The 251299-nt window shown below is 40.1% G+C and overlaps 8 protein-coding genes and 2 long non-coding RNA genes across 18 annotated transcripts; 6 read left to right on the top strand and 4 right to left on the bottom strand.

The window, feature by feature from the left end:
- The first annotated feature begins 4468 nt into the window (after window positions 1-4468).
- Window positions 4469-6409, top strand: FABP2 (fatty acid binding protein 2). Its single transcript, XM_066185072.1, has 4 exons — window positions 4469-4550; window positions 5203-5375; window positions 5969-6076; window positions 6301-6409. Exons 1-4 carry the CDS (start codon window positions 4484-4486, stop codon window positions 6349-6351), a joined length of 399 nt encoding a protein of 132 aa, XP_066041169.1. The 5' UTR covers window positions 4469-4483; the 3' UTR covers window positions 6352-6409.
- Window positions 6410-7698: 1289 nt separating this feature from the next.
- LOC136290789 (uncharacterized) lies at window positions 7699-9302 on the top strand. Its single transcript, XM_066185097.1, has 3 exons — window positions 7699-7751; window positions 8044-8385; window positions 8717-9302. Exons 1-3 carry the CDS (start codon window positions 7699-7701, stop codon window positions 8976-8978), a joined length of 657 nt encoding a protein of 218 aa, XP_066041194.1. The 3' UTR covers window positions 8979-9302.
- Window positions 9303-10751: 1449 nt separating this feature from the next.
- USP53 (ubiquitin specific peptidase 53) lies at window positions 10752-40223 on the bottom strand. Of its 3 annotated transcripts, XM_066184872.1 has the most exons (17): window positions 39827-40223; window positions 38018-38141; window positions 32293-33012; window positions 30508-30600; window positions 28461-28595; window positions 27282-27395; window positions 27119-27201; window positions 26704-26809; window positions 26125-26271; window positions 25408-25557; window positions 24760-24931; window positions 24002-24151; window positions 23229-23372; window positions 22090-22816; window positions 20116-20189; window positions 15201-15312; window positions 10752-14424 (listed from the first exon to the last, which is right to left on the bottom strand). In XM_066184872.1, exons 3-17 carry the CDS (start codon window positions 32434-32436, stop codon window positions 13428-13430), a joined length of 3348 nt encoding a protein of 1115 aa, XP_066040969.1. In that variant the 5' UTR covers window positions 32437-33012; window positions 38018-38141; window positions 39827-40223; the 3' UTR covers window positions 10752-13427. The 3 variants fall into 3 exon arrangements, with proteins under 3 accessions (XP_066040969.1, XP_066040970.1, XP_066040967.1); XM_066184873.1 differs by lacking the exon at window positions 38018-38141 and having other exon boundaries at window positions 39823-40223; XM_066184870.1 differs by lacking the exon at window positions 38018-38141.
- LOC136290788 (keratinocyte proline-rich protein-like) lies at window positions 39282-40162 on the top strand. The gene is made up of 2 exons (XM_066185094.1): window positions 39282-39380; window positions 39590-40162. The coding sequence occupies exons 1-2, from the start codon at window positions 39282-39284 to the stop codon at window positions 40160-40162; spliced, it is 672 nt and encodes a 223-aa protein (XP_066041191.1).
- Window positions 40224-52299: 12076 nt separating the features above from the next.
- MYOZ2 (myozenin 2) lies at window positions 52300-69008 on the bottom strand. The gene is made up of 6 exons (XM_066184869.1): window positions 68830-69008; window positions 68178-68281; window positions 62414-62583; window positions 60872-61001; window positions 59292-59475; window positions 52300-52945 (listed from the first exon to the last, which is right to left on the bottom strand). Exons 2-6 carry the CDS (start codon window positions 68251-68253, stop codon window positions 52714-52716), a joined length of 792 nt encoding a protein of 263 aa, XP_066040966.1. The 5' UTR covers window positions 68254-68281; window positions 68830-69008; the 3' UTR covers window positions 52300-52713.
- On the top strand, window positions 59354-83119 carry LOC136290455 (uncharacterized). 2 transcript variants are annotated; one of them, XR_010721129.1, is made up of 4 exons: window positions 59354-59491; window positions 62467-62597; window positions 82714-82777; window positions 83056-83119. It is a non-coding gene; the product is annotated as an uncharacterized lncRNA (long non-coding RNA). The 2 variants fall into 2 exon arrangements; XR_010721130.1 differs by lacking the exons at window positions 82714-82777; window positions 83056-83119 and adding an exon at window positions 63553-64798 and having other exon boundaries at window positions 59359-59491.
- A 2050-nt stretch (window positions 83120-85169) lies between these two features.
- SYNPO2 (synaptopodin 2) lies at window positions 85170-163896 on the bottom strand. 2 transcript variants are annotated; one of them, XM_066184867.1, is made up of 5 exons: window positions 163647-163896; window positions 112086-112237; window positions 107080-107870; window positions 101812-103997; window positions 85170-89918 (listed from the first exon to the last, which is right to left on the bottom strand). In XM_066184867.1, the coding sequence occupies exons 1-5, from the start codon at window positions 163773-163775 to the stop codon at window positions 89355-89357; spliced, it is 3822 nt and encodes a 1273-aa protein (XP_066040964.1). In that variant the 5' UTR covers window positions 163776-163896; the 3' UTR covers window positions 85170-89354. The 2 variants fall into 2 exon arrangements, with proteins under 2 accessions (XP_066040964.1, XP_066040965.1); XM_066184868.1 differs by lacking the exon at window positions 85170-89918 and adding an exon at window positions 93872-97562 and having other exon boundaries at window positions 163647-163893.
- Window positions 163897-177861: 13965 nt separating this feature from the next.
- SEC24D (SEC24 homolog D, COPII coat complex component) lies at window positions 177862-219801 on the top strand. Of its 4 annotated transcripts, none has more exons than XM_066184864.1 (23): window positions 177862-177977; window positions 181055-181249; window positions 182132-182258; window positions 183632-183780; window positions 185104-185376; window positions 186117-186238; window positions 188897-189008; window positions 190307-190434; window positions 203838-203976; window positions 205140-205255; window positions 207582-207706; window positions 210115-210306; window positions 210930-211023; window positions 212887-213003; window positions 213298-213465; window positions 213929-214025; window positions 214643-214788; window positions 215355-215493; window positions 215893-216011; window positions 216662-216841; window positions 216964-217155; window positions 217628-217717; window positions 218110-219801. In XM_066184864.1, exons 2-23 carry the CDS (start codon window positions 181111-181113, stop codon window positions 218248-218250), a joined length of 3105 nt encoding a protein of 1034 aa, XP_066040961.1. In that variant the 5' UTR covers window positions 177862-177977; window positions 181055-181110; the 3' UTR covers window positions 218251-219801. The 4 variants fall into 4 exon arrangements, with proteins under 4 accessions (XP_066040961.1, XP_066040960.1, XP_066040963.1 ...); XM_066184863.1 differs by having other exon boundaries at window positions 177862-178068; XM_066184866.1 differs by lacking the exon at window positions 177862-177977 and adding an exon at window positions 178569-178635.
- Window positions 219802-222547: 2746 nt separating this feature from the next.
- On the bottom strand, window positions 222548-239243 carry METTL14 (methyltransferase 14, N6-adenosine-methyltransferase non-catalytic subunit). Its single transcript, XM_066184862.1, has 11 exons — window positions 239134-239243; window positions 238953-239041; window positions 238193-238280; window positions 233915-233995; window positions 233460-233547; window positions 230987-231077; window positions 229341-229482; window positions 228116-228208; window positions 227295-227411; window positions 224865-225075; window positions 222548-224028 (listed from the first exon to the last, which is right to left on the bottom strand). The coding sequence occupies exons 1-11, from the start codon at window positions 239197-239199 to the stop codon at window positions 223715-223717; spliced, it is 1380 nt and encodes a 459-aa protein (XP_066040959.1). The 5' UTR covers window positions 239200-239243; the 3' UTR covers window positions 222548-223714.
- Window positions 239244-239282: 39 nt separating this feature from the next.
- Window positions 239283-240930, top strand: LOC136290450 (uncharacterized). 2 transcript variants are annotated; one of them, XR_010721128.1, is made up of 2 exons: window positions 239283-239446; window positions 239846-240930. It is a non-coding gene; the product is annotated as an uncharacterized lncRNA (long non-coding RNA). The 2 variants fall into 2 exon arrangements; XR_010721127.1 differs by having other exon boundaries at window positions 239283-239504.
- Window positions 240931-251299: the final 10369 nt, after the last annotated feature.

The raw sequence follows: 251299 nt of genomic DNA, 5'->3' as shown, positions 1-251299 counted from the left end.
ACCAGCAAATACAGGAGTTACACAGATGTATACTCATCCTCTGCCCCCACAGATCAATTCCAAGAGAGAGGATATCAATTACAAGCGAGATAGAAATAGTCAGCCCAGTGACTTCAAACAAAACTGAGGAAAAAAATTATTTTGGACAACCAAAGCCCCATCTTGCACAAACTGCTTATCCTAGAAGTACTTCTGGACCAGAGGGCTTCTTGGCAATTTCTGTTCTTTGCCTATTAGGTCCTTCACAGCAACACTTCTGGCTTGACTTTTTTTAGCTCTATGCAAAACCAGAAAGTATGTACGCTCCTGATAAACAGCAGGCTCATTCAAGAAGTTATGAAGGGCCAGATTTAGCTCAGCACAAAACACAAGCACTGTTTGCTCCAGCCAACTGCAATGTATGAGTGCAACTGCACAACTGCCCGTGCATATCTGCAAACATCAGGTCACCATTTGCTGCTGGGACCACAACCTTCCCACCCCCTCAGCAGCCCAGTCACGCTCCTGGCTTAGCCTTTCTGGCCTGCTGGAGGTTTGAGTTCCCTTTGAGAAGTGGCAGTGTTTGCAGCAGAAGCACAGGGATCCATTTCTTGCCCAGCCTTGGAAAGAACTCAGCCTTGAGCGAGGGCATTTTTACTGAAGGGGTGAAGGAACATTACACGAGGTCTTTCTCTTCTTGTACAGCTCTGATGCCTCATTAATAAATGGGAAAGACAAAAGCTCTTTCCTCCAGTCACATTTTTAGCAGCAGTGGTGACAGCTATTGCATTTCACATTCCCATGAAGCGTCACCCTTTAATATTTTCAGGAAAAAAACTCACATGAGTGAGTTTGTTCCGACAGTAAGCTTTAGGGACAGACTTATGGAATCTGACAGTCACTGAATTGAAGAACAGAAGCATTTCTTAGCACAAACGGAACTTCAGAACTACTGCAGTCAAAAAATACCCCAAGTTCATAATGGCTGCAAAATGGCTGAAAAATCTACAGTTTACACAGGTTTCCCTCATTTCACACCACCAAATTCCAGGAGTAAAATCCATGGTTAAATCATACCATTAGTTTACACACAATACATTTGCATATGAAGCATCTGGAATCCTTTTATTGTGGCAGTTAATGAAGTCACTGGCAATTTATTTTATGATATGTAGAGCTTCTTAATGAAAGGAAAGTTCATTTTGCAGATAAGTAGAAGGGTTAATTTGATCAAGGTCACATGGAAAATCCACTTCTGAGCTGGAACGAGCACCAGAACATGGGTGTCTGTTCCGCTTTTACGTGAGACACATGATGCCCAAACTAAGAAAAGAATTTCAATCTGAAACCATCTTTTCCTTTTGCAAATACAAACATTTAAATATCTTAGCCATACCGGGTGCTCCTCTCTTGCTATAATGCTGCACTCAGAAGAACTCTGAAGCTCACTATTTTACAGATGAAATGAGATTTAAGCCACTAAACTGGATACACACAATAACCTTTTGTGGGGTTTGGAGCTATATTATAAGCAAGAGAAAAAGTTTACAGTAATTAAAAAGTTATATTGAAATGAGCTAAAAGTGCAGTTCAGATTCTGGAGAAACTGAAGTGACTGATGCAGACTTTCAATACTGTACATTCTTAATTCACTGGACTATAACCTGACACTACCCTACGATCACATTTCATATTCTAAACAAAAAGAAACGGGGGGGGGGGGAGGGAGGGGGGATACAGGAATACTCAGATATAAATGTAAATACCCTTAGAAAAGCCTGACAAAAAAACCCACAGGGCAACTGGCATATGAGTCTCTACATGGCAAGTGTGAAATGGCACTAATACTCAGAGATTCATTTAACATTTTCTGGAAAAGCACACTTATTTTTATTGGCAATTGTTCCCTGTCACCCTTTCTTTCATTGAAACAAGGCCAGATTCTATTATTCTATGTAATCCTAGGATTCATTTTAGCATACAGAAACTGATAAAGTAAACATCAAGGTTGTTATTGTTTTAATCCTAAATTTTGCTTCCAAATTTTTTCAACCTGGATCTTATTAATTCCTGCACTTCAGTTCTCTCCAATAAAAAACTCTCAAAATTGCAGCACTTTATGGATCAGAGCCATGACACAGGAATTAAAAAGTAGTGTATACAGATAGTTAAGAGCAAGTTTTAAAACCCACAGCCCACTACTAACTAATCACACAAATGGATCTCTACTCACTGGAAATTTCTAGGTAATCCTCAAACACTGAATTCTCTTGCTGAACAGCTTTCACATTAGCAGCATCCAGGAGATCCTCCTCGAACCAAAACAAAAGCAGAAACTCAGCAAACAGGCAGCTGGAGTAGGACAACATCGAGCTCAAGCAGGATCCAATCCTGCTGCAATGCAACACCCAGCTGCAATGTGTACTTTGAAATTATTTATCCAAGACATGGCATTAGTTAGGCTCCATCAAGCTCCTGTTGCTATGTTATGCTTAAGTTGGCTTTACTGGCATAGAATTGTCTATTTGCCACATTGATATAAAATGGAATATTGGGGTTCAAATGCTTAGTGTCACTTCCCAGTAAAGGATCCATCCTGGCAACCCATCCCAAGACATAATGAAGAATCGTTCAGTAGGAAACAGTCATACTGCACAATCAATCTGCATGGCTTTATCAGGGATTAATCTCTTACTTTCAAAATCAATATTTTCATGAGTATGTTCTGTTTATTCTGGCACCAAGCCTTAACCAACCCAACAGTTCTACTGTCCTAGCTAATTTTAGTCAGAACAACTTGAATACGGAGCCACAAAACAATAAACAGGAGAGATGAATACAACCCACTGCAAAAGCCTTTTTATCACCCTGATCTTTGAACTGCACCTTGCTACAATGATCATAGATTGGCAGGATGAAGTTGGCATAACCATATAAGTTAACAATTTATTGCCATCCACCTTATCTACAGACCAAACTTCAAAGTTAGTAACTTTGTCCATTTTCAGTGCTCTGAAGCTGGCACATTGAAGAAAGCCACGAAGACAAGAACACACCCTTAGCTTTCAAAACTCTCATGAAACCAGCAATACTAGAAAACAAGATTTCAATGCACCATCAAAGAAAAAGCTGTAGTTCTGAAAACCACACAATGAAGAGGAAGACAGAAGAAGGAAAAAGGTTGTGGAGTATTCCAACTAAGAAAATCTACAAAACCTGTTTTAATTGTGATTTTAGAAGGAAAATCAGCTACCATAGGAAGACAAAAGAACCCTGAATTAAGTGTATTGTATGATTCTAGTACATGAGAAAGACCAAAGTCATATTTTGTCATATTGAGCAACTCACATTATTTCAGGCCTCGATTTTCTACTAAATACAGCAGAAGCTGCACTACAACCACTGCAAGAAAGAACCTTTCTGCAAAGACAGAAAAGAGATAAGGTATCAGTTTTGTTATGTAACAATAGCCTGGATGAACTGTAACTCCACACTGGGTGATTTTGTTTATGTAAATACACTCCAGAGACCGTGGAAGACTGACAGTGGTAACTGCAAAGGTCAAGATACACAGCAGTGCCATAAAAACAAAGAATCTGACTCTTAGAATAAAGTCTGCCCATTTCCTGAGCTGGCTGAAGGGTAAGATGGGCATGCATGATTGGCACAGCACAGGGCATGGGCTAAAACATCTTTGGAGGCAGGTAATCAAAAACTGCATGAAATTGTGGGAAAAGACCTGCACTACACACAAAGACCTAACTGTTCTTGTGAAATGCACATTGTGAGGTACCTCCCTCATCACCCTTAGGAGTAAACAGTCTGGATACCTTCCATCTGGCTGCTTTCTTCACTGAATGTGTTATAATGAAGAACATTTGTAGATGCTGCTGAGAATTTAAGTTATATATATTAAAAAGTGATCACATGAATAGAGACTACCATCCCAATTTTCACAGCTCAGTGTTAGACATGCAGCAAGAGGAGAGTTTTCTGAAACAACCTGCAGACATCCAGTAAATCCTCTGCCCCGTGTTTGTTACACTGAGCAGAACAGACCCCAAACAAATTATAATGGACAAAGTAGAGACTCGTGTTTGTTTCGTTGGGTAAATAATATTGCCTCCAGTTGCCTGAAGACTCTGCCACAAGCTTGAAGATATAGCTGAGATAGAAAATGTCAAGCAATGCTGTTAATTTTTACTTTCACTAGACACCTGAGTTTTACTCCTCATGATGGACAGAACGTTATCAATTGTTAATCGAGATGAGTAATAAAGATTCTGTCATAATCTGAGGGCAATCGGAGACAACTCGGCAAGCAGTACTGTCAGGACTGGGAATTTGATTAATCTACAGGAAATTTCTCTTTGGAGGGGTCAGTGCACCAGGTGAGCTTTACTCAGCCACATCACCCTGTGAATTGCTCTCCCGATAAGGCAGCGCATTAATTCCCTGTGCACAGCCTGCTCCCTTGCAGAGCAGCTCTCCTGTAGGCACAGCCATGGCATTCGACGGCACCTGGAAAATTGACAGGAACGAGAACTATGAGAAGTTCATGGAGGCAATGGGTAAGGCTCACCTTTCCAATCACTCCAGCTCAGTACAAACTGTCTGAGAGCTACCTTTGGGCCAGCCTGTGCCTTCACTCTTGGCTGCTCTGCCACTGCATTTATCTTCAAAATATTCTGGGGCACCGGGGGGAAGATGCTGAGAAATGTTCTGATTTTAATTACACCGTGTTAATCTGAAGTATCTTAACTAATTCTATATTTATTTCAGCAGAAAAAAAAGAATCTTTTAGTCTAGATTTGAGGGAAAGGCTCAGACAACTTGAGTGGATAAACTTTAAACAGAATTCTATAGCTGGACTACTATTTTGAGAACACCAAACCAGTTTAAAAATGACACGGGGAGGAAATCATCATTCCTCAATTTCAGAGCAACACTTGATTCAAGTAATTCTAACATCCTGCTATTTACATAAAGTTTGTACAAACTGTCCATTATATAAATATATAAATATAACCACAGTTAAGACAGTGATTTGTATTATATGTGCACCAGTGAACATGGCCTGGATGAAAACTGAAGAACAAAAATTTGGGTCAGAATGCTGGAATAAACTCAGATGGCCACACAGAGTTCACTAAAAAGGGACAAATATGATGCTCCAGAGATTTGGGGGTTTTTTTCTGATTTATGTTAGCTGATTTTTTTTAGGTATTGGCATGATGAAAAGAAAGCTGGGAGCCCATGATAATCTGAAGATCACCATCCAACAAAATGGGGACAAATTTACTGTCAAAGAACACAGCAACTTCCGAAACATAGAGATTGAATTTACTCTGGGAGTCACCTTTGAGTACAGCCTGGCTGATGGGACTGAACTCTCTGTAAGAGTCCTCCTACACAGTTCAATGTTTACTATGTGATAATTACTTTGTAACATGCAAGTTTCAAGATGAATAATTTTCTTCCTAGTTTTTAATTTAAATTTTACTTCTGAATTACGTTAAAGTTTCCTGAAGCTGACTGTTCAGGAATGCTTGCAGTTTATACACCAAAGCACAAGGGGGTTTTTACTGTTAAAGGTTCAACACTGCACCATGGATCTCAGGGTACCTGAGAGCCCAAAAAGCAGAGAAAATAGCAATTTTCACAAAATGAAACCCAGGTGATTTGCAATTCGACTTCTTCTAATACTCAAGTCCACCACCTAGAGTGCAGAGTGGGTATTTCTAGGAAATTACAAATCTCCGTTGATACAATTATTTAAAATAAGGTGTACTGGCCAGTAAAAAACACCTGGCTTGGCTATTATGCATTTAAATAAGCCAATGGTTTGATTAAAATTTCGTTTTTACAGCCTTTCTACAAAACATCATTACACTGTTTGAATATTTTTTCACTTTTAAGTATTCTACAGCCTATAAAATATATCAGTGTCGTAACTGCTGCGAAATATTTGTGGTTTTTCCCACCACAGGGTGCTTGGACCCTGGAAGGAAATAAACTTGTGGCCACGTTTACCAGGAAAGACAACGGAAAAGTACTTAAAGCAACCAGAGAAATCGTGGGTGATGAACTCGTTCAGGTGAGTGAAGAAGTCATTTACACACAAGTTTGCAACAGAATGAACAGAAAAAGTTTTAAGAGCTTTGTAAAGGTAGAAAATATTTTCTTTAAGCCAAATAACTTCATTTATCTTTTGTTAAAATTCTCAGTCGCCTATACAAAATCCAAAACTCTCTGAACCATAGCTGGGGAATGAAACTTTGCAATTCCAGCCACTGATTATCCTTCTGATTTTTTTAACAGACCTATTTATATGAAGGAGTTGAGTCCAAGAGATTCTTCAAAAGGGGCTAAACGCTTCACACACAACTGCACCAGAATGAAGAAACAATAAAAGACCCTTTTCTAAGCATCCTCTGTGTCGTTGTTTATCCCTTTCCATCCCCTCACAGCACCTCCACAGCTGCAGTTACCCAGCCCTGCTGCAAACAAGGGGTAGTTCTTTATGTCACTGTTTTGCCTTGGAGGAACAAACTCCCATTACCAAATGCTAAAACTTTGTCTTCTGTACCAAGTCCCACCGAACTGTCACAATACAAAAGGCTGCAGAAACTATTTTGCACGAGCAGAACTTCAATATTTTTTGCACAAGCTCTCAAATGGAAACTCAGTTTCCTTACGGAGGTATTTATACTGAGAAACAGTTTCTCTGTGAATTTAATACTGTACAGAATTCTAGGAAAACCAAATTTAAAGGAGATAATACTAATGGGGACAAGGCTTAAGAGGGAAGTACTGCCATTGTTTTGCCCAAAATCTCGGACATTCTTCATCTACTACACATGCTTAACCAATACTTGCTATATAAAGACAAATCCATCCTTATTTCTATTGACAGAACTTTTAAAGGAAAACTGCTACCCTTAAGTGCTTGTTAAAGAAAAGGAAGCTCTGTTCAGAAGCACCTGCTCGCAATCTGCCTTATGTCTTAGTAAAATCTCTTAATATCTCCCAATACTGAGGCTAAAAAAGGGGTAATAGCTACAAGAGAAGGGTTTTGTTTCACACACTCCTGGGTCCCTGGTCTTTCCTCTGGATACGAAAATAACAGCCCTGATTTCAATACGGAGTGAACTGGAAGGACTGAGGGTGGCACATCCCAGCTGTGAGTGTGGCATAAGGTTGTGCCACTTCATTTATTATTTACGCCTGCAGCTGTGGTGCAAATAGAGCGTAACAGAATACACTATCTACGTGAAAACTTTCGCACGTTTATTCCGTGCACAAGGTCCAACTAACCTTCAAGGAGAAGAGTGTATCTTAAAACAATTTTCATTTTCCTAAACTTCTTCACAACACGATTTCCCGAAAGGTCTTCTAGTTTTTCTCAGGGCATCGTCTGCTCTCCAAGAAACCGCATCGGGCCGAATTCGTCAATGTTTATTTCCACACAAGCCCCAGCACGGGCGGCAGGACAAGACCAGCACGGTCTGACAGGGCTGACCGCCTGCTCTTCCCCAGGACCCGCAGCTCACCTGGCAGGGAGCAGCCGCCAGAGGGCAGGAAGGAATGTCAGTCACCAGCACTGGGGAAGCCACCCCAAACATCACTTGACCCAACAACAGAGGGACAAGCACGACTTATCATGTCCCGCGCGTTTACCGCAAGAGCCCGCCTTTCAAGGCGGCGCCCGAGGCGGGAATGGCGGGGCCGGTGCCTGAGGCGGGAGGGTCAGGGCTTTGCCTGAAGCGCGTGTGAGGGGCTTCGGCTGAGGCGGGAAGGGCAGAGCCATGCCTGAGGCGGGAACGGGGGAGCTTTGGCTGAAGCGGGAAGGGCGGGGAAGTGCCTGAGGCGGGAATGCTGGAGCCCTGCCTGAGGCGGGAGGGGCGGGGCGGTGCCTGAGGCGGAAATGGTGGAGCTCTGCCTAAGGTGGGAAGGGCAGGGCAGTGCCTGAGGCGGGAATGGTGGAGCCCTGCCTGAGGCGGGAGGGGCGGGGCGGTGCCTGAGGCGGAAATGGTGGAGCTCTGCCTAAGGTGGGAAGGGCAGGGCAGTGCCTGAGGCGGGAGGGGCGGGGCCGCCGCGCGTGATCTCGGGGGCGTGGCCGCGGTACGTGCGCTCCGTTCTCATTGGCGCCACACCCGGAAGAGCCTGTGGCGCCTGCGCGGTGGGGCCGCCGCGCTGCTCCTCTTTCCCCCGAGGAGATGGAGGTGGCGGCGCGGCGGCGGCTGCGGGAGCAGGACCGGCAGGAGCGGGAGCAGGACGATGGTGGGCGGGTGCTGTCACCATCCCTGTCGGGACAGTCCTACTGGTTGGACCTGTGGCTCTTCGTCCTCTTCGACCTGGCGCTTTTCTTGCTCATCTACCTGCTGCCCTGATGGCGCGGTCCAGGTGAGGAGCGGCGTTCGGGGGTGGTCCGTCCGTCCGTCCATCCGTCCGTCGGTCGGTCGGTGAGCCCCGACGGGCTCTGCCCCGTGGAGGGAAGGGTCCGCTTCAGGAGCGGGCCTCTGGGAGCAGCCTTGGCATTGCCACAGCCCCGCCTCAGAAGGCCTCGGGAGCACAAATGCCTCTCAGAAAACTGGAAACTAATTCCAAATCAGCCCCAGCTTTGTTTGTGAGATTCGTTATCCGCTCTTCGTTCAGGAGGTGTGACTGATGTCAGTATTCTCCGAAGGGCTGTACAGCACTACGAATATAACTAGACCTTTTCTGTTTCCTGTAGGGCCATTGCCACCAAGGGAATTCTCACCTATTCGCACCTTACGAACACAGTCGGTGGAAGAGGAGAACCATTTGTGCGGGATAAGCAGCTGAGAACACGACCCCACTTGAGTCTCGGTGGAAGAGGCACATTTTTATACTGTATTGTGATAGATCTTTGTGTGTCACAAGTGTTAACCGTTCAGGTTTTACCTGTATCCTCTTCGTGTGTCCTAAACTGTGCCTTAAAGTTCAGGTACGACAGACTGACCGTGCTTTTGTGATTAGTACCTAAAGGTCTGTTGTGCAGAAATGGAAGTATGGAGTGTTTGAATAAAATCCACTGAAAGGACACCCTGCAGAGTGGCTGAGAATAAAACCCAGCTCTTGTGTACACTGAAGTTGTAACTCAGACCCAACAGATGAAGCTTGGCCAGGGGTTCTACTTCCAAAAAGTTCATCCTGATGGGTTGATGGTGGTTGGTTTTCTGTTACACTGTCCTGTGTTTTTTCTTTCTTTACCTTCAGCAGTTACTGAGCCCTCTCAGGCTCAGTATTTATAAATATATATATATATATATATATAAACACATCAATGTTTAACCCAGCAGCAGTGTCCTGTCCTCAGTTACTGATTCAGATAAATCAGGTTCTGATTTCCTTGCTAGAAACTGTGAAGGAAGAGCTGACAAGAGCAGCCTTGAGTCACTGGCAGATGACACATAAAAATCCCTCCTCCTCACTGTCCATTGATGGCTATAAGTAGACAGTGACAGGTAATTAAGAGGTTTCAACATCAATTTCCACTGTCTCACTTGAGGGAGACTTTCAAACCTGTGTTAAAGGCAGGAGTCTCTTGCAGTCTTGGGAGAAAGAAAGAAGCTGAGCACATGGAGTGAGCTTTTTGCAGGGCAGGGTTAGGGGAAGTTTCCAAGCTGTGAGTGAAGGGAGTTCAGTTTTCTTTAGCATTTTTCTCTTGGGAATACTAATTTCTAATTCTGAAAAGTACAATCCATGCTTGGTTGATTTTTTTCCCCCAGGAGTACATATAACAAAATAACTAGATAGCAGAGACCTGGAAGTGCAGCGTAGTTCAGTGTCTTCCCACACAACGAATGAAAATGGGCCACAATGAGGTTAGATAGGATTTGGAATGCAAAAATAGATGCTCTTTCCTTTTATTTTTATTCAATTGTTAAGACAATTGTGCTATTGGCAGTCATTTGTTTCCTGTGTCAGAACGGTGCTGTAAGAACAGAGATGCTGTGCCCTGCTAGCATTTAGCATCTTGGCTGCTGGTACCTGTGAGATCAGTGGGTTCAGAGATCTTCACTCAAGGTGCACAGGAGCCCTGAACTAACTGCATTCTCCAAACACAAGAGTGGGGGTTCCAGTTTTTTAAATGGGGCCATTAAAGTGATAAGTTCCCCACATTCACTGCCTTTTCTTACCCCTGTCTGGCATGACCTCACAAGCCAAATGCCCAGGGAACAACCTATCAGGAAAGGACTGGAATGTTGCTCCATTTCTTTTTTGATAAGGAAGACAGGTGAGATTTAAAGGCTATTAAGGCATAGAAAGTTGAATATCAAAGTATCTTCCACTTCTCCTTCAGACAGATCTGACATAAAAGGTTTTGCTTATCTTAGAAAACTTAAGAGCTAACAAAGTGCAGGCTTGTGCTGCACTGAGCTCCAGCTATTCCAAAGGCACATGGAGCTCTTAAGCTCTTACACAGATGCAGGCAAATTTTGCTTATTTCTAGTAAAGATAGTAAGGTAGCACATATATCTGTCAATCACTTGTCACCAAGCCTATGGGATCATGGTATAAAAATGGCTTTATGCTTTTCATAGCTATTTTAAAAGTTTAATCCATTTAATAGCTTTATGAACAAATATTTCAAAAGATGAACCTTACTGTTCAGAAAAGTTAACCAAACCACCACCTCCACAAAAACTTTCAACCATTAGTAGCATTATCTGTCACGTGAAAAATGTAGTTCTGGAAAGCAATTTTTTTTTTTTTTAACTTGGAACACAAAAAGAACAGACACCAAAGATTTTAAATTTTTATCTTGATATTTTGAACAAGTAGAACTTTGCAAGTAAATAATTCTAAAGACTGAAAAATATATTAATTACAAGACTTGTTAATATCTTTACTGTTACAAAAATTGTCTAGGCTTCTTATACAAATCTATAGCTGGAGGGGGACATTTATAAAAAAATAAATAGGCACCCTAGGTAAGTTAAAACGAGTTATCACATATTAGTTAGCAATATTACGTACATACAGACACGGAGTGCAGAGTCAAATATAAAAACGAAGGTGCCTTGATTAGCAGTCTGTTTAATCATGAAATACCTGGTAAACATGGGTCACAGAGGAAGCTGTCTGGTAAGATTGTTCCAAACTAAGCCAGGAGACTGAAGTACACCTACAAGTTACTGCAGATACTTTAGAGAGGAGTTTACCAGTTGTGCTTACTGGGAGCAGAGTTCATTGGTATCAGTCAGAGGCATTCATATTGCTCGTGGTACAGAAGTAGCAACGTTGGTATGCGTGTTTAAAAACAAGTGTTCTAACATCATTCACAGTTGTTGCTGTGTTATCCATACATTAAAATACTGTCATTTCAAATACAAGGGGTTTTTTTTGTTGTTTTTTTGCAAAACATTTTACAAATTGTACATTATTTACAAATTCCAATAATCTTCATTTTTACACAGGTAGTAGAGGACAGTTGTACTTAACTGGCTTTTTATATTATGTAACATGGCTAGATGAACTAGAAAAGTTGAATTTACAGGTTCTGGAATCTCTCTTAAAAATATTACAATAGGAATCACCCAAATTCTTACGTTTTTAGTGTTCTTCTGTATTCAACTGATTTTCTTACAAAAGGATCATTGTTTAAGTTGCTGTTTATTAGCAGCCGTACAGAAACATGCATATTATTTTCACTATAAATTCTAGAATTCATTTTTCTCCCCAAGTGCTACAAGGAATTTTGATCAAGAAGGTAGAAAGAAGGTTAATCTGAGATACCTGGTTTGTTGCATATATATAATACTCCAGTTCTGCTGTAAGGTAGATGTTATTTTTTAAAAAAACCAACAAAACTCACCTTGCCACAGAATAACCAAAACTACTATTTAAATGTTTAATTAAACATTTGGATAATTGTGCTAAACAATTGCCATCATTTGGTTGAAGTACTGAAACACGTGTACATAAGGTTATAAACATGAAAAAAAGCCTTTCTGACTAACAGTACAAGTAAGAGTGTTTATTATGCATATTTAACCTTCTTGCATTATTTTCATAATAAAAGGCATTGATGTTTAAGTGTAATCAGCAGCACCCCAAGTTAACACTCTAATGTGAACAGTGGAAAAGTTTTGCCTTTTTGGGTTGTGTCAGGCTTTGCTGACGCTGCCTCAGCACTCACTAGACATTTCTGTGCACTGATTTAACTAACCAAATAAAAGCCAAATAAACCTTCTTCCTTGTCACTGAGATAAGTCAGGTTAACAAAAGACAAGGTAAACTCCAGAGCTGCCAAAACTGGAGACAGAGTGAGAGAGCAGAGAAAGAGGAACCTCGTCTTTCCATGCCCCCTTAGCCGCCAGTCTGGCAGCACATTCAGCCTGATCCGCTAATGCCGATCATATCCACGTGTAGGATTGTCCCAAATGGGAAAACATGTAAGTGAAAACAAAAAATTTTAAAAAATCAAATGTGTGATCCCCATGAACCAAAATGCCAAGCTGGAAAAAAGGGGAGTTCAATAAATAGCAGCACTGACTTTACATGCAATTGTAGAATAAGTCAGAACTAAATGTAAGTAGGAATTACTTCTAAAATGTAACAAAATTAATCTTTCATAGTTGCATAACGGTATCTAAAATCAGCATCCTATTCTGTTATACTGGTTTGGAACTTAGGAAGTTAAATTTAATAAGTATACAGCTTAAAGGGTGAACAAATCTGATAAATGTGTTTGAAAATGTACACTAACAGAGCAGGGGTATTAATAGGAAAGTATTACTGCAGTTTACTTCAATTCCCTTTGAAAGTCTTATTTAACACTTGCAAACCAAAGTGGTTTTTAAAGAAATATTATTATTATTATTAAGGCTTTTCAAATAAAAAATAAATCCTTTGGGTAAACTTGCATTAAAGACACTTGAAGGTTTGTGAAAGCACAGACTCTTGAGTGACATCAGTTGAAAAAACCATGTCACCTCCTCCTACCTCTGAGGACAAATACTGCTCTGTTACAACTACATATGCTGCATTAGTTGTGGTAGCATGCTTATCCCTTTTGTTAGTCTAAGAAGAGAGTGATCACAGTCTGAAGGAACACTTCTTACACTGCAGCTAACCAGATCTTTCAGAATTAGTGACATCCAGCCAGTCCCGCTGCTGCAAGGTGTGCACACCCCAAGGGACCACATGGAATACAAACTGAAGAAGACAAGCTGAGTAACAGAGGTAAGCATTAAGGCAACTAGAGTAACAAGTCAAAGAACCAACAAGTTTAGCACCTCTTCTCTGTTGGCCTCTGTTTGCATATTTGTTTGAACAGTCACAACTCCCAAACAAGTCCAGTCAGCCGGGTATTTGGTTATCCCCCCCACACACACACACAGAGGTGCAAGGCTGTGTCCCCTTACAGACTGCAGGAAATGCCAAAGTCACATCCAGGTGTGGATTTCTTGAAGAACCTATCGACTGCAGTGTATTCCTTCTGCATTTGCCTTGTACCTCTGTTCGGGGGTGGGATGCCTGGGCTCTAGAGTGGCGGGGTATGTGGCATTCAGATCTACTGCAGCTGCTGGAGGATGCTTCTCCTTGTGGAAGCTTCCACTCTCTGTGAAATACAGCTTGGGCCTCTGGTGGTACTTCAGCCTGTAGGTGTCAGTCATGCAGCTGTCTACTGAGAAATAAGTGGTTAGGGACACGCTGTCGTTCCCATCCACATAGCCAGGGCTGGGTCCCGTGTGACGAGATCCTTTCTTCAGCATGTTTTCAGATACGGTCCAGAACTCATTAACAGGTAAGCGAGGTGGAGAATCCGGTTTATGAACAAACACTTCGTTCCTTGGAAAGGGCTCTTTAAGCCTTTGTTCAGCTGGGACTGCACTTGCTTCTGATGCAGATTTTGAAGGTGCACCTGTTTGCCTTAAAGGATTATTTTGCAGCGCTTCCATTGATTTTACATCCACAACACAGTTATTCTCGGATCCTGCCAAAGTGCTCAGAGCATATTTCTTTGGAGGTAAGGGGGGAGGAATATTCTGGTACACGGCTTCAGGCACCCAGAGGGGATCTGCCCTCCGGAGCAGGTGCCCAGTGTGCTCGCTGGGAGGGGCGGGCAGCACCGCTGGCCTTTCCGGCAGGTTCTGATGCGCACAGGGCAGCAGCCCCACCTTGGCACCCAGAGTGTGATGGGACACAGCTCTTGTGTGATGGGACTGCGGCTGGGCAGGGAGGGGAAAGTCGCTGTGGATCGGCTTCCTGCCGCAGGCGTTGTCTGGGAAGGGGTGGGACACGCTGTCCGCACCGTACGGCGGCACGGTCACCTGCCTGTCCGCGGGAAGCCACTCCGAGGAGCTGGGCTCGTCTGCCTTGTTCCTGCTCTCTGACTTCACAATCTCCTTGACAACTGGCTGGAGAGCTGATGATGGGAAAATCTTCCTGTTGGTCTCAGGCATTTCAGCTCTGAAATACAAAACCATGCAGGATATGAGTATCTGTAAAACATAGGAAAAGGCTTAGATAACACGGATGTTTTCAAACGCAGCCTTGGTAAACTGCTGAAAGATTCAAACTGACAAGAGAAATAGGATCTGTTCAGTAAGATACAGCCCTTGGAGTTTGAGTTGTATTAAATGACTCCAGAGTTTCTTTCATTTGAAATGTAAATGTGCCCCAAGAAGGTAGGATAAATTCCTTCAACATTCAGGACTATGTTAAATATGACCTCTGCTCTCTTCTAAACATCCTTGTGACTCTGATACATCCACTTTTCAAATATTGGATGCCACTTTTAAGTTGATAATTTTGTATTTAGATTCTTGATTTTTAGGAGATACTGAGCACCTAGAGTTCATATTAGAAACAAGAAGATACAGCAGTAGCTTCTAAACACAAATTAACTTTCCCCCCCCTTCCAGACAAACTTTTCAAAGCTTTATGGGGTGACTGCACTAACCACAAATTGGTTAATCACTGCATGTTGCATATAATTCCAAACAGAAAAACATTAAATCCCTCTGTTTCTGCTAAGATGGTTTCAAACCATCTAAGCTATTTGGTGACATTGTCAGCATCAAAATTAAAGACAGAGAGAATTTAGACCCATCAGTCATGCAAGATTCAAAAGGAATTGCCTGTCAAAAATATTGAGTGCCTTAACTCATCAATGCTTCATATGTGACGTAAGAGAAATCAGTATTTCTTAAACTATTACAGAGGAATATGCCAGCACTGGTTACCTCTTTACTGGAGGACTGGGCACCTGCAAGTGTAATTCTGTTGGGAAACCAACATGAGGATGAGGTCTGTAGTTAACTTCAGAATTGATCTGGTCTTTCCTCAAATCTGGGGCTAGAAAATAAAATATTTCAAAATTAACAGATGCACAATCCAATTCCTTCTTTGTAATTCCTCAGAGATTACAGAAACTAACAAAATACAACAGGACAATCTCTTTCAAGATTTGAGATTAATCAAAAAAAAAAAATTATGAAGATAATCTGTCACGGAAGACCAAATCTTAGAATCTGGAGGAAATTTTCTGCGTTTTCTTGTTACCAGAAAATAGGTAATTATTACAGTTTTGAAGTCCTCTAGACATGTTCTCAAGATCACCTTAATGTTTAATCTGGCTAAAAGCACATTTTCAAAGGAAGTTTTTCTTAAAAGGCTGTTTATTCAAACATTCAAAGCCATTTAAATTACAGAATAAGAACTATGACTTCTAAAAATCCATTTTGTGTTACAATAATTGAATGGAACAACTGCTGCAGAGATTGGGGGTGGTCTAGGTTGTTCTGTCGTTTGTGGGTTTTTATCAACTCAAACCCTAGAGCAGACTGGGCAGACAAAGGGCACTGTCACCCACGTGCCCTAAACACACAGCACTGAGTGCCTGGACCAGCACTACTGCACTCCCACTCCAGAAGCTCCTTTTATTCCCAGGCAAAGAATCATTCCCTGAAAATACACAAGTTCGGAACAAGGCAGCTCCTAGTGAGCAGGAAATAAAGGAAGCATTGAAGTATTTGTGTCAACACCACACAGAATAGAACATTCACTTGGCAAGTGAGAAGCGGCAGTCTATTTGTTTAGAGATAGGTACTCAAAGTCTTCCTAGTGCCATGATTATCAGTCCTAGCCCATTAATATCAGTCACCTGCTCTGAAGCCACTCAAAGGAACGGCTTTATATTTTTATCATTATTACTATTAATATAATGGCATATTTTGTCCATGTACAGACTAGACTTGTAACTGCTACGCCTATTTCACTTGTTTCCCTAAGTTTAAGTATTTAAAGTCTTGGAACTTTAGACTCATGAACCTATGAGCCAAAACCCCAACAATGGAGCAGAACTAAACTGAAAACTTTGGGTGTTGCTGTTTGGTGATACTTGTTTTGAGGGTCAGTATCTGCCCTATCTTTAGGTGATAGGAGTCTTAAAGACATGAAAACTTTGATCAAGAACACAAGTAGTAGAGGCTAAAGCAGCACACAGCACAAGAGACAAAGCCCCCCCCATATGGCTTTCCTCGAGTCTTGAGATGAAAAAAAATTAATAAAAAATGTCACAATAAACAACACCACAACCTTAGAAATATCATTTATGAGAAAATATTCTTACTGAATGAGCCCATGCAAGGGACAAGTAATTAACCTGAGTTCCAAACCGCCTGCATGCCACGGAGCTGCCTAACAGTGAGATAAGCGCCGCGGAGGTTTCATTTCCCCCAGAAACGCTCCGTTGGTTGTGCTGCAGGCTGGGATGGTTTGCAGTGCAAGCCCCGCTCCCGGAGCCGTGGCAGGCTCCCGGGGCAGTGCCGCAGACGGCCGGCAGACGGCAGCGCAGGCCAGCCAGCGGCTCCCCCGGGCACATCCAGCCGCGCCAGGTGCTCCGTGCCCGCCGAATTCCGGCCAGCTTAAAAATAGATGTGTTATTTTCCCATCTGCTGACAGGACGGCCATGCACGGTTAAAACCAGACGCCGGCTCGATTGGGAATTTTGGCTCTACGTTCTCTGCAAGCCTAAATATGGGACACAAGAGCCCTGCTCAGCTGGAGCCCGGCATGCTTATCAATGGGTCACTAAGAGCTGAGCAATAAATGACAGGTAATTGTGTTCTGACATATAAACCGGCCTGCTTTAAAGATTTACAGACATCTATTTTCACATATGGGTAGTCCAGGCAGATTTTCAAGAGATTAACATCCATTCTACAGGTAGGACAAAGCCTACAAGTAGGTCTTTTCTCATATCTCCATTTACACAGAGAGATCATGTGCAAAAATCTGCCAAGTCCAGCTTCTGTGGGAAAAAAAATCCCAAAAGAGAATAAATACAAAACCCCAACAAAAACTCAACTCCACGTTAAATTCAACTTCCTCTTTATGGGTTTTAGCTGCAGATGTCCTAGATTTTTTTAAAAATATTTTCTAAGTTGTCAATAAAAAACCCAACAAGCATAATACTTAAGCGTAATACTTATTGTAGCAAATACTGTAGCAAATCCCTCTCTCTTAGCCCAGATATTTTCTGTATTCAGTTGAAATTACAGGCAAACTTATTGGAAGTTTTGGAAATGTGGAATAACAACCACCTCCCTGTCAAGGAAGTAAGTATGTTATAACTTGTCCAAAATGGAATATTATTTCTGAAATACAGTGACCAATCTTCTTTAAAATTTTTTTTTAAAAAATTTCAAATCCTTATATTCTAGAAACTTTACTTTTGGAGCAACATTCAGTTGCAAAACCTTTCATAGGTATCTTTGCTTTATCATTTAAAAACACTCCAGTAAAGCATTTATTTGTTTCTATTTCATGGTAAGTAAACTAGATCGCTACAAGCTTTAATTCTCTACTCATTTCTTTAAACTTGACATTAATGTACATTGACTGCACCATAAGGGTAAGAGCTGGATTTCCTTAAGAGCAGTTCCATGTTTTAAATTATTCCTATAAACGTACAATTTTCCTAAGCATATGAGCTGTCTTTTTCGGACTTATGGTTGGTTTGTGGGGTTTTCTGAAGTGACACATAAGCAATGGCAATTTGGATTCTTCTTCACACTCTAACCAGACCTTCAGAATGATTCTAGATTTCAGTTTGAGTTGTCTCATGCTATTGAACTGGGAGAACCATTAAAAAACAATGGGAAAACCATCAAAATTAGTAATCTTTCTTTAACTTGGAGAACATGAGGTTGGAAATTTTGCCCTCACACTGCTCGTGTCTCAAGTTCTTTATACTCAAAAAAAAAAAAATTGCCTCCTCAGCTTATCAAGTTCAAACTTCAGAAACACAAAGTAGTTAATATTAATCATGGATACTACATCTGCTTACTCAATATTTACATTTTCCTGCCAAAATCTGACCACACAATTTGTGGGACTGGCCTCGTGGGACCTTTGCTTCAGTACTACAGTTATCCACTGCTTACTGCCTGTGTAAGGAGCAGCCATGTGCTCTCCCAATCACTGTGTGATCCAGTGTTTCTATCTTTATAATGTTCTGACAATAAGTTTATTTTTGTAAGTCAGGGACAGAATTCCTCAAGTGCTGAACAGTAGCCCCATTCAGCTCCAGTGAAGAACAAGGAGCTGGTAAAGCACAGTTATACAAACGGTGGGCATAATTAGAAGTCCAACATTATTTCCATAAGAAGTTTTCCACACAAAAAAACCACTCAGACATATTTCTTTGGAGTTGCCATGAGAGCCTAACAAAGATCCCTTACATTCCATTCCTCTCTCAGAAAGGACTGAGCATTTGTTTTTTAAAGTCCTGTTTTCTGGGAGTCTGTCTGGCATTTACCTACCAATCCACGTCTCATTTGTAATATTCAGAAATGGAACAGAAGGTAATAACACCGATACCTGTAAATGACTGCTGTTGTCCTTGCCAAAGGTGTCCTGACACACTTTCTGACAACTCAAAAACTGAGTCCAAAGAAATCTTTAACCCCACATACATGTACAATTATCAAATTCTTCAGATCTCTTTCTGGTCCTTTAATCACTTCCCTTAGAAGTATTATTTTCCAAAATGGAGCTAAATACATGCATTTTTTACAAGAAGCTATTTAATATTTAGTTACTGAATTAGAATAACTGAATAGGTGGGATCCTATCATCAATTTCTTTAGGCTATCTTGGAGGATCACATGGAATCAACACACTTTTTAAAGAAAATGTAGGATGCGTTAAGTATTGAAAGCTTTAAGTATTTTAAAGTACTCTTTCCAGAGAACAGTCCATTACTATAACCCACTCATTTTTCATGGCTAAAGAGTATTTTAAGTATTTTTAATGTGTTTTTTTTTCTTTTTCCTATCCAACTGTGTTTGATAAGAATGGTATAGTACAGAACTAAAGCAGAAAAATTCTCATGCAAAACCAGACCTTTGCATTCCATGCTACTCATTTTTGTTGTTTTGGGTGGGGGGGGGGGGTTGTTTGTTTTTGGAGTTTTGTTTGTTTGTTTGTTTTGGGGGGGGAGAGGGTTGGTGTTCATTCATTCTGTTGGTGGTGGTTTGTTTGTTTGTTTTGTGTTGTCAAAATAAGCAAACACCAAATTAGCTCTCTCTCTGCACCAAATTAGAATAAGGACAGAAAAGATTTAAGTGGTGTGGCAACACCCCCACTTTAAGTCCTAGGAGAAACTATACTATACTTTATTTGAAAAGAAGCATGATATCTATAAAAATCAAATGTTTCCTGAGGAAGTGGCCTAATATTTATTGCCCCTCTTTGTACAAGCACCCTCCCATTGTTTCAGCAACTGCAGATAATGATTTTGGCTGGCCTCAGGCTGACCTATAATATTTATATGCCAAGGCATTTATCAACTTTATAAAACCCCAGCAGACATATTAGTATGTAAAAGGAAGTAGATTTCCTTATTAGAAGTGTTTCTTCCTGATACTGCTTTCATATCTAGGAGGAAAACAAATGGTGCCACAGTTCACCCAGACATAAAAAAAAAAAAAAAAAAAAGTCTTGCTTCGTATCCACCAAAAACATCTCCTAGAAGAACTTCTGGGGAAACCACAGGGAGTGAACCAAAATACCATGTCATCTCCGTTAGGGCTTTTTGGGTTTTGGGGCTGGGAGGAAGAGAAATTCTGGTATATCTACTATGTGGGTTCTTACCATGGAAGCTTCTGTTCTGCTGAGGTACTGAATGTACCACACTGTCTGCTTTTTTGGTTGGCAAGTTCTGTTCACTGTAAAAGAAGCATATATGTGATCACAGACACCACTGGTCATTAATTCAATTTATTTGTAGGTATCAATATCTCAAGTAAGTGTAACCTGTTAACCAACATTCCATCTTGTCCATTTTCCTAATCTCATAATTTGCTATTCATTAATTCTTTGTTTTGATAATAAATATTATTCTAAGTTGTGATTGCCACTTGGTATCTCATTCTTAGGGATTTCCATGTATTTTTTTTATCCCTCAAACTGGAATAAAACTGGAAGATCACAGTTACAAACCCAAAAGGAGACAAAAAAAAGGATCAGAGGATTTACTAAATCTTGCTGGGTCAGATAAGTAGAAAACATGCATTACTAATCCAGATAGGGAGCTGACAAACACCCTGCCAATTTCTACCTTCTGTAAGAGTAAGGCAGGGAAGAAGATACACAGAGGCAAAAGTTCAATTAAAAAAAAAGAAAACTGTTATTGAAAGGACAGGAAAAAAAGAGAAATACTGAAAGAAACATGAAGAATGGGGTTAAAAACAAACCAGCAAAATTTTCCACTTTCTAAAAGAACTTTCACATAAATAATTTGTATTTGGGGAGGGGGTTACGAGACAGAGTCTGAAAGGTTAGCAGGGAACCAGTAGGTATTGCCAGCCAATTGAAATTACCAATCATATAAAACACTTCTCGAAGTCCCAGGAAGTCAGTTGTATTTTGATAAAGTATGTTTCTTTCTTTATTTGACAAATGTTTAAACAAAAGCGTAAGCAGCTTCTTAACGAACTGCACTGTTTGAAATTTATCATATTCTCTCTCAAGAAATGACGCATTTGGGTGCCCCATTGCCTCTTGGGAATGCTGAAAAATGAGACAGTTTCAACTGTGCAAAATCACTGTTTGAGGCAACCATCAAACACTGAAAATACAACCAGGAGTTGGAGTAGCTTCATAAATAATTATGTCATTAACCAATAAAAGCCCATCAGGTTTTTGCGTAGTGGGATTTTGTAGTTTGGTGGGAGGGAAAGAGAGGGACAAAGGGGAGAAAGGTCAAGGCACTTTCCTGTCCTAGTAGTCGCCATTCTCCTTTCCTGTGAAATAAGTTGCCATGAAAATATATGTCTGAAAAATTGCTTGGATCTAGCAAATTAGATCTATCAAAGAGACTAGGCTTGGGTTCCCAACTGTGCTCTTCCGTTTTATGGATACAAACAAGATTTGAAAGAAGAATGAATGGGTGTTAGAAGGATCTACATTCCACACACAGTTTGTGAATACACAGTACTGAAAACTGCACGTGGAAGGATTATAACTTTCTGTTTCAAGCATCACATAAATTTAAGTTGGAATGGACCTCTTCAGATCATCAAGTGCAACCAGTTTTAGTAATTTTACAATTTTCAGCAAAGGTTTATTTCAGACAGGTCAATGAATTACGAAGTGATCAATATGTCTCTGAGGTGATCTAGAAAATTGAATTTCTGCACTATGACTGGTAGCAGCACCCAAGATTCACCTACTGCCATTCCCATCTCCTTGTCAGGGCCTGTACCAATGTTACAGGTGTGATTAATACAGACACGGTATTACTCCATTACAGATGGAAAATCACACACAGTCTAAAAATCTTGTAAGTAAAGAAGTGCAACAATTACTACAAATGAACACACCCTGCCCCTCAGCAGGGCTCAGCAGTTCTGGCTCAGTGCCTCCCAAAGAGAACCAGAGTGAAGGTAAATTGAACATTTAATTGCCCACACCCTTACTTCTAGATACACTTTAGCTTTCCACATACCTGACTTCAAGCAAGTTTCAAAGCATGTTTTCCTGGGTGGTTTTGAAGAACAGAAGCATTAGAACAGGCTATTTTTCCACAAATACAAATTATGCAAGCTCTAAGAGCACTAGCATTACCTGCAGGAAGCACTTTCCTTCACATTCTTGGCATCTGCTGCATTGATTCCTTCAATAACAGGGGAGTCTGGATTTGCAGATCCGTTGCTGATATGGTCACTGCTTTCATAACCAGATTCTGTCCTCTGAATTTGCCAGTTATCACCATGGATTTTTCTCTCTGTAAATCCTTTGCTTTTTTCAGCATTCCCTTTTCCCTCAGAATCCAGTGAACTTCGACTTCCTGTATCCTGTTTTGTCTCATCTTCATATATAGTCATTAAACCCTTCTGCATTTGGTTCTCCTTTGGCCAGTGGTTAAAGCTCCGCTCCTTCTCGTGCTTAGATTTACTGCTCAGGTTTGCTTTGTGCTTTGGGCTGTGCTGTTTCTTCTCAGTCTCACTGAAAATGCTGTCTACATTCAGCGTCTCTCGCATTGGTTTCCACCCCCTACTCCTGCTCCTGCTACTCCCTTTGTCCCTGGAGTCTTGGCTGGTGTCCGTGTCATAGCCAGTGACGCCATCGGTGCGTGTCCTCGTCACTGGTTTGTCCCCAGCAGGAAAAGGTTCTGGTTTGTTTGACCCCAGCACATGTGCAGAGAGCTTTGCCTGGTGAGGTGCTTGGCTGTCATGCCTGTAGGGGCCCTTACCCTGGCTGCCGTAGATCCGCTGATCTGCACAGTGCCTCAGTCCATTCCCGACCGGAGGAGACCCTGACTTCACACTGGAACGGTCTTCCCCAATCAAGTCTTACAAGAACAAACAAACAAACAAACAAACAAACAAACAAACAAAAAAAAGTTCCATTACAGTTCTCGTTAATATTTCATAGATTTGTGTTGGAATGGATTTTAATGACCATCAAAGCTCCAGATGCCCTGTCAAGGGCAGGGACACCTTCCACCAGACCAGGTTGCTCACAGCCCCATCCAACCTGGCTTTGATCACTTCCAGGGTGGAAGCAGTCATTTAATTTACATTGTTTAATATTTCTTACAGTATCTCTACAAATCCAGTATGTATTTCAGAATACTGAAAACTGGGAAAGCCTAATCTTACAATGTGGTCTCTCAAAAGGAGAAAAAAAAAATCTGCACAAGCAGCATCGATGCAAAAAGTTATTTAATCCATTGACTCTCTGGTTCTATTTCTAAAGTGTACCTCTTTGTCTCCCAGACTCTTTCCTTGGTCCTCTGTCCGCATCTTTCCGTAAAGAGGTGAAGTTTTTCATGTCAGCAGCTTTCTGGGCACACTCTCTGGATAAATCCTTTAGCCTGTCCTTTTGTTCTGTATATCCTAACTTGGCTGCAAAAAATACTTCTTGTCAAACATTATTACTCCAAAGTAATTCATCACCAAAACACACAAACATATTTATGGACAGCAAGATTTCATTTTTACTGTTAGGACTAGTTAAACTGACTAATTAATTATTTCACACAGATTAAGAAAGCGAGATTTCTTTCCAACCATAAGATCAAGACCGTTAACATCAGGACTACAAATAATGCTGATAACACAGTATTGCTGGGGAAAAGGTTTCCTCAGGAAGCCAGTGACCCACAGAGCCACACCTCAGCCTTAAGTCACTAATGTACCTTTTAATCAGAAACATCACTGGAAAGCTTGATAGTGTTTGAGAAATGGAACAAGGTCTCAAGAGCCACTTCAGTTAAAGAATAACAAAGGTATTAAATATTCCGCATTTACAGCTCTCTCTGGAAATGTTAACATTCCATGGCAGATATTCAGATATTAATTAAACATCGAAGAAATCTTTGAATAACAATTGAGCCAATGAAGGATTTTTTTCCCTAGAAATAGTTCTAGCCCTGAGGTTAGAACCCTGAAATGCTATCAACTGAAATATTTCATAATAAGACATACCTGGTTTGTTTTTCGTGTGTGTGGGGGGAGAAGTACGGAATACATACCTGGACCTCTACCACCACTTGCTTGAATATGGCTTCTACTGAATGCTGGATTATCTGGCTGAAGTTTTTTATTACTCCTTTGATTAGTGGAATCTCCAATTCCATTCTCTTTCACATGGTCTGATTTAGCAGCAGAATGCTTTTCAAATCCTGTCAAACAACATATTTATTTTTAGAAATAAAAGGCTTCCTATTTTAAATTTCCAACCTAAATTTAAAAAAAAAAAAAAGGTTTTTAATTGTGGATTTAAAAGCCAGAAGAGAAACATCACCAAAAACCACACTACATTTCAATATACTAGGCAATAAGGTTCTGTAATAGTTTATATACTGCCATATTTATAGTGGTAGCCTGCAGTGAAACAGGGTCCTCAATTCTTTGCTCCCTGAAGTAATCTATGTTCTATTGCTACACATGATGTGAAGAATAGCATGTCAAATTCAATTTGCCTTTTATTTAAGTTCCTTGTAAGTTATGCTTAACATTAAATTTAAAAAGCCAACCTGAGACAGCAGTACAAATTACAGAACCAAAAGATTGGATTGTTTTTCCCATTACCCTCAATTTGTATCTCTTTATTAACAGGTCTAATACTGAGTATACACAATAATTTCTTTTCTTTTGAGACTCTTTAGATAATGATTGATAAAAGTATTTCAGAACAAAACAGCCAATCCATTTTTTCTCCTTCATAATCCCCATTCCAGAAATAAAGCAAATACTGTTATTAAAAAAAACCCAAGATACATCTAATTACCCAGGTCTTCCCCATTTCCTCCTGCTGCCTTGCACTGAGACCAGTGAATAATCTGCTTTGGTGCATCTTCTGGAGACACAGCTGTGCCATCTGGGTTAGCATAAAATAGCAGCAATGGCTGGAAGTGACACCGAATGCACCTGGACACCACATCTTTCCATTTTGTTCCAATCTAGGAAAAAAAAAAACCAGCAAAACAAACCCCCAAAACCTTATCAAAATACGGAAGGAGTAATTCATTAAGCAAGAGACAACAAATGCCTAATGCCAAATGTATGTGAAGATACAACATTTTAGCACTGTGGTTTACATAAATTGCAGCAAAAAGATAGAACTAGTATTGTATGGGCTAAAAATCAGAGCATCATCCCTATGGATACAGCTGCCAGTATCTTTTCTTTTTCACTAAAAGAAGTACAAATTCAACAACAGACAAGTGCATGAACACTGTGGAACATTCAGCATTTGTAAAGCACAACCATAAAGCAGTGAAATCAATTCTAAAGGTCATTTTAAAAAATGACTTACAACACTGAATGTTTGTTAAAATAAAAGAGTTGTTTGGTTTTCTTCAACACTGGTGTCAGAAGAACACTCTCCAGAAAAGAAAAGACCCCAAAATTAGGTAGGAGTAAAGCCAACACTTACCTCTTTTACATTAGCATCATCAAACAGCACCCATTTGCAGCTCTTAGTGTGAAAGGCAAAGGCACAGTAATGTCGGCTCGTGTAGCAAATCATTCCCACAAGAAAAAGCTCACTGTTTTTGGCATTTTCATCTGTAACCCTATAAAACAGCTGTAAAAATGATTACATATTTTAAAACACATGTCAAACACAGCCTCAATTTTCTGACCTTCTGCTAGCATTTCACCAAGGCAACTGGTATTGAATGTCCTGCCGTATTATACAATTTTCCTGAGCACAAATACTGATTTTTGCACTTACTACAACTATTTTTACTTTTTGGGGTGGGTTTTTTTGGGTTTTTTTTGGTTTTTTTTTAATATTTGAAAGAGTAAAGTATTAGTGCTCTGGAATAATTCCACTAATTTCAAACTGAAAATTATATTCCTAGATTTTCAACTAGGAAGCCTCCTAGATATATCATTAATTGTACTTAGGGACAAAACATTTCCAACAGGATTTTTTCCTCTCACAGAAACTACATCAAGAAGCGCATTATAAAGAAGTGCAAAAGTCGCCATAAACTTTATACAAATATATGAACTTCATGTAAAGTTAAGTCATGCTTATAAAAACACACATGTGAATATTCCTATTTTTTATATATTCCCATATACATGAAATAAAAAGTAAAATTAAATTCTAGTAAAAGCAAAGAGCAAGTTTTAGGTCAGATACCCCCGGCAGATAAAGTTGCGTTGCCAGGTTCCGCATAACCTCTTCTGTCAGATCAGAGTGCTCTGAATCCCAGACTAAACCGATGGTGACAATCTCAGGACAGTTCATAAGAACACGACGAATTTTTATTTTTTGACCACAATTACTCTAGAAAAAAGGAAACAAGAACCATGATGGGAAGGAAAGTAAAAGTGTTGAAAAACTGGAAGTCCAAAGGTGAGACACTACACAAGAATTAGTTCAACAAAATAACTCTGCAATGTCTTTAATTCCAAAATGTAGTTATGGTATTTATTTCTAACAATTTAAGGATAACATTCTTCATCATAAAACCACTTTGATGAAGACTACAGCTTAACTTCTATATCCGATCACCACCTTAAAACAGAAATCTCTATAATTGGAACAATAAAACATAAGCGTAAGAGCTTTGTTTACCCTAAGTTGACTGCTCTGAAGCAGCAACACAACACATAACCCTGATAACCCTGCTCTTAGAGGAATATTTCTAGCCTAATTTAATATCCTAAAAAGTCCTCCCTTGTATCCCAAAGTAATGCAACATTTTTGTTTACTTACAGGACACTTTCTGTAGTCATCAGCAGTATTTGCTGCCTGCAGCAATTCTGCAAACATTTCTGGCTTGAGACGTTCATGCCTCTCCATCATTTTTTCTACTTCATTACTGCAAAATATAAATTACATTACCTATGGATCTCCCTTCTAAAGAGGAACAGATTTTAAATAACTGTATTGTATAACTAAAAAGAAAACATACAGTGGTAAAACACTAGCCATACAAAATTTTTGTTGAGCCCTCTCTACATCTTGCTTTTGAAATCCAAATGCTATTTTTGAACAGTGTCTCAAAAATATGTTGCAACAAAAAAATACACATTAATTTTTAACATTTAAAAACCTTTCTCTGGCATGCTTTGCATATTATTAGAAGGGTGCGTATAGAAAAATGAATAACAAGAATAAAAGCTCTTACCACAGGGCTGTGGTGGAAATGTAACGCACAAATTCCGTAAAAGGCAATGGATCTGATGATGCTCCACAGCTGCGACACACACACTACAAAAATAAAAATATTTTTATTTACTCAGGAAAGAGAAAACAAGGTATTTGCTAAACCAATCAAATGAAGGTCTGACCTGCTCATACAGCGTCATAGCAAACTTCTGGTGGGAAATACAGGATTTTGAAGTGCACATATCTGTTTCACTGTTTGGCACTAAGTGGAAATGAATCCTCTCAAGGATATTTTCCTAAAAAGAAATAATAAAATAAATGTAAACTGAACTGATGAAGTCAGAACACATCAAGAACATTACAATTTAGTACTCCAACTATTCCTCTTGGCTCCAAAATACTATGGCTGCAATGAGTTTGTCCCCTGAAACAGCAAGGCCATTTTTTCCTTTTGCCAAAAATACCAGAGGTAATGTGAAGACGTGAATCTATTCAGGTATATCAGACAGATGATTAGTTCAGGAGTTCAAATGCATTATGAACAGATGGAGCAGCAATAAGAGGCTCTCTTTCATGACTGCAAGATCTCAAACAGCCTCTTGAAAGAGTTCAGCACTGGATTTTCCTACGTATGTGAAGAAACATCTAGCAGGTAGGAACTAATTTGTGGATACTCCCAAAGGATGTCCAAAGCTGAAAGTAACTGAAGCAGCAACCATATTTCCTGCCCCTTAAATCCATGTCTGAAGGTTAATACTGCAGGTGTTTTACAGTGAACATTTTCATTGTCTAACACAGGACCTCTTAGGAAGGTCTCTTTACCAGAGTTCTGTGACATCTGGAGTCATCTTTAAAGGCCACAGCTCATTTTTTTAGTAGGACACTACACTGAGGCAGAAAGTAACTACAGCAATATCTTCAAGTATTTGTTCACTCACAGGTAAGAAAACAGAAATCTCTTCTGCAGCAGAATCCAGCAATGAGCTGGCCAGTTGTGGCACATTGTATTTCAATAGCTGGTGACTCAATACTTCCAGGAACAGACAATATATTCAAATCCATAGGTGCTTCTCCAGAGGAGATAACCTTTCTCTCCATCAAAATATTTCTAGAAATGACTCAGAGTCATCATCCTCACCAACCTCCTGCTCTGCCTCAGCCACAGAGTTAAGGGAGGAAAGTATAGAACAAATGCAAGAGTACTCCATCCCCTTACCTGACACTTACTCCATGTGTCTGTTACCCTAAACTGGCACAAGAAGCTCAGCAGGATTACGTTATTTGCACCCTACCCATGAGCCTGGAGCTACCAAAACCCCTAAACTAACATAATTCAACTCAACTCTCAGAAAGACACTTACAAAGCATTCTGCTGCATCATCCATGAATCCCAGCTGGAAGCGCTGCTCATCCTTGAAGCTCTCTGCCAGGGCGTGTCTCATGTTATCTGACGGGAGCGCCTTCTCTCGGCTGTGCTGGAACTGGGAAAAGATTGCCTAGGAAGAAATGCAATGGTTACTCAGCTTCATTAACCACTTGGCTAGACACCGTGGTTCTACACAAATCCATCATTTCTTGCATAATAAATAGGTGAAATATTTATGTTTATGATGTTTATAGACCCTTGTAACTGACAAAATTACTGTTTACTCTTTAAGTTACTATGTTTGTATTCTGCTACTGGTTCCTCTACAAGAAGTTATGGTACCAAGCTAAACACTGAACCTGTAGAACAACGTACAAAATACAAAACTAAAAGTGATTGCCTTGAGCTCCCAGAGGCAACATAAGCCCTGTTCTGTAATCATACAGCTTTTTCAATTTGGCCCCTGGAATAGCAGTTCATCCATATGTATCTCAGGTCTACAGATGGTTTATATTTCTTAGGGCATAATGTAACACCACTCATGATTCACTAAATAATGTAATATTTACAGCTTAGGAGGGGAGTATATCTTTATTAAAATAATGCATATGAAAAACCTCCTATAAATTGGATAGAATGCCAATAATCCTTGCTAGGAAATTAGCTCAGTGCAGAACCAGTGCATGCAATACAAGAGAAAAGGTCAATATCTGCAGTTCTGGAACATGATAATAAATTGCACTTGGTTTTTAATTCATTTCCCAGAAGAGAGAGTTGGCTGCTACTTTTCTTTTTGGCAGAGATACCCGTCCAAGTGAGCTCATCATTTAGCAAGTAAAGGAGGTTGATTCTGAAAGAACTGGAAGTTATAAACTATTAAATGAATTACAGATTTGCAGATATTTAAAGGTGTATTCCCCAGTCAAGAAATCTAAGTCAAACTTTAAGGAGAACTGAAGAGACTAAAGACAAAGCAAGTCAGGAGAAGCCAGGTAAAACATAAATAAGGATATGCATTCTTCACATAGGCTTCCTATGGTTAAAATCTGTTGGATAGAAGGCAAAGATAAAACAGAGGAGCAAAGTTTCACTGCTAACAAAAAGTAGAGTTTTAACCATGATGCATTCCAGGGTGTCTGAAGTATTTAATCCTCCCTCTCAAAAAAAAAAAAAAAAAAAAAAAAGCATGGATTACTGACAAAAATTACAGCCACTATCCCCATGTAAATATTCAAAGTTAAGTTTTTAACAGCTCTGCTTTGAAAACATTTATCACCTCCTGTTTTGGCTGCTAGATCATTTTTTGGTATGCAACATATCTTTATATGTCCAGCTTAAAAAAAAAACCAAAAACAACAACCAGTACAGACAAGCAGTTGTGCAGATAGGTATGTTCAGTTTTCTGGCCTGCATAGTCCAAGTCCCAGAATACAGTGGCTATGCTTTTAGTTTACAGGAGAGGCTCGTAGAGATAAAATATCCTTCACTGTTAAACAGGTAAGAAGGGTTAAAATAGCTCAAGACCACTAAAACAAAAAAACCCAACCCAAACAAAAAAATCCACCCAAGTCACAAACAAGTCACTGTTTATCCTCATCCAGTGTGTACATATTGCATGGAAATTCAAATGTCCAAGACTCTGAACACAGAGCAAACAGAATTACTCAACCAGTATCTTAAAGAGCCAAGAAAGCAAAACCAGTAGTGTACAGAACAGCTGGGGACAGATACTTCCAAATGAATTAACTACCCTTTTATGAGGCCAGTACATAGGCCGTGGAGTTAAATATCACAGCTACGCTGTTAAAGAAATAACTTACACCATTCTAGTCAACCCCAGAACCCTGCAAAATTTCTTCTTTAAATACAAGAAAATCTTTCTCTTACAAACATCTGTTAAAAATGTCCTTAAAACTAAATTGCTTCTTTACACAAGCATGACTTGGTCACCCAGGGATAGGTATGATACAGACAAAAATTTAAAAAAAAATATTTTTCCCTCATTTTGAAATATAGTTTTTCCAGACTTTTTTTTAATCTACCTTTAAAGCACAAAATATGCAGGCATCTCCTTGACACACGTGTCCAGTTAAACCTCTTAAACTTCGTCGAAATATGTCAAGTTGCCATAATACCTATTAAGACAAAGAGAAAACATGTAATCCGTTGTGAAGGTTCTTTGTTTAACACAACATACAGTAGATTTTAACTGGCTTTTTTGTTTCACTTAACATACAACTCAAGTACCAATATTAGTGCAGGAAATGTGGATTTTCTCCATGAGTTTGGTCAGTTATGGAGGTGGAAATGAAAGTTTTACATTGAGCACTTGAAATTTAGATCTGTCTTTTCAACTTTTTGAAACAACGTATTTTGGAGAAAGAGCTGAAGTACTCACAAGGAAACAAGCAGCAATCTGAACTCTGTACAGGGATTGTAGCAGTTTCCTTAATGCTCTACATAAAAGTGCTACATTATATCCTTATGGTCTCTTACCAAAATGATTGCTGAAATACATTTGTTTTTCCACAGATCAGAATAATCCTAGTGCTTACACAGGTATGTTTCTACCTTTTATTTGTGTAAATATCCTACAAAACGTAATAACAGTTTGGCTACACCACACTGCTTTCAATATCTTACGTCTTGGGTACACGTGAAGTGAAGCAGTTCAGAAAGTTGTCCATTAAAAAATAAAAATAAAATCCCTAAAAATGAGTTGTCAAGAGGCACAGTAAGACAACAGCTGCAAATCCAGGGGGGGAAAGATATCCTATCTATAAATATATAAGCTAAAATGAAATAGGATTCATTGGAAAATGAAAGTCCAAAGCTCAGTTCTGAAGGTTGAGCAGAGGTTAAAGGAAAAGAAAGAAAGGAGCACATTCCTCCTTGTAAAAGGGCAGTCACCAACCATCTGCCACTATTTGATAAAGAGCACTGGGTTGTGAAGTTGTAGGATTGTCTAAAACTACAACTAAAAATTACTTACGGCTTCATTATAGGGCACCTAAGTGAAAATAGCAGAAATGAAAGAGAATATAGCTCATGCAGCTCCCATTGGATGCCAAACAGCAAACACTCTAGTAAAACTACAGTACATTTTTATTTTAAATACATATAGATACCATACACACCACATAGCTAAACCTCTCATATTTCCCAGCTTTAAATCCACGTCAATTTTTAGTCTTCCAATTTGTAGGCAGTCTATGCCTCTATTAAGCACTCTGCCAGTTTGAGAAATAATTCTGTACAGTTTAAAAACATACAGACCCATAATCTGAGCATTACAACAAGTATCTTGTTATAAGGAGAATTCCAAGTCATATTGCTTTGGTACCAAGTGTATCTCCTATTCTAATTCCACAAATCTTTCCTAAGATTAGAATCAAAGCTCTCACTCTGTGTGCATATTCTGATATACCCCAGTATCACAGGCTCATGTGCTAATTCTGAGAAAACAGGGTTTTAATAAAAATAGTGTCCTAGTCAATACAAGTAGTAATGGTTGCCCCACATAAAAAAGTGTCACATAAATTTTGGAAGTAATTTAGCTATGTTTGGCAGAAACATTACTTTTAAAATTCAAGCAGAAAGTTTGAAAGTTTTAACTCCTACATTTTCAAATACAAAAGGGAAGTTTTTCAGATATTCTTGACACATGCAAATAAAATTTTGTGCAAAATGAAGTATTAATACTCTCAATTCTTCACAGTTAAATGCTGAATAAAATTAACGTATTCCTACAACTGCCATATTTGTTTTCCACACACACTTAGGAAAGTCTATTCAAGAAACGTTTAAGAGATGAAGCTTGTTCTTACCTGAACAGCACTATTAAGAAAGCAGCTGTTTTGTCCAGGTTCATTTAATAAGCCTTTTGTAGGGGCCAGGGACAGGATACTTCCAGGCTGATAAACTTTTCCAAGGTTACCCCCAGGTTTTCTAAGGAATTTCACCCATGCCATTATTTTTCAGGGTTTATAATCAAAATGTTCACACTTAAATATTTAAGGATATGATGGGTGCAAGGCAAAGAAGGTGGTTCTACAATAATATTTCCAAAGTCATGGCATTCCATTCAACTCTGTGCAGTAGTAACCATCCATGGGCTTAAGTCCATTTTCCATGAGCAGCTGTGAGCCATCCCTCAGGATCAGTGTCCCAGTAAAAATACAGCTGAACAAAGTTTTTAACCCTAGGTCTTAAATAAATAAATAAATAAAAGTTGTCCAGTTAAGGTTAAAACATGTTAAAAGTCATTAAAATAGAAGTTCTTATTAAGCAAGTTGCACAGTAACTGACTTCTTCCAGGGATATCAATAAAGTATGACTATAAATCATTAGTTGTATTATACTGAATGTTTATATGTATGTGTGTCTGTGTGTATATATATATATATCACAGAACTGGAAAGTCTTTGTCAGGTGTTATATTCCTGTTCTCTCATTTTGTTCCATCTTCTTTTTCACTTCTAACTGTAATCTGTGAAATATAATCCAGTTTAGAAGACTCCATGTTTATTTCATTCTTTCCAGTGAACCTGAAATAAGAAACAGAAATTGTAAAAAAAAAAAAAATCCAAAATGTTAAAGAGCTTCTAAATTAGAAAAGAGATCACGGCTAAAACAATCTCTAAATCTAAAGGCAAGATGAAATAGCCTGGAAAGAAGAGAAGAAAAAATCACCACCTAAAAATTGTTTTTAAGGCATAAAAATTATTTTATCTATCACAATTTATTATCTTCCAATTCCTTACACATCTCTAAAAACCAAAATAAAATTGCTGGAAAGGTTCTCCTATTAACAAGCAACATCTTATAAAAGGACCATTTAATATATGAGTTATTCAATCTTTGAATCTCCAAGTCTAATAAAAACATTACCAAGAAATAAATATTTTTGCTCAACAATCAAAAAGCTAAGCTGGTTTTTATTTCAATTTTATGGATGGATTGTCAGCTAGTACTCAGCTTTCAGAAGTTTGTACTGCCTACTAAACACTACAGAAATGTGTCATTAACCTGGCTGCATTCTCAAAGCAACCAGAAAAACAGTGCTAACAGCAAGGCAAGAACATTCTGGTCGCTGCCCAATAAGCAATTCCAAGATTTTCAAATTCCAACAATAAGGGTTTTTTCTCCAGTTCTTGAAGGAGCATGTTGAAAGTTAAATGAGTCCATTTCCAGAACATCCCCACAACCACATGTAAAGCCCAAGCCATGATCCTCTCACAACAATGGATTATTCTGTCAGTTTGGCATTACTACATCACCCACACAAACATTTGAAGGAACAGCACAGAACACAATAAATTTAAATAAACCAACACAACTGAAGTTGCATATGTGGGAAAGAAAGAAGGGGGGCAAAAATAAAGGGTGAAATTTGGGCCTCAGATATACACCTTAGATTTCACAAGCATGTGAGATCCTAAATACATATCAGTATACTTCAAAACCTGCAGCTTCTCACTACAGTTTTTTCCACTGTGAAAACTGACCAAGATTTATGCGGAGCATTAAAAAACAAAAATCAATTGTGTAGTTGGAATACTGTATAAACTGGAAGAGAACTTCGCTCGGCTCAGAACAAGCAACATTCACACAAAACCATTCTACAGCTCTCTAATACTGTACAGCTGGAATACATGGCTTTCAAAAATATCCACAGGAAGTCTTGCACCCCTAAAACCATTTCCCTTTATTTAAGAGAAACATTGGTACTTGCTTCTATTTAAAAATAAAAATCAATAACTGGAACCTAACCAAAAGTCTCTCTTGCCCCATGAATAATAGGATGAGTTCTGTTTGTTTACTGATGTTACTGTATCTCATCCGTAAGTAATTTGATTTAATAATACTGGAGATAGTAAGTGTGATTTGTGGCAGCACTGAGCAAGGAGTCTGAAACCTAGCTGGAAAGTGACCTTGACAGAACATCATGTAACAATTTTGTTTTCTTTATGTTCACTTCAGTTAACCCAGAAACAGGATAGGAAAAGAAAATGTAGCTGGAAGTATGTATCAGCTTCAGATCTTATTAGAAAGACACACTCTGTTTTGGAAACAAGAGTTTTCTGGAACAATTTAGGAACATGACAAAGAGCATTAATTTACTAAGAACTTACAGGAAGTAATTTTCTCTTGCATTTCAGGGATGCCCTACAACTAACACTCCATGCATCAAGCATTTAGCTGTTGGGCTGGCTCTCAGGAAAAGTTATAATGATTCACTGCAAGAATTTAATGAAAAAATGTTTCTGGATTAGCTCTACGTTACTGTCCCACTGCATTAAAATGCTTCCTGCTGAATTTTACATCCACAAAGCTGTGAATACAAATAATTCAATCTATCACACAATCTTATTAGAGGCAATTGCAGAACACATTAATTGCAGTTTTCATATGTAGAAGTTCCACTGCAAATTTTTTCTCTACAGCATCAAATACTAAGGTGCATGGCTTCTCATTCCTTAGTAAGAGAGGCACCATAGATGAGCCTTCCAACAGTGCCAGAAGCAATGGGATTAATTTGTCATCACAGCCTCTCCATAAGGTGAAAAAGCCAATAGTAGCATCTTGGTTTGAAATTTACATTGGACAAATATTTCAGTTTTGATGGGGGGGGGGAAACAAAAAAAAAAACCCCAAACAAACAAACAAACAAACAAACAAAACCCCACCCAAGAATATTATCCCTCTGCTGACAAGCCTACCCCCATCACAGATGGCTCCATAAACCAGAGAAGTGATGCTGCTGAGCAGTTTTGGCTGCTTCACTTCCCATGAGTTTGGGTGAACTTTTAGGTGACTGGGACTTGGACCAGACTCCCATAACTTAAATTTGATAGTCAATAGCACTAAAATTAGGACCTGAAGACTTCTTTCTTGTCTGTGGTAAGCCAGAGCATTTATTAACCTCTGAGGTTTACCAGATCTTTTTGAGTTCTTGGCTTGCCAAAGGTGTGAGTGACAGAGTAGAGACCATCAGTCAGTTGTGGATGCCCCATCCCTGGCAGTGTTCAAGGGCAAGTTGGATGGGGCTCTGGCGACAGGTGGCCCTGCCCATGGCAGGGGGTTTGGAACACGATGATCTTTAACGTCCCTTCCAACCCAAATATTCTGTGATGGAACCATACCGAGTCTTCGGTAAATGCAATATTTCAGGAAAAGAGTTATTTCACACAGTGTTGCTATAGAAGATTTTTAGCAGCTGATAGTTAAAGGAATACTCTTGCCCTTCAGACTACAGGAATTGATTGTGGACAACTGTTGTCAACCAAAGACACTAAACAAGGGCTATAAGCTCTCAAACCAGTCTATTTACCAGCCTAACTCCTTCTAGCTTGCCCAATTTCAGTCACTGTTCTTCAGCCACAGGTGATCTCACCAAAGCACCTAGCTACCCTTAGCTGTGCAGCCTTACGGGACAAAACATGTGCCTGTCAAAAATTTCTGGCACTTGCCTTTACAGCTTCCAGAACAACAAATCCACTTGTCAGCAGAACGGCACGGTATCACCTGCTTGGTTGGTACAGCCCAGCATATAGCTGTGGCTGGCACAGACTCTTTAGCTGAAGAAGCAGTGTCACTAACGAAGCTTAGAAATCAGTGCAGCTGATATTTTGCCTAAACAATCACTTTCTACAAGCACATTTGGGTTTAAGCATCTCTGATATCCACTAAGATAAAACTGATGAGATAAGCTGTTGGCTCTGTGAACACTGGAACTATCAATGCCTGGGCTCCTGATAATTTTCTGCCTCATGGTTGAGTTCTCAGTTTTCTCCCTAGCTGGGGCATAAGCCAACTCTGCTCGTCACATCATCTTACAAGGTCTCTCTCTTCCAGCCAGCTGCCTCTTTTCATGCACTTTCTAAGTACATAATCATCTTTGAGGCTTCTATCCCTTCTATCAAATTGAGTGGAAACCTGCCAATAAGTTCAGAAGTTGTTGACTGCTTCTATCCCTGAAATTTTGCTGAAGAATAGTTATTTACATCTTCTTGGCTTCACTTTGCAACTATTCTCAGCGTGTTGCACTAATTGCTAATGGCAAACCTGTCTCATGCCCAGTGCTGGGGTTACTTTTAAGCCACACAGCATTTTGCCTCTGCTTGCAGTTCACGCCTCTGTGCTGAGCCTGGCAACCCCACCCAACTGTCTGACAGCTCTGGGGAATCAACTCCTAACCTGATGTAACTTAGGAATTTAGACACAAGACAACAGAAATTCTGAAGGAAGAGCAATGAAATACGTTATGAGGGAGTAAAGCTATGATGGGAAACCACTACAATTCTCTGCAATGAGCCAATATTATTAGGACTGGGGTTACTGTCTCCTGCTTAACAGAATGAAAAAAAATTCAACAACTTGCAACTGCAAGAATTTGAGCGTTTTCCTCAGTTCAAAAGGTTGTCACTTAAAATTGCCAAATTTTCTCAACAGAATGAAAATCTGGTTTGTATTGTGACAGTGCTAGAGGTTGCAATGATTTTTCCCTACATTGGGAAAAAGAAATTAACAAACAGTGAAGCTGCTTTAAAAACATAGAAAAAGACCAAAATTTGAAAGGAGCAATCTCTTACACCCACCTCAATGCGGCTGAATCATAATTTTTTTGGTCCCTGCACAGATTCTGTCCCCTTCCACCTTTAGCCCCCCAGTTAAAAATATTTTCCAACAAATCTCATGCACCTTAAGACACGTGTAATGCTTTTAGCAGCCACCAGTCTTTGTCTTTGGAAATCATACTATTCCCTTCAAAAGCTGTCACAGAAATATTTTTACAGGAATGCAAATTCTCACTATGTTAAACATCAGAGAGGGAGAAAAATCTTCATTACTAGCACTGACTTGCAACACACATAAGAAGAAACAAGAACAACACTACAAGAAAAGGCCAATACCAGTATATAACCACTGGCTGGTACTGGTCTGGCACATTCTTTCTCCTTTGGTCACTGACTTAACAAGTTCCCAAGATACCAAAGGGGTATTTAATGGTATCCCCTCCAGAATTCATCCAAACAATCCCTGTAGATTTTCAAGCCAGACTTTTTCTTTTTTCAAGATCTCTATTGTCTCTTCTGGAGCCCTTGCCATCCCTCCTATGCCAAACCACTGCTCCTGCACGTCACACGTCTCTGTATCCTTCCAGGACTGAGAACCAGAAGTGTAGATCCTATCCCAGATGGCTTTTGTGTAAGTGTACAATTTTTTTGCTTTAAGCTGTTCCAATAAAAACTTTCCTGTTTGCATCAAGACCAAAACAACAGGTTCATAGCTCAGCCTCCTTCGTCTTTTACAAGGAGAAACCGACTTTAGAAACAGTTACAGTGGGAACTCTGAGTAAAGATCTTGGAGAACACAAATTCCCAGCCCATGACATGGGCCAGCATTTACAGTGAATCATCACACAGACACTGCGGAGGAGATTTTGGTTTCTTCGTCTTCCTACTGCTTTACAAGCCATGATTCAAAGACTTCAATGTACTCTTTCCTGAGCCTCAGAAAGATAGAATGTATCTTTACAGTGATACTCACACTTGCCCTTTTGTCTCAGATTAATTGACCGTGCCTTTCAGTTGTTTGATCTGCGCAGATGCTTGATCATTAACAGAAGTGTAAAATACCAAGTTTTGCTCTTCCTGAAAAAGCCTTCTGAGTTCTTAAGTCACCAGGAAAAAAAATGACAAAACTGAGTTACAAGGAATGGTAATGTGAGCATCATCTTTAAACCCACACATATTTTACAGGCTTGACAAAAAAGGAGTTTGAATGTCTGAATCACTATCCCTCATCTATTTCCTCATTAACACATCCTGTACAAACCTTCCTACAAACGTTTCACTCAGTCTACACATCTAAAATCCCGATCCAGCCTCAACCCATCATCATTTAACCTGGCCCCAATAAACTCCAACTTGTTTCTGCTCAAAACATGAAGTTTGTGAAGAATTCTGTGAATGAGTTTTGCTCATATCACTACATCCATCAGTGACTAAACTGTTTTACTCTATCAAGAGGCAAGAACCCAGGAATGACCAAAGAGATACCAATACCAAAGAGATGCCAATACCCTGACATCCTCCGGGTCACACATCCAAATAATTTTGTCAGTAGCACATCATGCATACTGTGTGGCCAAAAAAGATTCTGCACTATCAAGGCTTGATATGAAAATCAAGTGCATGTTTTTTGTGTTTTTACTGTCAATATCCCACTGGTGAAGAATAACAGTTTTTTATACAAGTAATTCAATACTTTAAAAAAATAACCAGTAAGTACCTCTTACTTTGCAAGAATTTGTTAGGGGAAGAAAGGATTATTTACCCTTTGACAAGGCTAATTTATAGTCAGATTATAACGTGAGGTCTCCCTATTTTGACACCAAAAAACACCCATTCATTCTATACGAAAAGAGCAGGTAATCATAAAATCGGCCAAGGGATTTTCCATTGCCTTGGGATGGAAGGGGATACTGCATCATCATTCGGGCACAATGCTGTTTGCACGATTAATTTGTTGTTCTTAAAATAATCCTAGTTGCTTCAAAGTTAAGAAAGCTTAAGTGGTTTGGTGCCTGGTGTTTTTGGTAGGGGGTTTGCACGAGCAAAATAAAGCATTAAGTAGATACATAAAACTCACACTTATTCTGGGAAGGAAAAAATGCACGTTGAGAGAACAAGTCATGGTTCCTCTGAAAAGCTAATTTTAAAATATTTGCATTGAAAATCAAAGGGATATAGGTAAACTTAGACCAGATGCTAAGCAGGTGATTTGCATACATTTGCATACATCTACCCACATGCCTCTGAAACTCCATCTGTACGAGAACACACGGCAATCAACTCTGCCTCCAAAACGCTGCAAACCGATTAAATTTCAAACAGCTCCAACACTACCTGTACTGGCATTTCCTGTTCCAGACAGCCAGCCTCTGGAAACACTCCTGCAGAACTCGCTGCTGGGCATGTGACGGCCGCGTTGAACATTAACCGCGCACCGCGGCTCCCCGCTCCGGCTCCGCGGCCCCTCCGCTTACACAACGCGCGGGGGCAGCGCCGGCCGCGGCCCCGGAGCTGCCGCTGACCCCCACCCACGCAGCCCCGGCAGGGATTTAACCGCGGCCGCCCCTCCGGCCGGGAGGAGGCGACGGTCCCGTCCGCCGGCACTCCGCGCTCCGTCCCCACCTCGGCACCGCGGTCGCCTCCCTCGCCGGGACCGCGGCCACGACCGCGCCCGACCCCTTGCCCCGAGCCGACCTCTGCCCACCGCAGTTTAGCCCCTGCCCGACCCGCGGCTCAGCCCCTGTCCCACTCCCGCCTCAGTCCCCGCCGACCCCCGGCTCACCGACGGCTCCTCACGCAGCTCCTCTCTCGCCTCCTCCCGGCGGCGACTCCGGACGCGGCCCCGCCCTCACGGCAACTTTTGCTTCCCCCCGCTTCCCGCTCCTCCTTAGCGCTCCCCTCCCCGGCCCGGCGCCGCCGCGCCTGCGCAGTGTTGCGGCAGCCGGGACGCTCTCCCGGAGCGGTATCCCGGATCTTCCCGTGCCGGCACAGGGAGGGAGGGAGAAGGGAGAACCGATGGGAGGCGCTGGCCGCGCCCTCGGCCGGTGCGCCTGCGCCGTGCGCGCGCGGGAAGGCGCGCGAGGCCGGGGGTGCCCTGCGGGGCCGCGATGGCGCCTGAGGCGGTGGGTCGGGAGCGGGGTCCCGCTCCCCGCGTCTTGCCGAAGGCAATGGGTTGCCACAGCCCCGCTCCTCCCTGCTCGGCTGCTCAAGCCGTCCTCGGTTTAAAGGGCTCAGCGGGTGCCCCTCAGGTGCTGAGGTTTGGAGTTAACAACCCGTTAAAATGAGCGCGGCGGCGCTTGTTTTTTCCAGCAATTGTTTTCCAGTTCTCATTCCAGGATATCTGGCTGTGCACGTTGGCTTTCCTTGAGATGCCCATGGAATAGCGCTGGCATAGAGGGGTTTGTGAGCCAAACCCCAGAGAAGTGTACGTCCACCTCAGAGTTGCGTTTGACTTCCATTCCCCCCAGAAAGATCCTGTGTGATCGTTGTTTCGTCTGTCACTGCCCCAGTCACTGCCCCAAAATTGTGTTCCCTCTGATTTTTATCTGGTCTATTATGTTGGCCAGGGAGTGGTGTTTCCTTTTGTTATTTGAGATAGGAATTCCGTATCCATGAATACTCGTATTTCTAGTTGCTTAAATACCTTTTATATTCCACTATTAATGATCTTCTTCCTGGATAAACATGTAGATTTCACTAACACATTTCATTTCTAGATTAGCAATGATATTTTAGGTGCTACCACACCCAACATCAGTTCTTGGCACATGCTGATGGATACAACTTGTATTTTTTCTCTTCCAGTTGCCCTTCTGACAGCCTTCTAGGAATGGAAAAGTGCTTCTGTGCCTAAAAGCATGTTCGGTTTTCCAACAGCACCTTATGCAATAGTAAATAAAATAATTTCCCTGTAAAGTTCCCTTTCTGCATCTACTTTAGGTCATCCAGATTGCAAAATGACTGTGTGGAATACAAGGTACTGCATCAAATCAGCTCACTGCCCTAAATACGACATTTTTGTTCTTCTGTCCATTTTTAAAAAAAAAAAACAGATACATTTTCCTCAGATTGATTCTTGCTACTGTTTCTTCTATTATATTGCTAGTGTAAAAAGCCCACTAGCAAAGCCAGTCTAGCAGGTTCACTCTCCAATGTTTTTCAACAGCTTTTTGGTTTGGTGATTCTTTGGCAAGATTTTCATTAAATTTGCCAGAGTTTTGTCTTGCATATATAGAGAGAGCTAGATAATGATCAATAGTCACATTTTTTAGTGATTTTTGGGGTCATGATCACGAATTGCAATTACTTACTACAGGATTTGTAGAAAATGTTTTTTCTTGAGGCATTAGAACGTTTTAACTGGATGCTTTTTAATTTTTAACAGATACCATATTTGCTTCTCTCTTGCTTTCTTAAAATTCTCCTAGAATCTCTGACTTTTTAAGGGAATTGAGTATCTGATCTATTGTTCTAAGACTCATACAGTATCCTGGCACTGCTTTTTTGTGAAGTTCTTTCTTACTTGTTTATTGAGAGATTCTCACTAGAAATTTAAGGGTAAAAACATGTTGAAAGTCAGTGTGTTAACCTGGCAATTAAAAATCTAATTTTGTGTTTGTGCATCTTGTTAGTGTACACATATGAAAAGCATTCTGCTTATTGTTTTGAGTAGTGTCAGTTCAGTCCATGATCCCTGCATTACTTCTTTGCAAAGCCAGTCAAGCAAAGGCATCTGTGTGTCCCAAACTGGGATTATGACCTCATTCTGATTATGACCTCATTTTGATATTTTTGCTTTCCCTGAACTCTGCTTTTCATGTTTGCCTCTTCCCTTTCTTCAGCATGGATTTGTTTCTCACCACTAATCTTTGGAAGTCCCTTTGGATTTATATTGGTTTCTTCTGTTCCTTTTTTTTTTTTTTTCCCCCTCGGAGTGAGTGTGGTCTGTGAGGTTTAATTATAGTATATTTTAAGATTCTCTAGCAGTGAATCTCAACAGAGCCTTCCACACACAGTTCAGAGTGACACAGGTGCAGCACAGGAAGCCCTAAATGAGGCAGCAGAAGAATTTTAAAATTAGAATAAATGGGTGCGCGTACAAAACAATGCTACCAGGGCCAATGATTTCCTGCTGCCGTTTCTGGCTGTGCAGGATATGTGCTGGGCATGATGCAGAAGAATGTTTCTGTGGGTTTATGAGTACACTTTGGTATTCTTGGTAAATAGATTGTTACACTGGAGAGTTGATGGAGAGCTGAAGAGGTGCTAAACTCGGAGGGGAGGGGTTGAAGGAGGTGCGTTTGGGAGGTGACACAAAACACCAAGCTGGGAGGGAAAGGAGGCAGAGCTTATCCAGATCCTTAAGCACATCCAGGGCATTGGGGGCTTGCACATGTCCGTTCCAGGGTAAAACACATTTATGGATAGCTACATACCAAAAGAAAAGTCTTAACATAGTTAGGAGCCATCAAAATGTTCAGAGGTAATTGCATTAAATATTTTTCCTCAATGCTGCAGGTGTCACACATCATTTTCATCAATGATTGAGCTACCAATATGTGTTTTACAGATGCACACAAGGGTTTATTTTGGTGTTACGATTTTCCTGTTCCAGGATCATCTCTAATCTTGTTACCAATGGCTGTTCTGTAAATAAATTCTGACTTCTTCCTCTAATTATATTGTGTTGGTTTTGGTTTTTTAATACACATTTTTTAATGAACGTTTTCATACCTGTAGCTGTACTGGAACACCTTTCTCTAATTTCTTTCATATTTCTTCTTAATTCTTGGAACATGTTTACAACAACCTTTTCAATCAACTGCTATCCTCTTGATGTTCAAATGGTTCATAAAAATTTATGTCTGCTCTAATTCTTCTTGGAGGAGTGGAATACTAAAGTTTGTGGGGTGTTTTGAAAAATAATTAAGCAATGTTTTATTGAGTCATTGATTTTGTCATTGTTGCTCTTGTTCTCTGCATGGATCTTTCTCCTTCTTCATGAGCTGTTAATGCTGTGAAATCAACTTTGTGTACTTAACAGGAGCTGTGTCTGTACTTACTGGAGTATTTTGCAAAAAGTAAATTAGCAAATTATGTGTAAGGTCTGAGGCAGAAAATTCCACAAGCCAATGCAGACTTTAAGGTGTGCTTTATTAGTTACACCTCTCTTTTTAAGTGTTTTCACTGCATTTAATTCAGCACTACACATTACACTGCCTGTTATGGTCCAGTCTGTTTTACTGGCCTGTCATGAACAATTTTTATATGATCAAGTTCCATTTGGCATTGACTTTGAGACACTTACAAGATAGTGCCATTTTAACAGAAAACCATGTTTAATTCCAGTGACTGGGAACTGCCATCATGTTGTTGTGAAGTAATTACTGAGCTCTGAAGACAGTGTTTGAGGCTGTGCTACTCTTCTCAGAAGGAAAAAGGATAAAGAGAATCATTCTTCTAGAAGAAAACGTAATTTGAAAGATACCAGGGACACTGGGCCCTATTCTGCATAGGCTGTAGCAGGATGAAGTTTCCTTAAGTCAGGTAAGATTTACTTCAGAATATGTGATTTTTCCACGTTCTCTAAGCCTTTGGGGTATTGTCAGATCATATGTTTAAACAGTTCTGCCTGGAGTGAAGAAAAAAAAATCTTTCAAATTCCAAGATGTTCTCACAGTTGCTTGTCTTCAGGAGCAGTGCTTTCTCCTTTCTCATTGAGTGATTTGCTCAGTGCTCTGCATCATTCTGCAAGAGTTAAGGAAAACACCCTGGTAGGATGGAGTGTTGGGTGGAGAAGAACCAGAGAAAGGTGGAGAAGAACCAGAGAAAAAAGGTAAATAGTATTTTTATTATTTGTGACTTCAAATAGCATCATATGCATTTGCTATGGGTTCTGAAGGGAAGCCCCTACAACACTTTAGCCCAAGTTCTCTGGGCTGTATGCTCAGCTGTATTGCCACAAAAAGGTCCAAAACAAGAGCAGAACAAATGAAAAATATATCTTCAGCTTGCAGTAAGCTACATGAGGATGTGTTTTCTTATAGGGAACTTCAGCTAACTCCATTCCAGTGCTCAAATCTTCCCTACCATGAACACCTTATTCCCTCAACCTTTCTTTTAAACACACTCTAGCAGTGTTTTCCTCATGTAGTCTGTAGCAAGAAGTCACATGAAGCTTACTCATCTGATTGATCTCATTCCCACATCCTGCACAGAGCCTAAAATTTATACATGTAAATTGAGGACATTAGAAGACATGAATGGAAGAAGGAGAAAATGGATTCTGTCTGGGGAGAAAAAAAAAATCACTGGCTTTTTTCATCTTAAAAGCTCTAAGTGAGGCTTCAGAAACAATGAGAGTGTTAACTGGTGGTTTATTTTAGCTAAGTTAAAAAAAAAACTGCTTGGCATTTCTGGTCAAGTTTGATCTTTTCCACCTCTCAGTTAGCTGTGGACACTTTCATAGAGCACAGCTACCTTTTTTAAACTTTTCTTCCTGTAGGTGCAGGAATAAACACAAGGTTTTTTGCTCTTATTCACTGTACATTAGCCTGACTATACAATTTTTCCTGGTAGCTTTCAAGGGCTACAATATGCAGTGGGGTGGCAAAAGCAATTTCATTGAATTTCATCTAGAATTTCACCCTGAGAAAAAGAAACATTGGTTTGCATTCTTCTCCAGATTTTTTGATGATAATGGACCTGGAACAAGGTCTCTGTGTTCTTAATTTTTTTTCATTCTTTAGGAACAAGGAAAAGGGTGGGAGTTGCATAAGTCTTGCAACTGAATATTTTTCCTCTTGGGTAATCCAATTTCCAGTCCAATAATCTACTTCTGTGGAACAACAATGCAGTTGAAATCCTTTCCTATTTTAGGCGATTCTGTTTTTAAAGTTAGTTGCTGAAACGGTGGAAGTATAAGAAAATTCTGTGCATGCTGCATTTTAAAATTGCGTCCTCTCTGGATGCTCTTAAAGAAAATAAAATTTTTTATTATGATCTTTGTTTGTGTTGCATCAGTCTTCAACAATCCTTTCAAGTTTCCAGGTCTCATTTATTGCTTCCTCCTAGCATGTAAACCAATAAGAATGGATGTCTGCAATAGAAAAAGAAAAGAAAGAGATGTCTGATTCATACAGACAACTCCTGTGGTTGAATTGAACTTTCAGGGTGAAACCCAACATGAAGTAAAATGAAAACAAAAGAGAGGAGTTTAGTGAGTATAAGATTAGAAGTAACATAGTGACTGACATTACATAATATATATTCCGTCTCATAAAAAATAATAAACACATTAAATACTTCAGATAATGGAATGCAAAAAATGTTTTGTATTTTGTCCTGAGTGAGAAACTGAGCATTATTTGATTTAAAAGACATGAGTTGAGTCCCTTCCGCATGCACCTCAGTCTATACCCAAGTAAAATGTAACAGGGTTAAAATGCAGTATTTAAAGATTATGGTGACTTCTTAGGGGAAAAAAAAAATGTGGAAGTAAATAGGATAAAACTTTTTTTTTTCTCCGTAAACAGATCATGTCAGACTTGCCTGCTTTCTTTCTGTGATACAGTAACTGCTTTTCTAGATAAACAAATTTGTTACACTGAAGAAAAGGGGAATTTCTGAGGTAACTGTCAGATGGGTAAAGAAATAGCCCAGAGGAAAAAGTGGCAATATGTTACACTTAATGGCAAGGGAAAATTGTTGGAGCTCTGTCCACAAATTGATATTGAAACTCATATTATTTAATTTTTTGTTAGTGATCCTGGCAGAAAAACTAGAACTTGCTAATAAGCTCTGCTGGCATCACAAAGTTGGGAAATAGTCCCTGTAGAGTGATGTTGTACCAAAATAATTGGATGAGCTTGAGGAGTAGAGAAGTGAAATGGGATACAATGTAAAGTACAAGGTCATGTGTTAGAGCCTAATGGGAAAGGCTCCCTGACAAAAGCTCAGAGCTTCTCAGATGGAAGATGAGAGAATTTTAAACAAGTGGGTGTGCAAGCCAAAGACAGAGTGGCTGTGAGTCACTGATTTGATGCTGCTGTGGAAAATGTGAATCCAGTCACAAATAATTTTAGCCCTATACTTGTACAGATAAAACAGTACTAATGCCACGTGTTGTACATGTGGTCAGTGAAACCTAAACACAGAACAGATCTGGAAATCCACATGCAAGAAATTGAACTTAGAAGAGTTGTAAAAATATATTTTAAATCCCTACTAAATGAGAAGGGGCAAGAGACTAAAAGGACTTGAATTTTTTAGCCTGGACAAGTGAGGCACAAAAGACCTTACAGTCTTTGAATGTATCAGTTGAAGCAATGTGACAGGAAAGGAAGCGTGTACTAACTTAAAAGGAAAATAAAAGGTTGTAATAAGAAATTTAGATGGGTATGACCCAATTTAGATTGAAAATTAGAGGAAATTTTTTAACTGTTGAGGTGTCAAAACATTGCTAAGAGAAAATGTCTTGTGCACAGAACACATTCTAGAAAAGCACTCTCTTCATCTCATGGAACCCTAGAGCTGCAGGTCTGCTTTACTGCTTCCTTCCCACTTATGCTTCCCATTTCCACGTTTTCCTTTCTTTCTTTCTTTCTGTTTTATAAGCCACATCTGAACAAATGATAATATGACATCATTAAATATAAGGGGACTTCTCATTTTAAGTTCTGTGTGTAGTATTGCTTCCTTTTCAACAATGAGACATTAATGAAATGGATTTGCATCACTGCAAAACCCAAATAGGAAATACACACTTCCATTCTAGTTCAGCTTGCTCTTTTCCTTCCTTTTTGTACAGCATGTTCTTATTTTTACCCTTGCCAGCAAATAGGCAAAATGTTCTCATCAAGAACTTGAGGAATGACATAGTGCTGGAATTGAGCCTTACTTGGCTCCTTGACGTACAGTAGGCCAGCCTGGGAAGAGCCTGTCATGCCTCGACTGTTTGTTTATAATCATTTGCAGTTATCTTGCATAGTCATCTTTCGGTAATCCGGAGGGTAATGACCGCAGTAACTACTGTTTCAAGTTAGTATTTACCTAGATTAATTTGACTCTGCAGAGCATCTTCTCAAAGGAAGAGGAAGTGGAATGATACACTCTGAACTTCTGCATGGCTGCCAGCTTTCCCACTGTGGGGCCTGGGTATGGTCAACCTCCTGGCAGCCAGGATCTCCTCAAGATTTGAAACTTTTTGCCTTTTTTTTTTTTTCTTTTGGGAAGACAACTCTCCATATGTCCTTCAGAACTCCAGAGAAATCCAGTTCTAAGTTATACTTTCCATGCAAAGTAGCCTGAGGGCATTCCTGTGCTAATGAGTACAGCCAGCTCTGAACTGCCAAAGTTCAAGCTGTTCTTTGTACAACCACCATCGAATATTTTAATCTCCATTTGCTTTTGAAAGAATAGTTGGCTCACAATACCAGGGCTTATTTTCACCCTTACAGTGATTTATAAATCCTCTGCCTCTTGCAAGTGTTTTTTTACTGTGTCTCACAGTGTCTTTGTGCAGTAGGTATTGTATTATTGCAGTAAGTATTACAAATTCTGGGCCAGGTATTTTGGATGAATAGTCTGTTTTCAGGAAATCCAATTTCCATCTGAAAACAAAAGGGTTGTGAATTCATCCTGAATTTAGTTTATAGTTTTGTCCAAAAATAACTATAAGAGAAGTTACTTGGACATTTCAATAGCTAAAGTTACATCTTTATTTAAATTTATCCAATACTAATTTTTTGATACTTTTATTAGTTAGAGTCTGCCCATTGTAGAACAAAATCCAGTACTTCAAGTAAAATGAAAGTAGAATGTTATTCTACTTGTAATGTTTCTTGCATTCATTATACACCATAGCCAGGAATATTATGTATGTACTCACATAAGGCTATTTTTTACTTTTTCTATTTTTACCATGAAATTCATTCTTTAATACACACACACACACACACACACACGCACACCACCAAAACAAAACAAAAAAAAAAACAAAACCAAAACCCCAACCCCCAAACACACAATAAAAAAAAAAGACAGGTTTATACAGCCTGCATTACTATTTCTATTTTATTAAAGGGAAAACTGAGGAACAAGTTTTATATGTTATGTCCTAACCTGAGTTCTCTGTATAAGATCAGGAGTCTTGCCAAAGGTATAGCTGAGGTCAGGCTTTTGTGTTCCCTGCAGTGCCCATATGCTGTGTGGGAGGTTTAAGTTAACCCTGGCTCTCTGGTTTCAGCTTATATTTAAATGTCCCCATTTCCATGTGGGAATTGACTTTGCTCTCATTGCTCCCCTAATGGATATTTAGGTGTAAATTAATGAACATTGGTACTAGTGGCACGTGCTAGAATTGACTTGGTGCTTTAATACATGGCTTTGGGGAGGCAGAAAGTATTTCATAGGACTGACAAATTCTTCTTTCCCAGATCTTTGACAGTGCCCAGAAGAAGATATTTATAGAAAGAAATGGGGTAAATGTGCGGTGATCTTTCTCACACACTTCCTATATTCCAGGTGTAGATCCCATAGTAGCCATTATCACTAATAAGCATAGTTACCACGATGAAGTTTTTTATCCTGTTTTGAAGTTATTAATAGTTTTTGACCCATAGCATCTTATAGCACCAGGTTCCGCAACCAGGCATTTCTTGAAAAAAATATTTATTCCGTTAATTTTAAAGTTGGTTCCTTACCACTTTATTAAGAGTCAGTTTGTTCCTGTGCTATTGTTCCCTCATCATCTTTTCCATACCATTTGTGGAGACCTCTGTCATAACTTCCTTTATTTGTGTTGAGATAGTTTAATTACTGTGTCCTTGCAGTAAAGTTTTATTTGTCTTTTTGTCTTCTGAGTCTCCTCTATTGTACTCTTAAACCATGATAACTTCTTTTTCTTTTTGGAGAAAGGGATTAGAGCTCTGTAGTAGTTTTTCCTTACTCTGAACACTTAGTCTGCAGGCTGTTTAAAATAATGCATTATTCTCTTGAAAGGATTTCACCCTTTCAGTGGCTTTTAAATTTCCTTTTACTAAGTGTATTTTATATGCAATTTTTAGTCTCTTAAACTGTATCAGTATGCTGACTACATTTTGTAACTATTTTTTATAATCTATATTCTAACACCCAGTTACATAACAGCTTTGTGGCAAACACACTATTTATAAATCATTTAGATCACTTTTTATTTGGTTTTGAACAGAATGTAGCCTCTGGGAATAATGAAGGAGCCTGTGCTACGTGACTTGTCACCCTTATAGGGATCTTCTCTGGTGCTTCTGTCTAGTCTGCTTATAATTTGTGGACCTCACAATGAGAAGTTCTAATCTAACATATATGGGGATTTATGCTCCACAGTCTTAATGTATTTCAGGAAGTCTGTTTTATCCTCTTGGTTTAGGTGCTGCCCAGGGTATTTTGTGCTGGTTAGTAAGGCCATCTAAGAGCTAAGGTAGAGTGCACATTATTCATGTCTGGTCTGAAAATAATTTTATCATCATGTACATTTTATTACATTTTATTTAAAATAGATCTAATGAGATATGGGCTCATTTTCCTCTGCATTTCCACGCAGTTTCCCAGAGTATTCATAAGGCATAATTAGGGTTGTTAGCACTTCACCGTATGTAAAATGCAAAACGAAATACCTACACAGTTGGGCCCAGCTTGGTAATCCAAAATATCTATTCTGATGCTGAACACATAGTATAAATTCAGATTACCAATACATGTTTGTGATGAAATAAATACCATGTAGAAGTTCTGTCTGCACAGAGGGCAGTGCCTAAACCTTTGTTTGATTTCATTTGGAGTAGAATTCTGTCTCCAGTGTGTTTTTCGTGCTTCTAATTGAGACAATGTGTATTAAATTAATTTAAACACAGTGATACTTTGAGACAATAGAATAATAATTTATTTCCACAATTTTCAGTTGTATGGATCATGCAGGAGGGAAAGCAGCCAAGACATGCTGACATATTTCAGACTTCTTAGAAGGGAGCATGCAGTTAATTTTTTTTCTCCAGAGCAGACAGTACCATGAACCCTGACTTTTCATGTCAAAAAAGGTTTTAAGTTCATGTTTTAAAAATCCCTTATAGTCATGGAGCTATTTAGAAGTGTACATCTCTTACTTATTTTTTACATACTGTGATCATAGGGTACTTTGTATAGACATAAAGAGCAAATCTATTTTTCTCGATTCAACACAATATTAGTGAAAGCATTTAAATGGATTTTTGAGATCCCTTTATACTGCTGCAATGGGTACCTTAATGCGAATAAAAATGATGCAAAAAAGCCTTTGAAAACTAAGACTTTTAGGCACTTTTATTGTATATTTACTCTCACCATATATCTGCTTTCTCACCATACTCTTCAGTGCCTTTCTCTTTTTGAAGCAAGTACCAGTCTTGTGATAAAATGAACATGATGTTAAAAGCACATTTCCTGAAATGTTTATAAACTCGTGCTTGTTTCTGTTTGTGTAAATCTGTTACTTGCTTGGTTTCCCATTCAAGCTGTCCTTGCAGCTGTATTTGTTACAGCTAAAAGAAGCCCTGAGAAGCCCCCCTGCAGCTTCCTTTTAGTTATGGGATACATTTCAAGTGCAATATAACAGTCTGAAGAAATGAATGCAGGTCCTAAAACCCAATGAAGTTGACAGTGGACTTCTGAATTCCCAGTCTCACCAAGAGATGTTCCATTGTGGCAAACGAGCTGGGTTTTTGGCAGAGGGATTTGTTTATTGCAGTGGGACTTGCACAATGAGGCTCCATCCAGGCTGATGCAGCCAGGGAGCATTCCTGGACACTGGCACTGGCTACTGTGTGCTGTTGAATGCTTAGCACATTGCACAGCCCTCTCTCTCTGCCAATTAGCACTCTCCCAAACCCTTCCCAGGCACGGTTCAGGAGTTTAGCGTGGCCTCTTCCCAGCAAGTGGTTTGGCACAAGCTCCTCTATACGTATGGGAAGGTTGAACGGTGTGGCTGCAGACTCTTCCCTGCCAGCTGGGCTTCCATGGGCTGGTGTGCCTGGGGCTCTCTGGTGGCAGAGCTGGGACAGGAGGCATAGGGCAGCTAATGACTGCAGCTAATGATTGCAGCTCACGACCCAGCTGAGAGGGGAATCAGAGCTCCCGCTTTGGCGGTGACACAGCTCCTTCCAGAAGTCTCAGACAGAGCCAAAGGACTGCCGGGGATTTCTGTTGCTCAGACCATCAGCTGAACGTGTCCATACAGGCTCAGCGCCTCTCAAACATCTGAGGCCTCCCGAGCCCCTTCTGCTCCAGTGTATCCACGGATAAACAGGGAACTATACATGGTCTGCCTGTATAGGGTTTTTTTTACAGATAGTACACTAAAAATGGTGTATTCCCTCTTCACAGTCCTCACTCTGTATTTCCTCAGTGTAGTTTTCTCATATTTCTCCTCCAACAGCCTTATGAATGCTCATAAAATACTAATTCCTCCAGAAATTCTTTGCATTACACCTCACCATAGATTTTTCTTTAGTCTCACATTGTTAACTTTGAAGAATTTGTGGGTTTGCCGTTGTCCATTAAATGGTTGTACAATGTGCACAGTTAAGATCCCCAAACTAATCCCTTGCTAGGAAAATGTTCCCAGTCAATGAGGTGGATTTTTTTTTTTAGTTTATTTCTTTATTTCCTAAATTTTTTCAGGACCTGTCCATGTATTTGTGAAAATCAAGTGACATAATAAATTAAAGGAAATGGATGGAAAAAATTTCATTTCTTTCTGCCTTGAAATGACATTTGAAAAACATATATAGTGATATTTATAAAATATCAGAGCTTGTCAGTATATCAAGAGCAAGGACTCTTCCATGCTTTAAGTCCCAGTATAGATGTAGGGGGAAAGGTCTATGAAATTTCTAGTAAGAAAAGCATTTGTGGTAACAGTGCTTGGTGATACTATTTTTGTATGCTTGACATAACCAGTCATTGCTGGGCTTTTTAGTTGTGAATAATACAAACATTCTAGACATCCAGGAAATACCTCTGTACTTTTTCATCCCAGTACGTAATCCTCGTCATTGCCAAATTTACTGAGTTTTCTGTAAACAAATCCAGGTGACACAGGCACTGATGTGCATCATAACAGCTGAGGAAAAGTCAGAAAGGAGGAAAATAGCCTGAACTTGCTGTCACTGAAGTAATGACACAATGTTTACCTTGGGCCAAAGGCAGGGTTTGGGAAGAAGGTTGATTTGTCAGAGCTTATCTTGAGCAGGCAGGACTTGGGGTGCATTGACTGCAGAGTTTGCTTGGTTGTTTTTCCTAAATTATCAAGTCACTCAAGAGTAAATTATCAAGTACCTCTCAAGTCCCTTGTGAGTAGTGTCACTTCTTTTTTCTTGGTACGCTTGTTCTTAAATGACATACAAAGATTTCAGAAAGTTAAAGAAGAACATGTTAACACAAATAGAAAATATCACTGTCTTATTTTCCAAGTGACTTTATTTAGCTCATGTTTACAGATGAAACTGGGTGCCAGAAAAGAGACACTGCATCCCACATTATTAGTTATACTCCAGCTTCCAAGGACAAATTTTGTCAGTAGCCTTTAGCAATATTTGGACCGAAAATACACAGATGTGCAGCTGTCAGCATTTTGTAGCATGTAGAATGCAGCCTCTCTCACAGGTCCTCAGTTTCTGGAACGGTGTTGGATTCCGCAGGCTGAATGAACACTACAGGGATATTCTCAGACGTCCATCCTTTGGGAGTCCTGTTGAAGGATCTTCTGGCAGCAAGAGGGTTTGCAAGGATCATGAATCTGGGATCATTTAGCATCAGCATATTATAATCTGGTACCTTGAATTTAACCAGCTTTGATGCTCTCTCAAAACCACCAAAGGGTGTGGCAACTCTGTAGATATCAGAGAAATAAAAGTTAAAACCACCAAAGGGAGTGGCAACTCTGTAGATATCAGAGAAATAAAACTTAAATGTGATTTTAAAAATACTTGTTTTCTTTTCCACCCGGAAGCTGAAAAGAACAGATTTTTCTTCCAATTTCTTGTTTACATGTTCAAGCTTTGGAGAAAAGCATTCTGTTTATTTTTCTGGGAAATTCTCTTTCAGATCTGATTAATTTCCCCTTAGATAAAGCTCGAAGCCTTTTTTAAAATTCAAATGGATGGAAAAGCCAGAGAGAAAAAGATGTTGCAAGAAAACCCTGTAACTGGTGAGTCACAGTTACTAAACTTACTTCGTTGGTGATAAGTTGATAAATCTGAAACTGTAGCTCAACACATTCTCTCTGGCAAGTAATTAGTTCAAAAACTTCTCACCCCATTTTCTCCTCTCCTCAGCTGCTTCTTCCTCCCACTACCCAGCACCATATTGTTGTACCAGTTAGAATGTATGTGGGTTGTGCCATAAACTTGGGTCATTTCTGTGATCCGGGTTAAACAAAGACCCTTCAAAACAAAGGAGCACTTCAAAACCCAAATTATTTCAGCAGTCTAGTTTATATCAGTATGCTTCAACAGTTCTAGCGATACAAGTGAAGAGGAGTGGAGCTTAATGAGTGAAGCAGAAAGGAACAGCCAAAGACAACAAGCCTCGGAAAGGAGGGAATGGGTGAGGACTTGATACACCAGCTTTGTTTCTGAAGAAAATGTTTATGTAACTAAAACTTGAAACACTGTTCAGCCAGCGTTTTTCATGTTATTTAAATGTATATTTTCCTTCAGGCAGTAAGCCTGAGAAACTGAAAGATAAGGAATACTAAGCTGGAGCTGACTGTTACATGTATTTGCAAACACTTTAAAACAACAGTATTTCCAAATACCTCCCCTGATTTTATGTAAATACAGAGTTCACCTGGAAAAAAAAAAAAAAAAAACAAACAACAAAAAAACCCCCCCAAAAAACCCTTGAGTTTTCCTGTCACTTCTTCCAGCCTCCTTTGTACAAACAAACAGACTGTGGTATGTGCTCTGCATTTTGATCAGCTGCATAACTTTGCTGGGATATATTCTAGCCACTAAAGAGTGTCAGATTTTTAAACTGCACAAAGCACCTGACTTCTGCAAAACCAGACATGTAATGGCATGGGAAAATGAATTTTTGTTGAAATGGAATTTCTCCAGCCTTGGTATATTCTGTGTGTGGTACAGGAAAACAGATGGAATATATTTCCAGTGGCCCCAGGTATTATTGCGGAAGCCCAGAGAAATTAATACCAACAGAAACTAAAAGAGATCATTTGAAGATCTGTCTAAGATTTTCAGCAGGATAAAATCCCTAAGTTTTGTACTAAGAATTAAGTACACATACACAAAAAGAAGAGATTAGTTCAGAAAAATGAATCTATGACATAAAAGAAATGGGTCTGCTCTGTCATTACATGGATGATTCATTGCATTTTTGTACGAGTAGCATTTGTTGAAGGGGATGGTGTTAATTCCAAAGTATCAATCCTGGGAGATACGAAAAATCATGCAAGCTCTGGGCATGCACCCTCACTGAGAGAAGAACACTGCTTTGGATTAAGCTCTAAAAATGTGTCTCAAATGATGATAAGACAGGATGTTGCAGCAGCAGCAGCCAGTCCAGGCATTAAACTCTCTTGAGGTCAAAGGAAATTGTTAATCCAACATTGGTATCCAGCCTGTGGTATCAAGCTTTTCTTGTGAGGCTGTCTTCTAGGTCACAATGTCAACATGGATACCATATGATACTGATTAAAAATAATTGCTTGGTAATTGGCACAGAGTGAATGTAGCGATCTACATCTCACCGGATAATAAATATTGTTTTAATTGCTGCCCTAATTGCGATACACATTCTCACATTGTTGTGATGTTTAATTGTCATTGATATGTATATTAAAGGGATAATCAAAACAAACAGATTTATAATAGTTGTATAAATTGCAAAACAATTCTGTTGTCTAAAACATCCTCCTTTTAGTATTTTTGGGTTTTAAATAGAGCATATTCCTCTATGTGACAGAAACAGGAGGGCTTTCTTTGGAAATTTAAGTATCTTTTGTGGCAAAATACTCCCCTGTAGTTGCTATACAAAGTCTGGCCTCAGAGAACTCCGCATTCCTGCCTTATAGGCAGGGGCACATGATGATTGACAGAAAGGATAGTACAGTAATTGGCTAAGAGATGTTGATTTTCCTTTACAGGAGCAGTAAATATGTTCTTCTGAGCAATAACTTGTCTGACAGCATGGTGTTGTAATGACCTCTGTTGTGTGCTCATCAGCTGTGCTACTTGAGCTCTGATTCATTGTATAGAAGCCTAAATCTCATGCTTATAAAATTCCAGTAGTCATTGCTCATAATAAGGGTGGAAATGCTGGTTCAGAGCCATAGGAAATAGCACCAGGAAGTGTAACAGATTGTTTAATATTCACTTTACATATTCCTAAAAAGTAGGTGCTTGATTTAATAGCAGGCACAATCATACTTATTTAAGCTGTCATTTTAACAGGATTCCTTTTTAATTTTTTACCCTCAATCTTTCTTATTGAACATTATATTGTCTCAACATAGGAGACTGGTTGTAGTTAATGATTTGGGAAAGTCTGAAGAAATGTTTTAACTGCATTAGATTAGCACCTTTGGTTACATAATCACAAAAAAAGTGAGTTTCACATTTTAAAATGGGACCATCATTCATAGAACATTTTGCTTCCCGTTAATTCTGTGAAAAAAAAATGAGACGTAGGAGCAAAGAATTTGACCCTGCAAAATGCTCAGAGCTTCAGGGGAGCTTAGTGCAAGAGCTAATGCTAATTTCACAGAGGTATTTGGGTGCTAAGGAACTGGCTAAGCACCCAGCTCCCACTAATCTCTCGTCACTTCAAGCTAGCACCCAAAATTCCTGTGAGACTCGGGATTTTAGCATTTTATAATGGATTTCAGATTCCATGAATCAAGGAAAACAGAGCCCAGTCCAGATGGACTGAATTCCTGTAGTGCTTTTGAAAGAGTAGTCTTTGGGAATTGAGAAAGCTGAGCGAGAATTTATCTGGTAGGAGAGGCAGAACTAGTCTGACTTGCTTGTCCTATGTGAGTAAGATGTGGTGCTTTGTATGTTACTCATAATCCTACCTTTGACATTTTATCCAGCTCCAAGAAAGCAGATGGAATAAAGGTACTAATTTGAGTAATGTTATAAACCCCTTGGCAAATGCAGATTCATGCTGCTTTTCCACAGATTCATTACTTGGTGCTTCCACACTGGTAAAAGAGTCAATTTTTTTCACTAGTAAATGCTTCTTCAATCCTAATAGGAATGAATCTCCAAGAGAAGCCAGATGGCATGGTCTGTTCTGCTGCTTTTCTCTGCTAGCACAGGTTGGTTATATCTCTGAGGAGGAGAAAGAGTAGCCTGGTGTGCAAAGTATGTTCAGAGCCCCTCGGAGCCCCACTGCCCTCTGTCCCGTCTGTGCTGTCAGAGCACCGCTGCCTGTCTCACGGACAGCCCTGCCTCACAGCGCAAACCCTCCTGACATTTGCTGCCACGGCCCTTCCCTGCCAGCACTGCAAGGTCCCTGCAGCTTAAAATGAATACTAGACTCCAAAAAAATACCTCTATGAATCCCTTATTTGTTTTTAAAAATTCCTTAGTGTTATAAGAAATGCACTGCTGCAGGGTCCAGGGTCACCTTTTCACTGCGGAAAATGTGGAAAAAAATCTGGATGCTGTTTAGTGCTGAACTTAATTTTAAGCTGTGAATGTGTGCCTCAGTTCCAGCACATCAGACGTCCCTACCTGCCCAGGTTGTGCTGCTTTTCCAGTTTGTTGTGTAACAAGGAAAGCGGAAAGAAGGCTGAAATGGTTTGTAAAGTCTGAGTGCCACTTCAACAGACGCCAGTGAATGAACCGGGAGGGATTTCAGGCCCAATTCCCTTGGGAATCCTGTGGCTCACACTTGCTGTTAACCACACCCCCTCCTGACTAATGGTGACTGTAGCAGCGCTTTGCAGGAGAACAAACACAATGGCACTTTACTGGATGATGAAGCACGATGGAAAGCCTAGATAGATATGCTCGCTGATAACAAAATGGTGCTAATGTATCACACTTTAATTGTTTAATACAGTATCATTTGCTTTCTCTCCAAGACTGCAATTAGCAAGCCAAGGATGATGTGACCTAGATGCACAGAATCACTTAGTAGGATGTAGACACAGAAGTCCAGTTTCTGTTCTTCTGTTGGATAGCTTGGCATGGCAGTGTGCTGTTTTAAATCCCAACATCAAACACTCCCTCCTGTGCATTTTTAGGAGTGTAGACATCTAAGTCATGGCTGTAAAATCCTCTCCAAGAGATGAAGATCTCAAATTTTAATTTTTAAAATTCTCAAATTCCTTTTCAATCTGCTAGAAAACATAAGTGTGACTGTAACATGTAACAGCTTTTCTAGGGCCACCAGGCAACCTTTTCTATTGCATATCAGGGTTTTTTTCCATGAGGTGAGTTGTGGTAGACTTATGTTTTTGTACTTTTGGTTTGAATTTACCAGTTTCACAGTCTGGATATGGATTTATGTGCCAAATTTTAGGGTTTTTTATGGCAGTTACAAGGGAGAATATTGACTTTTCCCTTATAAGAATGAACATATGTTCAAGAAATTCAGACTCTGGTGGGCCACAGTTCTGCCATGTCATACACAGAGAAACTCCACATAGAAAGAAATCCAAATAGTTAGTGTTGTAAAGAGGGCAGCTAACAGAACACGGGGCCACAGAGACAGCCTTAAAATCCACAGACTCTATCAGACACCATCTCGAGACACATATCCCTGTTAATGGAGTCTCTGTGCCATGTCTGTTGGTGTCCTTCACAATAATGACTAGCACCTCTTGTGAGAGGGAGAACTGATTCTGTCTCCCTGTATTTGTGTCTTCAGCATTTTTTCTTGGGCTGTCTATTTTTTTTTTTTAAATTTATGGTTTTTTAGGTTTCAATCAGCACAGTACATAAACTGTGCCGTTACTGTTCTCATGTTGGCAGCTGTGGCACATCTCTGACTTGCATTTGCTGTTTTGTCTGCTGAGAAGAGTATGCCACACAGACTCAGTTATTAACATGGCAGTGTATAGTGCAGCTAGGAAATCAGAACTAATGCAGTGTCTGCAGTGCCAATTTTGATGTTGAATTGTGTAATGTTTTAGTCTTTGCACTCATAGTTGAGGCCCACATCAACATCAGGAACACAAATGATGTTTGTGGTATTTTTCTCTAAGTTTTTATTGCCATGAACAATTTTGTTTTTCATTAGATTGCTGTCTGACCTTTTGAGGAGGGGTTTTGGTTTGGCTCAGCTGTCTGGAACTCAGCAGGGTTGTCTATTACTTCAGTAAATAAAAATAGTGTAAATGGAATGAAAGAAAGCAAAAAACATGAGTAAGAATTTGCTTTAAAGCTTTAAAAACCCGGTATTATCCATATAGCTAGAAGTTCTACTGAGAGCCATGATACATAAGTTACTATGTAAATAAAGCAAAGTTTAATCTGTTAATTTGTTGCTGAAGGTTGTCAAATATATTAAAAATGTTATACTGTAATAAAACAGGAAATCTTCTGGTTATTTAGTGTGAGGGATTGGCTGTGGGATAAAGTTCATTCCGCCATCATTGCCTGACCCAAAGCCATGTGAGCTGTACTAAAAAAAGAAGCAGAAAAAGAGTGCTTTGCATTATACAACTCAGAGTTCTGACTGAGAGATCTGATGATACCGTACCTACTGAAATGAATTTGGCATCCTGAAATGAATTTGAATCTCTTATTTCCCATTTATTGAGTACACTGAATCACAGAATCATAGAGTGGTTTGGATTGGAAGGGCCCTTAAAGATGATTTAGTTCCAACCTGCTTGCCATGAGCAGGGAGACCTTGCACTAGACCAGGTTGCTCAGAACTCCATCCAGCCTGGCCTTGAACACCACCAGCAATGGGCATCCTCGACTTCTCTGGGCACTGATACTTTTCTAATGCTTTCTTTCTTTCAACATTTTTAGCAATTTATCTTCTATTCCTAGTTCTACAGTTTGAATTTCTGTGCTTTAGAGATAGACTAATTTGCTCCTTAATGCTCCTGTTTAGCGCTTGTAATCTCTGGGTGTGTTCATTTTTATGCTTACACTTGCAAACACAGGTGGTAGGGTTTTTAAAGCTGGTGGAAAAATTTTATTTCATAGTAATATTCCTCTGGTCTGTAAAATTCAGTGTTCATTCAGGATTACCTGTTAAAGCTCCTGTAGTCAGGCAGTTCTGGCTTTGCTTCAGGTGTAAAAAGTTTAGGATATAAAGCTTCCAGCAGTTCTGGATCATCCCTAATGGCTTCTATCCAGGGAGACTGGTAGTACTTTGGCACAGCAGTAGTGTTGAACTTTTCAGGAGGAATTTCTTTCAGTGGTCCAGAATATCCTGCAATGTGATCAAGGTAAAATGATTATAATGTTTCTTTGTGTTTTCTGCTTCCTTGCCACCATCCTGTGTAAGCAGAAACTAACACAGCAGAATTGCTCAGTGACTTAAAATGAACAGTTGGGTCAAGTCACCAGGCCACAGCTACAACAGAAACAGAGATCTGGCAGGGGAAATCTGTAGCCTTTTAGATAGATAACTGCTCCAAAGTATTCCAACAGCTTTTGAGGCTAAGTTTATTTTTTTTAAATTTGTCTCTATTGTAAGCATTCATTTGAAACCAGAGAGTACCTACATAGTCCTTGGGCTATATTAACAAAAAGATTTTAAAAACAGACTGGTGATTGAAAGTAAGATAACTCTACATCTTTGAATGAAATTTTCCACAAGTATATCTACGTCTAGGTCTTTAAATGAATGCTATTTCATTCTATAAGTTTAAACCTCCCTGTGACTTTATATCTACTCTGACCAGACCTTTTTTGCCTAAAGAAAGGCTTGAAGATTTATATCATGTCTTAGCAATGGAAATTACCTCTGTTTGCATTGTGTTTGGCCAAAGGATGCACAGAGCCTCAGCAGTCACCAGCAGAGCAGGACTGACCTAGTTTACATGGACTGGAAAAGGTCTGCACAAAACATGCATTGAGTAATTCTGAACAAAGAACGAATTTGTAAAAACCACGGCCTGCTCATGGATAATTCATAAACAGGAAGAAGGGCTATATCACTGAATAAATTAATTAAAACAAATTAGCCTTCTCTAGTCTTTAAAGAATACAAAATAAGGCCTTCTTGTAACTCCCTCCTTTAAATAAAGCCAACAGTACCCTCACAGTTAGAGATTTAAAAAAGAACAGTTTATGCAGCCAGAGGCAAATTGCTTTTAAAGTTACTCCTCTCTAAAGGGTTCTAGCAAAACTTAGGGGCTTCAGATTTACATTTATGGATAATTAAACTACAATGAATGGCTTGCTGACTGTTAAGCAGAGTGTTGCATATTGGAAACAATGATTTGGCAAAGAAAAATCAGTGTTGTTGCATATTGGAAACAATGATTTGGCAAAGAAAAATCAGTGTATTAATGTAGTTTTAAATCAGAGGATCTCTTTCTCAGTGTTTTTAAGACCTGTATGTATAGGAGCAGTCTCTCTTGGTATTAAGATATGTTTTCAGTTTAGAAAGGTACATCTGATTTTTAACAATGAACATAAGCGACTAAGAGCATCACTTTACATTTCTGGAAGAAGTTCTGATTAGTTACCTGACTCAAATGTGTCTGTTTCTAGTATGAGTCCATTAACAAATTCTTGTTGAAGATACTGCCTTAAAAATGGTCATTTCTTTGCTGTGAAATGAGACCGAATGTATTTGGTGTCTGTAGACTCAGTATTACCTGGGGCAATGTTGTCAGGGTGTGGAGGGCTCCGGGGGTCGGGTGTGTTGGGAGGTGTCATTGGGGCATGCTGGGGGATCCCTTCCACACTGAGGCCATCCATTCTGACACTCGGGATGGGCTCTCCACGCTGCATTCAGACAGAAAGGAATAGCACTTCAGGCATGGCATTCTCTGCAGTAATGCTGCCCTTTACAGCCCAGATCTGATTCCCAGGGCATACAGTGCTAAAGCACACTGTCCTGCTGTTTGGTAGAGTATTCCCTTCACACTTAAATGGTCTAAGTAACCAAAAATGAGCATTTTTTCCATCACCAGCCACTAGAAGCTGTTCTGGGCCAGACAGAGCACCCATGCTACCCAAAGGGTCAAGAAATCTGGCAAGTTTGAGCCCTTTGAGTTTGAAAGCATTGATTCTTCAAAGCATCTCTTCCACTATCAGTTGAAAACTTGCTGCGTTTGTTGAACTGCTTTTGTTTGGGATTGTCTTTTCCTTTATTTGTAGTAAAAATAACAACTTCAGTGGAGGTCACTTTCTGGAGATTCATGATATGCTGTTATTTTCCACCCTCCTATTGGGATATTGGTTCTAAGGAAACATCTGAAGGCTTAATCATTGTTGCATAAATATAGAATTAGAGTCTCATAAGAAGTCAGCATCTTATTTTAGCTATGACACATAGGCTAAAAGCAATTTAAATATAGACTGATTTAGAGTAAGAGTTTCTTGAAGTAGGAAAGCAAACAAATAACACTTGTTTAAACTTGAAACAACAACAAAAAAAGATCAAGGCAGAATGTTTTCTAGTCATTCTGAAGTATGTTAGAAAGATTAACTTTGGCAGGCAGAATCCTAAAGATGATGCAGACACCACCAGCAGTGCTAGATAGACACTTAAGGGAGGGAACAGGAGCCAAAGGCATTGTTTTTTTTATGTGTTGGAATGTCATACTGACTAAACCATGTGTAGTCTGTGGTTTTGGGGGGAAAAAGTGGACTAGAGGGAAATGGATCTGTCAGAGTGTAGCAAAATCAGGGAATTGTGTACAGAATTCTGACAAGATTGATGGTGTGCTCAGAATTTATCTGTGTAGCTTCTAATAGTAGAGGGAGAATTAGGGGGGAGAATATTCATAGATGGGCTTTTAAATAGTAGTGTTTAATAATAACCTTGGGTGCTCAGTGCAGTTACTCGGATTTTTTTTATATGGGATTCTTTTGTGCAGATTTATTTTAAAAAGGCAGATTTATCAAAGCTCAAACTTGATCCCATTTTATCCCAGTGTAATTTAACTTTCATTAAGCAAGTAATCAAAGATGTTGGAAATATCTACAGCATATAAAAAGAAATGTAAATTTATTTTTAATTTGTCTATAGGATCTCAATTAATAAAATGCAATTGGCTCACTTCTTCTTAGCCTCGTTCTAGGATTTTGCTTTTCTGTTTCCTGAAACTACAAGTAAATCATACACAATGTGTCGCATGAGCACCAAAGGAACCCAATGTAGAATCACTAAGAAATCACCACAAAATGCTCACATTTCTTGGCTTGTTTGCCACGTAATGATAATTTTCATATGTGTATTTGTCAGATCTCCGCTGGCGCCGCTTGAAGAGCCTGGCCCCTCTGTTGCTGAGCGTCGACAATTCCTCCACCATGATATCTCTGGGCGTGCTGACCTTTTTCCCAAGGTTCAGGCTGGGTGAGACTGCAATAGAATGGGTAAGTACAAACCCCTGTTTGTCTTAAATGTCTGATATTCCATGCTCTGCACCTGAAATCCAATGACATGTTCATGCATATTTAGCTAACACATAGCACGGTGTCATGTGGTGTTAGTGAAATTAAGCCTTCTTCCAGTATTTTGGAGGAGATTATTGAACGCCACAAGCCTGTATTTTCAAGGATGATAAGCACCTCAAGCTCCAAATTAGCTGTTATCAAGATCAGATCTGTAGTGTCCTACTGACTGTATTAATAGCAGGCTAGTAAAAACTGGCTTCTGCTGAGACTGGAAACAAAATTCCTTCTGATCCTGGGTTCCCACACCAAATTTTCAGTTCACTTTCTGTGTCCTGCATTGGATAGATAAGAGACAATCCCTTTTAAACACACCTACCAGTCTCTATTAAATACTATTTTCAAATTAACTTTCAAAATAAAGCTCAAGGTGTGGAAAATGACTCCTAATAAAGAATTACAACATGCTTCTAGGAATTGATTTACTTAGGACATTTTGGGTGTTACTCTCTTTAAGAGGAAACTGAAGTACTGGATGCATATTTCTTTATTCACTACTTGGGGAAAATTTCTTCAATGTCTTTTTTCACATCCTGTGGAATTTGCAAAGGAGAATGCATAGGCAAGGGAAGGAAAGATCAATCAGGATTGTAAACAAAGAATTCTGAATGTCAGAATTCCTATGGTCATCTTCGCTATTCGTTCCTATGGTGGTGTTCTGGAAGCTGGGATGCTGGCAGCACCAAGCAAGCTATTCCTTGGTGACTGAACCCTCACAGAATCCTAGAGATAAAACTTAAACCTTAAAATACAGAAACCTAAACACTGAAGAAACCATTTTCTTTTTTTTTTCTTTTTTTTTTCTTTTTTTTTTCTTTTTTTTTTTTGTTTTGTTTTGTTTTGTTTTGTTTTTCCTTGGAACATTGTATAATTTAAGAAATATGACAATAATTGGACATTCTATGCTTCACATATTCTTATGGTCTCCAGGATTTAAAATTCTGAACTTTGACATGTATTTTAATACATTAAAATGAAATGGGGACAAGTTATACATAATACATTTCCTGCTATCAGAGTTAGCAGACAGGAGGCCCAGTTTAAAATTAACGTTACAAATTAATTAACTGTGGCAGGTACCTAATGCCAAAGTCAATATTGCATGTGAAGGGTTTTGTTTGAGTAAATGGCATGTTCAGCCTGGCATGTGTCTCCTAGTAACTTTATGTTGGAAAAACAATGTGATGTGCTGACATTTAGGAAAACTTAATGGAGACAGGTATATTAAATATTTAGCTGAAGCTGGATGGACAAAAGTTTTCCACATAGTAAATCAAACAAGTTGATGGGCCCTGGAGTTCATCACTGTTGATCCATTTCTGTCCGTACCAATTTCAATTGAATGCTTGCAGTGGATTTCAGTGGAGCAAGAGCAACTTAACTGGATCATGAGCTGGATTGTGCACTTCTGCTGTAAAAATAGTGTGTGCAAAGAATCCTAACAACCTCCTGTTGTTCAAGAGCTGGTTACAAAACAGAGAGTTCTTAACATGGAGGAAAATGACTCAGCTTGCCCAGTGTAGCCCTATCAGTGACTGATAGTGGTGGGATTTTGGCTCTGACATGGAGATAACTGTACAGATTCTTGGCCCATGGCCTGAAATTTAGACCTCATGTAATATTTTGATTTTATCGTTTCTCAAAATGATTGCAGGGGTAGAGACTGCTGGATGGTTTTATGTTAGTAAGAAGTAAGAAATTCACCCCACAAATCAGCAACATTTTCACCCAGAAAAGCTTTTGTTGTTTGTACACAGAAAGGGGAGGGTGCACATCCTCAGAGACCCGGGAGCCAAGGCAACTGCAGAGCTGTGTCCAAAGCACTCGGGATTCTTCTGGGACACTCTGGGTGTTATCTATTTTGGGCCTTGCTGTTCCCTTACAGCACACTGTTCTTGTTAATGTTAACTGAAGGTTCCAAGCTACTTTGTAACCCACCCTTGTGTACTATTGTGTATCCAGGCAGCATCCCAAAATCCTAAGTGTAAAGTTCATTTGAATTCCTTGCCGACTAAAATCTAATCATCTGTCTAGCATTATGATGTGTCATGGGATAGTTTCAGTGTCAGTGCAGATAATGTGATGGAGAATGAGGGAAGGAGGACATTTAGGGGAGGATAGAAAGAGAACATTAATGTCATAGATGGACATTGTAAAATAATATGGAAAGTTAAATTCATAGTTTAATCCTAATCTTAACCTTTAAACTTAATTTCTTTAATTTGTTCCTGCCAAGTCCTTCTTGTCCTGTGCTTAAAATCACAGTGGACTGTATTTAAATATGATTTATATAGTTCCTCCTGCATTCAATACCTAATATTCCTTTAATCCTTCAGTTTACAGTCTTCTAAATACCTTAATCTGGACTATAAACTTTAATAATAGATATTAGAAAGTGTGTTTGTTGCAGTATCAGAAATAAGATTTTTAACTGCATCAGAAAGGACAGTTAATCATGTAGATACTGAAGAATGCATTGTGGTGGTTTAGTATGAATGTGAAGAGGGGTTTTTTTTAAGGAAGTTATAGCATAGATTGACAACTTAGCTGATGAATAAGAGTGTTTTACACCCCTCTGGAGACTGCAGTGCTATCTGCAAAATTCCAAGCAGTGGCAGATTTGTGACATTGAAAGCCACCAAACCTTTTCTTGTCACATGTTCTCCATAAATTCTCCCAAAGTAATGCAAAATTATGTTTAAATAGTAGCAACTGACTGAAAAATCATAGTTTTCTCTCTGTGTTAAGTAAAAAAGTGAACAGTTTACGGTAAGAAGTCTTTAAATATCGCTTTTTTTCTTTTTTTTCCCCTCTCTCTTTCCTTAGTGTATGTTAATAAAAACAATCTGTTTTTACTTTTAAGTTAAGCCTGTTTCACCTTTTTCTCCCAAAATCCTATCTCCCAGTTAATAAACAAAATTCAACAAACATAAATCCACCATATGCATTTAGGAAGTAATATAGAACTGGACGTGGGATTTAAGTTATGAACTCCAAGGGCTTCCTTAAACATACATATTTACATCCAAGTTTACCTTTACCAAGTAGTGTTAGAAATATTCTGATTATTCCAAGTCTGCCTGTGACAAACCAAGGGCTTGAGGAGGTCACTGTATGCACCCCCTGATTTACTCATGCAGTTTCTCTTTGAGACTGTAAGGAGGTTTAAAGTTGGTGTCTATTCCTGCAGCATTTTAGGATGTGTCTGCTTCCTCTAAAAAAGTCCCACAAGCCAACAGTGGAGGTGGACTGTCAGTCTTCACCAGTCTTGCCCAGAGACTGGTGGTCTCAGACACTGACAGAAAACTTGGCTGATTTTGGTGTTCACCAACAACTGTTTCTGCTATGAATGTCTTTTAACAAGGAAGTGGAGAGTCACTGTTTACCTGAAAGCATTATAATAGAAAGGGTCTGAAATAAAAATGGACTAGGAATGCTTGCACCATTCTGAGGTGCTAGGTTTATGTTACAGAGCCTTCTGCTATTGTGTACCTGTGTTAGCAGTGGAGTCTTCACAGGGCTGTGAGACTGGCTGGAACTGTACATTTAATTTTGGTGTAATTACCAGTTGCGGAACCGTCATTAGGAATAGATATTCCAAGCCCAGAAAGACAGCAGTTCACCTTCTAGATCTCAAATTAAGCTCGTTGAATTAACAATTCTGGGCAAAACAAAATGTCAAAAATTAGTTGAGCTGAATCTAGCCAATTAAATGCCAGATTTCTCCTTGGTTTTTCCAAGGCTTGTTCAGATTTGGTTCCTAAAAATCGGCTTAAATTTTGTGTCACCACAGCTTTGGTTATCCTTCTGTTTTCTATCTGGCTTCACTGAACTTGTACAGTTATAAATTTCAGTCTCTTATCACACTCATTTCATGGACTTTTATTTTTTTAAAACATATAAATATCTCAAGCATCCAAAGAAGAGGCAAAAATAGAATTTTTCCAAGAGTTGGAATTGCCTTCAGTGGCCACATATCACAGCATATCTTGCAGGATAAGCTGCCATAACTATGAGTATGAATCTTGACAGCAAATCTGATAATACGTAAATAATAAAAAGGAAGATTATGTGAGGCAAATGTTAAGCATCAGCACAGATTATCCAAATACGCCAATGGTTTCAAGGGCTGTATGCTACATTTATTAGTATTGCTATGAATAGTAGCAACATTTACCATGTGAAATGCCTGGTTCCAAACAAACATATGAAAGACCTTTTTTTTTTCTTTTGCCCTGAAGAGCTTACAGGCTATTTCAGGCACATGTAGTGCTTGGGTTTACAAAACCACAAAAAAAAAAAAAAAGAAAAAAGAAAAAAAAGAAAAAAAAGAAAAAAAAAAAGGAGGTTGTAATGAAATCTGGAAGGACAGACTGGCTTTCAGATTTGAGTGCGTGTTCAGTGGAGAATGGAAGTAGGAAAGAGGTATTTGCTTAGGAATAGAAACCTCAGAATAAAACCTCTGGAAATATCAGAAGGAGTAGGACCAGGCAAATTTGTAGCTTCTCGTTCTAAAAATTCTTAGGTCTTGCACCCTACTCTTCATGCAATCGCAGTGGTCATTGAGTGAGTGCAGAAACCATTCACAAGTTCTTTGAAACAAAAGCCCACTGGAAAGATTTTCAAAACTGGAATTCAATATTCAACATTTCATCCCATGAAAGTGGTATAACTTTCATAAATTCCAAATATTAATGCAGCTCCCTGTGGTTGCAGTGAGGTTTGTGGGGTGCTTGTCACTTTTAGAAAATTGATCTTTTTATGTAGATGATAAAAAAGGCTTCATGGCCAGGATTGGAAGGCTCTCCAAAAGCATCCAGCACATGCCTAATGAAAGCCAAGCAGATTTGTATTCCCAACTGAGTTAATTTCTTCTTAAGGTGTCATGCTAGAAGCATAACTTCAAGAACCTGTTTTAGAAAATCAAACAACCTTCCAAAAAGTGCCTGCATTTTCATCATTGCAACTACAGAGAAGTAAAATTTCTGTCAAACAAGATTAATTGGTGGCTGTGTTTTAGAGAGAATGCCAAATGCTAGTAAAATGTGTTAGTTACAAAGACAAGATTTGAGAAGAACAGAGATGTAAACATTTGTTTCAAAAAATTTTATCATTTATATAAAAAACCAGAGTGAAACAGAGAAAAAAAAGGAGGGGGGGACAGATCATTGTGTTTCTTAGATGATAGCCTTTTAAAGTGGAATGAAGTCATGTTATTAACCCCAAATAATGTTCTGAAAGGCTATCCTAGCAGAATGTACATCAGCTGTTAGATTACTTCATTCCTCCACAGCAGTTGTTCATCTGAAAATAGCTTTCAAATGAAAAGAGGCAACTACAAAAGGATTAGTTACCATAGGCAGCATGATACTCCCACAAGATTATTTATGGCAAAACACCCAGAGACAAAGCTGTAAGAGAGTTAAACTCTATGATTAAAAAAATGTATTAGGGAGGGCTGGAGGACATTGCATATGTAGTAAGCTGGGTTCAGTGCTATACCATTTCTGTGTATTTCATCCATAATGGCTGATGCTTGCTCTTTCCTCTCTTTGGCCAGGGCAGAATCTGATAACATTGTGATTTTCTGATACGATTTTTCCTTGCTGCAAAAAAACAACACATTTTTATATTGTTGAGCCAGCACGCACAGTTTGGCCAACTTTCATTTCCAACAGCCTGTTTAGAATGGCTGAACAGTGAAGTCAGGGGTTTCTGACTGAGAAATACTGCACTGCAAAATGCACTGGCAGTTCGTGTTTGCAGACAGATGTTAGGACATGTCTTGATGGATAGAAAATTCAAAGGAATGGACTTTAAGTTGGTTACATAAATTCTTCAGCAAAAATCAGTGTCAGTGTATAGGCCTTCTCACATCTACTCACTATACTACAGGATGTAAATTTCTAAATAATTTTAATTTACATCTTGGTTTATGTTTTCAGAAATGTTACATTTTGAAATTTCTTAATCTAATAAAGAATCTGAGGAATGAAACTAGTTCCTCTGGCATGTTTAAAGAAGGTGCATTTCTGACTAAGTAAAAATATAAACATCTTTCAAGTTGCAGAGTCAAGAGGTTACATAAATGTCTTGTATATGGCAGTTTGTAGGACAGACAATGTCAAAACATTTCAGGAAACAATACACTTACCCTACTGTTTTGTTGTGCAGATAAAAAGCGATGTCAACCCTTTAGCTGAGGCTTCAGAAGTTATGCATGGGGATGACCTGCCTGGTCCTGGATGGTTTGTACCCTTGTGCTGGGATCTGCATGGTACCTAGTACTGAGACAAACTGGGGGGCTGATCCTCTCCAAAGGGGTTGGCATCCAGCTGACATCAACCAGTTATATATAGAATCAAACACTCCAGCCACTCATATCTTCCTGGCAAAAGAAGAGAACAGAAAAGATTCAACTGCACCCACAACAAAGAGAGGTTATGTCCTCCCTTTCAGAGCTTATTGAAAATTTGATGGAATGTCCCCCTCGTACTTGTACAGGTCATCTCCTCATCTTCTTCTCACCTCTGAGGATTATAATCTGTGTGTTATAATCAGCAAGGAGACATTTAAAAATAAGGCATTAAGTGTATAGATAGGCAAGACTAAAGCGGATGAGAATGGCATGGGCTAATCCTTCAGTGAAAGATGAAACCATGCTTCTGGAGGGGCTGATGGCTAAAGTCAGTGGCAGATGGCTGAGATACAGAGGCTGCTCTGGAAAAGAAATGAGATTTTCTTCAGCATTATATGTTCTAGGGAGTAATTGCTCAACAAGCACGTGCCTCGCAAAATCAAAATCCCTTCGCTTTCTTTGAACGTTAGGGACAAAAAGCCTTCAGCAATTTGAAGCTCACTAATATCCAGCCTTCCAGAAAAGTGTTGTGTCAGTTTATCGAAGAAATGTGTGATTTGTAGTGCACAGATATTTCAAGACAGCAACCAACAGAATGAAACAGTGGCTGAAGGGAACATTTTCCCCCTTGTCCTCCTGTCTGAATGCAGCTAGATGAATTTTGGGGCAGTAAAAGCAAGGCGAAGTTCTTGTATTTCTGATTTGGATTTGAGTTTGTTCTAGGAAGTTCCTTTTTGTTATGGAAAATGATGGTCTTATTTGGCTTGGAGGATTGATCAGAAAAATTGCATGTATCCTGATATGGCAGGAGAAAGGAATTCTGACTGTAAACAGAATCTGGAGAGTAACAAAATAAACCAACACAATGTGCAGACCTTTTCCAGCAAGAAGCACTTTGAGACAGATAAAATGTATGTGCCTGATCCAATGTCCTGAAAGTCTGCCTGTCCAACTGAAAAATTGCATTATTTTTCCGTCAGGGTTTCTATTCCCTTTACATAGCTTTGCAAATCATATTTCTGAGATCCTGGCCATCTCTGCCCCAAAGAAATGTTCATTTTAATCCTCACCATCAGAATTGACCTACTGCTATTGCTGATCAGTGATTTTTTTTTCTAGCTTTTGTGCCTGGATCAGACACTTTTAACAGTACTAACAGGCATGATCACTGTCTTGGTTGAATCTTACCTATTCAACTAACAACTTCGAATAGTCTCAGTGTTTCACCACTAGCCTGTCAAATGGGATTGAAGGGAAGAATTTAAATGTTAAAATAGCCTGATGAATGGGGGAGGGGAGTTTGGAAATTAAATGCAGTTCAGTAAAGCCATCTCCAAAAGCAATAATAAAGTGGGCATTCATTGATTGACACCGACATAAATTTTTAGTCCAGGAGGAAGTATCAAGAGCCATCCCAAATGGGTTAGTCTCATGTTTAGTCTATTCAAATTCCCATTAACTAATTATTTGATAAAATAAAAAGTACATAAATTTTATTGTTTTGAAGTTGATCGTTAAAAGGTTTTGTAGAGTGACTATCCTAGATTTTAATTTACTACTTACTAGTATGAAGATCTTGCCATTAGCTGAAGTAGAAATAATCTTGTCATTGCCACTGAAATAAAAAATATGCATGTATCATGACTGCGAAACTAGAACTGTTTCTGTTCAATTCTGCTTTCTTTTATAATGCTCAAAGAGGTTCAGGGCACCATAAAATACACCAAGTCACTGAAACGTCATTCATATATATATATATATATATATATATGTGACTAGCAGAATGTCCATCATTATTAGTAAAAGCTAAGGAAGGTGAAAGAATACAGTACATGTAACATCATCACAAAAATTAAACCCTGCAGGTCAAGGAAAAGAACTAATTTATTAGTGGTAAATTAGGATGTTTAGTTAGCCCGGTAACAAGGGCAATATTTTCCTGTCTTCTGCATTTAGGGCATTTTTATTTAACCAAGAAAAACTTTTCCTTTGGGTCTGGTCTTTTTCAGTGCCTTGTGGGTTCTTTCCCACCACACTGCTTCCTCTGAATTGCATAATTGACCAGAAAGGACAACAAGGCTGGCAAGTGGAAAAGCCTGAACTGTTTCTCCCTCATTTTCTCTCCTTCTCCATCCTTTGCTTCTCCTCTCCTCTCTTCTCCACAGAGGCAATTTAAATGCTGAATAAAACCTCATTTCTTAACAGGTGCTTAAATTCAACCTGAAACTGTGACTGCCATGTCTGCCTAACTTCATGCCATGAACTTAAATAGATGAACTATTCAAGCTGTTAATGTATGTGTAGTGTATCATACACAATATGAGCAATATCTGTTTGTAAAAAGGGGGCTGTAATTACTAGATAATGGCAAAGTTGCTGTTCAATTAATGATGAAGCTGATTTTTCTGTATTCTGTGTCCATCTGTGCTTCAGACAGCAATTTACAGGTATAACTTAGTGTAAAATACCTGGCTGGAGCCAAATAATAAGTTAGGTAGCCATAAAGTGCCAACATTGCTTTTAAAAATTAATTTGATCCTTTTTTTGGAGATAAACTGCCAACCGTTGCTTTTTTTCAAATGAAACTGGCCCCCATAGATCTAAGTGTGCTTATAGTTTTGTTTTTACTTAAATTCTGAACCTAGGCCTCTAACATGTGTTGCAATGAGATCAAGTGCTATTGCTGTCATAAATTTTCATGAAATATGTCTTGCAGTCTGACTGAGGCAGTACAGGGTTCCCTATTTCCACTTCTATATTCAAATATGTTTGAGCAAAAAAAAACCCCACTACAGAGTTATCTAGAATATCCCTCTCTGCCTCTGAAAAGTGGGGGAGAAACCTTTTTTAAAAAATATGTCCTGTTTGAATTTTTGCTTAGGGAATTATTTTTCTTTTTTTTAGGTGAAAAATTATATATTTTCATTTCAGTTATATGCTTCATTGCTACTTTCTCTGTAGCTACATTGAGCAGACTGGCAAAAGATCATTGCATTTGAGATATTGATGTATTCAATAATGTATAATAAATAATTTGATAGGTTTTTAAAAATATTGTTACTGTTGTCTTTCTGTTTAGGATCCAGAGAATATAATTTTTTGTCTTAGATCCATAGGAAGACATTCTAAGATTTAGTATATGATTTAGTAATCTCATTATCCTCACGCTTTTTAAAACAAATGGGAAGGTTTATTTTGTAGGATTTACATCAGACCCAGTAACAATTCACATAAAAGCCCCCTTGTTTTACCTGCATTGTCTGTAACAGACGAGGACCTAAAGGAGGATGACAGATTAATATTGCCCTTGCTCACAGGCTGGCAGGCTGGTTTAATTATCTTAGTTGTTAAATAATACTTCTCGCTGAAATTCATGATTCGATAGGTACAACTTGTTGGAGACTCTGGTCTGTGTTTGATTGAAGGTAAATAATCAGTAAAAAAGAGTAGCATTTCTTCAGTGGCATTTTTTCCATGCTGTGGGATCTTTCTGCACTTAGTACTGACACATTGGAAATACATTTTCTGTGCGGAGGTGGGGATGGAGCTTCATTTTTGGGGGCACAGTATTGCCCCTACTCTCCCTGAGAGTGGGAAACTGCCTCAGCATCCAGGGGCTGGGGTGGAGGTTGTGGCTCTGGCTGTAATTTAGCCTACAAGGACAACAGATATGGGGTGACTCCTCAAGGTTTATTACTTACAGTTGTCTGACACTTTCATGCTTCATTTCCAGTTGAAATAGGCATTTTAAGAAAACATAAAGCTGACAGCCTGATTTAATCCCCAGGGCTAAGGCCATAAGCACCAGCCTGTGCTGTCAAAGACTTAATCAGAGCCAGCAGCTGGCCAGGGTGCTTTATTTCAGTACGTGCATGTTCTGATGGTCACTGGTTGGAAACTCCTTCATTTCTGTGGGTGGTCCACTGCACTGTGAGCCTGACATCCTCTTTGGGCTTGTTTGTTTTTTCCTTCCATCAAAAGGGTACAAGTCTTCTCCCTGCTTGCATCAACACTGCAGTCTGACATTATAGCACCAGCATGGAGAGTGCCTGAGTAAGGGGCTCTTAAAGAGAAGGTCCTTTCTTTTTAAATATTGCAGGGCATGCACATCTTTCTGGCAGGTTGATGTTTGTTTGGAGATAAACCCTTTTCATACTGCATTCAGTTCCAAATTCTTTCTCCATACCTAGAGAATCTATTTAGATGCCTTCACCATAGGATTTGGATACCTGAGAATTTTATTTTGCTATTTTTGATGCGGAGCTGTGATTTTAAAAGGAAGCGTTCCAAATGAAATAGGAGTTCAAAGAAAAGACTGACTATTCTGCCAAGTTGTTGAACTTCTGTTTGCTGGGAAGTGCCAAACATCAAATTGGCAGAGTATTTGGGGAGTTTCATTTTTGAAGGTGAAGGGGTAAATTTTAGTCCAAAACACATTTCATAATGGTTAAAGTATGTAGCATGTTTTTAAAGTATTTGAAAATGCAGATCCAAGGCAAACTTCACTGTATATCTGATTTTTATGATACTATCAGATCAGTGGATTAGTTTCATATTTATTTTCCTAACTCTATATTGACAAATCCAGCCATTCAGAATGAAGAGCCATCTTCTGGACAATTGTTTATAAAGAGTGTGTGGTTTTAACTGTATTGTGGGGAAAGTACATAATAACTTTTGTCAGACATGTGCTTCAGATATCTTCCAATTTTCTGAAAACAAGCTATTGGAAGACTCAGGTTCTTATAAATGCAGGAGATGGAAATTTTAAAAAAATTATAAACCTTTAAAACTTGAGATTAAAATCTGACATCTTAACAGCATTGCTGTTCCTGACTCAGAAAAAAAAAATACTTGCTGCCTTCATATGTATTGAATTTTTTACTCTCTGTTAAGGCAGCTACAAGCTTGGCTTGTGATGCTGGCAGTACTTATGATGCAAGTATCTTGTTGATCTAACTTCTATAAACTAGATGGTTTGAAACTAACTCAGAGAAGACAAGAGGCTTTTGTTATGAGCTGGGTGAGTTCTTTCATATGTGGTTTGTAGTTTATATGTTTATTTTTAGGTCAGGACAGTGTGAACTCTTCAAAATAAACAAAGAAGAGAGCAAAATGCCACCACTTAAAATCAACTTTAAAATGGTAAACATGGAGCTGAGAATAGTGGGGGTGAGGGGAAATAATTTTAAATTTAAAGAAAAATAAGCTCCTGATCCTACCAGTAAACACCAGTTCCATTTTATGTGTGTTTGGTCTCCTGATCACTGGGGATTGCAGCTCCAAACCAAGACTGGACTAATTGAAACATGAGTTCAAGAATACTTCAACAGAAAGACGGTATGAAAGAGAAAATAAAAGTCTGTAGAGCTAGAAACAAATTTGAACAGAAAGAAGAGTATTTGGACTATTATTTTACATCCAAACATGAATACTATCAAGCCCTGTGTTTAAATATAGTTTATATAGCTTTTTAAGTATGGTTTATATAGCTATTATGCTGAAATAATTTTAAATTAAGCATAAGTTTGCTAAGCTGAGAACACCATGTGAGTGTAAAGGTGCAGAGATTGAGATGGAGTTCTGGCTAAGTAGGAAGACTGCCGTGCACATGTAGGAACTGTGCTGGCAGGAAATAGTCAATAAAATAGCCCAAGAAGGAATCAGCTGGCCAAGCATTTTCGTAGGAAAAAACTGGCAGGAAAATACCCTTATAATAAGAAAGAAAAAAGGAAAACAAAACAAAACAAAATAAAAGAACCCAAAAAAGAGTACAAATAAGGTATAAGAGCTTACTTTGGTGTTTCCCATTTTTTCCCACACTTGAGAAAGAGAACAGTTATCAACATTTAGTTCAAAAACAGGCGTTCTGGCTGCCAGCCAAAGGTAGCCCTGCTGCGAAAACATTTCTGTGGCTGATACAATACCTAATGGTAACCGCTGCCTTCAGCAAGGAGCACTCGGCAGCAGGGTAACACAGTACTTGTTTTATTGCTGGCCTGTTTCAGTTATTTTAAACATTTTTTCCTGAAGCAGATCTATTAAAGAAGCATTTTCCAATATTATTTCTGTTTCTTCGTCCATTGTTTCATCCTCTGTACCGCTCATCATCTTGCCTGGGACTTCTGCATAGAACTTCCGTGGACTTCTGGTTTGACAATTGATGTCAAGATTCCTTTAGAATCTCAGGTTTCATTTATTGCTTGCTCTAATTCTTTCACCCAGCTGATAAACTTACTGGGCTGTGAACTTATTCACGTGTATTTTTTGTTCTCCAGAAAGGACAACCTGCCTTCTTGTATAATAACAAACCTTATATAGAGAGTAATTGTATCCAGAGATCATCATCCTGTGAAGTAGATTTTTTTCTTTTGGTTTATTCGTGTTCCAGGCAGATTCTTCTTGTCTAAATGAAGAATAGAATCTAACATAGCTTCTAATTACTTATTTTGCAAGGCCCTAGACTGTATCAGCAGCCACTTCATTATAACCAATTGGTGAAAAACATTTTTCTGTTTTCTGTTGAGGAAAGTAGCTCCCACAGCCTGGAAGCCTCTGTCCATGCTTCCATGATGAAGAAAGGATGAAGAGACACCTGTCTTTGAAGAGTGGCAGCCTGCAGTAGAAGGGACATGGGTAATTTTGCATTCTTTCCTTAGGTCACTGTGGAGGCCATAATAGAAATTTGAAGGCTGGCCCCAGTGCCCCACAGACCACAGCTAAAAGTCCTGTTTCTTGATGCAGACATGTGCACGAGTGTCTAATCCTGTTTCACAATATAACTAAAGAAATGATGTGATACTTCTGTGCTGCCCTGAGGAAAAGTTTTGTGAACATGCCTTCTAATCCCTTGAACAGAAGTGAGTCTGTCCTGGAAACTTCAGCAGTGTTCCAAGAGAAGTGTCATCCTAGGTAACAGTGGTTTCTTTCCAAGACACTTGTTCCTCTGGGTACAGTTGCTATTTGTAAGTGATTCAGACTAATGTCTCATAGTCTGCAGGAACCTTCAGTCCTGGCATAGGGCAGCTGTGTTAACCTTGCTTTATCCTCGGGGCTTTGGGGCAAGGCAGCTCTTGTACTCATTGGTGCCACTGAGTTTTAGGCCTACGTGTCGCAGGGATGATACTGTTCTTTTTGAGATGGGAATATGTCATGCAGTGGATACTCTGGTGTTCGGTATAGCAGTTTTTGATGCACATTTCACCATAAATTAGAATAAATTAGGGGTAATGGATTTATGATTTAAAGCAGCTGAAGTTTCCCTCAGTGGCAAAGCTCGTGTTCACTTCAGAGATGCAAATCATGTCTCCTTTCAGAGACACGAAGCGTATTTCAGGAAGTACACATTACATAACTTGTCCCACATTTCTTTCTCTTTTTAGTATCCCAGTGTTATGAAAAATTATGTTCCTATTAATCATTATAGCTGCTCATATTTTTCTGTGAAAATAAATCACCATCCTCTGCCCTTCCTGCACAGGAACATATTTAAATCAAAACAAGGATATGTCCATGACTGGTACAGGGAAGGGAGTGTCGGCTAATGTGGCTTTGCTGCTGCAGAAGGATGAAAGCAGGATTTGTCTCTGCACTCAGTGGATTGCAATGCTGTGTGGTAGTGTCACTTGCCAAATAAGATTTCCCCTTTAGCACATGCAGAGCTTGCTCGAACGTCAGTGGAAACTGCGTGCACTCAGTGCAGGGGGACCTGCAGCTGGGTCCCGAGGGTAACATTGAACCTGCTGCCTATTTTATTCTTCCTACATCTGAAAACATTTGGGCTGGAAAAGCTAGAAAGCACCTATACTACTGGGAGAAACCGGCAGGCCTCTAAATTTCTGATTTAGATTGTCAACAGCTTTATTGAGACTGTTTTTAGAAAGCATTTAAATCTAGGTGTCCAGAATTGCATATGCAGCACCATATTCAGGCTGCAGAGCAGGAGGCTGATTTTAAGACATGATAGGCATTTAGGCATTTGCTGTTTTCAGATCTCAGGGCTTCTGCAAAGTAATTTTTATTTCCATGCTTTGAACATGAATTAGGGACTTACCTTATCTAACTGTGTAAATATAGAGGCTAGGCTATTTTTAGACTTCACGCTGTGATACTGGGCAAAAGGACTTTGAAGCAGAGATTGCTGGTTACCAAACCACAAATTCAGACCAACATTTTTCAGTAAATAACTTTATTCAGGATATGTGAAGACTTACAGAGTAAGTCAAAGGTTGGTTTTAGATGATGCTCAGGGAACAGATCTTCTGTTGGGAGGTCAGTTTTCTCCAGTGAAGAGATCTGAGGAAAATACACCCTTAGGATGGACTGAGTCTTCTTTTGAAGTATGTGTAAGCTGTTAATTCTGCATTAGTTGTATGAGGAAAATTAGTTCCTTATTTGGCCTCTGAAGAGAGAGAAATTTACTTTTGTCTTTTGGAAGAGCACATGCTGTATTTTGGGAAAAACAAAATACAATAAAAAAAAGACAGTAATTTTAGTCCAAAATTAATCAGTTCCATTCAGACAATTGAGTACTTAAAAATCAGCTTTTCTGCTGACCTATTCAATTTTGGCTGAGAAATTAAATCCCTTACATAGTGAAGGTAGCAGAGTCATCCAAATAAACTCTGGTCATCTTCAGCTGACAATCATGTGACCAAAGGAAGGGATGTTCCCCTTGCAACCATGCAATATTTGCTGACCTTATAGGCATTGAGTGTCATTCAACAACGAGGCTTGTGAGGCAGGGACACCTGGATGTGTTTTAGAAGCTTTCAGATATTATTTGTTTAATAAAGTTGCAGAATGTTGGCTTTTTTTTTTTAATTTTATTTTTTTTTTTATTTTTATTAGCAAGGGGATAGTTCTAAAGCTGTAAGTCTGCCTCTGGAATTTGTGAAGGTTCTTCTCTAGGTAGTTTTCACAGGCAGACTCAGTATTAGCAGAGAAGATGTAGGGTGTATTGCTGTTGTGGTTTTTTCCCAATAATCAGAAATAAGATGTAGACCTCACTTCTAAGATTATAGTCTGGCTGAACTTGTTTTCTGTTTGGTGTTTTCATTATTGAAGAAGGTTTGGAGTTTCTCTCTTGTCACTGAGGAAAAAGATAGGTCTTTGCCCACCACCAAAGTGGTCTCCTTGTGGAAAAAATCCAACTTGGAAAAAGTGTAACACCATTGTCACCATTGAAACAACATGAACTATCAATTTGATTTGGGGGCATATTTTTCCCTTTCTCACATGTAGGGAACTAATTTCTGCACACAGCAGTGCAAATTGTCAGCAACTATCTTAAGTGAATTTTCCCTAAATGGTATGGATGATGTTGCTGTTCTGCTTTGTGGCATTTCCAGAGTTTGGGCATTTTCTGGTGATCCCATTAACTTTGAAGTTAAATAGAACACTTCATAGCTGAAATGCATAAAGCCTGTAGTACAGCAGATGTTCTTTTTCTAAGTTAACACAAAAGTGGTAAATTAGAGGTACCATTTCTTTGTTGCTGTGTCATCAAGATGTGTCATGACCTTGCCTTTCAAAAATCTGAACACTGCTTCCAAACCCATTTAAAAGGCTCTGCTATTCAGTGGAACTGAATACGGTATCATTAAATTAAACAAGTATAAATTTTAAAAGTGTCACGTGTCACAGTTGCATTATACTCCCAAATACACCTGTCAATTTGACCCTTTTAAGTGCAAAATATTGTAGTAGGTTTCATTGTGTGGAGCACATCTACTGTACTACTATGCACATGTTTTAGGGATAATATCTGTGATTAATTCTTGGCATTTTCCCCTTTTTTATTACTTTAGCTAATATTGGACTTATGCAGAGAAGATCAGTGAGCAGGTTGCTACAGAAAGGGCATATTTTACAGGGTATTTAGAATATACAATCAATATACAATAGGTTGGATATTATACCAAGTGTGAGCAGTGGTGTTGGATGTAATACTGGCTGGGTTACACCATCATCAGGCTGCCCTTTTTATTTTTTTTTAATAAAACGTAATTTGCTCCATCTAAATAATTGTGAACTCACAGAACTCCTAAATAATATGAAGAAACGAAGGCCAAACTTTGATCCATACTTCCATCTTTGCAAGAAGAATTATTTTAAAATTGGAGAAGGAGTATTTCACTCCTGAAATGTGCTGTATTTTCTCTTAATGCTGTTGCTCCTGTTTCTTTCTTCACAGATTCACTGTATTTACAGGCATTCCATGACTAATGGTCTTGCTAGATGATTAGCAGAAAACAAAACTTCCTACCATCTCATATTTTCCACTTTACAAGAGTCCAGCCATGCCATAGATATTTTCCATTCTTACTCTTGATATTCTACAGATGTGGAATTAAAACTCCTGGCACTGTATGGGAATGCATTGTGGGATTGTACATGTGTGTTTTACTCTCCTGAGTAATTTCTCCATTACTTGAGCTGCCCTAAATATAGGCATTGTGCCCAGTGGAGTAGCACTTTCTGTACCAACACTTTTATATGCCTTAATTCAGATAAAGCTTATCTGTCAAATCAAACAGAAGCTGCCAGCATTTGCAGCTTAATTGCTTTTCCGAATTCCTCTTTTGCTTAGAACAGTGAGCAGAACTAAAAGAAACAAGAAACTATTGTTGGCAAAGGTCTGGAATTGTCTTTATACTTCCATCCCCCTCAAAAAACACACTGCAAGAGTAAAAGTCATTGGTGCAGGACTTAAGGCTTTTTGAAGAGTAAAACTTCCAGAAATGTGGACTCCCTTTCATCCAAACTCTGACAGAAGTTATTCTTCGGTGTTACTGCTCTAGGACAAAAGATATCTATAATATATTATGTGCACACTTAAATACAAAGGCTGAAGTTTTTTTCCTAGGGAAATATTCATCTTTATGCTGTGACATTTCATTTAGAACAAATAGCCATGCTCTGGAGCAATAGGAAAGCAGAGACATGGATGGGTGATTAGGGATGACAGATCCAATGTTTTTGCTTTTCCCCCTGAATTGTATTTACTCTTACAACTTAAATTAAACAGCTCTTTAGTACTGTCATTCAAGTGGAGGTTAACTTGGGCCTGCGTGGCAAGGAAGCTGGAAACACCAAAGCCTGCGTGACTTTTGAGTGTGCACATAATGCATTTTAATTGTGCCAACTTCCTTCCCTTTCCCCCAGAGACTGTGCCTCAGTATCTTGCATGGAAATGGCTGGAGCTGGTGGACACGTAATCACATGGACTGACTATACATTTGTTCATTATCTTGAGGCTATTCCTTGCCACTGTGCATTCAAGGAAGCTTCTTTGGCAGTGCTTGTACTGCTTTCTGTTTATGTACTTGCTGTCTCTCTTTTCTGGGAGGTTTCTGTTTCCAGGAATTAGTATTGCTAATCCATTCGCGCAGATTTTTTTTTCTTTAAGCTTTTTGTTCATCACAGTACTTTGTCAGCACACTGATTTTATCTACATTTATTGTTATGCCACCTGCTAAAAAGGAGAAGTTAATTGTTAACTCCACTTTGTTGAGAAAGAAGTGGCAAGTTAATCAAGTTTTGCTCACTCGTTTTTAAATTAATCATGTTTCTTATTAAAGCAGTTTTCAAGGAGGCACGAGATAAACTCTTGCACTATCTTTCATAATTTTTCATGTGTGTCACCTTTTCCCCAGGTTAATGGAAGTGGCTCCTGATATAAACATGCCTTCCTTTGGTGCCTTTGAGTATGACTGTGCCGTTCTTTTCCCTTTAGTGGCAGGGTTGATCCCCTTGGTAGCAGCTGAGTGTATGTTTTACATTACTGTTCGGACAGATACAGAAACAATATGTGCTCCTTAGTAACAGACGTCAGACTGAAGACATTGCCAACAATGATTTGGCAATGGCTCATGGGGAGGCTCATGATTTAACAGGAACTTAACATTTGGTTCCTTTGGATGGGTTTTGTTTGCTTTGTTACTGGCTTTAGGTGAGACTAGCATGGTGACACGGGAGAAAACAGGGGCTTCTGTTATGGTAAGCAAATGTGGACTCTCCTTTAATTCTGATATTTTAAACTAATCCTTCTCCTGCCCTTTGAGGTTAATCTCTGTTCACTCAGCTGTGGTTACTATGAGTAAACAACTCCAAAGCCTTACATTCTCTCTCATGGGATTTGGTGAATTTTGTCCGGCCGTCTGGGCCATAACATGATGTGTCTCTTGAATTACTAGCTTGTCTTTTCAAAGGACCTGGAGCTTCCTTCCTCTTCCTTTTCTGAGCTGTAAAAATGTAATTGTGCTGGTTGTGAAGTATGCATGGCTGCTATAAATAGCCAGTGGATTATAGGTGAAGGTAAGAGCCAGGAATGTCCCCATCCAAGTGCAGCATTGCCATTGTCCCAACAGCCCTGGGCAGTGCACGTGTTCTTTCCATTCCCTGTTCTCTTCCATTGGTAAAACAAGATAATGACATCTGTCCACCCCGTGCTGCTGAGGTCAGGAATAATCAGCCACTGTCTATGTGGGACTCATTAAACAGTGCTTTATGAATGCCTCCTATACCATCTGATTTAGCTCAGACTTTAAAGTTTTATAGCATTTGAGTTCCAGTGGATGTGCTGATAATGACACTGCTTGGTGTCTGGTGTCCCTACAGATCTCTAACTGTGCCACAGATTCTCTGCTGAAACAGAGGCTTTGTCAAGGGGAGCAAATAGTATGGATTGTATGGATTGTGTACCATTGCCCTCTGTTGGACAGCACTAGGCTTAGTCAAAGTGCTTGTCTTCTTTTGAGTTTGCAAAACTTCAGAGTAATAAACCTGGTAATACTGTATAAATAAGCTTGAAGTGTTTAGTGAAAAACTGACCATCCTTGTTCCAGAGATTGCAGCAGTCCCTAAAATGTAGAGGAAAATAGAAGTTTGGAAACCAATCATGTCCTACAGTCTGATACAATAGAATCTTTCTGCTTTACTGGTAAAACATGGTTTTATTTTTACCCTCTTGCTCTCTGCCTGTCTGATATCTTCTGTGGCCTGTGAGCTTTCTCTGTATATGTAGGTGAGTGTTCTATATAATGTATTTCCTGTATTTAGTTCAGCTATGGTTTTTAAGGAGGTTTATATGCTTTGTCAAAAAGTGTCATGCATTTCATACACACTGTAGTGTCTGAAAGGGAGATTATGAATTATGGCAAGAATTTAAAACAGGAAAGTAAAAATATGAAAGATACAAACAATGAAATTACTATCTGAGGGGAAAAAATTACGGTGTTTCTTGGAAGTGCCCATAATCCTCATTGTAGTTGTGAACTTAGTCCTAACTACTTTTGTGTTCTCTGCCCTCCAGTACACAGTTTATGGCAGAGCATTCAGAGCAGTAGAAATTATTATAAAGGTCACAAGGAAAAATAAAGCTACTGTCTGAATGTTATCTGTTCGGACTGCTGCTCTCCAAACCTGTATTCATACTGCTGTTCATTTGAGGTTACATGCAGAGGAGTCATATCTAACTCCAGTAATAAACATCCAAAACACAGTGATCTGTATCTAATACTGCAGGCTAAACAGCAGCTTATTAAAATGTAGGAAGACATGAGTGGTGATGTGTTCCTTTGAGAAACCTCTAAGTTGATTTTGAAAAAAACATCTGCTTAAACTTCCAGAACTTTATGGCTCCCAAAATAACAATAATCATGTCATCACTGTCCTTAGGTGATTTTTCTGGTGTGCTGATGGTCAAGTACAGAATTATCCAAACAGACCTCTGCAAGCCTAGGTGAGTCTGGAGTGGTGTAAGGCTGTGCCTGGAGTTCTGGGATCAAGTCCACCTATTTTAGGCATTTATTTGGGGATGGAGTTAACACCTTTTTAAGAATACCCCTCCACACTGATTATATAGGAGGCCAAGACAGCAACTTGAGCCTCAGCAGAGTTCCAGCTGAGATAACTCTCCATAATTCTGCACACCAGTGAGCAAGTTCCTAACAGAAGATACAATTACAAAATCTGATCAATGCCTTATTGTTTTGTCAATCACATTTTTGAATTCTACAGGCTACAAAAATCTACAGGACTGCTGACACCAGTTCAATGCTTGTAAATTTGCTGTGTTTTGTGGTGTCACATTTCTATGTGAGGTGAAGTCCTTGCCCTGCTGGCATAAGTGGTAAATTAGTCAAGCTCCCATTAACTTAGCTGGTATCAGGATTCTGCTCCGTGTGGTCAAAGGAGATTTGTTGCCTTGTTTTGTTCTTGATGTTTCTTTGAAATGCAGTTTTTTTCAGGGCATATTGATCCAGTAGAAAGATTTAGGAATTTCTACACAAACATTTTTATTTTACTGCCACATGGAAAAATCTCTTGGAGTTTTAAACTGCCAGAGGAAGTAAAGAACGGTGAACTCCACAGACATGGTGGAGAAAGTAATCTTGAACTTTCACAAAATCATGGAATTCTTGTGGATCTCTGGTGGGGAATTTCTTCGAAACTATAGAAGTTACCAGCATTGATCATCTTCTTAAAAATATTCTAAGTAATTCACTAGGGGGCTTCAAGTCCTGTGTTTGTATACAAACTATTTTATAGGCAAAATATTTGCATTTAAATATAAACTGTCTTGAACAGACCTAAAAATCAGAGTAGCTGATGAGCACCTGATCAAAACTGCTGTGTTTATGCTTATAAGCTTTTCTGTTAGAAAAAAAGTCCAAAACTTTAGAAATGCCACAGAGTGAAGAATATGCTGACTTTCTGTTGATTCTTCTTTTTCAAAAATTACTGACTTTGGAGTCTCAACTCAAGTGCATCCATTGATATTAGGAAGTGACTGATTAAAATTAAGATGACATGGCAATTGTTAATAATATAAAGAGTGGCAATTGTTTTATAGCTGCCACAGTTCTGTGAAGTTGTTCGTGCTGGGAAACTATACCAGTATATCTATTATTCTGATTTAGAATTCAGTTAAGCTTCTTGTTTTCCATTTTTGCCTTGGACAAATTCTGCTTGTCTACAGCCTGGTTTAAACTATTTACAACATAAAACATTGTTTGCCCAGAAATTAGCATATCTTTCCTTTGGTTTCCTTATTTATAGGGAAAAAATTAGTCATGAACCTCTGCAGTACTTAGACAAAATTACCCTTGCGTTTTGATTTACTTGAAAGATAAAATTAGATCTAGAGGTTTAACAACACCTTCTTTTTTATATGTGTGTCAGTGAATTGTAACCTTCCAGCTGTTTGAATTGTAGAGCAGCACGGTATGTTCTCCTAGTTCTCCATTAACATTTGGTAATTGACCATTACCTTTCTTTCTCCACAAAAAAGCCCCACAACTTCATGTGCATGCAGACAAACGCTCCCGAGGTAATTTTGTTTTGAGTGTGGAATACTTGAGTCCTTTTTTAGGACTGAAAATGTGTGAACAAACACCAGACATTTTCCAGCATCTTGAGTGCTGTTTCTGACTCAGCAACAACACAAGGCTTCTTTTTTAAGGTCCAATGATACATCCAGCACAAATTTCAAAGCACAAATGTTCAGTTTGAGGAAAACCAGACACTGGCCTGGAAACACCCGCCTTTCTGGACTTAAAATTCCCCATTCCACCAGCCTCACATTCAGTAAGGGAGCCACACTGGAGTCATTTAAATGCTCTTAAGCATTGATGAATGCACCAGAAAATCGAGGGCATTCCAAGAAACTCAGCGTACATTCTGTGGAGAGTGAAACATCCTACAAAACCTATGACTGTTCGCCTGGCTGAGAGATTTTTGATCTGTTGCCAATTACTGAAGTCAAGGGAGTTACGTTAAACTGTGAATCTGGCTTATGCTTGCTTTCTTTATGATGTATTTAAGAACTTACCAAAGAAGAATGGAAATGTAGCCATGGAAAGGAACAGTACTGGGTTTCTTGTAACTTTGTAAATCCTTTGTAGAGCAAAGCTTTATTATTTTATTATTGTGAAGCTTTTTCAGTTCCCCAAGTTTTACATGTATCAATCATTTTTCTTGTACTGGGGACAGATTCCTGCTTGCTTTACAAAAGCAAAAACTGCTTTGGGATTCATTTCATGTCTATAGTGAAAATCTGATCTAGCTTTCCACAGCTAGATTGTATATGTTGGCCTTATTTCCTGGAGAGCTATTTATCTAAAGAGCCTGCATAGTGTACAGACTGGGTTCACAATTTATTCACAATATTTATTTTATGTTTGAACAGTATATTTCAATTGAGAATACACAACAAGAATACAGCAATGAACAAGGCACTAAACAGAGGGTTAGGTGCAAATAAAGTAGACAAGTAAGTATCATAAGTAGACTTTAGTTGCAGATTTTTGTGGTTGGGGCGAAAATGTTCAAACAGTAAAACCAGTTCTGTTTGTGTCATTTAACCTGGGTAGATTGTGCTCCACTGAATTTCCTTCCTCTGCTTAGTCAGTATGGAAATGAAATTCTGCTAAATTTGATAAGTTGCCTTTTGACCTGCGGCTGATTTAAGCTTCCAGAAGCTCATACCAGCACGAGGTCACTGACAGGCAAAGTCAGTGAGTCTAAAAATGGTGCAGAAAAAAAAAAAAAGATTAGGCTTTACTTGGGTTCAGATTATTTAAACAAACAGATAAGATTTTAGGGACAACAAAATTGTGTTTCTCATCTGATTGGTCAAATCACTTTATTATGTGATACAATTTACATCGATGGCATGCACTGTCAAATAATGTGTCCTTTGACATGAGCAAAAGCCTTTAGAAGTGAAAAGTCTTTTATAAAGATAACACAGTCTCTTGCTACTAGGCAGAAATGCAGTGTGAATAGATATTTGGTTGTGTTAAAGCACACCAAAATGAAAACAAACTATGAACAAGAGTTGTGAACACCATCATCTAACATAACTAAAGAAACTAAATTTTCAGTTATATTGTGTATTCAGATGCTCTGCATGTTAACAGAGACACCTCTGAGGGTGAGCACAAAGCCAGCAATTTAAAATATCGAGAGAAGATTTTCCTCAGATTTATTGAGCAGATCTGTGCATTCAAAAGCAAATGTATGAAATATTTGCGTTAACATATTCAGAACTCACACACAACAGTCACAACTATTTGATAGAAAGATGCTTTGCTAGTGGAGGAATGGGATGAAGGACAGAAAGTGGAAAATGCTGTGGGGTTCTTCTAAAGCTCTGATGCATTAATATTTCATTTACTGGTCCAGGCCTGCTGCTTTCTTCGAAATCACTACATGGTCTCAATCCGGATTTAGCCGGATTTCCTTCTAAACAAGGCTATGTGATCTGTCTGCATGCCTGCCCTCATGTCTGCCCTCCCATTTTAACTCCAAAAATGTTTATTAGTTCCATTTCTCTGTGGCAGAGGAACAGATCTCAGAGACAATCCATTGCCCACAGACTCTGTAAAAAAAGACGGCATCAGGGAGGCCAGATCCACTTACCAGAATTTCTACTGAGGGGAATGCTGCACTGGGAACTCATTCCGTATTAGATATGGGAGAATCCACATGGGAAAGAGAGCTAGGAAATCCTCAGCAGAAGGAAAAAAAAATCTGGAGTCGGTCATGTCAAACATCCAAATTAATCTATGATAAGATACAAAGACACGTGAAACTCAGAATCAGGAATTCTTATGTTCACAGAAGTCCTCAGAGATTAATTCCTACTTGTGATAGAATGAAATTATAAGGCTGCACATTTTTTTGTTCTAGGGAGGTTGACAGAAAGTCTATGATCCTGTCTGAAACTCTTCACTTCCATATTTGTTGTGTATTTGGGGTGGGAAATTAAGGCTTCATCCTAGAGAATGTTTTCCTGTAATGCCATGTGATCACAGCATTATAGCCTTTCCAAAATCACTTTGTATCGTAACTTTTTTTTGCAATATCAAAATCTAAAAACACTTCTGGGAATTTTTAATTCCATGTACCTTAAAATTAAGCTCACACTTGCTTCTGGTAGATGCATGACCTCAGAATTCACAGCACTAGTTTCAGTGGGAATGTAAATTTATGTGTCCAATTCTTACAATTAAAATAATGGTATTGGGTAAAAACAGTTAAAACCAGAAACCTGAACTTGACCTGAAAACAGGAACTGTTTTGTTATGATAATATGGACCACAGGTCAGGAAAATATGTAAGAGGCGTGCACATTTCAGAACGAAGGCCTTCTGTGAAGTGCATATGCACTGATATTCATTGAATAGTTAAGACCTTGATGACCTTGAGCTATAAATTTCACTGAATTTCAATTCGATTTATAATTTAACTGAAATTAAGTAAAGATTTGGCATGTACTTCCCAGGCAATAGGTTTAGATCTGAGGATAAGCCCTCAAGGCTAAGGGGACTTCCACAGTCCCACTGGTGGAATATTCCCAATTCTGATAAAAGGGGACATAAAGGGACTCTGTGGAGAAACATCTATTTTTGCCTGTGTGGCAGGAAAACTTACTCTGATTATGTGCATACATAAATTTGAGCTGCAAAGCTCATTTTCAGGCATATCATGGCAGCCTTGTTCATGTAATTTTTCTAAATCACTTTTTGTTGTTGTTTTGGGGTTTTTTTGTTGTTTTTGTGAGTTCATATTGTGAAATAAATCTGTAAAGTGCTTTAGCAATATGATCCTATTCTAAAGGTTTACCACTCTCACGTCTTCATTTCCTGACTGGTCAGAAGGATCAGTTGAATTTTAGGGAGACTTCTGTTTGGCTACAGAATTTCTGCCAACTTAAACTCATTAAGGCTGTATTTTTCCTGTAATTATTTGCTTTTAGGGGAAGTTCCAGCTCAACGGAACTTGGATTTAATTTTCCTTTCTCCTTCACACCAATAACATGTTATAATTGCTATAAGTGAAAATTCTTTGCAGATGGGAATATTTTGTACTATATTTTTTCTTGCCACATATGTCTTTTAGTTCTTTCTAATCTAATCCCTTCACTCATAGTGACAGCCTTAGTGAAACTAAGGATAGTTAACAGTGCTTCTGCAGTAATTTCAACTGACTGTACTTGACAGATTCTTCAAGAATTCCCCACTAAATAAGGAGGATTGACAGCACTTTGTAAAACTCGGGGTGTTCATTTAATGCTTTAACAATGTCTAAACTATCCAGGAAACTTGGAATACATACATTTCTAGCCACATATTTCTATTGCTTAAGTAAGCTGCAAGTGCAAGGTGTGTCTCACCAGCAAAAATTGTTCACCATCCCTTCAGATCCATCAACATCACTGAGGTACAACCAACCACCCAAATATTTGCTCCTAGACTCGCACTGTGCACCACATATCAGAAACTCTCTGACACATACCAGTTTCTACGTAGAGCAGGAACTGACCTTGCTAAACAACTTATCTACGTCTTTCCAATTAAGGATACAACTCAAAAGCTTTCTAAACATTGAGCTACCCTAGAAACACAAATAACTGCCCAGCCAGTTAGATTACCAGGCACTGGAGCAGTAAATGCTCAGCAAATAGTGCATTTCACAGAGAAATAAAGGCTGTTCAGCCTCTGACTTGTTTGACAGTTTATTACAAAAATAACTTGCAATCCAGTTTAAATACACTCCTCATCTCTTTTGTTGTTCAAGTATCATGGAATTGATCTCTATTAACAATGCCTTTCTTCCTGGTGTTTTCAGATTAATTACAAGATGTAAAACTTCATTGAAACTGTCTTGAAATCCATCTGAAAATGAGTGACTCTGTATGATTTCCTGTATCTACATATTGTGGTGATTCAGGTACTATTGCCAGAGTAAAAATATCCATGGATTTACTTTCTTAGCTCATTATAGAAATGCAGTAAAAAACCATATGGCAAATAAGCCAGTGCTTCGAAGTCTTCCACTTTCATTAGAACTCTTGCAAATACGACTATATTTAGTATCTTGGAACTCATGTCAAACATACTCAGAAAATCTATAAGATCCTGTATAATACTTCTTGGTTTTAAAATGCCCTTATTTTACCTTTTTTTTTTTTTCACATTAGCTTAACTGCAAGCATTTTTGCTGTCACTTTCTACATCCTTGCTAGATTTTTGCATCGAGTACAAGCATTGCCCCACTTTCATCTCCCCCCTCACCCCAAGAAATGCATATTTTTGCCTTTTGACAAGCAGAACAATCTTAGGTGTAAAACTGAGTCTATTCTAGAGGCTGCTAGCACTGCAGTCATGTGAAAACTGTGCTCCATTCAATATTGTCTCCTCATTTTTTTACTTCAGAGATCACCAGGCCGGCAAGAAACTTTCCTTCTCCAACTCAAATCTTAGGGCTTGCTGAGCTGGAGGAAGGGAAAATGGCCCAGGCCCTTCAGCTGCTCATGTTGGACGCCTCCATCCCCTTGGCTGTGGATTGTAGTTTGAATCAGCTGATAAGCAATAGTCAGACCTGGAATCCATGGACATGATATCAGGATCCGTTGTGGAGCGCTGAGTGCAGTAGGGATACTGCAGCTTAGGGCCAGCCTGGCTGGGGGCACTTGGGGCAGACAGGGAGCTTTTTTGGGGTGATAGAACCCCTGACTGCTTCCCTCCTAGTAAGGCTACACTACCACTCAGGGCTGGAGGCTCATAAGAAACTTTAAGTTTCCATTCATCAGGTGGCTCAGGAAGCGTTTTCCTGCGAGCAGCTGATACCACGTTAGCAGCAATGGATTCCTGCATGCTTTGGGGGCCAAAAGCTTCATCCACTAGGCCAAGGGGAGATCTGGCTGCTGCTTCCCAAGGAGTCAGTCTCTTGCCAGGCTTGTCAGCTGCTGTGTCTGCCTTGCTGAAGTAGTCAGGGGCAGGCTGAAATACAAGAGGAGAAGTGGGAGACATGGCTCGAGGAATGAATGAAGTAGGTCTCCCAGGAAGTGATAATGAGCGGCCACTGGTTCTTCCCTAGGAAGACAAAATACCAAATACAGTTATTAAACAACAAGAAAGAAAGCCCCTTCTCTTCATTTCCAAACTGGAACAAAAGACCCTGAAGGCATGTGACATCCTGGCAGTCCCTACAGGCATCTTTTAGAACTTCAATTTACTGGAAAGGCAGGAGGCAGAGAAAGAAACAGGAACAAAGACACAGCAAATTGAATTTTTGAGGAAACTAAGCAGACCAAAGACAGGCTTTTACTGAAAAAGTTCAGTGGCATTAGCAACTGTGCAGCTTTCCCACTACTTAGCTGGTGTGCCTTGCTCTGAAAAGACCATTCTTAATGCAGAAGGGAGTCATGTTGTGACAGTTCTGTGTATGTTTACAAGATTCTTTCTAACATTAGGCACAGCCTAATTTATCTGATAACAGGCTCTGTCTAGGACATCTGTCCAAGAACATATCTTTGGCAATCTCCTTTTAAGAAAGGCTTTTCTTACTCAAAAATTATTAGACTTATCCTAGTTTTCACTTTTTGGGGCATAAAAGTGAACACAAGCAATTAAAGGAGTTAATGCAATCACTCACTTAATACCCTTACATGACGCTACTTTTGGCTTCTTTAAAAGGCAATGCCCTCGGAATTTCAGTACATTCCGACCCACTTATAGGAGCAATCCATTCATTTTCGACAAATCCTAATCTTCTTAGTAATGCAGCACTTTGAAACAGAAACTGTGTTCATGAGAAGGTTCTGTCGCAGAAGCCATTTGGCAGCGCCTGGAGCAGGTACGGCCTATCCCCAAGCCAGACCCGCTCTCTGTGCTGCACAAATTACCTTGTTCTTAGAGTCTCTATAAATGTGGTACCTCAACTCATCGGTTTACACTCATTGATTCGTGTTCTCAGGCTTAAATGCCTTTAATTCTGAAATCTGCTGTGAAATTCCTGGCTCTTTTTGCCAGAGGCTTTGCTAGATTTTGATCTGAACAACATTGCCCTGTGTTACTTTTCCTAATGAACTTCCCAAAATTAAAACACTGTGATCAAGAACTAGAGAGCAGCCGACCAGGTGTGTGATCATTTAAGGTATAGCTGATCTCACAAAGATTCACACAGGAGTGTCACATTTTAAGGTTTTTTTTTGCCACAGGATCTTGTTGCATTTAAGAAATGTGAATGACCACTGCTTCAGATTTTAAGTCATGTTGTAATATCAGCCTTCTGTATGAGAGATGGAAACTGAGGAAGAGACTTCAGATTTCATCATTTTCAGTCAGTTTGGTCGTACTTAGCCTGAATCTTTTTAAAAAAGTGTAGTGACACTCAGAGGTTATGTCATGAGAGTTTTGACAGGTTTCACAACTGATGCTTCATGACAAGGACTATCCTTTCACCTCTTAGCTCAGGTATTTCCAGTTTGCATTTCCAGAGGGGAAACTCCCCAACATTATTAATCCCACTCACACACCTCCCTATGCTGGAAATTAATCAGATAACCCAAACCACAAGAAATTATGTGGTAATTAAGAATATAAGGCTGAGAATAAGGGAGAAGATAAGTTTGTAGAGAGGGATGAAGAAGTTGATCAAACTGGTCCACCTCATTCGTCTACTTGTGTTAGCTCCTCTCAGGAGGGTTCTAGAATAGAAAAATTCTGCTTTTTCAATGGAAATTCCTGTTCGGAGCCCTGTGAGTACTTTGTAGGATTTCAGAGATGCACAGGGAAATACTGTTGAAACAAGTATTGGATAAAATATCTGGCTTTTCAAGACGTTTAGATGAGATACTCTTTATCTGTCCTGTTCAGAGAAAAACTCCAGAGTTCACTGAGTTAATGAGGTATCTTTGTGGCGTAACCATAAGTTATAAAGCAGGAACTAATTTTTTTTGACAGAGTTTAGTCAGAAAATGATGAGTTATTAATTGTGTTTCACTACTTTTATCAAGATGGATCATTCTATTGTATTATTTAGGTAGAAGTCCTGATCTGGGCTTCCATCTCCCGCTTGATAGCTTGTCTTTAGGAAAGTTCTAAAGACTTATATTATTATCTATAATAAATAGGCTGGGTTTTAACTTTCAAATTCCAAAATGTGAAAATGCACATCTGTTTCCTCTAGCTTTGGTAAAGTTAGGATAATCTCTGCTTCCATGAAGTAAGGACTGAACAGCATGTGGGTTTAACTAATCTTTATCTTGTTGGCTTGTGAGGCGACAAAACCTGTGAGGGTAGATAGCATTCCAGATGATTTACCTGGGAGAAGGCTGAAGTATATGGAAAGAACCTTGTCTATTCCATAATGGTTTGAAGGAATTTGAGGAATAAGTTCAGAGAGATCCCTACTTACTAACTAGCGCACTACTTTGGTGTTTAGCCCCCTCAAACAAACAAACACAGACTCTGGAATTAGGGCAACTTCCAGTCACTAGAATTCATCATTCACCTGTTGGACAGCAGCAGCCAGACATGCTAATACTTTCTGATATTTCCCCTTTATATTTAAATAGTGGAGATACATCTGTTGAGAAGCATCTACTAGAAACAATACACAAACCCCAGACACAGCAGAAAATATGAAGTGTAAGTAGAGAATAATTACTCTCTCCTCTGTCTCCCTTAAGCTATTAAAAAATCATAAAAAGAGGGGTAGAGATTTTCCATTTTTCACCTCAGAAATCAAGGGAGGAGAGAAAAGTGAAATCCTTCCAGAATTATTACTTTATCACATTTTGTATTCCTGTAATCTTGTGGTAAAACAGTTACTAGAATATTGAAGTATTGTGCAGCAAGACAAACTAGAACCCTCTACACTGATTAATTTGTTCTTTTCCGGTTCCTGGAATGGTTCCCGGATGTTTTCAGAGGGAAAAAACCTTTTCTACAATAGTTATTGGAGGGAAAGTGATTCCTAAATGCAAAGAAGAGGAAAGGCCATTTAAAGCTGTCCTTTGCAATCACAGAATCCTGACAGCTGCTGAGTGCTTTGGGTGTCTCTGCAAACAGGTTAAACTGTTTAGGTTAGGTGTGGATTAACACTGATTTTGAAAATGCGAACAAGTTATAAACTGCTCACTGAAGCAAACATTTATGGCACTGCAAGAATCTCTGATATTTATAAGGTGTGTGTTAGTATAAACTAAAATTTATATAATATTACTTCCAAAAGTAACTATTTCCATATATAAGCAAATGAATGTAAAAGCAGTACTTAGGTGTGTGCACGTATAGAGCCTTTAATTCAATAATATCTTAATAGTCAGGAAAACTGGGTTACTTGCAACTAACAGCTATTTCAATTTTCTTGTTAATTACGAAATCTGAAAGTTACAAAGAACAATACTTAGGTTCATAAAAGAGTGCAAATTTTAAAGGCAGGAGTCAGAAAGGTATTTTTCCTTATCCAGACTAAATAAGAATGCATAATACCGCTTAGTGAAAGGATTTCCCAGCCAGTTTTTCTGACTCAGGTGGCACATCTCACTAAGAGAAAACTCTGTGTGTGTGTGTGTGTGTGTGTGTGTGTGTGTGTGTTTACATGCCACAACTGCCTTCTAACCAGTCAAGGAGACAAAAGTGGGTTGGACTCTGAATAGTCCAGTGAAACTCTCTCCACATAAACTCCTCCCTAATGAAGTCACTCGAATAAATTAGACCTTGGTGTCTAAGTCATTAAAGCAATGTTATTTTTATATTTTAATTATGGTCCTGGTCCTTAATCCCATATCAAAGCACATTGAAATCTGAGTTAACAATAGCGCCTGGATGCTGTTTACACAGAAAGGGGACAAAGGAGGAGGAAGCAGATAAAACAATTGTTTTATCTCAAAAAGTGACTCTGTCTTTATAAAAAGCCCAGAGTGATACATTTCTCCTTTGGCTTTCTATGGCATTCTAATGGCCACTGCAGTTAGAAACCAAACCACTGAGAAAATGGTAGGACAAAACAAATAATACTAAAATTTTATGCCTTTCCATTCTTTCCTTCTTTTTTTTTTTTTTAACATGAAAGAAGCACTTCAGCTTTTTTAACTGAGCTGAGTATGGAAAGGAGACATATTGTTAATATTATTACAGCTTTTTTGTTGTTGTTGTTCCAAACCATTTATTACTTAAACTTTATGTAATTAAAAAATAATTTCTCTCTGAATTGCTGCCAGCTCTGCAGTAAATGCTACAGCTATTTTACCATCCAACTACCAAAAGTTTTGAAATAAAATGGGAAAATATTTTTTATTTGAAACTCTTGAAATATTTTACGGTAGACTAAAATGAGGAGGAAGAAATTTGGCTAATGGCTGGAGAGGGAGGGAAACTCACCTGTCTATCAACTAAAATCTTGTCAGTGGCTGTACTGAGACCAGGACTAGATTAGAATCATATAGTCCAGGCCTGATCCTGACTTCCTCAAAGCTCTCTTGTCAGGGCTTGATTCTGAAAATTTATAGGGAATTCTAGGACTAAAATCTAATTTATTCTAAATTCAGATTGTTTCTAAATGTGGTGTTATTTCAGGTGAGAGCAATCTTGTTTTCATAATTTGTATACAAACTAATGAAGCAGTTACTGTCAGCCACCTCACACAAGCTGTGTAGCAACTCAAAAATTTGTGACAAATTATGCTTTTGAAAATAAAGCCCTTTTTAGTTGTCAAGTAATGGTAGAAGAGGAAAGTCAATTATCAGAATTAGGACTTCACTACTGTAAAATGCCTACTTGTATGGTTAAAAAACATTAGGCTATTGCTAACTTGTGATAAATTATTTAGTTAACTCCCTTTGCACCTGTGCAGATGAAAGAAAATCAGCTTTTCATTACCATTTAATCTTTATCCAGATGTAGTTCTCAAAATACATTACGTTTATGCCTACAGAAAGCGAATGTCTGAAACTTTTGGCCGTAGGCATCTTAGATTTCCTGGGAATAAACTGTTTATTTCTTGTAGGGAAGAATATTTGCTGCCACCTTCTGGATTTTATATTGCACAGCTACCAGCGCAAAGCTGGCCCTATTTTCTGTCCTTTCTACCTTGAGATGTGGCACCACTGCCTGCTTTAGAACTGGCTTGACACAAATCTTTCTGTGTGAAGTGTCCCATATTTCAGTGTAAATGTCCCTATGTGTGAACATTCACGCTGAGAGCCTTAGGCAGGCTCAGTAGGAGCGCCGTGGTTTTACAGCGTGTTCCACCCCATAGCCTGTGAGGTAGGAGGGGTTTCTTCATTCCTACAAGTACCTGGTGGTTCAAACCCCCTGTTACACTGTGCTCCATGACAGCGTTCCAGGGTTTATTTTGGGTCCTAAAAAGCTACCTCGAAGGAATCCTAGTGAAGTTGGAAGGTGAGCTGTTCCAAAGCTCTGAAATGAAAGCACCATTGCCCAGTGCTGATGCATTTTCATTAAATTTTAGGATTTCTCCCTGCCGGGGCCATTTCAGGGATTCATTTAGGAAATATTAGTGTTCTCTAACAGAGGAGTATGTTGTAAGAAAAGGTGATTTTGTGGGTTGGAATTCATAGCTGGTCACTGAGGATTCCCTTTCTGGAGTTGCACCTGGAGTCTGCCAGCTGTTAACACTCCCAGAGGGATGTTAAGGATCACATTGACAGAGTAGCTGGTGCATGTGCTGCTGGGCTCTGGAGAGGTCTTGAAGTGCCTGGAACCAGACGCCCAGGGCTACAGAGTGTCCTGGTGTCAGTGCTGCTCAATCTGTGCATTATTTGCTCATTTGTAGAGTGCAACAGTGTAAAGATGAACTCTGGCTTCTGAATGATTTGGGTGCTGACAGCAAAAATCTGTAAGAGAGTAATTCTGTATGAAAGCCACTTTTCTTTGAGGAGTATGCATTAAATAAGGAATGGTGCTAAGCATGGAATGATGTCAAAACAAAGCAGCAGAGAGCTATTCATCAGATGGGCATCCCAGGTTGGAATCCTACAGCAGAAAATAGCAAATATGACATGATTGCAGATGTTCTGGCCACACAAATGCCCAAGAAGGTTGGATTAAGCTGACACAGGCAACAAGAATTCCAAGTGCCTCACTTTGCAATCCAAACAGTAGTGTTTAATATTGTTTTTCTCATAATTCTGTATACACAGTGTTAGGTGCTTGCATCAGTACTATTTCAGTACTCTAGGAAGAAAACCAAGTGTACCCAGACGCCAGATATTTTGCTCTTGTTTGCACTATAGAGCCATGTACCAACAACAACCTGCATAGAAAGGCTGTGAGAAATATCATCCTCACAAATCAAAGCAAAAAATCACTAGCAGTTATTTATGGGGTTTGGGGAAAAAAGAATCTTTCTTTTGAAAAACTGAAAAGATTTGTCCATAGGTTTTTACTGTATGGAAACTTTTGCTCCTAATATGAATGTGCTGAATTCTTTGCTTCTCTATCAGTTCAAGCTCACAGTGAAACTGAATGTTGTGCTCCATGTCACCCTTTGTAATCCAATGTGCTCCCGTGATTTGGAATGTATTTTACTTCTGTAATGCTCCTCCTTTTCTTCTGCTTGTTGTATGTTTCTTAGAACCATTACAATCTGCTGTTTCAGATCTAGGTGGAAGCATAAAGAGAAACACTTCATCTGTTCTACAGTTCAGTCGTGACACTTACTTAGAAATGACATGATTATTTTCAGGTTATTTTGTAGCATCTTATCTTTTAATTGCCTGTAATTTTGAGGATAGTCCGTGGTTTAAGATTTCTCTCTTAAAAACGTACAAAAGAATCAGGATTCATGTTTGAAAATGCTGGGTTTACATTATTTCCCCACACAGGAAGCCTTCATCCAGACAGTCAGTCTGTAAGTTCAGTAAGTTATTTTCTCATAGCTGAGTTTTCTCAGCCTAAGGGAGAAACCTGCACAGATGTTTCACATGCACTGCAGTTAAAAAGTTTCTCAAGATCAGTAAAATCAGGAATAGAATTTTCTTTTAAATGCTGTAGAGGATAACTGGAGACTTGATTACCACATAAAGAAAAAGTCTTTGCCTGCCTTACTTAAGGAAGCAAATATTAAACCCATGAGATTGCTATCATATGGTTTGTCTTAGCTTGTAAAGGAAGAGTTCAAGTCTGCATCTGTAGAGATGATTTTGACATAGAGCTTCAGGATTTTTCCTGCTTTTTAAATCATTTGGTAAAAACCTGAAGTGCTTAGTTTAGTAAGCAACCAGGCTGAAAACCACTTGTCAAACATAACTCTTGAGTGATTCCAACTCCTCCTTTACGTAATGGCATGCAAAAGTAATGTCTACTGTAAAATGAGACCAGTTGTTGTCATGGGTTCTGTGAAGTAGTGATGGTGGCATCAAGACTGCCGTGAAATTACCAGGCTCACGTATTTTCCCAAGAGATCTACTAGCAGTGAATCATTCAGAGCTTCTGAATCCACAGGTTTTTGAAGATTTGTCAAGTTTCTTCTTCATATAGTATTTCCATTCCAAGCTGAGCAGAGTCATTATAAAATACCATTATGCCAAGCTGTGTAATTAAGATTTGCACGTGCTGTGCCAAACCACCAAAGCAATCAGTGGAATCCCGGGTGTTTGACTTCAGGTAAAGAAAGTTGCATCATGTTAAAAGGCAAGACTGGAAGAGGGAATCTTTTTAGAACCAAAGGGTTTGAAATTTTAGAGCTAGCAAATCTGGAAAAGGATCCTGGAAAAAAAAAGAGGAGAAAGATTTTGCATAGTGTTAGTTCTGGTCATTTCCCTGCTATTCCCCAGCCTCACAGAGCAACCCCACTCCAGAACAGCTGGAGCAGCAGCACGTGATGGTCAGGGTGGTTCTTTGTTGAGCTCTCATCCTGGATACTTGATAAGCAATGCTCCTCCCACATCACATCATCTGGTGTGAAGTTCTTTATAACTGCTTGTAATCTTTTATCAGAGTTCAACAAAAAAAATTCAACGAAAGTCTGGAAATAGTCAGCTGTCTCTATATGCAGAATAGGTGAGGCCCTCTTGCTGATTGTTCTTTTACCTTCAGTATTTCAGAATCTTCTGACAGGTATTTTATCCTGTTTAGTCACTCTTTTATTGTGGAGTTTTGTCCCTCCAGCTTGCCTCCCTCTAATCCCAGTAGTATTTTCTCTCAAAATTGCAGCTGTGCCACTTAGTACTGATTTTTCTATTTGAACCACACACAAACTCCATGCTTCATTTTGGTTTTGTTTTTTTTTTTTCAGTCTGCTGGTACCTCAACCTCTTATTTTTTTTTTCTTCCTTAGAAGAGCAGAATGCAGCAAAAGAATGAGGCTTACTTGTAAGAGATGATAATGTTTATGTTATAAATGTTCCTACAGGAAAAATTCATTGAAATCTCTTTCTGGTTGTTTCATAATATATTATTTTTTGGCAAGCAGGAACATGGTAAGAGTGGTTCCTCTAGAGAAAGGAGGAGGAGTTAGGTAGTTCCTTGTTGAAGAACTAAATTTTTTCTTTTATTTTTGCAGCAGAAACTTGAACTTTTTTGTCTGAAAGCCACTCATCTCCAAAACAAAACTTTTCAACTCAATTTTATAGCAAGATGTTTATAACTGAATCATAAATTGAAGGTATATTAACCCTTGATTGAGGTAGCTGTTTTTATGAAAGGCTGTCTAGAATGTGAGATCAAAACTGCTGCATTATAATACTTCCAGTCTGTGCTGTAATTAAATGTGTTAAAATAGTCATGGAACACCTAAATTCCTCTTGTAGTGTGAACATACTACAAGTATTGTTATTGGTGATGGCTTAAAATTCACTGTTAAATATGCCTCCATAGCAAAGATGACAATTGCATCTTGGCAGCCTTGACATATTACATAAAACAATTCTAATAGCTTTTTTCAGAAAACCATTTACAAAAGCTCACTGCCCTTTCCAAGTGAAATTTCAGATGGCTCCTCTACACAAACAATTCATTTCCTTGACATTTCAGCCACATTTGACATTGTCTTTAGCTTTTCATCTGGATGCATGACAGTGCGCAGCTCAACTTTCCTCTAAATATCTGCTTCACCAGAGATTACATCTTGGATAAACCTGTTACTGTAGGTAGACCAGCCTTTTGAAATATTAATAAGAATTAAAGACTTACCTGATTAGTAAAAAGAGCCTTCAAGCCAAGTTGGATCCAAGTCCCATGCGTGGAGAATGATGTGTATGTAGGAAATTGAATTCAGAGTAGGGCTTTGAATGAGATTTTCAAAAGATCTGAACTGAGTTAAGAGCACTTAATGTCATTGAGACTTTTGGTTTTAACTCTTACTGTGGTTTAAAAGTCCTCCTGTCTTTGTTCTAGGCCATATAAAATATTTGTGTCTGAATCCAAATGTGATGAAAATTCAACTTTTCAGCATAGATGCTCTTTCTAAGCTCCTGTGTCTCATAGCCACCTGCATCAATATCAACACTTGTGGAGGAACGACAAAGCTGCTATAGATCTCCTCATTAGGGAAATATTCTTTTGGTGGCGGGATGAACAAATACGGAAGTATGATTATAATTTACAGACGTGCTTTACAGGAGGAGACTAAGCAAAACCATGGAAGGCAATAGGAGGCTGATTGGATTCCTGTGTGTCTTCACAGCACTACTTACCTTTGGTGAGGGATCTTTATTCCAGGTTCATATTGGTGTCTTAAAATCTACCTAAAACCGTGTGTGCAACTCCAGGTTGAATTTGGAAAGAGGCGAAGAAAGGAGGAAGGAAAGGGAAGAGGAAAGGGGTGAGGAAGGGGAGAGGGGAGATTTCATATTAACAGGCTAGCATAGGGAATACACTTCCCCCAAAAGTATACTGGCAGTCAGTACATAGAAGTGAAACAAAAAAAAAAAAAACACCAAAAAACAAACAAACAAAAAAAACCCACAAAACAAAACAAAAAAAACCCACAAAACAAAACAAAAAAACCCCAGCAGCTATACCAAAGAAAAAAGCCACAAACAGGCAGAGAGGAAAGGGACAAGTTTAATGATAGAAGAAAAGTACAGATATTGACAGTGGAAAACAGGTAGAAGGGAGATCTCCAAAGGACTAAAATATTGCTACTTTCTATTTCCAGGTGAATGCAGTATAAATATTTCTTGAGTTTTCCAGTTTTTTTGCCTCTGAATTTCCTATGATTTTTCTGAATTTTAGGAGGGAGATGGACCCCTTGGTCATTTTCTTCTAATGCAGTCAGTATCCTAATCTAAAATTTAAAGGGAAGAGTAGAATTTTGGAGGTCCAAAATTCACAGGAGTGTTTTTTTATTGGTTTGGTTAGAGTTTGGATTCAGCCTGCTTTCTGCATGTGCAACCAAATGCATTCTTCTCATCTTTGATTGCAGTTTGAGTTACCATCATGGGACCAAACTACGGAGATTTTTTTTCATATTTAGGAATGTTTTCTTCATCAAGATAGATAGTTAGTCAAACCCTGCTATGATATACAAGGTCCATAATCTGGTCTGTAACTAGCTGAATCACAGTTTAAACAAATATGCCAACAGATTCTGCCATCTTTATTTACAGAGTTATGCCTTAATCTTTAGCTTCACACCTGGGATGGATTTTGATTCCCTTAGTTGTGAGAAACAGCACCTTGTTTTAGCCCTAGCACCACTGATGCTGATGAAAGCCATGCTAAACTACTCAAATATTTGCTCTATATTTACTGCAAGATCATACAGTACATTTCAAGACCACAGACCCTTAAAAGTTTTCCCCAGTAGCAGTATTTCAATCCTTAGTCCCCAATATGACAAGTAAAAGATAAAAGTATAAGACCAGAATAAAAAGATTTAAAGTGGGAAGAAGCACTGTAAAGGCCCAAGAGAAAATAATGAAATGTGTACAAGAGGCCAGTAGGAAGACATGGTCATAATCATGATTTACTGGTAATTTCTGTGGCACACACTACTCTGGGAGCAAGAATCAGCACGCTACTCTATAGATAGCCCTCCAGTTCTTAGTCACTGTGCTTTCACAAGAAACCGGTGCGTTAGATTGCAGCAGCAAGACCCAGCTCACCTCTCTGAGTGCTCAATAATTTTGATTTACAGGCTTCTATCATACTTGCTGGGTTCAAGGCAAACTCTGGCTAAAAATATGCCTGCATGTGGGATGTGGAATTTCCCCAAAATGGGAAATTTTAAACAATTTGTCCAGCTGTCTTTCCACCTCTTTTTAGTCTTCATAACACTCCAGCATCTCTTATAGCACGTTCTCTGTGAAATCACAGAGGCAATTCATGATTTTGGATCACAGCTGATCCATGTAGCTTACAAGCTAAGCCCCTGGCTGATCAATGAGATTCCTGTGGAAGGACCTTCGAGCCAGGACAGATTCTGAGTGAATTCCATGAGGCTCTGTGCAGGCCAAAGGTCTATCCACTTGTGTTCTACTAGTGACCAGTCAGAGTCTAACACTGTATCTATTTTATGCTGTGTTAATAATACATATTACTATTAGTTAATAAGGCACTTCTTAAAAAAAAAAAAACAACCACCAAAGTCCTCAAATCCCTGGGTAATTAGAACACCGCTGGGGAGAGGGACAGGAAGAAAGCTGTTCTCTGTTAATTTGACATACCAGGAATATTGCTCACTGTTTCTATTGTTGTAGTCCTAAAGCAAAAACCTAGTGTCCTGCTCACCTCACACAATGGTACCTCTCCATTTCAGGATGTCATGTCTATAAAGCACCCAATAAAATGCATAAATGTGCTAAAATTTTTGATCTATTTTGATTCCTTTAAAAAGTTCAAATATTTTGGACCCAGATTTGAGGTGATACATCTGACATTCTTAAGTAAGCTAAGGAATACCACTGGCACAGTCTGTGTGCCAGGTGATCACTGCAAACCAGTGACTGCAAGCAAAATGGACACTAAGTTTTTGCTACTGGCTTTACTCTTGAATAACCGATGGCTTCCACACCTGTGCAGTGACGCCAGCTTTCTTGGCTGAAAATTTTGGCCTCGGAGCAGTAAACAAAGAGGACGTGGTGGCTTCTGGCTTAGAAAAGGCAGAGTAGCCTGTGGGTGAATATGATTCATTTCCTGGGAGAGAGGCGTTTGACGGGAACAAAGGTTGGGAGCCGTAGGCTGGCACGGAGTACACCGAAGAAGGCCGGGCCCTGGTGGGAGAGCCAGCACCAGGTGGAAGGTAGGAAGGTAAAGGCAGCGTTTGCTTTGAAGTGGACAGCTTTGATGTCTGCTTCATGGCAAGGCTTTCCTTAGGAGGTTGGAAGGTAAATAAAGATGGATCGAGTTGGTAAGGTTGATGTTTCATAATATCCAAAGCATTTAGACCTTTCTTAGGTTTTCTTTTTGTGTTTTTGGTAGCAGCAGCGGCCTTAGAGGAAGGCTTGGTAGCAGCAGGAGGGTAAGATGGGCAGTGGATGGGATTATAAGCAACGGGTGGAGGTGCTCGGACATTGGATGAATATTTCCAAGAAGCTGGTAAAGATGGAGTTGGAGATGAGGCTCGTGCCATGTTTGCCTGCACAGTCTCTGAATCCACCACGTACTTCTCCATTCGGGAATGCCTCCTGGCGAACAGCTGTGCTCCTTTCCCACTCATAGCTGGTGGCATCTCGAAGGGAGGCTTTGTTTCTCCAGCACTTGGGGTGACTGGTGTTGCCTTGGGGGCAAGGTTTGGACTCGCCAGGCTGGCCTGAGGCCCTTTGAAAGGACCAGCAAGGTCCAGAGTGCTTGGGGGATGGACGGGAGAATGAGGATACTGTGGAGATTTGGGTGGTGCAGGATATGCTGCCTGAGGTGAGGCTGGTGCTGGGAAAGAAGGAGGCTTGTTGGAAGCTGCAGCTGAAGGCGACCAAACTGGTGAAACTGGAGTACCAGCAGAAGGAGACACCTTGAGTGAAGGCTTTGGAGCAACAGGAGGAGGGGCCTTTTGTTTAGATGCTTGAGTCTGCATGAAATTGCAAGCTTCTGCTCCCAAACTGAGGTAGTCTTCTTCAGGTCCTGACTCAAAACCAGCTCCAGTCCCTTTTTTGCCCTCTGCATTGTGTACAAGGGACAGCAGGGCAGGATTAGGACTTACTTTGGGGGCGTCTTTGAAATTGAACATAGGTTTGGAAGTGCTTCTTCTCTTGGCCTCCTGCAGTATCCCGGTTCTTTTGGCTGGCACGGCAATCCTCTCATCCCTGGACGCAATGTGTTCCGTGGGCTCAGTGGCTGCCCATGCAGGTGGGGCAGCCTTGCTGGCCACAGGAGCTGAGACAGGTCTGTAGAAAGCCTCAGCTGGTGGGCTGACAGAGCAGTAAGGAGGTGGTGCTGCAGCATCTGAAAGGGGACTGGTGACATTTCTTATGGGTGAAAATGGTGCAGCTGCTCGGTTTTGAACTCCAGAAGGGAAGGGTTTTGCTGTTTTATTCAAAGATGCTGGCTTTTGAGTTCCAGAGGACTGAAAAGAGAGGTTTGTGCCAGGTGCTAAGCCAAAGCCATTTTGTTGTACCACTTTGCTGTGGCTCTGGCTCACGTCTGTGTAGCTTTTGCTCACACAGGTCTGCTGTCTTGACATTTCCTCCTCTTTTGATTGATAGATGGAAGAGCTCACTTTCTGGAAGTTCTCTGTCATGTTGGTTTCCCTGTGCTCCTCTGTCTGCACTGTGCTTGCCTTCATCTCCTCTTGCTCCGCTGTAATCTGATCCATCCTCTGCCGCCTCTTGGCAAACATGAGGGCCCCTTTCCCTGTGCTGTCTGCAAGCGTCTGCATCTCCTCTCCACTTTTTGTCTTCTTTTCCACCTCAAGCAGACCACTGTCCCAGTCAAACGTCACGATCTTACCGTCCTTGTCAATGTCAGAGAAGAAATCTTCATCTATTTCCGACTCACTCGTTGCAAGCAAACTCACCTCAAAAGTGTTTTCCTTGTCTCCCTCTTCACCTTCACCCTCTTCCCCCTCGTCCTCGTCACGTTCCAACTCCCCAGTCCCGTAGCTGACTAAAGTGTATTTCCTCGCCCTTTGGCGGCGCTTCTTGAACATCAACACCCCCTTGGAATTGGGGTTGGGAGCTGCCGTCAGCAGCAGTGCAATACTTTTACATTTAGATTTGGCTTCTTTGACCTGCTTCTCCGACAGGCTCTCACTTCGTCGGAGCCCTGTGGAAAGATTCAAAGTGCACGTTAAATTCATGCAGCCTGCAAAATTACAAGGAGACTATTTGGGTGCATTTTCCTGTACTGAAATTTATTAAATATGAAAACATTTCTTTTGTATGGAAAGTTCATTGTACTTGAGTTTTTCTCACAGTACCAGCCGTGTTATAAAATCCATACTCAGCATTCCTTGGAGACACACCCATGCGAGTTCAAAGGCTACATCACTTTCTTTAGCACTCTCTTTGCTCAACAGGAACATTACATGTGCCTTTATTTCTAGCATTCTTAATTTTTATTCCCAGCACCAACAGGCAGGTGATATTTTCTCATTTATTCAGTTTCTGGTCTGGTATCTTCCAAGTATTTGACTACAAGTTCCTAGGCTTACAGCAGCTATTCCCAGCCAGGCAGGCCCATGACTGTTTAATATCTGAGATCAAATGAAACTGAGTGGATTCTGACAGTGGCAGCAGCTTCTGCCATTTAGGTGTTTATTTTACTCCTATAAATTGCAAACTCGCTAAAAGTCTGTATGCAACTCTGTATTAGCTCTTTAAAAGCAAGTATACATCCAGAAGGGCATACACAGAAAATATTAGCAGTAACTTTCAGCCCCTTGGTAGATGTGGGAGTTTGTCCATGGTACTTAATGAAAGCAGGTTTCAGTCTTTTAACAAGCATTACTTGCCTGAAATATAAGTTCCGTAAGATATAACATATACAGAATATTTATTTTGGAAATGTGGCAAGAGTGAATACACATTTAAGTGCAGAACCAAGGAGACTCAACTAACTCCTCGAGGGTATTTATAGGAGTATCAATGACAATATTTCTGAAAGCATGAACTACTGGTTTTCATCAGGTCATGTGAGGGAGGAACAGATGCAGCTGCAAAGCTGCTGGGTGCACTGGACATCAGTGTGACTTGTAATGGAACATGGAGCATGTGCCTCATGGGGCAATGCCAGTCAGGTGCTGTCCCTGCTGCTTTCTCTTCCTCGTACTCTACCACTGAATCTCATCAATGGCAGTCTCAATGGCTCCTCCCTTCACAAAAGCTGAAATTTAAAGCTATTCCTGACTAAATCAATAGTCACAAGGAAAAAAACATGCCTCTGATAAAAGAAAACAGAACAGTAAATTATTTGCTATCTTTTGCTGGCATAAATAAAACAAATTTATTAAAGAAAGCTATGCTGTGTGTTTTCTTGTCATGATCCTTTTAGCCATGTCAGTAGATGGAGTCTGATACTTCTCCTATTAAAGACAGTTGGATTTTCTGCCACTATGCCAGGTGACTGCACAACTGGATCAGTGGTCCTCACAAGAATCTATGAAAGAGAAAAGAGCATGGCACCCAAACCAGTAATTTGTAATACTTTATTGTTGGAAAGCCGAATCACAAAATCCTTGGCTCCGTCCTGTGACAATCCAATTGCTTACAATAGTCACTGAAGGTTTTTTCCAGAACTATGGGTTTTAGTGTTAGAGCGCTAGCTATTCAGGTAAACATAATCTGAATAATATTTACGGAGAAAATTTCTGCTAAAGAGATCAAACACCCATAATACCAGTTCTTCTCCAGTTCAGACTTAAATGCTGCATTATAATTTCTATTTTTGCAGAAAACATGCATAGTATTTGCTACACACAAATTTGCTGCTGTGCTTGGAAATTTATTTTTTTCTAATGTGGAGATAGGATAATAATAATAATAATAATAATAATAATAATAATAAGGCAAAAAATTGTATTAAATCAGTGGTTCCTAAGGGTAATGACCCTTAGGAGTTTAGAAGAGACTGTCATAGTTGGTGTGGGAAAAGGACAGGACTTCTGTTCTTCTTGAAAGAAGAGTTTATCATGTAAAAAGTAGTTCATTTTTTGTGCCTTTTAAGACAGGCACTGCAAGTAATTCCCTAAGAAATGCAGGCACAGTCCCACAGTTGGTTCTGACTTCACAGCCAAAATGTGAAGCATGTGCACTTTTCTTTCATACTTCATTTAATATGGCCAAAATATGTGGGTTGCATACAGACACTTAGGCATAAGTAACAGCCTAATCCACTTGCCAATGAGACACAAATGGTTATCATGCTAAAAATATGCTTCCAGAGGAATTAGCAGTGGGTTAGTAGAGGAGTTCCAACGCTGCATATGAAATAGTTTGTTGCTACAGTATCTCACTGCACACATTCAAGCACCTTTGACATACTGCTACTAAATCCCCAGACAGGATTCTTCACATTGTTGGGAAGGAGCAAGCAACCAATAGAAAGGTCCCAGATGAATAAAATAACAAAAAAAAAAATAGATAAATTAATAAATAATGTATGTCTACACCCAGTTAATCAATATTAGCTCCAGTAGCAACTTTGCTTCCACGTGAACTTCTTGGACACATTTTGAAGCTGACCTCTGGGTCTGGGAGTCATGAGAAATAACATGTTCACTTTACAGTCTAGAGAAGGCTGACAAAACCAAAAGGATCATGTAACAGTTATACACATGCTGGTGTCTGTCAAGATCTCTTCTGCAGACAACATCAAGCTTTGCTGCTAGACTTTTTTATTAACTTTTCAAAGCAGTGGCATGGCTTTGGTTTTAGATGATGCAAATGACAACACAAAGCTTTTGCTATAAAAGGGGAAACCCACAGGATTCACTTAGACATCTGCAAGCAACTTGCTCTTTTTGTTAATATTTTACAGATTGCCACTGGATATGAGTTAGAAGACCAGCAGAGTTCAGCCCTTTCTGGAGATGGAAGTATTTTTAGTTGGACAAAGTCAGGAGTTAATTTCAAAGTGGAAGTCTACTAAGCAAAGTTATTCGGTGCAGTTAAGGCATGGGTACACTCTTGGCTCATCACCATGAGCATTGTATCACCCTGAAAAAATATATAAAGCAAGAACAGAAATGTCATTTAAAAGAAAAAGAGAGAGGGAAAGTTAGAAAACTGCAGAAAAAAAAAAATCTCCAAACACTTTTTTTCTTAATGCATTCTAAATCCTGAAATTATATCTAAAGCTACAAAAGATGTCCCCGGGCAATGAAAATTATAAGATGGGACATACTCACTTGCGTGCCTTGCCCTGTGCTTGAGAGGTCTGTGTTCCTTTTCCGAGTGCTTGCTCTCTTCTCCCTGCACTGTGGCTTCTGGTGAGATTGCAAAGGAGAGGAGGGAAGGAGGTGCTTCTGACTGCCCTCCTTCTACTTGAGAATCAACACACCCCCTTTCAGACGGAGACCTGGGCGCTTCCTTCTCCCTGTCTGAGCAGTCTAGGATCACCTCCACCCTGGGGATAGATGGAGCTGCACCTTGGATCCTCTTGACCTCCTTGCTGCTAGAAAAGTGGACCACTTTGTTTGACCACTGGATGTTGCCCTCCTTCACAGCCAGGGGAACGGCGATGAGGGGGCTGCTCCCATCCTGTTGGGCACTGGCTCCTCTGCCTGCAGGGGGGCACTTTTCTGTCCCCAGGAGAGTCACAGCAGGAGCATTGGTGGCCTTGTGCATGTCCTTTGAGAGGGACAACTGCAGCTCAACCATAGCACCTGGCCTTTCTTCTGTCGTCCCTCTGCCAGCAGCCTCATCTGTCACGATCACTCTGGGGGTGCCTATCACTTTAGGAGGAATTCTGTGGCTTTGTGGGGTCTCTTGTTTTGTTTCAGAAAAGTGTGTGTTGCTTTCTGCTGCTCCGTGGTGAGTCCCACTGTAAATCTCTGTGATGCATAAATCTCCACGGGGTATCTCTTGTGCTGTGTTCACTTGCAGTGTGGTGTTCTCCCTATAGTCCTCAATTTTTATGTTCTCGTGTTTTCCATTTTCTCTTTCAGCAATCAAGGTTTCATTTATTCCACTGGAGGATCTGCACATACATAAACAATTCAAGAAATTAAGCTGCTGTAAGCAGAGCCATTGTAAATAGAGTTCAACAAGCAATTTCTGCATAGTATTTGCCCACCCTAATTAATTGTGGCACCTTCTAGCAGGTCCACTTAGATAGAAGAATTTTCCAAGAATGTAGAGGACTTAAACAGAAGCATCTTTGTATCTTTCAAAATTCTTCAACTTAGCAGTCCAGTAAGAGGGAAATTACACGACACTGGTAAAACTATGACCCTACTACTAACCTGATACGTGGAATTGCACCCTTCTTAATATCAGTGTACTTTCACAGACACATTTCTGTTATAGGGCTTCCAGAGAAATGCTGCTGAGACTTTTGAGACAATACTTCTTCATATTTCACAGGTCTGTGAGAAAATTAACTTTGCATAACACCAGAGGAGTGGTTAATTTTTGGCTCTGAAGCCTCTACTGCAGCTGTTTTAGGCACCATCCTTGCATGTTGTTCCTGTCCCAAATCATTCACTGTCTAAGGAATAGAGAAGTACTGGATAAGGATCAGAAGGAGGGAAATAAATATTTGAAATACACATTTGAAGAATTCCTGTGAGGATCATCATCCTTATATGTCATGGATTAATTGAAATATTCTGGGCCTGTTCCAGTGACCCAGCATAAAAGGGTAGTGAACCTATACAGTAGTTCCTACTTATTTAAAAAGATATTATTTCTAACTGGAAAAGGTTATTCTTGCTTGTGAAACCTACAGTATATGTCGGTGTAACTCCTTTTTCTAAACTATTCATTCCTCTGGCCCAGTTAAGCTGATTTACTGCTGTTAGGACACCTGGTGTACTCTTTAGCTCCTTCTTTCAGTACTCTGGACCATATTGACTACTACTAATTTGAGGAGAAACCTCTGTACAGCAAGGCTACAGCATGTTATAATGAGTTTCCACCTTCTAGCAGGTAGCAAAGCACTTTTTCAAATTAGAGAAGTGGTAGGTGTCCCTCATGAAGTATTAATATCAAGTACTATGGCGATTTTCAAAATCAAAAGCAGCCCTGGATATTCTGAAACTTTGGAACCCCCTAGAAATAAAGGCTGGAAGAAGCAGCAGAAGGAATAAATCTGTCAGTGTGCTGAAGAAACTTCAATATCACTTTCCTTTTAGGCATGCAGCTTACTGCTTGTGGTAGTCTGGGTCTGCCTCAAACAGCACAAAATGTGTAACATCTATTTCACCACATATGAGACTTGCTAAAGGTCAGACAGATTTTAATTTAGGGAGCTCCTTGACAGTGCTGCTGGATCCCATCGGATGCTGCTATTTGGATGATCAATTGTACTGCCCTTGAGCACAGATAAATTACAGAAATCTGTAAACATTTCCTTGTAAGATATAGACTGGGGGCTGGGCCAGCTAAATGTTAGCCTTTATTGGTAGTTGAATAATTGTGTGTATGTGTGGGAGAGAAAGATTTCCACCTTAAAAGGCCCTTGCTACGTATGGATATACTTCTACTCTATATAGACATAATTGTGTATCCTCTGTCAAAAGGCAGAATACCGCGTATGATTTCTTTTTTGTCAAATTATTGTTTCTGTTTCAGGCCTTTCCAGCTCACTGCAGGAACAACAGCCCTGGTGTAATTCCAGGAAGGAAGCAGAACTCCTGGAGTCAGCCCGGCAGGCTTTGTTGCAGGCTCGTGTTTTACTCCCTACATGGTGTATTTCATGTCGGCATCCACTGAGCGCTCCCTTCTTGCCCCTAGAAACGTTCTCTCCAGATTCAGCAGTAGCCCAGGAGCTGCTAACACTGATGTGAGAAGGGCAGGCTGGCGTTTCGGTGTCTGTCTCCTCTCTCCACGTTTCCCGGATCCATGTGCTCCGCATTTGCCGGGAAGGTCAGCGAGATGCTCCCCCACACGGCATCTGGGAGTGCCCGCCCTGGCAGGGTGTCGCTTTCCTCTCATCCCGTAAACCGAGCATTTTCTGGGCACTGCTGCTGCTCAGTAACTCACTGCGGCTTACAGGGCATTGAGAAAACTTTTGGTGGACATCAAAGGCCAAGTAGCGTTTTAGAAACTACTTTTAAAGCCCAATTTTCCTCCCTGTAAGATTTGTAAGGGCAGAATTAATGGTCAACAATTAATGCCTGTGAAAATCACATCCTTCATGGAAAAAGTTCAGGGACAGCTAGGAGCTTTCCAGCGGAAAATATTCTTCTCTGCTAACAAAAGATACTTAGATGTAAAGATCACCAGTGGAATACTTAAATTATTCTTTCCTCCTGCTTTCCAGCATTTTCTTGAGGTGGCTGCTAACACGTGGCTACTCAGGAGAGGAAAGATTTGCTACTCATTGCTCTCAAAGGACGCTAAAACACTTCCTGAAAAATCCTTCTGGGGGTAGTTGTGAGGAGAATAGTACCCACAAACGAGGTGGGAGGGGAAGAGAAGTGTTTCAGTCCATTCTCACATACCTGGGAAGATACAGACAGCAGGGGCTGGGGTTTGGGAGAGATGAGTTGATGAGAAGAAATTTAAAGATTCTCACAGTGAATTTCTTTAGAACATTTTAGTCACTTTCAGTGTGTTAAACAACTGCAATTTTCCTAAAATTTCTGACATGGTTTCATTCCATTAAACACTGAATTATGTGGTATAAACACTGATTTTCAGGACATGCCTTGCTGTTCACCATGCATTCAAGCAATGGAGAGTCCCTTTCAGCTGCAGCATCCTGTGGCCTTCAGACAACTGAAATATCAGTTATGGAGCAGCAACAGGCAGGAGTCAAAGTATGTGGGGCTATTTCTATGGCTGAAGAGAAGACAGCTGCTCAGCCACAAATATCATTCTTACAAGTGCAGTTCCAATAGCCACATTATGAATTAAAACCAGAAGAATGCAGCTATCACATGAGGAACACTCAGCTGGTCCCCTGCTGAACCAGGAGCAGGAGCTGTGCGCTCTGGGGAAGGTAAGCTCTAATCCTCAGCTACCACTGGCCCCCTGATGCTGTCACACTGACCCATTACTGAGCCCCAGACAACACGTACAGACAGGCCATGCAAAATGTCTGTTATGAATAAAATGAGCACTCCTTGAGAGCATCTAGTCTTGAAGGCAGACTGTCACTTTGCACTGCTAGGCACTTGAGAAAAGCTCCTTTGCGCAGGTTGCAGGAACCATGAGGAATTTCACATGCTGTGTAGACATCCCTGGTAGCCAGAGACAAGTGCCTGTTTTAGCCTTTCCAGGGGCACTGCTCTGGTGGATGTCACGATGAATCCTGATCCTTTCCTGGTCCTGCCTGCGAGAGGGAGCTGCAATAGCTCTGGGGGGAGCCTTAAGTCCTTACAAGGAGTGTGGGAGGTTCAAGACTTTTCTTCCTCTTCCTAGTCCCACTGAAGGAAATTCAGAGTTCATCCTGTCTGAATTCCCAGTCTGGGGAGAATGTGCTTTACTGGAGGCGGCTCTGAACTCAGGTTGCATTTATTACACTGATGCCAGTTACTGAGCAGGCATTGGAATAGACTCATGTTCAGTGAGCAGTAATGCTGGGCTGCTTGCAAATTTCCATGAAGCTTCTCTGCTCTAAGAAACTCAAGGCATTTTCAAAGAAAACTGAAATTCCCTCTCACTATTTTACAAAGGCAGAAACTGAGACCCAGAGAGCTGTGACTTCCCCCACCTCATCTAGTGAGGTGATAACAGCTACAGAAATAGAATTCATGACTTCCAGACCCTCTCCTCCTCCTGGCCACTAACACATTTTGCCACCCAAGAAGACCATTTGCCATGTCATCATCAAGGCATATCTGGATAACACAGTTTCTCCATCTATACAGCCTTTGTTTTTTGTAAGCCTCACTTCCCTATCTGTGGGGAATAACAACACTTCACTTCTTCAAAGGGGTGCAGAGAATAACTGAGTTCAAGGCTCTGCAGTATGCATATATGGTAGGGGACACCTTGCAAATATTAATACTTACATTTGCAGACTGTACTATTAATTCTGTGCCTGACCGCTGCTGTTCAAATTATATACATTAATTCCTTCAGCTCAAATTCTCTGTCTTCCTTTTCCATCCAAGCAGAGTTACAGACATTAACAACAGGACTATCAGAACCTCTCAATATAAGTCTGCAAAACGAGTGTGTTCAAAGCCAGCATTTTCCGGGTGATTCACTGAATTACACCAAAGCATCCTGAGCATTCCTGTACCTCTTGATAAGCATCTGCAGGACGTCAGTCAGGCTTTCCATCAGAACAATCACTTCAGCATAGCTTAGGTCTCCACAAGGCTTGCCGTTGATAGACACCACCTCATCCCCCTCGCACAGTCCAGCCTTGGCTGCTTTGCTTTTGCTGCGAACCTACAACGAATCAAAAACAAATTCCAAATTGCACAATTAGTGTTCATTTGAAACCAGCAGCAACCGTGTCCTCAGCATACTTTTTTTTCTGTGCGGAAGGATCAATAATATTGATCATAAACAGATTCACAGTAACACAAATTAATAACTTGTCTCAATTGAGAGAAATACTATTCTGGTCAATAATAATACAAAACCTTCTGCTTTACTGAACTTACGAGCTAGGTGTCAAACAGGCTGCATTAATTCTTTTTAAACTGAGAGACATGGAAGTTTGGGACAGACAACAATCAATTGATCACAGTTTAGCCGAACTGCAAAAAAACCCTCATTAGTTTCTCTGAAAATGAAGACTACTAAGAGCTGGATTCTGCACTGAGACTGTAAAAGAAGAGTGTGTAAATTCAGGCCTCTCTGGGGAGAGTATCAATATCTACATGCTGGTCACTTTTTCCTTAGATGCCCAACTGTAGTTTTAGTCTCCAAACTATAGACATCATCACCCTGGAGATCCTAAATTCGTGCTTAGTCATGTGAGTAAGTGCCCATATTTATTAAAGCATGCCTGTTATGGTTTAAACTTCCCTGTTAAGTTCTCATTCAAGAATGTGCAGCTCATTTTTTGCAGTTTTACTCCTTTTTCCACTGGCAGCATGTTATAACTTATCACAGTCTTTGCATAACAAAAACCAGACATCTCTAACACAAGGTATGCCTACAGTTGACGGCTATTTTTGAAGTACATATTTGGCAAAGAGTGTGTTATATTAACCAGAATTCTTGCACGAGTCTACTTTAGAATGGCATATACATATAAAAGGGCTGGCCTCGAGTTCTTGGATCTCAATCTTCTACCTGTTGGTGTGAGTACTTTGGCCTTATACCATGTCCAGTTGTTGATTCAGTGCGTTACCCTTGTTAATTCTCATAGTGTTTTCTTGAACATTTTTAGAGAAGTAGCATTTCTACCACACTCACAGTAGCATTGTCAGTCCCTACTGGCTCCAGGGAAGCTACTTCTGATGCACTCTGGATCTGAGGGTGGAAGTGCCCCGCAGACTCATGGAATTGTCCCAGGTTTTCTATTAAGCCACTGGGCTGGTATGTAAGGTGCATTTCAGAAAGGAAGTTCCTTAGAGTCAGGATGATGTGTGGTACAACGGTAAGAGTGCACATTTTTCTGTGGCAGGGCCATCATATCTATCTTTACTGTTTCAATTTACACATTCCCATATGTCACATTATGGCTCTTGGAGCAGTGAGGGAACAGAAGTCTGGTGCATACAGAAGCCAGTTTCTACCTTGCAGAGTTAACATTTACAAATATGGAGTGGTATGCTGCTCTGTTTATCTCCCCTTGGACAAGAACATAAACATCCTTGTGCCTTGGGAAGAAATGTCACTTTAGACAGTGTTTAGAGGATTTTGCTTCGTATAAGAGCTAGCATTTGGGTTGAGGTTTAGCTAATGTCTTTTTTTAAATAGGTGGGTATGCTATTAAAATTTTACAAGACATACTTGGCCTGAATGTAAATATTTAATGTAGTTGCCATGAAGAATTTTGAGTGATCCTTTTTCAGAAAATCTATAAACATCCGTTATGGAAACTGTGAACTCTGAAATAGCATAATGTGATACCTATATTATGAGAAGAAAACTGATCTTTCTTGATTTAGGGTTTGAGGGACTCTTTGATAGCATTAAAAAGAAAAAAAAAAAAAAAAAAGGAAAAAAACCAGACAAGGGGATTGGTTTTCCTTTCCAAGTTCTTTAAAGGTTCTCTCAGTCCATTTTTCTGCCTTTTGAATTGTTGAGAGATCACAATTCTGAGATATTTGAAACTTCATGCAAAAACGCCCTCCCAAATTTGAACAATGTCTATGTAAAATCACCTAAGTATTAACTTTTTTCTCCCCTTATTTTTAGTGTTTCTGTTGAGGTAATAGAAGAGAAGAGAGAGCACCCAGAAGAAAATAAGCAAGGACAGATTGTGTCATAAAGTATAGCAGGTTGCTTCTAGGATAGAATATCCCATCATCATTTGTGTTTTTTCAGCCTCAACATAACACCCACTTGCTCAACAATATGTAGACTGCTTTACCAGGCAAGCTGTTATTTTTTCTGGCTTTGTTTATTTGTTCTCACTGGAAACCCCCAAAAATGAATAAATAATTTACTCATGTAAACCAAAATTTTCAGATTTCTGGGAAAAATAATATAAATAAATAATAAAGAAAAAAGACCCACCCAGAACAAAAACAATAAAATTCCAAGAAATTTGTGGAAAGAAAGATCCCCCTGGTAAAACATGTGTTTGGTGGACAGCTTTTTCTTAAAGTTTTGGCAGAAAGCCTTTGAGGAGCCCACTGGGAAACAAAAGCTGCTTTTGTTAGCAGAAATGTGACTTGGTCACCCAGGGGACAGTAAGAAACCTTTATCCAGTTCTTGGGAATTTAAAGGAAGGCATATTTGGTTGTAAAGCAAGAGAGATTCTTACAAAACCAGAGTTTGCTCTTGCCTCATAGTGCAGGCCTGGCTTTCTCAGGTACTTGTTTCTCCTATGCACTTGGAGCTGAAGTTTTCCTTGGGAAGAAAAAGTGCGTTTTCGCATATTGTTTTTGATCTTGTGATCTCACCACAAGAAAAAAAGAGTTTGGAAAAGATTTTCTTTGTTTTCCAATGCCTACAATACAGCAAAACTGGGCTGGTGTTGTTAGTGCTGAACGTGTCAAGATACCAGCTGCTACTGGGCATCTTGAAGAGCTCTGCCCCATTTTCAGCTCGTGCTGCCTCTATTGCTTTCCTGCTCCCTCTCAGTCAGGACTCTTTTTTATTCCATGTACCTGAAGTGTGTAACTTCTTTTTATTCCCAGATTTTCCCTGTATCCAGAATTTCCCACTATCAGAAGTGCCTTTTGCTGATTAAAATGTCAAGTGCTGAGCAATTCCTCATATCCACAGAAATATTAAACTTAGGAGAAAACTGTTCCATGTGTAGAGCTTAGCCTTAGAACTTAGCACTGTTATCTGAGCAGCCCAGGGGATCCAGGACCCCCTGGCACCAGTTCAGAGGCCGCAAGGACTGGAGGCTGTCCTGAGGCTGCTCAGGAGAGTCTTTGAAGACTTCAGGTGGAAACTGTGAGTGAGCAAGGTCTGGCTGCTGTGCTGGCCTGGTCAGAGATCACCTCCCAGAGACACAGGTATGTGGGGAAAGTGTGGGACAGGAACTTTGGTGGTGGCTGTGGGATGTTGCTGGGGCTGGAGTAGCCATGGATGCCCACAGCATATGGCAGTTCCAGTCAGTTTCTCAACCAGTTAAAAAAGAATAAATGGATGGATACGCAGTGGCTGTGCTCATGTGAGTGTGGGGAAAAGGGGTATTTTTAGAGAAAGCAAATGGGAGGGCCCAGCCCTCATGCTGTGTACACTGTAGTGCTTTCAATTTTAACTAGATCAAGTCTTCTTCTGCCAACTGGAGACTCCTTCCGACATAACTAGATCTCCTTTGTAACTCCAGTTACAACCCAGAACTGTTCCATGCTATGTAAATCAGGAATAACTGAGAAATTTGCTTAAAAAAATGTTATCCTGATGAAGCTAAAAAGCTGGAATAGGTGCACCTGTTACTTGTGGCTGCAAGTGGATGCACAGACAACAACTGGGGCTCAGCTGACCAGCTGATGATTTTGGGTGCATGTCTGAGCCCTATAATAAGCAGATCAGAGTTGAGGTATGTTGAACTTGGTAACAAGGTCAATGAGTTGTAGTTTGAAGTGAGGCAAATGGACTTGAGGACACTACAGTCCTGGTTCTCTAACGGCACAACAAAGAATTATTAGGATGTTTCAACAGCTTGGCTTTACCAGTGATTTTTGGTAAGGGTGATGTGTGTCTTAATCTTGTCCTGGAGTTTAGTTCATTCTGGGGCTAGCAGTACAAACTTTTATCTGGGACATGTCTCTAAGTGCTGTGCATCAAGTACAGCCTGACTGAGCAACCGATCTGAGGAAATGAGCAATATGACCATAAGCACAGTCCATTTAGCCTAAAATTGTATCTAATGAAATAAGACTTATGTAGCTTTAAAATATACATATATTTGCACAGAAAAAATCTGAATTTAAAGCAAACTTTCCAAAACCATGAGTTATTTTCAGAACTATTTACTCATCCATTTTCAGTTTGCCAGCAGCTTTTAAACAGCAGAACAGGAAATATTGCCACTGGATGTATTGGAGATATCCTTCCCTGCAATTTCAGGCCCCTTGCTCACACAGAGTAGTTTCTTTTGTTGAAGTGTCACCTGTGGAAGAGCCTATTCTGTTGAATATCCTGTCTGATTCCTGAAGCCTCATTTGAGCTGCTGTTGCCCCTCAAGTTTTGAAGCTGGTTCCTATGAACCTTATTTACATGTGTGTCCTCAGTGGTAGGTTTGGGTCTTTAGTGGCTGGCCTTGTGTTCTGCTGTGATGAAATATGTTGCCCAAAATAGCAAGGGACTTCTGTAGATCAGTTGTCCATCCTCATTATTGTTTACTACTTTACTTATGTCAACTGCAAACTTTACCAACAGTGACTTAGTGTTTTCTTTTAAACTGATGATTAAACATCAGGAGAAAAGGACATGTCCTTTGACTACTGTTATGCCCTTACTGAATAATGATTCCCCAGATTAATTTTACCTTCTCAGACCCAACAGCCAGCCAGCTTTTAAAGCAGTAATTTTTACCACAGTACCAAACTGTGCCCTTTGATGTCCTCTTGTTATCAATAATGCAAAAAAGTGTGTAAGAAATTTCTATTAAATGGCCTTTTTAAAGTAATCATTAACCTAAATCTTGGGATTAGTACCCTTACTCTGTAGAACTAACTTTCTATTAACTAATAGAGCGACATTGTTTAAAAGTGCCTTGTGTTGAGGTTTTGTTAATTGTTATGTTGTATTGCCAGAGATATGAAATGGTAAAGACGCAGAGAAAACAGGTGTCAGAATGCAGGAAAGTGGGGCTGGAGAGACACTGCTTCTTCTCTTGATGTTTATACTAATATTAAATCTGTAAGTGGTTGATACACTCCTTTCACAAGTAATATTTTCTCTAAAGAAACAACTTGCTCTTTAATTTTGACACCCTGAAAACAGTTCTGATGCTTCTAAATCCATTTTTTTATATACAGCCAGATACCTTAACTTTGAGAGAAAGTATAATTAAGTTAAGAATCCAAGTTAAATGGGTTATGTGTCAGAAATAACAATGAAGTCAACTGCCTTGAATATTGCCTAGTCCTGGCCATAAAAGAAGTGGTGATTCAAAGTGATTGAAAAGACAGGTGAAGTGATGAAGTGATCAAAAATCTAAGTAATTAAAGGAGGTTGTATTCTACCTGTTGACAAAGTGACAGATAGTACTACATGTGAAAGTACACAAGGTATACTGGAACTCAGCTTTGCCTCTTAACTAACTTAACTAACTACAAATTAGTATTACAACAATTAAAGGCCTGCCTGTTAATTGCTGCAATACATTTATCTGGATAACCTGTTTTTCTTCAATATGTTTAAGGAGAGCATAAATAAATTAATGTATTCACTGCTTAGTTTAATTTTATCAGACATTAGCTCATACTTTCCAGAAGTTATTTTTTCTCATTAATTGATTAGCTAAGTGTTAGTCATGAAGTTCGGGGTCAGGAATCAAAGATCAGTGTTTTCCTGTAGACAGAATTTATTTAAAAAATCCGAAAACCCACTAAAAAGGGCACATCATCTTTTCTATTATAAACCCTACAGCAAAGGAAGTGGATGGTAAATGTATTTAAATATATTTTAAAATTACCTGTCATTCTAATAAAATGAACAATGTGCAGTGCTTTGCTCTGAGCAGGAGGCAGAAGCACTTGGAGGTACAGTTGTTAGTGTATTAGTAATATGACTTGTATGAAGTTAGGGAATTAAAAATGAAGTTAGAAATCAAGTGAATTCAGCCACAGCTTATAAATAAGGCTCTAGGACTTTGTTTGGCAGTGGTTATGTATGCAGGAGTCCTTTGGACAGAAAAGCAGCCTTCAGTTTGTGAGCTTTTAGGGGGTTAGATATGAAGGACTGTACAGTAAGTTAAGCCTACCTCCTAATGTGTTTGGGTTTTTTAGGGATCTCCATAGATCCTTTAAATAGCTCAGAGACTCCAGGCTGGTAAACAGTGCTATTGCTAAATCAGAGGGGGTGACGAAGGGACAAGCTCAGCTCCCCTTGTTTTCTCCATGGTTTCTGGGGTTGGTTTAGGTCAGGTTTGCAATGAGAACATCCAAATGTATTTCCAGCTTTACACTTTCTTCCCCATCCCCAAGCACTGTCATCACAAGTTATAGTATGGGCTGTATAAATAACAAGTCTCAAAGGAAGAAAAGTGCCCGTACATGAGAAAAGCTTGAAGACCTTTAGGTTCTTAATTTTCTCTTTTAATATGTATACAAAGAGAAAGTAGTTGTCAGTAGAGAGATAGCGATGAGCAGAGAGGAAAGAGACATCAGGTCTTCAGGAAGGGAATTTGAGCCACTTGGAGATTTAACTGAGTAATGGTAGAAGAGTTGAGGAGTTCCTTGAGAGGTTTTAAAAGCCATATAATTAGGAAATATTCTTGACTAGAACTCTAGTCTGGGCTTTGTATCCACAGAAAATCATTGGAAATATGAGGCTCTGGTCTAAACTGAAGGCATTTTTAGCAGGACAGGGCTCAAGCTTATGGATTACATTTTGAGCAAAATGGGTGAAATGCTATTGAGGTTACAGTGTCATTGACTGGAGCTGGAGTGGGATGGTTAACCTGGGTGAATGTACTCTGTATACAGACTCTATGATGGCTGCATGCATTTTACTCTTATTAAGGGCCTCTTTAGAGCTGGCATACCAAATTTTAGTCTGCTTTCATTAGCCATGCCTATACTTGAGCACAAGTCTGCTGCGTGATGCAGCCGGAGCTATTTGCATCTGTGCTGCCTGGAGGTGACTTTGTGTCAAGCTGATTCCAGTTGTCATCCTCTCTGGACTGAATTTCTCTACCAGATAAGCAATTTTCTTTCAGAATCAGTCAGGGTAAAAGCCACAATGTAAAAGCTTCAGACAGGGCAAATCCACTGGGATTGTGAGATCCATCCCCTCCCTAGCTCCTCTGAACGTATGGGAATGCAATGAGGAGCCTTGCCCCAGAGCTAAAACTCAAGTGCTGTGACTTTAGCTACTCTAAAGTTAGATAATACAAATAGAGTTAGTATGAGTATAAAATACTTTTCCATGTTTTACCTTGAAGTCTCTGTGTTCCCTCCTTTGGGGAGTCTATGCAGGATTTACACAGTAAGACTAGTGAGACAATGCAAATGCCTGTTAATTAACTGGGTTAAACAAAGATGCTTCTAAGTTATCTCCCAAATTGTTTTCCTGAGAGGAAGCTTTGAATAATGAAGTATCTTTGGCTTGTAAGGTAGGCACAGAATATTTCCTCTCACCAAAATCTTCCTGGTAGCAGGATAATGATATCAGGAATCGGGCAGTTCAAGCCACCCTTTTCTCCTTCTGGTCTTAAGAGAAACCTCCTAGAGACATCCACTTTTGTGTCTGTCTGTAAAGGTAATTATCTTTCTGAACAGGTTATGAGACAAAATAACATTAAAGATGTCAAAGGAGAAAATAGTTAATATGCCCAGACATGGTTTTATTACTAAATGTTCAAAAAGTCTTTCCAGAAGGGGAGGTAGGATATCACTCTTTCTATGCACAGGAAAGCTGCCAGTGATTATCACTCAGATGATCATCACTGGAAAAAACTGAACACTGCTGTAATATTATAGCAGCTTATGGCAAAACAGGAGATCTAGGATGCCAAGCCACATAAAACAAAGGTACTTTTAAACTTTAAAATCCGTTGATCCCATTGAAATGTTCTGGCTTAGCAACTCACAGCTAGAGCAGACCTTTAATCATGGTTTGTTCATGTAAAAGTTCATGGGACATCCTTCCAGAGGGGAGGTGGTACTAGGTAGTTATTGGTTTACTTTTTGATTAACTCTGTCTTCAGTTCTTCTGCTTCACTTTGCATGTGAAATCACACTTCCTGATTCTGGATCAGTGAGGTGACTGTTGTCTCCTCCTTCCCACAGTGTAAGAAGTACTCACATAAAGGTCAGCTCTCCACAGTGTCTGTTTGACAAATGCAGTTTGGTAGAACTTCTGTCGTGGGAGGGTTACAGAACCTGTTTGGCCATTTATATATTGACAGAGCTCTTGTGCCATTTGGACCCAGAGAGCAGACTGATCTCAGTGAAAAGAAAAGCCTGCTCAAATTCCCAAAAGCGTTGCCTAATGTACTGGTGTATCATCTTCCTGGTGGCTGCCTTTTTCTGGCAGAAATCCAAAGTCAGCAGCTGAAGAAGGGATGAGATAATGACCTCTGAAATATTGATCTGGTATGCTGGCGACGCAGCAGATTTCCCAACAGTGAGCTTGGGTGTACAGCGCTTAAAGTCTACTATTCATTTTGTATGACACATCCAGTGCATAGCCTTTCATGGTGCGTACTATCGCATTCTTGTAGTTGATGTGCCAAAACTAAAATGTTGGGCTGCTTTACCTTTTTACAGTGAGTTTTTGCCACAGCAGAATATGTGACAAGGAGAGGAATGATGCCATTGCTTTTCAGTTGGGTAGCTGTGCATTGTCTGTTCTATTTCCACTTCCCTTTTCTTCTTGCACTGCTTGAGCAGTGACTGGCTGGACGCTTTCTGCCTTATTTCTGAGTCCTAACCAACTTTGATCTCTCTATGAACACTGTAGCTATGTTTTCATTTCTTCCTTCCCACTGCTCCCCATGTAGAGAGATAATTGTTTATGCTTCTTAGGGACTGAGAAAATAATGCACCTTTACTGACCACTTTAATATAAGGGCAGAATCAAAACTCTTTAACTGCAGTATATCTTATGTTCTGGAGATTAGAATTTCTATAATGATGAGGTTAAGGGAGAATATGCAGAGATCTAAAATGTCTTTATTTTCTGCTACTGAACAGTTGGAGGCAGCAAGTGCTACAATAGACTGTTCTTGTGGTAAGTATATCCACTGCCTAATCTGGGGCTGGGCTCTTGTCACTGATGAGTAGAGGAACTGCAGTATGCTTGTAGTATTTGTACGGTCCCAAGACCGTACACCGGCTATTTCCAGTGGGAAAAGGGGAACAGTTCTTACACCAAAATTGCAGCCAAAGCACAGGTAAATAGAAGGTGAAAAGCAAAACCTGCTACCTGAAAGTACTTACCTGCTGCTGCTGGTAAGAGAATGACAGGATGTAATATATGTTACAAAGAGGACATTTCTAGCCTAGACTTGTGGCTGCTGGGAGAAAACAGCAAAGGTATGTGAGAAGTAACTGAACCCTTCAGTTTCTTTAAAAAAGAAAAAAAAAAAAAAAAAGAAATTCGTTTGCTGGAGGTCTTTGTACTTTCCCCTGTTTAGTCCAAAGCATGTTTATGTAATTTGATGCTTTCACTTGTGACCTGCCTTTCAGATTAAGCAACATTTTAGGGGAGGGACTCAAGAGGCGTGAGGGGGTTTTTTGGGTGGTAGGAGTAGGGGGCATGACTGGCTTCTTAGTGACACACAGCCTATAAATCCATCCTGCTGGCAGGCAAATGAGCCACTCAGTTTACTGGTGTGCACTTGGTCAAATCCACTCATTCCTAGCTTCATATCCTGTATCAATTACTCGGTTCTGTGTGGCTCCCCTGTCTCATTTTCACTCCATTGGTCACTTGCCCAAATTCTCTTGATGCAGGGGGAACAGGCAGAAAGACAGGAGGGTTCTCATTACAAATCTGGATTTGAGACAACACATTTAATCCTTAAAGCAAAACTACTCCAGTGACAGCTAAAATGTTTCAGCCTCCCCAGTCAATTCCCCGAAATGGTATTGTTTATTACAATCCCTTAACATTATGTCATGAGCTTGCAAATACATGAGCATGGCATATGATCATCTTCCCAAAAGGAATAGCAAAGGCAGCAAGAAGGAACAAATGCTATCTTACAGGTTTCTGTTTCAGCGAGGGCTGTAGCTATCGCTGTCAATGATGTCAAGGTTATCCTGAAATGTGTGCCCAGTGATGTATTTCTTGCTGCTTGCCTCACTGCTGAGGCAGCAATTCAGTCAACACCAGCAGGATCATGCAGAGGTAACTGGAAGCTTTGCCTCACTCCCAGTGGAGAAAGGAGTGGCCCTGTGTTTTTTGTGGGAGCTTTCTGTGTGTACAAAGCTCAGCACAACTGGGCCAGATCTCAGATTATGGGGTATGGGGGCTTTGGTGGCTGTATTAGCACAAATGAGAGATAGTGTTCAAAGAAACCAAATAACATGAGCATCTGGTAAAGGCAGCATCTAGATAATATACATTAAACAGCTATTGTGTTACGCACAAGCAAAGTGCCCAATGCCAAATAATCTTCACAGGAAAGCGCAGTCTTCCAAGTCATGTGAGAAGTATGAATCAAACAGTGGCCCAAACTCAGCTGAGAACTCCATACAGGGGCTGTGTTCCAGCTCCCAGTGCTTGTGGTCATCTTTACCTGGACTGTTCAACAAAATAAAACTTAGGATTAGTCTAAAGAAAATGGTCCTCTGTGAAAGCTGCTACATTTATTTACCAGGGTTTCATATGAAACTCCACCATGTTGCTCTCTCTTGAACTGTATCTATTCCTTTCACTTCCCAAAATAAGTCAGCTAGATTCAAGCTTCCCTACTTTCCAGGAAAGTTCTTACTGACAAATTTCAAAACTACCTGTTTCACTGAATTTTCACTCTTCCTTGACATTTCTCTAATTGCTCGATTATTCATATCTTAGGTAGTGTACGTGTTCATATTGACTGGTAGCTTAAGCAATGAAATAGTTTCAGACAAGTCTCCCAAGAGTCACAATTTACACAAACAGTCAAAGAAAGCATGCAGAATCAATTATCAGTCTTTTAATTTCCTTAGCATCCCTAATGCGTAGGGTGTGATGTTTTGAAATAACCTTTTAAAACTGAGGCAGTCTCAGGCAGGCCAACCCACCTTGGTGTTTAGGAGGAAAAGCTCTGCCAAAGCTGGTGAATGTTCAGTGAGTGCCAACACGTAGGTTCCTGTGAAGGCCTTCCAGTGTTGCCTGGCTGCTGTCCTGGACAGCTCCTGTTTTGTGACTCATCAGGAAATTTGGATATTCATCAGCCTCACTTCTCCCTGGTCACTCAAATAAAGCTGGCCAGGAAAGGAGCAATGATGGCTCCGAGGGTGGATGTACACCAAGGGTATCCAAGCCTGCCAGGAGAGGTCAGTGACCTACTTTCCTCCTAGAAGAGGAGACGTTGTTTCTGTGCTTGTGCTGGAAGCCCTAATGATGGGGGAAATGGAGGCTGGAGGCTCCTGGGAAATGTTTTCAAAACCTCCAGGGAATTTAAGAGACAAAAGTATTTCCTCTGTGGGCTTTCTCACCTGCCTGGGCAACAATAATGGGCAAGTTTTTTAACCTGTGCTTTTAACCAAAAAAATTAAAGCCTATAATCTGTCATGAAGATATCATAATTTGAGCCTCAGTTTTTAAAGAGTATATCCAGAATTAGCCTAGTTTTAATTTTATCAATTTTTTCAAGCTCTAAAATGGCCATAGATGGATTGAGACAAACAGTCACAAGAATTAATCTTTCTTTTTCAGTGACTTAATCTGAAGTGGCTTTAACCAAAGATAAATTCTAAACAGGGATAAGTATCTCTACTGAAAAGATCACTTTGTCACCCTCTTAATCCTTTCCTGTGAAGGCAACCCTTGAACACATGTGACAATTGTGCAAGTTTCATGAAATTGACATAGAGATTAGTATTCATGATCTGCCTTTCAACTCTTCAATAAAATCCTGTGTAAATCAGGTGTGGGACCAAGCAGACAAAACACAAAGTATCTTACAAGTAGAGCATGAGACTTGCCCTGGAACTGAAGGCTGAATGAAGAATGAATCTCTCCCAGGTAAGGCTGGAATCATATCCTCATCTTCTCATTCAGAATTTAAGATCAGTACTCACATCTCATAACTTGGAAATATCAGCACTTTCAAATTCATGTTAAATATGCTGCCAAGGGAATATTACAGTGCTGGAAGAAGAACTATTTTGGCATGGTGAATGGACAGTAGTAGCCAGAACACTGGCTACTATTGAGGAAATGCTGTTTTACTCCTATGGTAACTGTGGAAGCGGAGCGAGACTTCTGGCTCCCACATCAATAGTTCAGCTGTGGCTGTTGTCCTTTGCACATTTGTGTCTGAGGCCAGTCTGACACAGAGGTGCTGAGCTCTGTTTAATGCTCCTGGACTTAGCGCTCCCAGGAATTAGGCCTCCTATTCTTACAGTCTCCAATTGTGGCATGCTGGCGGAGTTGGCTTGCTTAGTCCCTGACTTTAGTAAGAGCAAGTTGTCACCATCTTCAAAGGCTGGATGGAGAGGATTTGTGTTCCTCCTGCCCTTTCCTTTCTGTGTGTTCCCAAGAGGAATGTCTGCCTGAGAACTGGAAAAAACTGCTACCCTGATGTGTGAGATTTCTGCTTGCTTGTTTTCGTCTGTCCTGTTGTCCTCAGTGCCAGTGTTGGGCTTAACTCAGGATTTCGTGCCCAGTCAGGCAGTCTGGGAAAAGCTGGCAGTTGTGTCTGCGGGTGGGGGGGAGAAAGAAAGAGTGTTATTTTTGCAGAGCTGTAAATCCAGCATCTTTTGCCAGTGCTGCATCTTTTTTTATTGCTTGTTTCTAAGAAGGTATTGCTGCAACAGCACCGGCTGCAAACAAAATCTTGTTTGCTCAAAGTTCACGACAGGACAGGTCGTGCATTTTGGACATTTGTGGGACACTCGTAAAGGAAATACAGAGTGCGCTTTCCAAAAGCTTCAGCTTGAAATGCAACAGTTTCCTTGCTGCCTGGAGCTTCAATGTCAAAGGGATTTCTATTTTTAGAGAGAGATTCGACTCAAAGAACTATATAAGGCTGTGCTGGGGAGACCATTACTTTTTTATTATAGATGAGAGTGTTTGTTACTCAGTAGGGAAGAAAAATTCTGTTTAAATGTGAAAAACCCAAAGATACTCTCACTTGGGTGACTTTTGTGGGTGAGAAAGAGCTGAGATGAAAACTGAAGACTCAATATTTGTTTTTCAGTATTCTAATTTCTCTCAACTTCTTGAAACAAGTGCTTTAGCCATTAAAAATGTCAGACAAGGCTCTTGATCTGAAGTGATGATGCAAGAGGGAAGAGAGGGTTCCAAGCAGGGTTTGGTCCAAAAGACAACTTGCTATGCTAGCATGTGACAGCACAAGGGAAAACCCCACAAATAATCATTGTTTCATTCACATGGAAACTAAGTAAAGCTTAGTTACAGATTCAGCCTTTACAGGTACAGATTTAATAGCTATCCTGAGTACAAAGTGCAGCTAAACTGAATGGGTGCTGCAGCAAAGCCATCAGAGACAGCAGTCATGTGGGCTCAGAATAGTAGTGACAGCTAATGGCAGGAAAATGGAAGAGTATCTGAAGTTCTGTATTTTCTGGGGAGCCTTCTTCTGAAGCCTGTTTTCTGGTCATATAGAATCATCCAGGAAACACCTAACTCCGTTACCCTTAACCTCTGGGTTTGTATTAATAGATAGGAAAAAGATCTGCACAGAATTGGATGAACTTGTGTTCTCAATTAATGTTCTCAACGTGATTTCTCCCGCAGTTTAGAGAGGAACTGTTGGGGCTTCTGGTCTGGTTGGACTTTCAGAAGCATCCCAGGTGACACTGGTTTTAGCAGCTGTTGCCAATGTTAGGTCAGCAGCTGCAGCCAACTTGGTTTGGCTTGAGTAAGGACTAAATGAGGTAACAGAACTAAATTTAGGAGACCTGTTCTGTAGTCCAACCCAGCTCCTGTGATGAATTCTGAATTAGAGATGGGACTGAAATGCTGCTGCTCTTAACTGGCCCGGGGTTTCTACTTTTGTTTTTATATTGTCTGGCTAGCTGTGACATAACCTCTTTGGCTTCAGGTGAATAAAATGGGGAACAGCTACACTGAATGAGGGGTGACAAAACCACACCAGCTGGAAGTAATGTGTGCCTTCCAGTAACATAAGGAGAGACAGTGGCCTTGGGCTGTGTAGAGGATAAGACAGGGCAGACTAGCTGGTGGCAAAGCCGGAGCAAAGGCAGCAATAGCTGAAGAGCTTGAACAAGGGAAATTCTTTCATCCACTCCGAGCACTGAGCCAGGAACAGAGGGAGAAATACCATCTCTACTTTGACATTTGTTATTCAAATGTCAAAGTTTATTATTATTATTATTTTTTATTCAAAAGGAATAAAATTACTGGCGTTTAGAAACACATGACATACTGATCCTGGCTCATTATTAACAGTATGAGAAGCAGCTGAAGTACGCTGGGGCACGCGGGTACCTTTGCAGGGTTATTGGTGAAATCAGCTTTAATGAATCAATTTAATTAGCAGCGCTGTGGGTGTAGGGCGGGGCGGATCACCTGGCTGGCCCAGCTGGCGCTTGTTGCGCTGGAGTTCAGGGGCTGCCCCCGAGGGAGCGAACCGAGGCCCGCAGCGGGGCCCGCTCCCCGCGCTTTTCGCGGTCTCGCACTGCCCCCTGGCGGCCAGCGCTGGGGGAGGCTTGCAGCTATTGCCGGGCGTCATTACTGAGAAACCCTGAGGAATGCGGCCGTAGCTGCTGCGCCGTTCTGCTAAAGGCCTTGTGCGTGGTCCTGGAGAGCGCCCGCACAAAGCAGCCCCTCAGCCGTCGCCGGAGTCGGAAATGTCTTTTCCCTCTTCCCTCGGAGGTGCCCCTGCCCTGAGGAAGTCCCCAAGAAATCTCTCCGTGGCAGTCCCCTCGTGCTTCCCAAATGTGTCCGCTGTGCCGGCGAAGCCCGCCGCAAAGGCGCGTTCCTCACTCGATCCCCTGGACAGCTGCCTCCAGGCAGGAATCCCGGGCTATCTTTCTACAGTTCCTGGACGGTTTCCTTCTGGGATTAAACAAATCCCCACACTGTCTCCCGAACAAGCAACAAGGCTCAAGGTTCAGTAGTTAACTCTGACTTTTGCTTGCTGTGCGTTCAGATGGCAATGAACCTTTTCCTTCTCACTTTTAATAATAAACACAGCAATTTTCTGATACTGACAAGCCATTTCTTGAAATGTTGTATGTCTGGTCAGTCATTTGTCTTACCTAATGTATTCACAATTAATTTCTCCAGTGTGATTTCCACTGAAATTTTCATGCTCCGCTTGTTCTGTTGTACTGTTGTTGTACTGTTCTGCACTTGAACTTATTTTTATTCTGTTAGCTACTGTCCATAGGGAGATCAGAACTGATAATTGCTAAATAACTAAAAGCTTCAATTTGATCAACACTATCTTTTAAATAATGACATAAATGTATTACATAGCATTTCCATTTGTAAAATGTAAATGCAAATATGTTAATATACAATTGCCTTTTCCAAGGTGATAATAAAGGACTAGAAGCTCCAAGGCACTTTTGGACCTGAGAAAAAGAAGTATTAACTGAGGCAAGATCTCTTTTTTGTTTGATTACAGCAAGGTTTATAATCCTGCAACACCTGAGCTTTTCCCACTACATTGGCTGGATATGTCAAAGAAAAAGCTTGAAAGTCCTGAAAACCAGGAGACACAACAGCTCACCTGAAATTTTAATCATCATTGACTGATCATCTGAAATGGTTAGTACAAGGATACGTATTTGATAATTGAAATTGGTTTATATTTCATTTGCAAACTTTTTTTATATAAACTTCAAAATTTTGGTGCCAGTATAAACTCAATCTGCAATTTTTTCCTTAGGTTTTGTTCCAATGTCTGTCTCTCATGCCCCTCTAGATAAGCCCACTTCTGTTTTCTGGGCTCAGTAGTCTCCAGTCCTGTCAGACAGTAACATATTCTGCATGTTAAAAAGTCTCTAAATGATATAGTGAGCCCAAGCACTTCTTTAACAAAAGAAGCAGCATCTTTTTACTGAAATGCTGCTGTAGGAGACAAATAGGATTAAGCAACACCATTGTGCTGTAAACAAACACCATCAGTCTGTAAGTCATGATTGTACAATGAATTCCTCAGGCCCCCTTTTACGAGCTGAACGTTAAACTCAACAGCACAAAATGCACAGTGTTACAAAAACCAGCTGCACTGTGTGTGTGTTTGCACAAGTCTGAATTTATTTAAGGGTAAAGATTTCTTTGAAAAGCCACTGATTTCCAAAATATTTGTGAACATCTTACTACTCCTGGAGTCCTTTTGTGTAGCTGTTTTGAAACATATTTGCTCTGATACTTGTTCTGGGGGTCCAAGAAAGAAGTAAACAAACTGGGAAAAAGAAATGAGATTGAGACGAAATGTTAAATTGTTAGTTTTCTGTTGAATACTTTTACGTATTGTCTGAATGTATGTGACCTTAAGTGCTTGTCATTAGAACTGAGTATTTAAACATCACAGATAAAGAACACCGGGCACACGTGGGATGGGGTTTTTTGCCTTTTATCCCACTATCCTTGCTTTCTTGTGGTACAGAAAAAATACGATTAAAAAATTATGGAATTATCATAAAGCATGCATATAAAAACATAACTGACACTATTAATACCATACTTTGATGAATTTGACTGCTGTCTCTATTTTTATAAAGTTCTGGATTTATATGGATGTTGATCACCACCAGAAGGCCCAAATCTCTCTTTGAACAAATCAAATTATGTATTAAAAGTAGGATAGTGGAATTTGATCTGTTTTGATAATTACTGATTTCTTTTGCTCCTGTTGCTTTGGTGCACACCCACATGCTGTGCCCTTTGTACAATGCAATATATTGCAGCTTTACTTTAACGAGATAATAACAAAGACCTTCACTGTAATTGAGTGTTATTTTAGTGGAAAGCTTTGCTGCCAGTGCAAAGTTGAATTCTGCTTGTCAGGTGAGACTGCTATTTTCTGATTACATGTTTCCCAGGTCAGGTGATGCCGCAGCTGAAATTAAATCTGTTCCCTGACTGCTCAGTGCTTGTCTCAAACAGCAGAGGGCAGTAAATCCCCGTGTCAGGAAAATGAAAACGCCTGCTGATAGAAAAGTTATTATTCCATTTCCATACAGCCCCACTTCCTAGTCATTCCCTATCAGAAATGGCCACTGTAGGACACATCCAAAGGAAATTACAATAAATTACATGTATAGATATCATGATGATTTTTTTAACTTAATAGACCTAATAGAGGCAGAATTCGATAAACTAAGATGATTTTTTAAAGTAATTAACTTACAGGCTAGAGTACTGTTTGCTATGCTGCATATTTTGTTTTCCTGATACACTGCAAAAGGGAGCAGAGAAACAAGGACAAGGGGAAAAGAAAAGAAGATAAGGTCAAAATTAAGTCTCAGGGAAAGGGGTACTACAAACACAAAAATTATCTGCTGTTACAGTAGTGGGTGGCGCTTTTTGGGTAATTTTCCATGTCTGAATCCTTTTTAACAGAAGTGAAATATGAAAACTAAGATCTGTTCAGTTAGGCTGAGGTTGTTAAAAAAACCACAAACCACCAAAACAATCAATTGAAAAACCCAGAAAATTTGGGGGTTTCCCTCATTAAAACTCTTTGCTCCCCAAAGGTATTGACTTTACAACTCCATTTTGCAAAGAGGAGTAATTTGATGTGAAATATTCGAGCAGCTTTATTAAAAGACATCATTTCTGATGGAAGTAAGCACATTCATATTGCACATTGAAAGTACTGCAAATTCTTTGGTACCATTTTCACGTTTCTTAATCTATTTTTACAATCTCTTCAGATTAACAGTAAGAATCACACATTTGTCTAGCTGAGATAGGGACATTTTATCCTTTTTTTTTTTGTCCTTACTAAGATCATTCTGATAGAGCATTTCTTGTGCTTCTCTGTCTTCTCATGTATATTATGATGTGAGAACATAAGGATTTTCACCAAATCTCTCTAGGCAGGAAAGTACCCCATGTGATTGAAAATTGGCTGTTATCATTAATGACAGATCTCCTGTGAGATCCCACAAGCATACCATGCTTTATTGCCAGAAGATTCTCTCTTTGATTAGAAAACTACTAATGTTGTACTCAGAGTCACCAGGGAAGGAATTTCCTTACAAGCCTCTGAAGGCATTTATCATTATCATCTGAATTTGCAGGGTTAGATCCTTTGGAAAATGGTATTTAAAAAAAAAAAAAAAAAAAAAAAAAAAAAAAAAAAGGAAAAGAAAAGAGGGGGGGAAAAAAAAAGTAACATTCTACATCCAAGCAGTGTTATATACTTATGTAAAGGATACCTTTTTATTACTTCATTTCATTAATCCCTCACTGAAGCAAGAGTATAGACATGTAATTGACTAATGAGTGCCCACAAGGTGTGATTGTTGGCATTGTACAAGAGCCACGTTCAAAACGATCTGGCAAGACAAAAAGCAGATTTTTATTAATCGTTCGAGCAACACAAACTGTTTCACTTGGAAAATGGAATTTATAAATCAAGAAGTGTCTTGCAGACACCAGTTCAGCTACAGGGGTTCTGGGGGGTGCTTAGTGTGGTTCTAAACTGAATAATAAGGGGAGCCTGGGGCAGGAAGTAGGTGGTAGGGTTTTATGTCATCTGTTGGTTTTTTACCTTAGGAAAGGAGGGAAATGTGATCCTGGGCCATATTAATAGGATAGCTCAGTCTGCAGAACATGGGAGGTAATTATTCATCTTTACTTGGTGCTGAGAGTACCCTCTCAAGTTCAGAAAGATGTGGGCAAATTGGAAAGGGTCCAAAGTAGATCAGTAACTATGCTCAAAGAGTTAGAAAGCATGACCTATGAGGAAGCTGGGGAGGAATTTACTGTATTCAGTCTTTCTCTTTTGGAAAAAAAAAAACCACAAAAACAAGCATAGAGATGGGAGGGAGAACTTAACCTCTTCACAATGGGAAACTGTTATAAAGAAGGCAGGAAAATTTTGGTTCTTGTTTGTATGCTTAAAACAGCAAGAAACAACTTTGCAGTGAAGAAAATTTAAGCTTCTATATTCAGTATTTTTGAGGACAGCAAAAGATTTTGCTAAGTTAGGAGTCCTGGAAACTCTTTCACTGAAGGATTTTAGAAGAGTGAGCAAATTTCTGTCAGGAATTGCCTATGCTCATTTAATCCTCTGGGCTAGAAGCTGGCTTCAGTGGTTCTGGAGTGAAGTTTTACTCTGGCTACAAGTCCTGATTTATGGTGACAGAGGTTTTAACAAAGCCCCACTGGAAGAGGTTATCAGTGTGGTTGGTAGATATGAGGTGTTTCAGCTCCAGTCAGTGGAGTAACAACCTCCCAAGGCTCAAGCAGCCCCACTAATCTCCGCTCAGTGCTAGCAACCACCTAAATAATCTTATGGGAAAGGGGGAAAGCCAGCCAGGAGCCCAGTCTAGAGGACCTGACTGAATGTGTAGTTGCCACAGTAACTGAAAAGGGCCACACAAACCTGTCTTGAGTGGTGCCCAAGCAGCATTGGTTCACCTTAGCCATATTTTTGAGAGAAAGGGTGCCTGCAACGTGAATACTTGAAAACACAGGGCCACTTTACTTCTGTGTCTGAAAAGAAATAGCAGAAGAGAAGAGAAATGCATTCCTTTCTGGAACAACTTAGCACAGAATTGAGACTCCATAAGGACCAGACTGACTTCACTCAAGAGGGTGGCAGGCACAGAAAAGAGTGTGTTATGTGATCTCTCCCATTCTTCTAGGGTCAGTGCAGGAAGATCCAGTCTGTGCTAGAGAGGATTCTGCAATCATCTTGTAAAGGTTACTCCACTTGTTGGCCACTCTAACAAGGTCAGGTTGTGGAAAATAAGACTCCTACAGCCCCCAGTGCCTTTAGCAGGCCTTTCATCCAGACTCATCTGGCAAAACAGATTTCAAATCACTTTTTGGTATTGGGAGTGTAACTACCTCCCAAAGTACGGCTGAGATGAGTTAAGTGTCTGGATGACTCAATGAACAAGTGCTTCATTTCTTTCCTGACCCAAGTTCATATCTAATATGGAGAATCTGGAGTGGCTTTGATGTCACCCTAAACCCCTGCAGATGCTTGGTCACCTTGCATTTGGACAATTCTTCTTTATGAGTCATCTGTATTGAATGGCCCTACACACTGAAAAAGAGCAGCTCAGGATTGAAACATTGAAGAGAAAACAGGCAAAACTTCTGGGAAGTCCCTTCTTGTATGTATGCAGTGAGATGTAGGACACCCAAACAGTTCCTGGCATGAGTAATGTAAGGAAATAAACTATTTGATTTAGCACTGCTGTCTATCCTCTCAATCAATTTCTGCATCCAGACTTGCTCTGAGCACTGTGTCACACAACAGCTGTGCTGGCTTCCTATTCAGACTGTCAAGTACCAAAATGGCAGGAGATTTTCTCAAAGACTAATGACTTGTAGAGTCATTGGATATGTATAAACTATAGCTTCAGCTCTGAGCAATAAATATGGGAATGTTATGTACAGCCCCGCAAGTATACACAGATATGTGTGGACCATGACATGATAAAACCTTTCCCTACAGTTAATTATGACTAATGTAGAGATTTATGCTTCATCCAGATCTGTTCTCCAGATTTTCCTTAAGGGAAAGTATCTATGTATTTAGAAGCACAGCTTATAACAACAAAAGTTTGCAACATGCGAGATCCATTCTTATAAGGCACCAGTCACTTGTCTTTTAATGCTTGCTTGTAGTCCAGCTGGATATTTGTTATTAACGTGTTTCCTCAAAACCATAAAGCAGAAATCAAAGATTTTTGTTGACTAGCTTACTTAGAGGAAGCTGGTTTAATTATCTGTTATCATTTACAATGACTGCAGCAATTCCAAACATGATTCATAAAAACTGAAATTTCTTATACTTGAAGATGCACCTAAAAAAAGCAGTGGAATGGAAATTCTGTTTCCTGCCCAATTCTGACAGTGGTTTGATTTTTACTTTTTTTAATTTCCTTTCTAAGCAATTTCTTCTCTGCCTCTGGGCATTATAGTAGCTATACCACCCCATTTAACCTGTTTTTATCAGAGAATCCCCCTGCCTGATGATTTTTCTGAATTATTCCTTGCTTTATGGTACATTACAAAAAGAGAGACAAGGCAGTGGTGCTCACTATTCCTTTAACTGTTAAGGCCCTCAGACTTTTCTTTACCCCTGCTTCTCATTTTCCTGTGACTCAACTTTTTCCATTCAAAGCACTAATAATTTTCAATTATAAATTATTTCAGTAATGTCAAAAGGAAATATGAGAAGTTCAAACCAGTTCTGACTACCCTAAAGTATTGTACTTAGTAGAGCTGAGAGTACTGCAGGTTGTGAAGTGAAAAATTATTCCCTTTTTTTTCTGGAACAATATTTGTTCTCTGCACTTCATTCCTGTCTGTTTTCACACTCAAACGAAATGAAGTGAGAAACCTTAAGCCCGGATATTAAGAACTTTTCTTACAATTAATCACTCTGAATAAGAAGCATCTGGTTCTGAGTGTACTAAATTTGTGGGAGAAATCATAAATGAGATGACATCTTATATCAGGGCTTTATCTTTACATAAACAAATAGCTCTCGTATTTCTTTTGGAACTCTGCTGTCCCCAGTCAGATATGAGAACAAACAAGACATTAGTTTATTTCCCAGTATAAAAGTCCCTTAAAGCAGTCTACTGGGAAAAGTGGGTCTGGAAGCCACTGGCATTGTCTCAGCCTAAACTATTTGGGTTGTAATGAATTTAAAAGGACAAAATTCTTATTTTAGTAGTGTTTTAAGTAGGCTTGTGAGAACTCAAAAGAGGATTGAGGTTGCTTCCTCATAATAAAACAACTTTTAGCTGTGGTTTGATTTTTTCCCCTAAAAAGCGGCTTAGATAACGTGAATATTGATTAGGTCATTGGTACACATCTCCCTGCAGATAAGGAGATGATCAAAAGTCATTACCTTTGTGTTACCCTTTTCTGTCTCACAGTACAGCCTGAGAGAGACCAGTTGCAAGGGCAGTTCCATCAGGGAGCTTGGCAACCATGATGATGGTGTTGATCCTACAGTTTCCTTGCATGTTGTGTGCTCCTCCACAGTAGATTGCACCCAACAAGTAAATGAGCTGGCTTGTTCTGTTCCCTCATAAAGGATAATGTGCTGGGTTTGACATGCATCTAGAAAAAGTGTTGGTTCTACAGGCTGTATGCAATGCAGACCCAAGGAAAGGCAAGGCAAAAGAAGTATCTTTCCACTTACCCTCTGTGTAATGGCAACTATTGTCAACCAGCTGTAGAAAAATGTCCCCTTACTTAAATTTTGCTTGCCAGATCAAACATTTCTCCTTCTTTCCACTTAGCACATCTCTAGCTGTATTTTGTTAAATCAGCAGTGTTTCCTTTGTTTTAAAAAAAAAATTAGTCTATCCCATACCAAAACATTCCTCACTGTTTTTCCTTCTTCTGTTTAGCTGAAATGTGCAGGCTTGTTCTGCAAGCACGGACTCAGGGATTTCCAAAAGCTAAAGGTCAGCCTGAAATCTCACAGTGTACTTACTGTGCAAAAGCCAAGCAAGGAAATGTTCAAAGAGTCTTTGGAGAGCATTCTCCTAAAATATAAACTTAAGAGTCATGGCAATCCCATATGCCTCATGGTCTGGTTTTTTTTGTTTTTTTTTTTTTTTACAAAGGATGTTATTAATATGAATTTCCTCATATCCTGAACTCTCAAAATAAAGCAGGTTTAAGAGATAATTTTTACAGTTATCCCTTTTTCCACAGACTGTGGCTATCACATTTTATGTGAACCTGTATCGACTGTTTTAAACAGGTTGGATTGTTTTTATTTAATAGCAAAGTCAGTTATTTTTTCCTCAGACCATATCTTACCCTCAAATACCTTCTTTTGTGATGTGTGCTTAAGTTAAACAGATATAAATATTGAACCCATATTTTAATGTTCTGTAATGACAGTGGATGGTCTTAGCAGTGCTACCCATCCTATGAAATTCCCTTATCAGGGAACACACTGGGATCTCCCTGGTCCCAAATAGTTGATTTGCCCTGATGATAAAGATATTTATTGACCTTTTTTGCTTGCTTATTGCAGCTTAAAGCTATCAGGGAGAATTCCTTTATGAAGTATAGAAAAATATAAGTGTAAGGACACCCACGCACATTTTCAGATGACTAATGCTGTTGCTGAAAGGAAAATGATTCCAACAAATCTGCTTGGAATTGGACCTGACTCAGTGCTCATTCTTCCAAAGCTGGCTAGAAAAAAAATATACTAATTCTAATCAAAATTGCTCATATTCTGCTGTGAGAGAGTGGGGATCAGTGTTTACTATCTTTAATATTCTCCACAAGAGGATGGAAGTAGTGAAAACTGTCAAAAGAAATGTGTTCTTTCAGTAAGAAAATTGTACTGAATGCATCTCAGTAGTATGTGGACCAGGGAAAGTGACCAAGGAAAGAAGATCCTCAGGAAATTGTCACCAACTGTCACCAAAAACTGGGATCCAGTTAGTTTGGAAGCCTGGTTCCTTGTGGTGTACTGAAGCTAAATAGCAGGGGAATCCATACATCGTGTTAAAGAGTGCAGCAAGTTGGAAAACTTTGAAGTCATTTTGTACTGAAGTCCTCATCCGCTCACTAGTGGTCTGGGGGGATTTTTTTTCCTTAATATTTTTTTTCTCTCCAGACAAATCAGATTTGAATAGACATACAGTATGGGGGAGAGCTTGCAATGTCTACAGCTGGAACAGAATCCACCCTCATACAGCAGTTTCACATTCCATTTAGAGAATGTAAGCTCTTCTTTCCAAACTTTTGTTTTAGCTTCCATCCTGATCATTTTCTATGCTAAACCAACTGCAGTTAGCATTACTTGCTGTGTGTATTTTCCTCTGTAACTCTGCCCTTCTGCTGCTCAGCATTGGAAACTCAGTGGTGCAAGATCCTCTGGAAGGATTGTCTGGATTTATATCCTCAGCAGTGCTTTACAGCTCGTGTGTGCAAGGCGCTGCTGAGCTCCTGCTCAAGCCCAGCCCTTGAGTTTCCATCATTGCTACCCTAAAAGATAAACTGATGATTGGCAAGCAGACCATGCCAGCCCAGCTCTGGGCTGTAGCACTTGTATAAATCCACAGGGAACTCAGGCTCAGCCAGACACCAGGCTGCCAGACCAGGCTTCATTCCAGCTGTCTTTGATGTAAAGGCAGTGCCTGAACTCTTTAGAAAGTGATACGTGTATGAGATGAGAGCAATAATTTTTAGTGCTTTGCATTTACATTACACTTCTAAAGTTTAACAAGACTCAGACCTTTTATCTTTTTTTTTCTCTGCACAAGACTAAGGTTATTAACTCTTACCATTTCATCATCGTATATTTTTACCTACACACTATGGTCTCCTGCTGCTAAAAATTCCTTCACTCGGCTCTGTTCTCCTCTTTTTCTATGTTTATTTTTTATGTGGATACGATCATTCCCAAGATACCTTGTCATCTCTTTGCGTATTCAATGTGATATCTTTTCTTTTAATTATTCAACTTATGTCTCCTAGAAACAAAAAAAGAAAACAATCGTGTCTATGTGTGTTCTAGAAGATGGGAGAAGATGAGTGCCAGGTCTCTGAGCAGAGTCTCCAGGCAGTTCCCTTATTCAATTTGGACTGTGTCTACACAAAACATTTTGCTGGCATAACTATTTTTCCACATCTCCATTTCTAAATTCTGTGAATGGATACCTAAACTCATGGCAGTGGAAACAAAGCCTCTGCACCTCTCTGGCTCCAGGTTTTAGCTGCAGAAACCTACCTTTTCCATTGTTGTTGTCACTGGGACCCAGCTTTTCCCCAATGGCCTGTGTGAGGCTCTGTGTGCTTTCTATTCTGTCCCGTTCTTTAGCAGAGACGGAGGTTTGATGCTTGAAATCACTTCAGCAGGTTAAAGATAGAACTCAAGTTACAATTCTCTTGCAAAAGGAAAAATAAAGATCTGTGTGTTTTAGATGCTGAGAGGATTTTCTCTTTGGAGAGTATAGCAAATGCCACCAGCATTAATTTCATATGAGCTTATGAAAGCCTCCAGTTTTGAGGCAGTAGAATCCTTCTAAAGAAATTGTTACTTCTGTTGGCTCTATTTTATGTTTAATTGCAGGATTGTAACTGTGTAACAGTTCTGTGTGCTGTGGTTCAGCCAGCCGGATCAGCATTATTCTGAGCCTAAGCAGATATCTCTTGTACAAATTAATGGTGTATATTTATACAAATTATGTGCTTGAGCACTTTGGTGGGTTATGGCTGTTGTTAGTGCACATCATGTGCCACTTCTGGCTGAGAGAGTAGATAGGAATCAATGTTCATGAGTTATAGGTTCAGTCCCAAAAGATCTGAAAAACACATCTTCCAAGATTTTTTGAGAAACCTTGTCCCTCATCACATTAGCACAGCATAATGCTTCATGTTTTGTTGGTTGCTTATTCATATCTGCAGATTACAAGCACATACATTGTTGTCTGTACATTTTACAATTGCTTTCTATGTAGCTTGTGCAAAGATGCTTGCTCTATAAGCATAACTGACCCTAATGTTCAAAAAATCAAATATTATGACAAATTAGCTTTATTTTTACAGATGTTTAAAAGAGAGAGGTAGAGATGACACTCGTCCTTCATTTAATTATAAACTCTGAAGAATGTGGTTTTTATAGCTTCACGTTTCAAAGTCACAAGCATGGCTGTGAAAACTTGAATTTTGTTTTCTCTGGGTATGTCCCTGTAAACAGCTTATATGCTTGGTAATTGAATTAAAATTAACTAATACAAATCTCCTTGCAAAATTCTATTAAAATTGCTCTGGTTCACTTACTTCCACATGAAAACTGAAGAAACAATGAAGTAATTTCATGCTTATTTGAAACTGAGCTAAGCTCCTGCGAGCTAGCTTATTTGTGAAAAGGGTTGCACTACTCTATGAAATGCAGTGCTGAAGTCTATTATGGATATTTGGCATTCCTTCAGGTGATCCCCACAGGAACATTTGCTTCCTACATAAAGTGAAACCACAGTTTAAAAAACAGTATTCAATTACTTTTCTGTTTTTAAAGTTCTTTTAATTTTTTTTTTAATCTGGAATTTAATGTTAAGGCAAGATTACAAGCTCTGATGGAAAATTAGTAATGCTGAATTACTTTCTGGGGCTCATAAAGGGTTCCTGTCTCATAATTCAGTGAACAGAAGTATTTCTGCAGCCAGAATTTGAATTATTAGAGGGTCAACTGATTTTTCACAAAGTATTGTACCTGTAGTGGCTGCTTTATGCTTAGGATTTATTATATGAGGAATTTTCCTTAAGCCTTGGGGATAATTAGTACTTCACAACCTAGGGAAAACATCAACACGCCTATAGACAGAAGGTAAATCAGAAAGTCACTGTTTTGGTGTTTTATGAATTAAATCTTCTGTCTGCATTTCCTTATGTAAGGAGAAGTTTTACAACTTTTGTGAGCAGGTGATTTCTGTGGCCCTGCTTAATATATTCAGAGCAGGAGATTTTACTCTATGTACTGTACTTAACCTACGTGGTTTAGAAATGGCTTCTTATTGCAATGGATACACTGTGAAAGTCAGAAAAGTACATAACACTGTAAAAAAAAAAGCACTCAGCATTAGTTTGCTCACCAGAAGCCAGAAACAACAACTAGGTTTTAGAAATGAGATACTATCATATTAGAGGATCACTCACACAGTATTTCGTGTCTTTTATACTCTCTCTGGATTCCTCTTGAAAGTGTTGAACAGTGATGATGGAATTTGGGATCTGCTGACACTTTAGAAATGTTTCATTTATTTATCTGTTGAAGTGCTAGGTGGGACCTTTTTTTTGTCCCCAGGAAGAGGAAGGATGGATAAAATATGTTTATGTGGATAGGAGCAGTAAAGCTGTCATTATTAATCAATTTCCACAAGTGTCTGTGTGGATTGAGGCATCTCCAGTGCAGTTTTAAAAACGTGAATTGATACAAGGCATGTATGATCAGAGCTGCTGCTTTAGAAGGAAAGAAAAGGGTGTGGGTATTCAATTGGGAATCACAAAACTATGATCATGAAAGATCCTACCAGCGTTTCATAAAACCTCTGTGAAAGCCTGAGAAAGACAGGGACCAAACCAAGATTTTGGACCTCTAAACAAAAAAAAAACAGCAGTAGTGAAGGTAGTGATTGCTCAGAGGGAAAGAGAATTCAGAAAGGGTGGTCTTTGTTGGATTTAGGTGCCCTGTGTCACTGTGATAATGTGAAGATGGCTGTAGTTTGGCTTGCGGTAAGAAGCCCTGAATCATATTTGTTGTTTCTTGTCTTAAAATGGGTAATAAAACCATAGCAGTTCTTCACAGCTCCTCTTTAAGGATTTTGCAGTTACTGGTGGTGGCACTTGTGAGTTGCCTCCTTTCCCCCCCTTTTTTAAAATTCTCAGTTCCCCAAAGAGCTTTGTGGCTTTGCTCTAGTATTCTATGTTCCTTTCTTTTCCTTCTCTCCATTCTAGCCAGCAACGTTTAGGAGGGACAGGAATAGCCACAGACTTGAAGTACATGATTTCATCTTCTTATAACCCTAGGGAAGATAATAGGCAGTTTACTTCTGTAGAAGGAGAGAACAGGAAACCTTGTCTTATAGGAAAAGATGGATTTGTTCTTGGATTCAAAATGAAAATGACTCAGCTCCTCATTCAGGAGGAATGCTTGTGATTGTAATAATTGTTCAGAGCTCGAACTGTGAGAAACAGACAAGATCTAAGAAAATGTGACCAATATAAAGATGAGTTAGGGTAGTCTTAATATAGATTTTCCGTGTGTTTGAGGAAAGCAGGCGATCCACTAGTGCAGGGTTACAAACATGAACTTGTTTCATGTGGTTTTAATCAAAGCTGGGATGCCTGGAATTAAGGGTCAGCACCCTGCGAGGCACCTTGAGAAGAACTACTGTTTCAAATAAGACCATTGCTGACATGAATGTGCACTGAAAGTTATGCTTTGTTAGAAACCAGGCATAACAACCAAACCAAACAAAACCAGAAAGAAAACCCACATATCAACAGGATATCTCAATTTGTATTTTACAGTAATTTATAGTACAGAAAAGAAGGAATATTGTTTCATTGTCCAAGAAAATGAGAAATGTAACTTGTTCAGGCACATCTAATATATTATACGGTAATGATTCCGAGCAGTTCTGAGGCCAAGCCACACTCAAAAAAAAATTGGCCGGATTTGTTCTCTATTATATCCACTTCATCCTGCTCCCATAGCTGGCTGCAGCATCCTCCTTGCCTCTGCTGGCCACAGCCACAGCCCTGAGCTTGGGCTCACAAATCTGGCTCCACCTGAATGAACGCATCCAAGCAGCTCCTGCGCCCCTCCATGGTGCTCCCCAGTACTCCCAGTTCCCAGACTGGGATACAGAGGCAGACAATCCTACCTCACATTCAGCCTGACAGACTTCACACTATGCCTGGCTCTGTCGTGTGACAGAGCCCTTTGCAGAGCCCCAACTCATCAGGTACCACACACTTCCTCTGGCTCGTTTTGGGTGTCTCAGAGGTCATGATGCATTGCTTTTTGTGCAATAGGGAGGAGATAAAGGTTCATCAAAACAGCATCTTCTGCTGATGGTAAAAAGCAAACGTGAGTTCAGTGTGCCAAGAGTCTGCAGGTTTTGGATCAGAAGTTAACGCTACAGTTGTTTCTGTCAGCGATGCTGGTTGAGAGCAGTATTAATGTTTTGAAAAAAAAAAAAGAGATGAAGATATCATTAGAAACCCATGGCTCCGTGGTTTTATTCTAGGTTTTGCATTTGATTTAATCCCTTGACATTAAAAAAGAGTTGGACACAGACAGCTTAATAGAGTGCAGTTTACCAGCTCATGGGTACTTGTTCCCTTGTTGCCTAGTTATCCTGAGTACAAATAAACAAAGCATTCAAGGTAGGCATAGTTCTGGATGGGGAGAAGGGCTTAAATATTGTTCTGGAAGACTTAAATAAGCAGATGAAAATAGGTTCTGACACATCTATCCCGGGCTTTTCTGGCACAGAACTAGCCTTGTTTTTTGGCCAAAAAATGTGTCAAATTCATATTAGGGTTAAAAAAATGAACTTATCTGGGGAGAAAAAGCTCAGAGATAAGACTGCAATAACATATGACAGCCCTCTCTGTGATGCTGCACCAATGTCTACAGTGTCCAGTTACTTGGGAAAGAGGACTGTCAGATGTCTCCACAGGGACTGGAGCCATCTCCCTCACTGTGGCCACAGGAGATCTGACAGCACAGTTACCTGTAGGGCTTCATAAAGGAATTCCAATGTGGTTTACCCCTTGCATCCTTCAGAGATTCAAAAGCAAGTGTGAACAGAGAACTGGAAGCCTGAAATTTCCAGTTACCTCTCTTGACACAAAAGATTTAAGGGTGAAAGACTATCATAAAAGGAGGAGGCAAAGCAATTGTCTAGATGTGGCCAAAAGATAGTTGCACATTTAGGTTTATTTGAATTTGAATCTCAAGTAATCTTAAATTGAATATTTAGATTTATGTACTGTGGGAGACAGAGAAAATAGAAAGAAAATAGCAAACACTTTCCCAGTGTTTTGCCTTATTAAGCAAGAGAGCTATTGATGCCCACTGTTGAGGAAGGGGATAGTGTGGGTCTGGCTTGTACTGAGTAGCACGATGTTCTTAAAGAAGCCCATAAACCACTGCAGGGAGCACCTGGGGTCTCTTGTTTTCCAAATTTAGCTGCACAAGATGAACTGTTACTTTTTTTTTTCACCCAAACTTTGAATACAATCCAATCTTTTCAAGTTTCACACTTAGAACATTTATATTGTATGAGAATTCGATACCTGTCTTGAAGTTTATGTACCTTGCCTTTTTGTGTACAAACGTAGCAAACCAGCAATACTAGCAAATTCTGAGAGGTGCTAGCAACAGACTTCTTCCTTTAGGAGCCTAACAGATCCTTCACATTCCTCCTTATGGACAAGCAGTGAAGCAGCATCTGTGCCTCTGTTCTCCTACTGCACTTGGAATGAAGCTTATTGTCATTTTGGATCAGCTTGCAGTTACATTATCAAACCCAAACCAAGAAACCTAGACAAAAAATATTCCTAAATAGGACAAGATGGTTACATGGGCTAATGCTCTAAAATTCAGCATGCAGTAGGTTGCCAGAATGTGAGTATATTTTTGTTTTTCCTTCTGCCTGCCAAGCCTGGTTAAATACTGAAGCATAATAGTAATAGCCTCCTGTAATAGGATGTTGCTATTTGCCAGCATCAATAGGTGATTTTTGCTGGGAATTAGCAACTTCTGTATTTCATATCAACACTTTCAAAGATGTGTTTGGCTGATGGTTGTTTGAATGCATACCATGTAAACTATTCAATATTTCATTTGCATACTGTTTTTGACACCCTGTCTATAGGGCCATAAAAGTTATTTCATGAACTGTCCCTGATCCTGTTGTCATTTGGGGTTTATTTTTGGTATGACGAGTAGAAGAAATACTAGGATTTTTCTAGAAGAGCCTTAACCTTATTGAAAGGCAAAATACCCCAAATAAATTTGGCATATCTTCAAAGCTCTCTCAGCTGTACAGATCTCTTCTTGTTCTATAGTCCAAACAGTTTTGTTAGACCCCCCACCTGCTGGCTGAAGTAAATTTGCTCAGCTGCATAAGTGAAAAAGAATGTCATACTGAGCATGTTTGAAGGCTTGTGAACCAAGTTTAATCTACTGTCATCATCATTTACATCTGCTTGTGCTCACCGTGTTTGTAGTGAAGCAGTTAATACATTTAAGTTACTGTTCTTCCCTGTTTGATAACCCTCACAATCCCAGACTGAACTGTTGTATTCATCATGTCTCTGGGCTGTCCAGTACCTTTACCTGGAATGGTTTCTTTCAAATGTGCCTGTTGAGTTCCCTTCCTTAGAACACCTGACAGGTGAAGGAATGGGAAATGTCAGGAAAGACATGTATATGCCATTAAACAGGGGGAAGCATAGTGGAGCTGTTTCCCCTGCTAGAAATGGCCAAAAAACGACCCTAACACCCCAGCTGATGTTACAATTGATGTAGCTGGTCTGTGTGGAAGGACACAGAGGAAAAGGACCAGAAAACCAAGGAGAGGGCAGAAGAAAATAGGGCCCAGTTTAGGAGTTAGGTTCGACTAAGCAAACAGTGCAAGGTGTTTGAAGACAGCCTTTTAGACCAAGGTAATTTAGAAGTGGATAATTCAAGGGTGGAAGTTGTGTGCTCATGTCTCTGTTGCAAGAGGAAATCAGAGGAGCACACTGTGGGTGACAGAGCCCCTGGAGGGATGAGGGACAGCGAGACATTAGATGAGGCTCTGACTGCAAAATGTGTTCAGAACTGATCCACTTAATAACTCAGATGTGATAAAGGCAGGTTTGCAGGTAAGAGCAGTAGTTGGAAACCCAAGTCCTAACTATTTCCAGAAAAAGTTGTATCTGACTCATAAGTTTAGGCCCTGGCCTGTAATGTGAGACTATTCTGTGTGGATTCATAGCTCATCCCTGCCCCTCGTCAGCTCTTTGTAGCTGCTGCAATAATTACCGGAACCAGCTCTTGCAGTGGAGCCCTTCAGCATGTTGCATTGCCATTAATTAGTTCTGCTGATCGCATCAATATGAAAACTTAACCTTATGTTTCTAAAATGAGTTTGATGGAACAGTATTGGGCCCAAGCTAAGAATTTGGTCCCTGAACCCAAATGCCTCAAAATATATAAGCACAAAATATTACAGACTTCTCACCCACATTGGAGGAGTTTAACATGGGTCAAGCTGGGAAGTTTGAATAATAAGTTTGAATAATATTTCTTTTTGGTTTGTACTCCATCTTTAGCTCCATTAGAGTATGCTTTGATTAATAGAACCTGTTGTCACCCTTGTTCTGTGCTGTGTCCTTTCAGAAGTAATTATTCTATGCTCTTTCAGGAGTAATTATTGCAGTTATCCAACAAGGTTTGAAACTGGCTGTGCTTTCTCTTGCAGTTTTGATTTTAGGTATTCTAAGGACCATGCTAAAAATGTTGTTTAACAGCTGTGGCCATATCTTGCATGTGTACTGTCAAAAATGGACTAGATTGACATTTAGTATTTTAGCTCCTGGCAAGAGTTGGATATTTGTCAGCACCACAGGTCCTTAACCAAAAAAGGTATTACTCGGAGGAAAAAAAAAAAAAAAAAAATCCTTCCAGCAATTTAGGTTTCTGCTTCTGAGTGCAAAAAAGCAGGGAAAAGAAATTTTATATTGTGAGCGTGGAGATTTTCCTCCAGCAAAAGTATCTGATAAGTTTTCTTCCATAAGGGTTGGTTTAAATTTAGGCTTTCAAAATACACTAAGTTGGAATTCTGGTGGTGGTGTGTGTAAATTTGTGTTGCTACAAGTTGAGGCTACCAACTAATGCATAGGTGAACTTAGAAACCAGGAGAGTGGAACACTGAGGGGAGGCAGCAAGAGGAAAGGGACTCCGGAAAAGGACTTTACTTTCAAATTGTATGCTTGACCTCTGCCAGTCATTTGCTTTGCAGTGGGAAAAATACAAACTAAAGCATTGGCCTTTGCAAACTTTGAGAAGGTTGCTTTGCAGAAACTTGTCATTTTCAACCTTTGAAGGAAATGGGAGCACAACTGCAAAATCCACAGCAGTTTGAGGTAACATTTTTATGGACGATCACTACACTTTCTTTGGAGGGAGGGAGTTTTTTTGGTTTTTGTTGGTTTGTTTGTTTGTTTGTTTGTTGGGTTTTTGTTTTTGTTTTGTTTGTTTGTTTGTACACAAAATGTATCCTGCTTCCTGGCCTATTATTTTTTAAAAGACAGTTTCCTTTATTTCTCATCATTAACTTGTGTTTATCTTCATTATCCTTTTTTCCTTTTAGGCAGTAAATCGTAATTTGAGAATACCACCCAAAAGCCAAGGTACTTCTTTATTAAACACTTGTAAGTATTTCTTTTGTCTCTGCTGGACATTGTATTATTCCCCTGAATATATGACCTAGCAATCTCTTGCAGTATATGCTCTTCTCATAGCTATTGCTGTGTATTGCTACGTTTTTCCACTTTGATTTTTCACTTAGACATAAGTATCTGCAAAAGCTACCATCAAGGAAGTCTAGGCAGTCGGGGAGTGCACTCCTATGTTGCACACTTGTCTCAATTGCAAGCAGCGCTTTCTCACACCCAGTTTCTTCCTAAATCTCTGGCTTTATTATGAAGTGCAATGGCTGTTATAAATTAAAACTAGGTGTTTGCTCACTGATGAGTACCTATACCAGTGCCAAACAAATCTACAGTCCAGGAAATACTCAGGATGCTTACTTGTAAATCAAGAAAATCTCTCTCATTAAATCAATTAGGTAGCACTTAGAGGAAAATTGATCCAGGATATCCGAAGGCATTAATAAAGTGTTGGGCTGCTTCAACTCGATTAGGGTTATATCCTGGCCAGTGGTTTGATCAGGGTATTTGGAAAATCTGGAGCCATTCTACCTGAGGAACCATTGCCTTCTCTGCAGGTGTTCAGCACGAATCCTCAGGAGAAGGGGGAAGGAAGGGTTTGCTCACAGTCCTGTTCTCTCATGCTGTTACTTCTGGTTCCCTTTGATCCAAAAAGCAAGGCAGCAGCTTCTCAGTCTCTGGGGAAAGCAGTGCCTTGTATCTCTGCCTACTGTGGATCCTGAAAAATGACCAATGTCAGAGGGGCCAAGGTGGGTCCCTGCCACCTGTGCAAGCCTAAACACAACTGCGTCCTCAGCACATTTGCAACTGTGCAACGCAGTGGCTCATGCTACAAAGCATTAATAGCTCAATATGGTGTAAAGAAATCTGTAAAGTCTCCAATTTCTGTGGTCATAACCCTTTCTGATTTAGGGAAACTGTTTATTTTAATAGTTCACTTAGTTCTACTGATGCACTCTAATTGAATTCAGCTGAATTATTTCCCTGTCTGCTGCCAGCCTTCGCCCTCCTGCAGCTCCCTGGCAACCAGGTCCAGGGCAGGCCTTTAAAAGAGGCACAGGCTCTTTTTTGCAGTCTGTTGAAATATCACTCCCCTCATTATCAGGCAGAGCACTATCCAGACTGTTGTCAAGGAGGAGCCTCCTGTCCCAGCTGGCCTCCCATTCCCAGCAGCAGGACCCTTCCCAAATAGCAACCTTCTAGGTCCCCACAATGAACAGCACTTTGTGACAGTAGCAGCAGCAGCAACAGTTTCACCCACGCCTTTTTTAAAATGTCAGATCTACAAAATATGTATATTTTAAAAATCTATTAAAATATCCAAATTCTACAATCTGTCTATCCACAATCTACTGCAGTGGTAAATTATGGTTGTGCCCGTAGGTCTCCCATCATCAAAGGTACCTCATAAAGCATCAGCAGTGCATGTCTGAGCTCTACTGTAAAACCTGGGCTGGACTGTAAAGCACAGAGTCATTATTTCCAGGTTTGTAGAAAGAACTGAGTGCTTGTGACACATCCATGAACCTTGTTTGGCCAGGACATTCCAAATGGTCCAACATGAGCAAGCTGGAAGTGGAGTGAAGAGGTTTTTGAAGCATTTTTCTTTTAAAACTTAGCTTGAAAGACTACAGGACATTCTAGATATATTGAATTAGAAGATTCCAGTGCAGTTAGCCTCGTGGCAATTTGAAATGTTCAGCATATTCCTGTATAATTCCTAGGAATGGGAGTTCAGATACATCAACAGTCTTGCCAAAACCAAGTCATGATTTTGCTTTCCAAATGTGAAACTCCCATTGAAATCACTTGGTCACTTTCTATTAACTTCAGCCTCAGTTGGACCAATCTTAGGAGAAACACTCAGGGAAAAGTTTCATAATGCTTCAAGCATGAGAAAATAATAAAAAAATTCCTACTAGCACTTTGGGAAACTTTATATAAATGGACAACATTGGACATGAACTTTCAAACAGAAAACCACATAATAGTCTGAAATTTCAGGGAATGTGCCTTGACTACAAGGGACAAATGCAGCAAATTTCTTTACATTGTATATACAGTAAGGAGAAAGAAAATAAAACTTTTATAAAACTGTCTTGCTAGATTAGCAATACACAAACAACGAGTGCTGAACTTGAAATAAAATTTGCACTTTTCCATGTTTTGCACGGAACACTTCCTAAACAGTGAGCATCCCTCACCCAGCTACTTCATGAGCTAGCCTGCACTTTTTCAATGCATGTTCCTAGGGTGAACAAATCACAAACCCTGTTATACCTTTGCTTTATGAGACAACTCCAGTTTCTCCCCCTGAAAGGCAGGATACTCAAGTGCTGCAGCACAAAGAGAAGCAGAACTGTAAGTGGCATGCTGAAGACATGATTTCATTTATAAAATTGTAAAAACTAAGATGAGGACTGTAAGGAGAGGATGCTGAATGATAAACATTAACAGAAGTTTTTCTGTCCTAGCTTTACTATTGTATCCCTTATGGCAATGCAGGGAAGGCAGTGCAGGGAATAATACAATAATATTCACTTGTAGCATTTGCCATCTCTACTGTGCACAGCATTAATGTTGTTTTATTGGAATAATGTTACAATTTTTAACAGTTTAACTGACAGTGTTGGCGTTTGGAGGAATTTCCAAGTACCTGAAGTACGTGGGCTGCACTAGGACAGTCCCATTAGCTGTGCATAGCTGAGTAGGGGATGGTTCCCAAGCTCCATGTCTGCTTGTGGCAGTCAGTTATTTGCCTGGTGCATGCAGGAGCTCACTGCCAGACTAGATCAGACCAGAATAAAATAAATTAAAATTTCCTTAAGAAAGGGGATTTCTGTCTTATCTATAGAACTGAAACTAGGGGAAAATGTTTTAGTCTTTCCTGACCTTTTCCCCCTCCCCTTCAAAACACTACAGCATTAGGTCGACTTACAGCATTCTGAAAAACTTCATATTTTGCTCTTTCAAACTATCCTTATCATGCCCAAACCAGAAGATAATTTGGTTTAGTTTTATTAAAATCCCTTCTGAACTTTTTACACTGTAGCTATTCTTCCCAAATGAGTCATACAGTAACCATTCCCAGTTTGTAGTCAGTTCTCCAAAGAAGCAGAAGAAAAAAGAAACTACTTCCTTTTAAGGGAATGAGACCTGTTTGTAAAGATAAACCTCTTTCTATTTCTATTTGAAGACATTCTCCATAACCTAAGAATTGATAGTTATAAAAACACTACCTACTTTATTTGGACTACAAAAACAGTCCTAGCTATAGAACATTGTTTAATGTTAGCTTAAAGCATCTGTATATACACTCACGCATTCAGGCATTGTTGAAATGACACATGCAACATGTCAAACGAGCAGCAAGTTTACCAGAAATCTGTAAGAAACAGCTTGAAAATTGTTTGATTGCCTTTTATTTAATATCCCTAAATCAATTAGTTCAAACAAAGGAGTATTGAATATTTATGTGAAATGAAAACAGTTCAAAAGTATGTAATTGTATAAGTAAGCTAACAGCAATTTCTTTTGACGTGCTGTATGATTCCCCAAAGGAATCTTGCTGCTTGAATGCTAGAGAATTCACATGCTCTAAGGATTTGGGAAAATATCTGCATGCCATAGTTTGCTGTGACAGTCTCTGCAACCTGTGAAAGCCACTGTTATTTTAATAGCAGCTTTGTTGTGACACTCAGTTTCTGTCCATAGAAATTGTAACAGGTATTTAAGTGTCCTCACTGTTAGACTGAAAATTCAGTTTTGTTCTCAGCCTGTGGGCCTGCCAAGCTTATTCCATTAACCCTGCAACAAACAAATACTAGTTTCTCTAGTATCACATGAAAAAAGATTAAACATTAAAAATTTGGGATTACTTGGGGTTTTTTCTCCCTTGGGGCTGGGATTACTTTGCAATCCAGGGCATCCAAATATGTATTCTAATTTTAATAAAAGCTGGAACTCAGGTAAGAACCAGATACTGGTAGCTGGGACTGAAAGGAAAGTTGCATTTGTCATGAGTAAGTTTTAAAAAGTTGAGCAGATAGTCACAGTTATTTTACAGGGTTTTTTAAAGATACCTGACATTTTTTTCAAGATATTAATTTTTAAAGTATAAAATGTGTGATTGCATGGAAATTAAAATATTTCACTGGATCTGTTACTTATATAGGAAGGTAAGAATAGAGTTATGAATTAGTCAGAGGTCAAAGGGGAAAAAACTCTGATATTAATTCAGACACATAAGCAGAGATGAATTGTTAAAGTTGTATTGCTATCCATTTAGCTCTGAACCCCTGACACTACAGTTTATTAGAGAGGTGGAGACAACAGAATCCTTTGTAACAGGGATTTATATTACCAGAGGAGTTACAGCAGACTTTTTCTGTGTTGTTAAAATAAATTAATCAAAACCAGCAGGGGAGTGTCCTTGAATTACAACGGTTGCATTATTCAGAAACTGTAAAGACTGAATTTTTAAGGAAATCCAAAAGGCATGGAGCTTGGGAAGGAGCCAGTTGGGGTTGTTTTTAATGCTGCCATTTTTGACAATTCTTAATATAAGAAGCTGAAGTATTGTTTCAAACAGACCTTTGGCATACATTTTTTATGATTTTATTTCATTTTCTTCCCCTGAATTATTCTTTTCTTGTATTAACACAAACATAATATGGCATCTCTCATCCCAGATAGATCCTGAAGTCTGTTCATGATCTTTGGCCAGCTTTAAGACATATGCTAAGTCAAGCATGCAGCTCCACAGACGGAAGGCTGCAGCCCACACATTCATGAAATGCATGGATCCTATAGCAAGAGCAGCCTGATGTGTTCCTTCTGGGAGCTGAAGTAATGCTTTCCTAAGAAACCTTTCACAGAGGAAAGGGATGCAGGGTAACCGATGCCATTAGATCATAGGCAGCAGTTGGAAGTTTAGTTTGAAATATTTTTTAGAAGTGGAATTCCTGTGGAGGGCCAGAACCTTCAGGTGCACATTTCTTGCCAGGATCACTGAGGGATGCGCTCAGCAGGGAATGGCCACGTACTAAATGCGCAGCATTGACCTTCTGCGACACTGGTTCTGTCAAGGAGGAAGGGCCTTGAAAAACACCACCATTTGAAGTGGTGTTATTTATGTTGAGGCACACAGCTTTTACTTTTAGCATGGATGTCGTTTTTATAAAACCAAACTGCTAAATATGACAGAGAAATATTACTGATACTGCTGAATCCCTCAAATGAGTGAAACCTAGGACAAAATTCCTACTTGCTTAATTAGTTTAAATTAAATCCTGGTCTCTTTCAAAAGTTTAAATAATAGGAAAAAGGATTAAGAAAGATAATGGGAAAATGCTATGAGACTAAAATAAAAAATATTTTCAAATCTTACTCGGATGTTAGGATAATAATAAAGAATTTTCTAAAAATAACAACAAAAGAAACAAGCACATGCAAATGAACAGGATAATCTTGACTGTATCAAACATCTGGAAAATATAAGTGCACATGAAAGAGCTGCTCATTTTGAGGATTTAATCTAATAACTCATCCTGCCCAAGAAGATTAACACGTGGCCATAAAATACCTGCTTGCCATCAGATTTCACCCCAACATGATCACAGAAAGATTTCAGATAGCCCTAGTTGTATTACTCTAGGATAGCAGCATCCCTTTTCATTTAGTGTGGCTACTGTTGCTCCAACTTTGCTCCAAGGTGTGCTGCATATTTTTCAACTATTAAATTATGCATCTGACTTGGTTGCATTGTTGTGAAACCTCCAAGTAACCTTAGTATCTTTAAATCCTAAACTGTGCCGGGTCCTCATGACTTGATCTTTAGGCTGAAAACTGCATAGGAAAGCAACAAATAACTGCATCTTGTACCAAATTAGGAAGCAGCTTTAGCAAGTGCTTCTGGCAGCTACAAATCAAAAATTCTCCATGTGACATTTCCCTATGGAAAGTGAGTCAACTCCCAACAAAGGTCAAATACTAACTTTAAAACAGGAGACAAAAGCAGAGGAAGAAACGGACATCACTGCATTCTCCTCTCATATGCACTGTGCTGCTTTCAGAGCTCATTTGTGATAGAAAAAGCAGTCTGAAGGAACATCTGGCAGTATGACAGCATAGTATTCCTGGGTGATTTTTTTCAAAGAGTGTAAGGAAGCCCCTGGAAACGTCAAAGTCAGCCCTGATCTGCGGTATTTTTCCAAATGCCAAGCACCAAACAAAAGGAGTAGAGGCCAGGAGGAACTTGTGAAGGCACAGGTATGAACTGAAAAGACATTTATGTGAATTGGCTCCATTATTTTGTATTTTCTCCTGAGCAAGTGTTGCCCAACAATTCAAATTACTATGTACATTAAAAATTGGTAGGTTGTGTACCATGGCACTGATTTAAGCTTTTTAAGAAACCCTTATAGTCAGACACAGTTTTCAGCATGCTGGTGATGTAAGGAGTCATTTAAAAACTGACTGAAGATCAGAAGTGACCTTTGAAGCAACTGAATAGGAATGTGAACATGTACAGTGCTCTTTTTCACCTAAAAGATGATAAACTGACTCAGATTGCCTCAGAAGACTTTGCTAACACATCTAACTAATATAATTTTGAGGGAAAGCTCCTATTATATGAACTGCTAGAATCTCCTCACGTTTCTTAGGGAAGCACACGTTTTAAGGATTATGTCTTCAAAAAGATGTCACAGGCCAGCACCTCCATAAATTAAATTCAGTGTTAGAACCAGTGTCTAGTTTCCTTTTCCCCTTATTTTTTAGCCCTGAAACATACCTTTTTCTTATTAACTTGTTAATTAAAAAAGCACAGCAAAAGCATTTTGAAGTCATTGTGTCAGAGAGGAATGTACATTCTTTTAGCGTGGAAGAAATGAGTCAAAACCAGCCAAGTGCAGTCGTGTCAGGATCTGTATTTGAGATACTGGTTTAGGGTGTGACTAAGTGCGCTAAAATAATGGAGAAACTAGAGGTACACAAGGCCTGTGTGAACCAAGTTAAATGGCCAAAAGGAAACCCAAGCACAAGGAAATATCTGGCCTGAGAGCATCTTGCAAATGTAAAACGGAAGAAATCCACAGAAGTTCATGAAAACTTTTAAATTAAACTCACTTGGGCCTAAGTGTAATTTTTTGCTTTAAAGGACATACAGGTATAACATGAGATTATGTGAATCCCCATGAGTGAACACTGCTTTCTGTAGTACTACAGACCTCTAAAAGCAGAGAGGGTTTCCTAACATAACATTTATTCTCATAATGATCTGATGGAAAGCTATGGAAAGAAGTTTTTCAGTTATTTGTCAGACAAGAGAGGCACTGCATAGGGCTGAGACAAGAGGTAACTCCTGCAGCTGTGAATCACTGGGGCTGCATCTGGCACATTTGATCCAGTCACTGAAATAAATCATGTTCCTTGCTCTTGATGGAACACAAACACGGATCAATGCCTATTTTTCAACCTTTAAGAAAGTATTTGGGTCTAGAGCAGTAAAAGGCTTTGGGGAAAGATTTGGTTTGGCTCTCGTTTTAGGTGAGCTCGATTGCCACACCATTGCCTACAGCAGCACCTGAAACACCCAAAAAGAAAGCATTTTCCATAAGAGGAAGGGTTCCTTCCCACCCTTTCCAGTTTCAGCTGATTATGCTAAAACACGATCCCATTTCTGCCTGTCTATTTTTATCCTAGGGCCCAGCAGCTGATGAACTGTGCCAGGGTTTAATCCTTCAGCACTGGATGGTGCAGGAATCCTGAGGCCTGAATGCAAGTCTGATTTGAACAGGTCAGTGCATCTTTAGTTTTTGCCTGAGTCAATTAACACCCCATATCAATTTGTGCTAATTCCCAGCCTCTGCAACTCTTCCAGGCCTCTTATGCAAATCAGGCCTGGAAGCAAACAACCAGTGAGTGACCCAGAAGGCTGGTACGGGGCTGGGCACCATTGTTCTCAGGCCATGCATTTCAGTGCTCTGTTTGTTCTTAGTGTAACTCTAAAAAAATGACAGGCCACAACCATAACTACCTCCTCAGGCTTAATTATTATAGCCTTTGTACTGTACTGGCTAGTGTAGAAAAAGAGGCATTCATGGGCCTCTCACTACATTAAGATTCATTGGGTTGTTTCTCACTGTTCCTGTGAATATAGAGGAAGAAAGCTGAAACAGAATGACAAGAGGTTTTAAAGTCAAACCCCTTCTGTAGTCACAAGTTGTGCCATGAAATCAGAAACGCTTTGATAACATTATCCTGGGGATCTGGAAAATGACTTAAAAATGTAGCATGTTTAGGAGCTGCATCAGGGTCCTTGAAATGAAAATTCAACCATGAAAAATTTAGTTACATTGCACCTGTACTACTGATTGGTTAATTTTAAACTGTTTGAGTAAAAATGGGCTTAAGCTGCAAAACTCAGGTAGATTTCCAACACCATGGCTGGACAGTGATGCAGTCTTGGACTTGGTGTACTTCATGTTAGTGTATTCTTCATCAAATTAGTAAAATGAACATCTAGTGTTACTGACTGAAGTCATGACTAAAAGTGAGGGCAGAGAAAGGATAATGAGGAATTTATTAAAAACACCATTTTAATATAGCTCAAAATCTGATTTAAATTGGTACAAGACCTGGGAGAGTTCTTACACCTCCAGGGCTCCCAGCCCTGTCTGTCAGGCTCTCGTCATACTGGGCTGCCAGAAACTGAAGTTTAAGATAATATTTTTTATACTCTTTTTAAATATTATTTCACTGCATGTAATCAATAGTTGTGAGTAATATTACTATTTAATGTTCATAATATGCTGTCAGGTGCAAAAATGCTTCTGTTTTCTCTTTAAAGGATTAAAACTGCTTCTTTCTTCTGGAATATTTTTAGTCAGGTTTTTTCTAAGACGAAAATTTGTCCTAACTGTAGTGTTATGAAACCACAAGTCAAACCCTAGTACAAATTTATGGAGCCCTCCTTAAGGGGATTACATTTTATTTGTGTGCAGGGAATACTAAGTAGAAGTGAAAGGAAGATTTGGAATTACTGATTTGGTGTTAGGATTTTGAATAATTTGATATTCTGTGATTCTTGACTTGGTTTATGTATAAATTTTCCTGAGGGCATTAATGCTGCACTTTAAAATTATGTGGTCTGAGGGAAACTGTGCTGAACAATACTTTCAGCTTCAGTAAGAAAACATTAAACCTTTCAACCAAAACTTGGAGACAAGGTAGAACTGTCTTTATATTCACTCTCCTATGATTTTGGGGACTGTGAAGAGCCCCATCTAGTGAGAATCCATAATGTCAGTATCAGGAAAAGGTGATTATTTAAAGTGGACATAAAGGCACATTGCAAATTCCCTTACCCATGGGACTGGGGGCTCCAAAGGAAACAGTGTCCTAGTTTTGGTTTTCAAATGTCAGGTACCTTCCCTCAGATACCCCCAAAAATGCACAATGCATCTCAAGACTGACTTTGACTAACAGTAGGAATACCATGAAATGACAACTTTAATACTAACATTTTGTTTCAAGAGCTAATTATGTCATCTTACTATTTATTTTATAATGAAACTCCACTTTTGTGAATGCCTTATTTTATATTGATCAGCATAATATACTTATTTCACTGACTGACAATTTGGGTGAAGCACTTCTAACTTCCTAGCTATCTTTTTTTTTTTTGAAAACCTACAATTCTGAAAGTTCGGTCTCTTTTTCTATGAAGGGTGTCTGACAGCTGCTCCTTCATGAGGATCTTAGGCATTAAATAGTATCACATGTTGGAATTTACTTAAAACATCCATGCTTAATGCTAGTTTTTTTCCTAATTTGAAGGATTTTGCAAGCGACTCTTATACTGTCCACCCTGCAAGTATTATTTCAGCATGCAGAAAGCTCATTATGAATATATGATAATTCAGAAAGCTATTTATCCCTTTCAGATTACTTCCATATGCATCCTCTGTAATTAAATCAGTGACTTATGGCAGCTGGCCTTTGAAATGATCTCTGCAAAATAGGAAAATGTAATTTGTGGAACAAAATGCTGATCACTCTGTTTCAGCCACATCTGTTAAGCTCTAGTAGTTCAGAGATTTCTGTGCTGAGAGAGTTCATGAAAGTAGAAAGTTTCTTGTATTTCTTTCAGTCCAAAGGAAGTTCAGTGGAAGTGACGGGCGCTATTCTAACCAAATAACAAAGTTTGAAGTCCGAGACATTTTTGTCCACAATTTTCAGTGAATTCATTGAAACTGATGCTTAAGTAAGTAGCAGTACTTGTGTATTTAAATAGAAGTACTACAGTGAGAATGATGAGAGAAAGCAGAGCAAGAATTCCTGGCAGAGAAGACAAGGATTTAGAGAGGTAAATAGAGAGATGACTCTTTCAGTGCTGGTGGATGAATAAAAGGTGTTAGAACTCATGACGTGATTCCCTTTGACAGCAGCACATCTTGGAAACACCTGCCATTACACAGGTATAGACAACAATTGCAATTACTGTTCACAGTTCTCCACCGAGATGCTTTTCTTACAGATGGCAAGCAGGACCCTTGGAGCCTTTCCAAAGGGATGCCAGTTAAAGGGTTGGAGACACATTTACAAGGTGGGTGTGTCAAGGAGTTTCAGACTTGTCCAGCCACACCTGTGCCTACTGGAAAACGTGGTCACCCCCAGCTGCCTGGCACTCCTCTCCCTTTCCTCCTTCCTCTCCTAACCTGGGGGTTTCTACACTTCAAATCTGACAGACAAACTGCTCCTAGGACTGCTGCCTGAGCTGTCAGGCAAAATGAGGTGAGTTAGTAAAGCCTGAAATCTGAATTGTTTAGGAAATGCCATTCAGCCAACACAGGTCAGTCTGTTTGCAGAGCTAAAGAAAGATGGGGCAGTGCCTTCTATCAGTAAACATTTGCAGCTGAGGGATATGTCCACTGTCTAAATTTTTCCTTTAGCTTACACTGATACATTATCAGTCCTTTATTAAATGGCTTCTAGTTTCTAGTAATGACAGTCTACTCTGTACTATTCACAATAATTTCTTTCACTTACAAATAAGCAGATTGAAATGTCTTCAGCTCAAGCCTGTATCTTTGTCCTCACACAGACTTCCAAGACAGGTTGAGAATTATATCAAATAATTACCAAATAAATTGAAAAAAAAGTTACATTACGTAACCATGTTATCACAATACCCCAAAGTCTAAGGTAGTTTTTTGTTCCTTAGAAGGGAATGACTGCTGCTAGACACAGGGATCTGTACTAAATAGATCCATAACAAAATCTGCTACACTCTTCCCAATGAGGGTTTCTATTCATGATATCTGCTTCTAATTAAATAACTGCACTATATTATACATACCAAGGCCCAATCCTTTGCCCTTTGAAGTCAATGGCAAAGCTCCCAATGAGTTCATGGGAAAAAAAGCAACTCCTCTCTTAAGGCTTCCTTTAGTGCAATTTCAAGTGTTAGGTTTTTAAAACAGAGCTTCAACTTTGCCTTCAGACAACAAGCAGCTCCTAATATTCCTGTATTAGGCACTCCTGATATTCCTGTATTAGATAGAGAGTACTAGGAAGGGCAAATTTAGTCTTATTAAATTATGTTCCCTTGTCATTCTGTTTGCTTTTCTTTCTGTTACTGTAAAGAGCCACAATGGACATATGGTGTCTTACATTATTTTTATTTTAGAATCTTTCTTGAAATTCAATATTGCAGCAATTTATGCCATACGTGGCATGTTTATGCTATGGAGAAAGTATCAAATGAAACCAGCAGTATAGAACACCACAGTTTATCTACTTTCTTCGTAGTTTTGACCCATCACCAGTTCATCTGCCAATAAGGTGTAATATAAAACATGCCTTCAAAACCCAAAGCATCCAGTTTCCTAAATAGGACCATATTTCTAAAATATACTTGCAAAAAGAAAAGTTCATAAAATAATGATTCCACAGCTACTCAGTCCAGGATGACATAACTCTTTTGAAGCAAAAGGTTACCCATGCATTCAGTGCCCAGTCCCAGATGTAAGAAGGAGATGTAATACAAAGAAAGAGACTTAAAGGATTCAAAATAAACTTCTCTAAAGTAGAATGACAACTTGCAGACAGAGTTTCCCTGCTAAATAAGAGAGGGACAATCCATGCTGTGCCCAGGACTGCAGCACATTGTGGAGAGCTCAGGGTCTAAGCCTGTTTTCTCTGGTGAGCTTAGAGATAGGTTTTTGTTAGAATTTACCTTCCACATAAACCATGAATAAGGCAGCCACTTTTCACTGTTCTTAGCTCTCCACTCAGAGCAAGGTGCTGAGGTGTTTTGAAGATTTTTGGCCTTCATGCTCAATACCAGGTTGTATTGGCAGGTAACCAAACACAGCACTTTGATTTTGGTGCACACTGAAGTGTTCCAGTCTAAATGTATGTTAGTCTGATCCTAAAATTCCTACTGAGTATGGCCTACAGATTCTAATGAAATGGTGCAGATGGGATAAATTACAGAAAAGGAAAAAAAATTCCACTGTGTGACTTGTGTACATTAGGTTTGAAATTTAAAACCTTCAAGCTGATATCCAGTTGTTTTTTTTTTTACTGCCAGTTTTGTTCCAGCCAATGAATAGTGCTCATGAGTACTGGTTGCAATCTAAATGTTATCATTTCTGTCCATAGTTAATTCCATGCACAAAATTATTCCTCTTAAAGCTGAAGCTATCTCTGCTAATCCTTCTCCCTTTGTAGAGTGCTAAACATTTAACTTCTGAAATATGGTCCCTTATAGTAATTTCTGCTCTAAATATTTCTGCTGCAGATAGGAAGAACACTGAGTTCTGCATTGGAAAGAGAAGCCTTCCATGACATGCATAAATTGTTAGCTGTGTCCTCTTAAACAATCTGACACGATCCTAGAGGACTCTATAAATTACATTTCCTGTTGTGATATTTTAATGTGAACTTGGCCAGAAGTCTTACTATTGCATTCACATTCACAATAAGAATGCAATGGCAGAAAATACAGAACAATGACAAGTAATAATGTCTTGCAGAGTATTTTAAATGTTTCCAGCAAAGAAACTACAAAGTGAAGCAAAGCTCTATACAAAGCAGCTAATCTAATTTAGTAGGAATACACTGTTTGGTTTTTTTTAGTTTGTTTAGTTTAAATCAGTGTGAATTATGGGGTTCATTCTATTCCATTGAAAACTCGGCTAGCGTGAGAGTTGGAAAAGCATTGGTTGGAAATAATCACAAATGAATAATACCATGTATCCAAAACATGCTGGTGTTTGCCTAAATACTGTGGGAAGCATGCCAAAACCAGCTTGGTATGTAGTCCTGTATATCCAAAACAGGGTATACACTCATGTGCTAGTTCAGCCTCCAGCTTTTAAACAGCTAGATGGGAGTCCAGTGCTAAACATTTCCACTGGCACAATGGCTGGAATGCAAAAGCTTGAAAGTAGGGAACACGGAGCCCTAACCTTTGGAGGAACATGTGAACCTTTGGTGGTTAAGGTGTATGAATTTTTTTCCTCATTATTTTTCCAACTGGCACTGGAAGATTTTTCAGAACAGAGTTATTTAACAGTGGTCTATTTTAGCTAGATTTGGGAAACCTTACTTTGTTCCTCTGTTTTGCACAATAAATTAACTCAAGCTCCATAAAGCCCAGCTTCTTCCAGTCTGTCAATGAAAGTTTTGTAATTTACTTTGAAAAAAAAAAGCTGAACTATGTCATCTAAAGACTTGCAAAAATATATTGATTATTAAATTGGGTCAAGGCTTGTAACATGGTCAAAATCCTCCCCAGAAAACCTGGATAAACCCACAATCTTCCACATAACTCCTTGTGTGAAAGAATATGTAAATATGCCTTACAGGGTTTTCCGAATATCAGCAAATACCAGCTGTGTCAGATGGTCTGAAGGGTGAATTTGAGAATAAGAGTCTGTCTGGGCTGCAAAAACAAACTATGTTTGGAAATGTATTAGCCAGCAAATTTAAACAAACAGTTTTAAATACAGGCCAAGTAAGGCAAGTTGTGTTTAAAATCATGTAGGTTGACTCTAAACTCCCCTTCTTTGCTGCCAAAGTTCAACTAGCATGTTTTAAACATGGCTCGTTCTGCAGACTGCTATTGCACAAAGTTGTGTTCAAATCCTGCTAGAAATGTCAAGTGATACAAACGAGGCAGTATCAGGAGGGTGGTGTTAGCCCAGTGCTGAGCCTTCGCCCAGCTCGCTGAGAACTGCAGTTCAAACAGCTGGAGAGAGGGGAAGATCCTGCTTTCACTAACCTCATTCACCTGCCTGCAAGTGTGAGCATTTGCCAGGGGTGAAATTCAAGAGCGTGGCAACAACTTTAAAAGGTTTCCTTCAACCCAGCAGCTGTGATGTCTTTTGTGGTTAGACCAACTCTTTGCTAATATGTATGTTACACATACATATGTGACAGTGCTGTGTTTTACCTTACCTCAGGATCCAAAGTATAACTGTGCTAACGTCTCACCCCTTATTTTTTTCTGCTAGACAAAGTGTAGAGGTAAACCTGATAAAAACCTCTTGGAGTTATTCTGTGTTTGTCAAGTATTTTGGGTAAACTCAGAGAAAAAGCCAAATTACCACAACACAGCCCACCTCTGTTTACATCCAGTATTAAGTAATCATGTTCAGACGTCACTTTTCACACTGTTGGTTCAGGTTGTTCCCAAGTCTTTGAGTTTCACTTTCTGTTTCAGGTTCCAATGAATCCAAAATAATGAAACTGAGACTTGAAAGCTGAGCATGTTGATGGACAAGGGCACAAGTCTAAAATGACCAGGCAGCCAGTTGTCACAGGTCATTATTAAGCTAAAGGTAAAGCTACAATTTGGGAAGCAGTAGCAGAAGTCTCCTTCTAAGCATCTGTCCGTTTTTACTTTCAGGATACTAATCTGGATTTCCTTCGAAGTGCCTATAGATCTGAGTCATGCAACTTGCCTCCCTTAAATATTAGAACTATTTGGTTCAGTTCCCAAACTTAAATTACCAAGACTTTGACAGATACAATGAGTTCGTCAAATTACTCTTTAACGCAGATAACAATAGGCTGAGAATGATGTACTTCTCTTGCAAAGATAATTCAATAGAGTCACATTGCTGCTGAATCTAAATCTAAATCATCTATAGGGCAACTCCATTAAGTTACCTGTTGCAAAAGAGATACTTCTTAAAAGATATAAGTTTACTGTTAATTATTGTTAAGTATTAATAGAAAAAGTCACATTCTTTCAAATGCTAGTTCAGAAAATCAGCCATTTTTTGTATATATTTTAAATTGAAAACTGCAAAGATATTTTTGAGAAAAAAATACCCACGATGATGTTAATTTAAAAAAATATTCTTTCATATATCTCATGGTAAAATGGAAAGAACATCATGTGTTGCTTAGCTTTTATATCTCTTGAATACTTATCCTTCTAGGGTCACTGCTACACTGAGATTTCCCATCTCCTGCTTTGGGAAAGCCATCCTACAGCACTGACATGGTTTAGTGAAGGGATACACACAACCACTCTTTGCCTCAGCTCTGGACTCCTGATTAAAGTGTTTGGTTTTTTTAAAATAACATCCATTTATTAGATAACCTTAGCAGTGTGTCTTTGGACATACACAGTGTTTAAAATACTTTATTTTAAAGCCCTTATGCTATATTGGTACAGTATGTAGAATATGCAAATTCTTTTAAACTGAAATAAGTTTTTATTAAATATTTGCAACATTATCAGACTTCACAGAGTAAGTTGTGTACAGAGCCAGGGTTTACAGGAGGAGAATTGTTAAATAATTCTTATGCCTCTACAGAGAAAGAGTAAAATGTATGTTTTGAATAAGGGTTTAAAATGGACAAACAGAATGATACTTTCTCATACTTTAGAAAAATCTGTTTGTTGCAATCTCACACTAACAAATTACTGAAAAGTCTTGAATCTAATGTAGTGGTTGTAAAATTATTTGCTGATGAAAATTGCCTGTTTTATCTGCAAAAGTACTTGTGAAAAAGTACCGAGATATATTTTGGTAAAAGTTTTGCCTTTATCTCTCCATTAACACTTTACATGGTAATGGAAGAAAAAAATTTATACTCCAGACAAAACTCTCATGGATTTCAGTGGGAATGCTACTTGAATATATGCTTTAGGAGCTAGGCAGAGGGGGGATGGTTTACATATTCTTTATAAATGCAATAAAACTATTTTAAAAGGCATAAAACAAACTGGTAAAAGCTGCTTCTGGCAGTGAGCTGCAGTGACTTATTCCATCAGCTTTAAAAACAATATGTTTCCTTTATCAAAGACTAGGTAAGTGGGAATTTGGGAATTTCGTGTCCTGATATAGTTTAATGGATTATCTCATTTCCCTCCACTTCAGATCCCTCTCCCTTTTACATCTATATCACAATCACTTCTCTGCTGACGACCAGAACCTGAGAGCCATTCTTTCCACTCTAACAAAGGTAAGCGACCCCTCTGGACTCTTTCCTTTCATTTACAGGAAAACAAACCGGGACCTGGGAGTTTTTTCCTAAAAGTACATATTGTTATTTTTCTAGATGTGGATATATTTTTCTTGGGATTTTCACAGTAGAAAACACTTTGTATTACTGAAAATGCAGTAGAAGTAAGGTACAACTCTCTCAAGTCCCAACCTTTAGTCCTAAAACAGAACCCAGACTTAAGTGCACCAGCCTAGGATGTGAACATGAAAAAGAAAACAAAACAACCCACCCTTGAACAGACCATTTTTATCAGGGAAACTAAAGTTTAGTCAGAATCTTGTGTTTTTTACTTTTGATTTTATATAATCAAGGCCACTTGCCTTTTACCGTTGCTCACCATTTTTAAAGTTCAAGCTACAAGTTTTCACTAGATGGCAGGAGTCCACTGCCATCTGTTATCAGAGGCTTTACTTGCACAGCAACAGTTGCCCATCAAGAGGGAAAAAGGTAACATGTTCAAGTTTTGCAAAACATAGGAAAACAAGCAAAGATCTTAACAGGAATGAGAAAAATATTCAGACCCTCAATAAATCATAATTCTGTTACTGGATATGGTTTATATGATAGGCTGGAAATAAGTGAAAAAAATAGTGAAAGATGTTCTTTTCTTGACAGAGGGGCTAAAAGGACCTTCTCCTATAAAACGAGGTAGATTTATTGTTTCTGCTGTTTGTGAAAAAGTTAACTGATCCAGTAAATTAAAGGTAACTAATTAAGAAATGTATTGATACCTCGAGAAAGTTACAGCTTAAATACTAAACTACTAATGTAAAACACTATTTTCACAGTAAAACCAACACACTCAGTGTACTGTGTTATCAAGACACTGGAAGGAGATAAGATACATTTTAAACTCTCTCGCTCAGTCTAACTAGGCAGAGTTCATGGGATGATGATCAGTTCTACCGTTTCAGCCAGAGGTATTTTGCTGAGCTCAAACCTCTGGACAACATTTGTCCCCCTTGTCTAAGGGAACAGAATGCAGCTCCATACAGTTACATAAGCCTTAATAACCGTGACAAATCTTCATTGTTGCACTGGAGTGAGCACTGATTTTTAACAAAACCACTTTTGAAATATTATTTCTGTGAGCTGGGGCTACCAGTTCCTATTTTTAATTTATTGTCAACTTCTACTGTCTGTCTTGCCCTCCTTCTATATGTGCAGATAATTTATAAAGTGGCCAGTAATTTTCAGCATTGCTCATGAAATATAAGAGGGAACGTTTGGCATCTATTAAAGCTGCTTCTAAGACTGGATAACTTTCCAAAACCAGAGATAAGTCAGTGTAATGCTTTCCAGGATTCCCAAAATAGTAAGAACGTTTTCTCATAATAAAGCTGTATTTATTCTATGACCAGAGTAGAAAAACTATCATAAAGAGATGACTGAAGCAGCATTTCCTAATATGAGATTGAGTTTTGCGATGTGCTGAGTGCACTCGGAGCTAGAGAGAGAAGCAAACAGGAGCTGAAATGCTCACATCATGTCACAAGTGAAACATTCAGCATCTAACAAAACTTTTGCAAAACTTGCAAGCTACCCAAAAGTAACCATCCCTTTTTATTGAAACCGACAGAATCAGCACCTGTAGAATCTCTGCAAAACACATTAGCAAATTCAAACAAGCATCACAACAAGATCCACACCAACCATTTCCCTGGAAGCAGGATGGATTTGAACAAAGCGGTCCTGTCATCCGTGTCCACAAAATTCCATCTTTCTGTCATGCTCCTACCTTGGCGATTTGCAAAGGCTGCTTCTGCTCCTTGCCCCCTTGCAGCCTGAAGCCCCACGGCGCCCCTCCGCTCATAGCAATGCAGAGATAATCCCCGGTGCCCATTTTCCTGGTGCAGTTGGGCAGCATTCACAGACAGGAGAACATGAAAAACTTGGTTTGCAGATGTTCAGCGGGCTGGAGATTCTTCTGCCGGGCAAAGCTGGAGACCCAGAGCACCACACTGTTGCTGCTGCTGTGTACTGCACGAGCAAATGTAGTCATTGAGGGGAATGGAAGAGCTCCCTCTCACGGAGGGTACAGCCCACTCTTTCGTCAGATTCCGATGCTCAGCCCACCTTCAAAGTAAAGTAAGTGAACTTGGAACTAGAGGGAATGCACACAAAGAGACTCGGCGGTGAGGCAGAGAAGGCTGGCTTTAAACAGGACTCTCCTGCCAGTTAAAACAACAGCAAAAAGAAGTGTACGTTTCCCTGTGACAATATGGGACATAGGTTTACTTTAGTAAATGGTGCCAGACGTTTCAAATTCTAATTTACCCATTTCTTGCATTTTTACTCCAAGCAGAATATCAAGTGAAACACCACACTCATCCTCTGAATAACTGATTCATTTAGACTGAACTGGCTTTCAGATTTTCATCTCTGTGTGCACTTTCTGCAGCACTCCAGGCATGTAAGCAAAAAAAAAAGGGAAGGAAAAAAAAGCAAAAAAAAAGTTTTATAATTTCCCTGTCATAGACTTGCTTCTTTTTCTAGTTCTCTCTGACCTCAGTATAGTTTAACGTGTGCTGCAATTTAGCAAAAACCTGAATTACTATTGGACCCTAATAATACCTGTTCTTATGCAGTCTGCTGCCTTTCCTACCAGAGAGAGGAAGAGGGTTAGTGAAATGAAGTATCAGATCCCTCTACGGATGCTATCAATGGATGGTTTGCAGTGTGTCATTAAAGGTGGAACCTTACTATAAAAAAGAAAAAAACAAATCATTTGAGTAGTTTAAGAGGTGACTGTTCTTCAGCACAGGATGAATGTTCCTGTACCTGGGTTAACAACTGACAACATTATCTCCTACTCACCTCAGCCCAAAGTCAGGTAACCTGGTTTAAATCACATTGTATTTTGAACTAAGCTGGCTCTAAAGGAGAGCGTTCAGCAGGTGAGCCATTTTGAATATCTGGACAAGTTTCTGAAAGCAACACCTTTTGCTTCGAGACCCAGGGTACTGGGACATCAGTTTCTCACAGTATAGATTCACTGAGGTCCCTCTCTAAAGTGTTTCCACTTGGTTGGTTCTAAGCTGTCAGGGATGTTTGGGCTACCGGAAACACTCATCATTTAAATTACATGACTTTGCAGCTAAGCAGCAGGTAACCACTGAGGGTTGAAACCTATCCAGTGTGTCTGTCAATTAAGTGATACCTGGAGTGATGCTTCAAAGCCAAAATATCAAGGTAGAGAGAGAATCTTCTGTTAAACTGAAATATTCTGGCTGGAAAAAGTAGACAGATTTTTAGGAGTTTGAGTCCTTCATTGTCCTCTAAGACACTAAGGTAACACAAAGCCTGGGTGGAGAGAAGATGCCTAATCAAACAGAGGAAAATGTCACTGTCTCAGTAAGAGGATTTAGTAGGAGGAAGAGTACTTGCTTTATTGACTTCAAGTCAACAGCTCAGGAGAAGCTAAACAAGCACAGGTTGCCATATAATTAAATACTTCAGGCAAACACCATCAGAGAAGCCATACTAGGGAAGGGGATGGCCTTTAAAGGGACTTTGTTAGACAACCTTTGAGTGCAGACATCTCATTTGAAATAGTTCAAGGTGGTTGGTAACTGCTTTTTATCTTTTGCAGTGTTGATATGTTGCTTAAGCAGACAGATTTTTAGTCTTTCCCTAGGCAGAATCTTGCTTTAGACAAACTTCTCCCACTTTTGACTAATGATGCAAGTTTTTACAGATTTTACAGCAATAAAATTCTTCAGTATATAGCTGCAAACAACTGCTCTATGACACTCAAACACAAAATTAAGACATCTGTTTTAGGAGAATTTATCACATAATTATTAGTCCTTCAAATGTAACTAATTTGTGATGAAATACTTAATTACTCTTAGGGTGTTTAGAGCTTGTATTAGTCTCTTATCATTTTGGTAAAAAGGATCTGATCTCTGTTTCTGAACTTCTTAATATACTTTTTGGAGAAATCAAATTACAGAGAATCATCCCTGCATTTGGATGGTCACTGTGATGGGAATTTGTACTAGATACAGAGGTTTCTATCACTTTTGACCATATAACTGAACTGTGTAAAATATTAGAACAGAACAACCTTGATTAGTGATTGCTCAGCTGAAAAAATGACCAGTCAGAATACCAGGAGATGTTTGATTTTGGTGTATGACAAAGCTTTGGGGGTATTTTAACCTGGTACATTTAAAGTGATATAGGAGTCTTTTGTTTGAACTGACAAGAGCTGTGATCATGACAGAAGAGAAAAAAATTAGGAGAAATAAATAACTTTTGTCTTGTCAGCTTGGTGAGGGACTTTTATAACAACAATTCCAAACAAATTGCTGCTTTCCTCTAAGGTATAATTTCTTGTTTGCTCTGCAGTAAGGAAACCATTTGAAGTCCATAATTAAACTATTCCCATGGTGGGGAGACCCAAAGCTTCCTATGTCTTAATCTCACAAAGAATATTCCACAGGCCTTAACAATTCCCATTTGCCCTGTATGAATTTTTAAATGCTTATGCTGCAGTATGTTTTGCTTTTTAATACTACTCATAGCCATTTGTACATTCTTGCATCCTTTGGGATTTCCAAATGCTGGTCAGAAACTGGATATCAAGATAAAAGTGGAGTCCATCATGGAGTTTATGACTTCTTGGTCTCTGTAATTTCTAGAGTTTAAACAAATTGCATCAGTTCTGAGATTATTTTCAAAATACACTGAGAAATTTCAAGCTAACGTCAACTACAGCCATTTAACCACTTCTACCATCTCCATAATTTCACTAAAACCCAAAGATCCAGTTTTAGGCAACAAGTGATAAAACTTTGATGTCAGAAATAATCCTATAAACTGGGAAAATGACAAAAGGCAGAACTCACTCCAAATCTATCTGTGCCCAAATACAGGGAAAGCTTTAGCTTCAATCTAATCTTGTATGATGAGATCTGAATTAAAAGATTTCCAGGTCAAACCTCCCCTTGCTCACCTCTCTTCAAGGACTGCCTGTCAAAAATCCCAGCAGAATAACCTGAATGAGCTGTGGTAAGGTAGGAATAGTCAGACATGAAGAATAGCCAATGTGAGACCATCTGTCCCGAAATGTTGTCTCTGATAATAGGTAGAAAATGGAACATTGGAAATGGTGCATTTCTTTCCCCAGGCATTTCTTTCCTCTGTACTTTGTTACAGAAATTTCTCTTCCAGGAACTTTCGCATGTTGTTTCCTCTTGAGCCCACATAACTTCTAGTGTCGATAACTTAGTGCAGGAAGTCGTCCCTACCTAAATAGTGACATAAAGGATCACCTTTTCTGCCTTGAATCTGGGTCCTACAGATTCATTTGATGTCCCCGATTCACGGATCAAGGGAAACTGTGATCAAGCAATCCCCAGACACACACTTCCCAGGCACTTACTTTACAGATCTTTTGCATATCCACCATTTTTCCAACAGAGTATAATTAGTCATCCTTTACTATCTCACACCTTTCATCCTTTGCTATCTCACACCTTTCATTTTCTTTCTCTACATCCTCTATAGTTCCAAATCCTTTCTGAAATGAGGGTCTGCAACACCACACAGCCTTCAGGGAGCAGACAAAGTTGGGATTTATGCAATAACATGATGATATCTATTTTGTTCTCTGGTTGCTAACCCCAACACTCCTAACACCTAATTTGCTTTTTCAGACACTGCAGAGTTAATGTGTTCCTGGAATTATCTTTCAAAATCTTAAAAGCTTGTCCGACGCTGCTTAGTTCAAAGCACATCGTTCTGTATGTGAACTAATGGGGGTTTTTTTCCCCAATGTGTATCACCTTATACTTCTAAGCCCCGTTATGGCATGGCAGCTTAGTTTTCTTAAAATCCTTTAGTGAAGGAATTTGTTGAAAGCCTTTTGTAAATCCAAGATCAATCAGATGACCCTTCTCCACGTGTTTTTTTGATCCCCTCAAAGAACTGCCTTATGTTTGTGAGGCAGGACTTCCTTTTCTGAAAACCTTTTTAACTCTTCCCAGATAAGTCATATTTACCCAGATGTCCACTGTGGCATATTACAGCTTCCACCTCTTTGCTTGGGATAGATATCAGGCTGACAGACTTCTTGTTTTCTGAGTCTCTCTTGGAACACGTTAGGTAAAAAATGGCACTCTCCAATCTCAGTAATGGTCAGATATTTCAGCTTTGAATTCCTTTAAAGCTCTGTGAGGTCTTGGTGACCACTTCTTAGTTTTCTTTGCCTCATCTGCTGCCACTTCTCCATATATTTTCTCTTAATACTGTAATAATTTATGATACTGAACAGTTTTACTACAAGTGGATTTATCTAAAATCTAATAATCAAGTATTTCTGCAGCTGAGTTCAGAAAACATTCTCCAAATGTGAGAATAAATAAGACATATGTTTGCCTTTTCATCCAGCAATAAAAGCAAAGCTTTCATTTCACCTGCAGTTTCCTACAGTAGTATCCTAGGTCTGTGGATTGTTTAAAAATGCAAACATTTCCACCCATTCCTTAGTAATGAGGAAGAGACAGAGGGAAAGGGGATATCATGATCTCTAATTTATGGGCAGCATTTTACTGCTGTAAGTACCCAGATGGTGTGACTTCCTCTTTTTTGTGCATTTCATTTTCTTTTCATATCTGATTTTTTCCATATTAAAATCAACATAAACTAGTTCCCCAATAATATCTATTTTAACAGCTTTCTAGATTTAACTATACCATCTGTAAACAATTTAATAAACTACCCAGATTATTGTAGAATCTGATTTTAGCCAAATGGAAGAATCAGCAGGGGGTGGAAAAAGGAAAAAGAAGCCAGTGCTTTATTTGTTTGGTGGGTTCTTGGTGGGTTTTTTGTTTGTTGGTTTGGTTTGATTTTGGGGGACTTTTTTGTTTCTCTGTGGATTTTTTTTTTTTTTTGTTAATTATGTGGAGAAAATTCCCTCAATTGGAAATAAATATAGCTGTTTTAATGAAACAAATGATAAAATCACAGCCATGTCACTAAAGAAATCTAATAATCTGACATACAATCTCTTCCAAATGAAGGGAAGATGACCTTTTTCAATATATCCCTTCGAATGATGTTTTCTAAGTGGCTTCTGCAAGCTGGGCAATGCTAAGCACTTCAGCACATGTTCTTTTCCCAAATCATTGCCTAATAACATACCTTGTTTCGTAGTCCTACAATACATAAGGTCAAAAGCAAATTTTGAAGGCAGACCTAAACATCATCCACAAAGCTTACAGAAATAGAAAATACATTTCTGCTTAATTGCTACCCTTTTTAAAATTTTTTTTCTGACTTAAGAAACAACAAGGAACAGAGACATATGGAAAGGATTTAATTTTCAAAAGAGGTATAAAATGACAATGTGAATTAAATATATTGATGGAAGGTTCAAATGCATGGCTCCAGCTAACATCCATTAAAGCTGATTCTCTTCATCTTTTCCCAGCAAAATTCTCTTGTCCTACAAGACAAATTAATAAAATCCAGATGATTTGATTGCATGAGGAGCCTTGCAGTGCACTGCCAGATAAGAGTGTTTGCTCACTGGAAGTACAGACATTGAGTGGCAAAGGTACCAAAACCAGTAAAAACAAGTTCTCAGCGAAAACAAATTAAATATACAGGTCATAGATAATTTTTAGCTACCTATAAGGCTAGACAGGAAAACTCTGCTCACATGCATAGGAGGCATGAGCAATTCCTCACCAGAAAAGGTAAAAGCTTTTAATTTTAATCCCTAATGTGGATTAAGAGACAAGGTACTGTATGATGGGTTGGAATTTTAGCACTAGTCCTGCTTTCTTGGTTTTTTCCCCAGCTTCAAGACTGGCAAATGAAGCGTAGTGGAAGAAGCAGAGAAATGTACAGGAGGGTATTTCTCAGCATTTGGGTTACTGGGTATCATCCTAGATTAGGAGTTTTGGATCTATTGCAAGGGGAAGAAACCCAAAAAACCAGCAAAAGAAGCCACTTTCCTCCAAAACACAGAAACAATGTTGTTAGCATTGAGCACTGCTGAATTATACCAGAGTAAACAGAAATTTGTGTAGAGAATGTAACTACAATCCAATTAATGAGAAGCTCTCACAGCATGTACATGAGCCCTCTGCAGCCAAAGACCTGCACCATTAAACACAAGACATAAAAATGTATAGAAATGTATGGATAATGCAAAGGGACAAGAATTTGGGGAAGAGATCTCTCATGTTTCTTTGGTGTTTGTCCTACCTGTTCTTACCACAGCCAGTCTTGGATAATCAGGGAATACTTTCCTAAACTGGCAAAAGGGAAGTAAACTTGTTTTTTTGTCCCTGGACTTCTTGGATGAAAATCTTTTGGGAAGGTTTTCCTTTATGAAAAGGCAAGGATTTCAGATTGTGTCCAAAAATTAATACACAAAATAGCGACAAGATTTTTTTGTGAGAAAAAGTAAAACACATTCACTGCAAGATTTGTGAACATGGAAAAAAAAATTGTGACACTGGAATTACTGTTTCTTGTTAATCTAGAAGTAAGGTTTGGGGCTAGAATTCATGTTTCCAGGTGTCATTCCACTGCTGGTTTTACTTATCCCTGTGTTTTAGCAAGCAAGAACTAATTTACTCTTGGGACTTGGAAAGACTCTTAGGTGTCTATTTCCTTTTCATTTTGATTCCCAGAAGATGGGATGACTACATTTTTGGCTTCAGTAGTTGGAAAAATTCTGATAAAAGACTCTAAAATAAAACAAAGACTATTTATGTGTTATTTTCTTCCTGGTTTTGGCAGGGAGATGCTGCATCACATTCTTCCTAACAGAGCCTATGGGAATCAAAATTGATCTTTGCCAAAGCTTGGAAGAGCCTTAAATGGAACATGCCTGTAAGTAATGCAAGCAGGTGTTCCACTTTCCTCACCTCTGCCCTAATGCTTCATCCTGCTCTTTGAATTGTCATTTAAAGGTGGCAGTTGAGCAACACAGCACCTTTTATCCATCTGTTCATCTAAACCAGTTGGATTTTATGATCTCCCCTCTTCCTATTGAACGAACATTTCATGCCAGTATGTTGGGCTAAAGAAATACGCCATGCAAAACTCTCCTCTGATGTATGACATTGAAATTAATCAAGAGTAACCACATCATATTCAGTTAGCAAGTATATTTTAATTGTAGCTGAGATATGGGTTAGGCCCAAGTAATCTACTAAATTTTGAAATTATGGTTTAATGTAGAATTTAGGATTGAACACAAAGATTTTAAATTAGTCTGATGTATACTCACCTGTATCAGATTTCATCTTTTAAATTTTGTTTCCTGTTAGCAAGTGTAGAAGTGATGAACTTCCCTTGACTGGTTGCTTTGAAAGAGCTCAATTACATGCATGGCTGCAGTCCAGCATAAAAATCAACTATTTTTGCATTGCACTTTAAAGCAGGTATTGTTTGTTACTTGGAAGGCTCCTAAGAATGAATTTTTCCATAGTGAAAACAGGAACAGGAGAAGCAGAGAAAAACTGAATTATAATGCAGTATGGGTCTTGGGAAGTTTGGGTTCTGTTTTCACACTTGAAAATTCTCACTTTTTTTTCGCCTGAAAAGTGGGAGAAATAGCTACTAGATATACAGTGAAACCTTGAGAAATATGAAAACTTCTGAAATTCGCTGTTTGTAGTTTAGTAGTTTGATAGTTTGAGTCCTCCTGGAGTATCCTTTCCTTCCCTCTTTCCTCTGTATTACAAAAGAAGCTGTGAGGTTTGTGAAGCAGTTTCTAACACTCACAACTACAGGGAACTGTTTTGCTCCGTGTCTGCCCCAGTGGGTCTGATGTTAGTGGATCCAACTACAGCATCTGGCAAAAAGACAGGGCATAAAAAGTTGCCTTGGCATGAAGTCCTGCCTGCAAAAGGCAGCCAGCATTGCTCCCTCTGCCTCTGAATGGTTCTGGTTAGGCTTTACCCGAGCAGCAGAGGTGACACAACCAGGACCTCCCTGCAGGAAATCTTACCCCCATCCAAATAACTGCAATAGATTAAAAAGCAATCCAGCTATCTTCATTCCTGGCAATAGGAACAAGAATTCCAACTCTTTGATAACTAATTCCTTTCCAACTAGAGCAGATTCTATTGGAAAAATTTGCCCTCTAAAAACACCTTGATGTTTAACCCCTGCTGATCCTGCAGCCTTGCCTGTTGCGCTGCGTCTCCTTGCCAGGAACCAGTTTCCAGACTTATCAACTCCCTCTGCCTCTGGTACAGACCTCTGCTTTTGGTGTTCATGTACTCTCTAGATGGCCTTGACATGGATCTGTCTGTTCTCCAGACAACTGCCCATGTCTGCAAATGCTGAACAAGTGGTTTATGTGCCTCCACAGTGCAAATCTACCACGCATGCTGTGACACCAAGTGTGATGTAAAATTTTGCTCCTGCCCTTCATTTAAATGCCAGCTGCATCTCCTTTCCCTCTGTTGCTTCTATAGTGTAAAAATAACATGATGGATTTTTTTTAAAAAAATTAATTCTGATATTTATTTTTGTTGGTCATGGGGAAGGCATCAATTGCTTTATACTAAAGGTATCCAAATACCACAAACCCAATATTTTGAAAAACACTTTGTAATCAAGACTGATATTTTTACAAAAAACAGAGATTCTTTCCTGTTATGTAAATTTTTCCATGCTCAGGTAGATTTTGTGCTTTGACATTAATGGTGGAGTAAAGCAGAAGCAAAGCCAAAGTAAGAACACACATAGAAGTATTTGCATCTTAAGTAACTCAATCAAATCACCAGTTTGTTATGACGAACTCACTCAGCTACTCTTTTTTATTGATAGTGAGTTTGACTACTGCTCTATAGCAAGACTCCACTAATATATCAGAAAATTTTAACACAAGCAGGAAACGTAAAATGAAAGCCAATGTAAATAAAGCTGCTTCCGAAGCTTTTGAATGTGAAAGTGAAATTTATCAATGTTTGAAGAATTCCATACATTCAGCAAGCAAACACAGAAAGGATGGTTTAACTTTCTGCTGTTCTTACAGACTGGTGGCCTAATGTTTATTCACAGTGCTTTATAAGTGATACATTATTAATCAGATTGTACTAAGACCTCATCTTTGTTTTTATGTTAGAGTTCATTATGTAGCAATTACAGCAGAATAATCAAGTCTTGGGTTTTGTTTTTGGGTTTTTTTTGCTTTTTTTTTTTTTTTTTGTTAAGAGCAGGTAATGCAATCTTCTACTCTCATGCATTTTAGACAGTAGTAAATGAATTTAAAAAATAATTGAAATTCCCCAACTGAAACATCACAGCAGTTTTCTCAGAACACCACATCTATCTTCTGTAAATGTTCCAGATCGAGTTGCCAGAATGTTGATTTCATTAGAAAGCCAAAACAGCAACAGTCAGTGAGAGCAAGCAGAGGAGTCTCACGGTTTGCAGATATTGGGAAATCCAGAGGCTTGAACTAGCCAGAAAGTATTTTCTGGGAGGAAGCAGCCACAGTCATTTTACTAAAGTACATTTGTTTTCTTTAATGTATGCCTGGCATAGTACTTATCACATGTGGACCCTAAAGTGTTTTATAAAAATTTGTGGTTTACTGAGTTTCAGAGAAAAAAGGTGGTTTTAGCTAAGAGGGACCAACTTACCAAGGGATCAGGACCTTGGTTTTAAGGCAAGTGCCCTGTTCTCAAGAGCCAGAGTGTCTCCTACACAAATAATAGCATTAAGTACTCTTTCACTTGCATATCATTTTTCATGCCTAAATAGAATTTTTTGCTTTGCAGATATGCCGGCAAACTCTACCAACAGTCTCTGAGGTAGACAGTGAATGTCCTCTGTGGTGGTTGATTTTTGTCCTCTGGGGGAATTAGGGACCATGGAGACAACGGGCTGTCATTGTGGACTTATTAGCTGCCAATGATGTTTAAAAGGGTTGGGGCAGGGACGCAGTGAAGCACTCCCAGTCCTCCCATCCTCTGCAGGGTATAACAAAATTCAGCCACTCCTAGGGGTGAAACAGTGCAGCTGTTCTAAAGCCTACCAGCAACCAACAAAACATCCCACTTCACAGCAGGGAACAGAATGTATCATTAGTCCAAATGAATTTGCAGATGAATTCAGACAACCAGAATACAAGTTTATGAATTGGAATTGGATTTACACTTTTTCTCATCTAAAAATACTTTGGAAACTTTAATGAACATGAAGTTCCAGGACATCTTTATGCTGGAAGCAGCCTGAGGGGTAGCACAGCTTTAGTATCGCTGTGGAGAGGGAGGTCAGCACTCAGCAGAAGGAAAAAGGATCACTGGCATGATCCGTGTGCTCAGCAATCCCTAATGGCCTCCCAGTGGCCTCCTCAACTGGCCAGGACCCACTGTGGTTCTGGGTGCTCTGATCCACAGCCTGAGTTACCTCAGAGAAAAAAACCCCACAAACCTGTAAGGAGTTAATTCTTCCTTTATTTGTGGCCCCATGCCTGAGCTGAAATGGGTGATAGTGCACAGTCCCTGTAGGAAGTATCTATTAACATGGGGTACTTAAATTCTACAGCAATGACTGTATGCCCAGGATTTTAACATTCCTGTGTTGTTTTCCCTGGATAACAACACCTACATCAGTCTGGTATTTTGGAAACCCTTGGCTGTTTTCATTCCCTATAGGGAAGTGTTTAAAGGGTGCACTCCAACAATATTTTCTAGTTGCCTTTGAGACTGTTTAATCAAAATATCATTATTCACTTCTGCCATACCCTCTTTCAGGTTTCTACTGTGCCGAGCTTTTTGTATTAGAAATGTAGCTGAGTCACAACACTGATGTGTTTCTTCTAACAGTATTGTTCTGATTCCTGAAATATTGCATCTTTTCCTTTTTCTTCACATAGCATTTTCTAATCTAACACCGTTTTTTTGAGAAGAACATAATTCCTTCAAAGTGATTTTTTTAATATCAAAGTCCTTGCTTTCTTTTTAATCAAGTAATATTTTAAATATAATTTCCATTTTTTTGTAAAGCGCTTTACACTGAGCTGTAAGCTGTTTTTCATAGACCTTAAATATACAGTAGACAAAACATTAGAGAAAATTTTACTGAATATATGTAAGCAAGACAAGAAAACCAAGTAGTCTCTTTTATGTAAATAGCTCATAGGACTCTTCTGATGTGCAAAAGCAAACCTGTAGCTTTGTCTGAAGGACATAAAAATGAACAAAAACAGTTTCAACACAAAGAAACACCTTTTAAAGCCTATAATCCTTGGAGTTTTATGAACTATTCCTTGTGATGAAATAGTCATTTCTTTAAAGAGCATACCAAATATTGCCCACATCTTCCACTAGAGAAAGGTTTGTTCTGATTCTTCCTGGCACCTTGTAGCAAGGCTGTATTTTAAGGACATCCAGTAACTGAAAAGGTTAGGACAGGATTTAGGTTTCCTGGAATCACACACACATTGTCTTAATGGGATCTGCTATGAGATAGAGAGAGGAGACCTGCATGGTTTGTTCAGCAGGGGCTTTTATAGACTCCAGCAGTAATTTCTGGGAACAGTCCAATCTCAAATTATTTCAAAAATGATAAAAACTAAAAAACAAATTTAATAATGGTCTCTGAAAGATTTGAGCTAGCCTCCTATAGAGCCTGTATACTACAAATTAGGTCCGAAATGTATGAAATCACATTCATTTTCAGCAGCACTGCATAGCTACCACTACAGGATGAATTTTCCAACCTATTGGAAATTGATTCGATTAAGAAAGTTAATTTAACCTACAAGATCATCATTGCTGACAATGATCAAGAACAAACCAGTCTGATTCTCAGATTTTACGGTATGGTTTAATTAAAATGATTTATTAAAATTACTTACAATAGTTTAGCAATCCTGCATTCTCATTTTTGTGAAATTACCTTCCAGACCAATAACATACTTTAATGATGTTTCCATGTTTCTAAAATTGAAAACCTTAGATTATTTTAATGTTATAGGTGAAAACAGTAGATAAATCCTACTTGTAGTTTCCAAACATCCAGACTGTGACATGCTGCATGCCTTTTGTCTCAGTGTGCCAGGCTGAAGGACAACAGGAACATCCTCGAAAGAAGGAGGCATCTTGATCCATTTCCAGAGTGGGCCTGAATTAAGGAAAGAACTGCCAATGCCATGGCTTCTCCTTGCTATCTTTTTGCTCATCTCGTGTTTCGGTTTCACTGGAGCTGATTTCGGGGAGGAGAAATCTGATAGTAAGTGTTCAGTGGCCAAGTAAGTGCCCGGTTCCTCGGTGCTGAGTTATCCACAGCTGCTTACTGTTAATAGCTCGCAGTGAGACACAGCAGGACTGCTGGGACAGTGGCTGCCTGTCTCCCTGGCAAAATAGGGAATGTCCAAACTTAAACCTGTTATTTTCCTCAGTGGCATGATATTTCAGAGGAGTTTTGCATAACTTCAGTGTGTCTGTATAACCAGGAAAAGACATAGGGGTGAGGGGTGAAACTGCAGAGCAGCAATGATGAAAGGCATTGGTTTGCATCCTGCTTATGAAAGAGTCACTGATACCCTGCAGCCAAAACCACATCCAGTTTAACTGATGCTTCTCACCTCGGGGACGAAATTTTCCATTCTGATTAGACAGCTGGGAGAGATTTGAAACGTTTTAGACTTTCCCTGACACATCCAACAGTATTGCCTCTGATAACATGTAGAAAACCAGCTTATATCATTTAGTGGTGAATCCAGCTCTGGTTAGCAAGAATAAGACAGGTCAAGAATTGTTCTTGCCTACTTTGTGTTGCTTGTTGAGGTTTCTAGTGAGTCTTTCATGTAAAGGATGTCACTGCGTATCTTCATTTTGACATCTGTTTCCAAGGCCCTGGGGTTTTGTTCAGAATTATTTTGTACAGTAATGAATGCTTTGGACAGTTTGTTTTGAGGTCACAGCCATTACTGAGGTTTAGCTCTAGGCAAAACTGTTTAGTACTTTCAGAAGGCTTATTAAGGTTGTAGAACAAGGATAAGAAAGCCTCGGGAGCCTGAATTCCAGGTGCACGTGGGTTACATAGCTGTTGTGGTGTGATCCTTGGGGCTGTCCTGTGCAGGGCTGGGACCTGGTTTTTGATGATCCTTGTGGGTCCCTTCCAATTCATGATATTCTATGATTCTGTGATTCTTTGAGTGATTGCTTTTTTTTCATCTCACAGTTTCCTTTCTTTTTACTTTAACATAATCAACGTTTATTTGTGATTGGAAAGAAAAGTAACTTTACAAATACATCTTCCTCATGTTACTTCCAATCTCTCTCATGTTACTCCCACATTTCTATTTTGTTAATTAGGAAAACATTACCTATTCTGTAACCAAGGCAGCATTTTTAAATGCACTTGAACAGTAATTAAAACCAGAGTATGCAAACAGGTAAAGTACCTGCATCATATTTCACTGTAGATATTTGGTTACAAAACCCAAGACAATATTCAGGTGGCATAATTTTACATACAGATACGTAAGATATATTTGTGTAAAATGTAGTTGTAAATATACATATCTACATCTTCCACCAGGCAGCTGGCTACAGGATGAGAGGACACAGTCTTAAGCTGCCGCAGGGGAGGTTTAGGCTGGACATGAGGAAGAATTTCTCACAGAATGGATAATTAGACATTGGAATGGGCTGCCCGGGGAGGCGGTGGAGTCACCGTCCCTGGAGGCGTTTCAGGAAAGCCTGGACGTGGCACTGAAGGGACGTGGTTTAGTTGACGTGGTGGTTGGTGTTCGGTCATAGGTTGCACCCGGGGACCTCAGACCTCTTTTCCAACCTAACTGATTCCGCGATTCTGTTTTTCAAGCACACAACGACGGAATAAAAAAGTATCCCTTTAGTACGACCGCTCCGCGTTTGGAGCGGGACGTATCCCCCGGCGCAAAAGGCGACAGCGTCTCACGGCGACCGCCCCGGGCTGCCCTTCGCCCCCGCCCGGGAGGGCACGGCCCGGCCGCGGGCGCGGCCTCGCCGCCCGCACTGCGCAGGCGCGGTCCGCGCGGGGCCGCCTCAGACGTGGCACTCGGGCGCGTGAGGCGGCGGGCGCGCGGCCGCAGGTAACGGTCCCGGCGGGCGCCCCCGGCTGAGGGGACAGCGCGGGGAAAGCGCGGGCGGCGGAGCGCGGAGGGCGGCCCCGGGCAGGCACAGGTACTGCCGCGGGCCGGGCGGAGGCTCCCAGCGCGGGGCCGGACCTGTTGCGAGCTCACGGCGGCTTGAAAATCATAGGCGCTGGGGACGGGAAAGTTGTATGCATAAAAAAATGTAGTAAAGCTTTGCGGGCTTGGCAGTGAATGGGGGGAAATGTAGGTTTTGCTTTCATAGCTCAGTTCGCCATGCGTTACCGAGAAAGAGCCCTGAAATGTGTGTGTAGGTCTGTTGCATTGTGTGCGTGCGGCGATGTTCCAATCTGCGTGTGTGAGCCCGGGAGATAAAGGTGCGGCACCCCCGGGACTGGCCGCCAAATTGCCGCTGCAGCCTGCCACGGGAAGGGACAGCACCTCTGCCTGGATGACGTGTTGGGGAGCACAGTGTCTCCGAAGAAATACAAAGTTAACACTTCTCCTTCGGGCAGCCAAGGGCTCGAGCCTGGTTTTGTTTCTGTTGTCCTGCTTCTGCTTGCGCATAGTTAACTTTTCTATCTCCACAGAGACGCCAGAGCGTTGCATAGGTGCAGCGATCCTCTGAAAGAGGTGACAGCCTGTTCTTGTAATAGAGGTCAGTTATATTCTCCGGCTGTTGTTCAGTGCTGGTGTTGTTCCCCAGGTTATGGGGTATAAAGTAAACCAGTGTTGAGACAGGGAGAAAAAAGTTTTCACGACCTTCTGTATGGACTCTTTTCATGGGGTGGTGGTGCATCCACACCCTCCCCCACGGTGTGATTTCTGAAATGCTCATAATTTTTCAGGCAACCTTAAAACACTCATTTGTGATAGCTGGTATATCTACCTATCCTGAGAAGACATTAAATATCCCTGGTGCTAATTAGAATCTGGAATTGTGTTCAAAACACTTGTATTATTTTGTCTGTGGTTAGAGCTCCTGTCTCCCTTCAGCACAACCTCTGTGTGTTTATACTGTCTGTGGGAAGTTTGACGTGGCAAGTTTTTTTTGTGTGTGTGTGAGTAAGCTGTGGAGGAAGTAATTTCCTCTGAATGCTCTTGCAGCTTAAGGTGTTGGTTGTTGCAGCTGCCTCTAAGGGAAAATCTCTTCCTTTATATAGTTATAAAATATATGTATGTCTGTGTGTAGGTAATTTAATGCTAATTTAGTGTCTTCTGGTACAACTAAAACTCTCACTGCCACGTCTTTTCTGATGGAGGCGGGGGAGGGAAGAAGGTACAGGTGGCAGCACCAAGCCTCTGATTAAACATTTTTCTTTTTCCTCCCTGTGTTTATCTTGTTAACTAGTAAATAGGAGAAAACTCCATAGGATTAACTCCCGGAAGCAGTTAACTACTGCAGCTGAGAAATCTTGTGCTGCATTGAAGAATGTGGGGAGGGCCAGGCCCTGTACCCAGCTCAGAGTGATTGCTTGTCTGATGTGCATGATCAGTAAAACTGCTGAGGTTTTTTTCTCCAGAAATATCTGTTCAGTTTGGGAAGCCTAGGAATGGGCTTTCTGATAGGGTTAACCTTTCTCTACTGACATGTGCCTGTGCAGCATAAATTTATTTGTGTGTTCTTGGAGCTGTAATTTTGAGGTGCCTTTGTGCTTCTGGAGCACAGTTAGTGTTTTATTTTCATCCAGTTTCCATGTTTAAGATGAGTCCACGGCTTGAGCTTAAGAATGTGAAATACAGGTGATTGGGAAAGCTATTTCAAAAGAACAGTTAACACCTGAAATGCTAATTTATGTTGCGTGGTTCTTTGGGGATGCCTGGCTTATGTGCTTGGGGCTCTCTAGGAGTAGTAAATGCTTGTTCAGGGTTTGGATCCTCAGCGTTTTCTCATAACAGTTTAATTTGGGTCTCAAGAAAGTGAAATTCTGTTATTGTTAAATTCGGTCTGCTATCAAAATGGAAACTCTCAAGTGGAAAAGAGGAAGCTTGTTATTAAGGCTGCAGAGTGTACAACTTTAATAACTTTTCACATCCCTCGGTGGCAAGGGCACTATATCTGAAAATTAATCTGGTGAAATGTAATCATGTGGTTTGGCAATGCAGGATTCTTCATATTTTCTGCTTCTAAAAATGGTGGCAGTTATCAGGACACTCTTTCCTGAAAGTTTTCTAAAGTGTTACTCTATCCTGTTAAAAAAAATCTTGACTACAAGAAAGAAATTGCGTATCTTGTGAATGCTCTCATCGTTAGAAAACTCTTTCTGAATTGCTTTCTGTCAGATTCCGGGGTTTGCTGGTTTCATTATTTAAAACAACAGGATCAGGATGTGAAACTTAGGAAGAAGATGCCTGATAACAGCAAAGGCAACACGAAGTGCTGTTGAGGCCATACTGCCTTGTGGAATATCTTGTGCTCAGGTTTGGCACACTCTGGAGTTCTGGAGTAAACCTGGGCCAGTAATGCAGAAGACAACCAGAATTAGGAACTCTATCCTGTGCTTTACTCTGTGTTTCACCAGTATCAAAAACAAGGAATCTTCCATCACTTGCTTGGAGTGGGGTTGATGCAGAAGGTTTGTAAAAGGCTTGGTGAAAAACTGGTGTGGTATTCCACACCTCCTCCAAGGTAAGGTGTGCTAGCACAGGAGAAGGATTTGCTAGGGGGAGTTTTCTGCTCTGGTCACTCCGCCTTTCCTGATTTTTCAGTGTGTTCTTTGGGATGGCTGGTGTTTGGGGAGCAGGATTCTCAGTGTGTTTTCCACATGTAATTGAAGTCAAGGCTCTCCCAGTAAAAAGAATAGTTTGGGACTTTCTTTTGAGAGTTTTTTCCATCTGCGCATCCATTGCTTACAGTTCTCTTCATGGGCGTGGGAGAGGTGAATCCCATTAAAATGCAGCATGTGATAATGCTGAGGAAACTAAACTATCAAGCAAAACCAATATTTGCCCCTGACTTCAGGTCATTTTTGCCTTCAAATGTGTCTTTTATCTTTTTTAGGGGGAATACAATTCACAGCCTTTTAAAATGCGCAGAGAGTGATGAATAGTAGCAGGTGTCGTTTTCCTTTTTGCAGATTGCTAAAGACACAATCAGTTTTTGCCGAAGGTTTGGAATGAGAAAATTGCCATCATGAGTCAACAAGGTTATGTTGCAGCTCCTCCATATTCCCAGTCACAGCCAGGAATAGGAGGTTTTGGACCACCCACTTCTTCAATTCGTTATGGACATTATGGGGACCCTAACTCCTCATACTCAGCACCTCAACCAGGTATTATTTTGGCTTTGTTTATTTTCAGAGTCTATTTTTCAATAATGGTGTTTTGCATCTCTTTCTACCTTGTGTGAGTTTTGCACTCATACTGTAACAGGAAACAGAAAAAAAGAGTTCTACCCAGTTTCTCTAAAACTTCTTATTGAAGACAGCAGGAGTTGTATTACTCTAATCACATGCTGAATATTGGCAGAATTCTGATCTAAATGCTTCTGGCAATTGACTTACTAGAACACTTGGGGAAAACACTGGTGTCCATACCAGATCATTTTTTTATGTTAGAGTAATGTAAAGAGAAAATAGTTCAAGAAATACAGTTTGAAAAGCTGTTCATTCAACATTGCTGTTTATATAAATCACAGTTTCTTCATGGTCACTATACTGGATCTGAATTAAGAACCGTTTTCAGCGCAGGAGAGCAGGTTGTACATATGGAAGCTCTTTTTGTTTTAATTTTGACAGGTTTTTAAAGTTTTCATTCTCACCTGTCTGTCTCTGAAATCAAAGGGACTTATTGTTTCTACGTTGAAATATAACTGGGAATTATCACTGCCCCAAACTGGCAATTGCAGTGTCTGTTTGTTCATTGCTTTTTCTTACTGTCCCTCTTGGGTTCTTTGCTGGAAAGTTATGAACTGCTATTTGTTTCCTTTTTACTCTTTCTGAGTTTTTCATATCTGCATTTATAACTGACCAGAAATCTGTGCTTTCCAACAGAACCACTGAGATTGGAAGGGACCTCTGATCTGAGACCTGTGCTTAAGCAGGGTGACCCAAAGCTGTTATTCTTAATGCTAGAGCAGATCTGCACACCTGCATTTCTTGCCCATCTTGTTCTTTCTTAGAGGGTTTTACATAAAAGTGCTTCATCTTTTGCAGGTGTGTCAAAATCAACTGTGCCTTTTGGATCTCCAGCTCCCGTTGGGCCTCCACCACCTGGAGCACAGCAATTGAGCCAGCACAGTTTCCAGAATGGGTCTGGTACACCAGGACAGCAGCCACACAGGTGACTGGAAAGGATCCATACCTGACATCTGTGCTGTTTGACCTTTCTGTGAAGGAGACAGGAAGGGGAAGGGGAGAAAACAGGGACAGGTGAAAGCTGTAGAAAGAAATCTTTGAAAAAAGGTTGCATGAGGGGATGGCCAACACGATATTTGTGTTGCATGTAAAGTGAGTCAATATGTAACTCTTTTATTTAATTCTGTCAAATATTAGTTATTTTCCACATCTCCCAGGAGTGACAAAATTAGTTTGTGTACCCATAGCCCCTTCATTTTAGTGAACTTGACTCCACTTAACAACATTCTTGTAGTTGGTTGAAATCTTATTCTGCTTCTGTGCTTCTTAGTTTTAGTGTAGTTATTTCATGTCAAAATAGGGAAACCTGTTTATTATCCGTGGAAAGGAAGACCCAAAAAGGCTGGTGATCAGTTGTCCAAGATGATGTACTCATGCATAGGGGGAAGTGGTGGTTGTCCTGAAGATGAAAAAACAAGGTGAATTGAGTCAGGTTGACATGACCTAGCAAAATACTGATTCTCTTCTGTAGCGTCTGGTCATTGCCCTGGCAGCTGCACATCTGTTCTTCACCTGATCTTGTTTTTTTTCCAAAATTGCTTAGAGCTGCTATTCTAGGCCAGGAAGTATCCAAATGGAAATTTCAAGTAAAGTGAATTCTACTTCTCTTGAAATAGTTGGGCCCATCCTCAGTTTTACAAGAGGTCACAGGAAAATCTGTGTTGATTGTCTCTGGGGCGTAGCCTGAGATCTTATTTTACCAGACTGAAATAGTCTGGTAAAAAATACCTTTGTAAGCCATGTGTGTGTTACTGCTTTCTTTTCTCTAGTTATTTTTCTTGCATTCATGTTTTCCATATCTGATAATCATGAAGTTTTTCTCTGCCTGCATCCTCTTTATACCTCTACTACACAGAACGCCTCAACAATTTCTCACTTCCTTTTCTTCTCTTTACAGATTTTTCTCCTAATCTTCACCCATCCTTGGTAGGAGATCTTCCTTTATAAGCTTGGAAAGGGGATGGAGTGCTGTGATATGTTCAGATGTTTGTGTTTCTTAGTCTTCAGGCTTACAGTTATTACTGCTCTCACTTTGCCATGGTGTACTCACTGCTCCGTTTCTAACAAGTGTGCAAACAGACATGGACTGCCTGTTTTTACTGAACAAGTGTGCAACCTCCCTGTCCTTCGTGTATTTTAAGACAAGTGTACATTTTCTGAGCAGAATGTGGGCATACTCCATTAGGGTTTTGTCTAATTAATTATTTCAGCACCACCTTGAGGAGGTATGAGGTCTTCAAGAGTTATGATTATTTGATATAATTTTTTTTGCATAACTGCACTGATTTTTTCCTTTAGGTTTCAAGGCCCTCCACCTCCAAGTAACACAGGACCTTCCTATCCTCCCTACAGTCATCAGTCCCAATCAGCCTTACCAAATACTGCACCTGCTTCTTCTACAGCACAACTTGCTGACCAGCTCAACAGCATGCAGATAAACAGCTATGGTAAATGGGTTATCTGATTGACTTTTTCCTCAGTTAAAGCATTAGGACTATGATAATTAGAAACTTACTGAACTTCTGTATAAACAGAAAATGACACCTTCGATCACCATCATTGGCTTAAGTTCTCAGAATTTTTCCATCTTAAATCAGTAGTATTGGGTTAATTGTAAATTGATGTTTGACAAACCTCCTGTTAAATTTGGGTATCCCATCAGTCATTTCTCAAATTACTTAGTGAACATGTCAGGATCTGCCAAAGCATGAGCAGTAATATTCAAACAGGGTTTAATTTTTCTCGGCTTTTTACAGTTTCTCCTATTACAAGACTATTTTGTTTTTTTTGTTGAAACATACGTGGGGTTTAATGTTAATTTATCTGCATTTATTTTGATGTCACACCACCTCAAACCTAGGCCATGAAGATGTGATCGTGTGATGCGTCCATGTAAATTACTTCTAGCCACGAAAGCTGATACGTATTTAAATTATGCAGAATATATTATATAAAGAATTTAAAAACAATTATGTAAAATACAGTGTTCTCATGTGCTGGGAGGTTTGTATTTTGCATGCAGTGACACTTTTTCAGTTAACATATGTGATGTGTTTCAGTGTTTGTATACAAACAAGTTACTTCTTTCTCTTCAAGCCTTATATTGATTATTCTTGTAGCTCTCTTTATAATTACTTTGTCTTTGGGGGAAAATCTGACCAAAAAATGTAGGTTTTGTAAAGTAATAAGTGTTTACAGATTTTAAGTCTCAAAAAATCTCTATGTCCGGGGTCCTTTTAATTCTAATTGGAATCTGGATCTTATAAACAATAGACAATTCCTTGCCAGTGTGTACAAAATAATTCCCATGTTTCATCTTTTAGTATGAAGTGTATTTATTTACCATCAAACCTGTTATGGTGAAATACAAATAGCAGACTAATAAAAACATACCACATAAGAGAAATGGATTATTGAGCAAAAAAAATGTTGTTTCACATTCTAAAGTGAAGTCGTGTTTTCAAAGTAGAGTCATCTGTGTGTGTTCTAGTGAAGAAGTGTCAAACTCTGGCTTCTCTTGCTCTTTGCCCATCTACCCCAGCTGTAGGGTTTTACTGCAAGTAGAGCCAAAAGAAATAAAGTGACTGAATCAGGTGAGACTGAGACCATGACTTCTCACGTGATCAGACACAGAGTCCCTTAAGGCAGCCTGGTCAGTATGGGATCCAGAATAGCCTCTGTGCTGTTGTAATGTACTGAGCAGAACCAGAGCAGCTTTGGCACAGGTTTGGTTATCATTTCTCACTCACCAGACATCATTTCTCACTCAGGTCCTGGCACTATTCCGAGCTCTTGCATGTCTCCTGGGCATCCAGCAGCTTTCCAGGGCCCACGACTGCTGCCCCCAAGCCAGCAGCAGATGGGTTTGCCTCCTGCCCCACAGCTGCCTCCTCCACCAGCAAATAGTGTTAATGGCCTTTGTGCTCAGCCAGCATTGCCTCCTGGGGCCAGGCAGGGTGGAATCCCTGGACCTGTCCCTCCAAATCCTAACTTGCAGCACCTTCCGGGACAGCCTCCAGGGCCTGGATATCATCCTCAGCAAGGTAGGGAAAGGATGTTTGTTATGTGATTGGAAACAAAGTGTGCAGGCACAATCACTGGTGGAACTGTGTCCATTCATGGCTGAATCTTCAGCTGACTGGGAAAGGTGAAATAGAAACTCCCTTTCTGTAGAAGGGAAGTACACTTGAGACAGGCTCTGCTTCTGCTCACAAGTTTAGCACTCTGTTGAGACCATAACTAGAAAAAGGAGATTAATTTGGATCAGAAACAGAATTAGTGATTAGTAATTGGTGAAGGAACAGCATACCATGGGAAGACGTTTTTCTTAGACTCTTGTAAAGGTATAGACTGCTTTCTGTCTTGTAGTGCTGTCATAAGCAGCTTTCAAAAATGCATTACTATGGCAATAATGCATTGTAACTGAATACGAAAAGCCAGCTAATGATATCAGTTTGCATTGACTGATGTTAGTGGAGAGATTCTCACTGAGATAATGGCCTGGCACGAGTAGCTGTGGTAATCTCTACTACTGTCCTACTTGACATTAACCTGAAAACTTTGGAGCCAAAGTTGTCACATCTGGTGGTGTTCTTACTTTTTAAAATCACAAACTAAAGCCTAACTGAGCCACAGAAATCCATTTCTTTTACTTGCTGAAAACGCAGGGGAAGGAGGAGTTGCACTTCGCTGAGTAAGAATTAATTGCATGGCAGAAATTGATGCTAAGCGTTGATAATGGAACTTAAATACTTTAAATGAATGGTCATCTGTAACTCTGCAGCAAACTATGGTCCTCAGATGGCAGCATCTCAACTGTCCTATCCTGGTGCTTTCCCTGGAGGTCCAGCACAGCTCTCAGGCCCACCGCAGAAGAAGCTTGATCCTGACTCTATTCCAAGCCCAGTAAGTAACGTGGCTCTAGTGTTTTATAGATGTGTAACTTTCTGCTGCATTGAAGATAAAGGAATGACAATGCCTACATTGTGTTTGTTTAGATGAGGTTTTTCATAACATACATTGGCACTTACATGGCTTGGTTCTCAACATCTATTCTATTCTAGTTCTTGCAGTTTCTAATTAATGCAGTTTTGTACTCTGTGCTGTCAGTTTTGGATCAATTAGAGCATGAAATTAATTTGAGTACTGAACATGGCACACTCATGCATGAGTATATCCCAAATACTTTATAGGAAATACTTCACTGGGAATTCTCAACTCTCTAGGATTTTTAATGAGACAGTGAGCAGTCCTGAAGAACTACTGTGTTCACTGCAGCTTATCACCTTTCCTTTTCATTCTGAGAGTTTGAAGGCTTGAACTCAGTAACAGATACCAGAAGTAGCATTTGTACACAATACAGGTACATGAACTCTGGAAGTGCAGCCCTGGCAACATGGAGAAGTCACACGCTCAGAAGCCACTTTGCCTTTTGATTTCAAGAGTTTCTCCGGCAATCAGAGAAGTTTTTGCCCCAGCCATCCTTCTAGTTGCTGCAGCCTTGTAAGGATTTCAGTAGTCTGGAATATGCCTGATCCTTAAGTTTCATGTAGGCTGAAGAGGCTTAGCTGTTGAACATCAGCGTGGTGGGACAGTGTCTTTTCTTAGGATGGTGCTAAAACAAAGTTATGGTTGCATCCATCTTTCTGAAATGAAATAGTCTAATTGGGATGCAAAGAAAGGGCTAGTCAGGTGCAGGCAGCCCTTAACTTCTTTACTGGAAACAGCTGATGGAAATAAAAAGCAATAGTGTGCTAAACTCATGGAGAAAATGTTCTGGTGCTCACACTTAGGGTAGTTCTGGCAATCATCTGGACAGGTCAAAAGGTCCTCAGAGAGTCAGAATTCTTGGGGCAGCTTCAACCTAGAACTTTTCTACTTTAAAAAAATGTTTTCACCAACACACAGCAGGCTAGTCTGGGTGAAGGAATCTTACCGTTCTTGCTGAGGCAGGTTTGCTGTACAGGAAAAACATTTTTGCGGAAGTGTCACACGGTCTAGCATGAAACTGTCTTGCTTCTTTCAATTGGGGTGTTTTTGTCCTTCTAGAAAAGATGTTTTTAACCTAGTGACGAATTTGATGCAAACCCCCCTGTAACTTTGGAAAAACACTTGTTGATAATCCCTTAGGGGTTAATGTAACAACTGCAGTTGCCTTGTTAAAGGCAATTTTTAACTAAAAAGCATTGTGTAAAAAAACGCCCAAATCAAGTGTCTATATAAATGACAAATGCCCTTAAGTCAGTCATTCCTAGTATTTCAGTGTAATGCTTTTTACATTTGAGGGATAAAATGATCTTGTCTAATTTTAAATGAAATGGCAGGAGGAGAAGGAGGTCTGGCATGAAAACATGGGCTGATGTCTTGTTTCAATTATGCACACAGCATAAACAGCCTTGACTCCAACAGCCATGTTAAAATAGGCTAAAAGGCTTGTTTAAGCCTTACAGAGAGGATCGGAACCATTGTTTAAAAGAAACATGATCTGGGTCAATGTCTGTAAAGGAGAAAAAGCTAATTGAGAATGAGGAATAATTATGACCATGTGCATTTCTGTTGTTATATTTACATTATATAATTATAGTAGTGTTGCCAGATAAATTTTACTTCTTATCTGTAGCCATTGCTGATTTATATTTCTTTTACATATGTTAGAGGTTGATATGTACCCTTACAACATCTATGAAAACTTGCATCTGGACTTTGTCAACAATTATTTCCAAGAACTATGATATATTTAGGTCAGTTAGAATGCCATGACACACTGATCCTTTGCAGAGCTAAGTCTCAGAGTGGTTTGCTTTCTTCAGCTAGTGGACCTTTTTAGAGCAAAACCTTTTTCGTTTTAATGCAAGAGTTAGCTATAAGTATACAAGCCAAGGAGGCAGGGAAAAGTAATTAAGCAGAAGATCTAACAAGCTCTCTGTGGAACGTCTTGTATATTTAAATTGCAGTACAAAACACTTTATTGATGAAAAAGAAGTTACAGGCCCCAGACTATTTTCACTGTTTTAGGAAATACCTCTTGGACATGGATCAGTAGAGTCCATGCAACTAATTTAAGTTTTTCTTCTCTGTTTGCTTTCCAACAGAGGCTTCTGAAGTTCCCTAGCTATTATTAGAAGTTCATGTACAGTGTAAAGACACAATTCCATGAAGTAGCAGCAGCAGTGGCAAAGCCAGTTTCAGAAATTCCCTGTCTCATTCCTCTTGCCTCCCACAGCTTTTTTGGCTGCACTCTAAACCAGGTTGCTGAGGGAAGAGGAGGAATGATGTGATTTCTGGTGTGGAACAAAGTACAACTTTATGTAACTTTGATTATGTCCTGAAAAGTGTCAGACTTCAGCCTGAGTGAGGGACCATGCAGAAGTAGCTGAGAGCAGTGCATGGACAGGAATTTGGGCAGCAAAGTCAGCTGTGTGAACGTTTAGTTGCATTATATTGTAAATTGTAATAAACTAGGCTTCAGCCAGAGTCTTATTTAGTGTAGATCTTTGCCTGTTCATGAGTGTAGCTGAATGCATGACTTACCTTCCCATACTGTTCTTGCTTCTTGTTCATCAGATTCAAGTAATTGAGAACGATAAGGCTGCCAGGGGAGGGCAGGTCTATGCCACAAACACAAGAGGACAGGTTCCTCCCCTCGTCACCACCAACTGTGTGATCCAGGACCAAGGTAACTGTCCTTGTCATTGCTTTGGGAGTCTTTCTAGGGGAAATCTAATATCATTAAATAAAACAAAGACTAAATCCTCAAATTTCTCATCTGAAAATGATGGTATTTGCTGTAAATTGGACATGACATTGCAAACTTCCTTTGAACAGAAAAAATGGGTGGAGGAGGAGGAGGAGGGAAGTGGGAGTTGAATTCTTACACTTTGGCTTAACACCTCTACCCTTCCTGGCCTTTCAAAAAATATGAATAGTCGAGACAACTTTCCTTTTTAACTTAAAATTTTTGAAGATGTTACATTTCAAGTTGAAAATCCTTTTTGGATTATTCTGGAAATTTAAAAGGTGGACACTAGAAGAAGCAGTAAGACTAGACTAGCACTGTTACCTTTTAAGATATGAACTTGTATTCAAGTGATAGGGGCAGTGTGCAAGCTGTCTGGTTGTTGTGTGCTGGCCAAAGGGAAAAACTATCTGCCTTTGCTCCGGCCTGGAGCCTGGAAGTACAATCTTCCACATGCTGCTCTTGACAGCAGGCTCAATACTTTAATACAGGTTAAACTGATGGTGTTATTCAGCCCAGCAGTAATTTATCAACGCTGAGATAAACTATAAAATGTACTAACACACCAAGATTTTTTGGCATTATCTGAGAATGTGATAACACTGTTCTGATGATCCAAGAAATTCCTTTCAAGAAACTGAGCAGAGCTGTTGGTTACCAAGGGAGCATTGGGAAGCTGATTCCTGAACTCCTTTCAGTGTTCTTGTCTTCAGCACTCAGCAATTTCTCTTTGAGGGACCTGAGCTGAGTGTCCTGTTGGAAGTGTGCTGGTGACTTCTGCACCCTGTATTTTGCAATGTAGGTGAGCATGGTGATGTTAAGAAGACACAGTCTGAATCAGGGCTAGCTCATTAGGGCAGTCTTAATGGTAGGGATCAGTCTGCCTCATTCCTTTATGTACACTGTGTGTTCACATGTCCACTGGGATGTCATCCATATTTTCTTCTAAGATCCTAGATACGGGATGTTTCTACTGAGATTCTTCTTGCAAGTAATTGTTGGCTTATTCTTGTTATGTTTAAATCTCTGTTTTAAACTCAGGAAGAAATGATTTGACCAGTGGTAGGGGCAGTGGGCCGGGATATAAAGAGGAAAGATGGGCAGAAGCCTGCATGGGAGGGAGAGCAAGCATGTATTTAATGCAGCACATGCCCTTTGTGTCGTTGTGGTTTGGCTGGGCTGGGCTGGCTGGGCAGGGTCCCTGTGGCAGCCTTTGACTGTGCCCCGTTGTGTTTCAGGCCACGCCAGCCCCCGGTACCTGCGCTGCACCACCTACTGCTTCCCCGTGACTTCAGACATGGCCCGGCAGGCCCGCATCCCCCTGGCAGCTGTCATCCAGCCCTTTGCTGCTGTGCCACCAAACGAGGTAGGGCCTGCTCAGGGGCACTCCTCTGCCCTGCTGCCTCCAAATCACTACACACTTGTTCTTCTCTCATTGGGCTGGCAGGAAGGGTGTTTTATCTCAGGCTAGGAACTGGGACAACCGTAAAGAGGTGGCAGAAGGTTGAGGTGTGCTTGGGTCGTGGTGTAACTATAAAGGACAAAAGTTTGCGTTTGGAAAAGGTACAGGAGTGATGACTCCCCTGGATTCCTGCTGTTTCCCCAGCTGCCTCTAGTTTATGCCAGCTTTGTCAGTTGCTTACCCTGCTGGAACTCCGTAGTTTTAGTCAAAGGTATTAAAAGAGGGTGACCCCAAACTGTATGTTTAATTTTAAGATGTGGAGAGTTAGATTTGAAGGAAGACATTTTTCCATTGAGGTCTTTACAAAATAATTTAATTTCACAACAGACCAAGAAGATAATTGGCTTTTCTACTTGGATGAGCTGAGTCATAGGAGACAAACATAACCATTTTTAGCACGCATTTGAAGGCACTAATCTTTTCTCACATAACCATCTCTAATGACTCTCCATTTTCAAAACATACCCCTAGTTCTTCTGCAGATTTTTTCTGCAGTATTCTCTAGTCTTAAAACCATTCCCCAGGTTTCCTGGCACCCCTGGAGGATTCTATCAGTGGCAGGGATAAATCCATTTTTCAAGTGTAGCATTTAGCTACATCATCTGTGGGATTATCTTGCTTGGTCTTCATCTGCTGTGTCCTCCATTGCTTCTAAATTCTTCGGCTTCTAAATTCTACAAGGTCTGCAGAATGCATTTCCTTTTCATGTCCCACACTGATTAACTCCAGAGTGCTGTGTCATGGGAAAAAAGCAGGGATTTCATCAAAGTTGTAGTATGTGATTGTGTTTTCAGAAACTCCTCATAAACTGCCTGCACAGGAAAGCCTAATTAAAATTGCCAAGACATTCAATGCTTGGTTTTGCAGTCTGATTTTTCTTTAACTTTGTTTTATTGCTTATAAAATCTTAGTAGTTTTTTTTTTTTTTTAAATATATGTTGGAAAAAAGCAGATGTTGCTTTTTATCAGGATGGATAAATTCCAATCCAGCAGACCTCTGTAGTTTAAATTGAGAGTATTGTTTTAGCAGGGTAGATTGTAGTTATCTTTTCTATCGTCCACAGGGAAATAGAATGTATTACTGATGGCTCTGCAGATAGGAAGCCTCACCATTTGTCTGCTGGACAGCAACTTCGGGTTTCATTCCAGTTCTTGAGGGAAATGTGCACATTTGGCTTGTTGCCCCCCATACATTTTCTCCCAGATGAAGCTCCTGCAGTTGCTTCTCCACCCCTTCACTTTATTAGCCAGCCTTTGCTCTTTACCACCCTTGATCCCAGTTGCTGTGCCCTGGTGGCACTCAGAAAATCCACTTTAATGTCGGCTCTTTGTTTGTGCATCTTTCACTCAAGAGTCTGCCTCTAGTCCTTCATGTTTCCCACACATGGCTTCCTTGTCTCCTGCATTGTGCTTGGACAGGGTGATCAATGAGTTGCTAAAATCTAAATCTCTTCTTCATACATAAATTTGCAGTGTGTCCAAACATTTGTGCTCGGCCAAGTTCAGGGGAGTTTTCCTGGGCTTGGCAAGAAGATGTGCTCGGTGACCCACCCGTTGTGAAGTGTTAGTGCTCTCGAGCTGTTGGAAGGGTCAGTGGGGCTCATTAATCTGTAAAGAGCAGTGTGTTTTTCCCTAGCCTCTCTTTTGGAGGAGCCTGAAAAATGTCTCTCAAAATTGGCAAAAGCCCAGTGTGGAAAATTTTAGTCAGAACAATTATAGCTTGGTAAAACTGTAAGAACTAAGGAGATAGTGTTAGAGTGGGAAGAATTGGGCAGTCTTAGCTGAGGCACTTTTTCCATGGCTTGCCTGTGCCCTTTGTCTTCACTACTGCTGCCAAAGTAAGATCTTACTCTTAAGATATCCTAATAAACATGGTCCTCCATATGGGATTTATAACTACTTTAGTTTTGAAAAGCCACTTAATTTGAAAGAACTGGGCTTTTTATAGGGGTAAAATACATTCAGGGGCTTATTCGTGTTTCGAACTTCCTAGCATGGTGTGTTCTGCCTGAAACTGGTGACTACAAGGCAGAGAAAGTTCTCTGTTTCAGAATAACCACCCTGTTGTAGAGATAGTGCCTTTTTACAGTGTCTGCAGGTGATGTTCATCACGTGCTATTGGGTTACAAGGTCAAAGTCTGTCTTAATTTCTTTTATTTCCTGATAAACAGCATGTTGTACACAGTAACTGCAGCAAAAATTTAGTTAAGAGAAAAGAGAAATAGCTAAGTGTTCTGGCAGTGGCAGAATTAGGTATGTATATGAAAGGGAGAGCCCAGGTGTACAGACCTTACTCTCTCTCTTAATTGAATGTAGTCACTCTTTGGGTGGATGACTTGTAATGGATTTTTTTTAGAAAATAAACTGTCAATTAACTCATTAACTCAACTGGAAATTGAGTTCTGGGGGTTTGTTTCCTTTGACTAAGGATACAAGAGGAGATGGAGATAAAAGATCCTGGGAGCTTTCAGCTGAAAGGTTTAGATGTAGTGACTTGACAGTATTATTAGACTTTCAGTTGGAAAGTTTTCCAAAGGGGAAAAGGTAATTTGGGATTTCAGAAAGTCTGAAAGGCAGATTTAAGCTCATTAGTCACTGGGTTCTTTTTGGCCAAGTCTACACGGAAGGACTGGTGTTCTGCCTCCAAATGTGAAGTGGGAATATTAACATGCAAAGTGAATTTTAAAAAAAAAATTATTTTAGCTAAGATCTGAGAAAAAAATGTCAGAAACAAAAAAATTGTCAAAAGATTGAACAGGGATGTCCTTTGAAGAGGTGTACATCAGATATCTCCATTTCTAGTAAAGAATAGGATACAAATTATCTCTGTAGGAGAAAATAAGAACAGAAACTGAAATCATAATGTTGGTAGATAAGGATGGTAAATGAAAGGATCTCATGTAAGTCTTTGAATAAGTGAAATGTGTTTCAAGTGAACCCCCAAATAAACAGGGTTTGCCCTGCAGTGAGAAAGAAAAAAATGAAAAATGTAACCTGGTAAAGCTGCACAGTGTTAAAAGCGTTGTAGAGAAGCCCTAATTAAAATTGAGAGGGTAACTGGTCACGCTGAGGAAAAGGTCTCAAATGAGGCTTTACTTCAGAAATGTTAAATTACACATGAGAGCGAATTTAAGGCAGAAGTGGAGACCCCTGGGTAAAGGTAGTTATAGGGTTCTGTTTGATACCCCAAGAACAGGTGAGGTAGCAGCACTTGGCATGCAGGCACTGAGGCTCAGAAGGGCCAGTGAAAGGGGTTGATTCAAAAAAGCCCTCCAGCTGAAAGTTAGAGGGGGAAAATCCATGGAGGGCACACAGTCTTTTAGAGATTGCTACAAAAACCCTGCAGCCAATCTAAGAAATCATAAACTAGTGAATGTTGCCTGTGCAGTATTTATCATTGGAAACAAAGGCTGTGACAATATTCATGCCTTCCCTCCTCTGCCAGTGTCTTAAAAGCACTACAAATTTCACAGTCTTATCTTTCCAAGTCCATATTTATTGTTTCTCAAAAATAACAGTTCATTTTCACTCTCCTGATTTGGATGATCTATGGGAAGTATTTGTTTGTTATAGATCAAGAGTACAGTATCATTGTTTGACAGAACTTATTTTTAGTCCACCAGTGCTTTAGCAACAGTCTGTAAAAATAAACTAGCTCTCACAGTTATCATCCTGGACCAAGCCCTACATGAATTTGTTTTGGAGATGGATGAATGTTTCCAGAGCCTGAATAAACCATGCGATCTTGATTTAGCATTAATACTACTTGCTGTCAAAAGTTACTTAAAAGAGTATTTCATGTTGTAAAATCCAATGTAGACATTTCAAAATAATTATCTCTAGCTTTAGATATTTAAATATCTAAATTGCTGCCTTCTTTACGCCTTAGTAGTTTTGTGTCATTGTTCTCTGCCATGTCCTTTCCTATTTGTTTAAATTTATTGGCTTCTAGAAATATTTATTGGTGGGAATCTAATATTTGGCTTCCATTTTCTCCTCAGTTAATTAACTAGTTAGGAGAATGGAATTGCTTCTCAGAACTGCTGGTGTTCATGAGCTAAAAGCCATTTTACCTCTTCAGAATAGTGAAATTTGATGAGGCCCAGTGTGGCTGAGCTGTTTGGAAAGCCATGATTTTTACAGGGATGATAGTATGGGCTCCTAGATGGAATTGCAAGGTTGGCAGCAGCTAAAAGTGGAGTGAGGTGGATTACTAAAAATGTGATCCAATGTTAGCAGTGTAGTTTTTTGTTTTAGGGAAGTCCTCACGCTCCTCCAATCTACCTTGGGCTCTGTGGCACCTGACTTCTGCTGTCCCTGATTCCCAGCTAGTGAGCAGGGCAGGCAGGCTGTGGCTGTGGTTTAAAGCACATGTTTGGATGGACACACGCATTCACTAGCAGTTCTGTGCTTGTGCAGAACTTTGGTTTGAGGAAAGTGAGGAATGCTTAGTCTGCAAGAGGAAGTTAGTCCAACTAGGAATGCATTAATAAGCTGGCTCTGAAGAACTGAGGTGCTTGCTGATAGCAACTACCCGCTGTAAAAAGCCATCATTTGGGTTTTACCCTTCGATTTCTGTCTTTTATTTGGTTACCTACTCACAGGAGGCTGTTACTGCATAGAGGAGGAGTGCTTGGCTAACTTAAGAGCTTTTAATGAGAGATTCTGTTGACGGATTCTTCCTTCAAAGGGGTTACATTATATCAACTAGGTCATGCTTATCTGCATGGTGGCTGACTGGACAGAAATCAGGACATCTCTCTGTCATGACATCCCTCCACAAGAGCAGAGTTAGACAGAGAAATTGTCCATAATGCTAAAAGATAAAAGTTTTAAGGAAAGTGTTTGAAGAAAAGATGCTGGAGGAGCTGTTGTTGACACTTCTGTCCTGCTGTCTCTATGGATTATTTTGCGTTCTGCTGTCTGGATTGTCCAAGATCCAGCAGGGGATGATTTTGTCAATGTCTTTGGGTTGTTGTGTTTGTTCTAAAGCATGGTGGGAGGAGAAGTCCTGCATATGTGATGTGCCTTAATACACATTGCTGTATATCATGCTGGTGTGAGCCTAAACACACATTTTCCAGGTATTAAAATAAAACCATTTCCAATGCATCCTTGTTGGTGCTCGTTTGGGAGAGAACTGAGACTTCGGGCTCATAGTTTTAAATCTGCTTGGAGCAGGGCAATCTTTGTTAGTCTGTCAAAGCTGTTGCATTTTAATTTTTCCAGCTAACCAGTGGCAGGTTAATGTCTGGGGGTTTTGCTGAGCTCCTCTGGGTGCCAGACTGCCGTTTATGGCTTGGGTAGCCCAGAACTCTGAGGCATCTGCAGGTGCTTCACCCAGAAAGTGTTACACCACTCTGGAGGTCAGTGCCTGAAGGCTTGGTTTCACAGTGCCTAATTTAGAGGTGCATAAACCCTGTATTAGATGAGGCTTTCTTTATGTAGAATGCCCTGTGCTAGTCTGCACTTGGTAGGAAATCATTTGGAAGTGGATTGCTTCCCAAGACTTCATCATCAAGGAGAAAGTGTTTTGTTAGCCTGTAACTACACTCTGTAACTAGAATGAGCATTCAGAGGCAGGTTTAGCAATGACTCTTTTTTTTTCAGAACTTCTTCTAATTTGAAGCAAATTTTCTCATTTACTTTCTTCTGTCTTTTGGTTTTTAGTGTACATTGAGAAATAGTCCTAAAATGTGCCCTTTAAAATACTTCTTGGTATGCTGGTCCCTGCACCTCTGTTGTTATAGTAAGAATGTAATTCTGATAGAGATGAGGACAGTGACTTGAAAATATGACATTTATATAATTCATATTGTAATTAGAGTTCTTGACTGATTTTATGCAAATTGGAAATTAAGACTAACAAAAAGCCTTTATAAGGATGTAGTAATTCGTTTCTGGCAAGTCAGAGACTGTGACTGTGCTTCAGAATTGTAATAGCAGAAGAAAAATGTAATTAAGCAACAGTGCATATGAAAGGCAAATAAAAAGTATTAGTTATATCCATTTAATTAACTGGCCAATAGTACTGATAATTTGTTTTGCCAACTAAAATGACATTCAAGTTAAAATTCACTTGGACTATTGATCTATTCCTTGAAAACTTCAGAGAGTCAGAACACACTGGTACTGAGTAAGTTCCAGAGGAAAGGTTTGTATTTTGCTTTTTAAACTGGAGCTCTTCTTGCATGTTTTATTTTTCTATGCATATTACACAATGTTGTATTTTGGATGCCACCATGTAAAGTGTGTTATTACACGAAGTTGTGTGCTTGCATAGTAGAGGCACAGATGATCTCCTCAGTAGAGAAGCTCTGTGTCCTTCATAGGATTGCTTTCCTCATGTCATGGTTTAACCCCAGGCAGTTCACTCCCCCACCAGTGGGATCAGGGAGAGAATGGGAAGGGTAAAAGCTGGAAAACTCATGCCTTGAGACTAAGATTAATAGGGAAAGCAAAAGCCACACATGCCAGCAAATCAAATCAAGGAGTTAGTTCATACTTCCCATGGGCAGCCAGGTGTTCAGCTATCCCCAGGAGAGCAGGGCCCCATCACAGTAATGGTGCCTTGGGAAGACAAACACCATGATTCCAAGTGTCCCCATTGCTCCTTGGTTCCCCCCATTTTATTTCCTGTCCGTGAGGCCTTAGGTCTGGGATATCCCTGTGGTCACTTGGGGTCAGCTCTCCCGGCTGTGTCTTCCCAGGCTCCTCACAGTGTGGCAATGTGGAATGCAGGAAAGGCCTTGGCCCTGGTGAGCCCTGCTGAGCAAGGACAGAAACATCTCTGTGTTACCATCCTTGTGTTTAGCACATATCCAAAACACAGCCCCATTCCAGGCACTGTGAGGAAAAGTAACTGTACCCCAGCCCAAAGCAGCACACTGCCATAACTCAGTTCCACACAGGTGTGACACTCAGCTGTGCTAATAAAAGAGAGGAGAGTGGTTGCAAGTCACATACAAATGTTAATGTTTGAAGGCTCGGGAGTCTGCTTGAAGCATCCCAGCTATTGTAGTAGCAAAAGTATTCGTGAAAGAGAGGCTTAGAGTGAGACCATTCTGACCTAATGTGGTATTTGTGAAGTAGCAGTTAGTTTTACTATTGACCTTCAAAGCAACCATCCTAGAAAGGACTTGACCTTTTTATAAAGGGCATAAAACTGATCCCAAATGTCCTTGCTACAGAGGGGAAGTTGTTCAGTGCTGCATTTTGTTCACATAGCAAAAATTCTCCTTGTACTTTCTAAGTTGTCCTGTGGCAATTGGCTTGCTCTAGTTGGCCTGGGAATGCAGCATGATGCTTTAACTATGCCCAGTTCTTACTGATTTCAGTGTAAATAAATTAATTAACCTTAGAAGTACGTTCGCTAATAAATATTGTCCAGGAAAGGCTGCACATAAGCAGAACTATTGTTTCCATCTCTAATTAAAGTACTCCTAAACATTTCTATGCTTTTTTTCCTAATTAAAGTTTCTTTCTTTAATATATTTGGCAGTGCAAAAGTAGGAACCAGACAGTTGCTGTTGTGAAAGTTCTCAGGAATGCAAACATGAGTAGTCAGTTTAAAAAGTCAAAGTAATGCCTTCTAACAAAGGAGAAACAGCTCTGGTTTTGAGAAGGAAGGAAACCTTTCATTCATTAGATTTTCATGCCTGATCTCAGGTCAGGAATTGCTTTTCTCTCATATACTGATAAAGTACATTGTGTATATGGACACACATCTGTCTATCCACCTATATATGTGTGTGTGTGTGTGTATAAAAAGGAAAAATTCCCAACATCTAATTGGTCCCTAGGGTTGCTGATAGCCCAGCAGGCCAAAATGGATCTGAAATCCAATGTGGGGTTTTGGTTTTGTTGTTGCTGTGAAGGTGTGAATAACATTGATAATGTTCTGGCACAGAATTTCATGTAGGAGAGTGTTGCTTCAGAGGTCACTATGGATTCATGTATAAGCTGAAATAGTTATTCTCTAAACCTGGAGCTGCATGTTCCATGAGCACGTTGCTTTTTTGTTGGAGTGTTGCTTTATTGCCTGTCCCAGGGATATAGAAATGGTCACGGCTTTGTTTGCATTAAATGGTCTTGGATTTTTAGAACAGAATTAATGTGCCAAGTAACCCATTATCTTTGTATTTTACAGGTTGTGCCTGTGTTTTAAACTGTGTGTTGGGTTTATCATTTATTTAGCTATCTTAAAGAAAATGATGAGATAAATCATACAGCACCATACAGTAAGAGACTGGGCCTGTCCAGAAATCAGTATTTCGTGCCCAAATTCAGTCTGACATTTTGAAGATCCTCTAGAACTCTCCTGCAGTGATTTGCAGAAAAACAGAAATCATACCTGAATGAGGCGTCTTTAAGAGTTCTGTTTGGTTTTGTAAAATAAGCCAGACACAGATCATATCACTGAAAATCCAATTTGAATTTTAATGTGAAAATCTTATGACCAGTAAAGCTAATCCCTTGTAATTACTACTTGCCATTTCTGTAGAGAAGCTTTTTGAACCTTGCCTGTCTTACTTTTCAGTGGTTTTACAGCTAGTGTAACAGTCTTGCTTAAGAGTCTCAGACAAGGACTGCAGTGCTGGGCCACCAGTGATGCTCCTAAGGTGGGAAATTGGGCTGTGGGTTGGTACAGCCCTGAAGCTCAGCCCTGGCATGTGATGTAACGTGCTTATCACCCTCAGGGGTGCTGACGGCAGGAACAGTGCTGTCCTAGGGCAGTGTGGTCTGGCCCCTGTTCTTCCCTTGGTTTTGTGCCCCTGCAGCAGCTCCCACTCCTGCTGGGCTGAGGCAGGTCTGGCTGAGAGCTGATGGGTTTCAAGTGCTAACATTGTGGAAGAGTGTTATGCAGCACCATTTCTTGATTAGCCAATTTCATGCTCCTGCTTCTATCATCAGTTAATCCTGGCTGCTGGCCCTGCCTGGAGATACAGCCTGTCCCTGCATCCAGAGAGCAGCCAGCACTGCAAAGCTGAGAGGTGCTGCAGAGCATTGCCCTGTTAACCCTTGGGACTCCCACCAGCAGAACTTGGGGTGCCTCTCTCAGGCATGTGTAGTGAACTTTTTACCTTTTTTTTCCTCTCCTTCTGACCCCCATATAATAGAGAAGTTTTAAAAAAGTAAGCTAACTAATATTGGTATTTTTTTACATCAACACTTTGTCATTATTACATGTGTATTCCCCCCATCCTCAAACTTTTATGAATCCATCCTCACATGTTTAATAGACTATAGTCTGTATTTACACTCTTCACGCTGCCAACTCTGTTCAGTTAATTGCAATATTCCCCTTAAAAAGGGAATGCTGAGTAAGGATTTCAGGGATAGGCTGAGGCATGATCCACAGAAGCTGATAAATAGTTTTCTGTTGTTTGTCCTACACACTGGATCATATCCCACGTGCAGTGTCCACTCGAAATTCAGCTACCATGCCATGATGTGTTTTGCAGTGCTGTGTATGCAGGGGAATGTGCAGCCTGGGCGTGGAGGGGCTCTGAGCAAGGAGGTTGGAACATGCTTTTGGCATTTTTATGTGGTCTGTGAAAACCAGACTAGAGCCAGGAGACCCTGCATCATGTGGGTGATGCTTTAGCCTTGCTGCAGTCTTGCAAACAAACAAAGAAACCAGTGGAAAAGGAGTGTGGTACGGAAAATAGTTGAACCTGCTGTGAACCTTGCAGAGGAGATAGTCCAAATTGGCCTGAGTCATCAGCTGAGGATGAGCATGTTCAACATCTGAAAACCAAGAATAGGCAAAATATCTCCTGCCTTCTGAGGGAATGGCGTCTGATAAAAGACAGTGGGAACATCACAAAGGGAAATGCTTTCTTGACGTTTTAATGTGACTCAGTAAAGCAACTCAGAACCAAGGGATTATTTGTAGACTGGTTAATCTTTCTCAAAAGCAATCTATGATGATAGAATAAAAGACAACAAGCCCCTTCAACAGTGCTAGGAAACAGAGACACTTTGGTTCATGACCTAGTTTTTTTCCAAAAACATGAGTGTTACATTTCAGAATTCTCTTTGATTATCCAGTGGAGTTTTTTGTCATCTTTTTAGTGTACTAATTAAACATAACATTTTCCTGGGGCAGCAGTGCCACGCTTGGACAAAGCCTTCCCCTTTGTTCATTAGAAAGTTACAGTGTGTAGCATACCTTGAAATTCTCATAGGAATATTTTAGTGATTTATTTAGATTTGCATCAATGTAACTGTCAGTAACAACTCTAGAAGCCCTGCTTACACTGTAAGGCTGTGATAGAGACACTCATCTGTTTATTTTGTTGTCTGAGAAATGGCTCATTTTCTTCAGTATCTGTATGTGCCTCCCTTGTTCTGCAGAGGAACTCGCTTAGGATTTTTCTCTTTACATTGCTTTCCCAGAGATGTGCCATGATGATCTGGAGCTTTAGCACAGTCCTTACTCCTACACTTACAATTTGCAGCTGTGGTGCAGATCCTGCAATATGAATATGGTGATAGCTTGCAGGCATCACCCTCAGGAGTGTGTCAGGACTTCATTTTTATAGCAAGCAATAGAAATTCAGCTTTCTCAGACTTTAAAGTACAGGTTACAGTCCCTTTGGAAACTTTTATGGATGTGTTTTATCTTGGAGCTGTGCCACCAATGTCTGTCTGTTGCTTTGTGGTATTTTTCTGACTCCTGAGAGATAGCCTTGCTGAAATATTTCCAAAATAAAACTCCTCTTATTGCAGCTGTATTTGGGGTTAAGTTATGGTTTATCAGATCAACTCTCAGGGCTTGCACTTCACTGGGGCCTCAGGGTTCCAGAGAAATTAAACTTTGTGCAGGTCCTTTGCAGCATTTTCCATCTCCCACCCAACCTTCCTTTACTTTAACCTAAAAGGTTGTGCCTCCCAGCAAAAACTGATTCTTTCTGAGACAAGAAAGAAAATGCTGATACTTTGTAGGTGGAAAGGCAAAAGAAACAGGAGTATTGTATTTACTTAAAAAAACCACCAACAGCAAAACCCCCAAGATTAAAGAACTTTGTTTTAATTTTACCCCATTCCCCTGCTGCTATGAGAGTTTGCCACTGATTTAGATGGGAGCATAAAGAGATCTCTCTGCTTTTCCTTCTGGTGTACAGTGACATCTAAAGAGAGTGGAGCACACCTAACAAGACTTTCCCTTTAGTATCACTTTTTTTTTTTAACCGTTCTGCTTTTATGTATCCTTAATTTAAACTCAGCACTTTTTGCATGTACAGTGTTACTTACCTTTGTACATTCCCACAGAAATCTGCTTTTTTTAAAAAAAACTTGTATTACCCTGGCAGAAATCAGAAGTTACTTTGATGTTTGGATGTGCATTTGCAGTTTACTCACAGAAACAGAAATTCCTTTCTCTTGAGGGAGTGGTGGGATGTCTGGTTTTACAGTGCAGTGCACTGAAAGATTGCAACTTTTTGGAAATGAAGTTTCTTTCACAACTCTGTTGTTCTCATCAAGAAGTGGATTTTGGATGCTTTTGGTCTGAGTTCTTTTGCAGTTATCACGCAGACAGCTTTTTCATTAAATGTTTTAATTATTGATGTAATGTTCTGAAGTGTTAAAGAAAACACTAAGATGTTAAATCCATTTATTTTTGAAAAATTCCAATTAATAAATTGATAAGGAGAAAGGGCTGCTTTAGATTTTTTCTTTGTTAGACAAACTCCTTAATTTTGTCACATACATTTTTAGTTAACTTTTTTTTTCTCTTAAATTTTTTGTCTTCAAGAAGGTAATGTATTACATGTTGTAAGAATGAAGATACTTGGGCTCTGAACTTCATGGCATTTATTTTTTAATTGTTCTTGTTTATGCCTATTACGTAAAAGTCTTAATTTTGATATATCAAATTGTGAATATTTTGGGGAGTAATTTTCTTGGATATTAAATATTTAAGTGTATCAAACAAAGGTTGAAAGTTACTGAGTCAATGTGTATAAATCCATCAGGAGTTGGTTTAGTCTTGGTTTTTTTCCCCTACCAGGTCAGATCTTATGATAATATTAGCTACAAACCAGATCCAGGTCTCATTAAACTAATACAGCAGAATGATAATCAGAAAATTGCCAAGTAATGAACAAAATCCAGAACTTTTAAACCTTATTAAGCCATTGTGGCTGATGAGCAAGTTTCGTGGCCAAGGCTTTCATGTCTGAAAAATGACCCTGGTATTTGCCAGCTGGCTTTATTGGTTAATTTGGGTTAAACTCAATTTGCCTAGAGGAAAGAATTCAAAATAAAAGGATATCTCAGTTGAGCAAGAGGGAGCACTTAAAACCCTTGTAGTAAAAATCTACTTGTATGTAGAAAATCCTTGGCAAAATGCATCTTGAAGTAGCAGTAAAAGATGAAGTGTATAATAGATGAAATACACCCATTCCTTAAGACGAGACAGAATAACCATTAAAAGAAAAAAAAAAAAGAAAAAAAAAAAGAAGAATGTGCTAGTGTGTGATGTGTTAGCATTGAAAGGCATTGTCAGCATTTTCATTCTTGTAGGGATCTGCTGTGACCAAACTCTGGACATTTCTTAGTAATTACCTTTTGAGATTTTTAGCTGGGGATGAAGGGAGCAAGAAAAAAAAATTTAAAAATTAGTGTTTCACAAATAATTGAGTAAACTTCCATTTCTGTGGTGGTTTCACGTATGACTTTTCTAACTCTTAGAATAATCACAGGAATCTTTCAATAGCTGCAGTTTTTATGGAAAGAGGCATCTGGAAAATGTCTTCCCTTAGCTGTGGGTTTTGGCAGGGGCTGTAAGCATGGTCAGTGTAATTAAACTGACAAGTGCTTGAGGTACTGTACTTGTTTGCTGTATGCACTTCCCTTCAATAAATATTAGTATTTCTCCTAAATCTCCTCCTCTAGCTGGTGACCCTGACATCGTTTAAACTGGAGTTTAGCATGTAACAAGGCAGCTCAGGAGGCAGCATTTAGGACATAATATTAAGGGCCTTCTCAACAAATACCCTTTTGCAAGTGACATGCAGCAGTAGATTTCTTCAGGAAAAGCTCCATCTGACAGAGAAGCCCAAAGACCTGACTCCAGCAGATTTTTCTTAGTGAGCTGTATCAGAATACAGCCCGTGAACTTGTGAATTCAGCCCCTGAGGGGATCTCTGGGGCTCAACACTTTTTGTGTGAGTGCTGAACAATAAATGATCTCTTAATCAGGTGGTATCTAACGAGTTAAATCTGAATTGACTCTTTGTAGCTCTCCTTGATTTCATGTTTACATGGCTCTCTCTCTCTCTCTCTCTCCCTCTCTGTAGACACCTCTTTATCTTGTGAACCATGGGGAGACTGGCCCCATCCGGTGCAACCGCTGCAAAGCTTACATGTGTCCCTTCATGCAGTTCATTGAAGGGGGCAGGAGGTACCAGTGTGGATTTTGTAACTGTATAAATGATGGTAAGTGATGTTTCTCTAATCTGGGATCCATGGCAATTCCCTAAGACTAAAAAGAAACCGTACCCCTAAAATTATTTTCTTCACTTGCTGATTTAGTGAAGAATAGTTTAGGGAGATACAGTCACTAGGCTTATTTCACAAATAAAAAAATCAGTTCCCAAGAATAGTAGAGGGAAACATTTGTTCAGTACAGTTTAAAAAAAAATATGAAAAACAATGCTGACTCATGAAGTCCAGTCTGCTATGATCAAAACTTTATTTTAAAAATTTTATGACAACATAGGATACAGAACTGTGTGTGTTGTTAATGGAATGCAATTTTTGTGCTGAAAGAAAATATTAATTTCTTTAAGAAATGCAAATTTACTGCAAGAAGCAAACATTTAGACCCATGTTAGCTTCATCCTGTGCATGACTATGGGTACAATGGTTAAATAAGCTATTAGTCTTGCTGTGACAAGTGTTGGTTTTCACAGAAGATACCATGCCATATTTGTTCAAGTGTGCTGCATGTGACTCATAACTGTTCTTGTGCTCTTGGCGAAATCCCAAATCTTTGCCAGAACTAGCCTTTCTAGACATTTGTATCAAGCTGGATTTCCTCAGCTGGATCACAGGGGTATGGTGCTTTCCCAAATACAGTCATCTTTTCAACTCTGAAACGTGAGCCTTGTCAGAGTCGCTCCAACTGCTTTGCTGCCTGGAGCTCTAATGTTTGTGCAGGCGTAGCAGATAATAAATTTCATCGTTTGTTAACAATTTAAACTCTCATAAAGGGAAATTTAGATGCACTGGGAACACTTTAAGAAAGACATTTAAGTTGCAGTATCATTTTAAATCATGCTGCTGTTACTACAGTGTCTTAGTCAGAAAGCATTTAAAGTAAAATCATTGATAAGGACTAAAAAAGGCTAAGAAACTAGGTTGATATTCCCCTCACTCACACACACGTGCACTTTTACAGGCAAAAATGTGAAAAATAAGCATTCTGAATATATATTCATTGAGGAACCATAAGACTGGCGCTGTGTAAATTGTTAGTGCAAACTCACTTGATTTCTTACTGTTTTGGAGTACATCACACCTGCTGAAAGAATTTGTTGTATTGTTCCTCTCTTTCCCCAGTTATAAATGTTCTTTCCTGTTCTTATGTTGGCTTGTAGTCCCCCCATTCTTCTTTCAACACCTGGACCACATGGGCCGACGGATAGACCACTACGAGAGGCCTGAGCTGTCCCTGGGGTCTTATGAGTACGTGGCGACTTTGGATTACTGCCGAGTGAGTACTGCCAGTGTGCAAACCAACCTACAGTGCTACAAACAGGCTAAACAAACAAGCTCCTCAGAGCAAATGCACTTGTGAGCTGCACATCAGTTTCCAGGAACATTCTAGGATAGGTGTGGAAATACAAGGTTTTGTTCTTTGTGCTGCAGAACATGATAAAAGCAAGTATAACAAGCAGTGCAGCAAAATCACGAATCACCAGTCTTTAAGTGAGATGTGTTTGGTCCTACCCAGCACGTTGCACTGTTCAGGGAATATCTTTGAAATTCTGGTCCTTTGTTGCATTTTAGATGCATGTCTTTTACTTATTTTGAAGACCCACACCTCACTGCCTTTCTAATACCCTAAACCTTAGCAAAGGAATTTGACCTTGTAATCTTGTAACCTTTGACCTTGTAATCTCTTTCTGGCAAGAGTCTTCTTAGTATTCTGACCAATAAGTTACAGTGGAATTGGTTCTCTCTCCTAATATCAACTCACTGAAGAATTCAATCGAGAGCCCACTCATGTTACTCTAAATATTTGTAGTTGGTTTAATTACAGAACTCTATTTGATACTTCTGAAAGCGTAAATTACTTAATCTTTTCGAATTTCGGCTCATTTTACAAAACTGCAAGTGTGACTTCATCTGATCGCAGCACGGACCTGGTTTTCTATTCTTGCTGGAATCAGGCTGAATTTTCTTCCTGTGAGTGGAGCTGAGGCCATGATAAGGTTAGAAAAGGCAACCGGGTCCTACAAAATCTTGAAGCAGCTACCAGTATCTTCTTCAGACAGTCAAATTATTGCTGGTATGAAGAAAACGAAAAGGTTCGGTTCTGTTTGCTCACTAGAGAGCACTGCTCCAAAATCCAGTGAGATCTCTGAGGTGAGCTATAAGATTTGACTGAAAGCTGGGTTAAAGCCCAAAGCAGGAGAGAATTGTGGTGAGATGTTGCAGAAATACAGTGTAGGAAACTCAGTGTACATCCAGTGAAGCTCCATCAAATCCTGAAGCCCCAACTTCTGCCAAGTAACTTAAATCAGGGAGTTGACAAGTGATCCAGTCTGGTCTGCCTGCTTGCTTCACAGATGCATTCGCAGACTTACTACAGTGTTACAAAGAAGAAATCTCTTACAAAATAGCACTCTTCTCTGGAAATGCTAAGTCATTAAACATAGCATTATTTTGTAATTTACTTTTCATTTGGCTCCAAGTTGCAGAGGTTCCCTTCTTTTATAAATCCATTTCAAGACCAGAACTGAGAAGTCATTTCCTTTTGTGCTTATCAAATGACAAGGATGAACAGCTACAAAAAATGTTAACAAATCCCAGCTGGTTTGTGTTATTGCACTCCTGCTAAGCGGATGTGGTGAGAGCACAAGTCCTCCTTTTTGCCATGTATTTGTCAGAACTTAGGCAGAGATTGTTTCTAAATGCTGATCTGATGCAAGAGTTTAGAAGCAGTTTTGGTGCAGTTTCTTAAATGAGAATCTGAGTACAGTAAACAAAACAGCTTTGAAAAATACTGCCTGGTTTTGGTTCGCTGGAATTAATCCTGATTTGCATGAGTCAAATGAGAGAGATCAAGGGTATAATGGTCAGTTTAGTTTAAAGTTTGCCAGGGGCTAAGGATAAGTCATAATTCAATTTAGATGAATTTTTCTTTACTGGAATTTTTCTAGGGTTTAGTTTAACAAGTATAATTTGTTTAAGAGGTCAGAACTGTATATGAAGGAAGTGAAACTGTGATGAAAAAGCTGTCCTGAATTTGACACCAAACAATGACTACTACTCATTTAATGGGAATTAAGAAAACTCATTTTAGGGGGTGTGAGGTTTACTCTTGCTCTGTTCATTATGTATTTACTTCCTAGCTACATCTCTTGGCGTTACTTTTTTTTAAACAAACCTCCCTCTTTTACTTACTTCCAGAAACTTGTGTCAGTAGTGGATGCACAATTTGTGTGCCACTTACACTGTGGGTAAGAGGAGCTCCCAGAGGAAAGCAGGGGTATAGAAAAAAGCCAAAATGCAAATTTGTTTAAACACTTGAGTTGCAGCAGAAAAGTTTGTGCTTCATCTTATCTAATGAACTGTTACCCTGTAGATACTTTATTCCATTCGGATGCTGTTTTCCAGTGATAATGTTTTATTCCAGGGCTGGACTTTACCCAATATGTGTCAGCTCTCTGCAGTAGTTACTATTTATGATTCACAGCATTTTTCAAGCAACTGAACACTGTATTTGCATTGCCTTATGGTACCATCTCTAATATTTTTCTTCACTGTCTAATTTTACCTGTGAATGGTCTTTTTTTTTTTTTTTTTCTGTGTAGGACAAGAAACCTCCTAATCCACCAGCTTTTATCTTCATGATTGATGTATCATACAGGAACATAAAGAGTGGCCTAGTGAAACTCATATGTGATGAACTGAAGACTCTGCTAGATAAACTTCCAAGGTAAAGAGACATCAGTGTGCTTGGCTTAACTCACTACACTGCACTTCTCATGTAGTTTTGCATGTTGAAAGGCAAAACCAAGCCAAGGAAAATGTCAGAATTTCCAGTATGGGAGTTTTTTTGAATGAAGTAACCAAATGTTAATTTTTAACACTGCTGGCAATTCTTACACTTGGATGTCTGGGCTTACTGGATGAACAGAAAGAATCTTCCATGCTACTGCACGTGGAGCTTGTATTCTTTTCCTTTATTGCAGTGAACTCTAGTGGTGTTATCAGCTCAGTCACAGCTGATAGCTTCCAATTCACTTGCTGCAGTTGTGTTCGCTGCTGTGCTGCTTTTCTCATTGAATTAAACAGGGAAATACCCAAACCAGAATACTCAGGAGTAGCCAGTCTCTCTAAACTCAGAGTGCTGGTGGCTTCTGTCTTTAGCTCTTACTGTTAATTAGCAAAACTTTTAAAGCTTCTTGCTGCGCTGGGAGACTTCTCTGTCCTGGTTTGTATCTGAGAGAACAGATCTTGTAGGCAGCAACCGTTTTATGAAATAGAGCACGAGTGCTCTGACAGCATGAAACACACAGCAGTAGTGTTACTACTGGTCAGTATTACTGGTAGTGTATCATGTTAGTGTAAGTTCTAGTGTATTAGTGTAGTTTTCAATAGAGTTTATATAACACAGACATGTAGGGAAACAGAAGCAGGGAAAGACTGAAAAATGAAGTAGACGAGATAATTCTTGTCCCCGTATAAAGATACATTAAAAGAAAGAACATCGATGAAGAAAATGCTTTCTAAATAACAATGCTTGCAGAGGGAGAACCAGCTTAAGAAATGGAGGGGGCAGTGTGAGGAAGGGTGGGAGATGACATCCTTGGGACAATCTGGGATATGTTAGAAATCTTTTTTTCTTACAGCCTTCTGGAATCCCTGTGCTGGAAAGAAATTCCAGTCCAGGGTGCGGGTTTGGTTTATCAGATGCCCATGTAAGGCCATTTCTCAAGTAGTTTTTCACAGAAGATTACACTGGAGACAAAAGTGTTTGATATTATCCTAAACACATCTCAGAGTTTTCCATCAGGGTTGGTCTGAAGAAAATAAGAGGTATGAGTGGAGTAACAAAAAGCATTTGGCAGTTTGGAAACTTGAATAGGGCAAGTAGAGGAGGAATGGAAGCAAGTGGATCCATATCACAGAAGAGACATATTCATCCTTCTCACCAGCACTCTGCGAGATCTGTTGTGAAATAATTTGGGCCAAATTTTTCATGTCCACTGAAAAAAAAACCTAAAAAATAAAGAAGGCCAGGCCCTTCAGCTTCCTCAAGTTTGTCTGTTGGCTTAAGCAATATTAATTTAAAAGAAGACAAACATGAGACATTCCACCAAAATCTGTGGTGAAAATTTGACTGTGTTGCTTAGACACAGAGGTCACTGTGTGTTCATTTTCTGTTGCTGGACAAAGACACCTGCAGAAATATTCTGCTGTTCCCACACGAGGGAAAAGCCATCTGCAGGGAATTCACCCTGAGCTTGTATCTTTGAGAAGGAGGACTTGGAGTAGCAAAGAAATCTGTGCAGAAAAAGAATTGCTGAAATTTTACAGCAGATGTTTTCAAACCTGTGTTCCAAATAAGAACCCCCTCCTTGACTGTATTTTGGCAAATACTGAGAAATGTGTTTGTAGAAATATGCTTATGAGTTCAGAAAATCAGAGTAATGAGTTGTGCAGTTATGATTTTTTAGGTACCTAATTAAAAATAAATCCCAAAAGTATTTGAATGCATTTCTGTGCATTCTGTGCAGTGTGTTTCTCCTTGTGAGTCTTCAAAAATGACTAAATAGTGTGTGAGCTACAGAGACAATCGGCTGCTTAAAGCTAATCTTTAAAACTATGATAGAACTTGGTTGAAGTGGAGCAGTGCAGACTCACAGTGGTAAGAGCAGTGTCTGGAATAAAAGTCCCAAACAGCTGGTGTGGAACACCTTTGGGACTGGGATGGTGTGGATGCTTCCCTTTGAAGTAGCAAAGTGGTGTATGTATAAAAATTGCATAGCACCTTGTCCTCATCGAGCTCCATAACTAATTGAGCTGTTCTGTCTTTCCCATGTTATGATGTCAACATGGTTTATTCTTTATCCTTAGGATTTTTGACTGCACCATTGATAGGGTTGATGTAACTTTATAACTTTTTTAAAAAAGTAAACAATGGAACAGTTGATTTTATCGGGGTGTTTGAATTTGACCTAAGGCAAAGATTGAGGCCATTACATCTGCTTGGATGTTGTTTACTTTGTTGTTCCCAGTGCAGATAATGATCAGAGAGCAGCCTTGCACGTCAAAGGAATGCTTTTATTGCAAGGTCAGCATTTCAGAATTATAATTAGTTGGGTTTCCTTTTTCTTACAGAGAAGAGCAAGAAGAATCCTCAGCAATTCGAGTTGGTTTTGTCACTTACAACAAGGTCCTTCACTTCTTCAATGTAAAAAGCAGCTTAGCTCAGCCTCAGATGATGGTGGTCACAGATGTGGCAGAAGTTTTTGTTCCATTGATGGATGGTTTCCTTGTTGACTTTGAGGAATCCCGATCAGTTGTTACCAAGTAAAGTACAATTACACTTCACGAGAGTAGGATGTGAATGCTAACAATGTGCATTATGCCTCTTAGTTGGGTTTGGGGCATACGGGTATCTACTGAAATACTTCAGAAGGCAGCAGATGCTTCAAGCCCTGTGTTTCCTCCTCTGAGGCAAAAAAAGCAGTAGCCACAGCTTTCCAGTGCCAAACTGGAAAGTTTATGTAGGCCAGGTGTAAATCACCTCTCAGCTATGCTGCCTCAGAACTGGGAGGGGAGTGAGGCTCTGAGCCCTGTGGTGTTTTCCCTCTTGCAATGCACTTGATGTGCACCTGGATATGTTCTTAGGACTCTGAAGTCCTTACAGCACACCAGAAATACTTCATGGTTGGCTGTTTTTTCTTATTTATTACATGTTCCTTTAGGTTATGAGCTTTGAAACAATGCATCTCATAGGATTAAAAAATGCATATTTTCTTTTATTGTGGTTGGGATCCTGAGAAACTGAACAAGGAAAATTTGTATTATTTTTTGCACTATAAATTTTCATGATAAACATCTTCCTGTGTGAAGACTTGGTATGTTACAAGGTGTGCTTGGGGATTACCCTACACTGACCAGTTGAGACACTTATCCTTTCTCTTTCATAGCTTGTTGGACCAGATTCCAGAGTTGTTTGCAGACACTAATGAGAGTGAGACCATCTTTGCTCCCGTTATCCAGGCTGGAGTGGAGGCACTAAAGGTTAGAACATTCCTCTCTGTCAGAGAAGCAGCTTGAAATCAGGTTTGCTAAAAGCCAGTCCCATCACAGTGGGAAATTAGGGGGAAAAAGGTTGTTGGTTGTTTCCAGCACTAATGTTCCGTTATTCTAACAGTACCTTCCAACTGCCATAGTCAGAGTAAGAACTGACAGGCATAATATCTGTTCTCAGATATTCTTATTGAGGGAAACCAGTCCCCAGAGTCTATTCCATGTTGGAGGGGTGTTTAGGAGAAGATGAGGAGCAGGAGGCTATTTCTTGTTCAACATTTAAGAGAAATAAAGACGCATTTAGTCACCACAGCAGAACGAATCAATACTCCTGTGTTTGCACGAATACCCAGTCCTTGCACGTGTGAAGGGCAGGAAAGTCAGTATAATAATAACAACAACAGACTTTGGTCTGGTTATTCTCATGCTTCTGCAAAACAGAATATCTATAACTATCTCTCTGTGACCGAATCAGGCTGTGGCTGGAGGGTTTCTGTTTAACTGACAAGTTCTCCCAGTTTGGATACAGCTGGCAGGGAATCCACAGGCCAAGGTGCTTCCCAGTTGCTTTCTGTATGTCCAGGACATCCCCTGAAGGGCTGACATTCCCATGGCACGTTGCCAGTTAAATGCACACCACCCTGGTTCACTACAAGATTTGTAGGGGCAGAGCACAGCCAGTGGTGCTTTGAACTGGTTGATTTATCTGTCAGCTTTGTATGAATAAAGCATGAATTTTGAGTACATAAATTTGTCAAAACAAAAATGAACATTTCTCACATCTGTTCTTTATATATTGATTTAATACCTGCTTTCTTGTTATTTATTCATACTACCAGCAGGTATGTATGCAAAGCACCTCTGAATGCTTTTTCCTAATACTTGACTTCTACAAAACCAATTTAAGGGCTATAATTGTAAATTTCCTTTGATGATGGCTGTAAAAGAAAGCAGCTCTTAATTAAACTTTTTCTTTTAGCTCAATATTTTAAAGTTATAATTTGTAAGGATTTTTACCCTGAATTATTCATCTGGAAATACCCTTGCTCAAGAAAACAGTTCTTGTCTAAAAAGAGTAAATGGATTGTGTTAAAAATACGTATATTTTAGAAATTTTGTCAAACCAGTATCCCTAATTCCTGATGCATATCAGAACAAGCAGGTATTTGGGAGATCTTTCAGCCTGCAGCAGGAGGCTTCTTCAAGGGAATTGAAGAAATTGTCGTTGGTAACATTGACCAAAAGTAACTGTTCTGGAAATACCAAGGGTGAAATTTCAACCATTTTAGAAGTCAGGTGCTGCCTTCAGTTGTGTTTCTGCCATAGCAGAGAGACTTCTGTTTTGCCAGAAGAATGCCACAGCTTGTTTTGAACGGTGGAGTGTTTTGTGGACATCGTGATTTCTGATTTGTGTCTGCATCTTGGCAGTGTAGATTTCCATGTGGAGTCTGCTACAGGGATGGAATTGTCACCCATTTCTAAAGAGGCATGGAACACCGGTGTGCCTGAACTGAATTTTTCTGTTAAAGTGCATTTCCTTTTAATTTGTTCCAATTTGGGTATTTGTGTTTTGATGCCTGTATCCAACTGGAAAGTCTCCAAGAGAGGAACTCCTCCTTTAGCCTCTGGAGAAGGTGCTGTCAGAATGGCTCGGCCAGCAAACCTGTGTGCTGGACTGCTACTTACTGCCAAAAGTCCTGACTGAATTCCATCAGGTCCTGAGCCTGGAAATGAATTCTTTAGCTCTGAGGAGCTTGCAGAAAGTGCCCACTGTTCTCTGAGCCCCTCAGTGTATGAGTATGGGCTTGTGAACCCTGCAGTACTAAACGTGCCCATGTGGTGTCTTTGGAACAGGCTGCAGAATGTGCTGGGAAACTGTTCATCTTCCACTCTTCTCTGCCAACTGCGGAGGCACCGGGGAAGCTGAAAAACAGAGATGACAAAAAACTGCTCAATACAGAGAAGGAAAAGGTATTTTCTGCTCTGAGCTGAGAGGGGACTGCTGGTACACTGTGTTTGTCTAGTAGGGCACTGATCTTTTTTCATGTACTTTATTTTAGTGTTTAGTCATAGGATGCCTCTGTAGTGATGGGTTCTCCAAGAACATACTGAGGTGTTCCCTGTATCCATGGGCAGTGCAAGCATGTTTTTAATGATAGCCATGCCTCACTTCAAACTTCACTTCATCTTTTTGTCTTCATCTGGCCCTTTGAGTTGTGATTAACATCTAATATGATGACATTTGTCTTTTTTATTCCTGTGCAGACCCTCTTCCAGCCACAGGGAAATTATGAGGCCTTAGCCAAGGATTGTGTGGCCAATGGCTGCTGCGTGAATTTGTTCCTCTTCCCAAATCAGTACGTGGATGTAGCCTCCATGGGCCTTGTCACAATGTACACTGGTGGAACACTATACAAGTACAACAATTTCCAGGTAAGTGGTGCAGGATTCCTGTCTTTCAGATAGTAACAGCTGGGGGCTTGCTGTTGTTTAACATCTCATTCCAATGTGTGCTTGGACATCAAACTTACAAGCAGAGCAAGTCTGGAAGACCTGATTATCAATTCAGGTGCTAAAATTCAAACTTAACAATGGCAGGTCAGGCTTAAGTTTGGATCTTGAAGTAGTAATACTCTGGTTAATATCCTAAAATTCTGCTGAAAGGTTAAGTGCAGGAATGTCCAGTTGATGTCTAGGCCTGGTGATGAGTGGTGGACACTTGCATATACCTGATTCTGATAACAACAATCCATATTTGAAATGCTTTTTAAAGGGCTCAAGAGCTGTGAACAGATTTGCTGGGGGAAGATGGGGATCATGGGAGGGGATGTTGGGTCACTGCTGTGCTGCTGCCCTTTGGTGTTGAACCTCTGAACCTTCTGCTTTGTGTTTGCAGCTCGATGCTGACAGCCCCCAGTTCTTAAGTGACCTCAGGAAGGACATCCAAAAAAAGATGGGATTTGATGCAACAATGAGGGTTCGGACAAGTACAGGTAATAGGACCCATGGGAATGAATTTTAAATGGTGTAGTGTTTGTAAATGATGCAAACCACTTGTAAGATCAGGCTGGTTTAATTTCATTATGTACCTCTTGAAAATTGAATAGACTGATAAAATCCATGGCTGTGTGTTTATATATTGTTACCAAAATACATATATATATACACACATGTACTTGCTGTATATTCCCCCTTACTGACTGATTTTTCTAGTCTGGGTAGGGCTTCTGCTCACTCTGCACACAGACTGCAAGGAAGTTGCATAAAAGGTGTTGCAGCTGGACACTGACCTGTGCCTTCATTTTCATACTCAAATGACATTCCTGTGTCTATCCAGCTTGTCTCATTTATTCTTAGCTCAAAGGCAAGTAGCCTTTGAGCTAAGAGAAAGGGACACACCCAAAGAGGCCAAGCCAGCAGTGCAGAAGCTTTGGGTGTCCAAGTCACAGCTTTTCCCTGTCTCCAGTTCTCACAACTGCCATCAGCAGGGACAGTTGTTGGGACTCCTGAGGCTGTAAAATCCTGAGGGAAAATAGCTCCTGCTTCAGTAAGTGATGTCAATTTATTTTGTCATTTCTTAGTGAAATGCTCTGTTTTAATCTGGCTGCAGGCTTCAGGGCAACAGACTTCTTTGGGGCCATTTACATGAACAACACCACAGATGTGGAGATGGCAGCAGTTGATTGTGACAAAGCAGTGACAGTGGAGTTCAAACATGATGACAAACTGAATGAAGACACTGGGGCCTTAATTCAGGTAAAAAACCCACATTCATATATACCGTAAAATGGTGAGCAAGACCTTCTGCAGCCAGAGCAGAGAAGTGATGGTGTAGGAATGATGGGAGCAAGGCACAACTTGCACAGACCCTTGTGCCACAACACCACTAGTAAAAAGTGTGTTCCCCTAACTCTGTGCTGCATGTTCTATTCAGGGTGCCCAAATCCTTTCTAAACACTCACTGAGACTTCATCAGCTGTTAATTTTTTTCCATTTCACTGTAAATAAGTTTGTGTGGAGTAGGAGATTCATTGCTACTTACATGGCAGTTGTTATTGCTGTGGCATTCCTTGTGACCTCTCTATTCAAGAGCAGCTCTCTATTGCTAAACTTCTCTGCCCCTCTACAGACTGTAGGACTTCTATGATGTTAAGGTGAATAATTTCCTCTATAATGTCTGATAGATGTCCCTAAGAACCACAGGAATGCTGGTGCTCCACCTGCCAGCAGCACTGCCAGACTGCACGGGCTGCAGAAGGTGTCAAATGCCTTTTGTGCCCTGAGGGTGGCTGCAGTGGTGACACTTTGTGCCTGTGTTGCAGTGTGCTGTGCTGTACACGTCGATGAGGGGGCAGAGGCGAATCCGCATACACAACTTAGGTTTGAATTGCAGCTCCCAGTTAGCTGATGTCTACAGGACTTGTGAGACTGATGCACTTATCAACTTCTTTGCTAAGTCAGGTACAGTTGTAACAGACCAGTTTTGTTTCCTTTTTTACTTTGGCATGGATGAAGGGGAAGGAAAGGGGGCTGAAGTGATTACCTAGTGGGAAATCATCTTTTGTAACTTGCTGCTCTGTGCCTGAGCAATTCCTTAAGTATTATAAAGTTGAAAAGATAAGTAATTACCTATTTTAGACAAAGAAGTAATACCCGAGGGTAGGTGATGCACGGAACTGGGCAGACACAGTAAGTGGCAATGGACATCCTACCACAGTGTTGGGGGTTTGGTGGGGTTTTTGGATGCCTGTAGAAGAGACTGAAAAGCAGCCTCAGCCCTCTGGTCTGCAAAATCAGAAACTAGCAGCAGACAAAGATACTTTGAGTGTCTTTTTTAACACACTTACTCTGTGCTTGTAGCTTTTAAAGCCATTCTGAGCCAGCCCCTGAAGACAGTCAGGGACATCCTGATGAATCAAACTGCTCACATGCTGGCCTGCTACAAGAAGAACTGTGCCACCCCAGCAGCTGTCAGCCAGGTAAAAAACACACCCAGTCCTACCCACCCAGGCTTTGCCACAAGTGCACAACTACCCTGCAGCATCAACAGAGCCAGAAAGCAAAATTTCAGAACAGATTTGTCCTTTTCTTTCACATACAATTAATGACAGGTGGGATTCAGTGGTGGCACTTAGAGCACACAGAAACTATTGTTCTGGAACAAAAGGCAATGCCATTAATGAAACTGATGCCTATACTCACACAAGGAAGCTCAGCCAGCCTTTTCTTCCTGCTGGAATTATGCAGTGACACACAATTTTTAATTGTTGTTATATATGTTTGTAGTATTCTAATTTTTGACTAAGCAGAGTGACTGATTTGTTTCCATTTAATTTATTCAGTCACATCTTAGTGATTCAACTCAAAGAAAGACTCGGGCTTTTCCATCCCAGAGGTGCTGCCAGTAACCACAAGCCTGGTCAGTGAGTTGTTCATTGTTGGTGAGGACCAAATACGTCAAAAAAAACCAGAGCCACTTACCGTAGACCACTGGTTTTCTCCTTAATTCTTCAGAGAGTGCTCCCAAAATTGACAGGCTTACAGGGAGATGACAGCAGCCAAGACAGCTACTACAGCTTATAGAGCAAATCATTTCTGTTGGATTCTTACTGAATGTGTTGTTTCTCAGCTGATCCTGCCAGACACGATGAAGGTGCTGCCCGTGTACATGAACTGCCTGTTGAAGAGCTGTGTGCTGGCCGGCAGGCCTGAAATCCCAACCGATGAGAGAGCTTTCCACCGCCAGCTGGTCATGGCCATGGGGGTGCCCGACACACAGCTCTTCTTCTACCCCCTGCTGCTGCCAATTGTGAGTCAGGATTTTTCATTTCTAACCCCTCTTACCTGGAAAGGAACCACTAAGTTGTACCAAGCCTTTCCATAGTTACTTTCCAGGTCAGTTCCACAGCTCTTGTGTCTTTTGGCCCGCAGCACAGCCTGGATCTGAAGAGTGACGCTGTCCCAGCTGCTGTGCGCTGCTCCGAGGAGCGCCTCTCCGAGGGAGGGGCCTTCCTGCTGGCCAACGGGCTGAGCATGTTCCTGTGGCTGGGAGCCGGTGTGTCCCCAGAGCTCATCCAGGGCCTTTTCAACGTGCCATCCTTCGCACACATCAGCACCGAGGCCGTGAGTAGATGCAGAATTGAGGATTTAGCAAGACCAGATGCTAATCAGAGGCACAAGTGAGGTCTTTATTCGTCCTCCAGCCTTAAAAGCAAGAACAGGTGACACGCAGAAGGTGTTTAGACACCAGAACTGCTTTAAGTTACATAAAACTTAACACTTGGACACTCTGAACACTAAGAGGACAGAAGCTTTCACAGCTTTTTTAAACTTCATTGCAGATATTAAAGTCCTTTCAACTGTGTATTACTAAAATTAGAACAAAACACTTTGCAATGGTTAAGTTTTTCTGATGATCCATTTTCATATAGTGATTATTTTAAACTGAAAAATGAGTCCTCAAGATGACACCTTTTAGTGAAAGAGATGGAGTTTCTTGGTTTAGTATGAAATCCACAGTACCTTATAATCTATCAGCTGCTAGTCTTGGTTAGAGATGTGACTGGACTATAACAACCTGCTTTCCTTCTGACAGACATCCCTGCCTGACCTGGACAATCCGTTTTCTAAGAAACTGAAGCATATCCTGGAGCAAATCCAGAGCCAAAAGCCCCACACTATGAAGGTAACTGCTTTCTGCCTCAACTCATTCCACATACTTGTTCAAAGGAACACTCCAGGCTTTGCCAAAACTTACCAGTGGCTGTCAAAGGTTTTTTAGGTATCGGTAGTCTTCCTGCATGTGGTTGAGTTCCAGCATGATTTGTAGGCATCTCAGATGTGCTTAACTCCCAATCAAAACTGATTTTCAAAGACAGTCAAGTTTAAAAGGTAACCATTTTATTCTGCACTCCTCAATTCACATTAGTCTCTCTAGTTTTCTGCAGTGTGGAGATTTTTTAGTTTTGTGGGTTTTGCCTTCCTCAAGAGCATCCACTAAGAGACATTGGAAAACTGTGCTGCCATCTACTCTGACTGCATCCTAAAACTATCTGTCTGTATCTGTTATCTTTCCAGCTGATGGTAGTGAAGCAACGGGAGCAGCCAGAGATGCTTTTCCGCCAGTTCCTAGTAGAAGACAAGAATATCTATGGAGGAGCCTCGTACGTGGATTTCCTCGTGTGCATTCACAAAGAGATCAGCCAGCTGCTCAGTTAAGGCAACTCAAGTAAAAAGTTCAGTTCCTTTTTGCCTTTGCAGGAGGGACATTTTTGGGTGTCTGAAGGCTGGCCCACAGCTCCACCAGACCCAGGCCTTCTGCTGTGTTTTACCGACCCTTTTCTGTGCTCTTTTTGTACAGTTTCATTTGATCTCACCTCTCCCTGAGTATTTTGCTTACTTCTTAAGCGTTAGAATAGGAAGTTCTGCACTCAGGTATTAATCTTCTGGGAGTCCTGACTCTTTCTCTACATGAATTGCCAGACTGCAGACTGCCAATTCTTAAGAGCATATATGGTATACATTTCCTAAAAGACAATTTAGAAAACTCTCAATTATTCCTTTTGCTAGTCCTAAGTTGTACCAGAGCTGGGAAAGATGATCAGAATCTGTACAGAGGAGGAAAAAAGACAAAACACTTCTTTTTCTAAGTGAAGACATGGGGTTGAATCAGATTGGCAGTAAACATGTAGTTCAGCTTGAAGGATTTCAGAGTCCTTCCTGTGAAGCAAATCTCTGTAAAGGAAATCCCTTTTTTCCTGGAAGGGACATGTGTTACTATCTACAGAAGCAGAGCTCTGGGGACCCTTCCACAGCCAAGACTATCCAGGAGACAGAAATGCCTCAGTTTTGTAACTGGACTTGAGTAAGCATAACAACAGCAGGGATCACAGGAAGAACAGTAATCATACAATCCTTTTGCCACCTTTGGCAGAGGATGTCACACTGTTATGGTACAATTCTGTCCACTTGGGGGCAGCAATTAGCTTGGCATTCTATTTAATTACTTTTTCAAAATTGCACAGGTTAGGCGTTATTTAGTACATTTGCTAACTGGAATATTCCCAACACAACTGAGAAAAGCCTGTCCCTCAAAATTTCAGTGGCAGATCAACTGTGAGACAGTTGACACATTAACCAAAGGTTACTTGTGGTGCTATAAAGCCTCTTGTTTAATACCAGTTCTGTTACAGTGACCTCCTCTCGCATGAGTGATTTAATCAATGGTCACTGCTTTGAAAAACAAGCCTTTGCTAATACCAATATTGAAGGTAGCATTTGTAAAGCCAGAGCCCTTGGAACAGCTGTTTACCTCAGATACTTCATCAGTCTCTCTGTCTCTTTAGGACCAATGCCTCTGAACATGAGGTTTGAACATTGCCAAACTTGATAAGCTATTATTGAAAAAATTAGTGTTTCAAAGAAAGCCAAAAACACTCAAAAGTAAGGTTAAACCTCAGTAAAGAAAAAAGTGCCTTTAAGCATGTTAGTGTTGCTACTTATAATAATTATTTAATATCCACAATAAGCAGTCAAAATGCATAGTTTTTTGGTTTGACGGCTTATCTGTACATTCCTATTCTTGTCATTGCCCAAGAGCTCTTGAAATAAGTGACTGTATTAAAAAAGAGTCCTCGGCCTGAATTCAGCTGCCAAGAGAAGCACTTTTTAGCTGTAAACATTACCCTGTAAAAAGTATTTGTTGTCATTTCATTTGTAAAATGACACCAGCAACATTTGTGTAAAGAAATAAGCAATTATTAAATATAATGTGTGTGTGTGTTTATTTTTTCATACATCCCAAGTTCTCCAAGGTTTTATGGCCATGGCCTCCAGCAGTGTAGGTCACCTTCTCCTATTGTGACTCTCAAGGCAGGCAGCTTACATGGCCTCAGCATTTTCAGTGTGTTTCTGCTCTTGTCATCACCCATGGCTATGGTGAGAAGACACGAGCCAAGTGAAGGAGAGTGTCCCAAAGAACCAGCTCAGGTAAGCCAAAGCTGTTCACACTGGCAGAGCTCTGGCCTGCCTGGGCAGTGTTACCTACAGTAAGACATCACAGTGGAGGAAACAGCCCATGATGACAGCAGTCATGACAGTGACAATTATTACACAGACATACTACAAGTGCAGTGCTTGGCTTCACCATAAACTGCAGGACTGTAGTATTTAACTCAGCTTTACAGTAATTAGGCCTTCTTTTTCTCCTTTTTCATTGCTGCAGTGATGATACTCAAAATTACTTTCTGTTTCATAGAACTTGCCCGCTGCTTTCTTTTCAGCCCATGAGAATGACCCTGTTTTGAAAAGGATTAGTGCAGCTCTCTTGCGCAGTAAGTTGACATTGAGCCGGTTACATAGTTGCCATTTCTGTTAAAGCAATAAAGTTGCAACCAACTTAATTTTGCAAGGCGGAAACGCCTTTTCTACTATGTACAGAAAGAGGGGGTTCATTTAGTTGTCACTTTCAGATTACACAATGTATCTTTATAAAGCCACCGGACTTGGAGATTTTTCAGTGTAATGGGCTTGAAATGTTCAGGTATCCTTTCTTAGATTCCTCTCTGGTTATTAAAGTATATAGCAGGGCATAGAAAATGAGCTGAGTATTCTAAAATTAGTTCCATGACTTAATGGCAGTTAACTTCCATGATCACCTCAAAACTGCTCATTGGTTTGGAGCCTGAATTCCACTTCTCTGAACAAAGCATTCAGCAGCTAGGAACACACACAACGAACTGGTGCTGGGGAAGAACCTCAACCCCCTGAGACCATTAACTGCTGACCTGCCCCGCACCCCCAGCATTCCAGCCAGCTTCTTGTAACCAGCACTGTCAGAGAGCGCACAGAATTCTGCAGCTGGTGGCTGATTTACACACAGTGATCTGTCTGCACGTGACTGGGGCCTGAAATTCCCTCTGAAGCCAAATGCTGAGCCATCCTGAGTACCCTGTCAGTGCAGGTGCTGAATCCTTCACTGAATTCACAGGGTGCAAGATAATGCAAGGACTCGAAGCCTCCTCCAGAATGGAAAGACATGATCTAGACAGGCACCCAAATCAGACTGGAGGCATTAGGCATTTAATAGAAGTGGAAAGGAAGAAACTCATCAGGCTTTTTATCTTCCAGGAGAGCATGCTCAAATTAAGTCTTCATTTGCTTGTGCTAAGTGAAATACTCATCAGCTCAGTGATTCTGAGCCTAATCCTCTCCTTCCTGTGGAAGCGTTACAAGTGAGAAATTAACTGACAACTACTGCTGCAATCAAAAGGTTTTCCTCTCTAGTCACTATTTCTATATAGTCCAAATCCCAGTGACTAAGAAAATGACCTGTAAGGGGGTGTGCGGGACTGTGCCTCAGTCTAGTACTTCCTAAGTCTCATCTCTGTCCCCACAAGAACCTGGACCAAGATTTGGGAGTGCACAGCCCTGCACTGCTGCCTTACCTGTACAGCCTTTGTCAGTCTATCACTGCTGAAATGCCACCTTCAGATGAGCAGGGGCAGTGTTCTTCTTTATGGAGGACAAGTGCAGAGGTGGAGTACCTTGTCCATTAACCTCAATTAAAACATTCCATCAGTTGCTCATTAACAACACGGACATCAAACTTTGCTGGCAAAGGTGGCCCACCCAGACAGCTCTAACACTCGCTGCAGCACTATTCTTTTTTTTTTTTTTTCCTTACAGTAATTGAGCCATTTCTGCTTTGAGTGGAAGGACCAAGAAACCTCTATCACCTGCCACTACTTTCCACAGTCAGTGAAGTCTTGAGCAGCACTGCAGCTTCTGCAAACTGATACAGAAGCACATCAGATGCAGTTGTTTTTGACCCTCCTCTTCCATTTAGCCTAATTCTATGCCTGCCACTACTTTCCACAGTCAGTGAAGTCTTGAGCAGCACTGCAGCTTCTGCAAACTGATACAGAAGCACATCAGATGCAGTTGTTTTTGACCCTCCTCTTCCATTTAGCCTAATTCTATGTTAAGAGCAGCCTATTCACTGAACTACCAGCATTGGGCATGTAATTAAAAGGGGGAAATGGAAATTAATGTTTTCTACTCATTGAAAAACAAGAAAATACTTGTCCCTGGCACAAAAGCAGTGATCCTAAGGTAAAATGTCTTTGCTTTTTGAATAACAACACAATCAGGGAAAAGATCACAAAAAAACCAAGTGTCCCTACTAGGGCATTTACCTTCTCTCAGATGCTGTTCCATATAGCCTGTGGCAGACTTCACCAATGACCAGATGAGCACCACCTTTAAAACTCCCCCAAATCCAGTCACTCTCCAGACACGCACATATGACAGAGGAAGAAACAAGCTGTAAACAACAGGCAGTTTCCACTGGCACTACAGCAGTCCCCTGCTGAACACTACCAAAGCCAGGAGTTCTTCAGCCCATCAAAATCAGAAGAACAGTTCCTGTCTACAACAGCACAGAGGAAACCACTGAGCAATTTCAAAACCTCAAGGAGAACACACCCACAAAAATATCAAGAAAGATATTTCAACATCAGCTTTGAAAAACATGTTTAATAATCACTACTTTACAGGACAGTCATTTAAAAGCTGGGCTTCAAGAGAAACATTGACACTTAAACGGCAGTTTTCCAAAACCCACACCTAAGAGCTTGAGACATCAGGAGCCGGGTTTGTTTGGCCTATCAAGAACTGCACAAGAAGCTCAGAGTTGTGGATTTGCTAAAAACGGACATTGTACAGAGGGAAGAGGGTCACTGTCTTTCCACACTGCACTGGATCAGTGACAGCCATTCCCAAGTGTGCAAAGGCAAAGGCAGCACTCAGTTCCATCAGTGCTCCCTGACAGCAGGCGATCACACACCCAGCACCTCCTGTGTGCATTCCTCCCTCCAGTGAGGTCTCTGGGACCGCTCTGCAGGGATGCTGCTCTTCCCTCCCATGGAACAAGGTGTTACAGACACACACTGGGGAAAATCCCCACTCAGGGAGCAACCCCGACCTGTGCACAACCTCTGGGCTGCACATAAATGCACAGCTTGGTGCTTTCCAGAAAGGACAACGCACAACTGCACAGAATTACAACTCTCCCCACTAGTGACACGACAGTGTATATACACCACAAATTAAAAATTAACTTTTCCTATTCCCAGGAATAATTTGGGAAGTTTAAACCAAATAAGAAAAAATAGAATTCTATTTATTTCATTTGCTCCTTGGTTTTAGAGAAGTTAAAATAGGTGTCAATACAGACACAGCACTTTTTCAGACACAGCAAGTCTGCTGTGGCTATGCAATTCAGAACTGCATTTCATGCCCGCTCCACTGCATTAATGCAAGCCAGTCCAAACCCAAACCTCCAAAGATGGAGGAGGAATCCATGTTTTGGAGAAAATGAAGTTGAAAAAGAAGTCTCCAGCTCATAAGGTTCCTAAGGGGAGAGAACACGGGGATCATTTCCATCCTACCCGTGGTGTGAAGGGCTGCTGCTCTCTGCTCAGAGTTCAGTGCTGCCCGTGGAGGACATGGCCAGGCGCGGGGCTGTGCCAGACTGCAAGGCCGACTGTCTGGAACGGCGTGCACCAAAAACAATTGTAAAAGTCATGTAGCTTGAGTCCCCAGAGAATTCACTGTAGGAAAAACCAGACCACAGAAAAGGTTCCCAGACAAGGCGTAGCCGGGGGAAGCAGCCGTCACCTCCTCACCGGGTGGGGAAGCCCCCTCGATGGGTCCCTCCACGGCCCCCTCTGAAGCCGCCCCGCTCACCACGGAAGTTGGTTCTGTTCCTCTCCCTGCCCCTCTCTCCCCGTCCCGCAGAAGTCCCTCCTCTTCCTCCTCCCCTGGGAGCACCCCCGCCCCGGTCGGACTTGGACTTGGGGGGCGGGGACTTGGGCCGCAGCCTCTCGATCTCCTCGGTGCAGCCGGTCAGGTGGGAATTGGGAGCCGTGAAATACGAGGAATACGTTTCCGCGTTGAAGTTGCTGTTTGTGAGGGTGGGTCCCACCGTCAGCCAACCTCGGGAACAAAACCACAGTCAGCAAAAGCAACAACAAGCTTCAGGCTTCAAAGCCACTGTTGAACTTCTCCCAGTAAATGAACACTCAAGTGACAGGGAGAAACACTCACCTACCCATCAGCAGCACTGACCGGAATGAAAAGTCACCTCTAGAGTTGTTGCAAAGTTAAGATTTTAGCTGGGTATTTCTAAGAGCTTATTTTCCTTTTTTAAAATTTTTTTATTACACGTGGCTGTGGCTGTGGCAACATTCATGCTATGCTTTCACCGGCTCCTACCCCTTCTTCCTACTTGTCCTTACACCATAACATTTTTAAAAAAATACCGAAGTTCAACCAGGATAACGTGGTTGTGAGACACTGACAGCAGGATCCACTGGCAGCAGGACTGAACACCTGAACGATGTGTCCTGATCTGTGTATTTCCTGCATTTTGTATCATGCCAGATGCAGCGCCCACTGTGAGACCACTGCATCTTCAGGCACTGGCAACAGCACTAAGCTCATAGGGGTTGAAAATCAGATGGAGAAGGAAATAATTTTTCTGAGAAGTGTAGATATATGGGAGAAAAGGAATCTCAACTGGATTTTGTTATGCTCACTGATGAATTAAACACATGGATGGGGCAAAAATATTGGTTAACAAAACTCTCTCTTCTGGAAAAATTATAGGAATGATAGTTGTCATAAAGTTTCCAAACAACAGTTCTGCGACTGACAGGTCTTCACATGCACCAAAGATGTATCTCCTTGAGATCTGCTGTCTGACCTGTGACATAGATCTGGAACTCTCTTTAGGACCCTGAAATGAATTTTACTGTTTGATCGAAACCAACCTGGTCGAATTGTGCTGTCCCTCCCGAAGAGGTGAAGGCGCCGTCTCCCGAGGCAGAAATGCTCAATGATGTGAAAAATCTCCACAGGTTTCTCTATGTTGCCGATTTCAGGCTCCTCAGTGATGATGAGGTCGATGTCGACGTTGGCGTGGATGAAGTCCCCGTCGGTGCTGCGGCGCACGGTGCCCTTGATGCCCATGAGGCAGTGCTCCTGCAGACACACAGAGCTGTCCCCTGTCACACCTGCTGCCGTGCCAGCTGAGCACAAGGCACAGCAAGGGCAGTTCTAAGCAGAGCACATCCCACTCTTACAGGGGAGAACGGTCTGAAGCATGAACTAGAGCAGAAAAGCTGGAGCTACCAGAGGAGCCATTTGAGAACAAAGCAGAGCAGTACTTTAAACTGAAGCTCGATAAACTACACTATGAGGCGGTAAAACTCTAATCAAGGCTGAAGTCAGATATTTGGACTTCTCCAATTACAGAACCTTAGGCTGGAAAGGCTGAGAAGGCATGAGAAAAACATGATGGCAAGAGCAAGGAATGGTTATTAATTATGATTAATACCTATCTTAGTATTCTGATCCTAACTTTATTTATATATTACTATAAAAAGCTTTCAGTCATAAAACAGACAGTGGAAATAAGATGTACTTTTTCACACTGTATCTCTGTTAATGAAGTAGCCTTCAGAATTCCCCTCAGGTCCCTTTCTACAAGATATTAGCTGCATAAAACCCCACAACCACTATCACACTGTCCGTGCACTCTCAGGCAGCCCATCGGCATCAGAAGTGTTCTTGAGCTGTACCAGGCATTGCTTTCCTTCCTTCTACACCACTGGAGGCCAATTTAAGTGAGTGATACGTGGCACCCATGAATGAGGAATCACCACAATTGTTCCAGGATGAAAAGAGGCTCCTACATACTCACTTCAGAGCTCTGTTTGTGGGACTAACAATCTTGGATGAGCCATGTTCCCCAGGATGAAATACTCTGACTCATTAAACGCCACCAGATGGCTCAGGAAACAGTTGCAGACGAGAGCACGTAATCACTCCCAAATTTTAGAAAGGGTTTGCAGAGTTAGTGGGTAAATATGAATGCCCAACATCAGACCTGCCAAATCTATGCAGATGGTATTGCACTCATGCAACACAGGTTTGGACCTGGAATTTACCTAAATGAAAGGCAGAATACTGCTAAGCAAATCAGCCAACAAGCCAAGCCTCCTCAGTCTCGTCCTTAGGAGAACTATCCCAAACATTTTACTTGAATACCACACAGCAAGTCACTCACAAATCCTGGGACGCTCTGACAGGTGGCACAGCACCAAGCACCCATGGAGAGATGCCTCAGTCAAACAGAACAGAGCACATTTGCTGCTCTAAGCACTGCAAACACAACTTGCCAACAGGGTTTGTTTAGTCAGAGCAAACTCGCTCCATTTTCAGTGTCCATCACAAACAGCGACCTCAGTCAGCCCAACTCTCGCTCAATAAACAGAGGAATTCCCCCATACCACAAACTATTTTTCTTTGCTAAACAAAGACATAAAGTCCCCTCAAATCCTCCTGTGTTAGTTTTAACCTTGCCCTCATGAGCAAACCGCATGTATTTGCAATACTATATGCAATAAACAAGTAGTATTTATACTTATAAATATTTATAACTAATATAATACACTTTCAAACAAACTTCAGATTAATGTAAATGCAAGCCAAAGGAAGATTCCAGATATCCTAAAGGGAAGTTTATACGTCTAACAATGGCCAATTTTAGACAGACTTGAAGATGTTTAATGCTAATGCATGATTAATGAATGAGGAATTCATTCACTTGAAATGAATAAATTGCCAACCAGCTCTCTGTACTCAGTAAAACTGCCAGTTACACTCATATATACCCAAACCAATTACTTACGAGTCCCACTTACCTTTCTCTAAGTTTCTGAACAGCATTTGAGTCACAAACCAGAACACTTTCTTTTCTCTGCTTCTCCTTCCATACACATCCTCCACAAAGCATCTTTAAAATTGGTTTAAACCAAGTTGACCCATTCTATCACTTGTGCTATTCAATCACCTCCAGGAAGGCAGGAGATGCTGTTTGAGCTCTGGCTCCCCCAGACCTCTCTCTGGTCCAAGCTCTGGGTAGATACCTGCTTGTGTGCATTCAGAGCCTATAGCCAATCTTCTACAGTTATTTTCTATTAATAGATTCAGTTAAAATCTACAGATTTAAAGACTTCTTTTGACATGTAATTTAGTCAAGTTCTATTGCTAAGTTTAGTTCCATAAAATGTGCTTTGCAGAACAGAACTTGGAAGTCCTCCTACTGGCTTTGCCACAAGCCTGTCACCAACACCGGGTGTGTCATTAGCACAGAGAGACAGAATGAAAACAGAGGAGGAATGGAGCAAGTCCTTTACCTTGGTTCTTTGGAAGACAGCCTTAGGGTCTAGAGTCTTGGTCTTGCCAGGGTTGTTCTTATTTGTTTTAATCCAGCAAATGTCCTCACATCTTCTGTAACCCCATTTGCGCAGACACTAAATGTTATAAACAAGTAAAACAGTTCATGCTACACAAAAAACATCAAGTGACCTGAACTGAACACTCACTTAGGCATTTGACTTTTCTTGTTCAAGCGCTGCCCAGCTACTACAAACCTGTCTGTGACCAAACCCCATCTATCTGGCCAACTTCAGACCGAAAAACAGCCAAAGCAAACCAGTCACTAACTACAGGCTGCCCTTAAACAGTTGTCTGTGAATTGTTTTCATAGAAAGCACTGCTCAAACTAAATGAAGAATGTTTCAGCACAGCAGGAGCCAATGGGGAATTCTTAGTGCAGCATCCCCAACTCAAGCAGCGTTTCCCTGGCATGCAGAAAGATGACAATTGTATCTTAATTTATGAAACAGTAGGACCTTTCTCCTAGCATGAATATTTCTGGCAGAAAACTACTGAGACTTCTGTTGAAAAAGTTGTAACTTGGCAACCCGCTCCTCGGTCAAGACACATGCATCAAAGCCAAGACCCCAAGGAATTATGCTTCTACACACAGTCAATGACTCATCTGGACATTTACAGTATCTAAACAGTTAATGCCATTTAAAATCACATCTCCTCTAACACAGTAACAAAATATCCCTCAGTAGCTAGGGCTGAGAATTCTATACAGGGAAAAGTCAAAGATAAAAATAAACTCTTAAGCCTGTCCCTGATAAATTGAATTAAAACAACATCTTACCACTCGGCCGAGATCCAGACCCTCGCCTGAGCCACACCACAGAAACACAAATGACCTTGGGGCTGCAATTTCTTCAATTTCCAATTTCATGATCTAGTAATAATAAGTGCAATAAAAGCATTCCTGAATTAAATACAAATCACCAGTTGTATCAGGAAGAATACTGAGTCTTGAGGCATTGTCACAGAAACCATCAGGAAGCACACCTGGGGGCCCAAGGGAAGCAGGGAACTAATTCCTTGTTTTGCTTTACTCGTGTGCATGGCTTTTGCTTTCCCCATCACACTGTCTTTGTCTCAAGGCACGAATTTTCCAGCTTTTACCCTTCCAATTCTCTCCCTGATCCCACTGGTGGGGGAGTGAGCGAGCGGCTGCCTGGGGCTGGGCTGCTGGGGATGAAACATCACAAACAGAAATCCGACCTGTATAAACGATTCCAGACTTAAAAGACCAATACAACCTGCATGATCTCCTCCTCAAATCTTTGTTTTGCTTTGTCATTCCACTGGCAGCAAAAATATTTAATACAGCAGCAACACTATTTCTTTTCCTCTCTGTGAGTACTTACATGAAGGTTGTGAAGACATTCTAAAAAACCCAGCTTAATTCCTGACACTAAATAGCAAAGACATTCTCTCTATTTTCACTTTCAGGAAAAGCAGCCAGAATTTATGAGGACAGTGGTTCAACAATGGCAAATGAGTAACATTCAAGATGAAATAACTTTGGATGCAAAGCATCTGTTAGTCATCACAAGTTGAAAGGATTCATCTCTAAATTGCTAACACATCCAATCAAGCTTCATTCAGTGCCCCTCTGAGGAAAAATAATGCAGTAGGAGCCATTCTAAGAGGATGTAACTCCAAACTAGGAGGATGAGTCCTGCCTCCAACACTCCAGGTTTTCTGTTAGGATGGAATGTTTTTGCAAACTTACCTGCACTTTTTACTGGAAGACCAGCACATTAGAAAGCATGCCTTAAGAATCTCAAGAATTTCAAGAAACAAAGGAATATGTTCAATGGACATTAGGTTATTTCAACAGCCAAAAATCAAACAGAAAGCTCAGTGAAGGTAAGGGCAGAGAGAAAACCCTTACCTTCAAGGTTCAAGTTTTCAGCCAGGCTCAGAGAGAACAAAAAGCTGTATTTACTAAATGAAACCCAGAAACTACTGCCTTAAACAAATAATGTATGAAATGTTCTTCACAGCAAAAAGGTACCTACATCATCCCAGGTCCAGCATTTTTCATTGGCAGTAATGCCAGTCTCTCGGTAATATTCTTCCAATGGTGGCTCCAGGAGAATCACATCAAATTTGGACTTCAGTTCCCTAATATCAAAGGCTTCCAAGTCTGCTTGCAAATACCTGTTTAAACAGAAGATGCCAGACTGCTTGGACAAGGTGCAATAGTGGCCTGAGAGCTACACTCCACACAGCCCGTCACTAGCGGGGTGTCCTGGGTGGGTTGTGTATCTCAAATGCTCTAAATCCAGAGGAGATCCATTACACATCCTCACTTAATCGAGGCTGGATGCTATTGCATTGTGGTTTTTAAGTAGTCTTAATGAACGGTTTTTAGGATTCTAACTCAGCAAGCAGGAAACAGATGCCCACGCAGACTGTACAACAATACCTAGTGCAGACTCACTGCACTTTCTGTACACCCGTGGACTATAATAGGAGGAAACATAAACACTTAAGAAGCAAACACTCACTGCCTGGCTAACTGGGAAAGTGGCATATTTTTAGAATTATTCCAAAGATTCTAAATACTGGACACATTGTTACTTTTTATATAGTATACATTTCTCTCTATACTTCTCTATTCCTGTTCCAAGCAGAATCCCCCCACTGATTCTATGAAATACATGCTCACACACACTCTTATGACTCTCCTCCACACCTGCACACCACTCACTGCTCCATCACTATCAAAAAATTACACTGCCCTCCCCAAAATTCCTTTAACTTTAGTACAGCTGATCAGTAGACCACCACCTTCCCCTTCCCAAAAAGTGTGTGGAAGACATTCCATATGTGTACTTGGTGTTGTCAGAAGGCAGCATTTGATTACTGGTTTTCCCCCTTCTGTACTTTATGACCAAAACATGCCTAGCTTAAAAGAGCAGGTTGAGTTCTGCAGTTTGCACTCAGTTGTTCAAGCAACTATTTAATGAGGTTTTATGTGACCATCATTAAATCAGGTGGATTTTTGTGGTACAGATTAAGACTACTGCACATGACAAGCACAAGGTTAAGTTCAGAGAGGTCTGAATCCCCGGAGTAACATGCTGCAGACTGCGGCTGTGTCTGACATCCAGCAAAAATTCCGAGGTAATTCCAAGTCAACAAGGACAAATGACTTCCAGTCAGCCTAAACATTTTTGTCTTCAAAGTAACATGTGGTTGATGGATACTGAGATAATATCTGAACGCTACACAAAAAGCAGCTGCTACAAGAAAAGCTAAGGTCATATTAAGAGGCCAAATTTTTTAAGCTCTTCTTGTTATCATAAACAACACGATAACATGAGATTCACCACCACATGATATTATTTTACTTCCCAAATTAAAGCCTGCAGCCAATTCAGTTGACAATTTGGTCTTTAAAAAAATCAAAGCTTTAGACTATAAATAATCCACACAGGAAAAAAAATATCTACTTTACACACTGTATTAAACATCTAGATTAAACTAACAAAACCAGAGTGATCTTATTCTTCTATGCTTCAATTGATTCATTTGTATACACAAACAGAAAGAGAAAATGTAAATTTTAAGCAGGTGCTGAAGATAAGAGATTCGCAAAGCAGACAGCTAACTTCAAACAGGTCTGGAGAAGAAAGGCATTTTCCACAAGAACACTTACATGGGAGGAGTGTTAGATTTAGATATCAGCTCATCCTTCAATCTGATGAGCTCTCTAAGTTTTGGATATTCTTCAAACCTATCTGCTAAGCCTAAGAAGAAGAAAACATGAAGTTAACAACTACTTAACAGAGTAAATCTCTATCAATTAAGCATTGTCCAGTATTCTGAATAGGTCTGAATGTTAATATTTAGCCTCGTTTTAATTTTTGTTAGAGCAAAGCAAACCCTTTAAAGCAGTTCTTCGTTCAGTACTTGACAAAAGCCCCCTGCCCTCACCCAGCTAACCAGGGCTGATACTGATGCAGTGTCTATGCTCTGGTCTTCTCTAGAGCACAACAGTGAATTCACAACTCCAGTTACCAGAAGGAAACAACCTTTCAGTTAAACTGAAAGTGCCAGGATGATGAAACAAGTTATTTTGGTTTTCTCCATCCAAAAATTTTTATTAAGATCTAATTAACATTAATTCACAGAATAGTCTGTGTAATCTTTGATGACTCTTTCCAAGGTGGCACGTGGGGTGTGGCTGGTTCCCTGAGGCAACCCTTACGCTGAGATTTGGTGCTGTGGTGGCAGTCCTGAAGATCTCAACACATGTTTCTACATTTAGCTTTATGAGGTTTATTTTCCAACCTTTCATGTGTACAGAATGCAAAGGAGAGAACCCTCATTAGATCTTTTGCAGTAAATGTTGTAAAAAGGAAAATATACTTTGAAGTCTATTTCATTCTCCCTTACAGACAGTTTGCTACTGCCAGCAGCAGGTTCAGCACAAACCAACAAGGTGCCATTCCTGCTCCCCAGGCAGTATCACTTCAACTTTAGTAGGAGTTATTTAAAAGGCTTCACGTTCATTTAAAAGTACAATTTGGAATGGTACTAATAAATTGGGGAAAAAAACCTCACCCAAACCCACAAACCCTTCATCTCTCTCCTGATTTTAATTCAAACTTAAGTCCCAGTCCTAGGAATGCAATGATAAAAACAAAGTTCTCAGTACTTAACCTTTATTATCTCTTGCTACCTCTGCATAAAACACCCAGAAGTTATTTTCATCCTTTTCCTTACATATGTAACAGCTTAAAATTACTGCTGTGTTCTCCTGATTTCAACACTGTGCTGCTTCCAGCCATTGTGAGTCCAATACGCCAGGGCAGCAGAGACAGAAACCAGTTATCAGCAACAATAGACACAAAAGCATTTTGAATCCAAACCCGTCAAACTAACCAAACCCAGACCCACAGGTGACTGCCTCCTTCCCAACAGCCACATCAAACAGACTCAGCTGGGTGTTGCAGAACCCCTTGTTTTCCTTTGGGCCATGCCTGCTGACAGGTAGCACGTGAGCAGAGCTGTGCTGACGATGGTGTAGAAAAGGTGTGCTCAGCGGTGTGCAGCTGGACACAGCTCAGCCCGGGGAGAGGCTCTGGCCCAGCTGCTGCTGCTGCTGTGCTCATCTCCAGACCAGCCTGCACACACCCTTGTCCTGCCCCTTCCCCAGCCCTTACACAGCAGGGAACTCATGGCACACAACAGGGGCTGCCTTTTCTCCCTACTCATTTCCAAGAAGAGTGCAGAACTGCCTCAAGCACCTAACTCTGAAGCCCAAGTGCTTTTGAGATAAAGATCCAATTGAGTCAAAACAGCCCGTTTTTCTTAAAAAACATCCAGATGTGTTTCACAGAAGCATTCACAAAATACAGAGAAGAATAAACTAAAAGCCTCTGGAGGCAAACCAAACTTCTTTGGGCTGCCATCTGAAAACACAACCCCCTTGCCCTGGCAATCTTACACTTGATAAAATACAGAGAACTGTTGCCTAAAACTGCCGAGGGAGATGTCCTGCTCCTTTTAAAAACCAAATGCCAGGCACCTACTCTGGGAAACAGGACCAAACCATGCCTTAGTTTAGCAAGTTTAAATTCAGGCCACCTGTAGCATCATTTCAGTAACAAGTTATGGATACATGTACACTGGAAAAAGCAACACCCTCTAAACCTGGGCATTCTAAGGAGATGTCAGCTCACCTAATTTAGCTGGGAAACATTATCCAATTGCTTCCTGACTAAAAATGTCAGTATTTCCCATACTTTACATGCTTAAGAGGCAATACAGCCCAGCACACAGGTGAACTGTAAACTTCCAGAGGTTTCAAGATCTCCTCATTAAACTCATCTACTTTCTGGAATCAAAACAGCGTAGTTTGGAAAACAAAAATCTTCCTGGTGAAATACTTTCAAGTAAAACCAAGGGTAAGAGCAGCCTTGGTAATAATGACCTCCTAAGTAACTGAAAATAAAACCATTCATATAGATGTCTATACTGATATGTATGCACGCTGAGACAAAAAGCTAGGAAAAGTTTGTGTATCTGCACTTCCCAGAAACTGTAAGGAACTAAAAAAGGGGAAGAAGAAGAAGTGGTGTTGAATCAAATGATTCATCTTCAAACAGTTACTGGCTGTGACATACCAACGTCTCTGATGAAGTTCTGGGGTCTGTGTCCTGTATCCACAAAGTGCTGGCAGTAATCGTTGTGTGGATTTAAGCTTTGAGTACCCTGGAGAACAGGAAAAATTCAGTGACAGCAACAGGAGACAACTGGACATACACAGACACATTGTATGTGTTAGTCTGATGAATGGGAAAGGAGCAGACTATCTTTTCAACATGCCTTTGTAAGTTCCACTGGCCAAGAGTGGAACCAAACCAAACCAGGCCCACCATTCCTACAGCTCATTGTGAGCTGCCTCAGAACAATGCAGAAACCAGTTACAGTCGGATCTGTCACAGGAAACTTCTGTACCCATGAGTTCCAAGCCACTCTTCAGCCTTTAAAGCCGTATTTCAGATCCCATCAGTTGCAGAAACAGTTTAACACAACTAGGCCAGCTTTGACTACACCTCCAATTGCAAAAGCAGCTCACCTTAAGGAAGGTACTGGAATCTTTGTAAATCTCTTCTTCGTAGGGCAGGTTTTCTTCATCTTGCTGCAGCTCTACTTCATCCTTGGAAATAAAGCAGGTATTACAAGTGTGCACACAAGATGGAACTGTTCCTGTGCTTTCTTTAAGAAGCAGAATGATAACGAGAACTGGACTGTCAACAAAAAGCACATCCAGCTCCAGTGTTGGAGGGGGAAAAAAAATTCACCTATTCCCCAAAAAGTCTGCACCTCTCTCGCTAACGAGGAGACTGTTACTAGGAAAGGCCTCTGAAAGAAGAAAAAAAATAAGAACCCCTTCACTTCCAGCCCCTGACAGTGCTTTACAAGGTGTGGAATTTTACATTTTTGTCCCACAAAACTTTCATTCTTTGGACTGAAAGTATATATTTTGTCGAAGTTCTTCTGCAACAGAACTTCTGAGCATTTACATCCACACAATCATCTCCTATTTTCCAGTCTTAGCAAAGTCCACACTTTGCAGAAACAGCTCATGGTACAAACCAGTATTTCACCTGGACTGTCCTTAAATGTAACTTTAACATTCCTATTCTATGGCCCCAAAATTTACATTAAAAATATCTAGAGAGCCACCAATTGCTCATTCAACAGGTTTCCAGGATTCAGAGATCTGTTACACCGAAGTACTCTGAACATCCAGCACAGAGCTCAGAGAACAGGAACTCAAGAGAAACTTCCTTCACATCACTTTCTGCCTTCCTACTGATCCTGGATCCAGTACACAGACTTATAAAACACAGAAGTACAACTGAAGAACTACTAACTGATATCATCTGCCATATTATGACAGCTGTATTTACCCTGTGCTACATAAGCTGTCTGAATGCAGAATAAAAATTAAGTGTTGTCCCTCCCAATTTTGATCCCTCTAAATGTCAAAATCTTTGAGTAAGCTTCTGTTATTTCCAAAGTGAAGCTTTGAACCAACTTCTGAAATGCCTGATGTGATAAATAGGTCACAGCTTCCCCTTTCCTGTTCAGGTGATGAACTTAAGAGATACACAGTCTTTTTGCTTGTCTGTTTAACCAGATCAAAAAAGAAGACTAATATCAGAAACAGTGTTTGCAAGGAAAAGAAATGTAGAGACAAGCAGCAGCAAGTGTTATTCAGGCAAAAAAAAAAAAAAAAAAAAACCAACCCAAAAAGCTGAAAGCTAGAGTTTTACTAAAAACTGCTTATGCCATCACAAGTTACACCTGTTTCCCCCTTCCACCTTTCTCTAAATCTTGTCCTTCTGATGATAAGCACCAGTTGGGACACCTGAGTCATCCCAGTTCCCTTTATGCCTTCATAAGTGATTCAAAATGAGTCTTGTGGCCACCAACAAAAGCCCACAGCACCAACTTTCAAAGAGAAAGGACACAGTCACAGCAGAGACAGAATGACAGCAGCAGAAACACAAGCTACTAGGTGGTTGTACATTAATTATCCGGGTTTTCCAAAGCATCTGCTATAGAGTTAGGGAAAGGAACTCCCCACAATATTCAAACATAGTTTGTTTCAAATGACTGGAGATACATGGAATCCATGGTTCCACCAAGTAAGCTTTCTTCAGCCTCCACAACAATGGCAGGGAAGCATCCCAAGCCTGCAGGTCTCTGCTTGCACAAACGAAGTAGAACAAGACAGCCTCAAATTAGGCTGGCAAGACAGCAAAACAGAAGTGGTTTTGTCCTCCACACAAAGTGAAACCCCACAAACCAGACACTCACACAGGTTCAAACAGTGGAGTTAAATCACCTGGGGAAGGCAACAGGTGGAACAGCACTCATGGCTCCCAGAGGGTGGTGAAAAGCCTGGCAGTGGCAGCAGAGACTCTAATCCTATTCTATGTCACTTCCAAACACAGACCAGGGAGCTCAACTAGCCCTGGGACAACTGTTACAATTCCACAAGAAAAGAGTATTTTAGGAGTTCTCCAAAACCACAACTCAACTTTCTGACTTTAAAACATCCATTATCCATTTTTCCAATAGTGCATCTCTTCCCTATCAACCACCCCACCCCACCTCCCCCCCCTGCCCAAGGCTGGCAAGGCAGAGCCAGGCTCCAAGACTGGAGTCAAGCTGCCAGACTGGAGCCAGTGCTGCCCTTTGTTCTCACCTCAGCCTGAGCCTTATGAAGAACCACCACTATAAATTCACACATTCTACAGAAAAACCAAAAACAGACACACAAATAAAAAAAAACCCCACCAAAATTGAAACACTTTTTTTTTCTTTTTTTTTTCTTTTGCATCAGATGTTCCTACATGGCTGAACAAAGTAAAATACTCCACCTTTTATGTCAAAAACTGCTCTCAGACAGGTTTGAGGGTACATTCATTTCCACCAAATCTGAAGCCAGGGCACAAAAAATTTAAATCATTTCAGAAGACTTACCTGATCCCATCACACAGAACTCATCACTGCAAGTCAGGGATACAGACAAGGTCCCTTCACATCAGAAACACCCCTGATTTTCCGAACAAAACTGGCAAACTTGCAAAACTTGTCCACAACACTACTAGTTAAGTCTATTATTGCTTTTGTCCAAGTTGCATTAAACACAATACAATAGGGCTTGACACCTTAAGGATCCAGATTTTCGTACGAGTTTGTATTACAAGACTAAATTTAAACAGGCTCAGAGAGCTCAGGAAAAAGTTACATAAATGCTGATGGAATTTTACTGTTCTTATCTCCTTGCCAATAGGGAATTAGCAATGCCTGCAGGAAACAGCTGATGACTCCACTATAGATGTTCTACTCTGGGGTTTCAAGTTTCTTATGTCTGTTCATCAGCTTGACTGAATTTTGTCTGAGCTACTGTTATTCAAATATTCTTCCATTTCAACAACATAGAAAAAGTCTGGCCACTTGCAAATGGTTACAACCCACCTCACGGTAAGTCTTCTCCACAGTGATTAAGAAAACCTGAATTATAATTCAGATTCATGTACTTAGCCAACCCAAGTGATTTATCCATATTTACTTTATAGGTAATAAGAATTTAGTTCTTTACCCATGTACTTGCTGAAGAAGTAAAATTAATTGATATTAACTGATCACTAATGGAAGAATAAAAACCCTGCTTCACAAACACCCTTGTACTTCATGGTGACAATTTCTTTACTAAACAGGATGTACAGACCAACACTTAGCATGTTAAAAATAACGTCTGTCCCTTTACAGAGAGACTTTCAAAATCAATCCTGTCATACATTAACTTTTTGGTTTAGTAAGATAAAACACGTTATTACAGAAAAATTTACAAATCTGAACACAAATGTAACATGACGAAGGCTTTGTATTTAAAAAATTACTACTTCAGGCATCCAAGAGAATAGCGGACACTGCACTATTTCATAAATACACTGACATTGATTTGATTTAACCATAGAAACAAGGTTATTAGGACTTGGAAAGAAGGCAGGAGGACATACACTGCAACCAGATCCCAAAGCAAATCATAAAGACAGCTGTATGATAACCACGCCTTTGTATAAGCTCTTTCTATCTCTCATCTTGGCCAAAACATCACATTAGGAGAAAGCTGTCAAATAGCTTTGGGATGAGCATTTGAAAAGTGAAGGGTATGAGATTTTGACACTTCAATGACCATGGAGTCATTTTGGCTTTTTTTTTTTTTTTCAACCTAACTCTTTCTGGACATTTTGGACACTTAAAAAAACACCCCAAACCAAGCCTCTTACTTTCAATTCCCTTAGAATCCCTTGTCTCTTTCACTCATCCAGAAATGCATTCCTTGGCACTGCACACAAGGGCCAGAAGACGCCTTCAGCCTCCCTTGTCTCATGCCATGGCCTGTGCCTGCTGCTAACTGCAGGCTTTCCTTTTGACACAACGGAATTCCGGTCAAGATTCTTTCCGTGTGTACCCAAGCACACACACGTTTCACCACTTCTTCCCACAGCCTGCCATGGCTCAGTGCTGTTTCCTGTGGGCACTTACACCTGGGCCTGCCTCCTCCCAGGAGCAGCGCTAATTCAGGCTCCACACTCTGGGCTTTGGTGAGCGTAGAGCTCAGTGCACCGAGGCCACACCCGAGATGAACCATGGAGCATCTACGTCCTCACACTCCTTCAGTGGAAGGCAGCAAGGGAGTGCTTCCACCACTGTGGAACACGCACCTTCAAGGATCTACACGCATCACGTTTATTTTACTATACGCGCACATTTTCTAAGTACCTCAGGGACACAACACCAGAGAAGAGTAACTTTTTCCTTTTTTTCTTACCTTATAGTCTTCAATCTCTTCCTCATCAGCTTCTCCCTCATCTGGATATTTACGTTTCGCGTTTGGTGCAGAAGTATCATAAGCAGCCCTACAAAGAGCCAAAAATCCCCATAAGACAGTTTCTGCCTCCAAAGAAAACTGTTCAGGAATCTTTGATAGCATGCCTTGACTGCATGTTACAAATTTGAAACTATTCCAAAACATCATACAAGAAAAGCTATTCCTCTCTCAGTATATTTGAGTTCAGCACAACTTATTAAAGAGTCATTCCCGCGCCCTTCTCATTTTTCTCCTCTCAAAAGTAGAGCTTGTTTTACCCCAAAGCAGTTGGCCCACAAAATTAAGCCCGTTCACACACAAGTGAGAACTGATATGCAGTATCTGCTATCCTAGACACATCCGTGGTTTCATGAGAACTTTCGAACTGAACTGCCCTGAACTGTGCTTGGCAAAGGCATGAAGGCTCCGGGACCCAAGCAGACGGCCCATTCTGAATTCAGATCTCCATTTTCCTACACAGTCGCTTTTCAACACCAGAAACAAAAGTCAGCCTGTATTTCCAAGCTGCTCTTAGAAGGGAATAACTTAGACCCTACTCGTCTTGTTCACCGCTCTAATTTAACCAATTTAGTTACTAGTTAAATTCAGTTCAATTTAACTGCTGAATTTTCTTTCACCGAGTGTAATCCCATCGCATTTCCCGGGCCTGACCTCCCATCGAGCCCCCAGTTTTGCACAGCCACTCCCCTGCGATGCCGACCTGCAGGTCTCCCTGGTCTCCGCGATCTCCCGCTGCTCATCTTTGCTGTTGAGCACGGCGCCGATGCTGTCCGCGTTCTCGGCCCCCAGCTGCACAGGGGGAAACACAAAGTCACGCCGCGGCCAGCCCGGCCCCTGCCCGCACACGGCCCGCCCCAGGCCCGGGCCGCTGCGGGCCGTACCTGCTGCGCCAGGAGCTGCCGGCGGAGCTTCTGCCGCTCGCGGATCTCCTGCAGGCGGCTGTTCATGGCCGGAGCGGCCCCGGGCCCGGGCCCGCGCTCCCGCCGCCGCCGTCACTTCCCGCCGCCGTCACTTCCGCGCCGCGCACTTCCCGCGGGAGATCCCGGCGCCCGCGCGCGGCCGCTCCCGCGGGGTGCGCGCCTGGTTCGCTGGAGGTGTAAAGGGCGCCTTCGCTCAGCCGCTGCGGGGCACCGACCGCCCCTGAGGCGACAGCCGGCTCAGGCCGCGTCACAGCTGTGACCACTCAAGCACCCGGTCGGTTTTTCTACAGTACATCCTTTATATCCGGTTCCAGTATCCCGTGCGGTTATTCGTAGGTTAACCTTCATGTTTTGCTTTCATCTTCTGATCCTTCAGAAACTTCCGCTGTGAGGGAAGAGAATCTTTGAAGCTCTTTTCATCTGATTTTTGGTCTTCCCCGCCTCCTCCTGTTCTCCTCTCTCCTCTGTACTGTCTGTCTGGGAATGTTTCTAATCCATATTTCGTGCTGACTTTCTGAGAACTATTCAGAACGCAGCGAAGAATGAAGATGGAAATAAAGGCCCGCAATAAACGTCAGTCCCTACTGCCTTACAAAAGGAAACTTAACAGAAGAATAAACATTACAAATTATCCCGCAGTTATAATTAATGCTGATGTTTGCTCTCCTGACAGGGACCAATTCTTCCCGTCATTGGCAGCCCCAGCGATGCGGCCAGCAGGAGCTGAGAAGTGACACTGAGCCCTGCTCCACGCAGCGTGCTGTTCCTCTGCTGCTTTGAGTGCTGGATAATGACACGCTTCAGTCATACAACATGTTACTCTCCTTTTTTTGAATGTGGTATATAGGTTGTACATGACAATGACATTATGCAGGTCACACTGAAAACTGAGAAAGATGCATGAAGAGAAGGAAGTGAAAGAAGTGCAGACTAGTACAAAAAGAAACCATTTCCAGCTACTCACATTTCTCAGTGATAGAATATCCTAGAAATAAGATGGAGCTTATGAAATATTAAAACCTACAATATCAAAACTTGGTTTTTCTATCTCCTTAGGGAATACATTACTAGTTATACTGTCCCATCTATGGAAATGTTATGGGAAAAGAAATGCTCAGTAGCTGTCTCATGCTACTGTACAGTGCTTTGATATTGTTGGCTGTAATGAATACAGTAGAAGTCTCTGCACAGTAACAAAATCACTTCCTCCTGGATGTGATCTGATGAGGTTTGTGGGAGCCTGCACTCCATTTTTAGAACAGGTTGCTAAGATGAGCTGATCTTTACAAACATTAATGGCTATGAAGATGTTCTGCTGTGTACATGCACTCTTTCAAAACCACAAAAACCCTGTATTTTTGCAGAATGCTCCATGCCTTTCCTCTCTGTGCATGCTGTGGTTTCAGCTCTCCAAGCCGACTGTGTTTCTGTTAAGGCATCAGACCAAATTCTTGCTGGTCTAATGGTGAATGCAGAGTTGTGGAACTGCCATCAACTCTGATCCATTACCCAGACCTTTTCCTTCGTATTTGTGAAGCCAATTGTTTCCTCATCCTGTTTTTATTTAGCTGATTACCCCTGAGTACATTGCCTTTCATTTCTGTTTACTGACATGTATTCAATCGTTTTAATTATTGCTATTGTTGCGATAATTTTGAATTCAGATCCTGTCCTCCAGCCTACTTGTATCTACTTCCAGCATCAGGTGGTTGTGCAATAAGCATTCTCTGGCAGTTTAAATAAATGGCAGTTTAACCATTTATGCCATTATAAAGTATTTATAAACTACTAACAGATAATGACACAACTTCACATCCATTTGGGAATTGTGTTACACTGACATATATTCAGGTCTAGACTACTCCATTTAGCAAAAGCTGCTACTTATTTTGTGTCAGTAGAAATTATTGTAAAAGTTACACAGAATTACACCCAAACTGCTTAATTTAGGACTGTTCTCTCATTTTAATTGCTCTTCACACAACTCAAACTCCATTGTGCCCTAATAGATGCTAAATAAATTCATAAACTAAAAGCACCAAACAGACCAAATAGATGAAATGAGAAAGTTTATCTCTTAACTCAAAGCAGATGATTAGAAGAACAGAAAATATAAGATATTTTATAATAGAAAAAACAGATGTTAGCATGGACTAACATCACACTCTCCTTATTTCATGTGGCTTTTCCCCATGCTTTCAATGAAGTACCTAGATCTACCTCTTTAGAACTGTCTTTGTGAATAGTGACCTCAATTTTGGACCCTATTTTGAACAAGTGACAGAATCCCAATGCCCAGTGACAGTGGCTTTTCTACCCTCCCCTTAGGCTGTGTCCCCGCCAGAAGGCAAATCTGACTTAATGAGCCTATTGCAAAAACACCACACCCATGAATCTGTACAAACTCACTGCAGCAGCTCCAATTTTGTTTAAAAATCTACTGGAAGTAACTAAATAGCAGCAGAGTGTCTATCAGGCCAGTTCTGCCTGTCCTTAGTAAGCCCACAAGCATCCAGCCAAAACAGAGCCTTCATAAACACCCTGCCACAGGGTGCGGATAATTTGCCCGGCATGTGCTGCGATTTCACACTTCATCTAGATCAAGTTGCATTGCCACTTGATCCAGCCTTGGACACGTCCTTCGTGAGAGACATAGAGCCTTGATGTTGGAGCTGCTGCCCCTGCACCAACTGATCATACCTGGATGTGACCACTGACAGGAATTTTCAGAGATTCTCTAACTCCTTTGTTTTTCAATGGCATCCTATTTCATTCTACTTTGTCAGCAAGAAAAAGTGACTCGCACACAAAAGTTTAAAAAAATGATAAAATATTTCTAATTCCCCTACATGGAAGAAACTTATTTAGTTTCCTAAATGGCCTGAACTAAACATTTTTCTGACCTCCTCACAAGCAGCATCCAACATTTCTGGAAAAAAAACCAGCTGGTTTTTTGCTGAAAAATGTGGATGGGTCAAGAGAGGGTCTTAAAACCTTGCACTGGATTTATTTAACTGATGGGAATGAAAATAATTTCTGCTTTTAAAAATTCCTCTGATCACTATGTTTTGTTCTAGAAATACCACAAACTACCAAAATGATAGACTATATTCTTAATTCAAGATATCCTATTTACAGCTATTCAGACTTGACATCAGGAAACATTTCTTTATGAGAGGGTGGTCAAACATTGAGCAGGCTCCCTGGAGAGCGAGGGGATCAATGCCCCAGGCAACCTGGCAGTGTTTCAGAGGTGTTTGGACAATGCCCTTAACAACAGCCTTTAACTTTTGGTCAGCCCTGAGGTACTCAGGCAGTCGGACCACATAACAGCCTGGTCTAGTTTATTCTGTTCTACAAATTCAGTGTGTTAATTTGTACTGCAAAAGATAAGACTTGGCCTTTTTACACTTCTTCCCTCAAGTCCCACTTCATTTGGAGATCAGGCAATACCAGCTTTGCACCACTTCAGAGAATGCTTTTCAACAGAAGTGTCTGTGTGTATGCTTGAAAATGCAGCATGTGAAGAGAAGGTGGAGTGCAGCTTCACGTTGCATTGCATCTAGCCTTGTATTGACTCTTTTTCACTTAGACACTGCCCTCTTAGTGAGGCAGGAGCAGATCTCTAGTAATTATACAATTCAATGATATTATTTGTTCTACCGTTCTACCACTGACCTGAATTTGATCCACGCAAGGGCAGTACAAGACCTAATGACATGACATCTCTTGGCTTTACTGTTACAAACCAAAGCATCGAAGTGTGAATTGAATTTGAATTGCAGAATTTGAATTACAGAGAGCCCTATTTCTATACGTCTCAGTCAGTGTTCACCGACTTACAGACTTAACTCTACAAGCACGGAGATCAGAAAATATAATGCATTGCTTTCCGCTTTCTTTATGTTTTCCACCAAATACATGAAAATAAAGTGCCAGTTTTGTCTTACAGACATAATCTGTGTCCCATCACGCTTGCAAAACAAGCCCATTCAGTTTTATGTTTACATGCGGAAGTTGCGCACATGCTCTGTCTCAGAGCAGGTTTGTTTGTGCTGACTGGCAGCACAGGAGGCTGAATGACACAGTGCAGAATGTGACAGGATATGGCAGCTTTGTACACTGAAAACCTCCTGTGTCTGACGGCTCCCTATTCCAGAAAACTCATCCTTATGTATTACCTTATATACTCAGTGCTTTAGTTTTCAGTATTGTTTAGTGTCTCCTGGCTACCTCCATAGCTAAGTAAGTGGGGTATCCATTTTCCATCAGTATGTTATTTCTACAAAATATAGTCCTGAAATTATTGTTTATCTTCCTGTTACTCCAGAATATGGCTTGTAGTTAAATCTTAGGGAAAGGAGTTTTCCTGGCCTTTACTTTTCTTGGATCCTAGGAAATTCATAGCGAAATTCAGGAAGAAAGACCCACACATACAGAAAAAAAAAAAAAAAAAAAAAAAAAAAAAAAAAAAAAAAAGTGGACCCATGGACTACACATCACTGGAATAATTTCCCCAGGGAAGTGATGGATTTCCCAACACTGGACACTTCTAAGGGTGCTGGACCATCCTGTCTAAACTGTGCTTTTGGCAAGAAAGTTTGGATCAGTTCGTCCTTGAGGTCCTTTCCAACGTGGTGTTCTATGATCCTATGATTCAAATTGCAGGTCCACCTCCTACAGCTCCCAGCACAAGTTACTTATTTGAATTCTAAGGGCTAAATGAAGGCTCTGCTGAAACTAATGGCAACATTCTGACACCTGGTTCCAAAATAGAGTAATAATTATAATAAAGCAAGGACAGGTTTGAAATTTTACATTTGATAAATTTTACAGTTTACTTTACTTCAGACAACTGGACATTTAGTCTGGTAGGATTTAATGACTTACCATGAGGAGGTATTGTGTAAAATAATGATTTTTAAAAGTATAAAGTAAAAAAAAGGTAGAGTGTAGTGTAATACAGTGCTTATTCAAAAAAAATTGAGTGCTAAGCAGGTCATTATGAAAACAGAAGTCATTATCTATGTTTTGTATAGTTGTACCTATAGAAAAATACGTTGCTCTTCATAATCCAATGGGCTTAATTTTAATTTTTCCTTTTACTTGACATACCATTACATCAGCCAAGATGGCTAAGTAAGAAAACAGTCAGCTGGAATGTGTAATTCCACAGAGCCGTTAGATTATCAAGGAAACAGCAACAGGGAAATCTCAATTGGAGGACAAGAGGGATCTGAGGAGATAAGAAAGTCAGAAGTGAAGACGAATAAGGGAAGATTCAGCCAACAATGATGATTAAAAGGAAGGACTTTGTTTTGTTAGTAGAGTTCCAGGAGTGGGACTCTCCTGCTTTGCCCCCCTTGTCATCTGTCACCCATCCCACCTGCATTCTGTGGGAATGAAGGCAATCCAAGTGCCAGTGTCTGTCTCAGGTCTGTATAATGCCAGTGCTGTTCTAACTACAAGAGACATAATTCAATAGTGCAAAGATAACTCTGATCCCACCTGGTACAGAAACTCCTCAAAACTTTACAAAGGATCCCCACCTTATTTATTTTAAAGCATATGTGTCTGGACTGTAAAATTTCAACTACATTGTTGAAAAGAGGCACAAATACCAAGTACATCTTTGTGCATCACTTCATAGCAATCAGTGTGAAATGGTTGCTCCAGTTCTGCATATATTTGTGAAAGCAAGCTAGGTACTACTGGGATCTGTAATTTTTAAAATGGTACCAATATGGGCAAACTAAGGCACGTATTCATAATGCACAATATCATCTCACTAACATGAGGAGATTCACTGGTTTCAATGAAATTATTAACCTATACAGCCAAGAGACCATGGATTATAAACACTCATCAATATACCCCCCTCCTTAACAGTTACACTTCTCAAATAATTGAAATTGCAAATAAAACGAAAGGCAATTTAAAATTAGCCCTCATGCTTTCAGTACAAACCTATAAATTCCAGTATATGTGAGTCAAGTAAGTATAAATTGGCTTTTTTAGCTTTCCCTTCAGTAAGTATGAGAATATGTGTTCCTTTGAAAAAATAATAATATTCTTATCCAAAGCTATTACTAATGATAAGAGAATGAAGCCTTTACAATTTCTTTCTCAGAAACCAAATATATTTAAAGTAGGTAGGATTACATTTGGGTAATGTTGACTAAAGATCATTGCACATATGTAGCTCAGCACTGAAGTAATTCCTGCAACCCCCTGAAACTGCAGAAAAAAAGTCTTTACAGACTGCATGTGTGTTGCTGTTGGAGGCAGTGTAGCAAAGAGCAGAAATGCCTCATTCCACTGCTGCTAATGGGAAGGTGGGACTTCAGTTAGGTGGAAGACAAAAACACAAACCAACCCTGCCTGCCTCACTTTCTGTGGTTTGAGATTTTCACTCCACTTACACTTCACAACAATGAAATGCAGAATTCAGAAATGGGTATAATTAAGAAATGTTTTCAGAAATTTATCTCTGAGCAAAGAGAAGACAAATGCTACCATTGCAGATGTAAATCATTGGAAGGAAGTACCTGGATTGTTTGAGAGAAAAACTTACTTAAACACATGTATTTATAAAGCATTGTTTACCCCAGGGAACCTTCTGCACATGAATGTCAGAGGAAATTGTAGAAGGTCATATATCTCAGCTCTGTAAACCAGTTGTCTTCAGTGACAGGGGATGTTTTGTATAAATAAGGCTTAATCCTGCTCTGTGGCAGGCTTATCTATGTTGACTCATTTGCAAGGGCCACCTTCTATATGAAAAAAGAGCCCAAAATGTATGTTTTATGATGAAGCAAACGTCTTTTTTTTTCCCCCCACATTTTGTGTCCCCTAAAGGACTGACTCACTTACCAAATCCCACACGCTCAGGGTAGTCAGGTAGTCAAGTTTGGAACTGAAGTTCCATTTCTTAGCAAAACTCTATTCAGCTTCTTTGTTAACAAATGTGATTTTCCATATCATTTCTTCAAAATCTCCTCCTTGGCATATTCTTGGCTCTTTAAATATACTTATTTATAGGCTGGCTACAGAGCCTCCCCTTTCACCCAGTTAACAGACTGCAACATATGGGATGCTGCCTTTACTTCCCCTTGGGAGCATCAGGAGCTAAAGCAGCACCTCTGCTGTATTTCCACAGGCAGGCTGGGGCTCTCCTGCTCTCACACTCCAGCCTCACTCCCCACTCTGCCACATGGCACCACACACTTGGGAGCTGCTGAACGCTCCTTCTGTGAGAAGAGCATAAGGAGAGCTTGGAGGTTGCTCAGGGAAGCAAAATCAAACCAGGTTCAAACCCTGGAGTGCATGAACAGGCCCGTGTGCTGTGCCAGCTGCACGTTCCTGGGTGTTGCTGAAACAGCAGCAACACCATGGACACGTCCCAGTGCAGTCTCCAGTGTTCCAAAATGTTACACCTGGTACTCCTGTAACCTGCTTTATACATGCAACAGAAATTGGTCCCCAGCTTTAAACCTTTTAGTTTTAACTGCAGTTACTTCATCGTGTCTGTGGAACCCAGTGCTGAGCACATAAACACCTATGTGTTGAACTCCTCCAGGAAGTCATGTTTCTTATTGCCTGGTTCCAGGAAAACAGGTTCCTTGTTCCCTTATAATCCGAACTCAACTCCTGGTACAAGAAAGTACTTAAACACTTTTAAAAAGCTTTTCCTGTGATCTCATTACTGTGCGCACTGTGTTATGTGTTGTTAATGGAAACCTCATCAATTACTGGCTGTTCAGCTACATCCTGTGCAACGCAGGGTCACCCTATGGAGCTTATATGGCATTGTGGACAAAAGGCCCATTCTCTTCCACATAAGCACAAACCCAAATTAATTTTGAGTCATACTTGGCAGCATTTCAAATTTCTGCTGCCGATGTAGTTAAAAAGAATTACAATAATGAATTAAATTATTTTATAAGAGCGTTGACTTACATCCTAAAAATGTTGACTCATTTCGGCACCCATTCCCTGGCTCATTTTACACATGGAAGTCTCCTTTGTGTGAAGCCTTACTTCCTCTCCTAGTCCTGACTTCAGCCTGGTGTTTGATCTCACCCAGTCCCCACTAGGTCATGTGTACAAGTTTTTCCATTTATTCCAGCACTTGATCTACTTGCTCCAGCATAGTCGATTATATGGAAAAAAAAGTCCAAAATTATTAGCTAGACAGTATGAAAATAATTTCATTGTTGTGCCTGACTGTTTTGACTACATTTTCTCTGCTTTGTACTTCTTCCCTGCTGGAATTTCTCACATAGCTCATTGCCTGAAGTCAGCCCTTGCTCTGAGCTGTCACATCTGTGCTGCTGCTGCTTGATGCTAACCTGGGCAGGAGGGAATGCAGGAGAGAATACCTGGGATAGGGCTATCAGTGGCAGTGAGACAGGACTGAGTCAGGCCTTTACTTGTCACCAGGATTTTAACTGAATTCCACCAACAGCTGGAAGTGCTCAGCTTTTCTAAAATCTCTGCTGACAGCACACTGCATGAGTGACTCGAAAATAAAGGTAAGCAGCTTTACTGAACACAGGAAGAGGCTAATCAGTGAATTTTCCTATTGATTCAAATGGCAGCAAAATTAGACTGATTCTCCAGCTGAATTTTAAATGCCGGGTATTAAATGTTTTGAAATGCAGGACTACTATTTTTGCATGGTTAACCCACACATCAGATATTTTCACCTATTCACATGAACCACTCATTGAAAATTAGTCCTCTAATAACCTGTATCTTCACGTGATGCAAAATCAGAGCCAGCCACAGGGAAGAACTATCAAGTGCTTTTAGAAAGCTATTAGAATGAAGAAAGCTCTTGAATAAGTTTCCTTTAAAGCCTTGCAATATTACAAATAACCCACACTGCTCTGTATTATGTGAATATTTCCAAATTTCCATTTCCTGGGTAACCTAAGGAATCTATGCGTGGAAATATGGGGGGAGCAGGGGTTGATTAAATAGTCAGATCCATTAATAACTATGAATTATTTATTATTCTTTGTTTTATCAACAGTTTGGTGTTGGGACTATCAAATATCAGTAGGGAAAAAAGCAGCCAGCCCTGTAGAATTGTACAGAAGCTAAAACCTGTTCTGGCAGATGATTTCCAACTGCTGTCATGGAAGTTGCCAGTGCACAGCACAGATTTCCCAGCTTTGGTCATGAGTGTTGGTCTATGGGACTGCTGTCAAAACAAGCTAAATACTGAGACTAAGTACTAGAACCGTTTTGCATAAGGGGGAACGGGCTTCACCTGGAGCCAGCTTACCCACTGTAATGTTCTCTTAATAGATTATTTCCCCTACCAATCCCAAAAGATCAAAACAAGCCTTTGCTTTCCTATGAAAACACAGGCCTTGTTAAACTCAGATTACTGACTTTCAATCCACCAGTGCTGCTGCAGGAGTTTAACTAGCACCATTTACAAAGATTTATGATTTTTCAGCATTTTTTGCCTTTTTTTCCTGAAAAGCTGGATGCTGTAATTTCAGAATCCAAGTTATATGTAACACCCAGACTGATTTTGAGGTTTCCAAAGAACTACTTGCCTATTCTCCTAACTAAGAAAACATACTTTTTTCTTTCCTTTTCATTTGCAATTCAAGTTGTGAATCAGTTTTCAACAGTTTTCTACAGCAGAGAGAACGCCTTTTAAAGCAGCCAAATCCACTAAGAGAATTTCATGTTTGGCATCATTCTAAAGCAATATCAGGGTAATAATCCTCTGTTTCTTGTATCTAAATAGGTGAAGGTTAAGCTCACTCTTAAAGCATAGTGTGGTGTTTTACTGTTATTTCAAGTGTGAGAGTCCATTTTAAGTCCAAAATAGTCAAGGTTCTGAAAACCACAGTCTATAAATGTAACTCTTGCTTAGTCTTTGCTCTATCCAATAACTTTTGAGTGATTATGATTACATGTGACAGAGGCAGAAGTCACAGAGATAATGAGCTTCTTACAAGTGTGATAAAAGCAGTCAAGCAGATCAGAGTGATTCTCTGCATGGCACCTGTAAGTGCCAGAGCCGCAGGACAAACTGTGCATGTGCTCACACTGTTCACACACCAGAGAAACCATATGGGGGAGACACTCGGAAATGCTCAAGCCAAGACAGAAGCTGCAAGCCAAGTGCAAAGCATACAGCCTGCAAAAAGACCTCCATCAGCTCCAGGATTCCTCAGAGGAGTGCCACTCCTCTTTACAGTGAGTTTACTATCAATGTCTTGAATGGATGCCAGACTGAGTCCCTAATTTGTAAATTGTAACAAAAGCATTATTTCCTGTAGCATTAACAGACCTCATATCATAGGGAATGCTCATTTATAGTTACCAAAACAAATGAAGTCTCCTTTTCCTTAAAGATCACATCAAAAAGAACAATCATGATAAAAATTAAAATGTTCAGGAGTCAGTCTGTACATGTGGATCCTTCCATTAAACCTGAACCCTGTCTTGGGAGTGAATCATTATGACACTGCTTTTTGTTTTCTTCCTGATGCTTTTTTGGAATTGTAGTTGCTTCCAAACCTTTTCCCCTCCAGTAGCCTGCCCTCATTTCCCCCACCTCCTGCTGACTACCATTTTGCAAGCTCAAGCACAAATACGTCTACCCAAATAGGTAAAGAAGGTTCACTGCACAGCCCACACACCTTGGGGAGGCAAATGTAATCAGAACACATGAATAAGAGCCAGGCTCAGAGCTTTGCCCGAAGCACTTTGCAAGACTCATCATACTCATTTGTTCTCTTCCCCCTGTGCTGAACGGGAGAACCCTTTATCTTCCAGGCTACAGAGGGTTGAAAAAAGAGCTTAGGTCAGGGAAAATGAAATATTGCTGTTACTTGATGCCAAAAAGTGTTTACTAGGCAATGAAAGAAACCTTAACCAGCTAGGCTGAGCATGCTTTTAAGTGGTCTTTCCCAAAGGATAAAAGCAAGCAACTTGTCATGACAGAAACAGAGTTTCAGACAATTTAAAAATGGCCATAATGAGTTGCTTTCAGGCTAATGTCTTGTATATAGTCAAATACTTTGAAAACAAATTAAATTCTTGCCAGTCCTGATGTTTTTTTAAATAATGCATATCCATATCCCCAGAAGAAATCTCAGCAAGAAAGAACAATCTGTGCGTTTCTGTCCACAAAGTACTGCAACAGACACTGCGATAGCATAGTTATCACGTTGCTGTAGAAACCCCAGCAGAGTATGCTTTAACTTTGTGAGTGATTAAAATACAAACTGTAATGCTGCAATAAAGAATTAACCACAGATGAGCAGAACTAAGATGAACACAGGCAATCCCAAACATCATGGTACCCGCTTTCCTTAGCATTGGAGCTCTTTTGTTCTCATAAACAAAAGTTTAAACTGGTAACGTTGCACTTTGCACCTTTTGAACAGTTTGGAGGCTGCTAAAGGAAGGGGACTGTTCACTGCATACATGCGGCGTTCTGCATGGAAAGCAGAAAGCACCCTCTTTCTTTTAGACTTTTGTCTCAACAAAAGGTAGCGGAAATACTGATGTGCTCACTCAGGAACCAGATGAACACTTTCCAGACAAAAAATTATAGAGGAAAAAGGATCTTATGGAGAGGTGAATCAACAAACTCACATTACAGACAAATTGCCAAAAAAAGGGTACGTGCTCCATCCATGAGGCAGAATCGGACCTCAAGAATGAAGGGCATAGATTAAAAGCAGCAGTAAAGTAAAATACAGTAAGTAACCCAAACTAACAACCTAACAATATGAGACAAAGAAACTGAAATAACTGACAGCCATCCCGGTGGGACAAGGAAATCAGAGATGATCAGGTCATGCAGACCTCTGCAGCGCTCGGAAATAAGCAGATTACTATGCAGAGCACATGGGACTGGGATAATGCTAAACCCTCAAAGACATTTCACGGCATTTGTTTCCAGCCCCTTTGTTCCCCGCTAACACGTCTGGGGATCTCTGCATCCCTGTGCCGCCCCAGACGTTCCTGAGGGCCCGTTTTGTCCCTCTCGCCCCGAAGCTGCGCGCCCCAGGCCAGGCTCTATCTCGGCTCCTTCTGCTCTTTGTGAGGCTATCGGAGGTCGGGGGAGAGACAGGCACGGGGCGAGGGC

The sequence above is a fragment of the Chamaea fasciata genome, unplaced genomic scaffold, assembly GCF_029207755.1.
Source record: "Chamaea fasciata isolate MVZ Bird 193981 ecotype frontalis unplaced genomic scaffold, bChaFas1.0.hap1 SCAF_6, whole genome shotgun sequence".
In the NCBI taxonomy this organism is placed as follows: Eukaryota; Metazoa; Chordata; class Aves; order Passeriformes; family Sylviidae; genus Chamaea; species Chamaea fasciata.
This window is presented reverse-complemented; position numbering and strand designations above follow the sequence as displayed.

Coding starts and splice junctions, on each gene's coding strand:
- MYOZ2 (XM_066184869.1), bottom strand. CDS start 68,253: ATGTTATCAGATTCTGCCCTGGCCAAAGAGAGGAAAGAGCAAGCATCA. Junction 62,584..68,177: donor GGATGAAATACACAGAAATG/GTATAGCACTGA, acceptor ATTCTATTGCAG/TCTCACCCAGCCTGAACCTT. Junction 52,946..59,291: donor GACTACAGGAGCTTTAACAG/GTAATCCTGAAT, acceptor TGATATCTACAG/AGTTGCCACACCCTTTGGTG.
- METTL14 (XM_066184862.1), bottom strand. CDS start 239,199: ATGAACAGCCGCCTGCAGGAGATCCGCGAGCGGCAGAAGCTCCGCCGG. Junction 238,281..238,952: donor GAGACCAGGGAGACCTGCAG/GTCGGCATCGCA, acceptor GGCTCTTTGTAG/GGCTGCTTATGATACTTCTG. Junction 225,076..227,294: donor CTGTCTTCCAAAGAACCAAG/GTAAAGGACTTG, acceptor GTGTGTCTGCAG/GAGCACTGCCTCATGGGCAT.
- FABP2 (XM_066185072.1), top strand. CDS start 4,484: ATGGCATTCGACGGCACCTGGAAAATTGACAGGAACGAGAACTATGAG. Junction 5,376..5,968: donor CTGATGGGACTGAACTCTCT/GTAAGAGTCCTC, acceptor TTCCCACCACAG/GGTGCTTGGACCCTGGAAGG. Junction 6,077..6,300: donor TGGGTGATGAACTCGTTCAG/GTGAGTGAAGAA, acceptor TTTTTTTAACAG/ACCTATTTATATGAAGGAGT.
- USP53 (XM_066184873.1), bottom strand. CDS start 32,436: ATGGCATGGGTGAAATTCCTTAGAAAACCTGGGGGTAACCTTGGAAAA. Junction 27,202..27,281: donor CTATGACGCTGTATGAGCAG/GTCAGACCTTCA, acceptor TTATTTTTGTAG/TGTGTGTGTCGCAGCTGTGG. Junction 15,313..20,115: donor GCAGAACAGAAGCTTCCATG/GTAAGAACCCAC, acceptor TTTATTTTCTAG/CCCCAGATTTGAGGAAAGAC.
- SYNPO2 (XM_066184867.1), bottom strand. CDS start 163,775: ATGCTGCCCAACTGCACCAGGAAAATGGGCACCGGGGATTATCTCTGC. Junction 112,238..163,646: donor AGCCTTTGCAAATCGCCAAG/GTAGGAGCATGA, acceptor GATTCGTTGTAG/GTTCGCAGCAAAAGCAAAGC. Junction 103,998..107,079: donor GCACAGGGCAAGGCACGCAA/GTGAGTATGTCC, acceptor ATCTTTCCACAG/GGCTCCGACGAAGTGAGAGC.
- LOC136290788 (XM_066185094.1), top strand. CDS start 39,282: ATGCCTCTGAAACTCCATCTGTACGAGAACACACGGCAATCAACTCTG. Junction 39,381..39,589: donor AAACAGCTCCAACACTACCT/GTACTGGCATTT, acceptor CAGCCCCGGCAG/GGATTTAACCGCGGCCGCCC.
- LOC136290789 (XM_066185097.1), top strand. CDS start 7,699: ATGGCGGGGCCGGTGCCTGAGGCGGGAGGGTCAGGGCTTTGCCTGAAG. Junction 7,752..8,043: donor GGGCTTTGCCTGAAGCGCGT/GTGAGGGGCTTC, acceptor TGGGAAGGGCAG/GGCAGTGCCTGAGGCGGGAG. Junction 8,386..8,716: donor GCCCTGATGGCGCGGTCCAG/GTGAGGAGCGGC, acceptor TGTTTCCTGTAG/GGCCATTGCCACCAAGGGAA.
- SEC24D (XM_066184864.1), top strand. CDS start 181,111: ATGAGTCAACAAGGTTATGTTGCAGCTCCTCCATATTCCCAGTCACAG. Junction 211,024..212,886: donor CTGGAGTGGAGGCACTAAAG/GTTAGAACATTC, acceptor TCTTTGGAACAG/GCTGCAGAATGTGCTGGGAA. Junction 213,004..213,297: donor TCAATACAGAGAAGGAAAAG/GTATTTTCTGCT, acceptor ATTCCTGTGCAG/ACCCTCTTCCAGCCACAGGG.